This window comes from Vicugna pacos, chromosome 32 (genome assembly GCF_048564905.1).
Source record: "Vicugna pacos chromosome 32, VicPac4, whole genome shotgun sequence".
Taxonomy (NCBI): domain Eukaryota; kingdom Metazoa; phylum Chordata; class Mammalia; order Artiodactyla; family Camelidae; genus Vicugna; species Vicugna pacos.
Window position 1 is genome coordinate 11,244,874 of NC_133018.1, and position 285,695 is coordinate 11,530,568.

The 285,695-nt window shown below is 52.7% G+C and overlaps 1 protein-coding gene and 2 long non-coding RNA genes across 8 annotated transcripts; 2 read left to right on the forward strand and 1 right to left on the reverse strand.

Moving 5' to 3' along the window:
- Positions 1–89,555: 89,555 nt before the first annotated feature.
- Positions 89,556–221,068, reverse strand: RBM19 (RNA binding motif protein 19). 6 transcript variants are annotated; one of them, XM_072952878.1, is made up of 25 exons: positions 220,906–221,068; positions 217,272–217,454; positions 215,732–215,857; positions 215,509–215,547; positions 215,036–215,228; positions 213,724–213,977; positions 212,137–212,217; positions 211,437–211,515; positions 209,264–209,335; positions 208,085–208,288; positions 207,254–207,384; positions 206,365–206,486; positions 205,867–205,963; positions 204,237–204,347; positions 202,993–203,193; positions 201,589–201,718; positions 193,248–193,420; positions 190,599–190,659; positions 187,055–187,134; positions 184,513–184,568; positions 183,176–183,292; positions 144,070–144,175; positions 132,013–132,133; positions 116,131–116,243; positions 89,556–91,589 (listed from the first exon to the last, which is right to left on the reverse strand). In XM_072952878.1, the coding sequence occupies exons 1-24, from the start codon at positions 220,939–220,941 to the stop codon at positions 116,146–116,148; spliced, it is 2,871 nt and encodes a 956-aa protein (XP_072808979.1). In that variant the 5' UTR covers positions 220,942–221,068; the 3' UTR covers positions 89,556–91,589; positions 116,131–116,145. The 6 variants fall into 6 exon arrangements, with proteins under 6 accessions (XP_072808979.1, XP_072808980.1, XP_072808974.1 ...); XM_072952879.1 differs by lacking the exon at positions 89,556–91,589 and adding an exon at positions 97,555–98,241; XM_072952873.1 differs by lacking the exon at positions 89,556–91,589 and adding an exon at positions 113,123–115,412.
- LOC140691026 (uncharacterized) lies at positions 146,301–150,565 on the forward strand. The gene is made up of 3 exons (XR_012066479.1): positions 146,301–146,396; positions 147,616–147,686; positions 150,354–150,565. It is a non-coding gene; the product is annotated as an uncharacterized lncRNA (long non-coding RNA).
- A 93-nt stretch (positions 221,069–221,161) lies between the features above and the next one.
- On the forward strand, positions 221,162–221,944 carry LOC140690938 (uncharacterized). The gene is made up of 2 exons (XR_012066335.1): positions 221,162–221,516; positions 221,871–221,944. It is a non-coding gene; the product is annotated as an uncharacterized lncRNA (long non-coding RNA).
- The last annotated feature ends 63,751 nt before the right edge of the window (positions 221,945–285,695 follow it).

Sequence of the window (285,695 nt, forward strand, 5' to 3'; positions counted from 1 at the left end):
AATTTTATTCTAAGATTCTATTAGTTTCACATTCTAAAATTCAGCACTTCCCTGCTCTTATGCAATTCTAAAACTTCACGGATCCAAGGCACCCTAAAGCTAGTTTATAAAATTCATTAGCTTAATAGTCTAGAATTTCAAAATTCTGAGATTTGACTCATTACATGTTCTGAAATTTCATGATTCTTAGGTTCTATTAATCAAGAACTGTCAGACGTTTGGGATTCAATTTTAAAAGATTTCCTTAAGTCTGAAATTCTATGGTTTCAAGTTCCTATAAAGCTAGAATTTTTAGATTCTCTTGGTCTAATATTTAGAATTCTGTAATTCTAAGATGTTATTGTTTTGTCTCTTAAAAATCTAAAATAACATGGTTGTAAGGTTCTCTTAAGCTAATAGTCTGAAATTCTCTCACTCCAAGATTCTACAATGTGAGCTAGTTAGGCCTCTTGCAAAATCTGCAGCTGGAAAGACATCTCTGAAGCCAAATAGTCACCTTCCTAGCACCTGGCCCCAGTATAACCAGCTCCATCCCAGATTCTCCTGGGACTGATCAGCCCAGTTCTGGATTTAGGCGAGGATCAAGCACCTGGTGCTAGACTAGAACTTGAAGATCATCCGACCTAGACAGCCAGCTTCTCCACATCCTTGTGTCAAGACATGAGAGGCTCCTTAAACGCCCTGAAGGCTGGCTCCCGTGGACCCACGACCTCTCATAGGCACGGAGGCACTGCCTAGCTAAATGAGCGGCCAACACCTGGTAGACGAAAATATCGCGACAGAATAAAATACAGGACCATCAAATTACGCTGGAGGTTTCTTAGCTGGAAGGCTCTTGTAGCTGGTGTAAGTGGAGAGCTGTTTCTTTCAGAGCCTTCTCCTCCTTTCCTATTTTGAAATTTTGCCAGGAATCAGTCCTTGCTAGAGGCCAATTTTCTTCCCCATCTACTTACGATTTATGGTCCTTCCAGATTGCTATCTTTGCTAGGTAATAGAGATGAGAGAACAAGGTGGGTGATCATCTTGAGCAAGAGGGGATGTCAAAGCTGCTTCTACAAATCCTTCCAGTTTCTTTGCACTTTCCTTTTAGCTCCCGGAGAAGGCGAATCAAGCAGGACTTTTTCAGTTTCAAATACAGAACCCCCACTCTGCCGGTTAGGGTTGTGTTTGGCTTCATGCAACAGAAATGCAAATACAATAGCTTAAACAAGCAAGGGGATTATTTTTCACAGGTAACAATAAATCCAGAGATAAACATCTCATTTGTCATCCAGAGAGGACAAAGGGTGAAAGGGCAGAGAGCAAAGGGCAAAGAGCCTTCTCCCAGGGTCTTGTCCTTTTCTTTAGGAATGAAAGTTTCCCAAGGACTGCCGCTCATCTCATTGCCTGGAACTGGGTCACATGGCCACTTAGAGCTGCAAGAAGGTCTGGGCGAACATTTCAGTTAGCTGCATTGCTGCCTCCAACAAAATTAGGCTTCTGCGGATAAGGAAGAGAGGGAAAATGGATCCTGATAGGGGACCAGCAGTATTTGCCATGCCAACGAACACTTATGAACCTGAAAAAAAAAAAAAAGAAAAAAGAAAAAAAGAAAATCAGGTGTAAACAGGTTTCAGGCACAGCTGGATCCAGGGTCTCAAAGAATGTTGTTAGATATTGTGGTCACTCTGTGTGGCTCCACTTTTAGCAGCAAACTGGCTTCTAGCAACTGCAAGCTGATGTTCTATCAGGTTAGCAATCCCAAGAAAGGAGAACGCTTCTTTCCTGATAGTTCTGGCAGCCCTGGGGTCTTATGTCCATTTCTGGCTGTTCCAATATGGCTGGGAACAGGTCTTGTGGTAGAAAATATATGCTGATTGACCAGGCTTGGCGAGTGTCTGTCCCCTGAAACTGTAGGTGGGGTCAGCCCCAGGGAAACCACATGGATAAAACCACAGGGGTCAGGGCAAGCATAAGTGGGGAGAGAGATTGGGGAGGTAAATCTCTTATTCCCACTCTAGGATGGACATATGCCTTCTCTATTATTCCCAGTAAGTGTCAACAGAGGATCAGCCAAGCTATTGAATCCTGAATCAGAAGTCAGAAGATGTGGGTTTCATTCATTCATTCATTCATTCATCAAACACCCCTTATTCTTTCTGTGTGATTTCAAGGCCACCATATCCCCTTTCAAAGACCTCAGCATCTCTTCTGGGAAAGGCGCTGACTTTCATAAAATCTTACAGTTGTTCAGAGTAGGCTCTGGGGTTTGTTTCATCCCAGGCTCTGCCCCTTCCCAGCTCTGTGACCTTGGGCGATTCACTTCCCCTTTTAGAACCTCAGTCTCCATCATTTTACCTATTCATAGAACTGTTGTGAGGATGAATGAGATCGTGCGTGTAAAGCATGTAGCGAGATGCCTGGCTTATAGTTAACGTCCCATACCTGGTGGCAATCACGATTGTCACCACCATTATTAATATTACCTGTCTCGGGGCCCTGCCCCAGGAAGATTCCCGTTGGGTCTCAAAGCATCATCATGATTAAGAAAAAACCCTCAAACACCAAGTCTCAGTTCCCGCTACCTACTTCTCATCCCACCCCTATAACCGACTCCCTTTCCCAGCTTTTGCTTGGGCTAAGAGTCTCCCCCTAATAGTAGCTTGGGGGACAGTGGCTGACCCCTTCTTTGAATTCATCTCCCTCAGTGTTCCAGGGCCATCCCTGTTGGAAAAAATGACTCTCACAAAAGATCCCTCAGCAGCAATTATCTAAATGGGAGGCTGGGAGGGGGAGAACCATTTAGAATCCACTTCATTGCGGGATTAGCTAATTAATTAACGGTTTCACTGACAACTCGTCGGAGAAGTGTGTGTTAAACAGGAGCGCAGTGGGGCGTGATTTATAGACTCTGACACCCCCCCATCCCTGGCCTCTCCAGCCAAGCTCCCTCCCTCCCACCCACCCCACGGCGGCCCCTACCCTTCTGCTCACCCCCAGAGCAGGGAAGCCTGTCGGGACCCTCTAGGGAGCTCTCTCTGGAGTTCTGGGGCTGGGCTGCTGGCTGAGCGGGCGGGTGGGGGGTGGGGGGCACGTGGAGATGACAGAAGGGCGGTCGTGGAGAGGGGAGGGCTGGGGTGACAGGGAGACAATGAAGAGATAACAAGGCAGCTGAGGCTCCAGGGGTGGCTTCATCTGCCCCTTGCCCCCAGCCCAGAGCCACTCCATCTGTGCCCGTCCCGGCACGCAGGGTCCTGTAGGCACCTGCTGGTCACGGCTGCTCCCCACCTCCCCACAGCCCAGGGCTTTTCAGAGCCCCACTCTCTCTATTCGTGGAAAAGAGAGCACTGTTCAGGGAGCCCAGAGACTGGACTTCAACTTTCTCTTGGGAAGGGGGTCTTTCAGAGGACTTAAAATAGTTGCGGGATGATGAAGGGCAGGGCGCAAAAGCAGAGAGAAAGGGAGAAGCCGGAAGTGAGGATGGCGTACACCTGCGGGGACATCTTGGAGCAAGGTTTCTCCGAACGCATCCCACAGGCCACCTGCATCAACATCACGTGGCGGGGCGTGGGTCCACGCATATGCTTGACCCCGACAGTATACCAACCCGATTTCAAACTCGGATGGAGTCCCAGGGCTGTGCACTTTTAGCGCCCTGATTCGGAATGCCATGAAAGCTTAAGTGCCTGACTTACACATCTGCTGAAGGGGACTACCAATTTGGTCCACACCATGAGCTCTGTAAAGCCCAGCCCCATATTCCAGCCTTGGGTTCTCTTTGCTACCAGGGAAGTTCTCAGCCGGCTGCAGGGTGAATTCTGGGGACAGGATCTGGATCGTTCACGGATGCTGCATGTGACCCCAGAAGAGGTGAAGCACCTTCACATTAGCTTCTCTGAACTTCAGTTTCCTTGTCTGTGATTCCGGGAGAATCATCTCAGTCCTTCACACCATGGGCCACTGTGAGGGAGGACCCCAGCAGAGGGATAGATGCTCCCCAGTGCAACATATGAGACCCCCCAAAGACTCCTTGCATTGTTCCCCCAAATTCTTCCTCCTCCCACCAGCACCTCCACACTGAACCAGGAGCCCCACTTCTCCATCACTAGGGGTTTGTTCAGCAGGAGCTGAGAGAGGGGGAGAGGGGAGCCTGGGCTGGGTCATGTCACCCAGGGAGCTCTGTTCTCCAAGGAGACAGGAAATATCGCGGGGGCCTTGCTGGGAACCACCTTGCCAGGGACATGGCGGGATGCAAAGGGAAGAAAGGGGCCCGTGACTGTCAGGCTTCTGGAAGAGGACCTGGGAGTTCGTATTATCTGCGGAGTAGGAACCATTGTCCCCACGGTATAGATGAGCAAGCAGAGGTGTTTGATTAGGATTGACAACGTTACTGAATAACAGAGTTCAGTAAATGTTTTACAGATATAAACTTGTGTATGTTATATATGTATTACGTGTGTGTGTCAAATACCATAAAATACATACCATGAGTTAGAACACTTCCTGGCCCACAGTGAGGACCCAGTAAATGTTGATTATTATTATGCTTTAGGTGTATGTAAATCAGACCCCACTAAGAGCCTGAGGCTAGTCTCCTCCGTTAGTCCTCACAATGGCTCCCTGAGGAAGGTTGTGTAGTGCTTCCTATCACACAGGAGAGGAAATGGAGGCACAGAGAGGGTAAGCAACTCCCCCAAGGTCACACAGCTAGTGTTGGTGGAACTGGATTGTTCTCGCCGTGTGACGGGGTAAGTGGTCGGGTCAGAGCCTGACCTCATCCCTGCCGGACCCAGAGGCCCCATTCTGCCGTGAGCTCCAGGCCTGCTCGCGCTGCTTCCTCCGTGCGAACCCTTCCAGTTCCGAGTTTCAGCCTCCTAGACCGAGTCAGGCGGTGAAGTCAAATCCACCCTCTGAGTCCGCACGTGGGGAGATGAGACTCAGACAGGGACAGGGACAGGGACTCGCAGGGCACACAGCACGTCGGGGGCAGGGCGGGAGGAGAACCTTGACCTCCCGCCGCCCTCGGCCCTCCCCGGCTCGGAGTTCAAGGATGCGGAGAGAACCAGCCTGGGGGCACGAGCCACCCAAACGCGAAGCGCAGCCCCGCCGCCTCGGGCCCGGGTCCCCCCCACCATCCCCACCACCCCCCGGCCCCGCCGCGGCCGGCCCGCATCTGGGCGCGGGGAACAGATTTCCCGTTTCACACAGCGCACAATGGCCCGCCTCAAAGGCGCGCCGCGGGCATTGTTCGGCCCGGCGCCCGCGCGTCCTACCTCCGCGCGCGAATTAACCCCGTCACCCCCGCCTTTGTCGCCGCGCACTTCGGGGCCGGCCACAAAGGCGCCGGAGAGCCCTGCCGTGTTCGGGAGGATGAGGCGGGGGGGGGGGGGGGGGGGAGCGACCGGGACGGGAGGTGGGGACGGGGCGCTGGCAGCAGGGGGAGGGAAGCGACCCGGAGACCGGGTGCGGAGCCCAGGCTGGATGGGGGCGCTGGGGCGAGGGGCGGGGATGCAGGCAGGATTGGGGGGCTCGGAGGGGGATGGAGGAACAGGCAGGGTGGGGGGCTGGAGCAGTGCGGGGAGCACAGGCGAGAAGGAAGGGGCACTCGCCGCAGGAGAGTGGGAGGGCGAAGGGGGGGCAGAGCGGGTGGGGCAGGCACATGGAGGGTGCTTGGAGCAGAGGGGGCTGACTGGCCGAATGGGGACGGCCTCGGGTGACTGCTTTCCCAGCCCCCCACCCCTACCCCCACCCCCGTCTTGGGGTCTCCGGTGAGCTTGCTTTCTTTCCCTGTCTGTGACTCTACCTCTCAGTCTCTCTGATTGTCTGTCTGTCTGTCTCCCTCTTTCTGTCTCTATTTGTGTCTCTATTTCTCTCTGCCTCTCTGATTATCTCTGTCTCCCTCTGTCTCCGTCTCTTCCTCTCTGTTTCTGATAATCCATCTTACTCTGTCTCTCTTTGCCGCTTTAATTCTGTCTCTGGGTATGGGTGTCTATCTGTCTGTCTCTCTCCAGGACAAAGAATGAGGCCCTTGGTGGGGACTCTCAGTCCCGGCACTTGGACTGTGCACTGCCCCCTTCCCCTCGTCTTCGTATAAGCAGTTCTGTTGACACGTCCAGAAAGAAGGGCATGGGGAGAGGCTTCGTGGAGCCCATTGTACAGATGGGGAAGCTGAGGCTCAGAGGGGTGGAATAGTGATTGGAAGCCCCGCCCTGCCTTATTTCCCAGAATCAGTCTTCTTGAGAATAACCAAGTTGTCTAAGAGTGACCTCTAGCATTCTTGGGCCCTTTTCCCTCCACAGCTGGGTCCATGCCTTGGGATTCCTGGGCAGGCAGGCCCCCAGGTGCCCAGCCCCAGCCTTGGAGACAGCTCTGCGAGACCCCAACTCACATCCCCTCCTTAACTCCTAATGCCTTCCAGAGTGGCCCCACCCTCCTGCTGGGCTGGGTCCTTCTCTGGGGCCTCTGGCTGCACTGTTGGGGGGGGGGGTATAGGGGACAGGGCTGAAGAGGGGGGCACGCTGGCCAGGGTGGCTGCACTGCTCCCCCCACCCCCGCTCCCCCCTCCAGAGACAGCCCCCAGCCAGGCCTGCTGCGGGTTAGATAAGGCGCGAAGCCACACAGCTCATCCTCCTTTTCTGTAATCTCCTCCTCCACCACCACCCCTCCCCGGCACCGACTCCCCCACTTTTTTATATCATCTTTATGGCTTTGGAATTATCTGGGCTGACACTGCATTCATTTAGCCAAGGGCAGGTAGGGTCACGGAAGACAACTTACCCATATGTGTATTTATTCTCTGTGTTTCCCCACCCCCACTCCTTAAGCGGAGATGTTGGAGAAGAAGGAATAAGGAAACTGGCTGGAGGAGAGGTTGAGGGCAACCAGTTCAGAGCAGAAAAGTGATTTGGAGGGCCAGAAACCATGTGGTGGCCGAGGCCACCCCACACCCACAGTTCAGCCCCTACCCCTTGGATCAGAAGAATCATCTAAGGTCTAAAAGAAGCACTGGATGACAAAGGAATTGAGTTTTACCTCTAAATATTTCTTTCCTTTCTTCCTTTCTCAAAATAGACCTCAAATTTCAGAATGTGGATTTAATTGTCACCTGGTTTGAGTCCTGGCTTTTGCAGGCTGTGTGATCTTGGGCAGTTGGCTTCCTCTCTCTGAGCCTCAGTTTCTCCCTCTGTAAAATGGGGACAACAATAAAGCTCACTTCATCCCATATTATGAGGATTAAATGAAAAATTAATGGAAGTGATGGGCACGTCGTTGAGTGTGTAGTAATGACAGAATCATTATTGCCCTCAAAAGTTATTACTTTTACTGGTCGCTGTGTGCTTGCCATGTGCGCATGGGCCACAGAGATGACTTACACAGCCTCTGACCTCAAAGGTGCTCACCGACACGAAAGAGTGGCTCCCCTAAGCAACCCCAAGTTAGGTTTTTAAAATAGTATTTTATTCCTGGACAGGAATACAGATGTGCTCATTGTGCTTAAAAGGAAAGTGATACTGAACTTCTGAAGCAGATAAAATTAGGGGTGATTATTCCCATCACAAAAGGATAGACTGCAGGGAATTTTGAAGAGGTGAGGAAGGCTGGAAGGGGGGAGATGTTAGCTGCAGCTCACTCAGCCTGGCTCCCCCATGGAGCAGTTGATGGTGGGGAAAAGGAACAGCCTGGCCTGAGACAGGAGCTCTGAGTTTGCACCTCCCCACTGACTGGCTGGGCAGCCTGGGTCAGGCGGTTCCCCTTCTGAGTCTACTTTGCCCACCTGCACGATTGGACTGGATCACAGACTTCAGTGCCCCATCTTCACCCTTGGCCATGGTGCTTTCTTTGCTTCCCTGGACAACAGTCTTCCCACTGGCCTCTCCACTTCCTCTCCTATCCTCCTCCCTATTCTTTCCTCTCTCCATATCACAACCAGAGATCTTTCCCAAACCTGAATTAATTTCTCCTGCTTAAAATCTTCAAAAGTTCCCTCTTGCCTTCAGAACTGAGTCTTTATTTTGGCCTTCAGGGCTCTGCATGACAAAGCCCAGCTCATCTCATCTCCTCCCACTCCCTGCCTTGCTCACTGAACTCCATCCATTGCAGTTCATTTCTACCCCAGGGCCTTTGCACTTGCTGGCCCTCACTGGAACACTTTACCCCTGGCCACCTAGGCTCTTTCTTAACTTCCCAGTTGTAATGTCACCATCTCATGGCCACCCAACCTAGTAGACCTCTAACACTCCTTGTATCCTCTGTCTTTATTACCTTAGTTGTACTTGGCACCATCTGATATTATCTCATGTCTCTGTTTGTTTAGTGTCTCTTCCTCCCACCAGATTGTCAGCCAAGGACAGGCACTGGATCTGTCTTGTTCAGTTGGCATCTCAGCACCTTAGGCAGGGCCTGGTGCATGGCAGGTGCTCAGTAACCACTTGTCAAATTCGTCATTGGACCTCGATGCTTTAACACACACTGCTTCTAGGTGAATTTGTAGTTATTTGTAAGTGAGTGAGTGGTTTCATAACTTTTAAAAAACAAACTGTGGCATGAATCCAGACATACAGGACCATCTCCTTGACCACCTGCTTGCAGGCTGGTGTGCTGTCTTGAGCAGAGTTGAAGGAGTGGGCTCCCAAGCAGCTCCAAGGTGACAGGTGACCCTCAGCCCAGCCCATTCTGCCACAGCCCAGGAAAAATTTACTGAGGTCCTGTGGCTGGCAATCTTGATGGCAGATTATTATTTTCCCTTGCAGGATCTGAGCTTCCCAACCGTGAGCCCCATGATGGAGCCCAGCAACTGGCCTGAATGGTCCCCAGAGCCATCTTGGCCCCATGGTTCTATCATGGCTTTATCCCACCAAGAAACTGGAGATGCTGTATGAAATAAAGGCCCTCAGAGAGGCTCATGGGAAACGCTGAGGGGTTGTGGAGGAAAGGGAGAGCTGCTCTGATGGGAAGGGTCTGGAAGGGTGAGGCTGGAATGAGATGGAGAAACGGCATGGTTGGGGCTTTATTTGGGGAGATGAGACTGGGTCTTTGTTTTCTGATTCTCTTGCTTTGATTTGATTCTGAGACTCTCAGGAGATGTTCATCTGACCACCTTGAAATGATCACATTGAAGTAAGGGCTCAGTATTTATTGAGGGCCTACTATGTCCTGGACCCACATAAAATAAATATGTCATTTTGTCTAATCCTCACAGCAGCCAATGCCAACCAAATAATGGTATCCTCATTTCAGGGACTAGCAAACGGAGGCTCAGAGAGGCCAAGTGACTTTTCTAAGGACACACAGCTAAGAAGTGCTGGGATTTGAACCCAAGTCTGTCTGTTCCAGAGCCCGTGCTTGCTTTTCTCATTATACCAAGATGTGTCCTAAACTCAGGGGTGAGGATAATGAAGGTATGGGGAGGGAAGAGGGACAGAGGAGGGTTATGCTGGGCAGCGTGATAGTGGCGGTAAGATTTGGGAGCGCTGGATGGAGGAGGACTTTGGCCTCTGAGAAGACATCTTGCATCTGCGTTCCCTGCCCAAGTCCATCCAGTCTTCTCTGCCCTCAGCCTGGAGCCTCTGCCGGGGGAGGTGGGGAGGGAAACTAAACATCATGTAATTGCCCTGGCTCCTCTGTGAAATTTGTTTCAGGACACATTAGTTCCAGTGAATTTAGCTGAACAGCAGGGAGCCCTGAGAAATGATTTGCAATTAGCCGCAGCCCCCGGGCCCCCCGTGGGGACATGAGACTTGGGGAGAGCCGGGAATGGCCAGTGGGGGTGGGGGCCACCACCCAGTGCCCATGGAGATGATGCAGGGGAGGCTGAACTTGAACATCTCAGACTTGACGTCTCTCTGAGCCTGGCAGGGCCCAGATGGGGCTGGAGTAGGGACAGTTTGCCCCTAAACTGTCAAGGCCAAGACCTAGCCAGGCCAGAGGGGTGTTGGGGATGATCAGATCTGATCTTTCCTTTCGCAGAACGACGCTGGATGGGCCCCTAGCCCAGAGCTCCGACCGTTGCATGCCTATCTCTGTGGGAACGGTACCCAGAGCCTCTCTTTGCAATCACTGTGCCCCTCTGTGTCCTCGGCACTGTGCTGGGTGCTCCCCCTCTGATCATAAATCCTCCCTAATGGCGAGGTGGGGAGGTGACTCCCACTGGCAGGTAAAATGGATGTTCAGAGAGGTTAAGGGATTCTTGCAAGGTCACCAGGAAGCGGCAGAAGGAGGACTTGAACTCTGGCCAGCTGGACTCTCCAGGTCATTACGGCTACTGCTTATGGCGACCTCTAAGGGGGAGCAGAACGAGGTGGCGATTAAAACGCACCTGCTACAAGTCCCACTCTGCCATTTGCTGGTTGTGGGACCTCTGCCGGGTCACTTCTGCCCTCTGAGACTCCCAGTTTCCTCTTCTGAAAAATGAGACTACCGCTACCCATATCATAGTGTTGTTTCTAGGATTAAATGAGAATATAAAGCTTTATCGCAGTAGAAAAGGCTCAGTGAATGATAGATGATTTATTATTATTATTATTATTATTATTATTATTATTATTATTATTATTATTATTCGTCCTGATTAAGCTTAACTAGCGGAGAGGAGACAGTGGGAGAGTATCCTGTGGGTCCCAGTATGTGGCCTGTCCGCCTGCAAACGTGCCCTTGCCAGCACAGTCAGTCCCCTCTGCCCCAGACTTTGAGTGGCTGTGATAATGGCCTCCCATGAAAGCTCCATAACACTTCTGGCGTGAGCCAGGCAGGAGGGACTGTGAACCTTCACTGCACACAGAGGTCTCTGTGAGCTAAGGTAGTCAGGGAGGGCTTCTGGGAAGAGGTGGCCTTCATCCAGCATCGTCCCTGTTACAGTTGAGGGGATCCACATTGCACAACCCCAGGGGGCGCCCTTCACATTGTGGTTCCACGTCTAACAACACAGCGACTCTGATTTTGATAAAAATGGCAAACACGTGCCCCATGCCAGGCACTGCTTAAAGAGCCTTACAAATATTATTATTTCATTTGTTCCTTGTGATAATCTTATGGGGTGGGGGTCCTATTGTAAACCCACTTTTCAAGGAGAAGGCAAATAAAGCAGGGAAAGCTTAAGTATTTCCTTCTTTCCAGGTCACATGACAGACGGTGTTGCCGAGAATCACTACCTTCCCTGGGAATGAAGCAGAATGTCAGCCGGGCTCCCCACAAGCCATGAGAACCCTGGGCAGTGACTCAGGAGTGGCAGTGACTCCATCCTGGAGTCTGACCTCAGAGCCAGCTTGCTTCCTTTTTGGGGGTGGGTGTGGCCAGATATTTAGCTAAGCGGGGGAGCCCAAGCCCCTGAGGCTGTTTAGGGATTCTCAGGTGAAGAGGAAGGAACAGCTGTTGACTGTCAGCTGTCATACCTCCTGCAGCTCCTGGCACAGAACGTGGCACATAGTAGGACTTCAGGAAAGTGAACTTGGCCAACTCAAAGAAAACATTTCCCACTTAGCCGGGCATCTCAGAGACTTGCCCCACCCCAGCTGGTGGCATGGGTGGGAAGTCCATGACTTCCACGCAAAGGTGAAGGAAGGAAGCCAGCATTTCTTACACTCCCTCTTCTATGTTACTTGGTTCTAGAAGAAAGAGCCAGGCAGTTGGAGCTGGGGGCCTCCTTCATGTAGAGGTCCCTGTGAGCTTGGGTGGTCAGGGAGGGCTTCTGGGAGGAGGTGGCTGTGATCTAGAATTGTCCCTACTAGGATCGGGAGCTCCACATTGCACAACCCCAGGGGCTTTCAGCTCATGCCCAGTCATCCTTTCTTGCCTGAGACTGTCCATTTTTAGCACTGAAATTCTAGCATCCCAGAAAAATCCTCAGTCTGGGCAAACAGGGATGGTTAGTGACTCTCATTTTTGGCGACGGGACTGGGATTTGAACCCAAGACCGGCCAGCCCCCTCAGCCCCTTCTCCGCCAGCGCCATCCTGCATCTTTCATCCTGCTCCTCCTTCCTCTTCTGAATTCATCAGCTCCAGGCCCCCTGGTCCCCGGAGTACTGCCCTGTCCCACGCCTTCCGCGGATTTCCCCAGTGCTCCGGGCTGCGCTTTCTCTCCCTCTGGCTCCTTATCTTCCCTTGTCTTCTTGTGGAAGAAGAGATAAAAGTAATTCTTATGGCCGCTTCTCCACCGGCGGCGGCCAGCCCTGTCCCCCTCCTGCTGTATTTCCCTGGCCCGGCCAGATAAAGGGTTAGGCCTAAGCACATGTCATTTTCTTTGTGTGAAATCAATATTCAGCGAAGTTTATCTGCCCGACATAGCAGGAAGTGCTAATTTCATCCGCGTCAATTATTTTGATGAATGTTCATAATGCCCAGGGTGTGAGAAGTAGATAAAAGAATTACTGGAATAACGCACACGTATTCCACACACACACACACGCTCACCCAGGAGTTCACACTGGGCCACCAGCAGACAGATAGCTGTCCCATCTGCCCGGGGCCACTGATCATTCAAAACATCTTGGGAAGAGGGAACAGAAGTTGGGTCTACACCATGGTGTTATCAGTCTCTGATTTTTAGGATAAAACAGTGGTTCTCAACCTTGGGTGGTTTTGACCCCTAGGAGACATTTGGCAATGTCCGGAGACATCTGTGGTTGGGGAGGGAAGATGCTACTGGCATCTCATGGGTAGAAGCCAGGGATGCTGCTAAACATGCTGCAGTTCCCGGGACAGACCCCAGCCAGCTTGAGCCTGAGAAATCCTGGAATCAAGTTATTTTTCATTTTATTTTAAACAAGTGTTTCTCTGTAAATATATGTCTCTAATTTCTAGCAGTCCTGGCAAGGAAATATGTGTAGCTTTGTATATACATTAAAAAAAAAAGAGGATTAGGAAACAGATCAGAGGCTAAATACAAGAATAAAAACGTGTCTTTACTTAGGTAATTCCACCTCCTTGGTGATTCCCTATGAATTTTAAAAAAATAATAAATCAAGACAGATCTGTTTTTAAAATACCAACATGACAGAAATTCTTACGGCCAGTAAGCCCCTGGCTGAGCCACTGTCAGCCAAGTGGAGGTGCGCTGTACTTGCTGGGAACTGATGCTGGAGGTTCCAAGGGTCTCCCCGGGAGATGTGTGTGAGGCTGTGCTGGGAGAGGGCCCGGGCTGCACCTGGGCACCCCTGCCACGTGAGGGTGGAGTCATGCATCATTCTTGCTGGTTTGCCATTTTAAGCCAGAAGTGCATACAGGCCTGGGGAACCCTCTCCCTTCTACTTAGAAGCAGTCAAATCTGAGCACCCCATAGGATAGCACTCCTTGAACTGCCATGCACTCATGGATCCCCTGGGGATCTTATCAAAATGCAGTCTGATTCTGAAAGTCTGGGGCGGGGCCTGAGATGGTATGTTTCTAACCAGCTCCCAGGTGAGTCAGGCTTCTGGGAGGACCCCAGTGAGGCCAGAGGATGCACTCTTGTCAAGTTTGTTTAACATCTTGAGTCAACTTTTGGTCTACCTCTTGGCGTAGTTAAAATACACGAGGGTAAATATTTCTAAATCCTGGGTGTCCAGGAGGCCATGCGGAGGAAATGTCCTTGACTGCCAGCAGGCAAGGGGCCAGACCCTTGTGACTTGAGTTAGACTTCTTGGGCTCAAGTTTCCACATCTTGACTGACTTTGGGCATTGCTAATATTTTTTATTTTTATTTTTATATTATCCGTTTCTCCCTGTAAGAATGTAATCTCCACAGAGACAGGGATCTTTGTCTGTTTTGTTCAAATTGCTGTATCTCCAGCACCTAAGATAGTGTCTGCCAAAGGTAGGCCCTTAATACTGGTGTATTGACTGAATGCATGCGCCTTAGTTTTCTTACCTGTAAAATGGGCACAATCACAATCACATCCGTATCATAGGGCAGTTTAAGCACTTGATAAATGTTGGTGATTATTATTATTGTCATTACTCTCACTATCCTCATTTACATCTCTACTTGGCCTCAAGCATATTTTCCAGTTACGACTGGTGTCTAACTAAAACCCCAGATACAGTGGCTTACGACAACCCCAGCTTCTGTGGGGTGCAGATTCAGACAGGGCACAGTGGGGGTGGACTGTCTCTGCTCCATGCTGTCCGGGACCTTGTCTGTGGACACTTGAAGGCTGGAGGGAACAAGGCGGACGGGGGCTAGAATCATCTGGAAGCACATTCACTCACATGTCTGGAACCTGGACTGGGGTGACACAGAGGAGAGGTTTGTCAACTGGCACACCTACACGTGGCCTCCTGGTGAGGCTTGGGTTTCCGCTCACTCACACGGTGGCCTCAGGGTAGTCAGACTCCTTATATGGTGGCCAGCTGGTTGGTCTTTTATGACCCAGTCTGGGAAGCCACACAGCGCTTCCGCCATATTTGATTGGTCGAAACAGTCAAATGCCCACCGAGACTGAAGACGACAGCACGTAGGTGCCCTCCGCCCATCATCAGAGGTGTCGAAGAATTTGGGGACCTTGTGTAAAGATGTCCCCATGAGGAAGGTGATAGATACACGCTGCAGAATCAGCTTGATTTTCACAGCATTTGAGCGCACGAAGGTAAGTGACTTTTCCATCTGTCCAGCCTCCACTGTGCACACGGATGAGGGGTCCCTGTATCCGAGGCAGCCTCCAGATCTTGTAGAAAACTCCCCACCTGCTAACAAAAGTCAGCAGCAATTTTTTTTTAAACAAATATATCTGAGGCCGCTCCTTCTAGGCGGAAATGCTGAGTGTCGATCACATAATATATGATGTTGTGAGCAGATGTCAGGATATTATATGATAAAATATTATGAGCAGATGATATGCTATTTATTATGAGCGGGTGATCTATGATGCCATATTACGATTATGGATGATGATGTATTGTGTTATCCTGGCATATGCGGGAGATTATGTATTCACACGCTCGGGCGTGAAGAGTCTGATTTAAGAACTCCCTTTGACTCACCTGCCTCTGGCTCTGCCAATCAAAGTCTCTCGCTGAGTGGGACAAAGGATCAAAACTCTTCAATCCCGGGGACTAAGCTATGTGTGGGTTTGGGATTTCTGGGGAATTTAGGCCCCTGGGTCACAAGTTCTGAACATCCTGCAACCTGCCCAGGGCTTTGGGTCTCGGAAATGTTTGTAGCATGAGTAATATTGAGGATGAAATTGCTGTGGGCCAATGGCTGGTCCAAGGTATATATATAAAAAAAACTGGATTTACTCATGATCTTGAAACTAAATTATGAGGAACAAAAATGTGAGAGTAAGAGCAGGAACCTTCAGAATTCATTTCATCAAAGCCACCATCAGGTGAATACCAATGCAAATACTCTGTAGATAAACAATCTTTCCTCTCCAGTTTGGGGGGATGGACGGAGCAAAGAGGGGTTTGAATGAGCAGGTCTGAAAACTAAATATCCCCCAATCAATAAAAATCCATCTCCTTCATATAAAAGTCTAAATGAACACCTTACATTTCTAAATACAGAGATAGCATTCACCAGTAAATACCAGTTGCTTGGGTAAAGTGTACAGTGGCTTGGGATGTGGGCTCTGAAGGCAGGCGACCCAAGCTCAAATCCAGGTTCAACCGCTTCCTGGCTGGGTGACCTCAAGCAGGTTGCAGAACCCTTCTGTGCCTCCATTTACGTATCTGTAAAATGGGCACAACAATTTCCACCTCACAAAGTGGCTGTAAGTTTTAAGAGAGGTAAAGCGCTTAGGGCAGTGCCAGGTCCTGGCATGTACAAAGCACTGGACAAATGGCCCTTTTCTGTATTATTACTAAAGAGCCTATTTAAACAGCAACTAAAATGCTGCACTCCTTAGACAACTCCTCCTCTGAAGTCGCTGAACCATGCACTCAGAAACCTTCCTTCATTCATGTATAACTGAAAAATTGTGCTCTACACTGGAATTTGACACAACACTGTAAAATGACTATAACTCAATAAAAAAAAAGTTAAAAAAAAAAAAGAAAGAAATCTTGCTTCAACACCAAAACTGTGCCCAGAGCATTGCTCTCATTGCTGGAGCAGAGGTGGACTTCCTCCTGGTCGGGGTGGCATTATCACAAATTGATATCAAATTGATGGCATGGAGACTTTAGCAACTTTGGTGTAAATGAAACATTTAAAACTTATGAACATTATGCCCCCCATTCATGACACCTCCATTTTTAATCACCTAAGAGCTAGGCTCTTAAGCTCAGAAGAAAGGGCTTTCATACTGATTCTCACTAAAGTGGGTGTGACTGCCTTTGGTGATCCAGAGTAAGGACCCAAAAGACTGGTTCCTTTTCATCCCCAGGTTCTCTTTGCTCCCTGTCCTCTGGCGCATTATCCCATAGGGGCTTGTCCTTTATCTAAAACAGGGTTGCTCAGCCTTGGGCAGGATAATTCTTTGTTGTGGGGGCTGTCCTGTGCATTTCGGAATGTTTAGCATAGTCTCTGGTTTCTACCTACTAGATGTCAGTATCGCCGATTCCCTTAGCTGTGACAACCAAAAACGTCTTCAAACACTGTCAAATGCCTCCGAGGGAGGTAAAAATCTCCCCCAGTTAAGAACCATTGATCTAAAGACACCCAATGTCCTTAGAGTCCCCCACTGCCACTTTTATGGGGACCAATGTGTACCTTTCTTTGTGAGCAGAAGCAGCTTTTAAAGGGGTGCTATTCAGACAAGGGTTAGGCAAATCCACAGGCTAGGTTACCACCCAAGCCATTGGAGTGGGAGGTTCTTAACACAGCAGTCTTGGTCTCTGATGGATCAATTAGATAGCAAAGAGAACCCAGAGCATCTGAGCAAGGCAATTAATAAAGGTAAATGAAGAGAGGCAGAAAGTGTGGTGGAGAGAGGGTGATTTTGGAGACAGCGTGGGCTTGATCCTGGCTGTATAAACCTTGTTATTTAACCTCCCGGGTCCAGTTCCCCTATCCATTAAGTGGGGATACTGGTGTCAGTGTCTTCCCTGGATCTTGAGATGCCGCATGTGAAGTTTATACTGTAGCACCTGGCCCTCCCTGGGGGTTCTGTACTAAGACGCTGTTATTATAGCTTTATCTATAAATATGCAAACCTCTGTGTCCTACAGACATTTCTAACTATATAGTCACTTACATTGTTTTAATTTTTATGTCTGTCTCCCAACTGGAACCATGTTGGACTTAATCACAGTAGAATCTTTACTCCTGGCCCATAGTTGCTGCTCTGTGTTTGCTGAATGAGGACTAAAAATTGGGTAAATTTTCAGATGCATTCTACACCCTAAGGGAGCTTCGATCTTGTGAGCAGTTAGCTTTCCATGCCTGTGTCAGGGCAACGTGGAGATGTCTTGGTGGTATTACCCTCAGCCATGCTTTGCCAGCACTCACTTTGTACCAGGGTTAAGATTTGTATCAGCTATCTGTTGCTGTGTAACAAATTAATTTAGTAGCTGTAATCAACACGCAGGTATTATCTCACAGTTCTGGAGGTCAGGGCTCTGAGCACGGCCTCGCCGGGTTAGTCTCCCCTAAGACTGCAATCAATACCAGCCAGTTAGTGCTGAGGTCTTGTCTGGAGACTCGACTGGGGAGAGATCTGCTTCTAAGCTCATGCACACGGCTGTTGGCAGGATCCCATTTCTCATGGATTATTGGCTGAGAGCCTCAGCGGTGCTGCCCACAGTCCCTCACCATGTGGGCCTCTCCATAGGGCAGCTCACAGCATGGCAGCCGGCTTCATTAAAACCAGCAAGGGAGAAGGTGGGCTGGCAAGACGGAAGGGACAATCTTCTGGAGTCATGAAAGTGACACCCACCACCTTTGCCTCCTATTGGTTAGAAGCAAGCCAAGGCCACGCCCACACTCTAGGGGAGGGGATTACCCAGCGTGTGAATCCCAGGAGGCTGGGATCACTGGGGACCATCTTGGAATCTCTGCCACAGCACCCTTATGCGTTAACAATGCTCATGCATTAGCTTGTTAAACTCTCACCACGACCCCTTGGGATGGTCTTACTACAGTCCCCATTTTACAGATAAGGATGGGAGGTAAGTTGCAGGTATCACAGTGACACCATGGCTCAGTCAGCCATGACCCAAGAGGACAGTGTTGCATCTGTAGTATCTGCTCAGTTAACGTACCTGAATGAATGTTTTACTCTGCATTCTAAATTTTAAACAGATCTTTACCAAACTGTTAACAATGACAATGACTGGTTAGAGGAATAATGAATTTTTTTTTTATCTTACCATATTTTTTTTTTTAAGGAAAGCGTACAAAAATATTTTTTTTCTGAAACAACACACAGAGATCAGAAGCATAGCGGGAGGGCAAGGCTGGCCTTGAGGAGGTTCAGAGCTGATAAACCCTTCGGCAATAGTGGCAGGGGCAGGGGTCAAGGCTTACCTTTCTGGAGTCTTCTCAGCGCTCTGTCCATCTCATTCAAAAGCCAGATTCTCACCCTCATCTCTCAAATTCGCTGCTCTAGGGAGCCAGAAACCAACATGGAATTTCCCCTTAGGCCCAATAGCACTGAGAGGAACCCCAAATCCAAGGGAGTTTCTTATGAGTTTTGCTGTTACTGTTGTTCTGTTGTTTCAAATAAGGGAATGACAAATGTCATACAAATCACACAATTAGTACAGAATGTAGCTTTGGACCCCAAACAACACTTGAAACCGCAAAAAAAAAAAAAAAAAAAAGAAAGAAAGAAAGAAAAAAAAAAGAAGCTAACAGTCTACTGAAGAACAATTTCATTTAGCAGATAATTTAGAATCTTGTAATTATTTTCTTAGTTTTCTTAAGACCAGAAGAAATGCAAACAGTATTGCCAAGATCTCATTGCTGCCGCTGGCTGGGAGAGTGCTTGCATCATTAGCAATGTGGCTCTCTGGAAGAGCAATATGTCCCTCCTATTTGGAAAGAGGGGAATGAATTCTCTGTGGTGTCTTGTTTGTTGATGGGAGTTGGTTTTTATTTTTTGTTTCAAAGTGTCATGACTAATATGTTTCTGGCCTTGAGCCAGATCCCATGTTTGGCAAGCGTTTGGTGCAGGCAAGGAGGAGGAAGTTTGGTGGAAGTCTAGAGTTCTCTCTGTAACTCTTGGCTGGTGAGGCCTGAGCCTTAGTTTCCCAACTGGGGCGCATGTCTGGACACTGCGTGAGATCACTGTCTGGCTCTGGGTTGAAGTTCTGGGGGTGCACAAGAGTTAATGGTCTTTGTGGGTCCGGAGCTGATCACTCCTTCAGCAATGGTGTGAGATGCGACACCAATTTAAATTCTGCTTCTAATACGCAGCCTTTGGGAAAGGACTGACTGCACTGTATCAGTAAGGACAGGCTAGGTCTTGCTGTCGTAACAAACAGTCTGATGATCTCGTGGTTTTAAACAATGAAGGTTCACTTCTGACTATTCCACTTGCCCAGTGCCGGTCAGCTGCTGCACCTCTGCCCACTCGAGTCACTCAGGGACCCAGCTGGAGGAACAGTCGCCATTCTGGGACACTGACATCTCAACATACATTTCCACGATCCATGCCGCAGAGGAAGAGAACAGTGGAGACTAAGCACCAGGAATGAAATGCTTTGGCCAGGAAGCAGTGCAGTTACTTTTGCTCATTTTTAATTGGCCAGAGCCAGTCATGTGACCACACCTAATGTCAAGGGAAAGAGAACTTGTCATCCCTGAACTTGGAAGTAGAGACCTGAATATTGATGGACATGAGTGACGTCTACTGCATGGTTCTTAGAATGTTGCTGGTTGGGGATCAGAGATTTGAGGGGTCTGGGAAATTGGGTGGCCAAGAGTGACTTCCCCCAGAATGTTAAATTTCTCAGCCCCACCACCACCCTTATTATTTTTGTACCTCCGTGTTTTCTATACAAGTATCCTGCTTGATCTTTTCAGTACTCACAGTAAGAAGTGACATTTTCTCTTTACCACTGACCACATACCAGGTACTTTACATATGAAATTTCACCTAATCCTATGAGCATTATATTACTCTGAATCCCCACTGTACAGGCAGAACAACTGAGGCTCAGAGAGGTTAAGTGACTTGCCCAAGGTTGTACAGCTACCAAGTGGCTGACTTAGGGTCTGAATCAAGATTCATAAGTGGCCAGTCATGCTTCCAACACTGGCCCTGGCTTTCTCTTAAGAAGGGAAAAAAAGAAGTTTGAAAAGAGACTGATATGGCTGATTATGGGAAATTGGACACTTACGTTAGCTGGTCAACCTCCGATTTGGATGATCAGGTAGACTCAGTGACCACTTTGGGCAAAACTTTACTTTCTAAGGCATCTGCCTCTTCCTGTCCCCACAGCAGGTCTGTCCCTAAGACAGGCATTCATAGATGGAAGAGGGTTTGGGTTGGTTTTCTGGCTGCTGTGTGGCGGGGAGGGGGGAGAGGTCTTGAAGAGATGGAGAGCAGCCCCGCCCTCAGGGGGACAGCAGCAAGTGGGTCTCCTCTGCAAGGATCCAGAGGTGGGAGGGGGCTTCTTGGTGAGATCCAGAAGGCCAGAGGTGATGCCCCATCTGCCTCGTTGCAGCCACAGCCCCATCTGTTTCCCTGCCGTCTCCAGAGGCTCCTGACCTGACCCCTTTCATCAGCACTTAGAGAAAGGAGTTTTGAAGCATGCTTGTGTCAGTAAGCCCCCAACCCCCGAATCAGGAGGAAGCCTTGTTCTATAGAACTTTCTGCAGGGATGGAACTGTTCTGCACCGTCCAGGATGCTAGCCATTAGTTACACGTGACTGTGGAGTGCTTGGACTATGGCAGTGAGACGTGAGAACTGAATTTTTCACGTTATTAAATTTAAATCAAGCTAAATGTAAACAGCCACATGTGGCTATGGCTATTGCATTGGCTAATGCCGCTGAGGACAAAAACAGCGCTTCCTAAACACTGAACACACCCTTAAGTAGTTCACAGAAATAGCTTTAAATAATCTTAGCTTGCATGGTGAGAAATTGTTTCCTCTTCCACTTGTCTTGCCCCAACCCTGGGATTCCAGCGAGAGGAAAGTGTCTACTGGTGTTGACAGTCTGTAGCATCTTTCTGACAACTGCCCACCTCCCTTTTTAAGGAAAGGAGAGCAGAAACACCCTGGAACCTTCAGCAGATAAAAATATCTGGCTGAAATTAATAGCGTAATGTTGTTGCCTCTTGTATTTATTTGTACGGTTACCACCAATTTGTGGCAGGAGAAACTGGTTTTCCGTTTATGATCACGACATAGACAAATGAAATTTTCAAAGTTAAAAAGGAAAAAATGAGCTCCAGGGGGAGGGTAGAGCTCAGTGGTAGAGCGTGTACTTAGCACTGCACGAGGTCCTGGGTTCAATCCCCAGCACCTCCATTAAATACATAAACAAATAAACCTAATTCCCCCCGCCTTAAAAATGAGTTCAGTAGCATGACGACTGGAGTTAACAATTCTGTCTTGTATACTTGACAGTTGCTATGAGTGTGGGTCTTAAATGTTCTCACCATGACACCAACAACAAAACAGTAATTATCTATGAGGCAAAGGCTGTTCTAACAAACTTCACAGTGGCAAACATTTTGCAATATATATGCTACCGTATCAAACCATCACCCCGAGTACCTTAAGCTTACGTAATGTTATATGTCAATAAGTCTGGGAGGAAAAAAAAAAAAAGAAAAACACACCATAAAGTGGAAAACAAATTGTGTGCATGGATTTACATTCTGTACTGTATTGAAAAGTAATGTATTCTGGCACCCACCTGAAGGCATCTCAAAAATGTAATTCTGGACAAGAGAAATGGCAAGTCACGTAATACGCCATCAGAAGGAGTTTCTCTATATAAGGGCCAAAAATAGGCAAAATTGTATGTATTGTATGGTTATATGCACTGTGGTATATAAGGAGTAGTAAGGGGGGAATTTTTTTAACGTTGTGATATTTCTGTAGAACAGGCAGCAGCAATTATGGGTATAAGAGGGATAAAGAAGCTCTTCAAAACTGTTAACATTCAATGTTTTAAAGTCTGGAAGGTACATTATACTTAGACTTTCAAAACCTGTACATATATGCCATATATCCCCATTTGTTGCATCCTCCTTGTTAAATATAAACAATGTCCAATTAAAAACATGAATTCATTTAAAAAGATTGTCAGTTGAGAAGCAAGCACATATTATATAGATAAGAAAAAGATTATGATGGTGGGGCTTAAATGGCCAAATTTCTCCCTAAGCCAATTAAAAAAAAAATAGACTATTAAAATTTAAATTTACAGGAAAGTTGCAAAGATAGTAGAGTTCCCATAGACCCGTCCCCTCCCAGCAACACTCCTAATTTAACATCTTACATAACCAAGGCATATTTGCTGAAAGGAAGAATGAACATTGGTGAAACACCATGAACTCAGCTCTAAACTTGTTTCGGATTTCACCAGTTTTTCCACTAATGTCTTTTTTCTGGGTCCAGTCCAGGGCACGGCATTGTATTCAGTCAAGCCAGTCTCTTGGATTCTGGGCCTGTCTGGGGAGGAGATGCTGACCTCAGTCCAGAAACTTCCTAGTAAATTGCCACAGACGCAACCTGAATGCTGTCATTGAGGATTTGATAGCACAACGCAGATTCACATCCCTCAAGCCTGAAAATTAGAACCTTCCCCTTTGTTTATCCCCCAGGAGCTGCACCCTGATGCCATATCTGTGCCATCTGACCTGAAATTGGTTTGGTTTGGTTTTCCTTATTTCCATTTTGGGAGCCAGTGGTTTCACTGGCCCCAAGAACTTTGCATTTATCCCTCTTACGTTACACGTCGGTAGGTGCAGCTTAAAGACTTTAAGGAGAACACTCTTGTGTTGGAAGACTAGGGAGTGTGAGCTGTGCCTTGAATGTTGGTAGAGTCTGGATTAGAAGACAAAAGCTGAGAGGGTTTTCCCTGGGGGTGAGGGAGGTCCTGGGATGGAAATCTCCATTTCATGCAACATTTCATCCCTATCATCAACCTCTGCTTGCATGCCACCAGTGACTTGGAGATCACTCCCTAACAAGGCAACGCCTCTCATCTTTGGACAGCTCTGAACAGGGTTCTCCCTGTTTCTCTATGTCATTTGCTCATTGACTCTTTTTCAAGTGACAAGGAGAGAAGTTGGGTCTTCAAATCCAGGTTGTCTGGCTCCAGAGTCTGCACCCTTGGCACCGCACTAACCTGGTGGTTTCTTCTGGTCTCCGCTGTGGCCTTTTCACAAACTGTTCTCCAACTGCCACCGAAGTAACCTTGTAAAAATGCAAATGGATCCCGTTTATGTCACTTCCCTGAATAAGACCCTCCAGTGGCTACTTCTGGACTTCCAATTTAATAAATCTCTTCTTGTAGTTCCCACCTGCTCTCCAGCCTGACCTCCTGGAACCTCCCTTTGTACCTCTGCCCCTTCACATTGGTCTCCTCGCTGCTCCTCAAACACACCAGCTCTTTCCTTCCCTGGGGTCTTTGCACTTGCTGGGTCTTGGAGAGCCTTGCCCTTGCTCTGCTCTTCACAAGCCGGCTCCTTCTCAGCCTTTGGGTTACACGTCAGGGACACCTCCTCAGGGATGCGTGCCCTGATTTCTCCATCACTGCAGGCCTCTCTCTCTGGTCTTTATCCTTGTGAGCCTCAGTCACCACATCCTGTTGATGTCCCTTATCTCAGTCTCACAATCTGCTACCGTTTTCTTTATTGGCTCATGTCCCCCACTTGTGGCTTGTCTCCCCCAATAGTCTGTGAGCTCCCGAGGGGAGGGGGCTGGCTCACCGCTATGTCCAACCCCCAGAACCCAGCACAGCCCATAGCAAGTAATTAAAAAAAAATTAGGTTGGCATAGCTATTTTGATTCCCATTTTACAGATTAAAAAATTGAGGTTCAGCCAGATGAACTCTCCTAATCACATATATGTAGTATATGTGTGTGTGTGTGTGTGTGTGTGTGTGTTGCAGAGGACGGGGCGTGAGCCCCCAAACTTCACCCCTTACGCAGGACCGCCTCACCTAGAACATTCTGCCTTTATGTTTAATCCCTAACACACCAGACAAGCTGTGGCTAGGAAGAGATTGGGGTCTGGGGGAGAAGCGGAAAGATATAAAGGAACAAGAGAGAGCTGGGTAGGGATCTAAGAAAGGGAGGCCGAATTTGGAGCGTGGAGAGGAGATTGTGGGAGGGGATACACACGGGGAGAGATTTTTCCCATCAATTAACACAAGCTTCATAGAAACGGAAAGTATTCCTGGCAGCCTTGCCCTCTTAATACATCATATCTCTAATCCTCCGTGCCCTCTGACCTTACCCATAATCCCTCCTCTTTTGTGCTGCTGCCTAAAACCTTCCTACCCTGGACCAGGCGTTCCATCCCTGGTGAGGTCTGAGCCGAAGAAAGACGGTGGCAGGGAGCGGGGGTGGGGGCGGGGGGGGAGGTGAAAGAATACATTCTCCCGAGTGTTTGACCAACAAAATCTAGCTAAATTCCCAGCCCGCGCAGTAAACTGTTCTTCTGAAAGGCCCAGGAGCCTCACCCCGTCTCTTCGGAGCCTCCCCCAACCCCTCCCCTTCCCTCCTTGGTCCCCTGCCGTCGCTGAGACACAAAGCTGGGCCCTGGATTATCTTAATTTCCATATGGAGAGCTGTGTAAGCCAGTTCAATGCATGGCCAGTCATTTTGTTCACAACTTTGCAGCAAGCAGGAGCAAAAGCCGCTGGGAAATTAGCCATTCATCCTATCTCACCTTGTGTGCGCATGCATAGATCAGTAAATACGAGGCACGGGGAAATCGAGGCTTCTTTGTTAATTACCGGCGTCGGGCCCTGGCGCGGGCCGCTTCCTCGACCTGCTGCAACTCCTGATTTTAAAGGGGAAAAAAGTGTGTGTGTATCTATTTTTTTGCATTTGCTTTTAAGCGGCATTAGGGGCCATAAGGTTTATGCATGTGTATTTTTTTGGGATTTGGGCAGGCAGGAGGAGTCTTGTAGTGTTCTCTTTATCTGCTTCCTGACAGACACACACAGACACACACAGACACACACACAGTCTGCCCTGTCCCACCTACACCCCATCCTCCTTTACATACACAGGGAATCCACCCCATCCTACCCTCTTACACACACATACACACCCCATCTCCGTCCTATGTGTACACACACACACACACACACACTCGCACAGTCTACCCTTCCCCTCAATCGCTCCCCAGTCAATTAAACCTCCGGTTTGGGTCATGCCATCTGACAATGCCTTGGGTCCCTCTTTCATGACCCCTCCAGGGTCTCCCACCTTCCCTGCTACCCCCTGACCTCTCCCCACCCTGTCATCCTCCCAATGGGCACTGGTCCTGGAGGGCTTCTCCGGTCAGCCAGCCCCCCCTGCTGTCTCCTAGGTTTCCTGCACCTCTGTGGGCCCCTCCTGCCTCCTCAAAGCTGGAGGCCTCCCCAGGATTCCCTAGGGGGATCCTTTACGCCTAGTAAAGCTCCCATCCCCAGGAGACCTCAGAGGTGGGTACCTCCCATCCCCGTCCCTGCCTTCCTGGGGTCTCTGTGCAGGGCCACGTTGTCCCCACCTCATCATCAGACTCAGGACCAGGAGGGTTCTTGTGTTCGGGGAAAAGGGAGAAGAGAGAGCAACGGGAGTCTTTGGGGAGAATTGGAGAGAAAGGGAAAATGGCCAAAGAAATGAAAATGCCACTGGAAAAAGCTTCCAGGAGATTCAGAGTCTAAGAGGGAACAAAGGAAGGACATGAGGGCTGGGGCAGCCTCCTGGAGATTTGGGATTGGTCTTTCCCAGGGGATGAAAGTGATGTCGTTCGCTCAGGCAGGTAGTACTCGGGCTCGGTCCAGACGGTAGAGTGTGGCTGGTCCCTGGCTCCACAAGCCCCTACATCCATCTGGGCATCACTTACCTCGCCTGAGAAATGGACCAAGGATGGGACCTAGTAGCGGGGTTGCTGTGAGGATCAAGTGCGTGATTCCCCAGGGCCAGTGGCTGGCAGAGTTGGCACGCTCGGTGAACGGGGGAAGCAGAGGCAGCAGAATCTGGAATAGAGTAAGTGCTCAATTAACGGCAACTAGTGAAATCGTTCTTATTACACTGCCTGGAATCAAGCAGGTGCTTAAAAATTGAGGGAGATTACTGCCATGGCTGTTGGCGTTATAATTACTACTGTAATGCTTCTATGACTGTTACTACTTCTGCTCTGCTCTAATGCCTGGAATGTACTACACATTAAATAAATGGTAGCTGATATCAGACTATTAATCAAGAAACTCAGGAAAATAGCTTCAACACAGGGAGAAATGACTCCGAGGGGAACAGTTTGGCCAAGAAAGCTTCCTAGAGGTGGGCACATCTTAGTTGGGTCCTGCAGGATAAATAGGAGCTGGCTGGCAGAGGGAGGCAGGGAGCCTCACTGATGTGTGTGACTAGGAGGACAGGACAGGACGGATGAGGCTGCCAGGAGGGTGGGAGGAGCTACCACTACAGCTGGAGAGGGAAAACTTTGCCCCAGCCCCCCTAGGCAAGGGGGGCCTCTGCTTTGGGCAGCAGCTGAAAGTTTGGGCTCTGAACTCAGACTTTACCTCTCTGAGCCTCAGTTTCCTCATCTGTAAAATGGGGATGTTAATGGACCTTCTCTTATAAGGATGATGGAAAGAGATTGACAGAGATGGTGCATGTAAAGCATGAAGCATAGTGTCTGGAACCACCATGGGTGTAGAGAATGGTAGGTATCATGACTTTGATATTGACCAACTCCCCCCACCCCTACTAGCCCAACAATATCCCATCGGAGCATTTCTGTGCTGACTTATTCACGAAGAGCTGGAACCTCCCTCTCGTGGGCACAGGGCTGTTGTCAAGATGACAGGCAAACTCCAACCACTGCAGAGACCCCGTCTCCATCCTTGCCCCCTCCCAGCTTTTGCACATGCTGGTGCCTCTGCCTGGAACACCATCCCCCCTCCTCTCTCTGGTTTGTTCCTTCCCATCCTCTGGGTCCCAGCTTAGATGCTGGCTCCCCCCAGAAGCCTTCTGGGCTCCATAAGCTAAGAGGGTCCCAGGCCCTCTCGGGAGCCCCTGCGGTTCTCCCTGCTTTCCATCAAGCATGTGTCATTCTGTGTCATAACCATCCCTGCTTGACTGTGAGCAGCAACGGTCAGGGAGCACATCGCGGGGGCCTGTCACACAGTAGGTGCTCAATTAAAAAATGTCTAGAAGAGCAACTGGTCCCTGGGGAACATCTTAAGATTTCTGAGCCCCCACCTGCAGAACCCCCACGGCAAGCACAGATTAATGGCCGAAATGTCTTGAATGTCTCTTCCCCCAAGCCCTGCCCAGCTCAACAAGGTGCTCCAGCATCACCTGCCTGACTTCGGCATCAGCTCCAGGGGTCCCCATTCGGCCCCTCCTCCTCCCCCGGGAAGCTTTCCCTGACCCCCTCAGGGGCACGTATTTGAGTTCTCTGCTGATCTGTTAGAACCTGTTGGGGTGGCCTTTCCATTTGGTGCCGCTAATTCTTCACTTCCTAATTAGGGGTCTCCACAGCTGACCTTCCTCTGCGAAAGTGTGCTCTCGGGCCAGGTGACTTGTGTCCCTCCATTGCTGGAGTCAGATTACCGGGGCACAGTCCTGGGTGTCCTAGTTATGGACACTGAGATCTTCCACCAGTTACTTAACCTCTTGGTACCTCGGTGTTGTCATCTGTAAAATGGGGAGAATGAGGATTCTCTGAGGCTTGCTGGGGGATTAACTGAGCAGAGAGAAAGACCCCTGATAAGCTCAGTTGCTGCATCGTGGCTCTTACAGCACTGAGGACAAGGCCTAGCATGCAGTAGGTGCTCAATTAATGCCCAAAGAATGCGCAATGACCTCCCCTCTCTAAGCCTCAGTTTCACATTTGTGACCTGGGGTAGAATAAGGCACCTTGCCCTGACTGAGCTGGATTGTGGATTACATGTTCTAGAGCCACGAGGCCCCTTAGTACGTCAGAACGGCCAGCAGCAGCCCATGGGCTTCTGGCCGGAGGGGGAGCCCAGGGCCACCTCGTCCCGGGTCCTGGTCCCGTGCATGGACGGGCAGGGTGGAGATTCCGAGAGTGGCCCCGGCGGGCTTGCCGGCTGCCGCCCGCGCGGTGTCAGGCGGCGGGTGATGGATCGACTCGGACACACTCCACAATAGCTCGCAGACACTCTATTACCCGGTGATTGTCTGCCCGGCGGCCCCGCTCGGGCCGCGCTGCCACTGATAATGGCCCAGAACAAAGATGGCAGCTGCTTTGTAGGGGAACAGATTTGTGGCAAGTTGAGATAAAATAAAGAGGAAGGAGAAAGGGGAGAGGAGACAGCAGTGGGGGGCAGAAAACACAAAAGGAAGAAGGAGGGAGTGAGGGGAGAGAACGGAGGGACGGAAGCCAAGATGTGGCGGGGAGAGAAGGGTGGTGGGGCTCCGCTGGTGAAAGAAAGCCGGGGGGCTGGCTTTGTCCAATAATAATGACGATAGTGAGGGTGATAATAGTAATGAGGTGATACGCTGCGAGCTCTGGGTGCTGTCTGTGGAGAGCGCCCCCCCAAAGCATAGGCGAGGCTGGTCAGTTTCCTCCCTGGCCTCACGCACCAATAGCCTTGCTCTGGCCGCTTGCCTGGGGCCTTGGGAGCGGGGTGGGGGCCAGGTCGTGAGGTTCCACCCCCATTGGGAGGTCCATCTTCCAGCACCCCATCCTTATTCTAGGCTCAAAGACAGCAGAAGGACGGAGGAGGTTGAGGATGTGCAGGGAAAGCCGGGAAGTGCCTTCTTGCTGCTGGCCCCATGCTGCCCAGAATAAAATCCAGACTCTTTAGCCAGGACGGCAGTGAAATGATGGTGAGCAGACACTTAGCTATCTCCACCGCTGGTGCTTCCTAAGGAGCATTTACTGAGCACGTATTGTGTATGTCGGGTCAGAGTAGCTGACATGAGGCCTCACTTAGAAAGGAGGCAATGCGATCACTCAGTTGGCAGACGGGGCAACTGAGGCTCAGAGAGCTGGAGTGACTGTCCAAGGCCACACAGCAGAGGCAGCCCTCAGAGCCAGGGCTATCCCAGGCTGAAGACCATTCTCATCAACACGGTGTGGTCCAGAGTCTACAAAGAGCCTTTCTCTTTCTTCACTCATAGAGGCTCAGAATGAAGCCATCTTCGTAACATTCACCGGTTTTGTGTTTTAAGGAGGGAGAAGGGTAAGTGAAAGCTTGGAGGAGGCATGGACTGAGGGCAAGAATGGGGTGACGATGGGGGCAGTGACAATAACGTCTGCTGATGGCTTCCACTTTTCAAACCGCTCGCTGGCTAGTATCTCGGTGGAAGTTGGCAGCTGCCTGTGAGTGAGTGGGTGCCTGTGAGCAGCGATGAGCAGCTGTGTTGAACAGGTGGGGAACGGGACACCCCAAAACTGGAGGAACGAGTCATGCTAAGTCCTGCATCTGTCCAAGCTGTTTTCTCTGTTTAGAAGGCCCTACCGTGTAGCATTCCCCTCCTCCTTCTTCAAGGCCTGGCTAGATGTCCCTTCCTCCAGGAAGCACCCCCCCAGATCCCTCTGCTTCCTCTTGGGCTTGTCCGTGTCTAGGAGACCACTGGCCCTGGAGAAGAACCCTGAGTGTCTGGATGGAGAGGATTATGTCTCCTTTTCCCGTGTGCCCCCCATGCCTGCCCAGCCTGCCCATCTCTGGGTTTGCAATGGGTGGAATAGGACACCTGCTCTACCATGACTTAGGGACAGGAATCCCATGAACAAGGTGACCTCTGGTGAATCCCTTCACCTCTCCAAGACTCAGTTTCCCCATCCGTCCATTGGGGGCGATGATCCTGCTGTCTCCCTTGGCTGTGAGGATGAGATGGGGGAGTGAGTGTTGAACCAGCACAGAGCTGGCACATAAGATGTACTCAGTAAGTGTCACCTCTGCAGCAACGTGGGGACAAAACTGACCCTACCTTCAGGGCAGCTGTGTGGCTGAAGGAACAGGCCACCTGAATAATGTGCTCAGAGGGGAGCCTGGAAGTGGAAAGTATTCCTGGCAGCCTTGCCCTCTTAATACATCATATCTTGAATCCCAAGAGCCCTCTGACCTTACCCACGATCCCTCCTCTTTTGTGCTGCTGCCTAAAACCCTCCTATCCTGAACCAAGCACTCCATCCCTGGTGAGGTCTGAGCCGAAGAAAGATGGTGGCAGGGAGCGGGGTTCAGGGCGGTAGGCGGAGAATGAAAGAACACATTCTCCCGAGTGTTTGACCGGCAAAACCCAGCTAAATTCCCAGCCCGCGCAGTGAACTTTCTTCTGAAAGGCCCAGGAACCTCACCCCGTCTTTCGGGAGCTCTGAAGCCTGTCCTGCCCAAGGGAGTGGTCTGCACTGAAGAGCCACCGCGTGGAGTGTTACTTGAGATCCAGTTGGCCTTTCAGTAACTTTGCACCAGGCCGACTCTTAAACGCTGGAACAGATGCCACGAATTTGCTGCACTTTTAACCAAACAAATGCATTCAGCGATGCTCTGAGTGCCTACTGTGGGCAGGACCCAGAGTCTGCAGCGGCATCATTGACAGAAACAGAACCAGAGTCACATGCATCCTTCCAGACATCCCAGCATCCCCATTTCTAAAAGTAAAAGTAAAAAAAAAAAAAGGGAAACGAACCTCACTAATATGCTTGATTTAACTCAGTAGATTCCAAATAGTTCCATTCTGATCTGCAGTCAATACAGAACTATCTCGAATGTGACATTTTACATTTTTTTCTCTTTTTTCCAGCTAAGTCTTCAAAACCCACTGTGTGCTGGGCACAGACAGCGTGTCTCAATTCCGGCTCCCCTCGTGTGTCAGCCACGGGCTCTCAGCCTCTGGCCAGTGCCTCCCACACCAGGCAGTGCTGTTCTGGATGGAAATGGTGTTCCCACTGGACCGTAAATCAAGTGGTTTGGGGCTTTTTAAAATTTTTACCTTTTTTTTTTTTTTAGAAAGGAAGAACTGTACTCCATTCTGTAGCCAATATCACTCCCTGAATACAGCTCTCCCTCTCTCTCCTTCTCTTGACAGATAGATGATAGAAAGACAGACAGACGGACAGATAGATGTGTAGATAATGGATCTCTCTATATACATACATATGTATATATAATTCTCTCTCTATGTATATAAAGCAACATTTGCTTTCTTTAAAAATAAAATCTCTCTCTCTCTCTCTCTACTTTTTTTTAAGCTGTTGAACTGGAGCATTCTTTGAACTGTCCCTGAATTGTTAGGCCATTTCCTTGTCCAGAAAAATGGGCCACCGGGCCAGATTCAAGGGAAATTGGGGCGTCTTTCTCGCCCCAGAGCTGGAGTGCAGTGCCTGCCTCCTCGCTGGAGAAAAAGCTGTATAACGCCGAACGCTGTGAAATTTGCCGCTGTGAGAACAGCTAATTTTTCACACCCAGACGAACTGGCTGGGTTTGTTAAAGCCCACGATAATCAAATAATCATTATAACTCATCTTCGCCCCTCCTGTCTTTCGCTCTTTGTACCATTAATGTCCCAGTGGGGAGCAGCTCTGGTGAGTTCAGACCCAGCCTATTTAGATAACCTTCCGGTCGGTCTTCTGAGAGCAGAATACCCCTCCTGGAGCATCTTACGACAAATGAACCAATCCTCTCTAATCTGCTTATCATGGTAGCCTCTGCTCCAGGCCTGGTTATCGCGCGAGCTTGCAAGAGAGAGAAAGCGAGAGATTTATACATATATATTTATGTTTGATAGAAATTTCTAGAAATATGTGTATATGCATGCAATAATAAAAAGGGAGGCGCCAAGCACCAGGCTAAGCTCTTTTCTCTCTCTCCCCAGGGAGGCAGCCTGGCCCCTCTGCCTGGCCCCGGGGGGGCGTGGGGAAGGCTCTAGGGACAGCGTTGGCTGGGGAGGGGCCGGCCTGGCCAGTGGAGTTGGGGACCCGCACCCAGGTGACCGGCTCCCCAGGGACCCGCCCCCCTCTAGCATGGAGGTTCCCACATTCATGTCTCTTCCTCTCCCTTATTTCCCCATCTTCACTGCCATCTGTATCTTTTTGTCATCCTCTCTCTTTTCTGTGATTTTTCAAGCTCTCTGGCATCCTTCCCTCCAACTTTTCTCTCATTCTCTCCTTTTTTTCCCCTCTCCCTTCTCTCTGTGTCCTCCTCTCTGTCTTGAGTTTCCTTCCCCGTGTCTGTACCAGCCTCTTTCTGCTGCTATCCCAGCCCATTCCTCTCTCTTTCTCAACCCCACGCTCTCTGACAGCCTTTCCCTGTATTTCTCTCTCTCCAGACCCTCCCCTGGAGTCCTCTATTTCCTCCCTCTCCCCTCCCCCGCTTTCAGCCCCGGAGCATCCCGGTCCCTCCAGCCTCCCTCCGCCACCTGCCACCTGCGCCAGCATCTCCTCACATTCGTGTTCTCTCCCTCACCTCCCTCCTGCATCCCCTCTCACCATCCCCCACCACTCTCACCTCCGTTTCTTCCTCAGCCTTAATTTCTGATTAATATGTCCGTAGCCAAGGAACGAGAGAGACAGAAAGAGAGAGAGAGAGAGAGGGAGAAATCTTCTAAATAAATCATTTCGTCATGTGAAGAGCTAATCTTCAAATGACGGTCGCTATTTATTGAGTTTTTAGCAGTGCATGTTAAGTAGTGATATGGAGGCTACATTTACAAAACCCCTTCGGAGCGCTGGGAAGGGATTTTTAACTTCATTGCCCAGAAAGAAAAATGGTGAAGACCAAGATAAGACTGCTTCGAAGCTTTGGCCCTGAACCATTCGCGGGAGCAATTAAGCCGGCAGGGGTGTGAGGGTGAGGGGCTCCCACTGCTCCCCAGCCACCCCCACCCCCCGTCCTCCATCCTCCATCTCCCAGCCAAGTGCGGTCCCCTCCATCACCCCCACCTGACTCACCCCTTCCCACCAGCGGCTTCCATTTCATCCCCCAGCAGCGAAATCCCACGTCTGGAGTCGGACCTGGTGGGGTTTGGACATGCCAGTACCATTTATGAATCTCACTGGCCAAGAAACTTTGCCTTCCCGTGCCTCAGTTTCCCCATCCAATTCCTCAAACTAGAGTGCTTGACACCTGGAGGAGGAGAAAAAAAAATACGACCTCTGTTATCTGAAGAGGAACTTTCAGAGTCAAAATTGATGGTAATACCCAAAATGAAATGACAAAATTCCTTCCAAATGATTTTTCACAGAAAATTGTCTTTAATGTGGGATGTGGGTGCATTTTCATGTATCAGATCTGCTGTGGGGGTGGGCATCCCATTGTGATCGTGCTTATGGCCCCCCAGAGTTCTTAAAGTAGCTCTGATGTTGCTGCTGGTAATAATAATAATCCTACAAATAAGAACTTTAATAATATCTGCTTCCCTTTTTTTTCCTGAGCGGGTGCCAGGTGCTAAGGACTCCGGCCTGGCTTTCTGCATGCTATTTTCTGTGATTTCAGCTTATTTCCTTGTCTCTCCACCTTTCCCCTGAGAGATTAGTTTGGGTTTTTTGTGCCTCAAAGGACAGACGAGGACTAAGATGTGGAAGGGGAGAGATTACAGCTCAAAATGATCCCATCTGTGAAGGTGGGGTCCGGGGCTGGGCTCTGAGGACCCTTAGCCGAACGAAACCTAGACTCAAGGCTCCGAACCGTCGTATGGGACCAGCGAGAACACAGCCGGACCTGGCCAGCAGTGGATCAGCATGCTCTGCAAGGTGGGGAGCCCCACATCAACTGGAGACAACCAAGCTGAGACATCCTAAATGGAACTCCTACATTGAGCATGAAGGTGGGTTAGATCCTGGGGTCGGACTGACCAGGATTTGAATCCTGGCTTTGCCCCTTGCTTTCGGAAGAAACTGAAACCTGCGTATGTCAGTCTTCTTGGCTTTGAATGGGTGCACCAGCACCTCACGGGGAGGACGATTCCAGGGCTAGAGCTAGTTTATGCAAAAGGCTCTGGCAAATAGTAGCTGCTCCAGAAATGGCAGTGCTCCTCATTTCTGGGTCTTCTGCTTGCTGGTCTCCAAAGGGCTAATGGAGCCGACAGTGATGGAGGCTGACTCACAGCGAGGTGGCTGACTTGGCTTTCTGATCCCAGCTTCTGGCTCCCACTTGCTCTGTGGTCATGTGCTTGCTGGTCCTCAATTTTCTCACCTGTAAAATGGGTTGATTAGGGGAAATGTAGAGACCCTACTCACATGATGGGAGGGTCACTGGCAGGAATAACATTAGCAGCTACCACCAATGGTGCACTGCCAGGGATTTATAGATGGGGGGGTAAGTGTATGGCCCTGGGTTCAAGTCCCAGCACTGCCACTTTCTAGCTGTGTGACCTTGGAGACGTGACTTCATTTCTCTGCACCACTGCACCTCGTGTGGGAAATATATTCGCCTCTTTGAGCAGTTCTGGGTGTTTAAATTTGGGCTCCTTAGCTAAAGTTGCTGCTCCAGGAGGGCAAGACCAAGGTCTTGGGTGTCTCTGTTGTCCTCAAGGCTCAGGGCTGAATGCACAGTCAGGATTAATGAGTAGAGTGTTTGTTGACTGACTATTATATAAATATGCGAGTAGTAACTACAGCAAGAAGCTGCAGCACATACGATCAGTTGCCATGCATGTCACTTGGCCTCACCCTGGAAGTTCAGAGGACAGTTCTCAAATGGGCTGATGGCATCCTGCTTCCAACTCTGCCTCTCTCTGCCTGGGGGCTTCCTACAGCCACAGGTGTGGCCTCCATCCCCATACAAGGTAGGTCAGCAGTTCCAGGAAGTTAATGCTCCCAGGAGCAACCCTCCATCAGTGACGGATGAGGGTGGGTGGACAATGTGCTGGCCTCCTTGCCTCTCAGAGGCATGCTCTGTACAGCATCGCAGGTGTCCCCAGCGGGACTGAGCCCAAGCTGCCCATGGCAGTCACTTGTTCATGAATGCCCCCGTACTGGTTTTCTTTTCTTCCCTGTCTTTCTGTCCCCCTTCCTCCTTTAGCTTTTTAGGATCATCTCTAAAAAGAAAAAAAAAGGAAAAAGAAAAAGAAAAAGAAAAAGAAAAGAGAAAAGAAAAGAAAAGAAAAAAGAAAAGAGAAGAGAAGAGAAGAGAAAAGAAAAGAAAAGAAAAGAAAAGAAAAGAAAAGAAAAGAAAAAAGAAAAGAAAAGAAAAGAAAAGAAAAACTACTGGCTTCCAATCTGTTTCAGGATTTGTTTTGCAGGAACCCAACCTAGGAGAGTGGTTTACATTTGCATTCCACAGAGGCTCCTGAGTTCACCTGTCAATAAAAATATTTTCTCACATTTTTACATTTACAACTCTGATCAGCACTGTGAAAAGATACAAGGGATGCTGAGAACTTCTAAAAAGTAGGTCTGCCCTAGTCTCAGGGTGGGCGGTGGCATGGAACTGAGATCTTGAAGGAAGACAGGGGTTTACAAGGGGATGGGATGAAGGGCACCTCAGACGGCCGGAACAGCCTATGCAAAGGCCCTGTGGTGGGAGGCACACGGTACATTTTTGTCAGAGAGGGGGACATGTGCCCCCTGACTTACTGTGTGATCTCTGGGAACTCATATGACACCCCTGAGCTTCAATTTCTCTGTTTATTGAATAGTCCACAGCTACCTGCTCCCTCCCATCACTTCTGCAGAATGAGATGAAACAACTAGACGTTCAAAGTGGTAAAAGTGGCCTAGAAATGTGACCCCAAGATAACAATCCATGTATTCTCTTAATGGCCACTGGTTGAGTTTTTACCACTGAGGCACCAGGAAGGCCTCATCTTTGTTCACTGCTTTTTCTCCAAGCTTTTGCCCTACACAAATAGCAGCAAAATATTTACATATGCAGTGATGAATTTTATGAAGATAAACAAAGCAGAAGGTGTAGCTAGCGTGGGAGAGGGGACTTATTTTAGATAAGGCCTCTGGAAGCAGATGGAGGGGTCCACCATGCAGATATCAGGGGAAGAACAAGCCGGGCAGAGTAAACAGCAGGTGCAAAGGTCCTGAGGCAGAGCGGCTCATTGGAGACTGGTATAGCTGGGACACAGTAAGGAAGGTGGGGTGGGAGGAGTGATAGGAATGGAAATTAAAGAGGTTGTGGGCCCCATAGGGCATGTGGGCCTAAAGTGAGGAGTTTGGCTTTTAACCTGAGGGAGCCAAGATCTGGGAGTCAAAGCTGGGGAGCGGGGGTGACATCTTGTGATTTATACTGAAGGGTCATCCTGGCTGCTGTACGGAGAATGGCTCATCAGAGGGCAAAGGTGGAGGCAGGGAGGTGATTGATGTGCCCCCTCCCTGGCCTACTCCCCAGTCCGTTGCACTAGATCCTGCTTCCCACACACACACCCGTCCCGGGCCCAATCCCCAGGCCACGCGCTGGCCAGGGAGTGATGGGCTACAAATGAGTGGGCAGGCAAGCGCCTCTAATTTCCACAAGCGCCGTGGGTAAAGGCTGAGGCGATGTGCAATTAAGCTCTGAGCTTTAAAAACACGGTAATAAGGGGATACGGGCCGAGGAGGCAGCCTGGTAATTTAAATGACATCCAGCTCGAATATGGAGTGTCTAAATGTTCTCTTCCAGAGATTTATATCAGCATAGACCTGCCTCATTCATTTATTTAGTTAACTAGCTACTTATTGGCACAACCTCCCAGCCGCTCTCGGATGAAAGAGACAGAGGTCTGGGTGGCCACCAGGGGCATCTCTGTGCAGAGCTGGCCAGTGGGGAGTAATGACCACCATGATCACTGGTCTGTGCTGAAGACCTACTGTGTGCCTTGCACTCAGAGAATCTACTGTGAGAATTAGAAGCGGGGCTGTGTGAATCTGTATGATGCATCTCCCTGTGCACTTGAGGAAGCGGAGGCACAGGGAGGAGAAATGACATGTTCAAAGTCACATAGCAAGTGAATGGGATAAAACCCCAGTCTTTGGCTTCCAAAGCTGGAGCTTTGTCCACTTTGCATTAACATTAAATATGAGTTCCTTGCTCTGGGTCCCAGCATGCATGGCTGTTTCCTATTTAATGGTTGTGCAGCTTCCAGAATTTTTCTGAGGGTCCTGTATACAAACTCATTACCTCTTTTAGACTCTCCAACCTGGGTGGGATTTTATAAATCATATAGGCCACGGGTCTCAAACTAGATGCTTCTGGAGGTTAATCAAGTGATGAAAGAAATCTAAGAGGGCCGTGTTTCAGAAGACTCAGCTGGCCTCTTAGTCTGGCTTCCTTTGGGTTTTCCCTTTTGTTAGAGGCATGGATAGGAGAACTATGTCACTGCCATCTTTACCTAAGAACCACAAAGTGAAAGTGCAATGCTAAGAGGGATTAACACTCTTTCTCAGCAGGGGAGAGGCAATAGGGAGTGGTGGGGTCTGCGGTATCAGGGATGGCATATGGGAGCAGGTGCAACTCAGCTCTGGCCAACTGTTGGCCCCTGAAATGTGTACCCACATCTGCCACCAGAACTTCAAGCTGTTGGAAGATGCTGGGATCATAAAAAAGATCCCTCTCCTTAATAGTGAGATCAACTTGTTAGAAGACATGCTGAACAAAAATGTACCTGCAGTCTGGCTTCTGTTCAGGGAGTCCGTTTGCAGCATCGAGTCCAGCCCAATATCTGCATCTTACAGATGGGGTAGCTGAGGGCCAGAGAGGGGGTGTGATGTTCTCAGGCCACACAGGACTTTCAAGGAGGAGCCTGAAACTAGAAACCAGGGACCCTTGCCTGGCATCATCCACTCATCCTGTACCACTCCCTCCAAGGTGCCTTTCCTCCCTGTCCTCTCGTATCCCTGGTCCTCACCCCGCCTTCCAGGTCCAGTTCCTACCCCTCCTCTGTCAGGAGGCCTGCCTGACCACCACAGCTGTGCCCCCTCCAAGTTCCAACATCAGTGTTCCCAAATTTCACTTATTTAGGTGTCTCCTTCTTGACTTTTGCTCTGTCTAAACATGACCTGTATTATCATTTGATGAAAACTTTCTTTAAATAAACTTTCTAAAAACTCAAATACATTATCTTAAAAGAAAACTTAGGAACAGTCCTATACATGGAATCTAACTTTGCCATAAAGAAAAGGTAACAGACAAATCAAATACAGTGAAAACAAACCAATATTAATTACTTTCCAACCAGACAGAGTTTGGCAAAGGCTCCGGACCTGAGGTATGCTCTCTCCTCATTAAAAAAAAAAAAGGAGCTAAGCAAACATATGCTCCTCAGTAGCCAGCTACTTCATGCTTGGATATACCCAGGCAAAGAAGGTCACTAAAAGAGATGCACAAGAACATTCATGGAAGCTCTATTCATAACAATGATGAATTGGAAACTACCAACTGTTCAGCAACAGGACAGGGGTAATACACAGTGGTGTGTTCATTCAATGGAATATTACACAGCAGTAAAAAAGAATGAATTGTGAACCCACTGCAGCATGGATGAATTTCATGAACATAACACTGAGTGAACGAAGCAGACCCAGGAGGGTACTTCCTTGTTCAACCACTGAAGACTGGGTGAATAAAACGTGGTCTCTCCATACAACAGAATATTCTTCGGCCACAAAAAGGATTGAAGCACTGGCCTAGGCAGCAACATGGGCAAACTTTGGAAATGTGACGCAGTGTGAAAGAAGCCAGTTACAAAAGGTTACATATTGTATGACTCCATTTATATGAAACAGCCAGAATAGGTAAATCCCATAGGGACTGACAGCAGATTAGTTGCCAGGAGCTGGAGGGCAGTGGGGGAGATTGAGGGGTGATAACTGAAGGATATGGAATTTCTCTCTCTTTTTTTTTTTACTTCAGTGCTCTGTTTTTTAATGGAGGTGCTGAGGATTGAACCCCAGACCTCATGCTTAGCATGCACTCATGCACTCTACCACTGAGTGGTACCCAGCCCCCTGGGGATTCTTGTTGAGGTGATAAAATATTCCAGAACTGAGTGTGGTGATGGTTTTACAACATTGTGAGTATAGCAAAAACCATTGAATTGTACACTCTAAATGGGCGAATTGTGTGATGTGTCAAGAATTATATGTCAAGAATGCTCTTTTTTTTTTTTAAAGGCGACACCCCCTATGATTCCATTTGACTGGAGTTCAAGTGCAGGCAAAATTAATCTTGGAGGCACAGATGCCAGAATAGTGGATCCCCTTCACGAGGGTGTTGACCAGGGGACCACGTGGTGTGGGGTCCCAATGGGGGCTGCTGATAACTCATTAACTTGATCTCGTTTGATATGCAAGAAGTTACTGATCATGTGTGCACTTTACTGAAGTGAAATTGTACCACAGTTTAAAAAAAAAGAGGAAAGCAAAAAGACATGAAAGATGGGGCAGCGCAAAACTGAGCCTTTCTCTTCAGTGGCATCAGAAGGGTCAAGAGAATTAAAAAGGAACACCTTTCTCACTCTGTTGCTTGATAGTAGTTAACACTCCTTCTCTGGACCACTTAAAATTGCTGTGAATAGCTGGTTCCTGACTCAAACTTTAGAAAAATCCTACAGGAATAACCATGGACCCTGGGCTGAGTGTTTTCCACATCTTGTCTCATTTACTTGGGAATCCACACCTTCTAGGCAATTATTATCATCATTCCCATTTTACAGATGAGGAAATTGAGGCACAGAGAGATGGAAGAATTTGCCCAAAGTCTCCCAGTTCCTGAGTGGTAGAGCTGGGAACTGAAATGCCTGGAGCCCTGAAGGCTTTTGTTACTCCTTCTCCCCCAGAGCTTGGACACCCCTACAAAAGCCCTGCCAACATGTCCTCCAGGCTCTCTGCATACCTCCAGGGACAGAGCTTACTGCCATTCCGAGTGATTTGTTCCATGGTTGGACACTGAGGGAGCCCTGGCCCTGGTGCCCTCAGTGGCCACTCTTGACAAAGTGTCCAGCCTGGTGATCTCTGGAAGTCACCAATAATTGCAGCTGGATGGAGGGAGATTCCCCTCTCCCCAGACAGACCCCAGTGGCCACATCCCAGCTGCTGTATCCATTGTCCCATCCCGGGCATCTGGGTCTGCAGCCTGAGCTGATCCTATGCTGTATTGAAACCAACATCCCTGTGACCTCTGCTCAAGGTCTTCAATCTCGGGGACACCCAGAGCAAGCAGAGCCTTGTCAGCCACACTGAAACATTTTGTGTGTTCAGATGAGCCCTTTGGTTTACAGGCATCACTGAGCCTCAGTTTCCTTACCTGGAGAAGGAGGATTCTGGTGGCAGCTTTCTCAGCTGACTGTGAGGCTCTGGTGAGATCTGTGGGTGGCGAGGCATTGCAAACTGTGACGGGCCGTCCAGTTGTGAGATCTGACGGCGATGCCGTTTCAGTTGTACTGGCAGAAAGCGGGTGTGATGTTAAGACCTGGAGAATTGGAATAAGACAGACATGCACTCAGCACAGTATCTGGTGTGTAGCTGGTGCTCAGAGAGAATCTGCTGGAGGAAGGCATGAGTCAGGGCTCTGCCCCTCGTTAAGCTGTGTGACCTTGGACTCCCTCGGCTGAGCCTGAACCCCTCCTCTGTAAAATGGGGATAATATTGGTACCTCCCCCGTCACCTTGTGGGAGGTTTAAATGTGAAAACGCCTTAAAGCTGGACTTTTTCAACTTCAACCTGTGCATGGATCACCTGGGACTTTAAAAAAAATGCAGCTTCGGACTCGATAGACCTGGGGTGCACTTGAGATTGTGCACTTCTGGCCAGCTCCCAGGTGATGCTCAAGCTGCAGCTCCGTGGACCACACTGGGAGTAGTGGGACATTAAAGCACTTGGTATGTTGCAAATGCTCAAAAATGCAAGTGATTTTCAGCAAAGACGGGGCATCTCCACAACCTTTAGTTTTTGTCTTTCCAGAGCATTCTTCTCTCACCCAGGCCCCTCTCTGCCCCACCACCCCCTAATTCCCTTCCTCCCTGAAGGCCAGCAGCTTCCCATCCCTCCCAGGGTCCCGCAGCCTCGTCCTGCCCCCACATGCTTGCAGGGCCTGTTTAACCCCTCTGGCCACGGGGGCAGGTTTCCTCTGCCCGGAGACGCCTTGGGTAGGTTTTTAGGAACAGCTGCCAGCAGCTGAGATATAATGACTGCCTGGAGAGTCGTTAAGATATAATTAATATTTGCAGCACAGAGCTGTGACTGCTAAGCTGCTCCCGCCCACAGAGCTGGGGCCTCCAGCTCTTCTGGGGACAAGAACCCCAGATTCTCAGGGTGGCAGCATCCTTGGGGCTGGAGGAGGGCCCTGGATGCGGGGTCTGGGGCCTGGCCCGTGGGGTCTATTTCTGGGGTCTCTCCGTCCACCCAGCTGTTAGGGCTGGTGACATCCGGAGGCTGCCATGCTGGACACATCATCACGAGTGGCCAGAGGGCACCAGGGCCAGGGCTCTCACACCTGAGGCCAGCTGGCCTTTGGCGGTTGCCATGGTGATGGCCGTCCCCAGCAGTTGGGCAAGGACGTTGCAGCAGCAGCAGCAGCAGCTGGGAGTGAATGTGCGAGAGGAAGGCAGTCTGCATCCGCTCCCCTCCGGCTTTCCATCTGTGAGGGGCAGACGTCTCCGCCACCCAGTCACCACCCTCGACGCTCGCCATGGAGACCGCCCCGGCTGGAGGCTTGGATCTGGTCTGCCACAGGGCATTTGGTTGGCACTGTCACGCCGCTGAAGCCTGACTGCCTTCCCAGCTCAAATGCTTGGCAGCTTTGAGCACCCCCAGCTGATGATCGAACTTTTGGAAGCCTCAGTTTTCAGGTCTATAAAATGGGGTTCATCGTGCTCAAAAGGTGGTGGTTAGGATTAAATGAGATAATGTGAGCAAGCGCTCGGTTCTCTGTGGGGATAGGGTTTTGTTGCTCCAGGCGGTGGGTCCCAAAGGTTTAAAAGTGAAGGGACTGCTCCTGCTATGATGTGGGCTCACACCATTTATTAGGTGCCTATTGTATCCTGCACTCTGCCCTATTTGTGACATACGTTCCCTCATCCACTGATTCCTTCCTGAACGTGTGTCTTTTCTCATTCAATTCTCCCATTCTTCACGCACAATTGATCTCATTGTCCCCACTGTACAGATGAGGAAACCGAGGCTCAGAAGGTCAAGGCTTTCAGATTCCCAAGGACACACAATGAAGACACCACAGAACTGGGATTCAGACTTTCTCCTCAGCATCACAGTTCCAACTGGCCCCCGGTCTTCTAGGCAGACCTGCATTCAAATCCTGTCCCTACCACATCCTGGCTGTGCGACCTTGGCCAAATACCTTTCTGAGACTCAGCTGCTTCTCTGTGGAGTGGGGGATAATAGCACAACCTGCCTTGCAGGGCTACTGTATGGATTAAAGCAGAAGGGGGTGGAAGTGTGTGGTGTGGTGTGTAGGAAATGTGCTCCAGTGGCACCTGCTATTTTCATTGTTGCTATCAGTATTATTTCTCCACCTGCCGGGGAAGGGACCCCATGATCTCCAAGACCCCAGCGCAGGCCCCCCATCACCGCCCGGGGATGACTAGCCCCCGGTCTTTAACATCTTGGATTGGCTCACGCATCCAGGAGATGGGCCCCTTTGGGGAAGGCAACTGCAGGAGGGGCTGCCATTTCCGGATGCTCTCAGCCCGCTTTCTAATCATCTGTCTGTTCCTGCCACGCAGCATTAGGCTGGGTGTGTGAGCCTGGAGGGGGGTCAGGGAGGCAGGGGGCGGCTTTCCCTGGGAGGCTGCCTTCTGTCACTAGATAAACAAACACACAGCACCCACGCTCTCTTGGAAATGGAGCGAGGCGTTAAATACAAGCAAACAGCGGAGGCCGAGGAGGAAGGCCGGCTTCCTCGGACCTCGCTGGCCACAGCCGCCGGCCCAGCTGCTCAGGAAGCAGCTCACGTTCCCCGCTGCCCGCAGCCTGGGCTGACCCAGCACCGCTCCAGACAGCAAGCGGAGCTTCGTGCGGGCAGCAGTGTTTGCCTGGCATCTGCCACTGCCCCACTGGAGGGCAGCGAGGGACCCCCAGAGGTCACTGCGGTTCCCCCACCAAGCTCTGAGCAGCGTCTCCAGGTAGAGGGTATCCACTGCGTGCCTCAGGCCGCAGACCTCCTCAAGGTGGCCGTGGCCCCTCCGCTCCTCGGAGTACATCATGGTACTGCCTTGGGAGGAAACCCCAGCTGGGGAGACAGGCCTGGGACCATATCCCAACTCTGCTACTTTGATGCTGTGTGACCCTGGACAAGTCACCTCACCTCTCTGAGCCTCCCAAACCTCCCTATTTGGAAAATGGCAGCTGTAGTAACATCTACACAGTGGTTAGTTATGGGATTAAAAATCAAATTCATCGAGTTGCTGACATACAGGTGGGCTTGATCGATGACGTATGTTAGCGTGACCATTACTATCCACTATGTCCCGCACCTCATTTTCCAAATCTGCTCGAGGAGGATAAATACATGCCTACCCCAGAGGAAACGATGAGCCCATGTTGCTGAAGATATTTACATTTTGTTCCTTCCTTCCCCCTGGACAAGTAACAGGGTAATATAATAACAACAACGATCTTGGGCAACAAAGCCTGAGACTTTGGAACACTTACATTGATTTAAACCTGCGCTATCCAAGAGATAGCCATTGTTTAAATTAAAATGAAATAAAATGAAGAAGCGGTTCTCTGTTGCACAGTCACATTTCAATTACTCAATCCCCATATGAGGCTTGTGGCCACTGTGCTGGACAGTACAGAGATAAAACAGCTCCATCACTGCAGGAAGCTCTTTTGGACAGCACTGGAGTTAGACTTGGCACGTCTCACATTTAACGCTGCATAGGAATCACCTGGGATGAACAGGGTTAAACCCGCACTGAGTTTCAGGAGGTCTGCGGTGGCCCGAAACTCTGCGTTTCTAACTCCCAAGGGCCGTGGACCACACTTTGAGCAGTGAGGGTCCTAGACCTGGACTGCCCACGATGGGGGCCACCCACCACCCGTGGCCACGGAGCACCTGACACGCGGTGTGTGTGTCCAAACTGAGCTGTGCGGTAAGCATAAAACACACACTGGGTTCCCAAGATTTAGTGCAAAAAACGTAAAATATCCCATTAACACTTTTTTTTTATTGATTATATGTTGAAATAATATCCTAGACAGACTGGGTTGAATAAAATATATTTTAAAAAATTACTTTCAGCTCTTTCTTCTGACTTTTTCTTTTTAATCAGGCCAGTAGAAAATTCAGGATAACATATGTGGCTCACATCTTTCTATTGGACTGCAGGGATCACAGCCCTGAGTGCTATTCATGAACCATTCATTTCAGATGTGTAGTTTTAACCCATCTCTCTCTCTTTTTTTAATTAGAATTTATTTTGGTGGGGGGGGCGATTTATTGGTTGATTGATTGACTTAATGGTGGTGGTGGGGATTGAACCCAGGACCTCGTGCATGCTGGACATTCACTCCATCACTGAGCTATACCCTCTCCCCTCAACCCATATCTCTACCTCTTCCCATCCTGTTTCCCCCCCTCCCCCGTCCCTGAATTGTTTCCTGAACATTTTCCACTCCAACCCAAAGGTTAAATCTTTGAAAAGAGAGGCTGTGTCAGTCCGCCCCTTCTACGCATCCCAGCACAAAATTGTTTGAACTCCACTTGTTTGAATCTATCCAGCAACACTGGCTTCCCCTCAAGAAACCTTCTTTTTCAGAATTCTGTTACCCACTCCCTCCTCCTCCTCTCCCCCTGCTCAGGCCACATGGCTTGAATGGGACTCACCCTCCTGGGCTCTGTGATTTGTTATGGGTCTGACCAATCAGGGCATTCCACCCCCAGATCATTGATTGGTTCAAAGACAATCACATGACCTGAGTCAGGCCACTGAGAGGTAGTCCCTGAACTTTGCTGGAGCTGCCAGGAAATTTTGAGGCCACTTGAAGGTTAGAAGGATAGAAACCAGGATGTCCTGGGTCAGCCTGGTGGAGTGAGCCTGAGAATGAAGTCTACTGAGGGAAAGAGATGAGTCCCCAACGATATTTGAGCCCTGGCTTCAGTCCTCTGGGTCACCTGGCTTTGACTGTCTTTTCAGTTGGATGGGTTACTAAATCCTCCCCCTTTTTTATTATTTATGAGAGTTTAAGTTGTGTTTTTGCCATTCGTAACCAGAAATCCCAGAACCAGATACCTAGTAGATGTCCAAGAGAGACTCGGGTATTTAGATGTTGGCAAGAAGGGCGTGGAAGACAGATCAAGTCTAAACTCTTAGATGGAACTGCTAAAGGGATGACCCTGCTATTGACTGAATATTTGTGTCCTCCAAAAATTCATGTTGGAATCCAACCCCCATGGTGATGATATTTGGAGGTGGGGCCTTTGGGATGTGATTGGATTATGAGCATGAAGCCCTCGTGAATGGGATTTGTGCCCTAATAAGAAAGACCCTAGAGAGCTCCCTTGTCCTTTCCACAAGGTGAGGTTACATTGAGAAGACAGCCATTTATGGAAGTGGGTGCTCATCAGCTTTTGGACTTTGTTGCCTCTAGAAATGTGAAAAATAAATTACTATCACTTACGAGCTACCTCATCTATGGTATTCTGTTATAGCAGCCTGGAGAGCCCAGCCTTTGATGATTCCAGCCCCAGCCTTTGAGTCTTTGAGCTGATGTCAAGTGCAACAGAGACAAGCTGTCCTGGAGTTGCGTTTTCATGAGCGAAATAAATGTTATCCTTGTTTCAGGCAACTGCATTTAACCAATAGATGTTTCATATGCAACCAGAGATGACCAAAACCAGCTCTCCCCATGCTGATGGCAACTAGGTATTTCCCAATCTTATTGTGTCTTTTCTGAATAAAGAAGGGTGGAGGCTCCTTTGCATGGCTTTTGTCTTCATCACCTGTTAAGTGCAGTATTTCTTGTGTTTTAGCTCATTCCATCATGTTCCTTCATATCTGAGCCACCGGATGAGTGTGAGCTGGCAAAGGGTGAGATTGGTTGTCTCCATTTGGCAGATGAGAAAACAGAGGCTGGACAGAGAAGGACAGCGTCTAGCTTAGGGTGATTCAGCTGGCGAGGGTGATGGAGGGTCAAGAAGTCAGTTCTCTTCATCTCCCGTCAGAGCTCTGCCCCCTGAGCCTCATGAATGAGTCTGGAGGGTGTAGTGTAGGGCAGGAAATTTTTTTTTAATGGAAGTGAAATTTACATAACATAAAAGTAACAATTTTAAAGTGAACAATTCAGTGGCATTTAGTGCATTCACAGTGTTGGGCCACCACCCCCTCTCTCTAGTTCTAAAATATCTTCATCCTCCCAAAAGGAAACCTGTACCTATTTGCAATCACTCTCCAGTCCTCTTTCCTCTCAGCCCCTGGCAACCACTGATCTACTTTCTCTCTGCATAGATTTGCCTATTCTGGACATTTCCTATAAAAGGAATTGTACGATATGTGACCGTTTGTGTCTGGCCTTTTTCAGTTAACATCAGGTTTTCGAGGTGTTAACACTTCCTGGCGCAAGTGAAGCCTTAATACGTGTCAGCAGCTGCTGTAATAGGCACTGATTTGTGTCCCCAAGTAGCATCTGTCCCTCTCCCCCACAAGAGTGCCAGCTCCATGTGGGCAGGGATCTTTGTCTATGTCACTCATCCCTGTCTCCCTGGTGCCTAGCGTGGTGCTGGGCACACTGGAGATGCTCAATCAGAACTTACAGAATGAGAGATTGTATGCTCATGGTTGAGTCCTGACTGATCACAGGGGTGAGATCCGTTGGCCTGTCCCTTTAAGAACCTTTTCTTCCCTTCCTCCCTTTTGTCCCCAGAGTTAATGAAGTGCCCTGGCTCTGCAGGGTTAATCCTGTTATCAGCTGCCCCACACACACTAGCTGTGTGTTTACTATTTATGGTCTGTATCCCTCCACCCCTAATTAAACTTGGGGACCTGTCCTGCCTTATACATTGCTGTATCCCACAGAGCCTGGCACACAGTAGGTGCTCAATTTGTTTGGGTCGAGTGAATGGTTTGACATCTCCCCTGTTACACACCCAGGCCAGGAGGAGGAGAACTGATCACCTGATGTCTCCAGACACTGGGAGATGGTGTGATGAGATGGACCAGTCTGCAGAGCAAGCCGGGATTGGAGTCTTTTTCTGGGAGGGGTGGTGGGTGAATGGCAGAAATGCCTGTTCCCGAAGGCAGGGTTTGGGGCCACAGGCCCTACTGAGAGTCAGCGTTGACAGAACGGTGTTCCTTCTTCAAGCCCAGAACACCTGTGTTTGGGAGATGAGGCCAGGCAGGAGAGCCTTTCTTCCTGGATGTGACCTTTAAAGCCAGGAGCCCCTGACGGTGTCTGGAGCATTCTTTGCCGTTGGCAGACGTCCTTGGCTCAGCCGGGCCATCTCAGTGGCAGCTGCCCCGAGCCAGGACAAGGACAGGTCTCAGTGTCCCCTGTTCCGCTAGAACGCCCCTGAAGTGGAGGGCGAAGCTGGCCCTGTCTGACTCAGGGCAGGGTAAGCTCAGCCACCTGAGACCCTGGCCCATCGGGAGCGTGGGTGTTCCTCGTCCCTCTGCCTGATGGATTCAGCAGCCTTCTCCAGTTCACCCCTCTCTCCTCTGCACCTGCCCCCCCCATCTCTTGTTTCCCTGCTTGTTCAGTGGCCTCATCACCAAGGGCAGGTCCTGTGTCCTCACAAGAGAAGGGCTCTGTGACCCAGCTCCTCCCAAGCTCAGAAGGAGCTCCCACGGCCTGCCCTCCCCCTCTCCCCCTCTCCCCTGCAGGTGTTCAGTGGCTGTGGGCTTCTGTGCAGACCAGCCAAGCCCGGGCATGTTCTTAAGACACACTGGGACCAAATCCTGCTCCGTCACCTGTACTATGCCTCTCCCTGGGCCCCTGACCTCTCACCTGTCAAAGGGAGTGTCACGGTACCCACATTGTAGGGTTGTTCTGGAGATTGTCCTGGGTTGGGGCCCCTAGAAGCTGAGGGATGTGATGCAAAAGCCTGAACAGGGAAGGACAGGGGAAGGAACCAAGGCAGGGTGTCCTCCCACGGCCCTTTCCCCAGGCTTGGCTCCATCCCCTGGGGCCTCTGGAGCGTAAAATGCACCACAAAGGTGTCCCTCCTTGAGGCAGGTGGCCAGACTTCACACACCTGTGTCAGCTGCCCATCGGCTGGCCCCAGGTAGGGTCAGGGCATAACCACCCAGGATTCAGCTCCCGGGATTGGGTCAAGAGATGTCAGAAATTGACGCAACATTGTAAACTGACTATACTTCAATGAAAAGAAAAAAGTAAAAAAAAAAAAAAAGGTTAAAAAAAAAAAAAGAGGAGATGTCGGGGGCAGGGAGGGGCCCTGCCCGTTTCTGTGGGGCTTCTTTCGCCATCAGTGTGCCCACCCCTCAGCTGCTGCAGGTGCACACACAGGAGTGCATTCACCCCTGCAACTCTCCCAGGAGGACAGCCCTGGACAATTGCAGCTGCCCTCCCGGAAGTGCCTTGGAATTATATCTGCCTCCCCCCTCAAACTCCTGGAGTGGCCCGTAGCCAATGACTGACCGTGTCGGGGTACAGAGGCCCCATTCCCTTGCCTCAAGGTGGGACAGACTGTGGTGCAATTCATGACTCAGAGCTCCCCGGGTGTCAGGTTGAGACTAGATGTCACATCCTCACTTGGCTTCTCTCCCTGCCCTGTCCTTCCTCCCTCAGTCCCCTCTAGCTTTCACCTGAGAGCTTTCTCAATCCATCACTGGCTCCTCATAAAGCCCCATCGCAGGTCTACTTCTAGAAAACTTGCCTAGGTTTCTCTAAGACGGGGACTTCAGACAAACTCTTGGAAATGAATGAATCTAATTACCATGGTTTTGGCTTAAGCATTTCAGCTTCCTTCTCAGGAAGCCCTGACGATGTCTTGGAGATTCAGAAACTGCAGTCAGATGTTCCTGACAATTGCTTTGAGGTCTAGGACAGGGCCCGGCAGAGAGCGGAGGATTCAATAAATATTTGTTGACTGAAAGACCAAGATGAGTCACCATTTCTAGTGCTGGGGAGGTGAGGGGTTCTGGAAGGACAGAGAGTGGGCCACGGCCCTCCTGGGGCAGACCTTCAGGAAGCACGCGCCGTGCGCGCGGGCTCAGGGACAAGCCGGCATATTGAAATGCGAGTCAGGTGCTCAGAGATTCATAGCTTCAGCAGAGGCTTCGCCTAAGAGGCTGTAAGCTCCCAGAGGAGAGCCTGGATCGGGAAGGGAGTCATGATCACAGCAAAGGTTACAAGAGCATGTTAAGCAGAAAGCCTTTCTGGCAGATGGTCAGCTGGCTCCCAGGGCCCAGATGCCGGAAGGGAAGCCCTTACCCTTCGGGAATCCCAGAAACCCTGAAACCAGTGGAGCAAATTGTGCCTTCATGGGTTAACAACAACGAAAACAGCACGAACAGCAATAATCATGACAGAGCATGTAGCAGTTACCACACCCAACACTTGGTATGCACGTGGTCTATGCCTCACCGTAACCCCTGCAAGGGACAGGCTATCGTATCATTCCCATTTCACAGATGAGGAAAGTCAGGCTCAGAAAGTGGAAAAGATATGCCCAAGGTCACACTGGCAGCGGGTGTTAGAGGAGAAATTAAAATCGAAGTGGCAGCACTTAACAGCCTCGACTTTATGGGCAGGTGCTGGATTTAGAAGGACAGTGAGGACTGGGACAACTGAGGCATAAAAATTATTAAAATGTCTGAAAATCAAAGGATATCTCTGGACAGACAGAGAAGAGATCAAAAATAGTGGCTGCTCTGAATCAGAAGTCGAAGGGAGATTTTCACTAAACACATTTTAGACTTGTTGACCATTGATCCACGGTGTGGGGGAGCACAAAACTGGCCCCCAGTGTTCATCCATCCCCCCCAATTCCCATCTTTTGCAATGTGATTTTGTAGTCCTCAACCCCTCTGATTCTGGGTTCATTCACATAACTTGCTTTGGCAAACGGGATGTTAGTAAACAGACAGGAGCAGAGGTCTGAGAATCCTTTGCACAATTGGGCTTACTCTGATTTTCCCCTTCGCAGAGCCATGAGGACACACCCAGGCTAGCCTGCTATAGGATGAGAGCCACCCGGAGCAGAGATGAGTCACCATTCATCCTGGTCGAGGTCACCCCCAGATCGGCTGGCAGCCAGCCAAGCCCCAGACATGTGGACGAGCCCAGCAGAGATCAGCAGAGTTGCCTGGATACTGACCACCACCTTGAAGTTTTGTGACGGCTTGTTACACAGCATGACTGTAGTCATTGATAGCTGATACACATTGGAGGTGCACTACCTCTTTCAAGATGAAAAAAAAATACAACTTAAAGTTGAATTGAAGTTTGCCTTTATAAGCCAGTTCTTGCCCTATAGGAAACCATGAAATATAAGGGTTCTCCTGCTCCCCTCAAATGGAGGCTTTTGTTTAAGCTCACTTGATTGCTCCTCTAACCTCCACCTTCTCCAGGTATCCCTCCTTACCTCCCCAGTCCCTGGCATGGCTGCCAGGCTGATTTTCCTAAAACATAGTATTATTATAAAGAGCAGTGAATATGCAGTTCATGCCGACCATGGCCAGGCACTGCACTGAATAAGCTACAGACCTCTTCTCATTTAATCATCATTCTACCCTGTAAGGTAGGTGCTCCAATCTTTACCTTCAAATTCTGGATTGGAAACTGGGAACCAGAGAGAGGGAGTCAGTTGCTCAAGGTCACACAGCACACAAATCCCAGAGCTAAGATTCAACCACACAGCTGCTCGGCTGTGCTCTTCACACCCACCCTACTGGCCCATCCATCTCCAAACCTATCTCTAAGCTGGAGGAAACTGTCCTTCTTTAATGATATCTGCTTTGGTGGGGTAGGGTCAGGGTTGGGGTGAGCCTAATGCTCTCATTGGACCAGCCTGGCCATGCATAGCACACGGTCCTATCTCAGTCCCAGAGCAGCCTCAGGAGGCAGAGACATGGGGAAAGTTGAAGAGTACTTTTAAAGGATAAACTGACCTGCCTGGGGGTCACATGGCTAGTGGGGGAACAGAATGGGGACTAGAGCTTGGAGTCTCTGCTCTTTGGGTCAAGAACTCAGCATTCACAACCCCCCCCCCCCGTGTGGAGGGCAGCTCCCCTCCTCCTGGGGTCCTCTTTCCTCCAGAGTGGACAAGTAGAAATTTGAGGACAAGCATTCTGGGGTGGGAAGGGGCTGGGGTATGTACTGTTTCTTCCTTCCTTCCTCCTTCCCTCCCTTTCTTCCTTCCAAAATGTATTCAACAAATACGCATTGTGCACCCATTCAATGCCAGGCGCTCAGCTTGACCGCGGAGGTTCAGTGGGAGCGAAACAGACGTGCACCTTGGCCTTGATCCTGTGAAGCAGCAGGAGGACAGGGACTTGACTAAGTGTCCCTTACATTTGGCGGACAGGCTAGTGAGAAGCACGAACTGTATCCGCCCTGAGTCCGAATCTGAGCTTCGCCCTTTAACCGGCTGGGTGGCCCCGAGCTGGTTAGCTGATCGCTCTGTACCTCGGTTTCCTCATTTGGGGATCGTGGGAGTTAAAACGAGATGACCGAGAGCATTTCGCACAGAACTGGCCCCCGGTGGGCGCTCACGATTATTGTTATTGTGGCCGCTGCTGGTGTCCCTGGACCCCGGCTGCCCCTTGACCGGAAGCTGCCACCTGCAAGGCCATCTTATCTGGGAGGAGCGCTGGCTTCACTGGCCCTTCTCTAAACCTGTGAATTCTAATCCATCTTCAATGCCGCTGGGGGAAGGAGCTTTGAACAGAAACCAGTTCCGGCCGCTCCCGCTGTCCAGCGGCCAATCCTCGTCTTTCAAGGGCGTGACGAGGCCGCCAAATCCGCCCCAGGGACCTAATGCGATTGTCTCGCTTCTGCAGCTTTGCTGGGAAGCCTGAGCTGGTCCAGATGCCCCCAGAGCCGGGGAGGCACCGGGGGGTGGGGGGGTGGGGGGGGTGCTCATGGGAGACCAGCCGGCCAAGGAACCGAGTCCGGAACGGGCAGAGCAAGTCTGGAGGAGGCCACAAGGACCACCTACTATGTGCTTGGCAAGATTCCGCCCTTAAAGAGACCCTTCCTCCCTGTTAATGGGGTCATGTAGATGCAGTCGCCTGTGATGCCCAGAACTGGGGGCATGGAGTCCCGGCACCTGAGTTCAGTCCTATGCTGAGTTAGTGGCCTTAGCACTAACACACGCTAGGTCTCAGTTTCCCCCATCTATAAACTGCGTGTCTCGTTTGTAAGGCATATAGTTCTGTGCTGAAGAGCTGACATTCTGCATCTAGACTGCCTGGCCTTCAGTCATTTAATGTCTGTGTGCCCTTGGTCCGGTTGCTTAACCTCTCTGTGCCCTTTCTGGGCATATCAAATTTTGGTAGGAATAACACCTGGCTCCGTTGCCTCCCCGCTGGATGACCTCAAGCAAGTCGCTTGACCTCTCTGAGCCTCAGCGTCCTCCTTTGTGAATCAGGATCAAAGAGAACGCCTGCTTCCGAGGGTTATGGCAAGCATTAAACGGGATGGTCCACGCAGAGCACTTGAAATGACACTTGGCATGGGGTAATCATGTTAATGCTGATGAACACCTGCTATTATCTCTTCCTCCATTCCGTCCGGGTTTCTCTTCCTCCTGCCTCCTCCCCTCCCTTCACATCGTATACTGGGCACCAGCCACGACTCAGAATGATCCTCTAGCATTATTTTAAGAATCAAATGCGCCAAATGGGTAACAGCTTTGGCAACATCAAGGCTGCTCTGTCATGGAAAAGAAGGGGTCATAAATTCACACCTTGGCTTGTGGTGATTTCTTTTCCGGTTCACTTGCATCTAGGGTCATTAATCTAGAGCCCTGCCTGGGATTTCTATCATATGCTGCTGTCGTGACATTAATTTGATATTCACCAACCTCAGTTACCTGTGTATCACCAGCATAATTATGATGACTTGCCACAGTCAACATACCTCATAAAACAATGCTTTATTTAATATTTTGTTCTGGATCACGCATTTGTAAAACATTTAAATTTAACCTTAACATAAGCGGTCCTCTCCATAAAACCAAAAGTTTGATCGGTTGCACACATTCAACTAAACACTCAGCTATGAAGTGAAATAATACTTTCTCTCTCCGCCTTCCCCAAAAGCATCCAAACAGTATCTAATACCAGGCATCACCTTCTCACCAGTCAGCTAACTGGAAAGCCCTCTGATTCACTGCTTTGTATTTATCAAGTGCTACCTCCTTTTTCCAAGCCGAGGGCTTGCTGTCATATGTGGCTGTAATGACATTAATTTGATGGTGCTAACTTCAGCTACTTGTGTATCACCATCGTAATCATCATTTTTCTTCTTTCTTTCTTTTTTTTTTTTTTTTTTTTTTTTTTTTTGCTGTAGACACATGCCAAATACAACTATTACTCAACATTTTGTTTTGGATCATTCTTTGTGTTTTTTCCCTTAACGTAAATGTAGCCTCTACCAAAGCAGTATTAGCCATGAATTCAGTGGGCTGGTTATGTATGTCTTTCCACCATACATGGAAGTGAACACTTAGCTATAAAATAAAATAGAGCATTTGCCCACGGGCCACCCCAAAGCATCTCTACGTGTGCCCTATTCTAAGGTGAGCTGCTGTCCCGAGAATTACCCTAATACCATTTAGATGATTAGGGAACTCTTTGATGGATGGCTTTATGCTTACAGAGTGTTATTCCCCTTTTCCAAGTCTTGAGGTCTAAGGCAGAGGGAGGTCAAAGCTCTGGTCTGTAGTGATGTGGCAAACCCCAGAACCCAGAAGTCCTGGTCCTTGGGGTCCTCCCTCCCTGTGGCCAGGGGATGCCCCGTCTTATTCTGACCTGTTTGGGCTCATTAAAAGCACTGGTACAGCCCCTCTGCTTTTCCATCCTCATCTCTCTCCTCCGTGACACTCAAAGACACACAAAGGGTTAACATCCATCTCCCACTCTTCTTGACACGTCCCACCCTGGGTTCTCCTGGATAATCACCAGCTTCCCTTGAGCAATGACCTTGCCCCCCACCGTGGGGGCTATCAAGAGACAGATACAAACACCTCAAAGTTCCCAGCTAGTTCCCCTAATTGGCACCTTTCTGTTCTGCTTTAAATTAATCAAAGCCAGTCCGATATTAATACTGTAGGGGGAATTAAAATCATGCAACGCATTAAAGATGTAATTTAAAATTAATAACTCATAATTATTTATCATGGCGTATCAGTGGAGCTATGAATTTTCCCTTCTAACCCAGCACACATCCTCCTGCCTTTGCTTTTAATAGCATCTGGACCATTACTGCGCCCAACCTTGGTTCACACAGACACCCAACCTAAGAGACATAATTCATTTAATTTAATTTTGGGGGGCTTAATTGTGGTAAATCACTACTTAAGAAAAGACATCTATTTGAAAGGACAAATTGGGATAATTTAATAAAAGCCGGAGTGAAGAAACCCAAGGACTTAATCATGCGCCATGGGTTTTGATCAGAGAAGCCCCCTGTTTTGCGACCCATTTATTGAGAGATGCAATATTCAGTTTCCAAGTCTTTAAAACAATGGTGCCATTCAAAAGGTTTAACGAACAATGGAAACAACCCACATGCCCATCAATACGGGATCAAAGAAATAAACTACAGTCTATCCACCCAATGGAATACTATGCAGTCATATAAAAGAATGAGGGTGGATTACATGTATTGATATGGAAAAACTGCCAGGATATATTAAGTAAAAAAAAAATGTTAGAACAGTGTATAGTATGCTATTATGACAAAATGGAAACTGTATATATGTAATGGTGCATATATAAAGAGAATCCCTGGGGAGAATGACAAGAAACTGGTATCATTAATTGCCTCTGGGGACAAGACTGGGTCACAGGGGCACAAGGGAACGAGGGAGAGTTTTTATTCTTTATGCACTTTTTCCACTTTTGAATTTTGTACCACATGCAGGTCCTACCAATTCAAACAGATAACAAATTAAAATTGCAATAGTAGGAAAGATTTACCAGCTTGGGTCTTGCAAACCTCACACACCTTCATTCTCCTTTCCAAACACTTCCCAGTGCTATGCGCATCTCTCCTTATAATAATTGCCATCATGCATCAAGGGTCCTCTCTGGACTGGTCACTATGCAGACTTCCTTCTGCTTGGTCCTTACACCAGCCTTGTGAGGCAGGTCTTAATAACCCTGTTGTCTCCAACATTTCGTTATGAAACGTTTCAAACATAAAGGTGAGAGAATTTTTCAATGGATAGCCATATATTCGCCACCTAAATTCTACCATTAACATTTCACTCTACTGGCTTTATCACCGACTGCTTCCTTCATCCATCCCTCTCTCCCTCTTTCCATCTCACTTTTAAATGCAATTCAAGCAAAAATTGCAGACATCTATGTATTTCCCCATCAACAATTCAGCATGCCTGTAATTAACTGAAACACAATATTTGGTTAAGGTAACTTTTTTTTTTTTGGAAATAAAATGTACAAATAGTGAAGAACACAAATCTGAAGTGTATCATTCACTGAGTTTTGACACATACCTACACTTGAGTAACCCCAGCCCCTATAATGACAGAATATTTCCATCTCCCCATAAAACATCTTCTTCCCAATTCATCCCCAGCTTCTAGATGCAATGATCGTTCCATTTCTCCCCAACATAGATTAGCATGGCTATGGTAAAACATCACATAAATGGAATCACACAGTATCTTGTGTAGAGCTTCTTTCACTCAGCATAAATTTTGGAGATTCATCCATGTCGCTGTGTATATCAATATTTTGTTCCTTTTTATTGCTGTGTAGTATTCCATTGTGTGGACCTACCACCATTTATTTGTCTGTTCACTTGTTGGTGGACATTTGGGCTGTTTCTAGCTTTTGACTGTTATGAATAAAGCTGCTAGGAACATTTTATACAAATCTTAGTGGACACGTGTTTTTATTTATCTTGGATGAATACCCAGAAGTGAAATTATTTGGGTCAGATAGCAAGTGTAGGTTTTGTTTTATAAGAAACTGCTACACATAACTCCATATTTCCAAAGTTGTTGTACCAGGTCCCATTCCCACCAGCTTTGATGGGTAACTGAAGAAGAGTTATGAATTAGTGTGCATCAAACAGTCTGTTTACTAAATGGAGAGTTGTTCAGTTGCTCCACATTCTTGCCAACACTTGATGCTGTCAGTCTTTAATTTTAGTCATTCTAGTGGGCATGTGATGGGATCTCATTGCCATTTTAATGTGCACTCTCCCTGATACCTACTTATGTTTTCTAACTCCGTTGTAAAGATAAGAAAACAGAGGCTCAGAGAGGTTAAGTAATTTGCTCAAGGTTGCACAGACTGAAGAGTCAGGGTTCAAGTCCACACCTCTTTAAAACTGCAGCTGCCAGCTATGAAGTTGAGCTGGATTAGTCTTTCAGTGAATTCTCCATGGAACCTCTAATCACAGGGCAACTTTCCAGTGCTCTTCTGTCTTATTTGTGCTTACAGATGTAATTCACATCCCCACCTCTTTCCAAAAAGAGTCGAAGGACAGTACCTAGAACACTGCTGTCACGTAGTAGGTGTTCATTCAGTACTAGTTGAATAATCGCCCAGGAATGGGACCTGGCATACACGAGGTGCCTAGACAATGCCTGGGGCATGAATGACTGACCCAGCCTACCCACGAGTGGGTGCTTGTTCGTGTCTCTCCGGAGCCCCAGGGTGTCTGTGTCAGGCAGCCAAGGTCCCTGCAGCTGGATGCTGCAGCTGGAGGCAGTGCTGGGTCTTAAGCAAAACCGACACGCTTGGCCTCTCTCAGTGCCTGTTGACTGTGGCTGGAGGTGGAGAAATCAATATAAAGATTGGCTTTGGAGGAAAGGAAAAGAAGAAAAGGCCTTCTCTACTTCATCAAGAAGGCAGCCACAGAAAGGACAGCTGGCTGGGCTGAGCAGTGGCGTTGCATGCAGCTCACACTGCTCGCTGCATCCCTGCATCTCTGCATCCCTGCATCCCTGCGTGGTGTTTGGCTCCCTGAGCCATGTGTATAGATTCTCTTTCCTAAGCTTCATTCATAGAGATGCTCAGTTCCGGACTCCCTGGAAGTTCCCCCCAGACCACGTTTTTCTCTGCTCAGAGTATTTATCATAGGCAGGAAGATGCCATGTTACTCAGCTGGTCCCCCAGAGCCCAACACCTGTGTCCAGATGTGGGGGAGATAGTGGTGAAGACCGGTAACAATCCCTGCCTTCATGGAACCGATGCTCTAGGGAGGGAGACGGATCATGAACAAGATAAATAAGTACAACATGTAGTGTATTATGGCTGCAAATGTCAAGGAGAAAAACAAATCAGGGACAGAATGAGAGATGTTGGGGGTGGGGTTACAATATTATATATTGACATTTGGTGAAGGAGTAAGCCATTTGCTTATCTGGAGAAGGAATGTGCCTGGAAGAAGGAACAGCCAGTGCAAAGGCCCTGAGGTAGGAACATACTTGGAGAGTTTGAAGAACAGTGAGGGGGCAGCACTGTTGGGGTGAGTGAGCAAGGGGGAAATTAATTAGTGGGAGGCGAAGTCAGAGAGGTAATATGGGTGTGTGTGTGTGAAACCATTATAATTGTTGATATTTTCTGATTGAGATGGGAAGCCATTGGAAGACCTTGAGCAGAGGATTTACATGGTGGCTTTGACGCTGTTGGGTGAAGAGAGTGGCAAAGGCAGAATTAGGGAGGCAAGCTAGTTAGCAGGTGGCTGTGTTGCTGGCTTGGGCCACGGGTGTAGCAGTAGAGAGGCTGGACTCACAATCATTAACTCAGCCTCAAAGTCTTTCGTTTAGAAATCATGCTGTTTGCTTAAAACATCTTATCAAAAGAAGAGGAATAAGCTTGTGGCTGGAAAATTCCAAGAGGGTAGGACCTCCTACCCCACTTCCTTCTGCAGCCTTCACCTCATCTTTTCTTAGAATTTGGCACGAGCTCCCTGTCCAGGCCACCAAGTCGTTCCACCTGAGCTACTGTTTTCTCCTGCTTGTTCCTTGCCTCTCAGACTTGCATCCGCCTGGTAACACCCAGGTGATTCCACTGAGTGCCCTGGGGCCACCAGCCATTTAGAGGCCAGATGGGATGGGAGATTCTCTTTTCCACAGGAAGCCTGTATGATGTGTTAGCCGAGGGCACCCACTCTGGGTTCAAGTCCCCACCTTGCCTCTTCCAGGCTGTGTGCCCTTGGGCAAATGAAGGACCCTCTCTGGGCCTCAAAGCCTTCCTCTGCAGAATGGGTATAATTAGAACACCTGCTTCTTGGGGGAGGGCATAGCTCAGTGGTATAGCATGTGCTTAGCATGCACAAGGTCCTGGGTTCAATCCCCAGCACCTCCATTAAGAAAAAAAAAATTAAGGCGAGATAAATAAATAAAAACCTAATTACCTTCCCCTACAAAAAAAAAGGGGGGGGGGAAAGGAAAGAATGCCCCCTTTCAGGGTGGATCCAGGTTTGGAGGGGCCTGAAGCTTATACGATTTTGAAAGATCTCATTAAGGAAAAAAGGTTAATTATGAATGAAAAATTAGATGCAGAATAGACTGTTTATCTAAAAGGGCCCGGTGCAAGTGAGAAGCCCTGGGGATCAGTCTTCAGAAGTGTCTCGGTGCATCCCCTCGCCCGCCTCTGCCCACCTCATTGTGCAGTTGTGAGGATCAGAGGAGGCGGCGCTTGGAAATTCGTTAGCGCAGGGCTGGGCACCCGGTTCTCAACAAGTAGCAAAAACTGGTGAGGACGAGAAAACAATAATTCTAATAGCAACCACCACCACCACGACCATCAGCGTGGAGTTGGCCCAACTGAGCGGTAGACGTCCCTGTGGGTTCAGATCCTGACCCTGCCACCAGCGTAGGCTGGGGAACACGGAGAAGTCACACGCCCTCTAGGTTTGGCTTCTTCTCTTGTTCTGTCTGCAGGACAGGAGAGACCACAGGGTGCCCCCCTCCAGGCTTCCCAGCCCCCTGCTCCAGCACCCGGAGGAGGGGGAGGAGGGGAGAGGAGCCCCAGGTCTAGCCCGCAGGCCCCCCTGACCCAGGGGTTGCTGCTGCTTCTGGCTTCTCCGGGTTAGTGGGAGGAAGGGGATTAAGGGCTTGCTGAGAAAAGTTTTGCCGGGATAACAAGGGCCCCTGAGAGGGCGGGGGTCCTCACGTACACACTGCTGTGAGAGGCCTGGGCGGGGGCGAGGAGCTGGGGGACGGGGAGGAGAGAGAGGAGGAGGCGAGGGGAGGGCGCGTGGTGTGAAGAGGCGGTGTGATGAGGGAAGGGGCCATTTCTCTGCTTGCTGGAGAAAGCCTGTCGGTGGCAAATGCTGGCTTTCCTGAAGGACCGACAATGTGCACACGCGGCTAGCATCATACTAACATCAAGCGACAAACTCCTCCAAGACCCCATCCCACCTTGTGGCCCAGCAACACTGCGATAGAAACTGCAGGTGTGACCCTCAGCTGCCTTTTACGATGCGCAGACTGAGGACAGAGTCAGGCAGAGGCAATGTCATATTCTTTTTTTTTTTTTATTGGAGGTACTGGGGATTGAACCCAGGACCTTGCGCATGCTAAGCACGCAGCCTCCCCCTGAGCTGTACCCCCACCCTTGTTTGTGTTCTTATGATATATACTATATAATCATTCTTGCTATGGTTAATTGAGTCCTTACTATATGCTTGGCATTTGGTTTTCAAAAAGTAATGCCTTCTATTGGCTTAGGTGTTGGAGGCAAGGGGCTGGGGACAGCAAGAGAGACCGTCACGGCCGCATGCCCCAGCCTGGGGACCCTCTCGTTCAAGGTCCACATCCCACCCACGGAGAAACTGAGGCACAGGGAGGGGACGTGACTGGTTCAAGGTCACACAGCATGTCCCAGCAGAGCTAGGACTCGGCCCGTGTCTCCTCCTCCCTGGGTTTCCCAGAAGGTGGCTGTCGGCCCCCCATCACCGCCTCCTCAAGCCCGGGCCTCCCCGGCTGCAGCCACCCGTGGTTTATGACCCCCAGAAGCCCCTCCAAAGTGTCTCGTCGGCGCGGCCCCGGGCCAGGGGAGACGGCTCGGCCCCGCTCGGGCCCAGGCGGCGGCAGATCGATTGTGCGTGCGCCGCCCTGATACTCCATCTCATTAGGCCTCCGTTTTCATCTCCCGGCTTCCTGGCAGCCTTCAAATTATCCCATAAAATTTATTTACTATTTCATGAATACATAAGCAGCAGGCAGGCACAAGCTTTTTATATATTTACACTGTATATATTTCACGGGAGACTTATAGCTGTCTCTAAGGCAGAGAGGGGGCGAGGGAGAGGGAGTGAGCAGACGGAGCCGGCAGCTGGTGGCAGAGGGAGGGAGGCGGAAGGGAGGTGCGCGGGGGGCGGGCAGGGAGGAGGGTCCCCCAGTGCCCACGGCCACGTCAGGCCATGCTGGGCTGGCCCACGGCTGCCTGGCAAGGGAGGGAGGAGGGACACTCCCCTCTGGGACACTCATCCCGGGGAAGAGGAGGAAGGGCCTGGGGCCCGGGGCCTGAGGGTTGGGGCTGAGACTGATGCTCTGGTCAGTGGCTCTGGGGTGTGAGGCACCAGCTCTGGCACATCAGTGGGTACCAATGGACCTCATCAAGTCCAAGGCTGGACCCTTGTCCTGGCCCCAGATCAAGCCTTGACTCTTGCTCCAGACAGAGTCCTGACCCTGGCTGTAGACTGAGCCCTGATCCCAGTTACAGACTGAGACATAATCCCGGCTATGAACTGAGCCCTGATCCCACAGACTGAGCCCTGATCCCAGTTACAGATTCTTCCTGACTCCAGTCACAGACTGAGCCCTGATCATTCCTAATTACTAAGATTTCACCCTGTGAAACTGTCAGGGGACAGTTGAATAGACCATTGATCAACATATCAGAAAACCCCTCACACAGGGCCAGGCACACAGTAGGCACTCGATAAATGCTTGCTGAGCTGAAAGATATGAGTTTTTCCCTGTACTTCTGTCTCAGTCCTCTAGAAAATTCTCATTGTCCTCATATGGTCAGATGCCCTAAAGGACAGAGGCTGTGCCCAGGGGGTTGCTGTGGGGTTGACTCCTATCTCCAGTATCGGCAGGGTGACCCTGGGAGAGTCTTTCCACTCTTAGTGGCTCAAATAACACTGTCAGTGGGATGGGGAGAGAAGTCCAAGCCTCTGTGTGTCTCACTTGCTGGCTTCTGGAGCGCTCTGGCAGGTCAGAGCCTCCAAATGCCGACCCACTCGTCCTATTCACTATCACCCGTGGACGCAGACTTCCAGCTCATCCCTTACTAACTGAATGATGCTGGGCAAGTTTAGTAACGCATCTGTTAAATGGAAACAGTAATAGCCCTTCCCTCTAAGGATTGGTGCAGAGACTAGTTAACTGATGCAAATAGATGCTCAGAATAGTGCTTGGCAAGAATGAGCCAGTGACTTAACCCACACGCACCAACCTGCTTCTCTGTCCCGGACACCAGGCTTTCAGTGATGAACAAGACGCAGGAAAGTAAATAATGACAATGACCCTTGGAGTGGTCACTGTGTGCAAGGCACTTTGTACTCATTATTTACATCCTCTCAAAAGTCCCATAAGATGGGCACTATTGTTATCACCATTGTACAAAGGAGCAAAACCAAAACCCAGAGAGGTTAAGTGAGTTGCCTAAGGACACACAGCACATAGATGGAAAAGCTTGGATTGGAATCTAAGAGGTCTGGCTATTGAGCTTGTGTGCCTAACCATTGGGGGACACAGCCACCTTGCTATCACATGCATACAAGGTGAGCACCACTTTCCAAGAGGGTGTGCAGAGGACGATGGATGGCAGAATGAGACGTGAACCCTGCCTGGGCCAGGGTGGGAGTGAGGTCCACTGAACTGGACCATCCAACAGAATCTTCTGGACTCACCTTATAAACAGCCAACCCCGAGGGATCTCTCCTGACCTCCCTGCTTTCCTTGTGGGTCCCTGACTCTTTCCCACCCTCCCGGGGAAGCTGTGAATACCACGGAAGCAGAGATTGTAGGAACTGCCTCATCCCAGAGTCCCCTGTGCAGAGCGGCGCTCTGTCACTGCACCGGGCTGAAAGCCGCAGCAACATTGGGCCAGCTTGTCAACACACGCAAAGCTGGGGCTCTCAGCCCGCTACTTCATCGGAACTTCTTTGTCTGGATCATGTAGCATTTATTATTAATGGTAATAATAATTATAATTGCCTATTGATCTCCCCCAACACACTCGGCACCCTGCCCAGCACTGAATTCGGGTCACCGCCCAGCAGACTTACAGATCTACGCCCAGTGCAATGCATCGCGCTGCGCTGGGGTTCAATAGATGTCCGATAACGTGACCACGTCCGCGCGCAAGGTCCCTGCCCGCCACGTCCAGGCACACACGAGATAAGTATCCGGTTCATGGCTAAGCAGACTGCGGCTGCTTCAGTCACACGGAATCAGTCTCCAACCAAGAGGCATTTTTTACTTGTGTTATATTTTTAGCTTTTGCAGTGGACCAAGAAAACGCTCTTCCTGGAATATAAGAAAAATAAAGGGACAACATGCTGGTCCTCAGGGATTACCTAGGACCGCCTTCCTCCACCTTTAGGACCTACACGTGGGGATCTCGTTAAAATGCAGCAGAGTCTGATTCAGTAGGTCTGGGTTTCCCAAGACTCTGCATTTCTAATGAGCTCTAGACACTGCTGACCCGCGTGCGGGCCATGCTCTGAGCAGTGAGGCTCTAGCTGAGGATTGACAATACACACCTGCAAAACCAGTGCCGGTCAAGGGGAGGCAAGGGGATGTGTTTTGGAGTCCAGCTGTTGGCCGCATACTAGCTGTGTGACCTTGGGCAAGTGACTTCATCTCTCTGGGCCTCGGTTTCCTTATCTTTTGAAAACAGAGATGATGTTACCTACTGCAGAGATTCTTCGAGATGGTTTTAATGAGATAATGGATGTCAGAGCAGCATGCACACAGGAGGTATTTAATACTATTATGCCTCCCTCCCTCCCTCCCTTCCTTCCTTTCTCCCTCCCTCATTCCCTCCAGTTTTGTTCAATATGTGTACTCTAAAGCCATCAAACGGATTGACGTCATAGCTGTTCTTTAAAGGGAAGTTGGTGAAGGTGAGGGTGGATGGAGAGGACTTCAAGGCTGGAGGGCTGGGGGTGGTTTTGAAGGACAGGTCTGGCTGGCATTGGCATAAGGCGTTACCCCAGGAGAGCATCATTAGTGAGACTGGCAGGGGCAGAGGATGCCCACATCGCCTCCCTGCCCTTGGAGCTCACCTGAGCCACCGCGAACATTCTGTGAACCGCCAGCTGCCACCACCCCACCAAGCACCCACGACTCCCTGCTTTTCTGCCCCGAGGGCTCTCTCCAAGGCACACAGGGCAGCTGGGAATTGCAGGGGGCCTAACACCTCCAGGGGCAACTGTCAATCAATGACAAGTTGGAGCTGATGGAGAAATTCCCCAGCTTTCTTGTCCGTCGGTGGGACAGTCCTGAGGCAGGTCCTGCATGGCTTCTCAGCTGCTCGCAGCAGTGACCTGCTCTTAAGAACCATCACTGTGTTTTTTTTTTCCTCCTTTCTCTGTCCCCACTTCCTCATTTCCTCCTCCTCTCCCCAAATAAACTGCCTGCACCCAAGTCTTTGTCTCAGGTCTGCTTTGGGGGGACCAAACTAAGGCAGATAGCATCCTTCCTGAGCTCAGGCAGGAAGCCATCCTCACAGAGGTCAGGGTGCACAGAGCATCGCCGGGCAGCTTGGCTTCCTTGGTAGCTTGTTAAAGCTACCCCCGCCCCAAACACACACACATTCACGCTCCTCTGTACCTCCCATTTCTGATGTCATTTTGTGTTTAGAGTTCTTACACCTGCCTCACTTCAGAAGAACTGCTGCTTGTTGAAATGCCTCAGAGGACGGTGGGCAAGTCAGGGATGATTATCCCTCCCATTTTACAGATGAGGACACTGAGGCCTGTACAGGTTGTGCTCATTTGGGCATCCATTCAACAAGCGTACGCTGGGAGCCTGCTGTGCGCCAGACACTGTTAGGAACACCATGGACGGGGCTCGGGGGCTCACTCAGTATTTCTGAGCCATCCCGGAGCATCAGGATCCCTCGGGGGGCTTGTTAACACGCTGATTCCTGGGCCCTGCCTGCAGAGTTGGTGGCTCCGTGGATGTGGTTCAGGGAAGGGCCAGAGATCTGAATATCAACCCCCTCAAACCCCCAAAACCTGAAGGTGACACCAATCCAGAGGGAGAGGAAGATTCGGGCCAGGACGGAAAGATGCAGAGGACCCAGGATCCAGGCTGAGCTGCACCAGAGCATGAGGGCTGGAGCTTCCAGCCAGTGGTTCCTGGGCTGGGGCTGTCCCCTGCCCTCCCAGCCATCTGGTCTCCTATCACCAAGCTCCCCACTGGCTGTGCACCCTGGCCTCAGAGTTATCCACATCACCCCAGTGGGAGATTTTTCTGGTGACTTGGGGCAGGCAGGGGCCAGAGATAATGGGTTTTAATTTTACAATGTACATTTTGAATTGGAAAGCACTCTACAGTTTATAAAGTACTTGCCCACATTTCCAAGCACTTCCCAGGCTGTAAAGGACTTTGCAGAGCGCTCTCACCCTCGTCACCTTTCATCCTCATGGCCACTCTTTCAGGAGCCTCAGCATCATCACCCTCGGGCAGGTGAGGAGACTAAGTCTGAAGTAAGTGGCCCAAGGGCCCCGGTGAGCTTGCTGAGACTAGAACACACACGTCTTCATCTGAAACCCCAGCTCTTTCCCATCAGGGGACCACAGAAGACAAGATATTGCTCAAAGGCACCTCCAACCTCAGAGGACCAAGCCTGCCGCCCAGTGATGGGAAAAATTCCCCAGCCGCTAGGGAACCTACTTCCCCATCTCCCCACTCCTATGCCTCCCTCTGTCCCAGTGTTCTCGGGCTCCTGGCTCTGGTGACGACTGTCCTGGTTACTGGATGAGGCCATCTCCCTGCACCCCTCCCCCCGCTTTTCAAAAAACTCCCATCAGAATAGCAGCCCCAGCCCTTTCCATCTAATCTTCACAGCCCTGCAGCGTGGGCATCTTTATATCCATTTCACAGAAGAAGAAACAGAGGTTCCAGGAGGGCAAGCCCTTGCCTGAACTCACATCTACCAAGCAGGTGTGGCAGATCTGAATCCTGTTCTTTCTAATTCCTACGTTCGTGCCCCTCACTGTTAAGTCACAGTCTCCACCCTGTCCAGGGAGGGCCAGATTCTGGCCACAGGCCTCAGAGCCATCCTCAGTGAGGAGGAACGCCGGCCAGCCCCTCCATCCACCGCTGTCCCCAGAGCACAGGGAAGGGGGCTGCAGCTCATCACTCAGACTGCCACCTGGTGGAGCCCACATCACTGGGAGCTGGGGATGTTATTACTGAAGAACACAGCAGTTAATTGCAGATGAAAACAGGGGAGACAGGAGGGAGAGAGGGAGAGAGAACTTTCTGGGCTGAGAGCCCTTTGCAAGCTTCCTCTGTTGGCAACAACAGACTCTCCCAACCGGCTGGGCTTACGCTTAGGAAATGACCAAAGAATCACGTAAGGAGAGCAGGCTGGGGCTCAGGAGACCAGCAAGATCACTGCCAGCTTGGAGCCTCTGGGCCTGGAACAAACCAGTCCTGGGGCCAGCAAGGTCATCACGCAGAGGTGGGCAGACTGGTCCCAGCACAAATGTCTGGAGCCGAGGAGATGCCGGCAGGTCTGCTCACCAGAGCATTTCCCCTGGCATGGGGCCGTGTACACCTGGTGGAAGGGGAGACTTTTTCTCGTTTTCACAAAGGCGCCAAGTGGACTAGCGATGGTCCTGGGTCAGAGGCAGTGAGAACCCGGTGAGGCGCTCCCCGCAGCTATCAAGACTCTAGAAGGAGAAGGCTCAAATTCAGCCCCGCTGAATTATAGGGGAGAGAAACAAAAAGCAAGAAAATGGGGAAAGGGGAAGATGATCATTTTGACTTTCTAAACATCCTCATCTGCTTAAAGATGAGCGCCTTTGTACCAGGTGAATGCTTTTTTTTTTAAATTTTCTTCTTTGATAATGAAACTTATCTTCTTCCAGTTCTGATGGGAATGTTTTAAAGCGGTTTTCAGTGGAGAACTTTCCTTTGATGGTTCAAAGTCTAGAATGGGAAAGTGAACACTTCCCAAATCCTCTGGGTGTCTACAACTCCATCTATCCATCCACCCACCTATCCATCCATCCACTCTCCACCCATCCACCCACCCATCCAAACAATAATCCATCCATCTAAGAAATGCATTCATTCCTCGACTTAACAGATAGTCACTGAGCACCTACCACGTGCCCGATCCTCTCTAGACAAGTGGGGACCCAGTGGTGATCCATGCAGATGGGGTCTCCGCCCTTATGGGGCTGATATTCCAGCGCAGAAAAGACAGATCAAACAAGTCAATGAGCACATAGGCAAGACCATCTCACCAATGACAAGGGCCACATCTAGAATTAAGACATATCCATGTGCTAGAAATGAATGCAGGTCTAACTAAGATCACGTGGTCAAGGCTGGCCTCCCTGAGGGGGAGACACAGACATGAGACCTAGCTGGCAAGCAGAAAGCTGTTCCACGCAGATAGTCACCTGCTATTTGATCATTAAAACATGGTGCGTTAGCATCACCAACATTAAACTTTGCCGAACTTTTTTTGAAACCTGGACATAGTCACAGCCAGGTTCTCAGAAGTTGACAAGGTCAGTCTCTCCGAGTGACAGGAAAAACACACCTGGTCTTTGGTAACTATCTTGAGCTGACATCAAAAACCACGTATTGATTATCACTGATGACAATGACATTCATTTGGGGGGGGTGGAGTAGAGTGCAGTGGGGTGGGATGATCACACCACAGAGCTGGGTCCCCCCCCGTCTCTTTTCTGCTGCTGCCACTTCTGATCCCCTCATTTCAAGCTGCTGACAGCACGACTCTTGAGATCCAGCCTATAAATTCTGACTCTGTCATCTGTAAGCTGTGTGACCTTGGACAAGTAACTTTGCCTCTCTGAGCCTCAGCGGCCTCACCGGAAATGGAAACTTCACTATGTCCTTGCTTCTAAAACATTTCTCCCACCCCATATTAATGATTCTGAAATCAAGACAGGTTTTGCAATGCATACAGATTCCCCAGGGAATCTTGTTAAATTGCAGATTCTGATTCAGCATGTCTGGGCTGGGGCCCAGATGCTGCATTTCTACCAAGTTCTCAGGTGACAGCTGATGCTGCCAGCCCGGGGACCACCTTCTGAGTAGCCAGGAAGCGGTCGCCTTATACATTTAATGTGGTTGTTATTACATCGAGGGGGCAAAGCGATAGTCGATAAATGTTCGATTTCAGGAAAAGCATTAACCCCATGTTTCATTTTATTCCCCCAGTAACCCCATAAAAATGTTTGTAAAGCACCCAGCACACCGCCTGGCACGTCAAAAACATTAATAGATGTTGGCTCAGTCCTTTGAAAACCTCCAGCTCTGGTGCAGGATGTGAAGGCAGATGCTGGACTTGGAGGTCCATCTATAATTGGATGTGATCCCCATGGGGCCTCAGTGTAGGAGGGGGCGGAACGCTGGCAGGCTCTTGCAGAGAGAAAAATGTTAATTCTTCCCGCCAGTCCCCACATCCCCCAGTTCGGGGATGTGTTTGATCAGGCCCGTATCAAACGGCGCATTTGCAACAAAACAAAACCGGAGCGCAGGGGACTACAGCCTGTTTGAATTGGTCCCACTCACACCCCAGACACCCCACGGCCCTGATCTCCTTTCAGAGAGACCCGTGCAAATGCTTGTTTCAAGCCACCAAAACTGACAAGCACCTGGATGATGCTGTCTGCTATGAGGGACTGGGAAAGGAGGGGCAGGGACAAGCAGGAGGGGGAAGGCTTTTATTTAGGGACCGGGGATGTGGAGCAGAGAAACAGAGACGGAGAGGATGAGCGAGGAAGGGAAAGGGGAAGGAGGGTGCTATTTTATAACCTTCCAGCCACTCGTAATTAGACACCTTGTAAGAAGCCTATTCAAGTTTGCACCTTCTGATCACAGGCAACAGCGTTCGAAGGAGGCAGTAAAGGACTTTACTATCTTTTCTGTTTCAGCTGAGGAAACTGTGGCCTGGAGACTTGGAGGAGATTATCCACTAGCGAGTGGTACACTGGATTCAGTGGATGCAGGAGGGCCAGATCGGGGCCTGAGACTACAGGTCTAACAAGCCCCCAGGTGATGCCAATGAGGCGGGACCATGGACCACACCTGGGGTAGCAAAGATGTATTGACTGACAAGGTGAAGGGACACAAACCAGGAAGTCAATCTGCTGTTACCCCAGGACGCAGTCATTTTCTTAGCCTGCCCATTGGTATTGGGTGTTCCCCATCTCCCAGGTGTGGCATCGTTATCACCACAGAGGTTAAGACAGACCTGCTCCCTGGAATCTGGACCACAAGCAAATAAATTAAGCTCTTGCAAATAGTGATAAGACTGATTATACTTTACAGCTCACAGCAGTATATGGTATTTGGGGAAGAATGTCACATGCAGAGCCTCTAACCAGTATCCAAGCCAGGACCTTTGCAGCCAGGCTCAGGTACCAGACCCCCACACGTCCTGGGTACCTCTGAGCCCATCATGCCTTGATACCCCCCATAAAAGCAGTGAAAAACCAACCCAAACTACAGTGTGGACGTTGGAGCGCCAGCCCTTGGAACCGTGAGACTTAGATCTTTGGATTTTTCACGTTGACCAGGACATCATCTACCCCAGTGCTTTCCTCTCTCCCTGAGCATCAGAATCTCTGTGTGCATGGTTGCTGGATTAAGCAAAGAAAAACTCAAGATGACCAGCAAAATCAGAATCTCAGACTGACAGCAAACAATTTTTTGGTATAAGTATGTCCCAGGCAAAATTTGGGACATACTTATACTAAAAAAAAAAATTATTTGTTTTCTATCTGAAATTCAAACTTAACTGGGCATCTGCTATTTCACTTGGCAACTCTACCTGGGCCGCTGTGAAAAATGCCAGTGCTTGGGCCCCACCCCAAGAACCAGGCTTTCAAGTGGCATTAGCAGTGGTCCAAAGTTCCCGGGTGATCTGGACTAGCTAAGCGTTGCGACCCACTGACTTGAAAAGTCAGAAGACTCTAAGCTGGTGGGAAATGCCAGCTCCACATTACAACCATCACCTGGCCTCACTGCCGAGACCTTGGAAGGATCTGGGAATTTCCTATGTGCAACTTTTAAACTGGGTTTGGGGTTCCATCAGCTCAGTTTCAGCCTTTTGCCAGTGCTTAGTAAGAACTATTTTTTCCAACGAGCAGCTGTGAATGAGGGCAGATTCCGTGAGTGAAAAAACAACCAACTTCCTAATATTGAATAATATTCTAATATTTGGTCTAATAGTCTAATATTTAGTCTAATAGCCTCATATATAATATTTAGTCTAAGTCTAATAAGAGTCTAATATTTAATAATAATATTATTATTATTTACTGAGCCTTTACTCTGTGTCAGGTGTCATTCTAAGATTTTCAAAACATGCTGTTAGTTGGTTAACTAACCCTCATAGCAACCCGGTAAGATGAGCACTATTATAATTCCCATTTCAAAAATGAAGCAGTTGAGGCCCAGAGAGGTTAAGCGTCTCGCCCAAGGTCACACAGTCCTTTGATAAACCCTGCCTCACTGGACAGCCTTATGGGACTGACGTGGCAGAAATCTGAGGGTTGGGAGCTTGGCAGAGGGTGGGAAAGGTACTGGCTCCCTTCGGTTGGCTTTCCACTGAGCCAGCTTTCCACCTTCAGAAGGTGGCAGCCCTTTTAAAGTTCTAGGCTCTGCTGGGAGGGATGTATAGAAGATGTCACCCTTTAACACACAGCTCCAGCCTTAGCAGATCCAGAAAACCTGCAGCAAAATGCCCTTTCCTAAAAATTCTAGAGGAAGGAAATGCTGGGAGAGGAGGCGGCCAACTCAGATGCTGAGAAGGACGGCATATACACTGGTCCCAAGGACAGGAGGCAGAGCTGGCTCTTGAGTGTCTAGCGACAGGGAAGGGAAGGGACAGGGGGCAGGAGCCCCCTCCCCTACCTTCCCTGCCTTCCCCCCATCTACCTCTCTCCCAAGACTTCTCCACGCTGCTATTCACTGCTTAGACCTACACGTGGCCCAAGGTGCTGCCCCACCGCATTAAATTTCTGTAACTGAGGACGTGTAAGCCCAGAAGTCCATGTTAGTGACATGCAATTTTACAGGGTGGTAAGAGCAGGGACAAGGCTCCGGAAGGTGCAAGCATCTCTCTGGTCCTTTTCTCCCGATAGCTGCCCCGAGCTGTTCCCACGGCCACCCTTGTTCTCACCTTCCCCAGGTGATCTCTAAAAATGCACACCCTCTAGCTGCCCTCACCTGGCTGCCGCTCCCCTGACCCACACGCCTGGGCCCTGCATGCTGGGGGCTGGCTCTCTCTGCAGTCCTCTGTCTTGGGCTCAGCTGGATCCTATTGGCTGTATGTACCACCAACCTCATTGACCTTTCTCCTGCCCCCGCCTGCCTCCACCCCAGCTCTCTGTCGGCCCATCAGAACTGGACGTGCCCTGCTGTTATCTTTTATCTGTCCACCACCCTCCAGCTTTGGTCCAGGACAGCTGGGGCCACAAGAGTGCTTATCCTTAAGCAATAGTCACCCCCCCACCATCTGCCAAGGCCCCATGGTGGCCTCATCCTGGGGCAGCAGCAGCCTGCCACCCTCACACCATCTGCCTCACCCCCCTGGATACATCTCAGGGTGGATCCATTTATACTGGGTGACACATATGCTCATCAAGGCTGATCCACTGGAGTGGATCCTGCCTGCACCTCCTCCTCCTCACTGGCCCCTCGGGAGGGATGAAGGGCGAGCATCAATTCAGCCAAATAGCTTCACTGGCCCTCTGCCCTTCTCTGGACCGTGGCAGATGCAGGAGGGCATGTGCGCAGTGGGCAGCTCAAGAAACATGCACACCTACTATGTGCCAGGCACTGTGCTATGTATCCTGGATCCAAGGATCAATTAATTAGACACGTTCCATGCCCTCTGGGAGTCCAGTGGGGAAGACAGGGGATGTGTAGATAAACAGTTAAGGACCAAAGGCAGCACAATGTCTCTGTCCCTTGGCACGCTGCTGTCACTTGCTTACTATTCAAATATTCTGAATGAAATGGTCCTCACTCTTCCTGCACTCACCCAGGGGTGGATGTTCTGTAGAAGGTCCAGCATGCTGCCTGGCACGTGGCAGGCCTCCAGCCAATGAGCAGTGGTGAGCGCTGCCTGGCTGCAGATCCCAGCTCCACCTTGAGCAAGCGCGGAACATCTTCTTGCTTCCGTCTCTGAATCTGTAAAATGGGGCGAATCACACTAAGCCCTTTATCAGATTACCATCAGGGTATAATAAGTTGACACAGATGCAAAAAACTCTTGGCCCACTAGCGGCACCTCTGAGCGCTGTGGAGGCACGATTGTTTTCACCACGTGGGAGCTCTCGGTTTTTTCTTCCTCGATGCAGTGATTTCTTGGGAGCCTGAGTTTTTCCACAGGGATAATAACCTACCTACCTCAGGGGTAAGGATCCAAAGAGATAATGTATATCAAACGCTTGGCCCAGGCTTGGTGCTTAGCGAGCATGCAATATACTATTAGTAATTAACACAGATTTCACTTGTGTTCGCTAACCCAAAGCTCACGTTGGACTCTTTAAAGTATACAACTCCGTCCTGCATAGGTTCACAGTCTAGTATTGTGACATATTAGGAACTAAACACATGTCTTAGGTGATATAATTAAGTAAGACATAGGTGCGTGCGTCCGGGCAGCTCTGATGGAAATGTCCTGCCTTGCCCAAGGTGGGCTGGGCATCCTGGCACCACCATGCTGGTCTTGGCTGTCCCCTGCCCTGCATGACTTTTCTCTCTGTACCAATTTCCTGGGGCTGCCCCAACAAACCGGGTGGCTTAGAACAACAGAAATGTATCTTTGCACAGATCTGGAGGCCAGAAGTCTGAAATCAAGGTGCTGGCCGGGGCGGTGCCTCCTAGAGACTCTAAAGGAATGTCTGTCCTAGGCCCCTCACCAGCTTCCGGAGGCGGCTGACGATACTGGTGTTCCTTGATTCAAGATGCATTCCTCCGATCGCAGCCTCCATCTTCACGTTGTGCTCCCTTCCATGTATCTGTTTCAACTCCCCCTCCCTTTTCTTTTAGAAAGACACCAGGCGTTGGATTGAGGGCCCACCCTCCATCCAGGATGATCTCTGCTTAGGATCTTAAACTAGATACACCTATAAAGATCCTTTTCCGAACAGGTCACCTTCTGAGGTTCCAGGTGGGCATGAATTTGAGGGGCTCCGATTCAACCCAACACACTCCCTCTTTCTTCTCGGCTTCCGCTTCTTTGCCCCTCCTCTCCCAGCACGTGCCCCGCATCCTCCCCAAAGATATTCCTGCCCCTTTAAACTAGCCTGCGAGGAACTGCTTCCTGCTCCCGGCACAGCGTGGGTCTGGCTCGGAAGACGGCAGCTGGCCGCTAACATCAGCAGGCCTGGAGGCAAAGGGACAAAGCGAAGTCCACGTACCACATGTCTGAGGATCTAAAAGTTATCAATCGAGTAAACAAACTCTTAAGTAAAATATGTTCTATCCTCCTGCTCGGACAAAGATGCCAGTATAACCAACTGGAAGGCGGCTCAGAGATGCTAGAGAGTTCTGTGCCCACATGGGGTGGCCCAGAGAGCCAGCCCCTGGCCCCATGGCCTTATCCCAGACAGGTCAGGGTTAGGGCGAGGCAAAACGTGCTGTTGGAACACTGATGCCTACCAATGAAGAGGCCCTGTTGGATGACAAGGGCCCCATAACCCCGTCACCCTACAGCTCTGTTGAGAGCCAGCCAATTGCCAGACATGTGACTGAGGTTCTGGGTCGTCACCCAGCCCACCAGCCGCCTGCAGACACGTGAGCAAGCTCAGCCCAAACCAGCCGGGCCAGCCCAGATCACAGGGCTCGCCCAGCCAGCTCACAGAGTCATGAACAAAACCAGTGCTGGTTTTAAGCCGTGTGTTTGGGGGGTGGCTTGCTGTGCAGGAAATCTCACCGACCCCAACCCTCCCTAGGGTACACATCTTCCTTCTGTCCAGCTTAGCGTAGGTGACAGCCCCCCCTCAAACGCCCACATCCTCATCCCTGGAGCCTGCAAATACGCTACCTTACACGCTCAAAGGGATTTGTAGGTGTGACCCAGCTAAGGGTCCTGAGATGGGAAAGCTGGATTTCTAGGTAGGTAGACCCAGAGTCATCACAGGGGTCCTTATAAGAGGGAGGCAGGAGGGTCGGAGTTAGAGAGGAGGAGATGTGACCATGGCAGCCGAGAGAGTGATGACACAGCTGGCCTTGAGGATGCAGGAAGGGGCCAGGAGCCAAGGAATTCAGGCAGCTGGAAGATAGCCTGGAAATAAATTCTCCCCTAGAGCCTCCAGAAGGAACATATTCCTGCCAATACCTGGGCTTCAGGAATTCTGACCTCCGGAACGATGAGAACAAATGTATGCTGTCTTAAACCACCAAGTGTGTGGTAACTTGTTACAGCAGCAAGAGGAAATGAATACACATGGCTCAGCCTCTGTGCCTGCTGCCGTCCCCACCCGCTGGTTAAAAGCAAGCTAGGAGACCATTCTCCTTGTGACAATGACGATGACAGTTGACAAGTAATAATAGCACTTCTAATAATAATAGCTAATATTTCTTAGACCTTTATCAGGTGTCAAGCCTGTCGGGCTAATGGCTTCATAGATAGTATTTCATTTAATCTTCACAAAAGGCATAGGGAGGAGGTACTATTATCATCCCCATTTCACTGATGGGAAAACTGAGGCTCAGAGAGGTTTTAAAATGTGCCCAAGGCCATACCACTAGGCAGTTAGGGCTGGGTTTCACAGCCAGGTCTGTCTGATCCCCAGCATTCAGTGCACTCAAACCTTCCCTGGACTCGGCTTGTGCAGAAAGAACCCTTTTCTTCCTCCCCAGCCCTTCCCGGGAGGTGGGGTGGGGCTCCCACACATTTCTCTTGCCACCACTGGCCCCTACCCCCCTTCCTTTCTCTGCAACCCTCCACAAAAGGCGCTTTCTCTCTTCATATGCCATTTCATACAGCACAAATAGGCTGGCATTTCTGAAAGGAACTTTATTTCCTTTCGTTTTGGCTTTCCCCTCAGCTTTGTAGCAAAGGAAATAGACATTGCAAAAAATACAGACAAGTTCTCCGACGGCAGATTTCTGATCCTGAGAATTCCCTCCAGCCAGGACGGACTGGCACTGCTGACTGGCACCGCGCCTGGCTTCCCGTCCTCCCAGCTCCAGGCCCCCACCTGCCGGGCGGCATCTTTTCTCCCATCCTCCGCAGAGGTTTACCTAAAATTAACAGTACGTGATGATCTTCCTGGTAGAGAATGTCTGTGCTTTCCTCCTTGTCCCTTCTTCTGTTCAAAGCACCCTGATCTTCTTAGGGGAGCTTACTCCCTCTCAGGCCAGGTGGCTTAATACGGCTGACCCTCCTCCCAGCTGAGATAGGCAGGTGACCCCAGGTAGGCTAGTGAGAGTACCACATCCTCCCTCCCCAGCTGATTGGTTCAGGCACAGGCACATGACTCAAGATGAACCAATCAGAGCTAAGAAACAAGGATACTTGCTGTTTGCTGGCACTATGGGGTAAAAGTTGCTCTCATTCTTGCTGCATTTGATGCTTAGAGCAGCTGGGGGCCGTCTCAGCCAGGGTATGTGGAGCGGCTGCCTGAGGATGAAGCCAACACAGAGGAAAGCACAACTTTCAAGTTGAAAAAGAGACAAATTCTTGATGGCATTACTTGAGGACCTTGATCCAGCTGTACCTGAAGTCCTAGATCTAACTCTAAACTTTTCAGTCATTGAGAAAATAAATTGTTTTTGCTTAAGCCACTTTGAACTGAGTATTTATCACCCCCAAGCTCAACCAATGTAATAGCAAATATTTATTGAGCACTGTCTTAGCTGCGGTTCCCCTGAAAGCAGCATGGGAATTTGATACAGCAGTCATGGGAAACCAATACAAGCCATAACCTAGATGTCCAGGCTGCACTGTGTACAGCTGAGTGGGTTCCCACAGCATCAGACAAGACCTGGGACCGGAAGAAAGACACAGAGATATGCTTGAGATAGGAGGCTGTCAACACACACGTGAACCTCGGCTTGCCTGTCCAGAACTTGCACTTAATTAGAGGTGGGCCAAGGGGATGTGACATGAGAAACCAGAGGTAGATGCCTCATGCAGTCCCCATGGGCTGGGCACGGTGCTAAATGTGCCACGTGGGGTATCTTGATTATGTCTCCATTCAAGTCAAAAGGATATGCAAATCCCCTGAGCCACCCTTCCAGGGCCCATGTCTAGTCACAGTCGAACATTCTAGTAGTAAAACTATCCAGTAATAATAACATCCCACCTAAGATAGCCAGTGAGTGAATGCAGCCCTGCCCATGGCAGACATCACTAATCAATCAGCACATTCTTGCTCACTAAATCTAGCCTTGCTCTTAACATCTTGCTCAACACCGGGCTCCAGAAGGCACCACCAGTGTAACTGGAGTTGACTGGAGTCTGGAGTTCCGTGGCCGCTATTGGTTACTTCTCATATATGAATCCGCCATCCCCTTCAATAACAAAGCTTCAAACTCCTCCTAAAGCTGAGAAGGGAAGATGCTCTTAGGCAAATGACTTTTTCTAAGGGAAATGTTGCCAAAAGGGGTTCCAAATTCTTCCCACTCTCCCCCATCACCCCAAGATTTTCCTCTTCCCTTGAATCTTCTTATAACTAGTTGTATCAGCAACAGTAAAGATTGCCTCCACTTATTGACCCACTATGTGTCAGGCAGTGGTGCAGAACATCTCTGAACATTCCCGTGATGAAGGTCGCAGCCCTGCTTTGTAGGTGAGGACGTTGAATCTCAGTGACATTAAATGCCTCTTATTTGCCTAGAGTCACACATTGTTGCCACCTTTTATGAGGGAAGTGCCCCCTTAAAGAAATAGAGCAAGATCAAACTGCTTAAATTGAATAACACAGTGTGAGGACTGGGCTCATATAATTGCAAAAATAGGACAGGTAAGGAGCATGTAAGGAAAGGGGACTCATTCCTTCGTTTATTCATCAAGAATTTTCTGAGTGCCCACTATGTGCCAGATGTAATCCCTGATCTCATGGAATTCACAGTCTTCTGGGGGAGGAGAAACCAAAAACAGACAAATAAACAAACAACAAACAGACAGACTGATAAGTGCCCTGAAGGGTATGAGGCTGAGATAGGAAATTACAGTGTTGCCGCCTCCCAAGCATATGGTTCTGTCCTTAACAAATGTCCTCCCCTCCAATGCCTGGGTTTCTCCCAAGCCGATCATTTTTATACTCAGCATCCTCTTTCTCAAACAGCTAGCCTGTTTCCACCGCCCCGTTATCATTCCCAATTCAGTCTCCCTAATTATTAGCTGCATCTTAGCTCTTCCTTCCTGCTGAAACATTTATTGAGCACCTACTGTGTTGTGAGAATGGCTGTGTACATTGCTCTGATCCTGTGGCTGCCCATGAGCTCTGCTGTCCTGGGTGCCCAAAACCGTGGTGCTTGAGAGTTGGGTTACAAACCGTATGTTAGTGGATCCTTAGAGTTGTAACAATCCTGGAGGTTATTTGCATGGTTTGAAAGTTCAAATGCCCACAGTGGCCATGCAGGAAGCATGAATGAGTGACATGTGAGTATAAGACAAAAGGGAGTGGTGAGGACTGTGGCAAACTGAAGGCTTATGCTCTGCCTAAAAGTGGTAACTGTGACTTCTCTCCAGCAGGTGGCTGCTATGCGGAAGTACAAGCCCAGCGTGGACAGACTTTCCTATTCTTTTAAGAGCCCCAGGAATCCAAATATTTACGTGCGGTCTCCCAGTTTTCAAATGTTGGCAACAAACGCAACTGAAAAGCAAAACTGGATGGGGCAGACAGATCTCATTGTCCACATACTGATCTGACTCAGATTTCTCATTTTTATAGATGAGGAAACTGAGGGTCAGAGTAAGGAAGTGATTTGCCTAAGATTTCATGGGGAGGGTCAGCTTAAGCCATTTTCTTTAGACCAGAAGCATGCAGTGCTTCTCTGGATCACTAACCCCTGCCCAGGAGTGCCAGGCCCAGGGAGCTTCCCTGCGGGGGGAACCAGGGTGGGAGGTGGAGACAGAGCTTTTTCTAAGCGCAGGGCTCATCCCAGGCTCCTACATTCCGGATGCATTTTATAGAGGCTGGAGAGTGAGTCCCAGCGTGTGGATCCAGGAATCGCCCTTTTCACTTCGGTCTCTGCCTCTTCCTCTGTGTCTCAGTGTTTCTTTCTGTCTCTGTCTCTGTCTGTCTTTTAGGAGCAAATGCTCCAGCTTTGACTCCTTCTGTCTCTCTCTGTGTCTCTTTTCCTCTGTTTCTTGGCCTCTCTGCCTCTCTCTGTTTCTCCCCAGTCTCTTTCCCCTCCCTCTGTATCTTATCCTGTGTCTCTCAGTCTTATATCGTGGTCTGTATTCTTTCTGTCTCTCATAAGCTCTGCCCCTCTGCGTGTCTGTGTGTCTGTCTCTCTCTCTGTCTCTCTCCCCGTCTGTCTCTCTCTGCTCTTTCATTATCTCTGTCTCTCCCCATCTCGGCCACTCTCACTCCCACGCCCCCCTCCCCCTGTCCCCCCAGGCCTCTCCTCTCCTGCCCTCCAAGTCCCTCCGGCCACCATGGAAAGGTTACTGTAAAGGCAAATGAAGCCGAGGGCAAAAGTAATCAACCCCCTGGCTGACCTCCGATCCCGCTCCCCACACCCAGGCTGGTGGAGCCCGAGCCCGTGGTCTCTGGCTGCGCCCCCTCCCCCGCCACCACCCCCGGCCCCCCTCCCTCCCCACCCCCAGGTCCCCTTGCTGACAAAAGGCCTATCTTCTCTCTGCCTAAATGATTTAAATTCTAATCAAACATCATTTATAGTACATCTCGGAGCCGTCTCCTGGGAGCTGCTCCCACATGAGACGTTGCCATGGCAACCGGGGGGTCTTGTTTCAGAAATGTCAGATTGTATTATTGTCTTCACACTTCTCTGATAACCTAGTGTCTCTCTCTCGCCGGCTGCCTCACTCACACCAGCATCCCCAGGATCTTATTCCTCCTCTCTCTCTCCCTTTCTCACTGCTTCCCTCCCCCACCAACTCAACGCCCCCAATCCTAGCCTCTTCCCAGGGCCCCCAGCCTTCCTCCGACCCCAGGAGAAAGTGGCCTGATCGATGTCATCCCCAGCCTCTCACCGGGCCTGATGCCTCCCCCCGCGTTCCTGGCCCCGGGGCCTCTCCCCTTTGGGAAAGGTGTCTCCCCCAACCCCTCATCTTCAGCAGACACGCTCCCCCCTCGAGGGGTTTGCTGGAGTGTTCTGGTGTCATTTTATTTTGCTAGATATGAAAATGAGACATAGATTTTTCCCGGCGATGCGTGTGTGAAGTTCTAATCTGGCTTTTCAGAATTTTTTTTTCTTTTGGGGGAGGGGGTAGTGGTGGAAGAAACCAAGCTCCTAACAGGATCCAGACGAGGGGCAGAGCATGGGGCCAAAGGTGTCGGGGGGGGGTGTGCATGTTGTGTGTTCACGGTGCCCGTGTGCGTGCCTGTGTGTGTTTGTGACATAGAAGGTGCCTTTCCCAGCCTGGCTTTTGGCACCTAACACCTCTGAGGTCTGGTCACTGCCTCCATTTTCACATGGTCCTTCCTGAACATAAATGAGCACATTTTACCAAGATTCTCGCATTCAGGTCAAGGTTGTCACCCTGTCTGTTGCCAAGATGAATAAGCCCTGCAAATGGTCCAGAGAGATTTTCCACACTCAACAATCCCCATTCCACAGATGGGCAAACTGAGGCCCCGGAAGGGGCAGTGGCAAGCTCAGAAACTGAGGTCATAGTGGGACACAAGTCTCACCCTGCCAGGACACTGGGACACTGACGATGTGTAGGTGGGAACTGGAGACCCACCGTCCTTCGGAGGGATGGCTCTCTGGAGGGATCTGGGCTGGCAGCTCATGTGGCAGGCCCTGCAGGGCCGGCAGCACTGCTCCCTGGGTGTGAGGCACTGCGAAACCCTCTCCAAGAAATCACGTCCTTTGATCCTTGTAACAACTATAAAGAGGGTCTACCATTAGTCCCCATTTTGCAGATGGGGAAGCTGAGGCTCAGAGCAGGGATGTGAGGCAACCCAAGTTGGCAGAGGTGGGATTTGAACCCAGGACTCTGTGGCCCCAAAGTGTACCTTTTCCATTCACACGGCAGCTTCCGGTGGTTGGGGGCAGAGAAAGCCCCGCCCCTTTGAGCACTGAATAGATGGTGATGGAGCAGCTTGGCTTTGACCCTGACATCCGGAAGGTCATGTCATGGGGGCAGAACCAGAGCTGGTGGGACAGGCTCTGAAGAGGTGGGGGGGAGATTCCTGGACACAGCTGAGTGTGTCCACCAACTGCCAGTGCCCGGAAGCTGCAGACAAAAACCAGGTTCAAAATGGCCCCAAGAATCTTCCTACCCCATTTCTGAGATGGGGAAACAGGTTTAAGGAGGGCCAGGGACCTGCATGAGGTCACAGGGCTTATAAATGGCCACAGTGGCCCTCAGCTTGGTCTTAGAGGGCCTAACAATGTGGTTAGGAGCCAGAGGACCCGGCTCAAGTCCCAGCTCCGCCTCTCCCTGGCTTTGTGACCCTCGGCTCGTCACCTAACCTCCCAAAGACTCAGTTTCCTCATCTGTAAAGTGGGAATCACTTACAGGAAGGAAGTGAGGATTACATGAGTCCATTCTTGGACAGCACTGGGGTGGGGCCAAGCCCGTGGGAAGGCTGGGTGAGGCTGGCTGTGTGCAGATGATTCTGCAGTCATCAGCCCCCTGCAGGGATCCAGACACCCTCCTTACCCGATGGTTCCTTTCTTTTTAACGGCTGTGTTTGGCCAGGGACCATCCCCACCAAGGACTTGCAGTAACCGAGACCTCCTCACTCTGAGCTTTTGCGATCAAATCCCTAAGAGACGCCAGTTTTCCCTCTTTCCTCTTTTTTTGGCCAATCTCCCAGGGAAGTGGGGACCAGGAAGAATAGTGAGTGGGGTCAGTGTGGGCCTGTCCTACCCCCGATGCCTGGCAACTCTGCCACCCTGGGCCCAGCCCACACTTCGATCTTGGCAGAGACCAGGGGGCGCCCCCGGTGCAGAGGTGCAGGGCCATCTTGAAAGTCTTGATTTTTGACGTTTTCATCTTTCATTGGGCCCCACAGAGTACGTGCCTACCTGGTCCTGAGTCACAGGTAGACCCAGAGAAAAACAACACATTGTCTCTCTGGGTCCCTCCCCATCTCAGTGCCTGTCTCACTCTCTGTCTCTCAGGTCTCTTTCCGTCTCTTGGGGGGGGGGTGCCTCTCCCTGTCTCTCTGGGTCCCTCACTGTCTCGCTGTCTCTCTCACTGCCCCTGGTCTCTGTCTCGGGGCAGAGACAGCACGCAGGAGCGAGGGAGGCCGCGCAGGAGCGGGCGGAGCGGGCCGGACCCGGTGTTTGCGCAAGGCGCGCAGCATCGATCCTGGGGCCGCGCTGCCGTCGGAGGAATCCCGGCCGCGGTAATGAACCTCCCCGCACGCCGCTCTCAAAGCACACACCAGCCCTGGCCCCAGCGGTTAATATTTAACTGAATAAGGGCCATAAATATGGAAAATGGGACTTTTAATTAAATAAGCAGCTTTTAAAAGGGCCCTTGGGCGGGAGAGGCTTTTGTTTAAATATGATTGATTTGACATGTCCTTTCGCTCTCACACTCTCCCGGCTCCCTTCCGACGTTAACTCTTGGCCCGGCCCCGGGAGCCAGACCCCGTCCTGCTGGAGGAACGGGTACAGCGGGCAGGAGGCGCCCACAGCGGGGGCTGGGGTGAAAAGTCTGGCCGCGTGGCCGCCGGCATTTGGGTTAAACCTCATCAGAGGCTGCCAGCGCCCAGGGGGACCGTGCGTTTCACCTTCTGGAAGGAATGAGCTAGTGGGGCTGAGACGCCGCCAGGTCCCAAAGACCTGGGTTTAGACCACCACCCAGCTGTGCACCCTCTGGAAGTCCACCTGGTGGTCCGCCCCTGTGGGCCTCAGTTTCCTCACCTGTCACATGGGATAATAATACTACCTGCTTTGCAAGGCTGCGTTCAGGTTAAGTGTGATCCAGTCTACGGTGGGGCCCCAGGTCACACAGCTGGTGAGTGATAGGGCCAGAGTCAAGCCCACATGGTCTGGCTCTGGAGGCCACACCCTTAATCTTAATTCTTTTGACCCTTCTTTCATCCTCTTCCGCCACGACCTGCGAGCACCACGCCTGTCACAGGAAGGAGCTTCAGCTGGATGTCAATCCAGGGTTTGGGGTGGGGGGATCTCATCTCGCATCAGCATGGGAGGGGAGAGTTCCTCGGAGAAAGCGGAAACAGACTGTCTCCCAGGAGGGACCACAGTCAAAGACATCACAGAAAGATCTGGAAGGAGCCAGGGAGCTCCATTGGCACGTTGGCTTGGCACTCTGTGTCTCTTCTGTAGCCACGTCTGTGGGCAAACCTCTCCTTTGATGGGAGGTCCAGAGCCAAGTTCCACGGTGCCAGCTCCAAGGACGGTTGATGGTCCATGCCTCCCGTCTACAGGGCGGCCAGCGGGCTGGGTCTGGGTCAGCAAAACTCCCCGTCTTCCATGCCGGCATGCCTGTTGCCATGGCAACCTCCTCCCGGGTGTCACCAGGTTCTGGGTCTGTTTCCTGGCTCTGTGTTGGGGGTAGGCGGGGCTGAGGCTAGAGCTGGTTTTGAGTGGAGACAGCGGGGCAGAGGCACGAGGTCACTTTTAATGCTTGGTAATTTCAACTTCCGGGCACCCATGGCAGGGACGGGGCAGTGGGTGACGGGCTTGGGCCCTCCCTTGTGAGGACAAAACCCTGTATGTGTACATCTGGGAAGGGACCGCCCTTGCAGTACCCCTCAGTGAGCCCTAAGCTCTCTCCTACCCCTGCTGTATTTCCCACTCGCACCCAAATTCAGCCGTCAGCATCCTCCTCCTGGACGTCTGCACACGCCTCTGACTGGGCTCCTTCACGGGAAACTGCCCCTGTGGATCCACGTTCCACCCCGAAGCTAGGTAAGCTTTCATAAATCAAAGGTTCTCCCTTCTTCAAGCAGCAAACACTGGCTCCTGCAGCCTTCCCTCTGCTTGGTCGGGACCATGTTCGTGGCACGGGCAGTGTGCCTCCCTTCAGGCCCTGGGAACGCCAGGAGTGAGGGAGCCGGGGAGCAAAGGTCGGGGTGAGGCCAGCCCCCTTTGACGTCAAAGGAGATTACGGGTGTTGCTCTCAGAGCTGAGGGCCGGGGCCGGAATCAGCCCGCGATCCCCAGTGGGACGAGAGCAGAGGTCACCAGCTGGCTCCTTTGTGTGTCAATATTAACATGAGAGTCACCTAATTGGGGTGGGTCAGCCCGTGGACACAGCCAGGATGCACACCCAGAGATGCAAGGGGAAGGAACCGACGGTCCCCCGGGCACTGTGTTGGGTGCTTGACATATTAATACTCCTGCTAATAGTACTACTATAGAAGCCGAAGGACAGCTGTAGCCACATACATTAAATCCAGGTTAAATCCAGGTTTGGTTCCTGGCACCTAATTAATTAAACTGTTTCATCTTTCCAGCCGCCCCGTGGGTTAGGTTTTGCTGCCACTTCATCCTCCAGCCAAGGAAACTGAGGCACAAAATGGGTCCAGAGTCACACAGGTTGAATGGAGGACAGGGACTTGGGCCCAGCCAGTTTGCCTCCTCCCAGCACTGGGAGGCAGCAATGATCATCTCCATTTTACTGATGGGGAAAGTGAGGAACAGAGAGGGCTTGAGTTTGCCCAAAGCCACACAGCTGGCTGGTCAGTGGCAGAGCTGAGTTACAAACCCTCCAGAGGTATGACAGCTCCAGAGCCTGCAACAGCGTGGCGTCTCTTTATTTTTAAGTTCATCCCTTTCATGGATTTTTTTTTTTTTGAAGTCCCCTTCTGTTGGCCGCTGTTCCTGCCTTCCTGGCCTGAGAGGATAGTAAACTTTATCTAATAGATGCAGATCTGCCATCTACAGGGCTCACATGGACCACATACAGAGACCAACACTTATCTCCCTTGGTTTCAGGTGAAACGAACCCATGCGGACAGTCGCCAGAATCATGGCATCCTCGTACCCATCAGACACTCACTTTGTGTAGGCTGCGGGCACAGGAACACCCCTTGCCTCAAATGTTGGGAAACTGGGTTCAGCAGCATTTAACACAACCAACATTTCTCAAGGGTCTGCTCTGTGCCAGCACTGGGCAAAAAGTGGTGAACAGAATTGAATACTTCCCTGCCCATCTGCAACTTATGTTCTAGTGGAGGAGGTGGACGTTAGTCAAATAACCATGCCTGCAGTGACACATTGAAACTGTGACAAGAGCTACCAAGAGAAGGACAATTTATGGAGCAGCTGGACTTGGCCAGTGAGATTAGGGGAGGTAACCCAGACAAAAGGACCCTTGAGCTGAGAATCTGAAAGATGAGTAGAGGTTAAGTCAGCAAGGAGGGGAAGAAAGGGCATTCTGGGTGGAAGGAACAGCTCATGTAAAGGGTTAACATATATTTTCCCTTCAAATCTGCACTGTGAGGGGAGTATTAATGTCCCATTTTATAGATGAAGCAACTGAGGCTTGGACCAAGGGGAGACTTGCCTACATGCAGGGCCCCGGTCTTAATCCAGGCATGTCTGATGCCAAATTTGATGCTCTCTCTGCTCTTCCACATTGTTGCTCAGAATTGATTTTATGGGATGATGGGAGGGAAGTTTTCTTGAGACAAAATAATGCAAGCAGAGCTTTTTAGGTTGCTTTGGTAGAAACCCAACTTGAACTGACTTTAGACAAAAACTTTCGTCTCATGTAACAAAAATCCAAGACTAGATGGCTTCAGGCTCAGCTGGATCCAGCTGCTCAAACAGTGTCACCAGGGCTTGATGTGTGTGTCTCTCTTGCTCCCTGACCCTGCTTCTTGGATGTTGGCTTCACTTTCAGGCTCCACAGGATAGCTCCTGAAAGTCCCCTGCTCAGCCTTTCCTCACTGTTAGCCATCGTAGAATAATCAAAGACTCCTCTTTCTCAACCATGCTAGAAAAACATCCCTGGATTAGCTCCAATTGGACTAACTTGGTCATGTGCCCATCTCTGAATCAATCAGTGTGGCCAGGGGACTGAAATGTTCTGATTGGTCAGATCTAGGTCACATGCCCATCCCAGACCAATCAGTGAGGCCAGGGGGAATGGAATTCCCACGCCCACCTCTGACACCTTCACAAAACTGCTGTAAGTGCTCTCAAAGGCAACCATTGATCACACTCTCATGGTGATCACTGGCTTCTCTTTCTTGAGCACCTGCTAAGTGCAAAGCACATTAACATAACCTCATCAAGTCCTCCAACAGCCCTGCAAAGGAGGTATTATCATGCACATTTTAGGGATGAGGAAACGGAGGCTCAGAGAGGCCAGGTGACCTGCCTGAGGTCACAGTTACAATGTAGCAGAACCAGGATTTGAACTCAGGTCTATCTACATCTGACTCAAGAATCAAATTCACAACCATGCCCTTCTGTCCCCTTTCAGGATGTCTTGTGATTTACATGGCTGGTTCTTGATTGATCAATGTATGATTGGTTTCCAATTTCTTAGCAGCACCGGGCATTTGCACGACTCTGAGAGTGAGTGCTCCCTTACGTTTTACACCCTAGGTACCTCGCTTGCCTCGCCCTAGTCCCAGTTCTGTGTTTTTAGAATAACAGACAATACTTTGATTCAACAAGTCTTTATTGAACACCTAGGATCTTAAGTGACCCTCTTTCTAGGCAGAGCCTGGGAAGGGGAGTCACAGGAAGCGTTTTATTGAAGGAGTATTTGCAGGAGAAATCTATGAGTGGTGGGGTGGGGGAGCAGGACGGACCAGGGGAAGGAGCTGGGTGAAGACGTGGTTTGAGCTAGAGTCCAGCCTCAGCCTGATCCCCTGGGGAGCCTGGGGGAGTGAATGGTACCATGAGGTTGCCCCCACTCCTAAAGCAAGTGACTGATGTTTTGTTCTCTGTATCAACTAAGCTTTGGCTGTGGGCTGCCCAGGGGGTGGGGGGACAAACCCCACTACTTCACGGCAGCTCCCATTGGTAAGGGGCCATGTCTCCGGAGATGGAAGGAAGCGAAAGCCTTCAGCAGCCAGCCTGGTAGTGGGGGACGGGTGCTGGGAAAAGGCGATCTGGGCGGGGTACCAGTAGCATCTTCTCCACCTACGGTGAGTGGGGCACTAGTGGGTACTTACCCACTTCCCGGAGAGTGGCTGTCATGCGACTAACATTCCTGACCCATGACGAATCTAATTCTCCCTACCACCCTATGAGGCCAAAACCACCCATTTAACAGATGAAGAAGATGAGGCTCTGTTGGTACCAGAGCTGAGCAGAACTCATAGCCCACCTGCTAACCCGCAGGCCAGTCCCCAGGTCTGGCTGGCTCCCGGCCGTGCAGTCCGTGGCCTTGGAGAAGGTCGGCAGGCAGGTGGCCGGCTTTAATGGCTCCGGCATTGTCTGACATTTGGGTCTTACTCTCTGTGCGAAGTGCGCTAATTACTCCAGTCCGCTCAGGAGTCCGACTTAACTACCACTTGGATTTTATGGAGTTCTTTGGGGTTGCCATTTCTGCGTGACTTCTAGAGACCACGGGTGCAGAAGGCCGATGTGCCTCTTTGCCCATCTCCGGCCAGCGGCTGCCGGGGACTCAGGCCCAACTGCAGCCACGCACTGCGGGCGCCTCCCTTACCCGCACTCCCTCTCTGTGCTGGGCACACACCACACAGCTCGGCCGTTCCCCAAACACCCCAGGAGCTAGGCACAACAATGCACCCCCATTTTGCAGATGATAAAACAGAAGTTCCAAGAGGATTGGTTGCCTAGCTCCCAGGCACCAGCTGTGTGACTTTGGGTACCTCTCTGAGCCTCAGTTTCCTCATCTGTAAGATGGGTGTAAAAACAGTACCTGCCTGCTAGGCGGGGCAGGGGGATAAAATTTAAACACTTAGCACAGGGTATGATGAATGGTGAGCTCTGGGGACAAGCTGGTGACTTTCATAAAGGTGACACCAGGGTCAGCTTGGGGGCACTAGTGTACATCCTCACTGCCCACCCCACGCCCAGCTTTCTGTCCTCCCCACATTCACATCCCTGGGGTTTTGCTCCTGTCTCCCCTAAACAGCAATTGCTCTTAAACTCTCCCACCTCAGCAGGTGTCCTGAGTCCTCCTGGCTGGGGTCTGGCAAGATTTCTGCCTTTGCGGGGAATGTTAGGCACTGGATTAGGGAATCACTTTCAGGGAAAAGGAGGGGTTCTCAGTCTCCCCAAACCATTGCATGTTAGAGCAAGAAGGAACTGTCTTGTCCTCTCCCTCCCCTTTTCCCATGCCCCATTTTCGAGACAGAGAAACGGCATCAAAGAAAATTTGTTGATGAAGGAAGGAAGGAAGGAAGGAAGGAAGGAAGGAGTCACATGTGAAAAGCTGAGACAACACTATCCAAGCCTCGGCCGCAGGGTTGGGTTTCGGCCAAGAGCGGAGCTGCTGCTAAGGCCACGTGGCCTGGGCTCTGCATACCTTTGGGGGCAGTGGTCACAAGCCACGAGGTGATAGGTGGCCTTGAAGGAGCAGGGTAGTGGCCCTATGTGTAAGACACAGTCTTTGTGCCCACGGAGCCTGGGGGTGGGTAGGGAAGACACACACAACCATTCTTTGTGATAAGTGTAACCATCACAGTGGGAGGAACTTTTGTGGAGCATTTTTTGAGCTTCCACTCCATGCAAGGCACTGTTCAAGGTGTTTCATTGAATCTTCTTGCTCACCCTGTCCACCCTCGTTGGACAGATGAGGCAATGGAGGCTCAGAGAGGTTAAGCAATTTGCCCAAAGCCACACAGGAAACGGTGGACATCAAAGCTTGTCTGGTCCAGAACTGCGTGGCCCAGACCACGGAGCATCCATTTCTTCAGAAGAGGAGGGACTGTGAGGCCGGAGGGGTCCCCTCTGGAATGTGGCACCTGGAATGGCAGCGGCCACAGCAATGTCCACCCAAGCCATTAGCTTCTTAGTCTACTCCCTCCTCCTCCGCGCCTCCTCCCTGGATGGGATTGAAACCAAGCTTAGCCCCTTTGTGTTGCGTCTGGAAAGCAGACATCCTGTCCCCGTGGGGGTTCTGGGTTCTGCTCTACCCCCTGCCTGTCCCCAGATTCCAGTGGCTTTCAGTGCCTCACCAGGCCCTCCAGACAGCTGACATTTTACACCGCCCCTGTGGTCAGGCTCCGGGCAGCGAAAACAGGATTAGCCCCTTGGAGGCAGATCACGTAATTAAACTTCCGGAGGAAGGAAGAAGGCTGTCTCCTCTCCTCTTAAAAGGGGAGCGGGGGCTCCTGATGGTCCAGGCTGAGAGATTTTACCCCCTGTCATCAATTCTGACTCAGTGGAAGGCCAAGAACATCCATCCATCCATCATCCTCCACCTGTCCACCCACCCCACAAATATTGGCTGAGATCCTCACCTGTGCCCGGCACAGTGTGCTCTCCGGGGTAGATAAATGGGGGACCACCCTGGCTCGCACACTTGGTTTGGCCAAGAGAATGTTGCAGAAGTGAGGCTGCACCAGCTTGGAGACTAGACCTCAAGACACCTCGAAGCTTCCATTCTTTCTCCTGTAGCCCCGCCCCCACCTGGAGGATGAGCCTGAGCCAACCTGCTGGGGGAGGAGTGACCACATGGGGGAGAGCCAGGTCCTCCCCGCAGAGGCCGTTCTAGACCAACCACCAAGCAGCTGACCCTCAGACACGCCAGGGAGGCCAGCCTCCGTCAGCAGAGCCACCTACCTGACGCACAGTGGACCACAGAGGCACGACAGAGCCCGGACAGCCGGCATCGTGACCCGTAGACTCACCCAGTGCTTATTGCTCTAAGCCACCAAGTGCTGGGGTGGTTTGTGTCGCGGCGCTCTGACTGCAGATTGTTTTTCTACAACCTGCCTCTTTAAAAGCTTAGGAAGCACTTTTTTTTGTTTTTTTAAACGCAGGAGAAATTGAGACTCTGAGGCATCACCCATGGTTAATGTGGGTGACAGTCAGTGGTTCTCCTGTAATTTTCTCTGGTTTCTGTTATTACGAGTGAGAGATGACAATGTGCCAGAATCCTTGTATGTAGCTTTCCCTTGGTCCTCTCAATAACCCTGTGACATGGTGGGTGTTATTACGCCCACTTTACAGATGGGGAAACTGAGGCCCAGACAGGGGTGCGATTTGCCCAAGGCCTCCTTGGGACAGCCCTGGGATTTGAACCCCCTCTCTCTCACCCCCCAGCCCTCGGGCTTCCTCTGCCTTTGGTGAACGTCAATGTTACCTCCCATACCTCGTGCTTTCATGGTCCAGTTTCTCCAGAATGTTCCCATCTGTTATCGCTGGTGTGTGGGAGGGGTGCAGGTGGTGAGCAGAGGACGGCATTCTTATTTTTGTTTTCTCAATGGGGAAACTGAGGCCCGGGGAGGGGGAACGTGGGGACCTGTCCGGCTGGGGCCGTGGGGCTGCCCTCCCTCCCACCTTCTGCAGCTCCGCTCTCGTCCCTGGGGCCTTTGATCGGAGCCCAAAGCCCCCGGTCCCCCGCCGGCCCTCCCCCAGGCTCGTCCCCCCCAGGGAGCACTGAGGAGGACAGTGATGGATTTGGGCCAGCCTTCATTTTCTTCCTCCAGCCTCGCATCCCGGCTGCCTCTCCCCCCGCCTCCTCTTCTCCTCCTGCAGACGGATGACAAGTGAGAATGCCTGTGACCCAGAGAAATTATCTTCCCTTCTCTTTCACTGCATAATTTTCTGCCCTCTCGTCTGGACAAGCCTGGGTGATTTTTAGCTACAAAAAAAAGGGGGGAAAATTATCATTCAGGAAAAAAAAAAAAAGGAGGAGGCTCCTTGCTATCCGACAGACAGGCTGTCTCCTGGGTGAAAATGAGAATCTCCTGCCTTGCGAACCCTGGGGACCTTTGAAGGGGCGGGGTGTTCACACTTGCAGGGTGACCGCGGGCGCCCCGGAAGGCAAGGCCCACGGCTCCAGCAAGTTCCAGAGGTTTGAGGCAGCTGCAGGTTTTTCTGGGGGGACCTCAGTGCCCACCCCCATGTGGGTGCACACCTTGAGGACATCAGGGGAAGACGGCACACCTATGAGAGCCCCAGAACCACCTAGCAATCCAGCCTCATGGTGTGCAGGACCCCAGCAACCTTCCCCCCAGTTTGTGGCTTTCTGGAAGGTTCTCTCCCTGTCCCAAAACACATGCACAGGCACACACAGGGTCTGCTCCACAGGTCAGCAAGAAAAGCATTATTGGCTTTCTTTTTAAAAATCTCTATTTTATTTTTCTGATTTAAAACGTCAAACATTACAAGTAAAGGGCCACCTGTTTACTCAGTCCTATAAGTAGCCACTGCCTCTGGTTTGGTGCCCATTTTTGCAGACTCTTCCATTCAAACATCATGATTATAAGAATGTATACACACACACACACAAGAGATACAGAACTCCCTGAGTTCCTCACTCAGCACTGCCACTTACTGTGCGGCCTTAAATGAGTTACTTAACCTTTCGGAATGTGTTTTCTCATCTGTAAAATGGGTACAAGTCATGGATTGTACATTGTAGGGAAAATTAAATGAATGAACAAAGGTAATGTGCTTAGAACAGGAGATTCAATAAGCATTAGCCATGATTTCAGTTTTCAAATTATGTATGGAGAGCCCTGGACTCTGTTGGGTACATCGGGTGGAGGAGGGAGAGGCTTGGAGTACACCCTCCCCTCATTCCAGCACTTGAATCACATTAGTCTCCCTTTTGTTTTATATGTTGTGAGCTGTTTGGCAAAATAGATTCTTCTGCTTAAAACGAAACAAACAACACACACACACATCCCGGCTGTAAAGCCACTAGCATTGGGGTTTGGGTGAGGGTGTTATCGCCAGACTGAGCTGGTCTAATCCCAGCTCTGCTGTGTGACCTTGGAGGAGTGACTTTGCCTCTCTGAGTCCCTGTATCACCACCTACAAAATGGAGCTAAGAACAGCACCGAGGGATCTTGTGAAGCATCACTGAGATAACGTGTCTGCGTGACACCAAGCCGTCCCGCCAAAGAGGAGCTGCTGCTACTGGTGGGCGTGACTTTGGAATGGATGGCGGGGGGAGTGGTTCTTGTTCAGGGTCTAGAAGCAACCACGGGATGTTGTGGGCAAAGCAACTGTTCTAAAACCTATTCCTTTCTCAGACCTCCCTCTCCCCCAACCTGTGGCTGTTCCTTTGGGGTCAGAGATGAGCCTCTTGGGGCGGTGAAGTCCCTGAAATGGTGCCCACGCACACCTCTTTTGCATCCACTGAAAAATAGTTCTCTTCCTGGCTAAGATCTTAGCTTTCATCAGATACTCAAAGTGGTTGTTAACCCAAGAGGTAAGAACTTCAGAGGCTTCACGTGTGCTCCCCACTGCCTGCAAAGTCCTGCTTCTCTACCGCCGGGCAGCAAGGGCTAGTATTCTCTAAGGCAGTGTTCTGAGGACCCTTGGGGTCCCGGAGACCCTTTCGGGGGTCCGGGGGCCCTCTCTTCTCCACTCTGCATCTTTGTTCCACCTGGCTTTCCTTACACACCTCAACCGGCACAACAGATCACAGCGGACTGAAATGCAGAAGCAGGTTCAACAACTGAGGTGTTTTCTCTTAAGCCAGGCATTACAGAGATGTGCAAAAACGTAAAACCATGCCACTTTGCTCACTAAATTGCAAACCCTGACTCTCCCATAAGACATTTGCTAAGAAACATCTCCAGGGACCACAAGGAAGCTGAAAACCTCAAGGTGGCCCTTGAAGGAAGCTGGTGATAGAAAAGGGTGTTTCTTGGCCAACCAGCACAGACCACTGAATACGTGAAACCTTTTTCTTAAAGGAATAGGTTCAAAGGATTCAAAGTTGACTCTGGACAGACTCCTGTCTTTGCAGGTTGGAGGTTAATAATCAGGGCATCCATCGGCCTTGTTAAAGAGGCTAAAATTCCTCCTCTTCCCCTCAGTTCCCACTGTCCCCTGAGAACGGGGAGCACAGTCTCTCACCTGAGGAAATGCTGGCTGCTCTTGGAAGGCATGTAGGTTCCAAAACACAGCTGCGAGGCCCGAGGCATCTCTTTCCCCTATAAGCCCCAGGGTTCCAGGGAAGTTAGACGCAAGAAGGAAGAGCCCTGCCAGGTTCTAAGCAGGAAGGGCAGAGGTTTTGGGGTGAGGGGGAATTTGTGGGTGACTCTCTACTCTCAGACCTTGTTTCCAGAATATTCCAGAACATTCTTGCGGTGTGGTCTGGGCTCTGTCGCTGAATCTCCATCCATCAGGGTGCTGGAAGGAAAGACATGGTAATCGGGGAGGGTTTGGTAAAGGAACCAAGGTGTGAGTGAGGGGAAGAGACCTCAGGAAGGGGTGAGAAGTCCCTTGGGGCGAGCAACTCTGCTTGGAAGAGTCAAGGTGTCCAGAGGGTTCCTGTCTTCTCAGTGGGGGCAATATCACCCCAAAGGGGCAAAGACTGGTTCTCGCGAGAGGAAACCAGTCTTACTCTATTTATGAACTGCAAATACACACACTGTATATCTGTGTATTCCAATTTCCTGAAGTGGCAGGGAGAGGGTGATTAGGGGAAAAAAACTGTCTAGAAAGGCTCCCTAAAGGATGATGATGAAAAGAGGCTGAGAAACACTGCTGTGGGTGATGGAGAGCCGTGAGGGTCAGGGGCTGTGGCCTCTCTGGGCGGAGACAGTCATGGTGACCCCACAGCAGGGGGCCTGAGGTATCAGTACTCCAACCTCTTTCTCCTCCCGCCTCTCACCTTCCTGCAGGGCCACACACACATCTGGGAGCCCCAGAGGGGTTCCGCTGACACGGCGCCTCTGGGCCGGCCTCCCGGGCACAGAGCAGGTGACAACAGTAGATTGGAGGGGGTGGGTGGACAGGATGGTGTCAACATTTGATCCTGAGTTAATTTCCACCCCTTACAAGCTGAGCGATTTTGGATCAGATCTACCTGACACCGTTTTCGGCCTGACTTCCCAGCTCTCTGTTGGAAACTTTATCCCTCTCTCCCTCTCTATCCAAGAATCCACGGGGTCAGACGGTGTGTGGATACGTCAATCACGATATTTGGGGGGAGATGATGGATTAACAGGGAGATAGGGATGTGAAATGGACAGTCACCCTGCAGGGAGATAAGCTGAGGGATGTACAAAGGTCATGTGAAGTGAGGGGAGGCGGGGAGAGGATTCCAGCTGGGCGAGGCCCTGAGAGATGGGGAGCGCTCTTCACGCCGAGGCTGGTCTGCCTCTGTGCCCCTGTTCGTGCCATTCCACCTTAGAATGCTTGTCCTTCCTGTCTCCATCTGCTTCAGTTTGACCCATCTAACCTGAGATTCATCTTTTCCACAAAGCCTTTTCTTCCCTGTGGTCTGTACCAACTTCTTGCTTGAGATTTCTTGGAGGTGGAGACAATCCCAACTTTCAATCATTTCTGGTATCCTGTCTCTCAGGACATGTGGAAAACATCTGAGACAGAAGCCCCAGGGCCAGGCTGGAAGCTCCGTGTGTGGCAGTGGATTGGCTCATCAGAGTTATCAGTTCTCAACCCTGGATGCCCATCACAAGGACCTGGGGGGCTTTGAAACATCACCAAGTTCCCAGATGAGTTATTCCAGAATCCTTGGGAGTGGGGTCAAGACATATGTTTATAAGAAACTCCCCAGGGAATCTTAATAAGCAAGCAGGTACAGGATGAATCACGCAACAGACTGTATAATTGGATGACACACACATGACTGTCTATAGTCTTCCTTTTTAAAAAAAATTGAGATAAAACTTAAAATGCACATTTCCATGAATTTTTACCTATGTAAACACCCATGTACCCACCACCCAGATCAAGACATAGAACATCCCCAGCCCATGCCAGGCTCCCTCAAGCCCCTCTGTCACTGTCGCTCTCCCCCGGAGGAACCACTGTTCTGATTTCTATCAACAACCATTCATTAATTTCACCTCGTCTTCAACTCTGGCCCAGTGGAATCGCACAGGGGTTTTGTGTCTGGCCCCTTTTACTCAGTGAACACTGTCTGTGAGTTTCACCCGTGCTGTTGTGTTAGATCCATTGTTGCTTTTTCTTCGCTGACAAGTATTCAGTTGTGTGAACGTGCCACAGTTCATTTACCCATTGTTCTGTTGGTCGGCATTTGGGCTGTTCTGGGTCTTCAGCTATTGCCATCAAAGCTGCTCTGAACATCCTTACAGAGATTTTTGTGTGTGTCTATGTCCCGGCTGTAATTGTACTTTATTCCTTTCTCTCTTCCCTTTGCACCCCAAATCGAATTTTTGATCGTCAATGTTCGTAAACCAACAATTCGTTTGCGTTAAGAAAAGGAAGTCAGAATAGTATGTGTCTCCTAGCTTCTTCCTTGAAGTCTTTGTCTTTTCAATAACACCAAGGCCCTGGGCCACTTCCTCCAAACTGCTGTGTCTTCAAAAGTTCCAGATGATGCTAACAGTGACATCAGCTCGATCTTCAGCATTGACGCCACATCTGGAGTTTTCCAGGCGTGTGAACGATCACATCTTGGTTGAGAGGCAGCTGAAAGCACACTTCCTAGTAGAGAGCGTGGCCGTCACGATGTTCTTGATTCTCAGTTCTGGCAGCTGTGTTGACAGCCATCTTTTATGTCAATAATCCTTTGCACTCAGATGATTTCAGCACCCAAGATGGTACGTACATAGTAGGTCTTCAACAAACATTTGTTGATTGAATGTCAACCTGCTGCAAGCTCAGGCAGAGAGCAGTGGGATCAGCATCTACGCTGCGGAGTTGGCACCTTCCCCTGGGGCACGGTGGCTTCTCTTGGCCCAGCTGGACCTTGACCTCAGCTGGGACTGGATTACAGGGGCAGGACCGGGATGGCCCCGCTGTCAGATTCTAGGAACCAGGGCTCACACGTTCATCCCACCTGGATGTCACTTGTGCTTTCAACCATCCACATTTCTGAAGCCTCAACTCTAGGAAATCTGGAGTTTGTGGCCATTGTATGATTTCTATTTCAATGATTACCTTTGCTTACCAAGGATTTATGTGGTTCTCTCAAGAGACCACAAAACACTGAATACATATCTTCTTCTCCTCTTCCTCCTCCTCCTCCTTCTTCTAACATTATGTAAAGAATTTGCACATTCTCATAACTTTTCTTTCTTGTTCCACAAAGCATCTCTTGTCACAAAGCGCTTCAAAACCTGGAAACCCAGGGGACAGCAGAAAGGTCTCTGCAGGGCGCGTGCAGAAAAATTTTCTTTCTCTTACTCTTGTTCACGATTTATCACCTTGGGCCCTTTCTCCATCCAGGTTCAATAAACACATGAGTTAAACCCAGAAAGCAATCTTTCTCAAATAGTGATGTCTGTCCACAAAACTAGCTTTTGGATGAAATAAGGATCACATGTGAAAAAAGAATCCTTGTTGATTTTGATTCATTTCCCCTTAGCCCTTCCCGTTAAATATGGAACTCGAAGTTGAGATATTCAAGCAAACAGTAGGTTCATTTAACCATCAATGACAGCTCTTCCATATCCAGTGTTCCATGGTAGAATCTCAAGGCTGCTGCTTTTGAGCTCAGACTCACCCATATTGTTACTCACTTCTCTTGGGCCCTAATTCTTTACTCCATGTACCAGCCCAAGGGGTGCTTTTTGACAACAAATAGCAGAAAACCCAACTGTGTCTTAAATGGGGGCCATTCTTCTCCTTTTATCATGAAAAAAATCTGGAGGGAAGTGTGGCTTGTCTGTTTTTGTGATTCTCATGGCCTTTCCCTCAAGGTTGCAAAATAGCTGCTGCAGCTCCAGGCATCACATCTGAGTTAAAGGCAAAAAGAAAGGAGGAAGGGAGAGGGCCTGCAGTTTCACTCTCTCTTGATCAGGAAAACAAAAAAAATTTCCTGGGAAGCTTCTAGCAAATTTCTGCATAGGTCAGATTGGCTAGAATTTTGTCTCAGACTCCTCTAGCTGCCAGGGGGGCTGGGGAAGCAAGTGGAAGGCAGCACAGGCCAAGGAGATTAGAAATGACTGGTTAGCCCCGGGCACCTGCCGCATCCTGTTTCCATCCTACCTCCCACACTTCACTCTTACAACATTGATGTCTTTCCTGTTTGAATGCATCGTGAGCCCTCGACAGTTGCCTCTGAATCTCTCGAGCCCATTCTGCACATCATCCGCTGTGTTCCAAGAAACCTGGCCAACTCTGCGTCCTTAAGGAGAGGGGCCCCTGCTTCTATGAACTTGCTTGTCTCTCTGCCCGAGATGTTGCTCATCCCCCCTCACTTCCATCATGTACAGTTGGTCTCTTTCGAGTCTTTAAGTCTGGGCTTAAATGTCACTTCCTTGGAATGGCCTTCCCAGACCAAAGTCAGCCCTTTCACTAGCCTTCATCCCTACCTGAAATTACACATTTATTCCTATAACTTGCCTTGCCTTCTGCTTTCCTGCCAGACCTCAGGAGGTAAGAACTTTCTGTCCGGGCTGTACGCACTTGCCCCCGGCACTGCAAAACACAGTGCCAGGCTCTCCAGAAACATTTGTGGAATGAATAAGTGAAAGGGAAGAGGGAAAAAAAAAGCCAATAGTCTCAGAATTGTTGGCAGATATTGTCAAATGGGGACAATGGTTCAAATAAAACCAGACCTTTACATAACGGCACTCTTGATAGGAGTGAGATGTGTGTACACACACGTGCACACACACACACACACGCACACACACACATAACAAAAGAAAACAAGAATTAAAAAGCCGAGGAATTCTGAAGCATAATAAAAATAAAAGACACCCTCAAAAAAAAAATAGAGAAAGAAATTAAGACCCCCTCATAGTTCCCACCAGCCCCTTTGCTTCATTCATGTTTGGGGACCATGAGGGGGAAGCCAGGCAGCCTCAGTGGACAGAGAACAGTTAATCATTTGCAGCCCTCTCTGATTTTTAGGCTCCAAGGCATTTCTTCTCATGTGGCCCCAGAGCTGCTAGCTTGTGCCAGTCGGACCGCGGCACGGAGGGACCAGGCCGTATTTCACCTAAAACGCACGTGTGCACCTTTGTTTGGAAAAATGCTGGCCTGAAAACTGTCCCACCTCCGTGAGAGGGGTCTCGCCCACGAAGGTCCCTGGAGGTGCCCCGTCTCCACCCGGGCAACCTCCCACCTTGATGCTCCCCTCCTAAGAGGTCACCTGCAGGCCAAGTTCATTTCCACTAAACGTTCACCTTCCGAGGCCAGGGCCGTGTCTCTCATCTTTGCCACTCCGGCGCCTGGCACATAGTGGATGCTTATTAAATGCTGGGTGTGGTCCTGTTGAAACCCCACCTTCTTCTGATCACTGGGAAGACTCTGCCCCTCCCACGTGAAGCTTATGCAGTTCATTCTTGTCCCAGCAACTCCACACACTTTTTGGCACAGGGTCTGTGCTCTGCCCGTCGGCGCCCAGCCTGCAGGAGCTCCATAGAAACAGACCCACAGGGGCAGCGCTCTGAACGCCAGGTGCAAAGTTCTTGCTCCCAGGAACGCTGAGCGAAGGGAGCTGATGCTTCTTGTAAAAGCAGATTAGGAAGCAGCTTTTGCCTCCGCAGTGTTCTGGATTTGAGAACATCAGCTACACGTGAAGGGAGACGTGAGGGAGGCAAGTGGGTGGAGAGAGGTGCAGGGACCAGGGTCCTCAGTTCCGCGTCGAATCATTTCCAGAGCCCTCTGGGTGGACCTCCCAGGCCACTCTTTATCTCCTTCCTGCCTGGACCACCTCCGCTGGCCGTGACATTCCCTGCCTGTGCACAGTGCCCAGTGCCTTCTCTGGTTGCTGGGTTCCCTCTGTCCGGCCAAGTTTGCATCTTTGGGGCCTCCTGCCACCCAGGTTCTGCTCTGGTCCCGATTTTCGAGGGCGTCCTGGGAGGGTGAGCTGAGGCACTGAGCATCCGCAGCCGGATGTGGTGTGAGCCACCCTCTCTGCGTGTCTGGGTGGCCCCAGGTGACGTTCAGGGGAGGTGGCTGCAGCCAGGCAGCAAGCAGGCGGGACTTTGGTAACATTTCCCCTTTCAAGGACGGGAGGGCCACCGTCCGGCCTTGACCGGAGCCCACGGAGGAGGCCCAGGCCTCTTCTCCCCAGCGACACCGTTCTCACAACCAGAAGAGTGAATCTGAATAAAGAGAAGCCATGGGAAGAGAGCCGCCACCACCCCACCCCCTGCCACCGCCACGGTTTCCAGGCGACACGCGGGCTGTCGCGGTCGCTGTCATACAAACCCTCTTCCCGTAAGACGGCGGGTCCCATGGGGAGAAGGGGTGAAGAGGAATATTTTATCAGTCGTGTACATATGTAACCAGAAATGGGGCTGAAAAGCAAAACCTCGTTTCCCTGAATAGAGCGAAGGAGGGCGGAGGGAGAGGGCTGGCGGGGCGGCTGGAAGGGGCTTATCTGCGCCAGGTCAACAGCCAGAACATGGACGGGACCGCGGTTCTCACCCTCCTGTTGTCAGTGTAACACAGACGGCTGTTCTGGGGACGAAGTTTAAAAGCCATCTTGTTTTCGTGTAAGAATCTGATATATATATATATATATAAAAGGTGAAGGGAAAAAAACAAAGAAGAAGAAATGTTTAAAAACTGCACAGGAATAGGAAGGTGATTCTCCAGCAGAGAAGGGAGCCGAAGTTCCCATTCGCAGGCCATTTGTCACTCGTGTTTTGAGGATGGCTTTGCTCCTGCGGGGAGCAAGCCCTAAGGGCTGGCCTCCTGTGAGTTGAAGTGCCAAGTTCATTCTGCAGCTGGGGCGAGCCAGTGTGGTGCTTGGACGGAGAAAGTCAGGCTTCCCCTCAGGGTCTGAAGAGGCAGGAGGCTGTCCAGGCACGTGGGATGGAAGGTGCAATCTCTCCTCTGCTCTGAAAAAGGCAGCATCTCTCCCCTGCCCCCGTGAGCACCATCCTCTTTGGATCTAAAGCACGAGGGGAAAAACACAACAAAAATAATGGGCTGAAATGCTTGCTTTGCCCAAGGATTGAGTGTGAAAGGGACCAACCTGGCAGCCACCGGCCGGTCTGCCCAGGGAAAGGGACCGCTCAAATGGCGTGTCGTGAATGAGGCTGGTTTATCTGTGCTGCGCTAGTTGGGGACGTAGGAGGAGAAGGTAGAGACCCACCGGCGGGCTGGGAGGCAGAAATGAGGCGTTCTCCTGGCCACTGGTCTTGACGGCCATTCCCCAAGAAAAGAGCACGGACACGATCAGATGGGAAGACAGCACAACCTTCGCCTGCCCTGCCCAGACTCAGGCTGGGGGCCCCTGCTACCAGCTCACGCAGAAGTTTGTGAGATTATTAAAGTTAAGCAAAGAGGGATGGAGAGCGAGCAGGAGAGAGAGAGAGAAGAGGAAAGACACAGAGAGAGAGAGAGGAGAGGGAGAGAGAGGTGAGAAACGCAAGAACCCATCTGGGCAATGCATCACATTGAAATTGCCCCGCATTAAAAATTCACCAGCCAGTGAATTTTCAAGGGATTTGTAGTAATTAGATGACAAAATGCTGGCAAATCTCAGGCTTGCCAAAGATGTTACTCAGGGGTCAAAGACTCGACACTTTCGGCTGGGTAATTTGTAAGTGTCAATCACTCGCTGCCATCAGAGAGAAGGGAACGATCTAACGGCTGCATTCTAACTAAGTCGAGGCGCGAGCCTTCAGCCGGCCGTCTGCCAGCAAACCCCCAGACCCCGCGGCCGCTCCACGCTCCGGCTCAGGCGCAGACAGCGGCTGCGGCCCCGCCTGGGGCTCGGAGCCACGCCGGCCAACCCAACTTTCCAACTTCTTGACTGATTTTACTCCCCGTTGTCACTCTCGGAAAGCAGGGGCTTGCCAAGAGTTGGACATCCCTTCTTCACGGCAGGGCAAGTTTCCTGTGGCCGGCAGCCGGTGAAGGGCGAAATGGGGCTCTCGGTGCCTGTGCGGGGCCCCGGGGCCTCAGTCTTCTGATCTGCAAAGTGGGGGTAAGACTCGCCTGGCAGGGCCGTTCAGACTGAAGGAGGAAGCACTCACTCTCTACCTATTGAACAGACCCAGTGTCTACACGGCCTTGTCCCAGGAGCTGTGCTGGGCTGAGAGAACACACCTGGCGGCCTCAGGGAACATTCTAGTTGGTGGTGGTGGGGTGAACAGACAATAAACAAACAAATCAACAGAAAGCCTGTCGGAGGGTGGTAAGTGCTGGGAAGAAAATGAAACAGAGTTGGGAGGAAGGGGAGGAAATGAGAGGTGGGAACGCCCACCAGAGGGCCCTGCAAGGCCAAGCCCCAAGGCCCCGAGGCCTGGACGACTCTGTTCTGAGATTTCTCCTAAGGCTGGAGACTGGGACAAAGGCAGGCAGGGATGGGGTGGGACTTGGCCCCCCAAAGCCTTTGATTCTTTGATGTCCCAAGAAGCTGGACTCGGTACAGCCCAGACTGGACGGCCCCTGCTCATATCTGATCCTGGTCCCAAAGAGGAGAGAAAGCACCTGGAGATGCGCACACGTGGTGTCTGGCCTGCATGTGGGCCTTGGCCGATTGCTGTAGGGCGAGCAGATCTCATTTCAGCTCCTCACGCTGAAAGCCTGAAAGCGAGCTGCAAAGGGGATTGTGAGCCCGAAGGTAAAATGATGCCGTCAGGACAGCGGCTGGCCCGGGACTGCCTGCAGCCCAGAATGGAGACAGATGAGGAGCGATCACTCTCTCCCTCACTGCTCCTGCCCATCAGGGTAATTTTTTGGAAAGAGCACTGGCTTTGGAGCCAGATGGACCCCAGGCCCTGAAGGCTGACTCTGCTGTTTCTGAGCTGTGTGGCCCTGGGGAAGGCACTCCATCTCTCTGAGCCTCAGTTTCCGCATCTGGGCCACGGGCACATGGGCCCCGCTCACACAGTACAGACAGGCGTTATTAATAAAAATCTGGCTCGGAGGGGGTTCTCAACAGAAGTACTTCGCATTCGAACACAGCCCCGAGAAAGGAAAGATGGTCGGACTCCGGCTTAACGAGCACCCCAATCGGCAGAAGTCTGTAGCCAAACCACACTTCGGGGGGATAAACCAGGGGGCAAAGCTCTGCTTTAAAAGAGCTGGAACAGAGAGTCTCTGTATCGTTCGCTGCCTGGTTTGCAAAATAAATGTCCAAAGTGGAATCCCTATGCCGAGAATATTTATGTATTTGGCGAATACTCACACTGGGTCCGGGCAGGGGCTGGGGCTAGTATCTGTAAATCACTCTCTCCCCGGAGCTCTTCCTGTTCATTTCACATTTGTGTTGGTGGGGGCAGGGCGCCGTGCTGGGCGCATTTATTTCTCTCACCCGCCTCCTTCCCGGGGCCGGGTCTCCATCCCCGCGAGCCTCGGCTGCAGGTTTAACTGGGCTGTGGAACTGCTCAAGGGGAAAATGAGAAACTACCCCGTGTTTCAGGGCAGGCAGTGGGCTGGGCTTCCCGACTCCGATGGCCAACCGTCACCACCCCCACGGAGCTCGAATAACTGGAAGCTCCCCTCTCGGGACTGGGAGGCACCCACGGAACCCACACCGAGCTTCCCTGCCGCTCAGAGGCCCCGAGGCCCACTTGAGATGCAAATGACAATTAGCAGCAGCAGCAGCAAGTCGGGGCCGCTATTCTCCAAGGCCCCTCGTGAATATCGCCCGTCTCTGCAGTTTCGACTGGGGAATCGGAGCTGACCCGGCATTTGCTTAAGGATCAATGGGACTGAGAATCCTCACACAGGTAACACGAATCACCACCCGCCCCTACAACGCTGCTGTTCACTGAGCACTTACTGCCGGCCAGGCGCTGAGCTGAGGCCTCGTGAGCTTCCCCTCAGCTCGCCCTCACAAGGACCCGGTGGCATTGGTAGATGACCGTCCCTGAGCCCATGTGCGGGTGGCCCCCTCCCACTTCCGGTGCCCTCTCCTTGCTCTGATCTCCAGCCCTTCTCTCTGCCCGACATTGCTTTGCAGGTATGTTGTGGACGGCCCCAGGCTTGTTTGTGATGAAGGCAGGCGACCTCTTCACCTCCCTGGGTCAGAGCCTGCAGATTTTAAACTACCTGTTTACTGTGAATCAGGGCAAGAGCTGATGTGGTGGGCGGGCCCTGGAGGACGCGGACTACGTCTGAGCCAGCAGAGGCCACGGCTTGGGCTGGGCACACGGCCTTCAGAAGCCGAGGCTAAGCTCTGGATGACCAACCGCAGAGCTGAGTGTGAATGGCTTCCTTGTCCTTTGCACACGGGACACACAGACACACACACACACCCCATCAGAGCTGGGAGCCTCCTGTGTTCCCTGGCCGTACCCCCCATGACAGTCATCTCAGGCTGAACCATATGCTCCCGCCCAGCCTGCCAGCTCCGCGGGGCCGGGCTCTGTCTGCCCTCTTCCCCGTGGACGCCAGGACCCGGCTCGTGGAAGGCGCGAGTCGGTGTTCTGCTGAATGAATAAATGCACACTCTCTCTCACAGGCCTCGGCCAGCGGTCTGGGGCTCTAGGATGCATGTCAGAGAGACCTGACAGGAGCACCCCGAGCCTCAGTTTCCCCAACTGCAAAACAGGCAGTGCCCATGGGTTGCAGGGCTGTGGGAAGGATTCAGTAACTGATCATTGGACTTAATTTTGTCATGGAATCCCCAGGGCCAGAACTTAGCTCTCAGAGAAAGACAGCTGAGTCATGAGGACTCAGACCCAGCCCTGAGACTGTCACAGGTGTGCCTGGCGGGCTCCGGGTCTTCTAATATGATCCCCACATCACTCAAGTCCTTACTCTGGGTTGACCACCATCCCCGACGGAACTGACTGCCTTTAGAGACAGAACACTGGTCCTCACGGGGAACCCGAGGACCGATGTCGCTCCTGGCCCCACTGTGAGGACAGGGTGGGAGGGTGGACGCTGCTTCCCAGAATGGGTTTCGTCCTAACAATTAGGGACTGTGGCATCAAGGTGGCGCCACACCAGGAAAGTCAAGGATGCAGTAAGATGAATCCTTTGCAGAACTCCCGTTAGCTTTGGCTAAACATCCAGAGATCCAGAGGGGAGGGTAATAGCTCAGTGGTAGACTGTGTGCTTAGCATGCACGAGGTCCTGGGTTCAATCCCCAGTACCTCCACTAAAAAGAAAAAAAAATCCAAACACGCCTCTGGGTCCAAGAGAAAGAGGGTCAGACTCTGGCTACCAGCAGACTGCAGCCTGGCTGGAGGGAAGCTTCCAGCTCACAGGAATGGGTACGAAGGATGGCTCAGAGCCTTGCCATGGCTTTCTCAAATGAGCAAGGCTGTGTTCCGGCATCTGAGAGACAACACGCTGAGGCAGACATGGAGGGCTCGGGGTGGGGGGCAATCCTGAGTCAGCTGCCTGTTTCTAATCCTGGCTGACCCGGAGCTGTGTGATCTCGGGCAAGGCACCTAACCTCTCTGAGTTTCTGCTTCCTCACTGGAGACAAGGATGGCGATGAGGGTGCCCATCTCGTGGGATGGTGAAAGATTAAACGAGTTTACCTGTGGCTAGAGCAGTGATACCGATGGTAACTTATTGGGATGGTGGATGAACCAAGACTAGAATTGGGGAGGCCGAGGAAAGGAAGGAAGGACCCTCCCCCAATGCCCCTGGAGTGCAAGGGGCTTTATGTCTCTGTCAGCCTCCTGAGCCACCCTATGGATGGGGCCATGGCTCAGAGAGGGGCAGTGTCTGGCCTGAGTCACACAGCGGGGAGATCACTCCCCCAGGCCCGCTCACTGAGTCCTTGGAGGTGGGCGTTCCTGTCGTCCCCATTTTACAGAAGAGGAGACTGAGGCACAGAAAGGCCAGGCCACTGGGTCCTGAGGTCGTGGAGTTTGCCAGCAGTCGAGCTGGGATTTCAACCCAGCAGCTGGCTTTTCCCACTCAGCTGTACATAAATTATCCAGACTCCCTGACCTCAGGCTGTGGGGAGGGTGAGCGAGCCTGTCACCTATGGGAAATGCTCAGAACTCCCAGGACCAAGTCTTCCTCACCTGGGGTTGAGGGTCAGGCAACCCGCCTCTCCTGGGGTCTCTGGCTGGACCCCACAACTGTGGTCAGGAGACCCCCGAGAGAGCGGTTAGCCTGGCTCTCAGCTGGGGTCCCACACCCTCACTGCCAGCCAGACGCCAGGGTGGGCGCCGGCATCCCTGAAAGGCCGCATCCCCTCCCCCCGGCCCCTTCTACCTCCTCACATCGGGGCCTGCCCTCCAGCCACACGGCCCCCGTGTCCCCCAGCCAGAGCCTGCCTGCAGCTCCCTCGAGGGCGCTGGCTGCTGCTGTGAGGAACCCCTGCTCCCCAAGCTGTCTGGTGACCCTTCAAGGGAGGGAGCGGCCTCAGGCCACCTGGCCGGCTGCAGCCTTGCCGTCAGGATCCCCGATTCCGGTCACGTGGTGCGCACACCTGCCCGCCGCCGCACGCCACTGCCACTCTCCTTCCCCGGCCCCAGTTAGGGCGAAAGCCTCACTTATTAGTCAATCTGGAGCCCACTTACTGGGAATTACCAGGCCTGATTGATATTCATGAGTGGATACATCTGAAACCTTAGCTGGCTGCCACGTGACTTGGGCTGGGGGAGGTGGCCGCTCTGAGGACCCGGGGACCTGAGCGGCCCCGACAGGCAGTGGCGGCCCCCGGCTGACAGCCGTCCATACCCAGCAGTGGCCGGGACCAGGAGGCGCCAGCAGGGCTCTCACGTCTGCCTGGTGACAGAGAGTAGGGGCCGCCAGCCGGCATGGAGGGAGGCCAGCAGCCAGACGCCCCGGCTCCCACGGCTCCACCTTTGCCGCCTCTTCCCCTCTGCTTAGCTACCTCCCTCTCCCCTGCAGGTGGAGGTGCCCCCAGAGCCCCCAGCAGGGGTCAGCCCCCCCATCGTCATTCTCCTGGTGCACTGCACCATCCCGCACACACGCCACTGGGGCAGCCCGGCCTGCAGTCTCGTGTCCGGTGTCTGGGGCTGAGTTCCGTGGACACCAAGGCTTGTGTCCTCGGCTCACCATCCAGGGCCCGGTACAGGGCAGCATTCAGTAAGACTCAGTGGGATGAATGGTGCTTCCCATAGCCCGGGGCCTGGGCTGTGGCTCAGCGTCCACCTCCGGGGCTTGTATCACCCTGGGAGGGACTGTCCATCCTCCCCGTTTGCAGAGGAAGAAGATGCAGAGATTTGGGAACTTAGGAGGCAGAATCTAGGCTGGTGTGATTCTCAAGCCTGAGCTTCGGGGCTAGAGGGAGGAACTTAACCTCTCGCCTCCGAGGGGTTGGGCTTCTGGCAAGTACCCTGTCTTGAGGGTCCGAGGAGGGCTTTTGCTCCAGGCAAGATGCCGTGAAAGTAAATATCGATGGTCAGCTTGGAACGTACAAATGCTGACGGCACCCGCTCCCCACTCCCCCGCCCCTCTCCATGCTGAAAAACTGCTTTGCTGAGCAGGGGCTGAAAGCACAGAGATCGGTCTATATTCTACGAGGATCGGCTACTCAGCTGAACAGAAAAAAGGTGCGGGAACTGGGACTGCTTTCTAGGACAGTGGGAAGATGGAGTCTGGCCTCTCCAAGCAGGAACAAGGAGCATCTACTTGCAACTACCCACCCCACTAACCCCACAAAACGGGCACTTGCCAGCTGGGTGGCAGGGCCAGGCGAGGTGGTGCCACCTGTCCCTGGTTCAGGGCTTCCAAAGTCAGAGCAGGGAGGCTGAGGGATCGGAGAGGAGCCGGGATGCAGAGAAATGAGGCTGAATCCCAAACTCCGATTTCTAAATTCAGACGTTTCCCAGAAAAAACGGACTGAGTCTCGGTAACCAGGATGAAGGCGCTGGCTGCTGGAGAGCCCTGGGGCTTCTCTAGAGCTGGGGGGATGGGAACCACGTCCAAGGCACGGGCTGCTCAGGGCACTGGGGGTGGGGGTGGCTCCCCTTCCATGAGGAGGACTGGGGTTGATGCTGCCCTGCTGGAGGGAATCTGCCAGTGACCCCCAGGGAAGTTCTGGGGCCCGCCTGGCTGTGATGATTGCAGGACAAAGAGCACAGGCCCTTCCAGCAGGAGATCACCTGGGGGCGTGACGAGTGCCATCTGGGTCCCTTGGCAGCATGACCGCTCCTGAAGTGAGAAGACTCCTCGAGGGGGCTGGACTCACCTGACTGGCTAGGATGTTCCTGGTTTTGGCAGTAAGAGTCTCTGGATGGCCTGCTTCTCCAGAGGCTGGACCAGGGGCGACCTGGATTCCAGCAAACACCCAGGGGACCGCCCCCCCACCCCCCGCTCCCCTGCCTTGTGCATGCTATTGTGGACAAGCCCTGGTCCCTGCCCTCAAAGGCTCCCACCTGGGGACAGAGCACACACACTCTTTGCAGGAGGAAGTCCCGCGGCAGTGACGACCTTTGGAGGACCAGAGGGGGGCCCCTGAGTCTTGGGTGGCCGGGGGGAGGCACTGCTTAGAGGAAATGGTGTCAAGATGGGAAGGACGAGCGGGTAGGAACCAGCGGGAGGGGGCGGGGGAAGTGGGGGAGGCGGTGTCCGGATCATCGAGGCCAGGTGGGGGCTGGTGCTGAGATGGTGCCCAGGGAAGGGATGGGCGTGAGGTACGTTAAGACGTGCGGAACCCTGACGGCACTGCCTGATTTGCACCCCCTCCTTCCCCCACATCCATGCCCTTGGCTGGTCCCCTCCCTCACTGACTCTGGGCTCTATCAGGAGACTTCTTTGGCCAACGGGGCATTAAGCAAACCTGTCCTCGCGTGTAAGCAACAGAGCCACATGCTTCTCCGGAGACTTTCAGACATTGAGTGCCTGGGTCTTAAACCCCTTCAACAAATTCTTGGATTAAGAATTCATGGAAGCATATTTTTGGACCTTTGAACGCTGCTCATGTGGGGTTAAGTTCTAAAGTCGGCTCAAAAGGTAAAAATCAGGGACAGTCAAACTGATGTTGACAATGACCCCTGGCGGCAGCCTGACTGCAAGGTCTTCTGCTTCCTGCAGCAAGAGGACCTCCCTGTCTTCATGGGGCAGATGGCCTCCCAGGAGAAAGGCTCCTTCCTTGCATTCCCTGAAGGCAGGCTTGATCATGTGACTCTGTTCTGGCCAAAGGGATGCTGGCAGAAGTGACACCGGACAGTCCAGGCTGTGTCCCCGGAGGGCAGGGCAGGTCCTCTCCTGGTCCGTGCCCCTCCTGCTGGCCGGGTCCTGCACAGTGGGAGCCGTCCTGGGCTGTGTGATGACATAAGCCTGGAGGGCTGGCAAAGCTACAATTCAGAGGCTGCCGGTTCCCTGCCACCGTGCAGCGCCCCATAGCCCCGCTTACCTTCCCAATGTCACATGAGAGAAGTCAGCATCCATCTGATTTAAACCACTGAGCTTTGGGTCTGTCACTGTCCATCTGCAAGGCCACCACGGCTGGCTGTGTCCCTGGCTTTCGAGGGGGCTGCTGGTCTTTGGTTGAGCACCAGGTAAAGAAGCTGACTAGCATTTCAGGGTCACGAAAGATCTCCAGCAGGGACTGTTGCAGTGAGACACATACTGTGAGCGCTGGGCAACCGAACCCAAGAATGGAAATACTGGAGGGGGATTAAGGGCTCTGGAACAGCCCACTCAGCCCACATCCCAGCTCCTCTGGGGAGTACAGTCTGAGAAGCATTAAAGGAACCAGTGTTTCTGTCTTAGGTGGAGCCCAATGCTTCTCAAGCTCTGTTCCTTCTCCTAAGAAGTCAAAACTTGTGACTTGGGGCCGTGGCCAGTGTCTGTGCCTGGAGGGACGGGGGCCTGACTTGTCCCAGCACCTTCCTGGCGTGTCAGCCATGGGTGGCTTGCTTCAGACCTCAAGCCTCAGTTTCCTCACCTGGGCAATGAGAGTGACAGCCCCTGCCTTGTCTCAGCAGAGACTCCCCTCATAAATTGCAGGGCGACACAAGAGACATGGGAGGTGGCGGCAATATTATCGCCTGGAATCTTTTGGGGGGACCGGGAGAAGAGAGGGCTCCTGACAGTTCCCGGGGAAGGCAGGAGCAGCTGCCATCAGAAAATCTGCACAACTACAGAGAAATGTCTGCTGTTGGCCTGAGCCCAAGGATGGGGCGCTGCGGCCCCAGTGGATCATTTTCATGAAAGCTGCAATTAAGGGGAAGTGGGGTCTATTAAAGAAGGTGGAGGGGACGCAGCCCTGGCTTCTGGCGAAGCTCTAGTTGGATAGCAGGGCTCGTTTCATTTTGCTGCTGAGCCAGGAAGCCCTGGGCTCGGGGTGTGTGCTGGGGTGGTGGGTGATGGCCAGAGCCTGTTGGGGCATGGGGGGCACCCCTAAAGCTGGGGGGGGGGACGGGGTAACACAGTGAATGCAAGCGTACAGGGCTCGCTGGGTGGCAGGGACAGGAAGAGCACAGAACGGGGAGCAATGCCACAGTGTGACCCTGGGGAAGCCATGCCCCCTCTCTGACTCTGGCTTCCTGAGAGGTAAAATTAGAGGGGCTTGCTTTAGATTAGGGCTTGGCAAACTCGATGTAAAGGGCCAGACGGGAAATGTTTCAGGCTTTGCCGGCCACACATCATCCTCTATCCGAACTACTCAGCTTTGCTGCTGCAGCAGGAAGGTGGCCGTAGGCAATGTGTGAACCAATGGGCGTGGCTGTGTGCCAATAAAACTTTATTGACACAGACAGGCAGCAGCTGGATCTGGGCCACGGGCCGCAGTCTGCCAAGCCCTGGCTTAGATCATTCACATCCCTTCTTGACCACCTCTTTGTATTACATTCATGTTCTTAATCATTTTCTTTATACAAATCCACTATTTTTCACCTCCTCCTTGGAACTTGCAGAACCACAGGCTTGATAAACTAGCTGTATATTTGTAACACACACATGAACATAAACTCACATTAAAAAAAAGTCTGTAGGCTGCTATGTACGACTGAAATATGCAGTACACCAGAATTGGGCACAGCATTGTAAACTAACTATACTTTAAAAAAAAAGTCCGTGGGTTGTCTAAAACATCTTTTGTACCACGGAAGCCTGTGCACCGTGGTTCATGAGACATGTTTCGATCAGTGTTTCAAACCACTCACGTGCTGGGTTGGGGATGAACACGTGGGTGCCCGGCCTCGCACCCCGACTCTGAACAGAGCAGCCCTGCTTTGTTTTCTACACTTGGGTTTTGCATAATACTTTTGTTTAGAAAAAGGGGTCTTGTGGCCAAAAGAGTTTGGAAGCATCTAAAACTGGCTTCAAAATGAACTGGGCACTCGTGAGCTTTGGGCTAGGACATCCCAGCTCTGCCTGCCTGGGGCTGTGAGTCCCCACGCTGCTTCTTTGATTTTGTAAAGAAAAACAGACAATTTCCCACTATGCCTCTGGTCCAGCCCTCCCTTCCGAACTGGAGACACACGTCCGTCCGCCAGGAAGTGCTTCATCTCCACCAGACGGCTGACAGTCACCTCCAACTCAACGCCTTAAAAACTCAACTCCTGCTTTCCCTCTGAGCCAGCTCCTGCACTTGGCCTGTCTGAGCACATGCTGACTTCTTTCTTCCCGGGTAAGGTCCCAGACCACGGCACCGCATGGCCCACAGGCCCCCGAGGCTCCACCTTGGATACAGCCAGGACCTGACTGGCTGTCACCTCCTCCCCTCCACTGGTCGAAGCCATCACATCTCCCCTGGACTACAGCAAGAGCCCTGCCCCTGTGCAGTCAGGTCTCAACACGGTGCCAGCAAGAGCCTGCCCTGCTCTGTCCCAGGCCCCACCCAGCCCTCCTGGGGGCCTTGCTCCCCCGCCTCCCTCTCCCTGGCCCCGCCAAGCGGCATGCTCACTCGTCCCTTCCAGATGCCCCGTACAGAAAGCAGCCTCAGAGGACAAAACATCAGAGGAGACATCTGCTGGCTGTCTCCCCAAATTCCACTCAGACCGGGCGTGGCGTCCCCAGCCCCTAGGGCCAGGCCTGGGCCACACCAGTCTCAGCAAACATCTGTGGGGTGCATGCACCCGGGGGTTTTAGGTTCAGACCTTTCCTTGGGCTCTGCAGCAACACGGGCCCCCAGGGATGAAGCCACGGGCTCTGTCTTCGGGAGCCGACAGTCCTCTGGGAGTCTCAGGGACGCCCCATCGCCCCCACTCTCTACCCTGGAGCCCAGGATGCAAGGCAGTGCCTTCCACAGCCACATGGAGCCCCAGCATGTACCCGTGCACAGGGGATTTATGGCATTTGATGGTATTAAAAACAAAATCAAAAAGCACATGAGGGGTTCATGGCAAGCAGGTACGGAAGCAGGAAAAGCCTCAGCAGGGGAAAAATGATTGGGTGCCTTTCGTTCAAGCCACTCTGAGGTTAGGTTTTGAGTTCCGGCACACGCCGGTCTCCCTTCCTGAGCCTCAAGCGCCTCTTCTGTAGAATGGGGGCAGCAGCACCGCCCGCGGCGCAGGGGCGAGCAGAGGAGGGCGTGTTTTAACGCCGGCACAGGGCCGGGCTCCCCCGCCTGCACGTGCTGTCCCCGCTGTCCCGGCGAGATGGAGGCTGGGAACTCGGACTTCCCGTTCCCCAGAGCTGGGCACCAGTCCTGGTGGCAGCCCCTTGTGCTGTGTCACCTGGAGAATGTCGTCTGCCCCACTAAGGCTCCACTTCTGTGCATCCCATGAACTTATCTCCCACAGCTGCTGGGAGGATAAAGTGGGGAGCGTTCGTTCCTTCATCAAATATTTACCAAGCATCTCCCACCTGCCAGGCACAGGGGATGCGGTGCTGCACAGAACAGGCATGGACCCTGCCCTCCTGGGGCTTACAATCCAGGGAGGAAGGACAGACAGGAAACCACAACACAGACAACCATTCACAGCTGTGACAGGTGCCGGGAGGCGCTCAGGTGTTAGGGTTCGGGTATCTAAGGGGGGCCTGGCTTGTCCGGCAAAGGGCTCGGAAGAGCCAGCTAGGGGAAGGTAGCTATTTCAACGGCCAGGGCAATATGGGAGGACAAATTACTATTAAGCAAGGATTCTATTAATCTGTTACTATTAATACTGCTGAAATAAAATGATCACCTATTATTAGAGATGCTCAGCAAAGCAAGAGGGCCAGTGAGGCTTTTTCCGGGGGATGGGAGCGTGTGTTCCGTTTCTGCAAGGTGTGCCAAAGGGTTAAAGTCATTTTCATTAAAATTTAAATTTCAGCAGGCGCTCACTCTCCCTTTGCCGTCCTTTGAACGTTTGACTGGCAACCATTTCATATTTCAATCTCGGCAGAACAAATTGAATTAGATGTTGAAACCAAACTCAGCTCTGTTCACCAAAGCCTGCATGCTCAGCTTGCACTAATCCTTTCCTAGATGCTGCGGAGCACAGACGGGCGCTGGGAGGGACGGGCCCTGCCACAAAAGACAAAAGAGCCCAAGCAGGCGGTAGAAGGAAAGGAGGAAAAACACGGGGGCAAAGGCCGCTGGAAATTGTCTTCTGTCTGAAGCACGGGTCTCCAAGCCCGGGAGACAGACCCCGGTGTGGATCCAGGGTCCCTGTCCTTGCATCCCGGGTACCCAGTGCGCTGCCGAGCACACAGGGACGCCTAGTATTTGATGAATGAGTGAGTGAGTGAATGAATGAAGGGAGGTGAGGATTGGTGGCTGCTGGCTTTGAGGATTTACTCCGCCAGCCTCTCTCTGCCTCTGGCCTGGGCCCTTTCCCCCTCTTCTTTCCGAGAAGCCACAAGATGCCTGGGGCCCTCCCAGGGTCAAGGCGCTTCCACTGAGATCTGAGCTCACTCTGGTCTCACCATCCTCCATGCCAGCCCCCGCACAGTGTGCAAACCGAACGGAGGGGCCAGCTCGTGTTCTTCCGGAGGAAGGAGGCAGACCTCACGCCCAGGGATCCACCCACGGCCGAGGGCCTTGGCCGGCAGGGCGCTTATGAGGACCGTCTCTAAAAGGCTCGGGTCTGTGCAAGGAGCAATGGGGTAAACCACGTGCCTGCTTGGCCCGCTCTGGGGCTGCTGGGCAGAGGGCACCCCCTCCAGGCTGCCTTCCTGGATACAGGGACTCCTTTCCACCATGACCCACCTCCTGGTGACTCCCAGTTCTGCCTGTGCCTCCGGGGGAGGAGGGGGTGCCCAGCAGGCCTGTCGTGTACACGCCAGGGTCTGACTTCCTTGGGCATTTCCCGGGGGTAGCCTCATAAGCTTTCCTATTTGTTGAATAGTAATAATAATGAGGCCGCCAATGACCGCCACCACCATTGATTCAGCGTTCACTAGATACAGAAGTCTGCTAAGCGCCTTCCCTCCATGAGCTCCCACTTAGCCTTTACAAAAACCCCCTGAGGCTGCAATTCTTCTTCCACCCATTTTAAAGACAGGAGAATCAAGGCAGGAGATGCCAAGACTTTTGCCACAGGTCACGAAGGCAGTGGGTGGTGTTGCTGAGATCACAACCCAGGCCTTCCTGGAATCAGGGCCTGTGCCCTTCTCCTCACTGTATGTCACTGCCGCTCACCTCTGCCCTCCCGCCTGACCACCTGTCCCCCTCCCACACTGACGGGGACCCTCTCCCATCCAGAGGTGTCGGCGAAGCACCCTCCCCACCAGGCCGGGGCCTCGGCTGCCTCTCCTCCTTTGCCAAGCCCCGCCCCGCCCAGCCGCGCACACTCGCTCCGCTCCCTCCTCAGGGGTCTCATGCCCTTAGCTCGCCACCCCCTACAAGCCTCTGCAATTCCCGGGGCTCCATTTGCTCAGCTTTCTGGGGCCCCAGTTGCACAATCCAACCAAACCCCCATCCTCCCAACTCTGCTGCCCTCTCTTCCTCCCCGAGGTCACCGCCGAGCCCCCCTTCCCACCAGCTCCCTCCGCTTCCTGGCTGTGCCTGACAGGCCATTAGTTCCATGCGGGGATTTCAGGTGGGGAGCTCATTACACAGGAGCTGGAGGGGCGGACAGGCAGAGGCCAGTGGGTGACAACACCCCCCAATGGGGGCCCTCGGGGAGGCAGTGGTGTTACCAGAGTCCAGGGCTCCCGGGACAGGGGGAGGGGGAGGAATGCCCTGGCTTCTCGGCTCCGCCAGCCCCCAGACGCCCGCTGCTGCTCACCTCTGCCCAAACCAGAAGCTGTGGGCAGGAGAGCCCAGGAAAACACCTGCAGGAGTCAGGCCCTGAGGGTCAGAGCAGGCAGGGGCTGGCCGTCCGGTGCACAAGTCGGGTTCCAGCTCCCGACTCTGGGAACTGCCCGCTCCAGGTCTCCCCTTGCCACCCAAGCCCCACTCCTGAACACCTCGAGCCCAGAGGCCTCGTCCAGGTGCAGGGCCCCCCGGCTCTCGGCATCCCCTGTCCTCTCCTGGGCGCCTGCTCTGGTCCAGCCCCCATCACGTGCTCTTCCTAGCTCTCTCCGGACCGTTTGGGGGTCACAGATGCCTTTGAGAAGGGGTGAGCCTGTCTCCTGGCCCGGCTCCCGTCTACACGAGGATCAGAAGGCCACCCTTCCTCAGCCATGACCTCTGTGTCTTATTTCTGGAACTCCTCTCCTAGGTCTTCTGGCGGTTTGAGGCCATGGACAGCCTATCATCACTCAAACTCAACTGAAGCCCCCTCCCTGAAAGCTCCTCCGTGCCCCATTGCCCTGGTGACAGTGTCCATCAGTCTCCCCACTGCCTTGACACAAAGGCCCGGAGTCTCCCCAGTTCATCCAGCACAAACTGGACGGATGCTTCTCTCCTAAAATGCTTTCACGCAGTACTTCTTCCTCAAAGGGCCGTCTTTCCCAGATGGGCCCTGCTCTGGGCCAGGCTAAGTACCTGGCTTTATTTTATTGTTACCGAGCTACACTTCACTTCATTTCAGAGTAACAGCAATAATGAAGGGGATAATGACAAATAAGAATGCTGCTAGCTTTAATAGCTCCTGTTAAAAGAGTTGCTTTCAAAGGCGTGAGGACAGGGCTCGGGACAACTGTTCCAACTCCAGGCCATCCCCTGCGCCAGGTGCAGTGGCTGAAAGGGACAGGATCATCCGAGGAGGGTTGTGGGGCCGGGGGCCGGGTCTGAGAGAGGAGCTGAGTGTGTTTCCTCCGGGTAAGGTGGCCGGAGGCTGTCTCTCTGAGCGAGGGAGGAGACCTTAAACCAAGATCTCAAAATGGCAGGGCTGCGGGAGGAAACTGTCAGGGAAAAAGTGGGGGGAAGGTGTCCCAGGCAGAGGAAAGCGCAAGTGCAAAGGCCCTGGGGTGGGACTGTGTTGTAAAGGTCAGGGAACAGTACATGAAGGGCAAGGGCAGGGTCAGATGAGGGAGAGCCTTCCTGTCTCAGTGAAGAGTGTGACTTCATTCTAAGTGTGCATGTGAGGCCAGGCAGGGGGCGGGCTGAAGGGTTTTAAGCTACAATTGCTACGATCCAGTCCATGGGTCCCGCTGGAGCCCTCTGGCTGCATGGAGAACGCAGTGCTCCTGGGTGTGGGTGGAGTCCGCTTCCTGCTCTGTGACAGCCAGGTGTGGCATGAAGGTGGGATGACTGGGAGCCCCAAGATCTCTAGGGGAGTTGAAGTGGTTGCTCCTGTTTGGTTATGGGTGTGATCCCTCCACCCAGTGAGCCCCCGGGGGTAGGGGTGCAGAGGCCAGGCTGGGGAAGGCAGGAGGGAGGGAACGGGACATGGTCCCCCTGCGAGCGGCTGGGGGCTCTCCCTCCTGTCACAGCCTCAGGCCCTTAGCTTCCCACCCCCCTGGATCCCCTGCTGGTCCTGAGCTTCCCCTGGGCTCGGCCTGCTGCCTGCCTGCTTTTTCTTTTGGACACCGGGAATGCAGTAAAGCACGAATGAAGGTCAAAGACAGACCAAGGCCCTGGGGTCAGACAGAGTCACATCCTGCAGGGTCGGGAGTTCTCTGGGCCTCATAACACCCCAGCGATGGAGGTGCTGTTCCTCCCACTTTAAAGATGAGAAGACTGAGGGTAAGTCACTGGCCCGCCCTCGCGAGGCTAGTGAGTGGTGGATGGTTACCAGGAACCCAGGGCCCGAGCTGGCGCACCGACCCCAGGAGGTGGCGAATCCTGCTCTGGGGACGTTCTAGTGCTGTCACCTGGGTCAGTGAAGCAGGTGCCAGTGTTGCCTCCTTCCTGCCAGGCCCACGGTCTGGATCTTACTTAACCAGATGAACCCGCATGGCCCTTAACAGGCCAAGCAGTGGAGAGGGAGGGGCGGACCCCAGCCCTGTCGTCTCTGAGACTCACGGCAACTTGGGAGGCTGGTCACCTGAGGGCCTCCGTCCAGAGCTGTGGTCTGACGTCGGTGGGATGCCCTACTGATGCAAACTGGGGGTGAGCCGCGCTGGGTCCATGCCTGTCACTTCCATCAAGTCCCAGGGATGCGCCCGGACTGACCAGGGAGCACCTGCCCCACAGGGACGATGCTGCTGCTCGCAGGGCTGTCAGCGCTGTGCAGCCTTGCTTGGATTCCAGGCCACTCCGAAAGCTGCTTGACGTGGACTGGAACCTCCTCCCAGAAAAACATACAGACCAAATTTGACGCACATCCCTGGGCTCCGACTCAGAGCCCCCTCCAGCTGTCCCAAATGAAGAAGTAAACAAAAATGCTGGTGAGCATGTGCTCTGGGCTTTACTTGGAGTGACTGATGCAGTCCAAGCACGGTCTCTGAGGTAGGCACAAGATCGCCCCCATCTTAGAGAAAGAGAAGCTGAGGGTCAGAGGGGACCTTGCTGGTCCAAGGCCAGACAGATGGGGACGGCCGGGCTGGGATTCAGACCCAGGGCAGATGGGCTGTAGCTCTTTCCTCCTCATCGTCCTGTCTCCTGGCGTGCGCTGGGCACAGATCTCCAGGCGGGAGTAGATGTGGGCATATGGGTGCCCCAAGTCTGGGATAAGCCTTGGGACACTGCTTGCCAGGGCCGGGGACTGCCTTGCACCTCACGGGGCCCCCAGCCCGTGAGCAGAGGGTGTCCGCCGTTAGTGACACAGCTGAGCTCAACCAACGAGCCTGGCATCTGGGCTCAGAGACTGGTGCTTCGTGATGGCTCTGGTCAGTGCAGACGGAGGATGCTCTGGTGACTAACCCAGGGCTCACGGTCCCACGTGGCGGGGATGGGACAGGACTGAGGCCACGTCTGAGGCTGTGGGCAGTCCCTTGGGCAGACGAGGTGGGGACTCCAGCTCAGCAGCCCTGTGGTGAGGGGGGAGCAAGAACGGAAGCTTCTGGAGCCGGCCTTACACGCTCGGCGCGGTGCCTGGCGTTCCTCAGCGGTTACTGCTTCTCCTTCTCTCTAAAGCCCTGTGCAGCGGCAACCAGTCAGTGAGGAGGAGGCTGCGGCCCGGCAGGTTAGGTGACTCGGCTGGGGTCCCCAGAGCGCCCAGCTCCATACAGCTGCCTTCACCGGGGTCACTGTTCCCGGGTTGGCGGCACTGGGGCACAAGCCCCGACGTCCCTCCGTACCCCGGCCTTCCCACCTGCAGGATGGGGCCCCGTCTGCGTCTCAGGGCTGCTGGGAGCAGGAGGAAGTGGGAGGACTCATGTGAGAACAGCCAACAGCTGGGCTGGATGCGGCGGAGGGTGGGGAAGCGGGAAGCGGTCTGTGGCTGCTTCCAGGTCCCCGTGCTGGGCGAGGGACTCCCCGGGCGGCTGCGCCCTGCCTGCTCTCCGGCCCTCCAGTCCCGGGCACACAGCAGGTGTGGTCAGCGTTTGCTGGCGCTTGCCAGGCGTCCAGGGCCTGGGATGCCCAGGCAGTGGGCTAAGGCGACTGTCCCCCCGACCTTGGACCGGCGGAGGGTGGGGCTGCCTGCTGCTCCCGCCCCGCCAGGCGGCGCTGCCCCCGGCCCCCAAGATGGGGAGCACAGAAGCCGGAGCGGCTGTCCCCCGTCCCCGGGGCCCTGGAGCCACGTACCCGCTCGGTGCCAGCTCACAGCTGAAGGGTTTGCTCCTCGCCGTCATTCTCACTGTCTTCCAGCTGCTCCAGGATCTCGTCCAACACCACAGACCGCTTTTTCTTCGGGGGCTCTGTGGGAGCCCAGATGGCAAGAGAGGAGAAAAGAACAGCAGAGAGGGTTGGGAGGCAGGAAGAGAGAGATGACAGAGCGGGAGGGAGCGGGGAGGGAGGGAAGAGCAAAATGGGGAGGGGGCCGGGGGGAGAAATTGGAGAATGGAAGAGAGGGGAGTGGTGATGAGAGACCGGAGTGGAGACACAGACATGGAGGAGAGGGACACAGAAATGAGACAAGAAATGGGGGGAGGGAGAATCAGAGGATGAGGGACAGGAGGGATGAAGGACAGGGGATGAGAAAACAGGGAGAGAGATAAATACTGAGGCTCAGTCTCCAGCTTCACCACTCCCAGCCCCCCGAACGCTCCTATTCTGTCGGCCACCCCGTCCCCACCTTCCACCCACCCAGGAAAGGGCTCCATGTAGAAAGGGAGGGGGGAAGACCCCTCCCAGCAGGCTGGAGGTTAATGAAGCTCTGCCTGGTGTCGGGGGAGCCACAGCCTCCAGAGAGGCTGAGTCAAGTGAGAGCTGGGGAAGCGAGCGGAAGCTGCCCTGTCTTCTGGGCACGACAGACTCTTTAACAGTATCGTGGGCGGCTGGCCTCCAGCAGGTGTCCAGGAAAGGCAGGGTGACTAGGTGCTCAAGGATTCCAGAGGAGGCATGGAGGGAATAGCAATTAGAGGTGGCCTTCGAGAAGACGGGCTATTTGACTTGGGCTTTGAAGGGTTCAGAGGAGTTCTCTGTGAGGCGATGGGGATGCAGAGGCACAGTGTGGAAGAGAGTTGTGGGTTCAGCAAAATAGATTTCCTCTGGGCCCCAAACGCTATCGACTGTCTACTCTGTGCTTCGGATCGCCATCTTCTCAACAATCCCACAAGGAGGCATTATTATTACTTCTCACTGGTGAGGGAACTGGGCACAGACAGGTTTAGTCTAAGGGCACTCGGCTAGGAAGTGGTGAAGGCAGGATCTGAGTCCAAGCCACACCAAAGCCCACAGTCTCTCCACTTCTCATACACGTCCCCAGCGCTGCCCAGAGAGCTCAAGGGAGACAAAGGGAGGCTGGAGAGGGTGCTGGTCCCCTCGGACCTCCAGGAAGGGAAGGGGGTGGGGGCAGGTTAGGCTCTGGGGTGAGACTGATTCTGTCAGTCCCTCTGCTAGTCTAACCACTCATTAATGGTCAGCCTCACCCCCAGACAACACTGGGCCTGTATGGAGGCCGCTGGAGATGTCCTAATCTCCTCTCCTTCCCTGGCTTGAACAACACCTCTGCTGTGAAGTCCTTCAGGTGGAACAAATCACCCTGTGACCCTTGGCCATCATCTCCCCATTGGGCTGGGGGCTCCCTGCAGGCAGGGGGGTCTCCCCAGAGCCCAGCCCACCATTTGCCCTCAAGACGGAGAATCTCAGGTCTCTTTCAGGTGGTCCTGGGCAAGTGGCTTGGCCTCTTTGAGGCTATTTCTTCATCTCATTCCTACGAAGCTGCCCCGACACTGGCCCATCTCTTCTCTGCGCTACCTGCCTGACCCAAGCACTCCCGCCTTCTCACCGGACTCCCTGTTCTGCCTTCATCCTTACGACCATCTATTTCCCACACAGCTGCCAGAGAGATCCTTCCAGAACAGGTACTGCTGCTCCGGGAGCTCCGCATGGCACAGGGAGGCAATCCCGGGGCATCGCCTGGCTGGCCCCTCCCCAGGCCTGTGAAGTGCACGGCCACCTCGAGACCTCCACCCTGGTGGCACCAGACCCCCCTTAGCTTATGCCTGCTTCTAAGTTCCCTCCTCAGAGAGAGTCCCCAGCCACTGTCTCCAGGACCCCCATCTCCAGCCCCCTCCCGGCTTCGTAGCACTTCACACCTCCGACACACAGCAGTTTCTTTGCTAGGGGACAGAGCTGTCCCACTCATGGCCATGCCCCTGCCTCAGCACACTGCCTGCTACCTAGTGGGAGCCCAGGGGCCTCTGTCTAACAAGGGGATGATGAGCGGGGTGCGAAGAGGGCACACGGTGGGGCTGGCCCCCCAGCGAGGGTGAGGAGGTGTGGGAGGCGCTCGGAGCCTCGGGCTGGGCATCCTATGGGCATCCTAGTCATCGTTGCCGTCAGTCATGAGCAGGGAGAGGGGACGCGATGGGCTGGGACAGGGGCGGCCGCCCGCGGCGCAGACACTCACTTCCCTCCCTCCATCCCTCCCTCCTCGGTGTTCTGTTCCCTCATAATCGCTGGGCTCTGGAGGTGCACAATGGCCTCTGGAAATTGAATTTGTAGGCAGGTAATAGGAGCTGGGAAATAGAAGAGCAGCAAAATCGGGCCTGTGGGCCTGCCACTGTCGCCCCTCCCGGCCGCTAACAATGGGGTGGGGGCTTAGCTCCTGGGACAGTGGGTCCCTCCTCCCCTGGGCCAGGGCTGGCCTGGGGTCTGAGGGGAGGCCAGTGGCATGAGACGTGCCAGGGTGGGAACGTGCAGCACCCACGCTGCCCCACGGGCGTTTGGCTCTTTAAACGCCCGTGAAATGACTGACAGGAAGGAGAGAGCCTGGTGCTGGGCCGATTCAGAGGAAGGTGGGCCCTGAGCAGGCACAGGGGGTAGGGCAGGCAAAGGCGGGGAAGAAGAACAGGTTTGGCAGCCTTTAAAGCAGTGAGGCCCAGCTCCCAGAGGAGACTGAGCCCATGGGGCTAGGTCCCACGACAGTGGTGGGGCGAGGAAGTCCTTAGCGACCTAGGGCAACTCCAGGGCCCTGAAAGCCAGACAGTCTGAGGTCCCAGCTCTGCCACTTAACACGCAGTGAACTTGCGTGGGTCACTTCAGCTCTCTGGGTCTCGGCTTCCTCATCTGTACGGTGAAGGTGGAGACAGGACCCATCCATCTCCCGGGGAGGTGGTGAGGATTCGTGAGTTCATGCACCAGCCTTGCACCCTCAGTACAAGTGGGGCTGGCGTACTGGCTCAGGCTGGGCCCCCAGCGGGCCCCCCCGGAGCACACGTCGGGCCTGGTGTCCCCACCAAACAACACCTAGCACCCCTCGCCGGCTCTGCCCGCACGTGGCGCGCCCTGCCTGCCAGGAACAGCTGCTGAAATCCCATTTCCCTGACATCAAAAGCCTCAGTGGGTTTTCACCAAACAAACATAATGCAGCACTGGAGAAAGGTGTAAAATAAATAAACGAAACAAGCTGTGCGTTTTCTTTCAGTATTACAGCTGTACCCGAAGATAAACAACAAGTGAATGTCACCAAACATCAATACCCGAGAAATTAACTTGACAAAAAGCTCAGCCGTCCCCCAACAACCCCCCAGTCCTGCCCCCCTCCCCACCACCCTCCAACCACCATTTTGCATTTCTGGAGTTCCTATCTAATGATTTTATTTTTCAATTAATTCCTTGACAGAATGCCAGCCCGCGTCTCTCTCCTGTCCCTGGCTGGCACTGTCGCCCTGCGTGCACAGGCGGGCGGAGAGAGGCGCGAGCGGGCGGGTGGGGGGCTGTCGGGAGGACAAGAGAAAGCACTTCACGGGGTTTTGTTCTGGAGGCAGAAGTTGAGGAAAGGCAGAGGAGGAGGGGCGGTGGAGAAGAGTGTGGCTGGTCCGGGGAGGAGGGAACTCTGAAAGGAACCCTGACAAGAGGCAGGTGTGACCACCCGGGATGCTGGGTTTGGAGCTGATGGCGTTGCTGGCTGGAGCCGGGCTGCTGGGATCAGATGGAAGCCGGCTGCTCCCCGCTGGGCCACCTGAGGCCAGGGGCCTCCCCTCTCTGTGCTCAGTCTTGGCAGTTACTGGAGGCCCTGACAACAGTGCCCTGCACGCAGTAGGCACTCAGTTAAGGTGAGCCATCCTTGCTGTCATTAATGGACGCTGTTACTGAGAGCACGTGGGCAGGTCACTTCCCTCCTCTATAAACTGGGGACAGCAGTACCAGCCCTGGACAACCGCAGTGGTCGCCGTGGGTGCCCCATCCCGGCAGCCATCTTCAGAGTAAGTGGGCAGCTCTGGGACACGTTAAGGGCTCCCCACCCGCAGGCCTAGGGGTGTCTCTGGCCACAAGGGCACACATGGCCAGGGCACGGAGCAGGCCGGCAGTGTCAGGGATTTAAGCCCCCTGGAGAAATGTCCCAGCCCCCTCGACTCCCAGGGGACTGTTCTGAGGGGTGTGCTGCACAGTGGCGCCTGCTCATCGCACCCCCCGGCCTGGCCGAAGCAGGGCCTCACGTGGCGGGTTCACTGAAGAGCATCTAGATTTGCTGACATCATTTAACGTTAAAAAAAAAAATTAGTTCTAACATGTAAAAACAGGAAAGGCTACACAAGAATCTCCATTTCTAGTTTCTCCTGAATCTGGCTGATCTGGCCACACTGGGCCAATGTCCCCACCTAAGGGTAACCAATGCACTGTGTGCTAGTTGCCCATGGAGACGGAAGACTGCATTTATTTTGGTGTTTTCTGCCTGTTCCAGGAGGGCCCTGAGCTTGCTACTCCCCGAAACAAAGGGCAGGTGAGGCCTGCGCAAGCAGAGGGGCCAGGTGCAGCTCTCTCCCCAGCTTGTCCCTCGAGGGGAGAGGAAGGAGGTTGGAGTGGAGAGTGGAGGGCGAGATTCCAGGTTGGAACAAGGCCCCACAACCTTCAGACTCAGTGGCCTGCTGTCCCAGGCCACGGGGGACACAAGCAACCTGTGACCCCCACCCCTGGGGACATTAGGGTGCTGGAGACACTAGGCGTACACAATGTGAGGGGCCAGCACCCCCTTCCTCCTGACTCACAGCCCCTGCGGGCAAGATCCCCAGGCCCTCAGATGGGTCTGCACCCAGGGGCTGTTTACAGCAGGCACACACTTGATGCTCACAGGATAAAAGGCACTCAGCCAGGCACCTAAGGTCAAATGAGTGGCGCTAATGGGTACAAGAAGGCTGTTTCAGGGATATGCCTTTTCAAAACACAGCTGGTCCAGCTAGAAACTAGGTGTGACCTGAAAGCCCTTTGCTCAGAGCCAGCAGGTGGGAGACTGGGCTCTGGACCCTCTGCCACCTGAGGGATTTAAGGGAGCTGCTTAACTCCATTCCTCAGTGTTCCTATCTGTTAAATGGGGCCTCGGGACTCAGGTCCAGCTCTTCGGGCCCCAGGCAGCACGCTGGGTGTGGACTTAGACATCCCACGAGCTGGGTGATGTTACTCCCCATTTTTTAGGTGCAGAAGCAGCCATTCTAGGACTTTAGGGAAGACTCCCCCAATGGGGACTTGAGCTCAGATCAGGCTGGTCCTGGGGCCTTCCTGTCACACACGCATGTGGTCCTGTGTCTCAGCTGCCCGCCCTGCAGGGGGAGACACCAGCCCAGATGCCTCGGAAGGAACTCCTCAACAGGAAAGGTATGAAATAGACTGAGGCCACGTGGTTGGCAGCACCCACCTGACTGCATCAGCCATTTTCCCAAGAGGCTATTGATTCCCACCCCATGGCCCGGTAGAATCATCTAGGAAACTGGATACCTGGACCCCACCCCCAGAGGGTCTGATGTCAGTGGCCTAGGGTGGGCACTGGCTACAGAGCCTGTTGTGACGACTGCTGTCATTAATCACGGTGCTAAGGACTCTGGCCCCCTTGAAGCAGGGGACCCTGGTACAGCCAGCAGGTCAGCCTTTCTCTGCTCTGGGTGTCCTGGGCAGGACGACAGAGGAGTTTCAGGCGGCTGAACTGGCAGCTCGCCATCCAGCGGGGTTGGTGAAGGCTCCTGGCCTGGATTATCGTGGATTTAGCCCATGGTAGGGCCGTGGGGCTGGGCTAAGCCTGGGGGCTTTGGGGCTTGGTCCTGCATGTGTTTGCATTAGTTACAGATGTGGAGCAGCCTGTGTGGACTGGGGAGGCAGGGGAAGGTGACTCATTGCAGAGGAAAAAAGAAAAAGAAACCAGGAAAGGCTGGAAGGTGTCCCCGACTCTCCTGTCTCAGGCCTGGGGGGGGGGCCTTCCCTCTTCTAGGGGCTTGGTTGACAATAGCTGTCTCTTCCTCTTCTCTTGGGATAGGCCTTGGGTTGGGAGTAGAGGCTAAGAGGAAAGAATCGGTAGCACTGTCTCAAGGGCCAAGCTAGGATGCTGTCTGCACCAGGATCTGTAAGTGGGAAGGCCTGAAGGGGCCAGGTAAAGATGTGAAGGAGATAAACAGTCTGGGTGGGTGACTATAGGGAGGACTGTGGACTGCGGCAAATGAAAAAAAAAAAGGCCTATGTACAGGACGAGGGGTAGGCAGACCTGATTTCTAAAGAGAGGCCAGAATCTCGATTTTTAGATCAAATCCTCTGATACAAAAATAGTGGTGACTAATTTAAAAAACATCTTTTTTCTTCTTCTAGGCAAAGATAAAGATCTGGGGCTGTCCTCAGCCGATGGCTCACCAGCGTGGCCTCTGCTTTATTCTCTCTCTCCTCTGTCTACAAAACCCCACTAGTTTCACTCGTGGTCATGAAGCAGTAATAACAACCTCGCCGTCTGTGTGTTTTCCTTGGGTTTCTCAGGCCTGGACCAGCCTACAGTTCAGAAACAAACCCGGCCCACCCCCTGCTGCCAGCCACAACCCTGGAAGCAAGTCCACCCTCCTCCTGCCCCTATTTCCAGCACTCTGGTCCCCAGGTCCCGGATTCCTCGTCCAATCCGGGCCCAGTCCCTTCCCCTCCCAAGTTGCTCTGAAATTCTCCTCCTGTCAGTTTAATTCCGTGATCGATGAGGAAGAGCAGGAGAAATGGCCCGGCACAGCTGGTTTCCCCGTTAGCCCTAGCAGGGATTCCTGGCCTCGCTGGCGACGGCTGAGTGAAATGTTTGCAGAACGCAGAGAACACAAGTCAATAACAATTTAGCTGGATTGGGAGCAAGTACCTTCCCCGCACGGACAGCATCTCCCAGGGGAAGGGGAACAGAGTATGTAGGATATTGCTGGAGCGCTTGGAAATATTTCCAAAACACCACTCAAAGAGGCTTGGGACACGGGGGTGGGAGGAGGGAGGAGGGGGGTGACTCGGAGGACACCTGCTCCAGCTTGCTTCACGCCCCTCCGGCCTCCCCAGCACCTCTGCAGGGAGGAACTTTCAGCTCTCTGAACGTGGCTCCCTCCCCACAGCCCAGCCATTTCCACTCTTGCTAGCAGCTGCCACCTAGGAGCCACCTTGACCAAGACAATTTCTGCTTCTTGATTTTTCTTCTCTCCAGTTCTGCTTCCACCAGCTGGGGTGTGTGTGAGAAAGAGTAGGTCTCCGTTCCAATTTCAGTCTCTCTCCTGGTGCCGCCCACCAACACGGCGGGGAACCGGAGAAAGAACAAAATTCAGCACCCTGGACAGGGGCGGCAGCCCGCTTCCAAGGAGGTGGCGGGCACACCTTTGCTACAATCTGGGACAGTCCCCCCTCACCTGCTGGAGACTTTGACACCTCTGGAGGAAGGTCTGCTACAGCGAAGCCTTAAGGAGGGAACTACAGGCACCCAAACGGAGGAATAAAAACCTGGGCGAGGAGGGCTTATAGGCATGTCCTGTCACCGGGTAGCTGGAAAGACCCAAGGCAGAGGGATATTTTGAATAATAAATTCTGTGACTTCACATACTTGCTTGAACTTTCCTGACTGTGATTTTTTAAAGCCCGATGATTATGTTTTCACGGCCAAGATCAAGGAGGCATATTTGCAAGGGCTGGCGTAGGGATAACAGGCTCTCCTGGTCCCCGATCTTTTGAAAATGTTCTGTCCTATGAATGATTAAGTTATGGAAGGGGGGAGGGTTTGGGGAACCGTTGTAGGCTTTAAATATCATCTGTATGCTGATGACTTCCAAATTTATATCTCAGCCCAGGCTTCGCCCCTGAGCTCCGAACTCATAGATCTATCTGCTTGACATCCCACGGGGAGCCCTAATAGATGTCTCAAACCCGACGTGTCCAGATCACCCCCACTCCCTACCTGCTCTTCCCAGCCGCCTAGGCCTCATCATCACGCGGCACCGCCACCCTCTGAGTGGCTGTTGGCTCCGAGCAAAAATCTCCATATTGGCCTTAATTCCCCTCCTGCCTTCCAGAAGCAAGTCTGGCTAGCTCTACTTTTACCCCATATGCTCAATCCACCGGCCTAATTCCACCACCGCCCTGGCTTGGGGGGACAACTGTAGTGGGTCCTGCTTCCATTGCTGCCCATTTACAATGCACGTCCCACGTAGCAGCGAGGATGAGTATGAATCAGGCCATGGCACTCTCCCCTTTAAAAATCTTCGAAAGACCTCCCACTGTACCTTGAATAAAAGCCAGGCTCCCTGCCCTGGCCCACAAGGCCCCACCAGGGAGCCCTGCTGGCCTCTCCAGCTTTGTCTCCAACCAGTCGCCACCCTGGATTTATTCTCTGGCTGCAATGGCCTGCTATGAGCATGCTTCTGCCCCGGGGCCTTTGCCCCTGTGGCTCCCACTGCCTGGAATGTTGGGCTGGCTTGCTCCTTCCCATCACACAGAAGTCCTGACTCCGCGGGAAGACTTTTCCCAACCACCCTACTGGGACTCTCTCCTCCCCCTCGCCTTTCTCAAGGAGGAGATGGTGTTCTTTCTCATTTCTTCCGCAGGGCTCGCGATCATCAGCACTTTCTTGTTATTTACTTCTTCTTTTTTTTTTTTTTATCATTTATCTCTTCCACTCAAATGCCAGCTCCATGAGGGCAGGGACCTTCTCTTTTGTGCACTGCTCTGTCCTCAGGGCTGAGTAAGGCTTGGTAAGCGGGAGATCAATGAAGGACTGAGTGAATCAATGAATAAATGAAGTGGGAAGCAAAGCAATGGGGTCTCCGTTCCAGGAAAAGGTGGAATGCTTATGCAGAGGGCTCTAGCTGGGGGGATGACGGTATGGTTATGATGCCTCTAAAACCGTACAGTCTGAGAAAGGGGGGGTTATACCGGAAGAATTAGCCACCCGTGGCTTTAGATAAAAGAGGGCCAGCCATTTCACAAGCCCTAGGGGCTGTAAACTTTTCCTGTAAAAGGGGAGACAGTAAATATCTTAGGGCTTTGCAGGTCTTAAGGTCTCTGTCACAACTACTGGACTCTGCCCTTGCAGTGGGAAAACACAGCTTGAGACACTATGTGAAAAACATGCATGGCTGTGTTCCCCCCAAAAACCTGTCTTTACAGAAACAGACTGCAGGCTGGATTTGGCTGTAATTTGCAATGATGGCCCTACCTGTACCAGGAGCCCAGATCTGATCAAGGGGGGCACAATTTGGAATTAAGGAACTGCTGGGGATCTATGGAGTGGTGAAATAGGGTAATCTGCCCTGTATGTGCAAAGCTGTGTCCCTTCAGGCAAGTCCCTAGACCTCGCTGGGTTTCAGTTTGCACCTCAGAAAACTGGGAACAGCACCTTTCTCCAGGGGGTTGCGAGGCTAAAGTGAGACTGAGTATACGAAGCCACCTGGCATTGCCCTCTGCACACAGTAGGTGGACAAAGCTCTCTCCCCCTCTTTCTTTTTTTCCTGATTCGATCTTTAATAAGAAGTCACACGATTGCCTCTTTTCAGACCAGTGGTCTTTCGGGGGTTCAAGGTTAGGGCTACCTGGCTGCACACCAAGCAGGGCTCCAGGTGTGGCTGTATGCCTAACTAGCCATCGGGCTTGGAGCATATTGTCTGGCTTTTCTGAGCCCTGGTTTCCCTACCCGTGGGGTGAGGACCAAGAGGAACTCAGGTAGCACGTGCAGTGCCCACTTCGTATTAGATGCTCAATTGGAACGCGCCCTTCTGACGATCCGCTGCTTATTTATGTTCATGCATCCACCCCAAATCGTTAGTGAGTCCCTACTCTGTGCCAGATACGGGGTCACGACAGGGGACGCGGAGAGGGCCTTGCTCCCCGGAGGATAAAGCCTTGCAGGCAGTAGAGAGGTTAAACCACCACATCCGTGAACACAAAGTGCCAGGGAGACAATGGAGGGGATGTGTGACGAGGCAACTCTGAGGACAGTAGGTGTCTGGGGGAAAAGTCGAATCTCTGACACTCTGGCTGAGACCTGAAGTCAACGACGGGGGAGGGGAGCTGGGGGCCAGGCTGATGGGACAAGGGCCCCAGGAGTCAGGCTCCTTTCTGCTCGGCTAGGGTGAGGGGGCGCTGCTGTGCTGGAGGCAAGTGGCCAACGGGACGGTGCCCATCTGGGCCTGAAGGTACCAGATCTCGCATCCCAGGTTGGCCAGGCTCAGCCGGGCGGGCGGGCGGGGGACGGCGCCACTGCCAGGCACTTGCCATGCCGGTCATGTCTGCGCTCCCAGCTCCGGAGGTGAAAGGTGCAACCGCTAACCACAGCCCATCAGTCCTCCCAGCTGGAGTAAGACAACGCCGGGAGGCAGAGCCGCGCTCCCGGCCAAATAAAAGCCTGTTTGCCCAGGCCTCCCTGGATGTGCGTGCTCGAAAACAGAGGGTTCTGCGGGTGGACAGCTTCCGTACCATTATATTCTGTCGGCAGCGCTCTTAGGTACTGCGGCTGCCGGAGCCCTGAAAGCTTCTCGATGCCGCGACCCTGCTGGTTTGTAACAACACGCTCGGGAAGAAAAGGACGCAGCCAGTGGCTGACTTTCCTCTTTCTTCCCTCCATGCTGTCTCTGTTCACCCTCCCACATGCAAGGCGTCGAAGAATAGCACTTCACCTGCCAGGGGTGGGGGGGAGCTGCCGAGTTGCTGCTGAGAAGGCTGATTCTGGGCCGGGAGGGGAGGCAGGAAGAGGACAGGGGAAAGGGAACGGCGGTTCTGAGGAAGAGGACCATCTTGCGCTTCCCTCGTCACATCACCACTGTCGGAGGTCAAGGTCTTTGCCTCCATGGGACAACTTTTCGAATGACTTTCAAAGACCTGCTCTTGGCTATTCAACTGGATGGGTATTTCATAAACATCAGCTTGCAAGGGAATGTCTGATGCCCTGCCATGACACAGGGACAGTGGATGAATTCAGAAGGCTTCCCCTTTAGGGGAGGGTGAGGGGAGTTTGAAAGAAGCTTTTGTGGCTGCTAATTGGGGAGCCTGGATAAGCAGTGAGGTCCAGATCAGGTGCTGAGTTTGTTTAGTTCCCACAACTGTGTCGGAAGGGAAGACATCACGAACGCTGTCTTAACAGCCCTCGCCTGCCGCCGCCTCCTCCTCATCGCTACCGTGTACTAACAAGCACCGACCATTCGCCAGGCGTGGGGACCAGGTGGCATCTAGAGTCGGACGCAAACACACCGTCCTGAGCTCTGCCTAGGAGACGGGCATGTTCATTCTCATACAATCCCGCCTCTCCCCCACAACATGTGACTTCTGTCCGGGCTTATAAAAACCAGGATTCTCATTTACATCTCATTCCTCTGCCCAGAGAGCAACCTTCCTTGGCCTGGCTCGACTGCAATGCAAGGAAAACGGGGAGTGTTCTTGGCAAGCCCGAGAAGGAAGATGCATTAGTGCCTTGCAGGGGAGGGGAGGATAAGTAATGTTTGCTGCTTCCTCACTAAACACCCAGAGCTTTAGAGGCACCATCTCCTGTAAGCCCCCCGATTCCCTATGAGGTAGGCACCCTAATCCCACTGTATACATGACAAAGCTGAGGCCGAGTGACTCACCTGAGGTCACAGAACGGACATGGGGACACATACTGGGGTGAAACACAAGGGGCAGTGGTCCACACCTGTGGATACGAAGCCAGCAAGATGGCTAATAGCCCAGGTCTGACTCGTGACTCGGCCACTAGGAGCTGGGCGCCCCGGGCATGTGGTCTGCCCTCTGTATTCCTCAGTTTCCTTGTCTGTGAAACTGAGGGTAATAAGAGGATTTACCTCTCAGGATTCCACAGGATTAATCCCCGTGAAAGCTCACAGATAGGACCTGGCAGGGAGTAAGGCTTAACAGATGAAGGTTGTCAGAGTAATAATAATAGTCATTAGTATTATCTAGCCTGAACTGCGCATCAAGCTGTCCGCCTTGACCTAGGCTTGTCAGGGACCGAGGGAGGAGAGAGGACGCCTGGTCACAGGGCGGCGGTGGGGGGGGGGGCTCTCGACCCACCAGCACTCCGTCACCACGGCCTCCCAGGTCAGCAGCTGGTCTGTGGGAGGAGCTGAGCCCCAGACGCAGGGTCACGCGGGGTAACTCATGCTGATTGCACCGGCCACAACGGGGCCAAAACACCTCTTTATCACTCTGGCCACCTCCCACTGTCGCCGAGGGCAGCTCAAAGGCCACGGTGTCACCAGCAAGTTTCCTGCCAGGCCTGGCTGAATGGTTAAGACGCCTGCCTTTCATTCCAAGGCCCACCTTCCACAGGGAGCCTCTGTCGTGGCCTCAGTGCTCAGGTTGGGCAAATGGGGCTCGGGGCCTCCACCTGAGATCTGAGTGCCTTGCTGGCACAGATCAGGGCCGGAGGGGTTGGGAGAAACTGGGCATGGATCCCACTTGCCCTCAGTCTGCCAGGGCCCTGGCAGCTCTGAACAATGCGGATTTCAACACAAACGAGCTGGATATTTTTCGCCACAGGGAAGGAGCAGGGTGGGGTTGGGGGGGGAGGGCAGGAGGCCAGCAGCCCTATTCTGAATATTCAGGGCTGCTGTGGGTACCCTGTTTCCAGAGAGATCAAGCAGACAATGGGGTGGGTGGGTGAGAAGGCTGACTTTTCCAGAGCACCTGTTCTAGACAACTGGTCTACCTCCCGCTCTCCCGCAGCATCCTGCGGACATGGGAAGGAGGCACTGGCCACATCCCTCCACACTCGGGGACCAGGTGGCGGTCTCCGAGGCTCCTGCTCTCACGGTACCGCAGGGATGTCACTTCCTCCCCATGCCCCTCCACCTCCTCACTGCTGCTCACCTCTGCATGGCAGGCTCTGCCTGTGAACCCTTGGGGTGAAGTCTGTTCCCTGCTGGGACCCTGACATCCACCCAGGGTCTTTTAAGGCTCACCTTCCAGAACCTGGGAGGGCAACAGCCCTTCAGAGGAACTCAAAAGGAGAGGAAGCACACGACCTGGCTCTGACACTCAATGCTGTCCTTGGGGGGAGGGGCTTTTCTCACCTCTGTGCCTTGGTTCCCTCATCTGTAAATGGGGACAAAGTCACACGCACACATAGGGCCTTCAAAGAGGACTGGCTGTGCATGGGGGTGCGGTGACGTGCTCTGGAGTTGGCCTAGAGTTCCAAGCTCAGCTCTGTACTCTCCGGCTGAACCTCCCAGTGTCTCAGTTTCTCTGTCTGTGAAATGGGGACAGCAGTGCCTACAGTGGCTAGGGCTGCTGTGCGGGTGAGAGAGGCAATGCGTGTCACACACAGAGGATGGCCCGGCACAGGGCATGTCCTTGATAAACAGCACCTGTCCCGAGTCCCCTTCAAAGCTCAGCTGGTCTCAGTTCTCTCATCCATAAAACGGGGCTAAGCACGCCTACCTCAGGTGGAGATTCAGGGGACAAGGTGGACATGTAAACTGCCGCCTCTCCTGCTGCTACGACTCAACCTGCCCCAGCCTGGGCCTCGGCCTGCAGCGGATACGTGGAGACAGCTAGTCGCACAGAAACGCTTCTGGCCATGTCTTCCCACTGGGGTGAGGCAATAATGCTGTCTTTGGTGCTCAATTTATTGAAGGGGGCTTCTCTCCAAGGCAGGGCAGAACTGCTGAGCTGGCGCTCCCTCCCCTGCCCCCGGCCCCGGGGCTGGGTGGCAGGGACACGGGAGAGTCCCTTACACAAACATTTGCCGATGGGTGCATTTGGGCCTGTCGATGGCTGTCGATAAGGAGAGGCTCCCCTCCCGCACGCCAGGCTTGCGGGACTTATTGAGCTGTGCGCTGTACTCAGCCCTGATTTCTCTGGTCCCTCCTTTGCCTTCGCTCATACATACCCCAGCCTGAGGGCTGGGCTTGTGATGGACACCACGGGGCCCAGAGAGGAACTGGTCAGTGACAGAGGTGAGCATGAGGGCATGGTCTCTGCCCCGGGAGGAGGCGGCAGTCCAGCGAGGAGAACAACCGTAAAGAAACACGTGACAACACGGCAAGGAGGTACAGGAACGGAGGCGGGAGAACAGAGGATGGAGCCATTACTGATCCTGGGGTGGGGGGTGCAGAAAGGGAGGGCTTCGTGGAGGAGGTGTCCTTTGAGCTGGGCCTTAAAGGCCGGATAGGCCCTTGCCAGGTTGTAGAAAAAGCTGAGTGGCAAGGCATTCTGAGCAGAGAGAACAGTGTCCTGCCTGGCGTTTGGAGACAGTGAACTCTGCGGGCGGTGTGGTGGGGAAGGACAGGCCAGAAAGACCACTGGGGTGGGCAGGGGGTGTATTCTGAAGGTTCAGCAGGCTGAACTACAGTCCTAGGGCTTCCATCCTGTCTCTGCAGTTCTGAGCACACTTGTGGGGATGCAGACTGGCGTGGCTGACACACTGCTGAGAAGCCCTGCTTGCTGGCCCCGAGCAAGACCAGTAAGGCCCGCCTGGAAAACTCACGGCTCCCTAAGGAGGTGCCCTAAGTCGCTGCCTGATTTAGGAAGCCGAGTGTCCCTGGCGGGGACCGTAAAAAGTCCTGGTTCTCCACACAGATGAGTGGAGCAAGGGCAGGCTCCGCAGACAACCCCCAGACGGCCCGGCGGATGGGGACTCCCTGGGGTGGGGAAGGCAGAGGCCACCTGTGACTTCAGCACCGTGGGCGACGCTGCAGGTGGGACAGTCAAGCCGCTTCACAAAGCCCAGCTTTCCAGGCAGGTGGGAGGGAGGGATGCACTCCCAGCCGGGCGGGGCTGCTTGCGGGGCTCCCAGCACTAGGCCAATGGGCGTCAAAGTGGGGAGGGGACCAGCAGCTGCCCCTCTTACTGCCTGGCCTGGACCACAGTGGGAGCACCTCTGAGATGGGTGGGAGAGGGACAGAGTTGGGGCTGGACTTCAAACATCCCCGAAGGTGGAGGGGAGCACCAGGGCAGTGAGGGGCACTGGCCATGCCTCCCCCATGTCCAGAGTGGCCCCTTCTCGGGCTTTCTCTCATCCCCTCCTCCCTGACCCTCTGCTGGAGAAGGCAAGGCCCGTGTGAGTGCCCCCTGCCGCCCTCTCCAACTTCACCTGCTCCAGCCACGCTGGCTTCCCTGTTTCCTGCTCACGCCAACCTTGCGCAGCCCTTTTGTGGACACAAATGTCACCTCTGCAGGGAGGCCCTTCTGGACTGCATACTCAAGCCACCTGCCCAGCCTCTTCCACCTGGACCCGGAGCCCCACGAGGTCACTGCTGCAGCTCTTGTGCTGGGGCACAGCAGGTGCTCACTCAGTGTTTTCTAGGGATGGACTGAATAGTCAGTAAGGCCGTGTGACACCACCAGGGTGTGTGAGAGGTGGAGTAAGTCCTGTGGCCATCAGGGCAAGTGGATGGCACTCAAGCTGGGTAAATGAGGAGGGTCTAGTAAAGGGGTAGCAGGTGCAGGGAAACTGGGGTGAATGGCCCCTGGGTCGGCCACTGGACCCCGGACAGAGAGCCCTGGGCGGAGAAGGCCACTGGATGTGAGCTGTGGCCTCTGGTGGTAGCATCAGCCAGCTGGCAGCAACATGGCAGGAAGGGAGGCAGCAGTGGGGATGACCACCCTGACCCCAGGCTCCTCCTCTCTCTGACTTCCTGCTAGGCCTGCGAATGACCTGATTCGACCGGGAAGCCAAAAAGGGCGTGGACACCACTGGTGCCATGGCAGGTGAGCCCCTCCCCGGCACAGAGGAGATGTGGAGAGATGGAGGGAAGACTGGGCACCTGCCCTCCGCGGCCCATCAGTGGGAGGGCAGCTCTCCTGGGAGCCCCGCCCCGCGGCTCTTACCGTGGAAGTGCTCGGCTGTCTTCCGCCGCAGGGCCTGCAGAGTCACCTCGGAGTCAGCCCACTCCAGGACCAGCCTCCGGCCATACAAGTGGGTGCTGTGACACAGGGCGTTGAAGGCTCTCTGTAACGAAACATAGCACATCAGCGAAGACCCATCCGCTGACACCCCACTTGTGCTCTGGCCGGCACCACACACCTGAAGGCCAGCTCCGGGCCTGTGACACAGGCTCTCTGGTGAGGGTGTGCGGAGCTGTTGGGCACTTCTAGTCAATTAGTGGGTTACGTGCCCAGGGACAGAGCTGCAAGTGGCTGTGCGGTCAATACATCCACCGTCTGGGCCTGTAATTGGTGCCTGGGCCAGGCGGCCAGCTTCCCTCCCACGTCACATCCCACCTGGGGACGGCGACCCCGTTAGCAGGCTGGCCTCCTGCCTGGCTGTCAGAGGCAGTGCCTCTGAGAAAGCCGAGCCTGTCCAGCCCCTGATGACAACCACGCGGGCCCCACACTTGCACTGGATGGCACTGTCCGCCACCTGCCCTCGGGATTCTGTCCCTCATCTCTCTCTCTGCTGCCCTCCGCCGTGCCGCCTGCAGCCGCACCCCTCTCCCACCCCAGCTCAGCAGCCTGCGGCCCACAAGCACTTTTCCCTCTCGACTTTTGCTGTTCCCGACCTCCTTCTGCACTCTGCCTCCTTCTCTTTCTGATTTTTGTTTTGTAACAGCTTTACTGAGATATAATTCACATATCACACAAATCACCCATCTGCAGCGTACAATCCAATGGCTTTCAGTCTATTCACGGAGTTGTGCGACCATCACCATATCAATTTTAGAACATTTTCAGCATCATCACTCGAAAAGAAATTCCGTACTCATCAGCAGACACTCCCTGTCCCCTTCTCCCCCAGCCCCCAGCAAGCACTGGTCTACTTTCTGTCCCTAAGGATTTGCCTATCCTGGATATTTCATTGAAATGGAATCACATGGCACTGGCGAGTTCCGCCTTAAACATCACAGGTCTCGAGCTAAATGGCCCTGTGCTGGGGTTCTTCCCAAAACACCCCTGAGGCACACAGAGGCCACCATGCTTGGTGGCCAGAAGCTTGGCCTCTGAGGCCACCCTGCCTGGGCAGGGTGGGTCCTGTACTTCCTAGCTTCAAGACCTTGGGCAAGTAAATGAACCTCCTCAGCCTCAGTTTCCTTGTCTGTAAAATGGGAGCGCTAATGGTACTCTACGGTTCTAGAGAAGATGACAGTGCCAAGTGCCCAGAACAGTATGGGGTACACGGTCAGCACTCAAGAGATGCTAGTTTTCCTGGTGGTGGCGTTGCTACCACAGACTTATCTGCGATTCCTCTCAGCAGAGAGGCCTCAGGTTGGCTTGGTTTGAGGAGGGTGGGCTCCAAGCACTGTCAGCACTGGGGAGCCTCAGAGGCTGCTGGTGGTGCCTTGTTCTCTGCTTTTAGGTTGCAGGCAGCGCCATCTGGTACAAGATGAGGCGCTGTGGGGTTTGCCCTTCCTGTTTCTTTGATGCTGCAAGGAGGCAGCGCATAACCAGGAAGGTTGTGGACTGGAACTGACCCCTCTCTGGCCTCATCTGCATTGTGACTATTAGGGGTGGGACTGGATCCCCCCAAAGAAGATATGTTAAAATCTTAACCCCCGGCACCTCAGGCTGTGACCTCATTTGCAAACAGGGCCTTTGCAGATGCAGTTAAGATGAGGACGTGCGGGAGCAGGGCAGGCCTCTGCCCCAGTGTGACTGGTGTCCTTACAAGACATGGCCATGTGAGGACACAGAGACACAGGGTGAACACACATGAGCACGGAGGCAGAGCCTGGAGTGATACCTACATGGCAAGGAGTGCTGGCTGTCACCAGAAGCCAGGAGACAGGCATGGAATGAATTTCCCCTGAGAAGGAACCAACACTGCGGATACCTTGATCTTGGACTTCTGGCCTCTAGAACTGTAAGAGGGTATGTTTCTGTTGTTTTAAGCCACCCAGTCTCTCACAGCAGCCTAGGGAGATAACAGTGACCTTGGGTAAGCCAACTTCCCTGCTCTGAGCCTCAGTTTCCTCACCTGTAAAATGGGACGAATCACAGGACTTCCACACAATGACCCCCGAGGGTGGCACACAGTAGATATTTGACAGACAATTGAATCTGAAAAGCACCAGTGTGCAGTGGGTGGGACAGGCATGTTTTAAAAATTAGACATGTGGCCAAAATTAAAGAAATGCTTTTGTTCTTCTCTGTGCTTTTCCGAGAAGGGCCAGGTGCAGGAAACTTTTTCTTTCTCCTTTTTTTTAAACGTTAATTTAAAAAACTCTTTCTGACTGCCAGCAGAGCCTCTGCATTTTTTTTCCATGCGGATATAAAAATGCATCTGGACTCCGAGCCTAAATGGCCCATTCAGAGCTTTAAAACACACGCGTTCTCAGCTGGCAAGGCAGAGAAACAGCCTGATTGGGGGAGCTGGGGTTTTAAGACAGGGGAGAGAAATTGGTCGGGAGTCTGGCGTGGCGGGTACTCCATCCTGGTGCCAGGGTCCCTGAGGAGCGGCGGGCCCGGGGACACGGTCGGGTGGGGGCGGCCAAGAGGATGCATCTGGTAGAGCTAAGTCAAAGTCAGGAGAAGGGAGTAACGGTCTGGGAGGTGCGCCCAGGCGAGATGTCTCTACCCCCAGCCTCTCTCTCTGACTCCAGCCGTCAGATCTGTGTATGTTTCTTACCCTTGGAAACCCACTCTCTACTCCTGTGCCGCACAAAGCCTGGAGAGGCCTCTGGTCATTGGAGGAGTTGATAAAAATCCCCTCTCCGGCCTCCCTCTGACATCATCCCTTGCAAATTCTCATCTCTTTCTCTTTGGGAGGGCTTTTCACGCTAAGAGCCGAGGTGGCACAGTCATTAAGACTGGGTGCTCTGGACCCCGGCTACTATGGTTCAAATCCCCGCTTCATCATTTATAAGCTGTGTGACCTTGGGTAAGCTGCTTAACCTCTCTGAGCCTCAGAGGCTTCATGTGTAAAATGAGAGGGGGCAGTGAAGAATGGATGGGTGGATTCAATGAACTATTAAGTCTAACACTTGCCATGCTGCCTGGCACATGGTAATTCTCACTGAAGGGTGGCTGCTGTTGTTACGATGATGACAATGATGTACGCCCTGGACTTCCCATCATCACACTGAAGAGCAGGAACAGCGGTAAGCAGGGTACAAAAAAAGCTCTTTTGTATTTGAAGCACAGAATGTGAATCTCCAAAAATAGCAGAATTACCCTTCCTGGTTCTAGTGCCCTCAGGTTAATACGGAACCAGGCTGCGTTCCGAGCCCCGCTGCCTCGGTGGCTGGAATGTGGTGGCCTCAAAGTGTCGCCGGCAGTGAGCACGGTGATTTGGGGCTAAAACTGGCCTTGGGTAATTCTGAGTAATTGTGTTTCATTAAAAGAGCCTGGGGGAGCCTGTTAGATCTGAGACACCTGAAAAGGGCAGGGGGTGGAGGAGGAGGAGACACAGCCCCGGGCCTCGGGGGGCTCTCGGGCCAGCGCAGGGGAAGCTGCTGAGGGCGCAGAAGGTTCCTGACACAGCCGAGGGGCGCCTCTCTGGCCTGAGGTCCGCCAGCAGCTTCCTCCCTGGTCTCCGTGCCTACACCTGACTCCACTGAAACCCACGCCGCCTGCTCCCCAGAGAGGAATTTCCCAAACCTCAGCCCCAGGCACGGCGTGCCCTCGGGCCTTGGTCATCTCTGGACACCCGGGGTTCAGCGCAGCGCTGGGAGACCCGACAGAGGAAGTGGAAAGTCACATGTTCCCCGCCCTCTGTTTCTCGCCAAATCCTGCTTGTTGCCTGTTTCCCTCCCGTGCTTCTCATCACGGATTATAGATCTTCAGGGTTCCACTCTAAACATACGACCGCAAACTACTCACGAGAGGAGATGTTATTCTTCCATTTTAAGGAAAGGAAAACTGAGGCTATGGTTTGCATGGAGGTCAACTTCCTTCCTACTTTTCCCATCAGCCTCTACATTTTCCATCTCGAGGCCTTCATAACATCCCCCCACCCCGCCCAGTCTCAGAACGGCCCCCTCATCACAGCCTACTTGCCAGCGGCCCCTGCTCTCCTTGCACAGACTGCAGCCCGGCGCCCTCCCTGTGCCCTGCACCCCCAGCCTCCTTAGATCGCCTGTCCCGTTAACACCCGCTTGTATGCTGGGCTCCCTGGCTCGACCTTGAATCTTGTAGAGAGGCCTCCATCCTGTCTACCATCGGCACAGAGTGTGCTCAGTAAATCTCCACAGAGCAGACCACGGAGTCTCCCTCACTAGGGTCTTGAAAATACCACTCCAGGCTGGAGATGTCCTGCCCTGGCCCCTTCAACCCCTGCGATGCAGACCCTGAAGGTAGCAGAGCCTGTCCTGTCCTGTCCGTACAAGTGGGATGCTTTGCCTTTGATCAGGACAAGACCAGACACGAACAGTAACCACGCCACGAGGACTCAGCAGAACACCCAGTCGCCTAGCTGGGTCACTGCTGAAGCCTGAAGGTCCAGGATGGAACTCTAAGGGGGCACTGGTTTGGCGAGGAGGAGGATGCCATAGGAGACGAGACACCCCCTGCCCCCGTCCCGCTCTTTGGAGCCACTTCCTGTCATCATCTGACAGGCCCGGGCTGGTTATTCTCACTCCCCCAACCCCCGAACCCCCCTCAACCCACTCTGTGCTTTCAGAGCAGACTTCCCTGGACGGCATAACCGAGGCTCTCTGGCCCTGGGTCCTATTTAGGATAAGCAAATGGGAGGCTGGAGGGAGGGGGCAGAGAGGTCGAGGTGTCTGTTCCCTTGCTCCCTCCCTCCAGGACCACAGCTCCTGCCGGTGGCCCCTCCTTGACCGCGAGGGCTCTCACCTGTCCCTGGTGAGTCCCTGAGCCCTTCTTACCCCTCCATAAATCTCCTCACTTGAACCATCTGGGGGTGAGATCTGTTTGCTGACCCAGATGGCCGCCTGAAGTCCCTCTGCCTTGACCCGGGGCAGATGGCCTGCCCACTTCAGACAGCAGGTCTCAGGCCTCGGCCCTGCTCAGACAATCTGAGGCCCGACGAAGACTGCTCTGAGCAGGTCTAGCCGGAGTCCAGAGCTGCCCCATCACCCGGTTCTCTGCCTCGGCTGTCCTGGAATCACGCCTCTCATCTCCTCTGACCTAAGCCACCAACTGCGGGCACCGGGAGCCCTGGCCTCCAGCTCCGGCGAGACTGTGACCAGGCCTGGCAGCCATCTTTCCAGGACAGGGAAGGCACTGGAAGGCCGCCAGCTCAGCACCGGGCCTGACCTTTCCGCGGCTCTCCCTGGAGACAGGCTTCTGCCTCTTGGCAACAAAAGCCCGTTTGATGCCCTTGGCAGGACTCCTCTCCTGAGGGCCATGGCTGGGGCTGGGGCTCCTGTCTTGAGAAGCCCAGGGCACCCTCTCGGCCCCTTTGCTCTGTCTCCTGCTGAGTGGGAGGGCAGCATCCTCAGCAGATGCCAAATCCACCTGAACACAGACGATGCCAACCTGTCCCAAACCATCTGTGCCCCCAATGCCTGGACGAGGCATGGCCTACGCTGGCCAAGAATGACCACGTGAGCTCAGAAGCATGGTGGCCGAGCCAAGGGAACAGGAGCACCGGCCCTGCTGGGACTGCTGGGGGCTTGGCTCCTCTCTGCCGAGGGCCTGTGACTTCTGGGAGGGAGGGTCTGCTGCCCTGGGATGTTTCACATCGTCTCCAGATGGACAATGTCCTGTGCTCTGAGGGACAGATCATTTCTGTCCCTGTGCCAACGCTCCCGGGGTCCTGTAAGAGAGCTCCTGGCAAATCTTGCAGCTACTTTTGGCCTCCACAGGGAAGGAGCTGGTTCCCGGGCTAAGTGGGGCTCTTTGCATTGGTGACTCTGACTGTGGGCACCCTGGTCCACGCCAAGCTATGACACCCTGGAGCTGAGGGCAAGTTTCTAAGAGAAACACTCAGGGACTCATCTTCCAGGCTGTCCTGTCTAAAATTTCTCACGTGAATAGATGTCTCTTCCCTCCCTCCCTCCACTCAGCTCAGCTCAATTCAACTCAATATCCCCTGAGGACCCACTGTGAGCCAAAATTAGGGGACTCAATTAGGGCACGGGAAAGTGACACACCACCTCTGACCTTGGAGAGACAAAAGAGCCATTCGGCAAAGAGGGCCAATCCCAAGTAGCCAAGGGTCTGAAGTGAGGAGGCCACGAGGCAGCAGCGGCACCTGGTAATGGCCTTGGCCTTGAAGTTAACATTCCAGGAGACAAAAGGCACAGATACCGAAGCTTCAAACAGCAGGGCCTCCGAGCCGCGGGGGCCCAGGACACTCAGCCGCCTGTGCTTCTTTGGCGCTCTGGGCCTTGGGCTGCGTGAAGCGCTCAGCAAGCATCACTCCACTTAATCTTCAGTTACCTCAAGCGGCAGCGCTATTATTTCCGGCTTTGGGGATGTGACGCCCCTTGTCCACGTTCGCACAGGTGGAGAGAGGCCACTCTGACTCCGCAGGCCATGCTGCTAACCACGTGCGGCCCTGTCTGTCTGGAGATGGCTGCCAGGATGACACACCCCACGGGTGCCCTTCAGACTCTGGCTGCACCCCCGTGGGCCCCCTGCGGGGGCGGCACTCCACGCCCTCCTCGCACTCGGTTTAGCGACTGTGTGTGCTGAGCGCACCCTGCTGCTAATCTGCTGGCGATCGCTGCCTGCGGCCCGGCGCCCAGCCAGGAGATGGCTGGCCCTTGCCTCAAGGAGCTCTGCCTGCCTCGCTCATCATTACCTCTTCCCACCACCGGTCTTGTCTCGACCACGGATGCAGAGAGGCCTGATGGGACCCCTCACGAAACCCTCAGCATCATCCCAACCGGGGTGGGCCGGGGCCCTGTGTCCTCATCCTGCGCTCCGCCCCCTCCCCCGGCAGCGTGCACCCGTGAGAAGTGAGAGAGGAGACATTAACTGGTGCGACCCTACAATTAAAGCCGTGGTTGTTTACCACAGTGAGAACAGCTCTGCCTGCCAACGCCAGCCGCCATCACGTCTCCCTACTGCCGGCTCCCCCCAAGTGTTTATTTAAGCCAACACATTGCTCTGCTAATTGGATAACATTCCATGTGAAAATAGACCTTTTAAAACAACAGCAGCGGCGGCAAACAAAAACAGCTGCAACTGCAAAAGTACAAAGGCTTGGTGGGCTCGGAGAAGGGAGGAATTAAAGGCGCACGCGTGAGAAAAAACGAGTGTTCTGGTTTCCGGGCCGGGAGGCTGCTCTCTGCCTCCTTCCTCACCTTCCTCTGTGACCAGCAGGTCTAGGAAAAGGGAGAGGAAGTGGCAGCTTCTAAATGGAATCCCAATGGCTATTGGCGGCCTCTTGGCCAACGAGCACGGGCACACCTGGATGGGAATCCCAGGCCACCTGCCCAGGTGGAGAGCTGCTGCCGCCTCCAAGGCTTGGGAGAGCTGGAAGGAGGCGGCGTGTGGCTGCGGAGGCCACTAAAGGAATGCCTGGTCCCTCTCTGGGGCCGGGAGGAGCTGATTTCATGCTGGGCTTGTTCCCAAGAGATGTTTTAAGGGCCAATCTCTTGGCCTTCCTCCAAAATGTCTAATTGGTGAGTCCTTTTCTTTGGTGAGGGGTTGGGGCTGGGTGAGAGGTGATGGGTGTGGTGGAGACAGGAGGGGGGAGGGGCTGGCGTTCAACTTAAGTAAATACATGAATGAAGGGAGGAAAGGCTGAATACGTGGGCCTTGGAATCAGGTAGACACGTGGAGCTTCCCAGTGCTGGCACGTGGCACCATCCCTCTGGACCTCGGTCTCCTCATCTGCCAAGTGGCTTCCTACCACCTATCTCCCAGGGTCCCGGGGGGATTTAAAATTACGCATGCAAATGCCCAGCACCGTGCCTGCCAAAGACAGGCTTCTAGAAGTGGACAGTTTTCTATCAATGCCAAGAGGCTGCCCTTCCAGAAACATCAGGGCCCAGAGAACCGCGTGGAGCCCGAAGCACTACAGACAACATCCATACGCGCAAGCGCAGACCCAGGCCACCGGGGAAGGCCACGGGGCATTCAGGATGCGTTTGTGTCCTTGACTTCCTGTCTGCCATCAACTTTTGTCCCTGCTTCCCTCCAGCATGTGGCGGAGGGTTCTTTGAGAAACGCAGCCTCATCACACCTAGAGGTTTAGATAATACCGGCCCTTTCTGAGGAACTGACATTCGTGCCAGGGACACCGGGAGCTGATGAAGGTTCTAGGGTGGGAGAGCACGCCAGCTCGTGGAGCCTGTGATGGGGGCAGGCAGCCAAGTCCACCCCCAGTTTGGCATCCCAGCAACAGAGCCACGTCCGGCGTCCCGGCGGTTCCCAGGACTCTGTCGCAGCTGCACACACGGAGCTTAGCAAATGCTTGGAGGAGCCTGGGAGGGAGTTACGCAAATCTCCCACAATCCCGGGGCTGCTGCTAGTTGGGACGACACAACATGTGTGTGGTATACGTGTCACATACAAAGGCGGCGTGGCCGGCTGCGGGAGCTCCTGGCCATTGCCGTCAGTTGCCTGGTTACTCTGAGCTCTGCCACAACAGGCTTCGTGGAGCCTCACGCTAGGGTTCTCCTTCCCGTTTGAGGGTGTGTGTGCTTGACCCAGAAGGGCCTGACGGATGATGGAGTTTCCAAGGATGTGCGGGGTGGAACATGGGAGTCATGGAGAAAGGCCAGAAGACTCAGAGTCCCGGGGTGTGGGGAGGACACAGACGGCCCGTGCTTGGGGCCGAAGGGAGACAGCGGTGCCGGGGAGATGCTTCTAGGGACTGGCCGGGGTGCCTAACTCGTCTCTCCTCTGCCAGCTGGCGAACTGGACTGGTTGATGTGGGAGAAAGAGCACTGTGCTGGGAGTCACGTACCTGGGTTCAAAGCCAGCCTGGAATCTGTTAGTTTTTTCACTGCTTTCCAGACTCAGGGTTCTACAATCAGCCTCTGCTGCCTCCCTGCCCTCCCCTAATATGTGCCCACCCCGCTTCATCTTTTCCTCGCATCTGAGGACTGCTTGGGGCCCCAAATGGAGGTTTACATCTCCAGGCTCAAGTGCTGCTGATGTCAAGAGAGTGATGACCACTTATCTTCACGGAGGGTGCCCCGTGGCAGGAACAGGGGGCAAAGCCCTTGATGAAGGGCTCGAGTGGTCTGCGTTCAGTCAAGCCCTGGGAAGTATTTCTAAAGCAGGTCTTGTTCCTTGAAGATTCACAAAAGGAGAGCTGCTGGGGGTGGGAGGTGGGGTGGGGGCTTGTCTTGAGAAACTGGGGGTGCTGGAGGTTCCTCTACCAGCCCTGAGCATCAGTTCCTTCTGTTGAGATGAAATAAGATCCCTGGGGTTTTCTTACTCAGTGTCTCCTGGCAGCACCACTCTCCCTCTTCAAACTCACGCTCACCCTCGAGCTAACCAGATATTTACAATATTCAGAATTCTATTCACCAATATGCAGCGTGCACGGCTCTATGGGTCAGTGGAGAGCGCTAAATGTTCCACTCGGGAGACAATAAAGTTCTTCAGACAGACGGGGAGAAAAAGAGGGGTAAGCCACGGCAGCTTCTCCGGGAAGCAAAAAGAGCAAAGGGATCTTTGCAGGAGAGGTGCGCTCCTGGCGGACGCGTACTTTGTGGAAGACCAGCTCACTCGGCGGCGGCACAAAGGGCCCGCATCCCGGTGCGGCGAGGGGGCCAGCGGGGCCAGGACAGCTCGGGGGCCAGGCTGCCACCTGTCGGAGGCGAGGGTCAGCAGGGGCCAATCCCGAGGGGCTGTGGACTGAGTCCTCGCTGTCCTCGGCTGCCCTTTCTCCTCCTGGAGCCCAGAAAGGCAGGCAGGGAAGGGATGGAGGGGGAGGAGCCACCGCCATAAATCACCCGCAGGTAGTATGGCGCTTTGGAAAGAGCATTTGCAGCCTGGCCTCTGGTGCCAGGTGCTGGCCAGGCGGGCTTTGGCACTGCCCTGCTGACCTGAGAATCCCCGCTCTGTTCTAAGGATCCCAGGGAACAAAGCCATACTGACCACAACCTGGCGATGAGCGCGTGGAATTTCAAGGCTGAAAGTCCACACCTGGTCCGACCCTCTGGGCCACGAGAGCCACGTTAATTCTGACACCAAGCTCGGCTCTGGCGCGAGGCTGCCGTGTGGAAGGAGGTTGGCGTCTCGCTGAAGGGACTCTGACACCTTTCCTCGCTGCTCCTTCCTTGTCCCTTCTTTTTAGATCATCACCATTGTCACCATCAACACAGTCATCCTCTTTGCCACAGCTAACAGAGTTCACGGGGGCCAGATCCTGTGCTAAGACTATCATCCCATCCAAATCTCACAACGACTTGATGGGGAAAATCCTATCACCGTTTTATAAGGGGGAAACCGAGGCACAGAGAAAGTGAGTCACTTGCCCAAGGTCACACAGCAGGTAAGTGGCAGTGCTCGGATTCAAACACAGGCGGTCTGGCTTAGAGTCTGTGCTCTAATAGCCACCGCTTACACTAGCCCTTAACAGGAGACCTTTCTCAGGGGCAGGGAGTGAACCCCCCCCCACCTCTCCCCTAGTCACAGTCTCATGCAGGAACCCTGATAAAAAATGGATGGCAATTTCTACACCCTCACTGCCCAATCCCCGGAAGCCCAGGGCTCCACGGACACAGTGGAGAAGCACTGTCCTGCCTCCCCGCGCTTCTCTGTCCATGGATGGAGGGATGGCAGCCCTGAAGGTAACGAGGAGGAAACAGCTCACTTGTCTTGAGCACCACGTGCCAGGACCGGTATCAGGGCTTCATGGGCACCATATGCCTTCACCCTGTGAGCGAGGGACTGGTCACCATTCCTGTTCTACGTATGAGGAGACTGGGGCACAGGGCAGGGCTAGGGGAGCTGAATGGCCAGCGCTAAGAGCTGGTGCTCTGGACGGCTGTTTCCTGGCTTCCCTCCGAGCCAGTGGGGGCCCCCGGAGGTGTCCGCCCTGCTGAAGAGCGTCAAGGCCGTGGGCCGGCTGCTTGTGGGGGGTGCTGCCCCTGCCGTCACGATCGGAGGCGAGGGAAAGCCTGCCAGCCGAGAAGAAAGAGGAGCAGATGTCTGGACAAACGTGGCCACGTGTCAACAAAGCAGGCACTTGAGTTTAGGCGCTGAGACAAAGGTGGCTGGCAGGCTCCCTGAGGTCCCGGGGCATCCTCTTGCCTGTGCGTGTTCCCAGGGCCCACAAAGGCCGCAGCTGTGTCCCTGAGATGTCACCTTCAGCTCGTCCACATCAACTTGCTGAGAGCCAATGCGTGTGATTCCAACAAACACTCTGCTTTTCTGAAGATGCCCCGCCAGAGGCGGAGGGGATCCCAGGATTAGTGAGACCTGCGCACTGCCCTACTGTACCCTCGAGGGAGGACAGGCCGAGGTGGGAGGCTGCCCACGGCGACAGTGCCACGGACACAGCCGGAACCCCAGCCACACAGCCTCTGCCCCTCGTCTGCTGCTGGGGAGGGCGAGGACCCAGGACCCACTGCACTGAGCCCAGACCCAGGGAGGCTGCCCTGCTTCAAAAAGAAAAGGTGTTCTCTGTCTCCTAGGAGCCTGGAGGAGTTCTGCGCATGTGCTTACACACAGCAGTACCTGCCTGGGCTGACCTCACCTGAAACCAGCTCAAAACAGAAGTCCCAGAAGCCAGCGCGAAGAAGGGGGGAAGAGGTGTCCCCACGGGTTCACGCTGGGTGCCTTGTGGCTCCTTTCCGAGCGCTGCCCCTGGGTTCCCCTCCACACTCTGCACAGCACTACCCACATCTTCTGTCTGACCTGGAACAGCCTGGGACACAGAACTGCCCCTTCCTCCAAACACAAAACCCAGGGTCTTTTCCTCCAAGGATGTTGTACTAATTAGCAGGGCCGAGCGGGGGCAAAAAAGAGAAAACCTGCATGGTGTGGGGACGCGCCCACATCTGTCAGGAGGCCTTGCTGCTTCACCTACAAAGGGCCCAGGAAGGAGAGGCCGGGCGGGAGGGGCCCTGGACTCACCTTTGCGTCCTGCTTGGTGAGAAAGTCGACGAAGCCGAACCCTCTGTGTGTGCCTGTCCCGGTCATCTTCTTTGGCAAGCGGACGGTCTTCAGCTCCCCGAAGGTGCTAGGAATAGAAACACGGGGTTTTAGAACCAAGGCCTGCAGAGGGGGTGGGGGCGGGGCAGGACTGAGTCTCACACGCTAATTCCTTCCCATTAGAAGAGAGGCGTGCCCGCAGGTGCACGGGTGTACATGTACCCGCACACACTTGTCAGCATCAGCTCCTCACTGCCCAGCATGAGGGGCCTTCTCCCTCCAGGCCCCGACCATCACCCTGGGCAGGAAAGCAACCATCAGAGTGGTCCTCCCCTTGCCCCGAGTGTGTGTGTGTATGTGTAAACATGTGGTGGTGGGGGGTAATCCAGCCTTGTGCACCCGTGGCCAGGCTGGGGAGGCACCGGCCGGGGCTCCAGACTCGGGGTCAGCATGGTCCCCTGACCCGAATCCACCTCCGCGGCGGCGCTGAGTGAGCAGGATGAGTCCCTTCGCCCAGATCCTGGACATGAGACGCTTCTGCAGTGGTTGGTGCTTGAGTGACACACAGCTACTCCGTCTAAACCCCACTCCTCCCGCCCCTGGGTTTTGATATCTGCTAAGCCAAAGCCGGGCAAAGCTCTGGAGGAGAAAATGGCTTGGCCACCCCCCTGACAGGGATCAAACAGGTAAACACAGCCTTGGACCATCCTCCGAGTCCCCCCTCCGTTCTCCTCCCAGATAAACCTTTGAGAAATTCCCGGACAAAAGGATCGGTCCTCCCTTGCTTTCCCGTCTCACTCCCCCGCCCCAACCTCATCCTCAGGTCCATTTATCAAATATATACGCACAAATTGCTGCCGATAAATATTTAATGTGCACGGCATCTGAAGAGAGGTATTATTTTATTTGAAAATCGACACACACTCGCGGGCACCTGGGCACACGCACCGACACGCGACGGTCCAGGATGCCTCAGGGCCAGAGACCGATTGGGCAAAAAACACAGGAAAGGCCGTAGGCTCTCGTGAAATGATCTAAGCTAAATCCGAGGAGTTAACCTGCAGCCCTGCCGGCATGACCAGGCATCCGCCAGCCCAATTTCTGAAGGCAGGACGGTGTGTAAATGCGGCATTATGAAGCCTCAAAATGAATCTGCACGTCTTCGTGGCGCTTGGCCCGGCAGCTCCGCTCCCCCTCCTGGCGCCTCTCTGAGCAGGCGACAGAAACTGGGCTGCTGGCGACAAGGCCAGCCTACCAGGGAGGGGCGGGGCTGGAGAGGCCGGGCAGGGGAGCCCCGTGGGTCTTCCCAGCCCCTGGCTGAGGCTCGTGGCCGCCTTGGAGGGGCCGGGAGGCTGGGCAGGTGCAGACAAGCAGGAAGGTGAGGGGGAGAGCCCAGCGGAGTTAGGCCCACAAACGCTGCTTTATTCTGCCACCTAAAGGCAGACGCGTCCCACGACAGACACACTGCCTATTTCTCCATCAAAGCCCCAGTACCTCTGCCAGGGATGGCCTTGGACACGGGTGGCAGGGGATGGACACATTTTCTTGTCGGTTCCTTCAGATAATTATAAATGCTCCTGGGGGAGGAGGGTACAGCTCAGTGGTAGAGCACGTGCTTGGCATGCACGAGGTCCTGGGTTCAATCCCAGTAGGTCCATTCAAACAGACAAATAAATAAACTTCAATAAAATAACCCCTCCAAAAAGATCATTAAAAAATGTATATACAAATGGTCCTTTGGCTCCAAGTTCTTCAGAGAGTCACAGGGACCACAGAGACGGTGCATTTGATGGATTAAGAACCAGTCTGAAAAGGCTGAAAGGCACAGGGAGGCCTCAGAGAGCACCCGCTGTGCGTTTGGGTCACGCTGGTGCTGGACAGACACGGCCACAAGCAACCTATGATGTGCTGGTCCCTCTACCCGGTTATCCACCCCACCCCAGCCTCTGGGCTCTTTTGGGCCTCGGCTTCAGCGTTGCTTGCCCTGAGCAGCTTTGGCCGACCTGCCCTAGGCTGGCCTGGATGCCCCCTCCACGGGCAGGCGGCACCCTCTGTGTGCTTCTCAGCCAGGAGCGCTGCGGTGTAGACGCCTAGGTGACTCACTGCCTTCCCCTGGGGCTGGAACTCAGCTCTGCGAGAGCGGAAACCATATCCACAATGCTCATCACGGGATCTGCAGCAAGATGCCCTGGCCTGAAGGTACTTGGGGATGAACGGAGGACAGAGCCCTGGAAGGGGAGCATGACTTCTGGGACATCACACCTACACTCACAGGGTTGTGATGGGGATTCCATGAAACAGGCCATGAGGTACGTATGAATAGCACAAATGTTAAATATTATTAGTCCCACTGCCCCCATTTTACAGATGAAGAAACTGAGGCTCCAGGAGGCAGTGGCTCTTGCGAGTAAGTGGCAGGGCTAGAACGTGAATCTGGGAGCATCTGATGTTAAGCTGGAGCTCTCTCCACTGCACAGTGTTTCACCCCCTTCAGTTATGGCCAGGAGTGGGGCCTCTTTCTGAGGCTTGGTCTCGTTTGACGTGAAGCAGGAAGGCCACGTATGGGAGTGAACAGGATTGCCCTGTGCAGACTCCAAGGGGTCCAATGACTTGCCCAAGATCCCAGGGCAATGGGGGCAGACTGGGTCCTAGTTCCTTCTACCTGCTGCACCGTGTGCACCCTCCCTGCTTCTGCACATAGGGGCTGCAACCTTCTGTCCCTTGATGGTCTCAATGACCCCTGCCCAGATTTCTTCTTAGCTCTGCCTCATTTCTGGTGAGCTTGCCTGTGTGTGTGTGTGTGTGTGTGTGTGCGTGAGAGAGAGGGAGAGGGAGAGAGGCTGGTGAGGTTAATTCCTCCCTCTCCGCAGCACACTGTGAGCTGTGGATGCTCTATGCATGGTAAGCAGCTCAGGGTCCGGAGAAAGGCGAGGAAAATAATTAAAAGGTGGAGAAAAAAGCTGATGAGGAGAAGCTGAAGGAGCCATGCTCATGTGGCCTGGCAAAGTGGCATTTGAGAGCTCGGTGGGGAAAACAGTGATGGGGAGGCTCCCTGCATCCCACGAGGGAGTGAGGGTGGGGACCAGGGAGCTGGGGTCCTGTCCCAGGTCATGTCGGGGGCGGGGATGAGGGGGAGGCCACAGCCCCGGTCTGGGGTTTCCAGACAGACATCTGCATGGCAAAGGGAATGCTGTGTCCAAAGACCCTGGGAGCTTAAAAAAAATCCCACAATTCTTCAAGGATCAAGGAAATGGTTCTGGGGAGCACGTTTGTCCCTTCCTTCTGAGAACAGGATGAGAGAGAGTGAAGGCTACAGAGCAGCTGGAAGATTAGGGTTAGATCTTAGGAGGAACTTCCCGATGCCCATGAAGCCCTGGAATGAATGGCTGGAGCTTGAAGACACAGTCATTGCTGCTGTCACCCCAGCGACCAATGACGGAGTGCCTGTAACGTGCCAGGCCTTTAAATATACTCCTTCCAGGTATGACAGTCGTGGAGTAAGAGTCCCACCGCCACCTATTTTTACAGATGAGAAAAACCAAGGGCCGGAGAGGCCAAGTGACCCGCCCAAGCCCCGCAGCCCGGGACTGGAAACCCAGGTGAGTGTTCCCTCCCGGCTCCAGAATGATGCTGGGGAAGTGGAGGGCTCCAGTCGCCTGTGTGTAACTGTGTGGGATAAAATAAAGCCAACACTAATGATCTCAGAGAGATATCGAGAGAGAATTAAAATGGGGGAAAAAAAAGGGTAGAGGGAGAAAATCGATGAAGTACCTTTAGCTCCTTGGAGATAAGAGATATATAAATACGAGCCATTACTAAGGTTCTTATCTGACAGCCAAGTCCACGGAGCCATTTTTAAGGGTGGCTTTTGCGGGACGTTCTGTGTGAACTGTGTCTCCCGGGAGTGGCGGCCTGGGTGAGGCTGGGCAGGGCCACCAGGGGCCAGGGAAGGAGGATGACGACAGGGGGCACCCAGGAGCTGTCCCCCCCACGGGCCCAGACTCCGGCGCTCGGGGAAGGAGACGCGGATGCTCCCCACTGTGTAGATAATAGAAACCACAAAATAGCAATTACTGTATCAGAAGCTGTGAATAAAGAGGACATACCGGGCTTTTAAACATGGCCCTCCTTCCCTCCCCCACCACGCTCACACTTCAGTAACAAACTCACACCTCACTTTTCCAATTATTTCATTCACCTCGGGTTCACCAATTACTTCCCGACGCCGCAGCCCCGCCCGCTCCGCCACGCTGGGAGCGCGTGACTGGTGGGGATTTGCGGGTTTTCAACAACCGGAGTTCGTTGTCACGTTTCTAATTTCTTTCGAGGTGTAGTGGGAGTGGGAGGGGCGCCGAGGTGTGGAGCGAGGCAAGCCAATTACGCCCGGGCCCCATAAACAAGTCCAGGCATGCAAATCGTGTTTGCACACAGGCCCGAACGCAGACACAGTGTGTGTCTGTGTGTGTCCTGGGCGCGTGCATGCGGGATTTCCTCCCCCTGACCGGACCTGAGCAGCCTTGGACGGCAGCTGCTGGGGAGAAAGCGGGGGGTTTGGCTCTGCTACTGAGATGGGATGAATCAGCCTCCCTCCTCCTGGATTGAAATGATGGGATGGAGGGAAGGAGGTGAGGGGAGATGGAGAGAGCCCTCCAGGGATGCTGAACCTGATGATTTTGCGGCTGCTCTGATGCCTGTGTTTGGGGGCTTAAAAGGCAGGCTGTGAGGCCGGCCTAACCTGCCAGCCTGCACGCTGACACCAAGTGGGGGCTGGGCACACCCCAAGGAACCTAGCCCCTTCTGCTCCCCGGACACAAGTCCTTATCATGCTCCCATCTGCTCTGAGAGTCCCAGCAGAAGTGCTGAGTCACGTGGGGAAGTCTGTCGGCGTGACTTCTTCCCACCTGCGCTCAAGGCATTGCTGTGAGGGGAAAAAAAAATCATCTGCCACCCAAGGGACCCGGAATTGGAACAACAGTGTGGTCTGAACAAGAACAAGATGAAGGGGTGGTTTTGTGATAAGAATAAACCGCAGGTTTCTTTCTGTTCCTTCCAGAGCAAGAAAAAAGGGCTAAATCTCTTGGCATTAAAAAGCCTTTCCAATGTACCACCAGCACCACCACCAGCTTTCTAGCTCACACACACCCCATCTCTGTCCATTCCCGGGACCTCTCCAGGGTCAGGTGCCCCGCAGAGCGTAAGCACCCACTGTACCTGATTTCTCAGGTCTTACGAATGAGGCACCGCTAGTCCCATTTTACAGAAGGAGAAAACTGAGGCTCAAAGAAGTTGTGTGACTTCTCCAAGGTCACCCGCTGAGTCGTCGCCTATGACGGGGGGAAGTGACTTGTCCACAGCCCCACAGGTGGCATTGAGCCAAGTGGGGCTCCTGGCGGGCAGCCTGTCCTTGAACTTGCGCTTCTGCCCACTGGGAGCTGTGTGGCCTGTCTTGTCTATGAATGGCTGGCCAAAGGGCTCTGTGCGCGAGGTGCCAGATGACAGGCCACGGTGGCTCGGACATGAGCTTTGTCCCTGGGGACCCTTGCCTGGTGGGGAAGAGCTGGTGGCAGGCAGTGAGCCCCTCGCTGGCCCACAAACAAAAGAGGACTCTGGGACAAAACCCCTCCCCGACTGCTCAGGGCCTACAGCTCAGGGCTTCTGATCCCTGCTCTCTGCTCCCGATTCCGTGCCCACCATCCTAGGGAAGAGGCCACCCGTGAACTCACGCAGTAGCTCCCACCGGGTGAATGAACGTGGCAGGTTGGCAGCTGCTTATGTCCCATCTTATGTCCCCCATCCTTCCTGAGTCACTGAGGGCCCCAGAGAAGCAAGGTGGAGGGACAGACAGGCCGAGTGGACACCTCGAGACAAACCCACCCCTCCATCTAGTTTCTGCAGCAACAAGACCCATCATCCAAACCTCCCACTTCTGGAACCTTGGTCAGGGCTGCTGCGTCCAGTCCTCCGGCCGCACCAGTGGGGAAACGGAGGCTAACCCAACCTCACTGGCTTTCCTCTGGCTCCTGAAGCCACCAATCGTACACCTGCCTCCAGACCTCTGACCATAACCCCGAACTCTCCTTGCCGAGCTGTTCCCGAGATCGACCCTCTTGTCATTCAACCTCAGCTCAAACGCCACCTTCTCAAAGAGGCCTTCCACGGCCACCCTGTTGAACGCTGCTCCTCCAGGCCACCAGCTGCTCTCTGTCACATCTGAGAGCTGTCTGGAATGGCTTGTTCACTTATTTCTCTTACCTTCCCTGTTGTAGGAACAGAAGGATGGCCGGGTTTCCTCCTGTGGTGTCTGCAGTACCCAGGCCTGTGCCCGGCCTGCAGGGAACGCTGTGGACACTCAGGGAAATGCTCACGCACTCGACACTGATCTTCCCTGAGCTGGGGCCCCAGCCTTCACTCGAATCACTTCACACGATGCGCGCGCTACTGGGGCAACGCCATCACGTCTGGAGGCAGAACACCCAGGGCTCCCACCCTCCGGCCGCTCTTCCACGTCCTGCAACCACAGGTGATTATGAGGAGTGTCTGGCTTAGGGATCAGTGCTCCTTCCAAAGTACCCACGGGGTTCCTGCAACCGCAGGGAAAGGGAGCCGACTGGACGACTAACCAGGGGACTCGTGCTGAGATGGGGGGGGGGCTCAGGATCCTGCCCTGATGGGTGGGACAGAGAAGAGGTCCTTCCCCGTAGACAACCCCGGCCAAGGCGCAGACAGGAGCTGGGCGGCTCAGAGGGGCTCCACCTGCAGCGACCACTCCCCCAGGAGGTTATGCACGTGAGTGTGTGTCCACCCTGGGTGGCACCCTTGCTCCGCCCGGGGTGGGGCTGGGGTGGGGGCAATGGCTTTGGGAGCCCTTCCTTGGGGGCGTAATTTAAGCTCAGAGTTTCTTCCTCTTTTGTTCTCCCTCGGTCTCCTTAAAGAGTACCTTTTAGATTGAACTTTTCCAATTACTCACCGCTCATCACGGTGAGAGCCGGATGTGGAAAGGTCACCTTACCCCCATCAGCTCTACTCTTTCTGTTTCTGCCTCTTGGAGGCTGAAGAATGGCCTGGTTTCCAGGAAAGGGAGAAAGGAGGTGCGGGGGACAGCGCTTAGCTTTTCTCAACAGCTGCTCATGGGGCCCTTTCCAGGCAAGCGTGACCCTCGCGTTTTCTAGATGAGGGATGAGAAGTTAAATGGTATCCTTGAGTCAGAGTCGGGGCCCGCGTTCCAGGCAGAGCCCGGACTCTCCTGAGAGGTTCTGGCAGAGGGGACCTGGCCCTGGAAGATGCAGTGAGCTCGGCTGAGTTGTTTCCAGGCTGGACTGATAATCAAGAGAGGGAGGGAGGGAGAGAGAGAGAGAAGGAGGAAGGTGTGTGAAACAGCCTGAGATGTGCCACAGCCAGGACAATGGAAGGGACAGGATGCTGGCCCCCAAGTCAAAGACCCCAGATGCAATGGTGACAAGAGAGCTGGGGACAAATGGGCAGAAGTGCCCCAGTGCAGAGTAACCTCTGGACCAGCAGGATCAGTGTCACCCGGGAGATTGTCAGAAACGCGAGGTCTCGGCCCACCCCCCTCTTTCTGAATCAGAAGTGTTGGGAGTCTAGTTTTGACAGTGAGGGGCCAGGTCACAGAATCGCTGAAAGAAATGAGTTTGGGATCAGATGTGGGTTCAGATCCAGCCCTGCACCTGACGTTGCCTTCCTGAGGCTCGGTTTTGGCACCTGTAAAATGGGAATAATCACCCACACTGTGCAAGGCTGCTGCCCCCATGGTTCCTGACGTGTACTGAGAGTGACGAAAGGGAAGCTGTTGTCAGTCATGGCCTGGTCCACTCCACGGATCTGTCCTAGCGCCAAGCAAGTAGCACCTCCCAAGCCCTTACGAAATGTTTCAGGTTGAAGCTGAGAAGGAGCAGGCTGGGCTGGTCAGGCCCCTCCTGGGGCACCCCAGGGGTTTCCAGCAAAGAGATGCGGTAAGAGGGCCAGGTGTGACCTTGCGATTCTCGGAGCCCTGGAAAAAGACGCGCTTCTCCACTGTAAGCACATGTCCTACTAGTGTCACAAGATCACCAGAAGAAACTGTCCCCAAGGAGGCATCCCTCAGCCAGACCCAGGCCCCTCTGTCCTCCCTTGAGCGAGCAAGCCCACTGGAACGGCCCGTGTTCCCTCCTCCCTTTAGAAAGAGAGGATCTAGACGCAACCTCTGGCCTGGGGCGCACACTCCGGTCAGTTCCACGCCTCTGCTGGGGTGAGTTAATGGCATACACGGTGGACGCGCTCCCCTACTTTCTCCCCCTCTGGTCTTCCGCTGCCTCAAGTACAGCTAATCCCATTACAAGAAAATAAAGTGGATAATTCAGACTAATGAAACCGTTACAAGAATGTGGCCAGCCAGAGGTGGACATTCAGAGCCAATTGAACACCCTTCGGTGCCGTTATGCTCGGCACAGGAAACGTGTGAGAGGGAGGCAAAAAATTAAAAAGAAAAAACTGCCTCGAACCCAGCCTCCTTCTTGTGGGCTTAAGTCTGATTAAACAATTAATCTGCCACATAGCTTGCTTATTACAATTATTTCCGTTGGGCCCCATATCGCCACGGTCACTCCAGAAACTTAAAAGGAGGTGGAAAGAATCTAGGAAGTTAAACTTGTCTCCAGCTTGATGCCTCGTGCTCTGCCCATCCCTGCTGCTGCCCCGAGAAGGACCACTGCTGGGCTCCCACGTCACTACCAAACTCAGAATCCTCTGATACTGGATTAAATGGTATGTCCCTGGGGTCTCTATGAGGCAGGAGAAGGTGGGGGGAGCTCCCATGCAAAACGGGGCAGGCAGCTGGACCCCTGTCTCAAGGTGGGTGCAGGGGGCTGAGCAGGGAGATGCTCCTGGCTACTGGCCTACATCCCTTACGCTGCCCGCAGCCTAAGTCACGGCCAGGCCTCCAGAGGCTGAATTAAGGGTGGTCACTCCACTTCTCAGCACCTGCCACCCTCAGTGCCCACCCCCTCCGCCACAGCAACACACACGCAAAGGGCCCTCTCAATGTCTTTTCTTTTGAATCCACTTCAGAGCTCGGAACCTTAACAAGGACTGCAGGTCATGAATCCAGATTATTTCTGGTCGATTCCCACCAGCCCTGCACCACTCTCCCAAACGAACCATGGCCTGTTCTAGCGTCTCCAGCTAAGGGCACAAGCCTTCCAATGATCTCAGCGGTCCTCACTAGGGAACGTGGCGGGCAGGTGGACGAGAAGGAGGAGGACGTGAAGGGAAAGGAGAAGCAAGATCTGTAAGGTTCTGAAGGGATCTTAAGGGGCACGTGGGGAGAGGTAGAAAGTTGTAGTCGCCGGGGGGATTAGAAACTCTCCATCGATGGTCCCCCCAGTAAGAGTGCCAAGCAGCAGCCCACAGCCACCAACACCGCCTTCCACTTCCTGATTCATGAAGAGGAGGGCATCCTGGGGAGACAGGAGAGTGACCAGACAGCAGCTCGGGGCTGCGGGGTGCACTGTCGCGCATGCCTGGATCACGTGGGCTGGGCCCCGCCTCCTCTGATCTCTCTGGGGCAGCACAACATGGCACCTCAACATTCCCCTCTGCTGTCCTGACAGCATCTCTAGGAAAAGGGTAGGACGGTGGCGGGAGTTCCCCGCACAGATACAGTTAGCCAGAGCATGAATGGGATGTGAGCTCATGCCACCACGTAGGGGCTGAGGACGGGGACCTGGGGAGCAGGGGGCTCACTGCACAGCAAGGTGCACGCCGCCAACACCATGGGGCTCCCGCGGCCTGCACAAGGAGATGCTGCCGCGCATTCACGGAGGATCCAGAGAATCCAGAAGGAAGACAAGAGTCCCCCTGGCAAAAGGAATGACGCCAGGAAGCCCACTCGCTAAGCTTCTGCCTGTCACCTATGGGCAAGCCCTTGACCCCGCCCTCCTCCCACTGAAAGCCAGTTTACTTTTACTTTTACAAACCTGTTTATCTAATTTCACGTCCCAGAGCAGCTGAGAAGGGCAAAGGGGTTAACCGGCGCAACCTCCTAAAAGGCCTGGAGAAGTGACGAGGGATGGCCGGGGACTAGACCAGGGGCACACGTGCTTCCCCTCTGACGGTCACATAGCAAGTATGTTTGACTTTGCAGTGGCTCAGCTATCCTTCTGCAGCGTCAAAGCAGCCGCAGACAACATGGGAAAAAACAGACATGGCCGTGTGCCAGTGAAACTTTATCTACAAAAACAGGGGGCTGGCGGGTGAGCCGTAGTTTGCTGACCCCTGCATGAGTCCAAACACCCAAAACTTGATATTAAAATAGCTGGTCAAGCACAGCGGCCCGGGGCTGTGAGGCGCAGAGGCAAACAGCAGACGCACCTACGGGGACTCCCTCCACTCGGCTCCCTGGAACGCGGCCTGGGCTCAACATCCTTTCTGGTAGGAAAAAGCACTGTGCATTGTGGAAAGACTTCCACCGCATTGTCAGCGTTTTCAAGGAACTGGTGCTTAAAGTCCTAAGGTGACAAAGTCACCTCATGGGGAAACCCCTGAGTCCTCGGTGGTAGGGGAAGCAAGGCCTTGCATGGGTGACAGCTGAGACACCGCACGTCTGCAGTGGTGAGTGCCGGGCCTCACGGAGCATCGCGGAAAAGAATGCCAGGGTAGAGGATGCCGCCTGGAAGGCCTCCCGCCCGGCCCCCCTACCTGCACCCGCCTTGCATTCATCATCTGTTTCATTCCTCTTCCTGGATGTCATTGACTTTACATCTTATTCTCTGTTTTTTTCTCTATTTGCTAAGTCCCTGCTGGACTACTGAGTGGCCAGCACCCAGGACAGGGCCAGCAGTGCCCGGCCGGCAGCAGGTGCTCAGCACAAACCGTGTGTGGTCCCTCTTACGACCCGGTCCTCAATACCAGAAACAGGAGACAGAGTGAGGAGAGGGCCGGTCTCTGCTGAGCCCCAACGCCTTGCCGGAGGCTCTCAGTGCTGAGAGCAAGGCCCGGGATGGCCGCGCTCCCAGGGTGTGGGTGACACCGAGGGGAGTTCTGTCCCAGATCCCAGGGCTTACGTCCAGGGCTGACTGTGGAGTTTCCTGACTTCCTCCTTTGCCATGCCATGTCCCCACTCTGTGCAGAATAACCCACTTCTGCCCCAAACCCACTCCTTGGGTTCTTGTGAGAGCCCGCCAGCTGCTGGGAAGCCGTTAGGCTAATAATGGAGGAAGCGGAAAAAGGGGCCAAGGAGAGATCTGGAAGGCAGCTTCTAAAGAGCACGGCATTCTAGAGGCTTCCGACACCTGCTGTTAGGAGGAACACTCCAGACCCCCCCGCCTGCCCCCTACAGCATTAAAGCTCTCCATCCCCTTGGCAAGAGTCCCAAGCATCCATCTAGCCCTACTCAGGCTGGGAAGAGGCAGAGAGCGTGGTCACTGTGTCTCTCGGGGAGGCCCCAGACCGACAAGTCACAGCTGGGAGGGGACCACGCTTCTGGTCCAGTGGGGTTCAGACCAGGGTGTGCCTCCGATAACCGAGCAGTCTCAAGATCTGAGCCTCCACAGAAAGCCAGCCTGTCGTCACCAAGAGACGACAGCCGACACACCGCTGCAGAAGCCGTGAGAGGCGAATCCACAGTGCGGGCTGGCCAGGGGCCTGCCGGGGGACTGGGAGCGGAGGACGGTGATTCATGCTGGCGAGCCTGCCGGTGCCGAGAGGGAGGGAGACACTCACCCCGGCTGGGACAAATATGATTTTTTAAAGCCTGGGAAAGAAAACACAATAAAACAACCCGAGCTCAGGCTGGCTGGTGGGTTTCAAGATTCAAGGAGAGGAGGAAATGGATTTGTGAGGGTGAACCATCTGTTTGGGGCCAGAGACCAACGTGGAGCTTGATTCCGTTACAGAAGGGAAGAGGGAGTTTAGAATCTGCTGGTCCGTCAGAAGCCGAGAGCCAAAGGGCTCTGACTTGGGCTGCGTGTGGTCTGGAATCTGCAACAGAGAGAAGTGGGTTCTGGGGGGCTGGTTCTGGTGGCCACAGGAGGAGGAGAGGGGGTGAGTCTGAACTGCGTGGCTGTGAGAGCCAGGATGGGTGCCCCCATGGGGTTTATCTTGGTGTGTGTAGGTGGGGAGGGGTCTTTCCATGATAAGAAACCCAACTGGGGTCAGGCAGGACTTGGGGTGTAAGAACATCCAATAGCCCCAGGCAGAGGTGCGGAGAAAGAGGAAAAAAATCAGCAGTCAGGAGGGAAAGGTCCCTTCCGCAACAAGCACTGTTTATCTCACAAGCGAGTTAAAGAGCAGCATTTGCAAAGTTCGAGAGGAAGGAAGAGACAATTATCCTGTCTCTGGCGACGCACAAAGCCCTAGGCGTGCTTTATCTCCAGGCTCCCTCTCAGTGCACAGGAGAGGGGCTGTGTGTGTGAGCCTCAGCTGCGCCTCCTCGTCCTCGCCTCCCGCCTCCTCCTCCTCCGTTCCATTTGGAAGCCGAGGAAGTGTGGCCACAGCTTCTACTGAGGCAGCAGGCCTGTGGTGACGCGCGCCTTGGGGTGGGCGTGCGGAATCACTGGCAGAGAAAAACAAGCGAAGGTTTTCACGCCCTCGTGGGGCAGGATGGGAGAGAATTAAAACCAGACTTGGTTTCTCTGGCTGGATTCAAGCCCCCTCAGTGAGACAGAAATTCTGAAAGGATTGGATGTGGTGTTTCCCACTCTGTGGTGGGGGGCCGTTTCTCCAAAGGCAAGGATGAGTCTGCAACCCCCTTGTTTGGGGGCGGCCCCCACTCAAACTGCGAGAGATTGGAAGTCTGGAGGCATCGGTCGTGTAGGATTTTGAGCACAAGCTTTGGGGTCATGCTGCCTTGCCCACTCTACCTCAGCTTGCTCATCTGTAAAGTGGGGATAATGGTCCCCCCACTCAACAGAGCTGCTGTAAGGATTAAAGGAGATATTATGTCTAAAGCATTTCGCAGAGCCGGGCCCTGCCGTGAGCACTCACGAAGAAGGAGAAGGAACAAAGGAAGGGGCCAAAGACAGAATGAATGAGGGGCATCAAGGGGATGGAGCAAACCATGGCCTGTGGGCCACATCTGGCCTACGACCCGTTTGGGTCAATAAGGTTGCACAGGAACACAGCCCCGCCCACGTGCTTATTATGCCTTGTCTATGGCTGCTTCCCCGTGACACACAGCTGAGTATCTGCCCACAAAGCCGGCAGTGTTTACTCTCTGCCTCTGTATGAGGGCTCTCAGGAGAAACAGAACCCACAGGGTACATACAGACACACAGAAAGAGATTTACTGTGCGGGACTGGCCCACCCGATTACGGAGGCTGAGGAGCCCTGCGATCTGCTGTCTGCAAGCTGGGGGCCCGGGAGAGCTAGTACCAGTCCAAATTCAAGGGCCTGAGAACTAGGGGAGCCGATGGTGTAAATTCCAGGCCAAGGGGCTGAGAACCAAGGGGCCTCTGGTATAAGTCCTGGTCTGAGTTCCAAGGCCTGAGAACCATCAGGACGAATGTTTGCGAGCAGATGTCCATCAGCACCCCAGCTCCAGCAGAGAGCAAGCTCACCCTTCCCCCACCTTTCCGTTCTCCGAGGGACCCCCCTGGATTGGACGGTGACCCGCCCACACTGGGGAGGGTCCTCTGCTTTACTCAGTTCACCAGTTCAAATGCTAATCTCCTCCAGAAACTGCCCTCAAAGACACACCCAGAAAAGATGTTTTACCAGCTCTCTGGGCACCTGGTGGCCCTGGCAGGTTGATATAAAATGAACCATCATGGGCTCTTTACAGAAGCCTGACAACCCCAGTTCCAGACCCATCTCCAGTCCACTCAGTCATCAGGCCACCACCCCCAGCGAGGCCCTCCTCCCTAGTCCTAGCACCCTGAAAACCAGGTGTCTCTACCTCCTGGCTCCTGAGTTAGTGTTTCCCTCGCTCAGGTATTTATAGGCAGACAGTGGTTTGCGATGCTTCACTTTACTGTGCTCTGCAGATACTGCATGTTTTTTAAAAGATACAAATTAAAGGTCTGCCGCAGCCCTGAGTCCATCAAGTCTATTGATGCCACCTCCCCAGCATCATTTGCTCACTTTGTGTCTCTGAGTCATATCTTAGTAATTCTCAAAATATTTCTAACTTTGTCATCATTATTATATTTGTCACCGTGACCTGTGACCGGTGATCTCTGCTGTGATGATTGTAATTGTTTTGGCATTTTTAAGCAATAAAGTGCCTTTTTTTTTTTTCACTGTAGGTATTGGGGACTGAACCCACGACCTCACGCATGCTGAGCACACCCTCTGCCACTGACCTATTACTCCCCCTGCAACAAAACACTTTTTAACTAAGGCAAGTACATTGTTTTTTTCAGACATGAAGCTGTCGCACACTTAATAGACTACAGTATAGCGAAAACCCAACTTTTACGTGCACTGGGAAACCGAAAAAACTCGTGTGACTGGCTTTACTGTGATGGTGTTTACAGAGGTGGTCTGGACCTGAAGCTGCCGCATCTCTGAGGTCTGCCAGTGTTAGATCAGGGGGCGCTTATTAGAGGCCGCGAGAAAAATGCAAGTCAACTGGTTAATTAGAGAGCTTTGCAGGAAGCGTGATTAGGCTTCTCCACCGCGCCCTCCCAAGGTGTCATTTACCTGAAGGGGCCCTAATGAGAGACTGCTTCCTGGGAGCCTGCCTCGGCAGACGGCTGGACCTGGGATCACCACAGCAGTCCCCGGACCAGCTTTTCTCTGTAGGACTCAGAGAAGGGAGGACCTTCCTTATCGGTCTGTCACAGGAGTGACAGGACGCGGTGCTCAGAGGGACAGAGAGCGCCCCTTCCCCTGCTCCCCACCGTGCACACACCCTCGCCTGACTAGCACCATGGACAGAGGCCTCCCAGGCAGGAGGCAGGCGGTCCAGGGTCACCCACAGCGGGAGGCAATATTAGGAAACTGCTCCCCTGCTCTGCCCCAGGGGCAGTGCTCAGCTAGAGGACACGGGAGCTCAGGCGGACTATTCTGGAAGGCGTTCTGTACAGTTCTCAGGAGTCTCCGTGGGACCAGGCCCTGGGGCTCGGAACAGTGGCCTCAGTAACAGCCCTGTATATGACTGCTCTGTCCCTGACCTCCTCTCATTGCTCCCCAGGGTCACCTGCCAATTCACTCTCTGTACCTACATCCTTCTCCAAGCTTCTGGCTTGGGGAGAACCAAATTAAGATACATGCTTGCCACTTATTATATACTTTTTAAATAGCTTTTATACTATGTGCATGTTCCATAAAAAATAATCATGTATATGTATAAATATAATATACAAGTATGTTTATACATAATATATACTATAAGCATATATATAATTTATTTATGTGTATTTCTTAAAGGGGAGAAAGGAGACCCACTGATACCTCAAATATCAGCCCCTTCAACCATACCTGGATTGCTACTTCATTCCTGCCTCTTAAGAGTTTAGTGCTAAGAAAATAATGTTCTCTTTTGATCCATGTATCCAAGAAGCCTAGGGGAACCACTTGCTTCCTTTATTCCCTAGGCTGCCAGGGAGCTCAGTCTAGGATTCCACAGCAAGAAGCCTCCAGAGGCCAAGGTTTTCTGGCCCCAGTACTGCCCTCACTTGCAGGACAGACGACTCCTCCATCTGTCCCCTCAGATGTGGTACGGAGGGTATCACCCTGACTCCCTCATGGGAAGGCTGGAGGGGAGCAGAGAGAGGGTTGGAGGATTTCTTCCCAGTGTCCTCTGGCTTTGGGGCCTCTTCTCTGGCAGCAGGTCTGCCCGCTACAGCAACGGCTCCCAAGGCAGCCCCTCCTCTGTGTTGGATCACACGCAGCCTGGCTCCCCACCCTGTCACTCTGGCCCCAGGAGGAGTGATGAGACAGATGAAACACAGGATGCTCAGTTAAATATGAATTTCAGATAAATAACAAATAATTGTTTGGGATAAGTATATCCCCAGTACTGCATGCTTTAAAAATACTTATACTTTACAAAGCCCATCTTTTTGAAAAAGAATTTTAAATCTGAAATTCACACGAAACTGAGAATCCTGTGTTTTCACTGGCTATGTCTGACGCCTGTGTGACAGATTTCTGCTGCTCATCTCTGCGTGCCTCCTCCCCCGTCCCCCACCGTTCTTTGTGGGCTCCAGAGTCCTGTCCACACCTGTAAGGATCCGTTCACTAGAGTATAAAGCGGCAGCATGAATTCCATTTCCAGCTGGCTCCCTGACAAATACGAAGGCTCTTGTTCTGTGAGCCTCATCCAGGGAGGGTCCTCTTTCAAGTGGCTTCTAATTCTTTGGGTGAGCACGAAGCTGGAGCTGCCATGCCTGGTTAGACTCTGGGTCAGAGCCGCACTGACTTGGGGTGGGGGCACTCGGTGCTCTCCCACCTTGGTCTTTGCAACGTTAGGCTTTTTCGACATCTGAGTCTCAGGGCATAGTCACTCCTTTGGGGAAGCCTTCTCCGATCACCTGAGCTATGCTCACAACCCCGTTACCCATGACGAGTCAGCCCTGTGTGTGTCACTGCCTGGTATCCCCTGTTTGCTGTCCATCTCCCCATGTGCACATCAGCTCTGCCAGGGTGAGGATCTCACTTGTTGTGGCCACCACCGTACCCTCCATGCACTCAGTAATTTGAGAAACGAATGAATGAGGGTAAAAATCAGAACTGCATAAAGAAAGGGACCCTCTCTTGCCTTCCCCATTTTCCTGAAAACACTGCTGTCATCAAATTTCACTTGGTCTGCAAACGCCCTTCAGTTTTTGGCCTGCTGACATGTCAGATGCCTACCTCACATCCCAGATGCCCCATCCCACCCCATCCCAGCCTGGCTCTAGCCAGGGCACTGCTCTAATGGGTTTGTGGAGACAGGGGGGAGCTTTGGAACACTTACTGTCTTGGATTCCCCGCCCGGCCCTGATAATGACTTTTCTCAACCAAGTTTCTCGGTGGCTGCGGCTGCAGAAGAAAGTGAGAGAACAGAGGCAGGTAACAGTTGCCATGATACGGCCGTCGCAGTAATTTAGCCTCAGAGCTCTGGCTCCTTTGGAATAATTTAACGATCTGTCATGGGAAGGGACGAAGAAGGAAGGATGTTGTGTGGCGTGATGTCTCCACCTCCAAAAAATAATCGAAGTTCCTGTAGCCAGACAAGGTCCCCAGTTGGAGAGATGGAAGGGTGAGAACATTTTCTATCAGGACCCAGGTGGGCACGCCTTACCCATCTACCTTTGTGGGAGAGAGACAAGTGAATTAGGAAAACCAGAGGGACGTCTACTCCAAACGGTGCCTTCCTCTGGCCATCAGTTCAGTTTCTGTTATAACCAGAGCCTGGAGGGTCTTTTTTTTTTTTTTTTTTTTTTTTAAAGAGACTGCTTGTCAAAGCCTTTGAGTGGTTTCCCCGCTCTTTCAGGGGCCGGAGGCACAGGGAACGAGGGAGCGGGGAACAGCACAGGACGGCAATGTGCTGCCTTCTTGGTTAAGTCGCTGCTGGGACATGGGTGCGGACAAGAAATGGAGCCACTGCTGTGTCTCCTGTGACTTGAGAGAAGGTTGCTTCTAAAAGCTGGAGAAAACCCTTCGTTCCACCAACCACTGTTGCTTCCTCACACCACTGACTCTTGAAATAACTGGGGACAGGAAATGTCTCTTTAGGGGGCCAATTACCCTGTTGGAGGGAGGTGACCCCTGCCCACACAGGGGATGCACACACCCTCCACCTGCTGCAGCGTGCTCAGGACTGCACGTTACTGACCGACCGTGCGCACGGCCAGCACCCTGGGCTCCTGAAGCCCGGTCCTCTCGTTTCAATACTTCTGCCATGAAACCTCCAGGTCCCAGCAGCAGGCAGGGTCCCAGTGGCCTCTGTTCTCCGGGAAGTACAGCTTGGATCTCTCTGCGGACATGTTTTCCCTCCCAGGGAAGAAGGCTCTGGAAGCTGGGGTGATGAGACACTGAATGGCAGTAATACAGGAGGAGACTCAGTGCTGGCACCTCCTGGCTTGGGGTGAAAAGAAAGAAAACCTTGCTCCTTTTGGGACAGACAGATTAACAGGCTGCCTAATTCTCTGTGTTTTAACTGGTTGCTTAGAGACATCGTGAACCTGGCCCGTGGGGCTCTGGAACTTTGAACAAGTCACTGACTGCACGTGTGAACTGGCCTGAAAGGTTGGGTCACCTCCTCAGGGGTTCATAGAAGGGCTTGGCAAACCATAAAACCTTATCCCAATTTGCCATAATTCTGTGTTCCAGCAATATCCGTCCTCCTCCGAGGTAAAGAGCCAGCATATTTTATTTGGGAAGTGCTCTAAGGTCATACTAAAAAGAGGTACAAGACAAAGCCTGCTTAGTACCAGGAGGCATGAGAGAAGGCACTGGAGTTGGGATGGATTTTAAATGAAGAGTTCAAAGCAGAGGGAGAAGAGAGGACTCAGAGATTTACGAAAAGGGGAGCTGGACCAAGACCAGGGATGGCTCCAACGAGTGGCTTGGGGGAACCTCAGCCCCCAGGACTTCCACCAGTCCCCACGCTACCTGCACTCTAAGTAAAGACATGTGCTTCGTTACTGTGCGAGTGCAGCTCCCAGACAAGTCCCTGCAGGTACCTTGCTCCCCCGCTGGAGAAATTCTGGAGCCGCCACTGCTTCCAGACACTAGATTCTGACACCCGGCAGGTAAAGGTCAAGGACGCTGCTAAACATCCCACAATGCACAGGACAGCCCCTTCACAAAATATTACCCAGCTCCAAACGTGCTAAAACCCTGGCCCAGCAGCCGTGAGACCCCTGAGCACACCCGGCACCCAGATCTTGGTATCTAAATACCACCACCCACTGAAGTCCCTGCAGGTACCTTGCTCCCCCGCTGGAGAAATTCTGGAGCCGCCACTGCTTCCAGACACTGGATTCTGACACCCGGCAGATAAAGGTCAAGGACGCTGCTAAACATCCCACAATGCACAGGACAGCCCCTTCACAAAATATTACCCAGCTCCAAACGTGCTAAAACCCTGGCCCAGCAGCCATGAGACCCCTGAGCACACCCGGCACCCAGATCTTGGTATCTAAATACCACCACCCACTGAAAAGAAAGAACTAGGGCTCCTTGGAGAAATGGCTGGTTCTGGGGCTGGAGTTGAGAAAATACAACATGTGTCTGGAATATCTTATAAGGACAGAAAATAAGGAAGTGCTAAAAAAAAAAAAAAGAAGATAGGGGCATGTCAAAAGGTTACAATCCAGCTTGAAGGGGTTCCTGTAAAGGACATTATTAGGACAATTAACAAACTCTGAATAAAGTCTGTAGATTAGATAAGAAGACTGTATCTAAGTTAATTTCCTGATTTTGAGAACTGCACTGCAGTGATAAAAAGAATCTTGTTTTTGAAGACATACACCCTTAAATATTTAGGTGTTTAAAAATAATGCCAGGACCCAGAGGTTCAGTTTTAACTGGTCTGGGGTGGGGCCAGGCTTCCCTACTTTTCAAAAGCCCCCAAGGTCATCTGCATGTGCAGCCAGACTGTGGTCGGTCCCCCCAACCTGCTCTCCACCCCGTCACCCGTCCAAGCTCATGGTGCTTTTTGTAAAAACTCAGTGCTTTCAAAACAGTCCCTCTGAAGTGCCATTATGTAACCATTCCATTTAATAATCCTGCAGAAGCCAACATCATATCACCCAGAGGGTATCTGATACCACTTTGGGACTGCTTTGAATATTTCAGCCCAAACCTAGTCTGCCTTTAAACCTGACCTTCTAAGTCCACGTCCTAGTGGCCGCTGACTCAGCTGACGGCCCCGCTTCCTGAAGAATGCTTTTCACGATTCACGTGGTTTTAGGTTCTTGGCAGGTACAACGATCTCCCTACATTGGTACGCTGTACTTTTTCAAAAGCCATTTATGTGCATTCTCTCTTAAGATTCTCAAAAAAAAAAAAAAAAAAAAACAACCCACACACGAGGTGAGAGGATGGGTATCATTTCCTCCCACTTAACAGATGAGGAAACTGAGGCTCCGAGAGGACCAGTGATGAGCAGAGTGGTTAAGACTTTGGCCTCCGACAGGCCTGGGTTTGAATGCTGTCTCCCTTCCTGGCTGCAGGTGAGGGATGGCCCCCTCTCTAAGCTGTGTTTCTCTTCCTTATCTCCTGGGACTGCTCCAAAGACTAAGTATAAAAAGGGATGTGTGAGAACACACGGTGCCACTGGGCACAGGGTCATCACTATAAACAAAATTAAAGGCAGAGCTTCTTAAGGGAAGGACACCTCCGCCCCCCAACCCTTAGCAAGATCTGTGGGAGCTGCTTTTGGGTGTCACAATGACGGGGGACATCACTGGCATTTACTAGGTGGCAGCTATACAGCTGAAATATCCCTCCAGCACGGGACAGCCATCCTCCCCATGCCAACAGCAGCCCTATTTAGAAAGACTGGGACCCTCTCAGCGCCTTTGCTGTTTCCTCTGCAAACAAGGCCCCTTCCCCTACAGTCCAGGGTTTCTCCACCCCTGCACCACTGACATCTTGGGCAGGATAACTGGTTGCTGTGGGGGCATCCTGTGCACTGTAGGATGTTGAACAGCATCCCTGGCTCCTACCCCTAGATGCCACTAGCACCCTCCACGTGGTGACAACCAGAAATGACTCCAGATATTGCCAAGTGTCCCCTAACGGGCACAAGTGGCCCTGGCTGAACACTACTGTTACAGATAAACAGGTGCATCCTAAGAATGTAGCTCTTTCCAGCTCTCTGGGTACCAACAGGCAACGGAAATCGCTAGGAACGAGCGAGGTGGGTGCACATCTGTGGTGCCCAAATCATCTTGGCCCCAGGTCTGACTGCAGTAGCAGAAACCCAAAGTGAGAGACCCCTGTTGTGGAAGTCTGAGTTGATCTGGGAATTTTTTTTTTTGGGTAGGAAACAAAAATGACACATGGTCTCCCTTGTCTGGTACAGAAAGATTACATTCTCCTGCAGTCACTATGCACTGGAGACTACCCACACGGGCCCTCAATTTAAGGCAGAAGTGTGCTTGCTTCCCGATCACCAAAACATCTGCTTTCTGGTGTCGCTGACATTTTTTTTTTCATACTTAAAAAAAAAAGAGACGAGAGAAGAATGAATTTTAAACTGCTTAGGTAAAAGGCAGTGAATACAAAGCATTATTTATTCCCCTGCCTGGATGCACAGAGCTTAGAAAGAAACACGTGGAGCGACTGATATTATGGAGAGAGAAGATCCTTCGAGGAAGGGAGAACACACGCATCCCTCTGCACTTCAGTCGAGCAGAGGAGGGAAGAGAAAAGCAACAGTAATTGATCAGAGAGCCGGGCTCCCTGGCTCCCGGCTCTGGGGCTGCATCCACCCTGGCTTTGTGTGGGCTGGCAGCTGGGAGCTGGGGAGTGGTAACCTCGTTAATTCAATAAATGAACTCTGACAAACCTAAATGGTTGTTTTTGGATGGATCTGCTCTCATCCCCCTCCCTCGCCGCCCAAACCCTCAAATAAAATAAACAAAACATGAGACACAGTCTGAGCCTTTTACGGCCGCCTTCTCTAGTGGGAGTGGGGAAGATGTGAATGACCCCGGAGGCTGCGGGGCTGCGCTGGGCTGCCCTGGGGCCACGTAGTGGCCGGGGTGGTCTCTTTCTCCCTGGGCGCCCCCGGTCCCCACAGCTCCCAGTGGGGGTGGGGGCGGGGGTGGGGGCGGGGTGGGCTGGAATGTTACTCAGCACACTGCCATCCGCATCTTCAGCCAATCGGAGGTGATGGCAGCTGCCTGCACCTTGCTGACAGCTGCTGTCAAAACACTCTCACGACCGGCGGCTCGATAATAACTCGAAAATGAGATACAAATGAGTGACTTCGTGAGTGGGGACGTGCCGCCATCCTCCTCCGCCCTACCGGCTTCCGAGCATGGCAGAGAATGCTTGTGGATGCTAGGGATGAGCTTTGGCCACGGTGGAGGAGTGATGAGTTCAGAAAAAACCCCAGACCAGCTAGACAGGGAAGACTGTCCCCGTCCCCTCAAAGAGGGTCCTGCAGACTTCAGAACGGGTCCGACATCCCTCACCGAAGAGATGCTGCAACACTCCAAGATGTGGTCAGATGTGCTGATGGAATCTTTGAGTGGAAACAACCCATGGTGGGTATTTCCTGTCTACCCACCCAGGGAGGCTGCATCAGGAGTCCTGGGAAGAGGACCTTGGGCTCCTTTGCAGGACCTGTCCCCTGCCCCCGCTCATCCACAGCTGGGCTGCTGGGCTGTGTTTTTATTTATCGAGACAACTCTTTACTTCAAACTTGGCTGTGACTCCCCTGGGGAAGCCAACATTAGCGCGACTTGTTTAGAAAAGCACAAATAAGCCCCAGGGAATACAAAGTGTATGGTCAGCATTTCTCACATTTCCTAGGATGGAGGGGGCTCAGAGCAGCAGAGGGGCAGGCAGATCTGAAACTTCCTTCTCGTGTGTCAGGTATAGCCCGTGCCTCAGATCTCTCTCTGCCAGGGATGTAAAGCAGGCTCTGAGAGTACCAGGTGAGGCTGGGATTGTCCGGATGGGAGAGGAGGCAGGGGCTCCAGTAAACATTCATTTACTGGAGGACACAGGATGCTTCTGAAAATTCCAGAGCACACACCACACTCACACTTGCCCAGGAGGACCGTAGAAATCCACTGGGCTGTTTTCCTTTTTCCTTTCTTTCTTTCTTTTCTTTCTTTTTTTTTTTTTAAATCATTCTGGGTTGAGCTCAGCAGTATTAAGAGAAGCCGAGGTGGCAGCTCGGGTTGGGGTGAAAAAAAGCGCTTTCGCGTACAAGGCATTAAAGGGACTTTATTTAAATTCAAGGTAGGCAGAGTATAATTGTCCCAGGGAAGTGCAATCATGCTGCCTGGATTAAAACCTCTTCCACATGACTCTCTCTTTCTTCCCACTCATTTCCCTGCAGAAAGCCTTTATTCCTCCGTCCATGTGTCGGGTAAACATTTAGCTTACTCCGTTTTGTGTGCAACAATGCGCATCTTGAATAACCCCGTCTGTGTGACCCGTGCCTACTTTGAACAGTAAACTCCCATAAAGAAAGGATCAGCCCGGTGTAACTTACTCTGTGAGCTGAGCCATTATCGGAGGCTTTTAAGTGCCGCACTCGGAAGGACAAGAGGCTCTCGGCATCCCATGAATAGGTGAGAAGCCTATTTGGGGCTGACGGCAAACCTCACCTCCAGAGCCGGGGAAAGAACACAGACTAGAACTCAGGCTCGGGCCTCGGTTCGGCCACTTAACCAGCCACAAGACCTCAGGCGAGGCACTTAACCCCTCTGACCTGCTGTCTCCTCTTGTGTGAAATGGTGATATTCATACCTGCCCTGCCGCCACAGGCATATGAAAAGAGGATGCGGGAAGGCGCCCGGGGAAGGGGATGCTGTGTCTCGTGGTGGGGAGATGGGCGGTGTTCTCAATTTCCCAAAGTCTCTGGAATGCGGTTACCCTTCTAATCAGAAGAATTCTGAAAAGACTAAAACTCTGCCTTGCTAATAACAGAGAAAGATTCCAGAGAGTTTTGTATGTGAAAGAGTTTTGAAATTCTACAACGTGCTGAGCGAAAACAAAACAAAACAAAAAAACCCCATTAAAATAGTATATTGTCCTGGCTCCATTTAATGAGATTAGATTTTTTTTTAAAGGGGGGCTGGTTTTGGAGTTCAAGGGCAACACAGAACAGAGATGGGGAAGAGAAAGAGGAGAGCCACTCAGGAGGTTTGTTACAAGTGAACTAGGTCTTGAGTTTATACCAGAATATGTCCTGAAACACTCTCCACTGCCCCCGCCAGAGCAATGGACAACTATCTTATTTTGAAATATTTTTGAATCGAAACCAATCTCCCAGCTCACGCAGGTGATCTACCAAATGCACAGGAATACAGAGATGGAAATTGAGAAGTGCCGATGCAACTCACCAACAGCGACTGTCATTTTGGTACAGATCCTTCCAGTCTTTTTTCTGTGCGTGTTTACTCGGAGATCACAGTCTAAACTATTTTGCTTCCTTCACTTAATTGTTGGATCCAAAGCCTTTCCCCACACAGTGACGTTCTTTATAAACACTGCTGATGTCTCTCCGGCATTTCATCCATAATTTATTCCACCCACCTTCTCTCACTGTTCAATATTAATAGTGTTCCCAATTTTTTGCTGCCATAGACAACCCTTCACGGAAGATCCCTGTGAATCAAATTTGTCAATATGTCCAACCATGTCTTTAGGATAAAACTCTAGAAACAGAATTACTAGATCAAAAGGTATAAACATTTCCATACTGTGCTGTCTAATCTGGTAGCCACTGCCATGGGTGACTGTGTAAATTTAAAAGGAGAAACATTTATTTTCCTATTTAAGGGTCAATTAAATAACACTGAAATTCAGTTCCTCCATTGCACAAACCATTATTTCCACTGCTCAATGGCCACATGGGGTTACTGGCTGGCTACCCCACTGGATGCATTTGCATTGTTGCAGAAAGTTCTATAGGACTGCACTGCTCTTGGCACATATTACAAACTCTTGGCGCGGGCTGGCACGCTAACAGAAGCTTGGCACTGGGCCTGCCACCTTCTCCTGACCTCACGCCATCTTCCTCCTTTCATCTCCGCTCTTTCTATTCCCTTCTCTCTGCTGATGACTTCAGACTTCTCAGAACTTCTCGGCAATCAATGCATCTTATCCCAGATGGCAGATGAGAATCAACAGCCACTTCTAAAGATTCAGTGAGTGGAATTGAAAGTTGTCTGAACTCAAAGCTGTCTGCTCATTTTAACGTTTTGCGTAAACTTTGCACTCTGTTCCACAACAGGGCTGTCATTTGTGCAAAAACATTAAAAAATAAATTTGGGGGGGGGTCTATGTTACCGACTAAACATGCTGGAGGAAGGTGATCCCTGTTAATCTTGTGGTTTTAGGTCCTAGAATGCAGAGTATGCTCTCTCTAGCTTGAGAACTGCAGGCTTTAATCCATCCTGCTCCCCCCCGCCACGCCCTGGCCAGGAACTCTGTGAGGCATGGACACTCAAATGAATTAATTTTCTTCTAAGACTTCTATGTTTTGGATGCTTCCCGACACCCCTCTGAGAGGACTGCAGGCAGCGTGGGGTTCTTCCAAAATCTGAGCTGGGAAATGGATGTTCTGAAATGCACTTTACAGGCAAACCGAGGTAAAGAGAGGGGAGGCAGGAGGAACAGCCTAATAATCTTGGACACCAGCCCCACGACAGAGATGTCTGAAGAGCCGAAACAAAATGGAATCTGGAGGCCAGCGTAGCCTTTCTGGTGATACTATATAATAAGACAACCTCTACTATTTACCGAGCTGTGACTTGTGTCACACACTAGACCACGGGTCCCCAGACCTTCCTGGCTCCTGCATGGTGCCCTTGAGGCCTCTGTGATTTTTTTTCAAGGCCTTCCTAAGCCCAAAGAGACCCCTAAGAGTTTGGTTGTAACAGCTTAAGAGTCTAAACCACTAATAGGTCTAAGCAACTTAATAGTAGCAGTTGGCACCACGGCTGAGAGATGTTTTTCTTGAAAATCTCAACCATCCCGCAGTGCGCCTGTGGGTTCACTGGGGCACCCCCACCCCTGAGGTGCCTTGGCGCACAGTCTGGGAACCATGGCCCTGGGCTGTTTTACTTTCATCCCCTCATTGAATCCTCCCAATAACCCTGACAAGTATGTACGTTAGTCCTCATTTTACAGACGCAGATACTGAGATGCAGGGTTATTTAAATAAATTCGTCCAAGCCTCATAACTGGTAAGGGAGGAGTCAACATTGAAACACCAATCTGATGAACTCCTGGGGCTGCCACACTCAGTTGTACAGGTTGGACACTGCACAATTCTGGAGGGTGTCACTCCCACAGACCATAGTGCTGGTGCTCTGAAATCATGAAGCTAATGGCTTGTGTTGGATTTAGCACAGAGCCGCCAGCTGTAACAGCCCCTTAACTGAGAACTCTTGCTTTGACTTTGAAGATCACCTTAGTGGAGCTTTGGTCTACATCCTTTCCCCAGTAAATTCAGACTGGCAGGGCATGCTAAAGACCTCCAAAAGCTTCATTTAACTTTGGTTGACCAAGTGGCAAAACGATTGACTCCTGGAGCATCAATTGCATAAAAACCAGTGGCATTTCAACCGTTAAGTGGGCCTGGTAGGGAAAAAGATCTACAGGTCTAAGTGGACCCCACAAGTGTCTTGGATCTGAAATTTGTTTCATGGTAAGAGCCTACTTAACAGAACAGAGTTTTTCAAAGTAAGGTCTGCTGCCTCTCAGATACGGGTACGTGTATGTGTGCATGTGTATGAGGGAGGGTTAGCTATTTTTGTTGGATAATTTAAATTTTCTGATTGCAGTTAGATAATCAAATTTTTACTATGTGCGTATATATGTATACTATAATCGAATTTTTAATATATGCGCATATATATGTGTATTGTGAAGAGAGCTGGCACCCAGTGGTATAGGCACGTTGCCCTCAAGAGACCTGGATAGGAGTAGACAGTATTTAGGGTAAGAGTGGACGCTATGGTGTGTGAAACTTATCCTTATACGTACCAACAACTCGCAACAAGGGATCGATTAGCCGGAATGAACAATGAAACACTTTTCTGTCCTCAATTCTGAAAGAAATTGCTTATCCATTCATTGATATTTTCAATAACACTACAAAGGCTAACTTTTATTCTTAAGTGATCAAGATGGCTTTACAGAGAGCTGCTCAGCGACACTGTCTCAAAAGGGGCATCTGACGACTGGCTGAGATTTAAACAAGCAAGAGGTCTGATGATGCTGAACTGGCAAATAAAGGCTTCAAATTGGTATTCTCACCCTGCGCGTACTTACTTATGCAAACAAGCATCTTTTGCATTAGTATGACTGACGCAGAAGTACCGAAACCGATTATAGATCTGGACCTGGGGCGACGTCGCTCTAATATTAAAACCCACATTCTGCATTTCGTTTCCACAAAGCAGCATCATCCATCACACTAAAATAATGCTGTTAATTTGAATTTTATTGATTTTAAATTTTGTTTGTATTTAATTTTAAAATGTGTTCTGCCTTTATGGTCCTAGGAGAACCGTATGCACGAGTTGCTGGTTTATTCGGGGGTTTTACATTTGTACATCGTTAAGTAACGTAATAATAAAGATATTTACATCATCGCCGTTCCGGGAAGGGCTGTGAGATTTCTCTTTTCCTTTCAAAGGAGGGTTCTTGATACATTTCTCAAGTTTGAGAAACATGGTCATGGCCCAGGATTTTATGAAATGCTCCTCTAGAATATAAAACCTTTTCACAGACCTTCAGGTCATTAAATTCCCTCACTTCAGAGTGTCCTTGGGGAGGACCAGAAAGATAAGGTAAGTTTCTCATGAGACTGTGGCTGGTTAGCAGCGGGGCGGGAGTGAGAGCCGTTACCTGGCTCTCAGTGCCGTCCTAGTGTATTCTCATGGCTGTGGGCACCAGATACTACATCCTCTGGACTAGAGAAAGGCCAAGTGCTTTACCAGTATCACTGACTTCGTCCTTATGAGTAACTGGATACAGCTGTCAATCCTGCCGTCCTACAGAGACGGACATTGAGTCCTGGAGATGTTGTCACTAGACCGACGACATGTAAGAGCGGACTTCTACTGTGAGGATTTTAATGGTGTGAACCTTGTATCCACTGCTCCCCAAACCAAGACAGTCCCTTCCCTTCCCTTCTGCAGCTTCGCGCTTGTTTCTGTAATGTAGCACCTGGCACAGCCCCTGCCCCATTAGGGATGCTTGGTAAATATCTGCTAAACTGATGAGTTATTTCTTAACTAAAAAGCAGCGTGTTGAGACCTCCCTTCTCCATGGAAAGCTCCGAGACAGGAGAGGAGACAGAAGCTGTTCTTACTCAGAAGCCTCCCAGGATTTCCTGGGGCTCCCTCCCCGCTGCCTTTCAGCACCGGGGTGCTGGAGACACGGAGCACAATTATCTGCAGCAACAATGAGCCGACTGCCGCCCTTCCAACAAGCCCAGACAAAGCGTGGAGACCTTGTAACTGCAAAGGCACTGAATGGGGAGAGAGGAGGTGTGACAGCGAGGCTGGGGGAGGCTGCGGGAATGGCTCCGACTGCAGGGCAGGACTCGTGCACAATGCACCCTACCTCTCCCACCCCCGCCCCAGGATCCGCACACCCCCCCAGGGTGCCCCATGCCACTGTCTGGGCTTCGCCACTGACCCTGGAATCAGTCTAGATGTGAAGCGAGAGGACATATCGGCTGCGGTGGAAGACTAAGTCTATGAAATCGCAAAGGAAGGAAGAAAACAGGAAAAGAGAAAGATCCTCTCGACTCCGTTTATTTTTATTTTTTTAAAGAGGAAAGCTAAGTAGGCTTCCGTGTGGGCCGTGGTTTGGGGCTGCTCTACTAGTCGGTCTGGCAGATGGAAACGTAAGAGCTCCAGTGGTATGTGGTAAGTACCATACTCTTTGGTGAAAACCTGCAGGTGCTCGCCTATCACAGCCGCAGCTCCCGCGTCCGTGGCAGACATTGCTAATCAATTACAACGCCATTTCCCGCGGAGCCCAGACAGCCTCACGTCCCTCCGACACAGAACCGCAGCAGCCATGACCAACGGGTTTGTGCTGGCTTGCGAGGAGGAAGCTAACTGCTCTGGTTGGCCTCGCTCAACACCACCACTGATTCACTCAACAGAGGCTCTGAGATGTCACGCGACTGCCCATGGTCACGTAGCCCGTGCGAGGCAGAGCTGGGCCAGAATTCAGGTCTCCTGACTCCCTGGCCGGTGTTCTTCCCACTTGGAAAAATCACACTGGCTCCCTTCCAAGCTGACAGCCAGCTTCTGATGACTGGACAGCACTGAAAGGACTCGGGTAACCGGAGTATCTCATCTGGGCAAGCGCCGCTTTGTCCCAGTTTGGGCGGCAGTAAATTTTACAGCCTCTGACCATCCCCGGGTGGACGTATCGGTAGGCAGGGAGCAGGATCATTAAAAAAGAGAAGCAAAAGGCTTGGAATGGATTTTCCGCAAAGCAGGCCTTTTAAATAAAGTATCAGCTAGTACACATCCCTGCTAGCTCCCTCAGGGCTGTGGTCCCAGGATCTCAAGCGTGGGAAGACCCGCCCTCAGAGATGGGGCTTTGTGCCCGGCCTGCAGGACCGAGGATCTGGAGGTCCAAAGATCCTTAGGACAGGAGCCTGAGGAGTGACCCGCGGGTGCCCGAGCTCTCTGGAAAGGGTGCGGAAACATGTAACTCGCCTTTCCTCACACCGCGAAAAACTGAGGCTTAATAAATTCTCTATAGCACCGGGTTTGTGCATAAACCTATACAATAAGAAATAGATCTTAGGAGAGGAAATATACTTACTGGGCCAGTCTTTTCATTTCCTGGGGTTCAATTAGCCCAGGTTTAAGTAATAAAGAGAGCATGCTCCTTATACAGTTGGGATAATTTCTCTTCCCCCATTTGCCCTCCAGCCTGGGTATTAACTGTGAGGCTGCTGAATGTTAATATCCTTCTAATCATTGAATCAGACCCACTTCGGCTGACCCCAAAGCCCAGAGGATTCTCCTTTCTTTGACCCCCTGGACTCTACTGCTGACATACTTCAGAAGAGGGAGTGTCTTGAAGGGAGTGAGCCTGGCCTCACATTCCATCAGAAATCCTTTTATAGAATCTGTAACAAACAGCCACCTTAGCCTTTGCTTGCTTACCTCTTGGAGCGGGCAACTCACTACTGCAGGGTGTGGCCTTCTCCAATCCATTATGGACTGCGATATTCATTTTTAAAACACTTTCTGAGATAATCACAGTCGCCCATGCAGTTGTAAGAAATAATCAGTGAGATCCTATATACCCTTCACCCGGTTTCCCCCAGTGGGAACGTCTTGCAAAAGGACAGTACAGATCACAACCAGAAAAACGGACAGTCCCACAATCCCTGACCCTATTCAGATGCCACCAGTTTTATATTTATTTGTGTGTGTATGTGTGTGTATTTAGCCCCATGCAGTTTTATCACATGTCAACCCGTGTGACCGCCACAGTCAAGACAGAATGGTTTCATCACAGGATACTCTTCACAGCCACACCTCCCTCCCTTCTCGCCTTCCTACTCCGGGGCAACCACTAACCTCCTCTCCATCTCTCTAATTTTGTCATGTGAAGAGTGTTCTATAAGCGGAAACGCAGACTGTAACCTCTGGGGAGTAGCTTTTCCCACTCAGATAATCCTCTAGAGATTCATCCAGGCTGTTGCATCCATCAATGCTTTGTTCCTTCTTATCGCTGAGTCGTGGTAGTGTGGACATACCACATCCTGCGTGTCTATGTGCCCATGCAAGGACCCTATGAACAAAGCAGCCTGCTTGCCTGTGGGCTACCTCCTTCCTTTCTTCCTACCAGCAGCTTTATTGAGGCCACTCACACACCATACAAGCCACCCATTCAAAGCGTACAGTTCAATAGTTTTTAGGGTATTCCTGGAGTTGGGCGACCACCACAGCCGTTTCAGAAAATTTCATCAGCTTTCACATCCTTTAGCGATCATCCCCAACCCTTTCCCCATCCCTAAACAACCAGCAATTTACTTTCTGTCTACGTTTGACTAGTCTAGATATTTCACACAAATGAAATCGTAAGATATGTGGTCTTTTGTGTCTGGCTTCTTTCACTTAACACAACGTTTTCGAGGCTCATCTGTAGCGTAGCTGCTTTCAGTCCATCCTTTCTATTTACAGCAGAATAACATTTCAGGGGATGAATAGACCACATTTGGTTTATCCACTCACCAGCGGAGGGACGTGGGTAGGTTTTTGTAGGAACACAGCTCCGCTTCTCTGCTACAGATGCCCGGGGTTGCAACTGCTGGGTCACGTGCTAAGTGCCTGCTGAGTTTTGTCCGAAACCGCCCACATCCTTTTCCAGAGTAGCCGGACCATTTTACATTCCCACCAGCAATGCGTCAGGGATCCAGTTTCTCCGCGTCCTCGTCAGCTTTTTGTGTTACTCTTATTTTTTCTTTTAGCCATTCTGACAGGTGTGTGTATCCGCTTGTTTGTCCTCTGAGCAGAAATCTGATTCCCAGGGACATCTGCTGCGAGTCACAGCCCCGCGGGCTCCTCCAACCTGACGGAGTCTGGTTAGTTCACGCCCCTCCCTTCTAAGCCAAGGGGCCCCGGCACTGAGAGCCAGATCCGAGAGGTGTTCATGCCAGGGGGGCGGCGGGAGCGATTCCCGTGAACTGCGCTCTCCAGCTGGTGAATGTGAAGCCTGATCTCTTTCCCATTCAGAACTGCAGATCTTTCCCCCAAATCAGAAGAGGCTGGGCAAAAACCCCTGCATTCTATCTTTGGGACCATCCCTTAGTGGAAGAATTGATTCCTTGGTATTTTTTTCTTACCACCTTGTAACTGTAATTGTCTTCCCACGTGGGCCCCTCACTTCCTTAGGATGGAGCGATCCTGGGGGCAGAAGCGGGCTCTTTGAAACCTGCACAGTTCTCAGCTCACAGTAAGCACGTGTGAAGTGCTTGTGGATTGGTCGTGATAAGCATCGCAGACACGTAAAGTCTCAGGTGATGACTGCGGAAGGCGGGCGTGTTATAAGGGCTTAATAGACATGTGCTACATGGGTACATGAGAGGTTTAGAAAGGCATGTCTCCATCCCTTGAATTTGTAACGGGAAAGGGAGCAGAGAAAGAGAGTGACTGGGAGCCTGCATCTGACTCTGCCACTGGCTCGGGGTGTGACGGCTGGGCAGCCACCTGCCTCGTAAGCGGCAGTTCCCCGGGCTTGTGGGCGAGGAATAAGTGAAGTCACCAGCACAAAGGCACTGCGGCCCCGGCAGGACCTGGCGGTAAGGGCTGTGCAAACCTAGGAGTATGGTCAGCAGCGCCCCCTCCCACGACGCAGAACATGTCCCTGAGGAATCCTGAGATGGCAACGCGGATGCTACAGCTGAACCAGAGGTGCTCCCGAGAGGAACGCTCACCGGAACCCCAAACACACACACACCAGGGGATGGACTGACTGAGAAGCACTACTCTGGCACTGCCCCTGTGGCCCCTGTTAAGGGTGATGCGTTGTGGGCGAGGGAAGGGTTGGCGCGTGCAGGGAGCCGGCTGATGCCTCCCTCGGACTGCCCTGCCCCCACGTCACCCCGCTTGTTTCTTAGGACCTGAATATACGTCTCCTTGGTTTCTGTCTGCGTCACACAGTTGTGCTGATGTAGCTACATCAGCACAGCTCTGCAAAAGCACCTGCAAACCGACGGAGTGCCCCACTTCCACGCTGACACCTGGTCTGAGCCACCATCACCTACGGTCCAGGTGACTGCAAACACCTCCTCCCGGGTCTCCTCATGAGATCTTTTCCAAATAAGTCAGCTCTCACCGCTCCCTCTGCTCAGAACCTCCCACTGCTGTGGAATAAAACCCAAAGGCCTGAAAAGTACAGGGCCAGGAACAGCCAAGGCGGTCTCAAAGAACAAAGACACCACATTACAAAGCCACAGTAATTAAGACAGTGAGTATTGGCACAAGGGTAGACAAATAGCCCCGTGGAACGGATTAGAGAGCCCAGAAACAGACCCTCGCATACAAGTCACCTGATTTATGACAAAATCAATACTGCACAGCAGAGGGGAAAGAATGGCCTTCGCAATAAATGATGTCAGGCCAACAGTACATCCATGTGGGGGAAAAAATGTTCCTTGATCTCTACCTCACGCCATACACAAAAATCAATTCCAGATGGATTGCATACCTAAATGTGAAAGGTCAAAGATTTGAGAGGAAGACCTAGGAGACTGTCTTCATGAACTTGGAGGAGGCAACAATTTCTTAAATAGGACACAGAAAGTTCTAACCAAGAAGGGAAAAAAAAAATCACAAATTGGCAACATTAAAACTAAGAGCTTCAGTTCATCCAAGGACACCACTAAGAGGGCACCATTAAGCCACCCACAGAATGGGAGGGGGGATGAAATCATACATCCACCGAAGCACTTGAATCCAGAATATATAAAATTACACAATAAGTAATTAAGAGAATTAGAAAAAAATTCAGACAACCCAACTTAAAAAAAAATTGCGCAGAAGACTGAAATGGGCTCTCCACAAGAGTTAACCCAAATCCTCACACACATATGAAAAAACCATCTGATTTCCTTAGCCATCAGGGAAGTGCATGTTAGAATCACAAGATGGTACCATTATATGATCACCAGACAACACCAAAACCAATGACTGATGCTCAGAGCTCAGTGTATAATGAATGAATGAATGAATACACTCATTCCATCCTTTAAAACCTCAGCCAGCGGGAGGGGAGGATGAACAGGTTCTCAGGACAATGAAACCACTACGGTGATGAACATACGTCATTGTATGTTTGTCCAGACCCACAGAAAGTCCAACACCAAGAGTTAAGTTAATGTAAACTCTAGACTCCGGGTGATAATCAGGCGTCAACATAGGTTCATTGATTTCAACACACGTCCCACTGACGGTGGGGGAGGCTGTGTCCGGACGGGGGAGGGGTGTGTGTGAGAAGTCTCTGTACCTTCCTCTCAATTTTGTTGTAAACCTAAAACTGCTCTTAAAAAACAGTCCTACAACAAGACAAACAAATAGAAAACCTCAGCAAAGCCGGAGGAGCAGGGACACCCCGGTGAGAAAACGGGTCAGAGTGGGGATGTGGGCTGCAGAAATGAACACAGCAGTTCTCTGAGCTGAGACCTCCCATCTTGCCTTCAATGGGATAAACAGGGCTATAGCTTTACTTGTAACGCTTGTATGTTTTATAAAAAGGCGAAGGAAAAAAAAAACCCTTATGTGTGTAATTAAAACTAGAAGGCAGAACTCAAACCCCTTGGGGTGTGCCCATCTCCCCAGCAGGATTTGGGTTTACTTTAGTCCAGGGGTCAGCAAATTTTCCCCATAAAGGGCCAGATAGTCAGTATTATAAGCTTGTGGATCCTGTGGTCTCTGTCACAACTACCCAACTCTGCGGCTGTCGCCACAGACAACTGCCGGGTTTGACTGATGGATGTGGTGTCCTGTTTCTAAGGTTGCCCCGCAGGGGTGGGGAGGGAGTCGGGGTGCACTTGGCAGGACACACCCTGTGGGGGGGAGGGGCCCCTGAGGACAGCCACACCCTCCTCATCTCACCCCACTTTCCAGAGCTTGGCTGACATTTCTCTCCCCCTCACCCCCTCCCACCCCCGGCATGGTCCAAGCTGGCTCCCTTGAGCTGCCCAAGCCTGGTTTTTGGCAGACTTTCTCCCTGGTGAGCAGGGACGTGGCTCCCTGCATCCCGGGCCTCTGTGGAGAGCTGATTATAGGGCTCAGTTTTTGGAAAAGCAGTGCTGACAGCCAGGAGTTAAAGGGACAGTGGTCCCAGGCCTGGGCAAGGGGGACGAGGGGGGAGCGTGTGGGAGGAACTCGGCAGGCAAGCTGTCCTCAGCCCTCCCTCCACAGTCATGGTCACGGTCACCGAGAGGAAATGAGGAGGAAAGGAGGCTGGGATGGATGGACGCTGCCCACAAAGCGGATACAACAGGTGTGCTGGGGACAGGAGATGCCAGCCGCGTAATTAGGGCCTCCAGACACCTGTCGTGAGCTCGCCCATTCACGCCCCTGGCAGGTGGTTCACACCTCTGAGGAAGGGAAAAAACGGGCTCAGATGAAAAGCTCTCCATCTGTAGCCCGCTGCCTAAGGCCCTGGCCTGCCCGAGGCAGTAGCCTATCTGCCAGCAGCTCCCACCTGACACCTCTGACCTTGGGGGACAGTTCAGGGCGGGGGGGTTTCCAGAGTCACAGAGACCTGCGGTGCTGCGACAGAGCTGTGTGACCTCGAGCAAACTCCTTAACCTCACTGTCTCACTTGCCCTGTCTTCATCAGATTCCATGGAGGGAGACTGGGCACAGTTAAATCTATGTGCTCGGCAAACATTTACTGAGAACCAGCTATGCGCCAGGGGCCTGTGGCCAAAGCGGTGAACCACTGTGTCCGAGCTTACAGTCTAGGGGTGGCGAGGAGGGAAAGCACCACATGGACAGCACCGTAAGCAGAGCTGTGAGGCTGGCTGGCTGGAACGGTACTGGGGGCTGCTGGACAAGAGGACAGGCCAAGCTACCCTGGCTCAGGGTCGGGAGTGGGCCAGCGGAGCTCTGCTCACGCTGGGCCAGGCTCTGCTCAGGAAACTAACCCTTACAGTTGCCTCCTGAGAGTGTATGTTGTTTGGAGGTCTATGCTTGTTTTCTAGATGAGGAAACTGAGGCCCAGAGAGGGTAAGTGACTTGCCCAAGGTCACACAGCTAGGAAGCAATGGAACTAGGGTATGAACCCAGGCTGCACGCCCTTACTCTCCCTGCACTGTAGACGTCAGCTACACCATCACCGTCACCTAAAGATGATGCCTCTGTGCTGTGGATCTTTTGCAAATCGAGGCCAGCCTTGAGAGGCAGGAGGACTGAATGCTGATACATTACTCGGGGGCACTTGTAAGTGAAGTCAGAGGAGGGGGACAGAGCCAGGGAGGGGCTGTCTAGTCCCCACATCCGCTGTGAGTCTCAGGCAGGAATCATAAACTCTGTGTCTACCGGGCTGCTGGGTAAGGAAGAGAGAAGTGGGCCGGGTGGGAAGTCCAAGGGCAAGTGCCCTGTCCAAAGTGAGTGGCTGCTTCAAGGCCACACAGGAACCCAGGCCTGATGGAATCAGATCTTTTGATTTTATTTTTTTGAGGGTCACAAGTGAACCCCCGTGCTTGGTAAATATGGGATACCAATGCACCCCATGTCCGGGGCCACAACCACCTGCTGCTTTGCAACCTTTGGTCTAAGATAGGGGAGGTGGTGAGCAGGGAGGCACTAAATCAGTGGCAGCGCCTGCTTCTCAGGTGACCCGAGGCCCTTTAGGGTAGCACGGGGGGGGGGGGGGGGGGCGGAGGGGTGGGCAGGCCTAACAGTGATGCTGATCCCTGGCCTCAGGGGACTGCCCTCTCCCCTCCAGGAAGCCCCGCCCACCCCGCTGTCTCCTGGGCTCCTCCCTGATCTCACGTAATCCTTTTAACAGCCCTGGAGGCAGCCGCACGGTGGGGGAGCCGGGTGCCAGCGGGGCTGTCTGATGACCCAGTGGGTAGGAATTTGGGCTGGTTCCTTCCCTGGGAATTGGAGATGGTGACAACTCTCCGGGGGCTGTGAGAACGCAGAGCACTTCAGGCCACAGAGCCTGGCACGGAGGCTGGGCTTGAAAAATCTATTTAATGATAAACACTGGCATTTAATACTACAGCATCATCGTCAAAGTTCTCAGCACCCGGATCGTTAGTGGTATGACTATTATTTTATGCAAGTGGAAGCTGAGGCCCAGAAAGAGGGTGGCAGGGAAGGACTGCCACCTCCCAAGCCACTACTGAGTCCACTCTGATTTTTCTAAAGGGTGAGCCTCAGTTTGTCCCAGAGGACCATCCTGCAGAGACAAAGATCTGCAGGGCCTCTTGGCACACGTCGGAGCTGGGTTTAAGGGGCTGGAGTCTTGGCTCCTTCTAGACCCAAGAAAAGGCCAACAGGCAACAGAGAGGAGTGGTTCTAAGCCAGGGCACTGGGTCAGACCACTGACACCCCAATTCTGGTTCTGCTGTGTGGTCCTGGACCAGAAACTTCATCCCCCCAGGTCTCCAGGATCCTGCGGGGTACAGAAGGGACAACAAAATCCCTCCTCCGTGGCACTGCTGTGTGCTTTCACAGAGACACAGCACAGGAAGGCACACAGCGGAGCCCAACACACAGTGAGCATCCCGTAAGGGAAGCTGTGATCTTGATTACAGCTGATAGGATAGGTCCTCAAAACCTGCCTGGCACCATGGACCGAACTGGTTCCCCTAAACCCTGGCATCTTCCCCCAGCTCTGACCTTTGCCGGCCACTGGCTTTGTCTGAAACCAGGACTGTGGTTTCCAGAACCAGCCCGGCTTCCCTGAGTGGGCTCACAGTGGCCCCTGCTGCCCGTGCCAGGAACTGCCTCAAATCCCAGGTCGCGACACAACAAAGCGAGGTTCCAAGAAGGCTCTTGTTTCCAGGGGTTGATGAAAACCACCACCAGACCAACAGCAGGGAGAGAAGACCGTGCGTAATGATGTTCGGGGGACACTGATTCCCTGTCTTCTCAAAATAAACACAAAACGCAAGATCAGACGAAGCCCCTTTCCGCTTTGGTCGCGGTCTTTTGTTTCCCTGGGTAAGTGTCGCCCGCAACACACTGCGGAACCAAGTGAAATTGTCGTTTCGGCGGGATGCTGTTCCCTGACCGGCACGTGCTGTTCAGAACAATCCCATTCTGATCTGGCACTTCTTAAACTGGACTCTTTACATCGCAGAAGCACGTGGAAATGAGCAGTCGCTTGAGGCTGGGATACAGGGATATGCACCATCTCGTGATGGCGACCTCGCTCCTTGCGACTGATCTCCCCAGACGCTAGGATATGGGAAGCAGCCCCCCAGGTTGTGACCCCATCTTATCAGGCTGTTGCTACCAAGCAGGGGACCCGGGGACCACAGCTTAAGAAACAGGCAGGGTCAGTGCCTTAGCATCAGCACCGGGCTAATTGTGTCTATTAATGAACCGTACGCCAGCGTATGATTTAGAACAGAGGCCAGGAGGACAGGGATTTTTAAAGCAAATCACCCAAGAGGCTCCCCATTCTTTAAACCATGGAGTAAGAGCAAAGAAGGTAGATTTCACACAAAAATAAGACGCACTTTCTAGAGTCCAAAATATAAGGCTTACAGTTTGCACCTACAACCCGGCGAGATGCTGGCTGGTAATTCTAACCAGGACTTAACTCTCCCGGCCTTCACGCCAGAACTGGACAAACGCAGGTTAAATGAATGAGGTCTAGAACGTGGAGTCCTAAATGCTTGCTCCTGTGCAGGCCAAGCAGCTATAGGTTCCCAAGTGTCACAGACTGCAGCCAAGCTTCCCCTATCCGCTTGGCTGGGGCCGATGTGACCTGCCCTCAGGTTCCGAGGGCGAGATGGCCTTTCCTCTGGGCAACTCAGCACATGCCTGGAGAGCGCCTCGGTTTTAAACACTTCCCCCTTATGCCCTCTGCCTAAAGGTGTTTCATCCAAGGCTTGGGACTAGGTGATACCTAACTTACCTGAAAAACCAAACAGTGTAACGTACCAGCAAGGGGGGTTCCAAACTCATGGCCCTTGCCTGTGTCTCGCCCACAGACAGACTCTGTCCCACACAAAGTGTTTTTAGAAAGCGAAATAGTTGCCAACTTACTCCCACTAAGAGTTCAGATTGCCCGTTTCCCTTTCAAAGCGCAGGAGACCGTTCTGCATCCCTGCCAAGCATCGCCGCCGGCCCTCCAGCTCGTCTGCCCCTCGCAGCCAGGTCTCCCAGGCCCCGTTTCCTGCCTGGCCCCTGAGAGATCTCTGAGTTCTTGACTCCCATGCCAGCGGCTGCTGACAGACTGCGTTATTTCGGCAGGTGATTCCCCCGTATTTCAAAAGGGGCTTTCCACACACAGCAATGTAGACCAGAGGTCCCCAGCCCTGGCTGGCTATTAGATTCCCCTGCGGAGCTTTGATCCAGAAATCAGCGTCTGGGCTCCACCCCCGACCAATGAAATCCAACTCTCTGGGGCTGAGCTTGAGCAAAGGTGTGTTTCTAAGTCACTGGGTGACTGGAATGTGCAGAGCAGGTGAACCATGGGCTTAAACCAAAAGATGACTTGGGTGGTAGGATTTCAGGCAGATCACAGGCTGAGCTGGGTTTCAGCCGCCTGGGTTCCTGCCCCTCCCGGAGGTCGCCACTGAGGATGGAGAAGACTGACCGCCCTGTTTGGACATTTTCTGCCCAGTGCTCTGGAGAGCAGGGTCTGGGATGAAGGGAGATCAATCAAAGGGAGCCAGAGATGACCTTTGGAGACCACCGCACTGGCCTTCAGCAGAACCATGGAGGACCAGAGGGCCCAGCAGGCTCCTGCCCACACACAGGTCCCGCGGACTGAACCAGCGCCTCTCACCTGAAAAGCTCTCGGATCTCGCGGCTGTCAGCCTGGAAGGGGATGTTCCGCACCAGGATCTTGGAGGTTGTCTGCTTTCTGGGAACCTGTTTCTTCCGAGCGGATGTCGGGGCTGGCCTGTAGGGGAGGGGAGGGAAAGGGCTCAGGTTATTTGGGGTGTCGGCAGCTGCTGCCCTACACTGACTCCACCGCCCCCCTCTCCCAGCCACCCACCCCTCTACTGCCCCAAACCAATGTCCTCTGTCCAGGTGAGGGGCTCAAGGAGTCTGTGGGGACGAGGCTGAGATGAAAGGAGAGGAAGGCGGCCTACCCCGGGCGCTGCACAGCCTCATTATCTCCTCCCCCGAACAGCTGTGGACGTCCAGTCGCCACATCTCAGCCTGGGGTGTCTGCTGCTTCATCTGAGAGACTCAGGGACTAGAGAACTCAGATGAGGGTGGGGCCAGGGTCTCACCAAACCCCGTCTCCTCTGCCTCTTTCTTTCCAGGTGCCCAGGAAGACTCTGGCTGGTCCTAAGGTCTCACTGGAGACATTTCATCACTAACCCAAAGTGCATCACCCAGGGGCCTAGAGCAGTTTCTAACCACGGAGACGGGCGGTGGGTGGGGGAGGAAACTCTCTCCGCCTGAGCTGCAAGGCCATCCCGAACCTGTCCCCCTGCTCTTCCAGGCAAACCGTCTGCTCCATCAAAGCCCGCTAGGGTCACGAGCATGGCTGTGAGTTGACAATCTGGTAACAGCTGACACTGGGCACTGTTCAGATCACCCCCAGTGCATTCGTTCAATCCCATGTACAAGTGGGTGAAGACGTTAGGAGTTGGACTAAAACTCAAAAAACCCCCGCATGACTTTAAGAAACTGGTCACTGGGCACAACGGTCTGTCTCCATCTCGAACACCTACTGAACCTCTTTTAAATTAAGTGGAGGCCGTCTCTGGGCACTGTTGTCCGCCTCCAAGAAACAAAGCCCATACAGCGAGACGGCCGGGTTTCACTGCCTCTTGTGGTTCGTCCCAAGCTCCAGCAACTCGCAACTCTCCTTAGGTTTTTCTACACCACCGAGATAAGCGGATTTTGCTTGTTTGTCCTGCCTGTGTTCCTTTTATTATAACGAATGTGTGTCAAACATTTACTCCAGGGACTGGTGCAGTCCCAGTTCATCAGGGAAATGGGTGTCAAAGCTGGCATGCGGGCCGTCACCTTAAATAGGAAGAGGCTCCAGTGGTGAGGCGGGGGTCGGGTGGGGGAGGACATCAAAGGGCCATGAGACACCCTCCAGGGCATCAGAGCAGAAGGGACCCACTCAGATCAAGGGGAAGAGGGGCGGTGAAGACTCACTTGGTGGCTCGTTCCGAGATCCTCACTTCCAGCTTATGGCCGTCCACGTCGTGACCCTAAGAGATAAAACAACATGGCCTGTCCCTCCATCCTCTTAGAAATACTCGGAGCGGGCTTCAGCTGAGCGAGGGGAAAGGAAATTTCAGCGGGGGGACTGAGCGTTCCCAGGCGGAGAAGCGCGCGGGAGTCAAGGACAGGGAAGAGCGTTTCCCGGAAAGGGCTCACGACAAGCCCGGGCAGCAGCTGGTGGTTAAGGAGACCCAGCCCTCCAACGTCCTCTCGAACCATGAGTGGGCCTTGACCTTTCAGCCATTCAAGGGGCACAGAATTTTCCATTGTTTATAATCATTTTCAGGCCAAGTATGCCCCTTCGGTCTGGTTTGCAGAGACAGTTCAGTTTAGATTGTATGCTCTTGAAGAAAAAATTCTAAACCACAGTGGCGCTGCATCCAAAGCTAAGCTCCAACATGGTCCCTTAAGGCAAAATGGGCGTATTAGCAAAATTACCCTTGAAAATCCCTTAAATCTTCCATAAAATACAGTGCGGCACACGTAGCTCTGTATGAACAATTCTTTGAGGCAACATGCACAAGGTAGCACGCAGCGAGGCACAGAACTCTACGTGTGCAAGGTGGAATCTGACCGAACCCTGAGTTACACGGAAGAGAAAGCTCACTGCAGGGATAGAGCTGAAACCCAGTTAAATGGGTACCTGGCGTCTAATAACAAAATTGGATTTCTAGTGTCTCTTCAAAAAACAACAAATGAACAAATAAACGGAGACCTGGCATCGCTGGGGCGCACCTTCCTGTGAGGCAGTACGTGGCTGCGGCTGAGAAAGTGGCTGCTCTCTCAGGCAGAGCACGGTACCCAGGTTCCGTTCTGGGGGAGGATGGCCCCGTCCCTGGTTTACACAGCCTGCCCGGCCCCTGAGGGGATCTGAGTTTGCGAGCCCTGGTGGAGAGCAGAGGCCCCAAGAGGCTGTCACCTCCCCACCATCCCACCCAAACCCAATTCAGCCCTTCCTAGAGTTGCCTCAGGCCAAGGGGAGGGTCGTCAAAACTCTACAAAAACCATCACACTGGCTAAGTGTCCAGTTACAGGTCCTGTAACTCCCAAGGCCTCTCCTTTGACCAGGAAGCTCTACCCAGACAGACTCAGTCGCCTGGAGGGTCCCCATGGACAAGCCAGGCTCCGCAGGGAGGAGGAGCTGGGAGGGCGTGCAGCCTGATACATCCTGGCTTGTTAGCGTGGCCCTGTTTAACTCTTTCCACTGCCTGGCCTTGGGCCAGGCAGCCCGAGTCCCTCTCTGGATGGCGCACACAGACACGTGCCATTCTGAACATGGTTTAAACGGGTTCCTGGATCCCCTGATGCCCTTCCATGGGCTCTGGGTTTAGAAGCCAGTTCTAGAGCACCCTGCCTGCAGAACGAGGGACAGGCAAGTGACCACAGGGAGCAAGTAGGTCTCTTGAAAGAAAGAGGCCTGTGAGAAGGCACTGTTTCCTGTCCCCTGCCACCGAAGGGCCCAGGAATGCAGGCATCAGGGAAGGTGCTGAGGACACGGTCTGAAGCTGAGGCCGGGCTGACTTTGCGGCGGTGCGATCCCCAGGGCGTTCTGCTCCCTGCCACCTCCGCTCCCTCCTGCTACCCAGGGCCCCGATCTGCCCCTAAGCTTCAGGCCTAACAGGAGGGCACTGCTCCTGTCTGTCTGAGCAGCATGTGAGTCTGTGTCCAAACATATTAGCATTCTGCCCCCTTCTCCCCACCTTCACTGCCTCCACCCTGACCCCACACCACTGCCTTCTCCCGTCTCCATGACTCAGTGGTCTCCCCTCTGCCCTCCTACGAGCCGCCCTCCACGGAGCAGCTGGGGAGACGGTTCTGTAGCAGAAATCAGGTCTTTCCCCAAAGTGCTCCAAGCCCCCCGAGGCTGTCTCTATGCTGAATCCCACGGTCTTGCTTATGAGATCTGGCCCTAGACACCGCCCACCCGACACCTGGACCCTCCACACTGGCCTCTTTCGGCTTCTCAAACCGAGTAAGTGCATTCCTGCCTCAGACCCTTTGCACGTGCTGCTCCTAGACTTGCAGCTCCCCCAGATCTTTGTGTAGCTGACTCCTCCCTGTCAACCAGGAGCCAGCTCAACCATCACATCCTCAGACAGGCCCCCTGACCACGCGATCTACAGGATTCCTCCCCCATCACAGCGCCTGCTTTATCTCCATCTGAGCGCTTCTCATGACCTGGTCTTGTGTATTTATTTGGAGGTCTGCTTTGCCAGTCTCCCCAAAGCCTGGCACAAACCAGGCCCTCAACAAAGAGCTGCCAACTGAATGAACCCATGGTACTGACGATGGGGTGCAGAGGAAGGTTCTCAATTTGCCTTGGGCCACAGTCCCCTGGAGTACTAGAGAAAGGGACGGGCCTGGGAAAACGCAGACTTACCTCCATTCCTGCTCGACTTTAGAGGGTGGACAGCAGCCCACACCACCACCTGCCTAGTGCCTCCGTGGACCTCGGCTGGGAACCCCCACTCACCTGCAGCTGCCTGAGGGCTTTCTGGGCCTGCTCCGGCTTCCTGTATTCCACGAATCCAAACCCCATGGACAGCAGCGCTCCTGAAAGAGAGGGAGGTGGAGATGGCGCCAGGGTGCTGGGCGGGGAGGAAAACGGAAGAGGAGCCCCAGACCAAGTTCAAGGGCTGCAGGCTGGGCGTCCCCTCTGCAGTCTCATTTCTTCACGCCCTTCCTCACTCCTCAAAAGATCCTAGCTCCCCGCTTGCCATTTATTACTGGTCGTCCTGAAGAATCAGCCAACGACGGGGTGACAGAGCCGCCACCTGAGGCCCAGCTGACTATTAATTAACAGATGATTGACATGATAATTAACTTCATAATAGAATTCTGCCTTTGGGAGGGAGGAGGAACTCACAGGGATGACCAGCCCCATGGTAAGTGGCCTAGACCTCTACCCGAGCAGTCCCCTGCTTCCACACATAATGCATTATATGAACATACCCATCAAAATCAAGTGTGCCACAGGCTTACTCTTAACAGAGTATTGCTGACCATCCAATTACATCTGATTCCTGGGATTCAGATGATCAAGGTGGGACAGGGAGAGCGACTGCATTATTAGACCCTCTCTGGCTCCCTTCTTCCAGGTAGTGAGTGGCAAGAGTTCAGACAGCCGGGAGTATCTCAAAAATGTATACGGAATTTCTGCTTCCTGACCGAGATCTGCATCTGCATGTATATATACATGTATAATTGGGGGCGGAGTTTTCACAGGGCACAAAAATAGAATCTCTAATTACATCTTGCCCTTTTGACAAAACATGTGACGCAGGCCTCTGCCCCAGGCATTTCATACTGATTTATTAATTTTATCCTCTTTTTTTGCAGTTGAACTTAAAGGAGTGGCTCAAGGCTGATGGGCTCAAATGGGGCTCAGGGTTCACTCGGCGGTCCTCGCCTCTGTGTCTGTACTGTTTGAGACAGTGCCCCTGCTTGCTTGAATTTCCATTCCCAAACGTGGATTGTAACACGAGGGCCCCAAGCAGGAAGAAATCCTGCACACTGCCCCCAAACCGGCTCTGTGGGGACAGAAGGGAGGCTCAGACAGAACTGCCGGCTGATAGGCAGCGCCACCCTGTGGTGACTTTAAGTGTTTGTTTTTCAGCAGCTATTTGAAAGCTCTGTTCTGAGAGTCAAGGTTGTGCACGGTGGGTAAGTGGTGTTTGTGCACAGAGGATATTTTAAAAGCACACTGAGTGTGCAAAAGGCAACTACAGAAAGTCAAGTTCATTGCCCAGTCACTGACGCTGTGCTGACCCATTCTGCCCTTCTGCCCAGGGGTGATTTCTATGACCCAGCAGGACCTGGGCTCCCTGGCTTTCCGGCTTCCTGGTGGGTTTAGCCAATGGGAAGCTGGGATTTGAGATGGACGGGTGGAGGAGAGAGAGTTGGGGCCCTGGTTTCTTCCATACACCCCACCCAACTCTGGTGTGGTTCCGGTGGCACCAGTGTCCAACCCACACCCTCGGCTCTGCTGGTGGCCCTCCTTCTACGGCTCTGGTCACACCACTCCTCCCCTATGGCCTCTGGGCTCAGCAGGGAGGGGCTCTCCCGCCTCGACATCCCCTGTGGGTCCCTGCAGCCCAGCCCGCACCGTGGCACTTGGCACCTCATTACAGACGTCTCTTCCACAACCCCAGCAAAGTGTGCCTTCTGGTTCCTGCTGAGACCCTCGCTGATAACAGACACTGTCTAGGTTCTCCCCCGTAACTGTGATGGATGAGCCCAGAGAGCAGGGCTCTCAAATACAGGTTCTTGAAAAAAGAGAGTGTAGGTTTCGAGAGCTGTTCATGACACCAACAGATCAGGTAACGGTTCTAAAGCACACTGAAGAGTGCTCCGAGGGCGGAGAGGCAGGCCCCACAGAGCAGCCCGTCGCAGAGGGGGCACGGCGACCCGACAACCCCCAGGGGCAGCCCTAGGTGGAGATCGCGGCACCTCTGCCAGCCTGGCTCACTCCCCAGGTGTCAAGGGTCACCTTCTCTCCTGAACCCCCCACAACCGAGCCTTGGTGTCACTCACTTGGTCCTCAGCTGCCTTTCCTTGTTTCTCAAACTAGATCTGCAGCTCCTGGGGAACAGGGACGTCATGGTTTGAACTGTGTCCCCCTCACATCTGTATGAAGTCCCAAGCCCCGGTATCTCAGAACGTGACCTTATTTAGAGACAGGCTCTTCACAGAGATACCTAATGACCTCATTTAAACTTGGTTAAGCCCTAAGCCAGCAAGACTGATATCCGTTATAAAAAAGAAAAGGGGGGATGGTGCGGTGCAGGTGGAATCTGAACACTGGACAGGTGCATACAGGGAGAACGCCCGGGGCACATGAGGATGGTCATCTACAAGCTGAGGAGAGAGGCTGGAACAGATCCTTCCCTCACAGCACTGAGGATGAACCAACCCTGCCCACAGCCTGACCTTGGACCTCTGGCTTCCAGAACCGTGGGATAATACATTTGTTGTGGAAGCCTAGTTTGTGGTGCTTATGGCAGCCCCAGCAAATGAATACAGGGAATGCCCCGAATTCTATGCTACATGTCTGCTTTAAAACCCTCCGAGGCTCCTCTGGGAAAGAGCCCAGACTCCTGCGGCTGGCAGGAAGGCACTCTGTGCGCTGGAACGGGCCTATCTTCCTAGATGCATCTTCTGCCTCTTCAATCCACTCCCGACCTGCTACTACAGCCCTCTCAGCCTCCTTCATCCACACACCCTGCTCCCGCTGGCTGACTGCTCCATCTCCCTAACCCTACAAGTCCCGATCTGACATGAAGACCCCCATGCTGGGCTCCTGTCCTGCACCAGGGACACCCCTTCCAGGCCCCTTGTTGCTCTGTGCTGTAGCCACCAGCTCATTTGTCTCTTAGGATGCAGCCACGGGCTGACCCACGTGGCATCCTTCCAAATCCCGCCTCATGGAAGGGATGGGGACTGCGCAGCTGCGAACAAGCAGGGAGGGATGGCCTGCCCGTCACCCGCAGGAAGCCAGGGCTGGAGAAGAAACAGAGCAGAGGCCAAGGGATTTGTGACAACACCCGAGGCTGAATGGAGAGGCGACAGCGGCGTCTGCATGGCCCAGGCACCCAGGGAGGCGCAGAGCTGCTGACTCGGTGGGGTGTTCTGGGTTCTCTCTCTTAGAAGGGGAGTGAGAAAGCCCAAGATCCAGATATCCAGAGCACAGAGATGCTGGGAGGATGCAGAAGTTTCTGCTACTGAACAGCATCAACCCCGCCAGCCCACTACATCGCCTGCTCTGAAGCCACCTCGGATGTCCAGGGTGGCAAAGGGTCTGGATTCGGAAGGACCAGATGTGCGTGGTCACTTCTCCTGGAAATCAGGAGCCTCCAGGGACACAGAAAGAAGGACCACTTTAGACGAGCCAAGTGTGAGGCTGTGGCTGACAATGCTTCAGGATAAAAGAGAAGCTTCGAAAGAAGCAAGCCCCCCCCCACCCGGGGCTGCACTGCTTCTTTCTGAGTCGGCCCTGCCTGAGGTCCCCTGTGGAATACCTGCTTTGTTCTTCTTCTTGGAAATAGAGCAGCTCTTGACCAGGCCCACTTTGGAAAACACCTGGAAGAGAATGTCCACACGTTGTCATCAGCATCTCGGGGCTAATCCTGCAACTGGTGCACGCAGGCACCGAGAGGGTACGGGTGAGAGTGGAGCCCACCCCTGGCTGTGCCTCCGTGGCCAGGCCCCGTCCCCAGCCCTCTGCCTGCACGAGCTCATGCAGCCCCTGCAGTGACTCCACGAAGTAGGTGTTGCTCCCCCCGATTTTCAGATGACAAAACTGAGGCTACGAGGGGTTAGAGATGGCGCCCGGGGTCACAGAGCTGGGAAGCCCTGGAGCTGACATCTGGACCCCGGCTCCGGAGCCCAGGTTCTAAACCATGCAGGTGTGGGCCCTCGTCAGACACCAGGCTTCCCGAATTTGCCCCAGTGTCATCTCGGGGTCCCCAAAATATTTCAAGGCACTGGATCGTGGCCTACTTTAGGTAGCTTGGATGGTCCCTGAGGGTTCCCCGTAAGGGCAGCTGGGCTGGGACCTGGCTCCAGGTACTCAGGAAGGACCTGATACCAAAGAGCCCAGAGATTCACTGAGAGTCACGCAGTACATTTGGAGGCTTGGAGTCCACTGATCTGGGTCCTGACCCTTCTCATTGCCTCTGCACCTAATACCAACTAATTTTTCAAACTTAAAAAAAATTACATTCCACTCCATCTTCCCCTTTATTTTTTCTGTCTCTCTTGCCAGAACTTGAGACCTGACCAGTGTAAACTCATGTCTTTCTGCCTGGTTCACTGCTGTGTCTTCCACACACCTGGGGCCCAGGAAGAGGCGGGCGCCAGTCACTGTTCATGGAGGGAGCAAAGGCTGGGGCCAGGGCCCACAGCCGACATTCACTGACTACCTTATTCCAAATGTCAGACACTTCACTTGGATTATCTCACGCGTTCTAATCAGAGCTTCTGAATAACTCCACAAGAAGGTTCTGTTAACACCCCCATTTTACAGATGGGGAAATTGAGGCACAGAAAGGATAAAGGACCCACCCTGGGTCGCATCGTTAGAGAGGAACAAGGCCGGGATTCAAATCCAGGCAGTCTGACCCCTGAGCACAGCTCTACACTCAGATGAGACACTGAGATGGGAGCCCTGTGAGCCGGATGCTGCTCCCCACAGCGCCTCCAATGGGCTGTGTGACACCAGGTCAGTGAACTGGCCTCTCTGAACCTCAGTCTCCACTTCTGTAATGTGAAGAACATGGACTAGATCATTCTGGCTGCACTTTGCAGTTCCAGAATTCTTGAATTCCGAGGATGCTCTTAGACTGAAGTTTGGGCACATCTTCCAGGAAAAAGGGATTCCTGTTGACGACATCCCCAGATGTAGGAGAGCTGGCATGCCAGAATTAAAAAACTGACAGCAAGCTGGCTTGGCCGCTTCAAAGCTCTCCAGCCTTTGGCCACTACTAGCGTGTGCCTGTTTGTAAAAGCAAATCCAAACCAGACTGAAATGGATCCAAGACGTGGCCAAGGGAAAGCCCAAGGGTGGGCTTCCCACTGCTCAACAGGGTGGCCCTTTGCCCTTAAAATGCTGCTGTTTTCGCCAGGCACTTCTGCTGCCAACGTGGCTCTGCTAACTGGCAAGTGATGGTCACGTGGGAGGCTCAGCCAGAGGGTGGCAGAGTGGAGGCTGTGACTTCCTGCCTGTCCCCAACACCCCTGGCTTTCCCCTCCAGATGCAGGCTGGCCTCCTTTCCACCCACCCACCCTCTGCCTGCCTCCGGGACTCAGTGGACACTGCCTCCCCTTTTGAATCCATCTATAGGATTTCAGAACTCAAAAGAATTTATAGAAACCAATCAGTTCAGTCCTTATGGCCCTCTCCCTTTCCAGAAGCAGTTCATGCTATCAGCCTGCTAATGCATTAAATTAAAAAACAAAAAGGCATCGAGCATTTATTCTGTGCCAAAACCAGCTTGCAGAAATGGAGAGTCTCCCCACGGGCAGTTCTCAGGCCAGTGGGGGGGCTCACAGACCCCAATCCTTCAGAACTGGAGTCCCCATTTCCGGATCTCCAGTCCACTTCCTTCAAGAAGCCCACCCACTGCACCCCTAACCTGGCATTTCCCAAACACCTACTTGGAGTTCCTCATCCTTTTACCTTCCACCCTCTTCCTACGACTGCAAATCTCTCACCACCTTAGGGGACTCCAGGCCAGCTGCCCCACCTCCAGACTCTCACAGCGACAGTCTGCAAGTTCCCACCAGGCCAGGAGGGTGTGCTGGCATTTACTTTTGGATAGTTAACCTCATAGACACGATCTGGGGAGGGGCTCTGTTTTCTCAATACACCCTGCTGACACTGACTACAGTTTTCACACTGCATCCGCCTCCCTAGGCACCCTGACAGGTCCCCTTGCTCGCATGTAGGCGCCCCTCCCGGCCCCCAGGCTGGTCTGGCTGCAGCTCAAAGCTCCACGTGAGATGTCTACTGGACGGCCTGCCAGGCAGCAGCGTCAAACGGGTGGCTGTTGGCTGTGCATCTATGCAGTGTTTTGAGTCAGGCCTACCAGCAGGTAACTGCAATGATCCCATCGGAGACGGGGTTTCCCAGCCCCACCGGGTCCCTCCCGGCTCAAGCAGTCACTCACCGCCTTCAGCGTCTCCTCGGTTGTGCTGAAGTTGAGATTTTTGATGAACAGGGTGCACCCGGGAAGGCTCTCCTCCTCCTCGTCTTCCTCCTCCTCCTCCTCTTCTTCCATCTTTGCTGAAACGTTGTCTGCTTCCCCCTCTTTTGGCTTTTCACCTTCCAGGGTCTTGCAGTCTGGCATGGGGTCCCCCAAAAACAGATCCATTAAATGATGTCTTACCTGCCTAACCCCCAGGAGCTAAAGCCCAGAGCCCGCTAGATGAAGGGGGTCTGCCCCTGAGTGGCAGCGTCAGGAAGGGACACTGTTGAATCCTGGCATGTGTTGGGTTTTGGTAACTCTTGTAAGGCAGGGAGGGGGGAGTGGAGATCATCTTGCCTCCTGCCTCTGTTTTAAGCAGAGAGAAAGGAGTATGAAACAGACCAAAAACCGCGAGCCTTAACTTGGACTAACCCACATTATATAACCCACAGAACTTGAACTTCAAAATAAATTACTGTGTGAGCTGTTTTACTGAACCCCAAACGTACACAACATACTATTTTCCCTCAAAAAAAAGCACTTAGCGAGCTTTCAAACTAAAATGCAACTTAAAACTCTGCAAAAATTACAGAGTGGGAGCAGAACTTAGAACATTCTGAACATCACTTGAACCGAAGGGAAGCGAAATTCATTTACAATTCCCAATTTACATAACTTCAGGCAGCATGCACACAAAAGAGTGTGTTTTTATCTACACCAGATGTATTCAGTTCAGAGCTATGCATAATAGTGAAAAGCTGAAGGGAAAGGGAAAAAAAAAAACAACACTGTATAGTCAGGAACAGGAGATCGGGATTGTGAGACAGCCACCGAAGGCCAGACCAATACACAGTCATTAAAAATGATGTTTTCTAAGAATGTTTAAAGACATGGAACGATACTCATGATAGAAAAATTAAGAGAAAAATGAAGATACAAAACGTGACCCCTGATCACGTTCGATACGCAGAGTTTCTGAGAAACACACACAAGAAGAGAAAACTCGAGGAAATGCACCACGTGCTCCTGGTTACTTCTGGACATTGTGATTATCAAGGGTTTTGCGGGTCACCCCTACCTCGCCCCCGTACCACGCCTCCTCTGAAGGAACAGCATTTCAGGAGGAGGGAAGGGCAGCTGCGAGGCTGTGAGTTAGCAGGGCAGGTGTGCGGTGGCAGCTCAGGCAGCCGGTCAGCCCAGGCAGCCGGTCAGCCCTGGTGATGAGAATGTGGATGTCCCCTGGGGGTGACAGAAGCCTCGAAAGATTGGGAACGGCGTTGAGACCGCTTGAGAAGTTCTGCTGCTGGAAACTGTGTTCTATTTGGTCCAATCTCCCCAGTTTTTCACATGATCAGGGTCTGGCGACAACTGCCCCCTCTACACACCTACCAGCTTCGGAAGCTCCTCTCATACCCCCCAGGGAAGTCAAACCCCACCTCAGCAATTCTCCAAGGCAGCCATCAGACGGTGCCCCCGCACCCTTCCCCTTCATGGTTCCAAGCAGGCGGCCCCATCCTTCCCAGCAGGTCTGAACCCTGCCCACACTGACACAGGCCCCAGTGAGGAGCTGATGGGGATGCTCTGTCCTCTTCCACGCACGTGCATTCAAGCAGTTCAAGTCCAAGGAAACTTCTGGGGCTTCAAACCCACCCCCCACGCTCTCATGCCAGGCACCAGGGCCATCTCCGTCTCCCGGGCCCTTTCTGACGCACGTCTACCTACCGCTGGCCAGTCCTAATTAAACTTCAACCACTTTGTCATAAAACAACCCTTTCAAGCTCTAATGGAAACGGCGGCAGTGATAATGTTGCCTGGTTCACAGCAGCTGAACGGGCAGCCTTCGCTCCTCACGCTCCCTCGGAGGTGAACGCAGAAACGAGACTCCAGCCCCAGGACAAAAAAGAAGAAATCTACATAAAGGCTCCTTTGCCACCCAAGAAACTAACGCCATTTACCCAACAAGGGACTCCGTGGTGTGGCCGTTTGTCCTCAAAACCTAACTTTCAAAGCAAAGTGGGGCGGAGAAAGTGACTAATGACGGGGAAGCAAAGCTATGCAGCGAGGCTAAGACTTCAGGCTCTGAATGAGGACTTCAATCAAAAGGAAAATCATGACCTTCAGCTGAGAAGGACACGCCCGCCCTACCGGCTCTCCTTGTGCTCGACCTCTCGGAGGGGAAAGGAAAATGGCCGGAATGCTGGTGAGACGCCCGCTCCGTGCGGGCCCTGGGCTGGATGCTGTGAGGACACCACCCCGCTGCTGACCAACTGCGGCCACATGACCATAAATGGGTGGCCCACGGAAAAGTCTGCAGGCTGCAGCCTCTGAACCCTAAGTCTCTGGCATCTGCAGGTTGGGAGAATGGTTCGTGAGAAACTGAAAAAAACGTTTTATTGAGAAAAGAATGGTGAGGGTGAAGGTGTCCGGGAGGGCTCATGGCCAGTTTAAGGGGTGGTCCCTCTGTGGCACTGGCTGATTGCTACCATGTGGGAAGGTCAACCTAAGTGTGGTTCAGAGCTTTCAAGCAAAGCTGAAAATTCAGCATCTTCTGGGAAAACCCATGGTTTTTAAATCTTGGCAACTAACTCAATGGCACATGGCTTCTGTACTAGGCAGTGGTCACCACATAAAGCGGCTCATGGGGCCTCGGTGCTCTGCTCTCCACCCTTCCCTCTGCCTCTCCCGAGGGCCTGAAATCCAGCCGGTTCCCAGTATGGCACTGCAGGGATTCAGAGCCTCACCAGGACAACAGCCCCAGGGGGCCCAGGGCCCATGAGAGTAGACAGGGTCCCCTCCTTCCTGCCTCCATGCCCCATGAGCGGGGGCTGGTCTGCTTCAAAGCACTTATTTCAAGGGTTGCAGGCACCTGCCCAGGGAGTGTGGCATTTGGGTTAATGACAGGGTTGAGCTGAGCCTGTGGACAGGGTTGGCACCCCAGGGACAGATGGGTCCTTCCCCGGGTGGCTGAGCTGCGGCCCCCAGCCCCGGCCCAGGAAGAAGGTGAGGGCCATGTGAGGACAATGGGACCTATCACCTGCCAGGCGTGCGGCTGGCCTGGCTCCTCCCACTGCTAATAACTCAACCACAACCCTGACCCCAACATTCGGGGGGACATCCCGCTTAAAATAAAAACGTGATTAAACGCAGCCTGGCTCTGCTCTAATAGCACAGGGATGTCATCATTTCTCTAAACCTTGTGTACCCCAGCCACTACCTCCCTGTAACTCCTCCAGGATGCTGGAAGAACTAACAAGACAAGGGCAGCCCGGTCTTGAGATCTGCTGGAAAAAGGGGGCCTAAGGAAAAGGAGAAGGGGGGCCCACAGACTGCAGTCAGGAGGTAGGACACAGGACTGGGAAAGCACACAGCCTGAGGAACAACGGCCATGTGCGTCAGGGTCCTGGCGATGCCAGTCCCCAGCTGTGTGGTCCTGGGTGACTGGCTTGCCCACTCGGCATCCTCATCTGGAAAATGGAGTTAAACACACACACACTCCCCCGCTCTCTACTGGCTTGTTTGCAAATGCAAGTGTCCACTGCTCCATCCGCACGCTGGGTCCCTGGTCCGAAAGCATCTCTGCTCTCATCTGGATGACCAACTAGCCTCCTCACTGGCCTCCCTGCAGCACCTCTCCCTGGTCTGCCAGCTTCTCCCGCCTTGTCCCCTCTCCTTCTCCCTCCCAGTTGCACCCATGCTGCAGGGCCTTTGCACTGGCTGTCTGCCCCCTCTGCCTGTTCTGCTCATCTCCCGTCTTCCCGGGCTGGGTTTCTTGTCAGGTCTCAGCCCAGATGTCCTCTCGCAGAGCTCCTCCTGGGCGGTGGTCCCCACCACAGATCTGGCCACTGGCCATCAGATTCCCCTGGGTACCTCCTTCAGAGCCCTTACCTTGTTCTGAAAATCACCTGAGTGGTTCACTTCTCTGTGCCCCCCAACTACCAGGTGAGCTCCCTGAGGCCAGGACCACATCTGCCTCAGTCACCACTGCATCCCCCGCACCGGGCCTGGAGCAGATGCTCCAAAAATGTCAGTATTAGATGGCTCTGTCCAGCTCCTGGCACGTGCCTGGAACGCCATCGGTACTCGGCAAACGGCACTTAATGTGACTGCCAGGAGCTGAGGGGGTCACAGCTAGGAACACACACCTCGGAGCTGATGGCTTAGGGGCACATCCCAGCTGTTTCCAGATATGTGACTTTGCACAAGTCACTCAACCTCTCTGTGCTTCTTTCTATTCAAAAAAGGGGACAATCCCAGGGCCCACCTGGAGGACTATGAGAACTAATGCACAGAAGCCCAGTTAGAACAGTGCCTGGGCCTGCAGGGATCAGTAAGTTTCATCAGTCTTAACAACCCGACTGCCCACCCTGCCCAGACGGGCTGTGGTGAGAAACCCAGGGGAAAATGACAGAAGTCTCTAACTCTGCAGGCCTGTTGCTGTGAGAGGTACGCCGGCCGGCTACAGGCTTAAGAACAGCCAGTGCCACACCTCTGAGTCTAGGGGACCCGCCACCACAGCTCTGGGAAGGGCTTCTGCTCCCCCGAGCAGCCAGGCCCTGCTGGGGCCCAAGCCCACATCCAGAGAGGTGTGCAGACGGCCAAGGACGAAGCCAAAGGTCGTTGTTAAAAGCACTTCGGCTCCTGGCCTCAAGTGGGGAGACAATAGAAAGGCTAGGAAGGAAAAAGGAGGTATCGTGAAACAAACAGATGTTTGCCAACGAAATCACCAGGAAGCAGGAAGAGCGGGGCGAAGAGCAGGCGCAGGATGGGGCCGGGGGTGGGGGTGGGGGCTGGGGACCAGTGGGAAGGCTTGGAAAGCAAGGTGGGCCGGAGGGGGCTTGTGGAGGCAGGGGGAATGTGCTTCCATCTGTAGTTGGCACAATAAAACCCAGTCACGCATGGCCACATGGGGCTTTATTATAATCAGGCCGCAGAATTTACTGCGATTCCCTCCCCTTTACAGCTCTCGGTGCGGAAGGCTGACAGCACAGACTGTTATCAGTTGCAAGCAGCTTTTCAGGACCTCCTCCCACTCGGAGCCCTTTATCTGGAGGTGAGGGTCTTGGTTGTGGGGAGATAAAACACACTGTCCCCCTCCCCTGAGACCAGTACAGAGAATGGAGGGCTTTGCAGAAAAGAAGGGGAGGGGTGAACAAGAAAGCCCTCCGTCCACTCCCCTCCTGCCCGCTTTCTTGCAGAGCCCGAGAAAATCCAGGGCCCGGGGGCTGGCTGAGTCCCCGGCAAGGGGACAGGGAGCTGGGGAAGCTTCGGGAACAGCGTGGAGAGGGCGGCGTGGGGGCGGAGCAGGTGAAAAGGAATAGCACGGGGACCGGGGAGTGACTGTGCATGCGATGCCTGTAGAAGAGAAACAAAAAGGGCAAGAGGAGGCCCGGGAGGTGAGCTCCGTGGGGACCCACCTGACGATGCTGGACTCAGCAGGGCTGGAAATCGGCACAACTTCTCTGCCCCAAATCCAACTGGTTCTCTACAACTATTTGTTCTCTCCTCCCAGCTCTGAAGCCTCCTTTGTGTGAGTGACAGCAGGACCCTGGACAGCAGCCCCCTGAGAAGCAGGGCCTGGAGGGGACAGTCTGGGACACTCTCAACACTGGAGCCTAGGCCGGGGACTCAGGGGACACTGGGGGCTGGAGGGACAGCACCACCTTCAGACCAGGGTGCCCTATCTCTGCGAAGCCTCCCCTCGCTGGGCTCCAGAACGTTTCTGTACCCCGAGCCCGCTTCTATTACTGCAACCTCTCAGCTGTCCCCAAGCAGCCCCCTCTGTTCCCCTACCACCCGGGGGCTTCTGGGAAAGTGTGCTGGGCCCACACTGGTCACCCCAGCTCCGTGGTGGGCATACAGCTGGTGCTCATGGTTGAGTTAAGACTCTCTACTCCGGCCTGTGTTGCTGAATTAAGACAGGGTCAGAGTAACGGTGACTGACACATAGCTTTTCAGAACACTCTTGAAAAAGCCTTCTGCCCATTTTACAGATGCAGAAACAGCCCCAGAGAAGGACAGCAGCCTGCCCAGTCACAGGGCTAGGAGAGGACAAGGAAAATGGCGACTTTCCTGGAAGCTGTTAAGTCTCACGTTCCGAGGACCCAAGGTGCTCGGCCCAGGGCCTGGCGTGGGGTAAATGCTGCTTTTGCCCGTGGATTTGCTCAGCACCCACTTACTGCTCTCCCACCAGGGGCTGGGCGCTTTCCCAGGTGCTGGGGTGCAGCAGTGAGCAAGCAGATGCGGTACCTCGCCACCCCCCCACAGTGGAACGGCCAGTCCAGCAAGGGAGTCAGACAGACACCAAGGAAATGAACCCACAATGAAGCACTTTTGGGAAGTGATAAGCATTTAAAACAAAGTTGGGGATGGGTACACGCTGGTACCCACAAAGGGAGCCGTGGAGATTACTGCCATGGATGATGTCATGATCTGATACTGAACCAACAACAGAGAACAGATTGTCCAATGTCACCAAGCTCTACTTTGCAACAGGGCTTAGGACACAAAAACAAGGGTGACCCCGCCGCTGCCTTTCACAGGCAGAGGGAGAGAGGCACAGAGACCCTTCTTCCTGTGTTTATTTACTCCCTCAACTCACTCATCAAGCGACCCCACGTCTAGGGCCTCGTGGGATGCTCGGAACCCAGCAGGGAGCGAGTCAGATGCTCTCCGCCCTCCTGGTTCTCCGTCTGGCAGAGACGGATATTAAACAAGGGAAACGAACGAACAGAATAAATACAAACTGTGACAAGTGTTAACAGCAGAAAAGAACGGCGCTCAGGCAGGGAAGCACCAGGACGCGTCAAAGGAGCACGGCGACCCGGGGGCGGAGGGGGAGCACCTCACTCAGTGGTCCCGCCACCACCAACGCAGGGAGGGGCCTCTGCTCGATCTGCCTCCAGGGCCCTCACTCCTGGCAAATCTGTGCTTTAAAAGAGGACTTGCTTTTGGACAAAAAATCATCAGTCACATTGAAGTTTAGTAAGGGAAGTGAAAACCAAGGTCGCTGATCATTTTGGGGTGATGGCTAGTTAAGAACAAACTGTGACTACACAGAACTCTTTTTGATGGAAGCATGGGCAGGTTTGGAGGGAACACCAGTCATGGATAAAAATAACTCATGAAGAGAAGCTGATGAGGGGCTTTTAAAAGAGTTACATCAATAATCGGTAACCCCAGGGGCTAGGGATGTTTTCGGGGGCCTCAGAAAGCAGAGACTGAAGGATTTTCCTCTTCGACTGAAACAAGGCTTCTGGACCAGTGGTTCCCAAATGCCTTGTAGCAACTGGGCCATTCCTGAAGGAGGTTTCACCGAGCTAGGATGACATGGGAAGTGCAGACAGCCTAGGGAGGTTTACGGACAGCGAGGTCTATTCAGTTAAAGGACTGGTCTTTAATCTGAGAAGTTCGCTTCCCCGCCCCCACTTTTTCTCCCCTCGTAAACACCCATTCTCCTGTGAGGACAATGAGAGGGTATACGGGTGGAGGGTGTTTATTTTAATCCTTATTTCAATAAACTGGCAACCCTATGGTCAGATGGGGGGGGGTAGTATTGCTGATGGCCAGGATCTCAATGTCTGGGTAAGGGACTGCCAGCGCCAAGTCCTTTTCGAAGCTTTTCTAAAGGTCTTTGATTCCAAGACGGGGTCATGGTCCCCCAAGTGGTTCTCAGCTGGGGGCTGCATCACCCCCCTAGAGGGCATCGCAGAATGCGGGGAGTGTTTGAGACTGTCCCAATCCCGGGGGCCTCTGCTGCCATTCTGTGGGCAGGATCCAGGGATGCAAAATGTCTTAAACAACGTGCCAAACAGCCCCGACAAGGAAGAACTGTGCTGCCTGGAGCACCAGTAGCGCCCCCTCCCCACCCAAGGGTGAAGCATCAGCTGTGGGCGGGGCCCTGCATCCCTTCTCTTTCCTGCCTTTGCAGTTGCTGGACACTAGAGGGCGCCAGGCCACCCCAAGGACCCTTCTCCAGGAGGGTCAATCTCACCCCCCAGGCATCCTGGCGGATGGATGAAGCAAGAAGGCTGTTTTCTCTTGCTCTGTTCAGAATCCCTGCTAGTAGATTCTAGCCATTTTGTCTTTTTTTTAAACCACCTTTACTTGACAAGCCAAAAAAGTCAGTTTCCTTATGCTATACCCATAATTTTTATGTTCTGTTTTTTAAATGGCATTTTCTGTGCCTATAAAATTAAACCAGTCTCAGAATGAATAAAGAACTTTAAACTAAATACCTGAGAAACAATTCAGTGCTGCCCCCTCACCCTCGGTCCTTCCCTGGCCTGCTGCCCCAGGACACCCCAATCTCAGATCTGGCTCTTACCTGTTTCCGGCTCTGTCGTGTCCTGTTTGTCAGGTTCTGCCGGTGTATCTTGGGGTTCTTTCTTCTGTGGGGCTGGGCTGGAAAAGACGCCCACTGGAGCCCACTCCAGATACAAGGGGATGTGGTGGAACTGCAGAGAAGGGGTGGGGGAGGGACTCGGTCAGCGACACAGACGGAGAGCCGGAGGCTCAGAGGATGGGTGACTTGCCCCAGGGAATGGAGCACAGCCTAGAACCCTCCAGGCTGCCTGAGCCCTGAGGACACAAGGCACTGCTACAGCCTGGGGCCTGGGGAGAGGCTAGGGCATCTGCTGTCACTGGACACATCTGCATCCCCTTGTGTTTTCTCTAATGTGAATCGGGAGTGGGATGCGGAGGGAGCAGAATCACTGATACAGGCAGCCTGCCCCAGAGGAGGTGCAGCAGGGCGGTGAGACAACATGCTTTCTCTGTCTCTCCACGTACGTACGCTCACAGGCAGTGCGAGGGCACATGTGTACATGCAGAGAGATTTTTTTTTGGATAAACAAGACACTGACAAACAGTCTGCAAAGCATTGAAGTGCCTGATAGAAGAGAAGCCACTTGTCGTGGGCCACATAGTGGCCCTCCAAACGCTATGTCCACGTCCCAACTCCCAGAACCTCCAATATGACCTTATTTGGAAAAAAAGGTCTCTGCAAATGACATTAAATCCAATGATAAGCATCATTATAAGAGAACAGTGAGGGCAGACTTGAGACGGAGAAGAAGAGGGGCCACGTGGACAGAGACAGAGACTGGAGTGATGGAGCCACAAGCCAAGGGACACCTGGAGCCACAAGATGCCAGAAGAGACACAGAAGGATCCCCCCCCTCCCAGGAGCCTTCAGAGAGAGCAGGGCCTCGGGACTCCTCGACTTCAGACTTCTGACCTCCAGCACTGTGAGAAGAGATTCCTGTTGTTTTAAGCCACTAAGTTTGTGTTACATTGTCACGACAGATAGAAAAATTAGATATACTAACAAATACATGTATATGCATATACATACACACACGTATCTATACATATGTATATAATGTAGAAATACATATTTTTTCTTTTTACCGAGAAACAGGATAACCTACCTATGGAATTGACTTTCAACTAACTGTAGGTACAAGACAATCAAAGCACCAAGGATGATGGTTCAAATCTAAGTGTTAACAGAAAGCCAAGGAAAGCCAGGGTCAGGCAGGGCACCGAGGCAGGCTTTCTGGAGGGTGGGGTGAGCCTCCCCTCACATTCCCCCATCCCGAGGCTATCCTGGGGTCGGGCGACCGCGAGTCCCCCTGTGGGCTAGGTCCACCCAGAGACTGTCGCTCCATCAGCTCCCTGAGTCCCCTGCCTCCGTCCCCTCCCCGGAGCAGGTCTCGGGCAGCCCTACCTTGGAGTAGGCCAGGTGTCGGAAGGCCCTGCGGGCCTCCAGTGGCTCCAGGAACTCCACAATGGCAGTGACGCCGCCCTCGGGCAGCAGCACGCGGCCCAGGCTGCCGAAGCGGCCGAAGGTCTCCTGCAGCTCGGCCGCCAGGGTGCCCGCCGGGAGGTTCTTCACCAGAATCACAGTCTTGCTTCGCTCCGCTGCGGCCTGCAGAGAAGGCACACACTCAGGTAGGACAACAGAGGAGAGGTCACTGGTCCCCAACACTGGCACTGGCCTGGGGGTGACTCCAGACCAGGCATCCACATGGGACCTCGGTTATGAGGCTCTTAGGAAGTGGGTCCTGGAGACCCCACCCTCCAGGGCACCCTGCTCCGTGGATGACAGGCAGCGCCGAGGAGTGGATAAGGGGGATGACTCCAGAGCTGGACCGCCTGGGTCAAATCCCGGCCCTCCACATCTGAGCCGAGGCAGAGTCTGATGGTGCCCGGACACAGCCCTCGCTGGACCTTCCAGAATGTTCCAGCCCAGGCCAGGATCTGCATCTGCAGGCTCAGGGCCTTTTCCCGGAATGGCAGACTGCCTGCTGCCACACGTGTGACAGACGGGGTGTGTGTGCCGGGACGTTAACACCGCCTGGGAGCTGCCCCTGACTCTCAGTCATTGCTGCATCCCTTGTCCTTTGGGTGGGACAACTCTGAGGTGTGAGGGGCATGGGGGTCCCCCAGGGAAAGCTCCAGTCAGCTGCTGTACCATTGCTGCTGTGACAGCATGCCCTGCACTGGTCTCCTCCCTACACTCGTCCTGTCTCACCAGTGTCTTCTGTCCTGTCCAGTGAACTACCTGCATTTGAATCTGGCTCAGAGGTGGCTTTTGGAAGAACCCAAACCAAGACACTAGGTCTATGGCCTTGAGGAATGTGCCTAACTGTGTCCCTCACCTAAGGACACAGCATGTACTTCATGCATCATTCTAGATTCTGTGTGACTGAAAACAAGTGACGTCACCGCTCTGACTGCGGTCCCTTCTGTATAACTGGAGTGCAGGAGTGCTGCCTTCCTGGGCCGCATGTCTGAGCCCAGTGATCTTACTTTCTTCACAGACAGTTGAGAAGTTAGTAACAGCCATCCTTGACAGGCCTGACCCTCCAACCCACCCGCACGCCCGCTGGTGTGAAACCTCACCCCCAGCTCTCCGGCGGCGGGTGGCCCGAGCCCCATGTGGCCGGCTGGGGGGCGGCAGGCACCCACCTGGCTGAAGGAATCCAGGCTGACTCCGTTGTCGATGAGGAAGCGTCGCACCTCTTGGACGAGCTGGGTCTCCCCCAGGGCCACGCGCACGGCCACGCTGCCCTTGGTCTCCTGCGGGAGAGAAACGGAAGACGCCCTGTCGGCTGCCGGGTGGGTGACGGGTCCGCCCTACCATCTTCTAAGGGCTGGAGGAGGAGGAGTGAATGGAGATGGTCCCTGCCGATGCCCCTAGCCCGCCTGCACTGACTTGACAGCTTGGCTTCCGTGTCTGTCATGATGAATCCAGGACACCACGCCCACCTCTCCTGCCTCACTTCCTCTCTCTCCCCCTCGCTTCCCGGACCCCGGCTGGACGTGCAGGTCTCTGTGTGGTTCCTCCCATGTGCCACATTCCCAAATGGGGCTTCTGCACCTGCCCACCTTGCCCTCCATCCAATTTCTGCTAGAAGGTCACTTCCCTGACCAGCGCACCTCGAGCTCGCACCGTCCCCCTGCTCAGCTTAACCGACACGCAGCACCTCTGTTATCAGTCAGGGTCTTCCTCTGCGAGAGAGCCCTGCTGCGCTCCCAGCACTCAGGGCGCAGGTGGGATCCAAACCCGCCACAGTCCCTCCCGACCGGGAGCCACGGGGCCCAAGCTGGCGCCCGTGAGTTCAGCCACTAGGCACCTGAAATGTGGCTCGTCCAAACCGAGAAGTGCTGTGAGCTGGATTTTGAATACTTAGAAACCAGAAATCCACAACTGCTTGTCATTTTTTAATATTATATATAATGAAATAATATTTCAGCTATATCCAATTAAATAAAGGAGATTCTGAAAGTTAAGTTTACGCCTGTTTCTTTGTGTTTTAAAAAACCATGGTCACTAGGACGTTTACAGTTAGGAATGGGGCTCGGCTCCTACATCTAATGGACGGTGCTGAGCTTCGGGGTGGGGCAGGGGGAACAAATGACAACGGGTCAACAAGTTTATGGACCAGATCCATGGATACCCTGCGCCCACTGGCTGAAAACACACTCCCAGGTTTTGCCTAAGATGAACCTGACCGTGGTGTAACTGGAGACATGAGCATTAAGGAAAGTATGTGGTCTGGGGGGGGAGGTCAGATGGAAACAAGGCCAGACTTGGGAGAGCAGGAGAGACAGAGACCTGTGACTCCCCTGTGCTCGTCTCAGAGACCTGGGGGGCCAGGCAGAGGAAGCAGCGGGTACAACCCTCAGAGACGGGTGTGACTAGCTCAGAGTGAGGGCAGTGGTGTCAGGCAGACCTGCTGTCATCCCACCTGCACCTCCTTCCAGCTGTCTGACCCTGGGCAAGTGCCTTTGTGGCCGTGGGCCTCGCTTTCTCTCTCTGGAAAGAGGGGCTGGTAGGAGTGCCTGTCCCTCCATCAGGGCTGTGCGGGGAGGGGGAGGACCACACTCTAAGTGCTCAGCATCACCAGTGATGCTCCCCAGCGTGGCTCCACGCACGCTCCTGGGAAGCCAGGGCTGCAGGGCGGATGGGGATGTTCCCACGGGGAGGGAGGCCCTAGAGGGTACCCACAACTGCAGCCCCAGAGGCCCCCAGCTGGCAGATGACCCCAGCTTGACGATGCTCCGCCCCTGCCCAGAGCCGGGGGCGCCCACTCACGTGGTCAAACACTTGACTCTTGGTGGCGCTGTACTTCTGAGCGATGGCGTCGGCCACCGCATTGGGGCCCATGAACAGCGTGTTCCAGTTGTGGGAGCTGAGAGGCAGAGACAAGAGCAGAGGGGTCAGACCAAGGCTGAACGGGGGCAGTTTTTTTCAGATGCAAAGCCTGGAGGAAATGAGCTTGGGGGCCTGCCTTTCTAAGCCCTGAAAGCCTCCTCTTCCCCAGTCTCACCTGGTGGGGACCAAGCAGCCAGGGCCCGAAGACCACAGAGCCACAATGATATTCGCGACCCCTAACATTTGTCAAGCGCCAACTCCGTGCCCGGGGCCAAGCACTTTCGCTAACATTAACTTACTCCTTACGACACCACAAAAGTGAGGCACCACTGATTCTCCCCATTTTGCAGATGAGGAAACTGAGGCTCAGCAAGGTCAGGAGCCAGAGCACCCGAGTGGCAGGGGCAGCAGGAGCCTGGGTCAGAGGCGGGCACCCACCTGGAGCTGTTGGCTTTGTCTTTTGACTCTTTCTTCTTCTTGTAAGACGATGATCCCGGGGTGTCGGTGTCCTCGCTGGATTCCTTCTTAATGGTGGATGGTAACACGTGGAGCATCCTGCCCTGGAGAAGGATGAGGGGAAGTGGGTAAAGACAGGAAGGAGGCAGGTACTGCTACACCCTGCCCCCGGGACGCCGGCACCTCCACGAGGGGGCTGGACCCGGTGCTTAGACCCTCATGCAAGATGGGGCCTCTGGCAGGACGATCACGGGGCCACCCTAAACCCAGAACGGGGGCCTGACACAGCCTCCTGGAGAACACTGGTCACCCCAGGCCCATCCTGTCCCTGCAAACGGAAGTGAGAGCCTGAGCTCCAGGCGGGCGGGGACCAGGTCTGGCCCGGCAACCACAGGGGGTCAATAAATCATGAACAAATGAAGGAAAGAAAAGGCAGAGAGAAGGGAGGCAGCCTGGGGCTCAGGCAGGCACGCTAACAACACCTCCTGGCGACACTGGGAGAAGTTCCTTACATTCTGTTGTGACCATTTCAGTGACTGGGTCAACACTCTTCCCTTCCTTTTCTTCCAGTGACTATTTCTTGAGAGAAAGAGCATACTCACTCAGTCCATAAATCCCTTTTGAGGGCCTACTATGTGCCAGGCGCTGCTCTGGGTGCTAACGATAGATCACTGGACAGAGCAGAGCGGACCCTGCCGGGTGCAGCTACCTTCTAGTAGCTCCTGCCAGAGGGCGGCTTTGTAGACCACTGGGTGTGCTCCTTAGAAACACAGGCGTGTTTCCGTGCACGCAGGAGTGAGTGTACACATGCACGGCCTCTCCCCATCCCCGGGGCCCAGCGGCCTGCCACCCGCCAGCCCGCGGGCCTCACCTGGAACACCTGCCCATCCACCTCCGCGTAGGCCTTCACCGCGTGCTCTGGGAACATGAAGGTGACAAAGGCAAAGCCTTTGGGCTTCTTGGTCAGGCTGTCGATAGGGTAATGCAGCTCAGACAGGGGACCTGCGGGCAGGAACGGCGTCAGTGCCCTGGGTCCTACTCAGGGCCTCCTTGTCCCTACAAGAGCACCATCCACCAGCTCCGAGCCTCTGCAACTCACAGCGGGGAGACACCGCAGGGGGTCATAAAAGCATCGAGACCTTTACCCCCTATTCTGAACCCTGCCTTCCCTTCAACAACCATGACTTTACAAACAAGCACAGCCCGGTGGGCGGAGCTGAACTACGGTCCTTCAAGTTCATGTCTGGCAAAAAAAGACGGACAAGAATGACAATAAACATAGTCCTCGCCACCAAATCTATTCAGATACTCAGTTTGAAGAGTGAGACTATTCAGACAGCAGAGTTCAGACCGGGGAGCACGGCCTGTTCACATGTACACGGCCAGCGGACGTCAATACCGAAGCATCGGATGGTGGGGGTAGCTCACAAAACTGCACCCAAATCCCATCAGTTCTGAGTATGGACAAGAGTGAATGGGGTCTGGGTCCGGACGGCAGAAGGTGTCTGTGATGCTGTCTGTGACTGGAGAGCTCTGCCGTGTACATCATGTATGAATCCTCACAGTAGCTCCAACCCCATTTCATGGATGAGAAAACTGAGGAGCAAGTCACCAGCCCCGGGCCAGGAGCTGCTGGGAGGCAGATGGGGACCTGGACCACGTGTCAGGGGTACGTGCGGCGAGCCGGGGGCCATGCCCCTACCATATTTGGAGAAGAGCTTCTCCAGGTCCTCCTCGGTGCTGGTGTAGGGCAGGTTTCGCACAAAGACCCTCCCGGAGTCGGCCAGGTCCTCCTCCTCTTCATGCTCCCCGAGCGTCCGGCCTTGCCAGGGTTTGGCGGTGTTCTTCAGGGGCGCCTTGGCCGGGGGGATGTTTTTCTCCCGGAACACCTCGATGTAGCGCCCACCTGCACGAGGAAAGAGAGTCAGGTCCCTGGGGGATGGAACCTGCAGTTTCCAAACTCTTCTGCTGCCTTCCAGATGCCACAGTGGAGGCGGTCTATCATGGTGCCGGACGCCAGGCTCTGGTAACCAGGGTGGCGGCCTGAGCCGATGCCGGCCTGAGCTGGGAGGCCCTTTCCCCGAATCTCACTCGTCCTGCAAGTTCAGCTTCAGCTGTGGGTGGGCCTGCCTGGGCCAGCCCAGTCCCCGGTGCCACAACCTCCCAATTCCAGGGCCTGGTACTGGGCGCTGCCCTGGGGACCATCTTGTGTGACGACCCAACCCTGAGGAGCCGCCTTGTGCTGCTGAGCTGTTTTCCTGCATCGCCCTGCGTGCCCTTTTAGAACGCGACCATCACCTCCACATGCACGCAGTAGGTGCTCGATAAATTCCTACCACCCGACTTGCTAGCAAGATGGCTTGGGCTCCTCCTCTTCCCTAACAGAACACGTACCTTCATGAGGAGGGGACGGCTGGATCTGAATCACCTGTCACGCCAGGGTCGGGCCAAAAATCAAGTCCCTGAGTATCCCTCAGGTGACCTCCCGACTCCGGACCCTGGACTTGCTGTTCCCTGGACTTGCTGTTCCCTGCAGTGGAACGGCCCACCCCACAAAGCCAGAGCCTGCTCCCTCTCGTCCTCCAGGTTCTGCTCCAATGTCACCAGCTCAGTGAGGCCCCAGAGGACAAGATACTGTTTCAAACACGCCTCCTCTAACCCCAGTCCTCTCCTGCATTCATCCACAGCCCAGCCCCTCTGGTTACTGCCCGTCTCTCCCTCTCTATGTAAGTTTCCTCTACAGGAAGGGCAGGGGGTTTGGACTGTTTTGCTCACAGCTGTATCCTCAGTGCCTGGCCCTCGAGAAAACTTTACAGAGAGACGGAATGAATGTCCGAGCCCCTGCCACCACGCAGGGCTGGCCCCGCCCGGGTGCCCTTACCCAGGTACTCTCTGTTGCATTTCAGAGCTTTCTTCACCTCCTCTTCGCTGCTGAAATCCACAAAGACGTACCCTGTAAAAGGACCACGATGAAGGGAAGATCTGTAAGCCCTGCAGACACCCGTGGGAGCCACAGAGGAGCACCCACCCTTTGCTAGGAATTTCGGGGAATCTGAGCAGGAAGTAGGGGGAAAAAACCCTATTTCTGGCAAATCTCCAAAATACAGAGAGACTCCCTTCCACCCTCCTAACCCTGCCTCCAGGCAAATTTCCCTTTGCAGGGAGTATTCGGACCCTCTGGCCAGTTTTACGAATGAGGATGCGGGACTGTAGGAGTCACAAATACGGCAGGCCTCTGCTCCCTCCCAGCCTCACCTCACCCTGACATTCTCTGGGCAAGTGCCCGTGGGGACAGTGCTGTCACCCAGCTCAGTACCAGAGGGGCCGACTCCACAGTGACTCTGGCCACAAGTGCCTGCGGCCCTGACCAGCAGAGACAAGCATGTGGGGTCCTCCCTGGAACATGAGAGGCCGCGCACCCTCGACCCCACCGGGCCTTAACCCTGAGAAGCAGCAGAGGAGGCCCCCTGCCCACTTTCCTAGAGGAGGCAGCTGACACGCCCACGGACACACAGCTAACACACCCACGGACACAGGGCTAACAGGTGGCAGTGCTGTAATTGGAGCCAAAGCCGGCAGGTTTTGGCCTAGGGCACAAGACCCTCCCCTAAAGGACTGCAAAAGTCCCCACCCAGCCCACCTGCCTCCTCCTGGGCCCTGCCCTCACCAGCTGGGGATCTTTTTGAACCCAATCTTGGCCTCCCCTTGCTTTAGGCCCCAATAGGCCCCTGCACCCAGGCTGAAGCCCACAGTCACTACCGAGCCCCCAGCCTGGGGGCCGGGCCCCGCCTCCACACCGTCCATGCTGTGGGGAGCTTTCTGCGGCTCCTCAAAAGCGTCCTGCTCATCTGCCAGCTTCCTCCAGCACCACAGCCTCCGGCATGGTCTTCCCTCGACCCTGGCGGCTCAAACGTGCTCCTTCCTGCTCCCTCTGGCCAACCCCCGCTCACCCTCCTGGCCTCCGAACTGCGGTGGAAGAGGGGTACCACCAGCCCTGCCAATGTGGACAGCAGCCCGCAGGGATTGTGTAATAGGTGTTCGGCATCGTTCTAAATGCTGTACACGTATATTAACTCACTGAATCTGCACAGCACAATGAGCCAGGACCCCCTAATGCACAGATAAGGAAACTGAGGTTAAGTTCTGGTCCCAGGTCACAGAGCTCACAGTGGCTGAGCCGGGATTTGAACCTGGGCAGAGGGTCGCCCTCCCTCACAACGCAGGTGTGCACAGAGGGATGGCTGGACATGGGGATCTGCGAGGTAGGCAGGCCTTTAGTGCTCAGAGGAGAGCTGGGAGGAAATGTGGAGCCTCAAAGGGGCTGGGACTGCCTCTAAAGCAGGAACCTTTCTCCCCAGACTCCAGCCCCCGAACACCCCAACCGCTCTGCCTTACCAGTGTCTCCTGGCCAAACACAGCCTCCCCTGCCCGGCCTCCCCGGGGCCAGAGGGACTTTGTGTGGTTCTCCAAGGAGCGCCAACCCCACTGCTGCGCGTCCTGCAGCCTCCTGGCCTGGCCAGCACGTGGGCATGGGTAGGCTCCCACCTGTCCAAGCTCAGACCCTTCCTCCCAGTGTGTTCCCAGCCCGGGGCAGCCAGAACTCCAGAACCCAGGGCGTGGGCTGGCTGCCCAGAGAGAGAGAGGGCAGCTCAGGGCAACACCATGTGTTCTCAGCAGCTCCGGGTGCCGGCCATCCGCAGAGCTGCCCACGGACCTCGTCCAGCAAACCCTAGACCCCATGGGCTTCACAAAGCAAACCACAGGACCAGGGACACTCATTTAAATGAAAGAGGTGAGCCCATTGGCATGAGCGCAGGCTGAGGGTAAGGAGGAGAGAGAAGAAAAACGGGTGGAAACCTCATACAGGGCAGCCAGCTGCAGGGGACAAGGGGCAGACCCCTGTCTGAGCACCTTAACCACATCCACAGAACCGGGGACCACAGAAGGGAAAAAATACCACTGCCCTCAAAACACTGCTGCAGTCCAACAACTGCCCCGACCTTCCTTCTTTACCCCACGCCTTTCCAACGCCCCCGAAACACCCCAGACCTTACCTGTTTTGTTTCCATGAGCATTTTTCACTATCCGAATGGCCACTGGTTTCAGGGGTGCCAGGAATTCTATAACATTTTTCTGTGGGGAGAAAAAAAAGTTTTCCTCCCTTTCTCAATCCAGTAACAAAAGTGTAAACCCCATAAAGAAACACAGGCCAAATTTCTGAATTCAGAAAGGAATACCAAAGGGTTTCACCCTTTATAGTTCCTCTCTTTCCTCTAAGTTATACACACGTTCTCTCCATCACAAAATAAAACTGCCTTGGAAAAACTTTTTTATTTTTTAAGGTGGAGAGAAATGATGACTTAATATAAAACAGTAAGGACACCGTTGGCATTTTAAGGTATTGTTTCTGATTATTTTTTCTTAAGTACCTTTCGACTTGATGGGGGTATTGATCACAAAGCCTTAAGTATTTACTAGCTGGCCTTATAAAAAAAAGCTTTTAATCAGAAAAAGTTTGCCCATCCCTAGCGTAGCTGTTCAGTGAGACCAGCCTTTCTCGGTCTCTGTACAGCCGTCCCTGTTTCCTGACCCTGATGATGCCCCAGATCCTATTTCTCAGCCTTCTTGGCCCCCGATTCCTTCCAGCTCGTCCTCACCCGATGCCAAAGCCCCCACGCAGCAGAGCTCCTGGCAACCTCACCCTCGTGTCCTGCTCCCCGGGGCTCCTGGCCCCGTCCTGTAATTGACACATACCTCTGTGACGTTGAAGGGGGCTCCCCGCAGCTTCACGGTGTGGGGGGTGGTGGGTTCCTTCTGGTTCGCTGGTTTCTCTGTCTGAGGGATGGCAAAGAGCACAAATGGCCACGGTGAGCTCCCTGGTGCGGCCCAGATGCCGCAGGGGGTGCTCCGCGGATGTGCAGTCTGGCCAGAGCCCGGGGTGGGAGGTGCCAAGCCGCCACGTGCCCCCGAGATGAGGGCTAGGAGCCAAGCCCACCACACTGGGGGTCAGCTCACAGGGGCCCCAGGCCACACGGAGGGGCAGAGCCTGGGGAAGCAGCCCTAAGGTCCAGCGGCATTTGCTCCTGCTGAGTTAGGGCTCACACGGTACCAGGCGCTGTGCAAAGCTCACTTTGCAGGCACGACTGTCCCCTTGAATCTTTAAAACAATCTTACAGGGATTAGAGATTCGGGATGTTTTTTGTAATTTTGGAATTTAAACAGCTACGGGAAGCCTAATTTTCTGGCTAATGCCTTTGGTCACAAAACCTGCCCTGAGCTGCCGGGATGCAGTTTAGGCTTTGCATCCACTCCAAGGAGCACTAGTGGCCATTTCACAGCAGCAACAGCCACGTGCTTGATTTTGGGGTGCTGCCCTGCACATGGTCTGGGGTCTCTTCCTGAAAGCTGGAACTTCTGAGCCCCAGCGTACACTCACGCACACAGGTTTTGAAAACTGGACACAGGGACCAGTACTCTGCTGAGCGTGGATTTTAGATGAGGATCAGTGGCCCGCAGAGAAGCACCAGGTCCCACAGCGGCTCCGTGACAGAGCTGGGATTTGAACCCAGAGCTCCCTGACTTACCACACTTGACTGCCTCTCTGGGAGATACATTTTGAGAAGAAAAGGACAAGGGGTGGCAATTAAGGGGGCAGAAAAGGAAAAGAGGAAGAAGGGGAAGGAGAAAAAGATGGGAGAAGAGGGACTGGAGACCCAAAGGCTGTGTGAGGCCGCCCTGAACAGAGAGGACTCCCAGGTAGGACACAGGGTGGCCGTCCCCAAAGGTAGCATCCATGTTTGTATATGACCCCAGAGCCTGGCACGCCTGGGTCTGGGCCTGGGTCCTGACCCCACCACTTCCCAGCTGTGACCTCAGGCAAGTCACTTTCCTTCTCTGGGCCTCAATTTCCTCATCTGTAAAATGGGACCAGAATCCCCAGTCCCCCGGACTGTCCTGAGATGCAGTGACAAATGGCAGCCATGGTACCTTGTCTGCAATAAGTGCCCAAGGAACTCCACCTATTCTGGCCGACCTGGGGCTGACATCTATACCTCTTGCTACTAAATACAAACAAGCTCCGGTCCGTCGTGAGCTCATTTTCGGCCTCCAACTCCAGAGGGACAGGCAGCAACAGGGAATGAACTCAGAGAGGGGAAGCGCTTGCCTGGGGTCACACAGCAAGCAAGCAGCAGGGCCGAGGGCTGAAGGCCAGTCTCTGGGCAGCTGAGCTGTCTTTTCTCTAGACTACAACCCCCGACAAAGGGGCTGCAGGGAACCTGGGCGAGGGCCAGGACGGACCTCCTGCCCCCGGCTCCCAAGTGCACCCCGATCCACACGCACCTTGGCTCGGTCTACCTCTGGCTTTGTATTCCCGGGCACAGCCCCCGTCCTCTCTTGGTCCCGCTGGGCGGGGGCGGCGCAGGAACCCTCCTCCTCGGCCTCGCTCCCTTCCTCACAGTTCACGGCTTCATCTTCACTCTCCTCCTCCTCCGAGGATGACGATGACCCGGCCTGCACCACCTTGGACTTCAGGTAATCCATGTCCGACAGCTCCTTCTGCGCCGCTGCCTTGGGTTCAGGGCCGTCACCCTCCTCTGGAAAGACAGGGAGGCTGCGAGTCAGCGATGGCTGTGAGCAAACCAGAAGGCTGGGAAGGCAGACAGCGTGGCCATGTCACTGGTGGGGGTGGAAGGTGCCAAGCCCACAGTGACCGGGGCGCTGCACCAGGCAGCCCCAGTCCCAGTCAGTCCTTGGGGAAATAACGTCAAATGGGGAGAAGCTGATGGAGTTTTGATAGTTTCTGGTTGTACTACCCTCGCCAATCCATTCTTCCATCTGCAGCCAGCACGATCTTTTGGAGAAGATGGACAGGACTGTGACTCCTTGGTTAAAACCCTCTGGGGGTTCCCAGACACTCTCAGGATGAAACCTAAACTCCCCATCAGGCCCCATGAGCTCACCAGCTTCTCCTCCAGCTCCCACGGCTCCAGCTGCCCCGAGCACGTGGAGCTCCTGCACCTCCCTCTCCGCTGCACCTGTGCCAGGCTGTTCCCTCTGCTCCCAACTCCCTCTCCCCTCCCCCTCCGTGTGCCACCAACTCTGAGGGAGTCCGGATCCCAGCTCTGCTGAGGAACTACCCACCATAAAATTCATATTATATTCATTCTCTCGCCTTTGAATCAAAGTTGGCTCCTGCCCCTCGACCGCCGTTACCATCCTGGACCAGGCTTGCTCACGTGCCGTAGGGGCCCCTCTACGACACCATGAGCCCTGTCTGAGGACAAACACTCACTCCCTCACCTCCTTCAGGCCTTGGCTCAAGGGCCACCTCCTCAGAGTCCTTCCCCAGTGACTCCCCTGGGCCCCCTTTCCTGCTTTCTCTCTGTGGCATCATGTTCACGTCATACACTAAAGAGCACACCGATTTCTTTATTGTTTCTCTGCTCACTGCTGTATCCCCAAAGCCTGAAGTAGCGCCTGGCATACAGTAGGTGCCCAATAAATATAAGTGACTGACTGAATGAATAAGGGGCCAGGCCAGGTCAAGGCCGATAACCACCGCTCTGCAGGGCAGTGTCCAACGCACCATCTCCCGCGTCTGGCACCGAGGGGCCCCAGGTCACACGCACCTGGGCAGGGGGCACCCCCTTACCTCCCAGGTCCTCCATGGCCCCTTCCTCCTCACTCTCCTGCCCCGAGTCGGAGTCGAAGTTCAGATAGTCATTGGCTGGCTTGCTCTTCCCTTTCAAGGGCTCAGCATCCAGGGCATCGTTCGCCCAGATGGCCACCTGCGTCCGCTTTTGGTGAACCGACAGGAACTCCCGGAACTCGTCATCCTCCTTCAGCTGGGGAGGCGGGAAGAAGGGAGGACAGGCAGATGAGGCTCAGGGAGGGCCCACCCTTCCCAGCCTCGGGAGGGTAAGAGCATCCTGCAAGGTCATTACTTCCGGTCTCAGGGACCCCTGGGGTCAGCTGGGTCAGTCCTGGGGAGGGCAGCATCAGACAGGAAGACAAAGGAGCCGCCGAGACACGGCGAGGGGAGATGAGAGGCAGGGCTCCGGCTTCCGGGCCCGCCTGCCACAGCCCCCCCGGCCCGGCCTCCCCCGGTCACCAGGACAGACTCACCTTCTCCAGGTCACCTGCTACCTTTTCCTTTCCGTCATCCTGGAAACAGAAGGCACAGGCGGGGAGGGTCACAGAGGAAAGGAGACAGAACCCACTGCCCCGAGAAAGCCACCTTAGGGAACCATCCTAGAGGGATTGCCAGCTCCCTCCCACTCCCACTGCCCCGCCCTCCCAGCGGTGACCGCTGGCCGCCCTGCTGACATGGGAGTGGCCCACCACGCACTTTCTTAGTTTCCGGGAGAACGGAGGCTTTGTCTTTCGGAGGAGGCTTGGACTGGCTTGGTTTCTGGGCATGTTTGCTCCAAGCCCGGGGCTTTGTGGGGTCCCCAAACGATTTGCAGAACTCCACCTGCGAGGGACAGAGAGGGTGATGATGACACCCACCCCCATGCCCGGCAGGGATGCTGTGCTCCAACGCCTGGGAGCCTGGCCTCTTTAAAAAGGCAACTGCTGGTGACTGGCCGAGACGGTTAACGAAAGTGACATCCTCCCCTCGCTGCGCCTTTCTCCTCCTTCACGTGGCCGTTACAGTTGTCAGCATTTATAGAGAAACCCTGCTGCCTTAGTGCTTCCCAAGTGTGAATACACCGAGCGTCCCCACTTCTCAGATCAGGCAACTGAGGCACAGAGAGGTTGAGTAACTTGCCCTGGGCCACCAAGGTAGCAGGTGAACAAGCAAGCAGAGGCCAGGAGTCAGGGAGTCTGGATCCCGGGCTCTTCGCCATCTGCTCCAGAGGTAGCTGCGAGGATGACACAGAGCCCAGCACAAGGCTCTGCTAACACCTGTCAGTATTACGGTCATGAGTGTGGAGAGAGCAACTCCAGGATGACGGGAAAAGCGGGGTGACCACCCTGGAGCCTGGCAGGGTGCTGAGTGGTAAGCCTGAGCTGACACGCCTCTTGGGGTCTAAACACCCTCAGCAGTCTCGTGATGACCTTCACGAGAGCTGGTCCTGCTGGGAGCTGCAGTGGGCACTTTTCCCCGCAGTCGAGGAGGATGCTGGCCGGCCAACCTCCACACTTTATTACAAAAGAGTTAACTGTGCATGGACTTTCAAAATAGTTTTGTTGTTTCCATAATAACGACCTGTGCCCGCTGTACAAAATTCAAATGACAGGGGAAAGTATGACGAACGTAAAAAAAAAGAAATTTTTTTTAACCGCAATTCATCTCACCCAGAAAGAGAAATTAATATTTTGGCAGAAATCCTTCCACATGGTCCTCTGCACACACATCACACACGTGCAGAATGAGTGATGATTCTGTACCAGAGGGATCATATCACAATACTTGTTCAACATGTGTTTTTTTTCCTCAACAAAGTGTTACAGGTGTTTTACTAAGTCATTAAATGCACATGGGTGACATGGGTGGGACCTTCTCCTCCAGGAAGCTTTCCTGACTCCCCCTGGCCTGGGTGAGGACCTCCCCTGTTCTCCAACAGTCCCCATCAGTACTGATGACAAAGAATGAAAGCAACCCGTTTGACTGTCAGGCCCCTGTCTACCTGCAGGCTGCTGGCTCTGTGAGGACAGGGGCCGGGGTGCCACTTTTCTTTAAATTCCCAACACCTAAATTCCCAGAGGGCGTTCACTGAGCACCTGCCGTTGGGTGAGTGAAAACCCCCAGGAAGTTTAAGAGGACAGGGAGGAAGACCAAAGGCATCACAGGCTGGCAGGGGACGGGCTCTGGACTTGGGTGTGGGGTGAAGGAGCATGTGGCATCCCTTCCGACAGGCAGGGCCGAGGTCCAGCTGACTCACCGTGATCCGGGACGTGTCAATAAAGCTCCTGTTGAAATGGTTCAGCGCCGTCTGGGCCTCTTCCTCCGACTTGAAGCCGATGAAGCCAAACTTGCGGAACTTGCCGTCTTTGGTGAACTTGAGGCTGCAGTCCGTCAGCGTGCCGAAGGCGGTGAACAGCTGCCTGAACCGCTCCTCCTTCATCTAGGACGGGAGAGGGGGCGATGAGACAAGGGGATGGCTGGGCTGGGAACCCGAGGCCGCGGGATTCCCCAGAGGTGACCACAGACAGGGCGGGAGCCGCGGGTGCTCTGCGGTTGGACCTGGTTCCAGCTCAAACCCTTTACCCACTCCATCGATGAGTGGCTGCAATGAAATCGCCCCCAGCCCCCACGGGCTGCTCGGAAGACAAGGAGACCTGTTATACCAGGAGCCCAGCATCTGCCATGTAGCATCCCTAATAAACACGTCAGAATAAACGTGTGAATGAAGGAACATGGTAAACTACACAAGTGTTTGCTAACTGTACAGACTAATGGAAACTCCGCCCCCCCCGCCCCTCACCCCCAAAGATGTCCATGTCCTAATCCCTGGGACCTGCGAAGGTGTGACCTTACATAAACGTGGCCAAAGGGAGTCTGTAGGTGTTACCACATGAAGGGTTTTGAGATCATCCTGGATTATCCGCATGGACCCAATGTAATCACATGGGTCCCTGTAAGAGGGAGGCAGGAGGATCAGAGTTGGAAAAAGGATGTGATGATGGAAAAAGAGGACGGAAGACGCTATGGTTTTGAGGATTTAGCATGTAGCTACGAGCCAAGGAATGTAGGCAGCCTCCAGAAGCTGAAAAGGGCAAGGAAACTGATTCTCCCTTAGAGTCTCCAAAAGGAATGCAGCCCTGCTGACATCTTGATTTTAAGGTTTTTGACCCCCCGAAGTGTAAAATAATAAAAATTCATCTGGTTTAAGTCACTAAGTTTGTGGTAATTTATTGTAGGAGCGAGAGAAAAACTAACACAGTGATATTATTATTATTTAGTTAGAGAGCCCGGCGCCACCATCCTCACTGCAGCCAGGCCGCCCGCACCACTCAATAGAGTTTTCTAAGCAGATGTAGGGAGATTTGTGTGTAGTGAGGGGAGTGGGGTTGAAGGGACATGCAGAACCCCACGAACAGCCAAAAGAAGATCTAAAAGTGAAGACACTAGAGGCCTTGGTGCTCCCCCCCCAAAAAGAAAAAGATATTTTCAGAGGCAGGTGCTTTAATAACTCTGATCTCATTAAAATCTTACAATCACTCTATGAGTTCAGAATGATTATTCAAATTTTATTCAAGAGAAAATGAAGCTCACAGAGGATAAATGATCTGTCCAAGGTCTGGGGCTCAGCTCAGATGCATAAAAGGCAGTGAATTCATCTCCTCATCCCCCGGGAGAGACCACACTCAAGTCTGACCCATCATTCCTCTGTCAGAAACCTTTGGGAACTTAACACTAAAGGCTCAAATAACCAAGATTCTCCATGATCTGCTCCTGACCCACCTCTTGTATCTCTCGACAAATTCCTTGCACCTTTCTCTGTTTCTCGCCTCTGAGGTTTTACTACTGCCATCTCCTGTGGGTGAAATCTTTCCAGGCAGGCCCTGGCTAAGTCGTCCGCATTCTCAGTTCAACCCTGAGCTCCCCCAGGAAGCCCCTCCTAGAGTCCTCAGGTGGGTCAGGTGACCGGCCCCTCTGTCCTCACACACTTCAATCCCCACACCCTTTGCCAGAATGATCTGGTGTGTCTCCTTCACTAGACTCCAAGCACCAGGAAAGGGGACCAAGTCTTAGCCACCTCGATCTACAAAGTCAGCAACATAACAAGAACTCACCATTAGGTGTTTATCTGTTGGGAAGGAATGAAGACAAATGCATGCACTCGTGCTAAGAGCCAGTATGCTGTAGTGATCAAGAATGCAAATTCTAGAACCAGACTGCTCAGTTCAACCCCTGCTCTATGAATTACCCACCATGTGTGATCTCAGGCAAATCACTTTCCCTTGCTGTACCTTGGCCTCTTCATCTTTAAAATAGGCATAAAAATGGAACCTCCCTCGTAGGATTATAGTAAAGTTTAAATAAGTTACTTTACCTAAAGTACTTGGAAAAGTGCCTGGCACACGGTAAGCTCTGCATATGTTAGCTACTATCACTACTGTTTTTATTAACTCTTTCATTCATCAGACAAGACAAGCAACAATAAGAGGACAGTTGTGCTGAGAAGCACAATGAGATGCTAGCTGGGAGGGGAAGAGGCAGGAACCAGGCTAAAATCCTTATCCATCAGACTGAGGCATCAAGAGACACTGTCGAAAGCTGATAGATGGATCAACAGATATTTTAATGGTATACTATTTACAGTAAATGGATGAAAGAATTAAAAACAATAAATAACAAAGACCAGAAGGGAGGAATTGCTGATGCAGGTTTCCTATCTTTCACAGTGGGGCTCAGCAGATAGTCACTGGGGTAAATAAGCCAAGAAATGAAGGCGAGAGCTCACTATTCAGATGTAGAGCGATGTCTATGAGGAGTCCTAAAAACAAGCCATGAAGATGGTTACTCCTGGAGAGAAATGGAGACAAGATGGAACTGAAGACTCTGCTCTATTTACACACTACTGTACTGTTTGAATTTTTTAAATAGTGTGATAAGTGCCCCTCTCCATCTCCCTGCAATCAGTATGGGGAGTAGGGGGGCAAAGATAGTGGTGGTAAAGTTAAAAAAAAAAACTACAACAATGAAACAGAAATAGTTTTGTATCCTTACTCTTCCTTAGAAGAGAGGCTCCCCACCGATTAGAGTCAAGAGTACAGAAGATGTCTCGTGCCATCCAAACGGAACATTCTGTACTTTGGGGATGGAGCTTACTGGCCACACCAATGGTAGCGGGGCTCTCCATCTAAGAAAAGCCACAGTGAAACTGGGACGGATGAACCACTTGAGCACACAGCACCTAGTCATCTGACACCACACATTCATCTATTTCTTCACTCATTTATTCGTCATGTTTTTATTGGATGCCTACCACGTGTCAGGTTCTGTGCTAGACTCTAGGGAAACAGACAAGTATGACTGGGTTACCCCTTCTCACTTACAGGATAAACGGTTTAAAACCTTTGACACTCACTCGGTTTTCTTAAACTATTCCTACCAGCCCTAAAGGCATTGCGTGAGAAGCGGAACGGAGGTCCTCAGCCTATTACTCCCCATTTTCCTCCCCGACAGTGTCCCGAGTGGGAGAGGACTATAGGTGCAGTGTCTGACCCAGTCACCAGTCAACAACAACAAAGGTGATCCGACAGGAGGGTTGCGGGAGCAAGGCATTCACACGCGGGGGCTGGCATCTCCCTGGCAAAGAGGTGTCTGGCTGGGATCAGGTAGCAACGGGCCGGCTGTGAAACCTTATGCAGTCACTGTACCTCTCTCCAAACTCTCAAATGGGGATTTGCAGAGAATCCTGCCACCCCCACCCCTTCTTTTGTTCTGAACCCACCCGGAATCCTGCCCCAGAGGGAAAGCCCCTCGATTCTCCCCAGCCGCCTCTCTCCCAACCTCTAACTCCTAGCTGGTCGCAATTTCAGATTCTCAAGTCCAGGCTCTGCACTCACCCCATTCGGGAGGTTCTTCACGATCAGTCGCGACATGGCGCACGGTCCCACTGGCTTGATTCCAACACAAATGAACAGCGACTCCCACTAACCACTTTCACGCTAGACCTCTGGGCGCCGCCATCTTTGGCGAACCGGAACGAAGTCACGTGCTCCTGACGTAGCCCGCCCCTCCGGAAATAGGCGTGGCCAAAGAGCTACCCACGGAAGTCACACCCTCCAAGGGGCGGGTCTGCGCGTTTGCATTCTGCGCAGGCGCAGACTGTTCTGCCGTGGCCCGGGAGACCAACGCGGTGGCCAAGTTGCCAGGGGGCGCTGGTTCCTAACACTGATGGGAGGTTGCGTGTGGTGGGCCTAGTGTTTGAGCGCTGCTTAGGCGTGGAAATCATTTTAGCCCCCTTCTGCTATTTTATTCCGTTATTGAGTTCTGAAACAGCCCTGCGAATGGGGGCCGGATTGGGGAATCTTGTCTCTCTTTTAGAGACTAGGCAACTGAGGCTCAGAGAGGCTGCCGTGCTCCGTGAATCAATTACTGAATATCCCCTATAAATTTTAGAATGTGCCATTTGGAAACAAACATCCCATTTGCAGGCCGGTAAACTGGGAACCAGGTAAGTCAACTGGGAACCGCTTGCTCAAAATCGCATAGCTATTAAATATTAAGTAGCATTAAGTGATGGATATGGACAGACTACCACCTGCCAGTAGTGGCTCTAAAGCCATCAGCCACTGCAGCTGCCCTCTAAAGGTACACCTTCCGGGGAATTTAGGGTGGAGAAAACCAGGGTACTGGCCCTAGGTCGCTAAAATGCATATTAAAGGGATAATGTCAACGAGCCATACGGAGAAAAACACTAAAATCATTAACTTGAGATATCTGTTTTTGTGATTAGCAGTAATCTTGTGGTTATTTTTCCAGCAAAAACTATATATCCTGACTCCTCCCTTACCTCTTTGTCCCTCAGAGCAACCTGAGAAGCTGTATCCTCCTGGACTTACGTCCTCAGTAAGTCTGCTGAATAAAACAATTCTCATCTTTTAGGTTGTGCTTTTTTTCCCCATCAATATAGGGCGATGGGGTGTATTGGTTTCCTACCACCTAGCACAAATTACCAGAGACTTAATGCCTTAGAACAGTAGAAATGTGTTCTCTCACAGTTCTGGAGGCCATAAATCCGAAACCAAGATGTCAGTAGGGCTGAGCGGCCCCAGAAGTCTCAACGGGAGGATCCTTCCTGCTTCTTCTGGTGGTTCCGGAGGAACCTGGGCCTTGTGGCTGCATTGCTCCAATCTCTGCCCCCATCTCCACATGGACTTCTCCCCTCCGGTGTCTGAATGTCATCTATAGCCCTCTCCTGTCTTTTATTAGGGAGTCTGCTGTTGGGTCTAGGGCCCATCTTAAGTCCAGGATGTTCTCATCTCAAGACCCTTAACTTGGTGTCTATAAAGACCCTTTTCCAAAGAAGATCATCACGTTCACAGGGTCCGGGGAGTAGCTGTGGGCATCTCTTCAACCCACTGCTTGAGGATTTACTTGCCCAGTAGCAGGTTACTCTGAAGATCAGAGCTCACCCTCCCCACATCTTATGCAGGCTGTCTATTCGAAGAAGACCCACATACCCGTGTAAAAATGTGCCCTGGGGCCTAGAGTGGGCGCCAAGAGGTCACTGTGTTTCAAAACCATTCATTTATTCAGCAGATACATATTGATACATATGAAAGTGCTCTTTAATTAAATGACAATTAGGGGGTTGTTTTCTGCACACGGCGCCCCTGGTCAGGACAGGCTGGAGCAGGCTTTATGAGGCAGCTCAGAGATATTAGCCTTTTATGAGGGGGCAAGTGTGGGTCGCCGTTGCCAGTCCTGGTTTCATGCACTTTTGCTTTATTATTTTCATGAACTGCCTTTATTAAAACGCACAACGAAACGTAGCCTTCCCTAAAGAAATTCACAAATCAGAAGGCCTTTCAAAGGTATTAAAAGAAAAGGAATGCTCTTGGCCAATCGCACGTCCCAGCTTAACCCTGGGCCGGGAAAATATGGTCGCCACATGTCGTGGTGGAGAAAGGAGGAACCGTTCCTGAGCTCTGTATCCCCCTGCATTTAATAAACAGCCACCTTGTAACATTGTTATTAGTCTTCCTGGCTCTCCTGCCTTCCCGTTTTGTCTTCTGCTTCTATGGCTCTCCCAGCAAATATAATCCAGAGTCACCTGGACGCCACCAGGCTGGCCTCTCCGATGACACCCGGGGATTAAAAAAAAAAAAAGCAGGTAAATTTAAAAATGGCTCCAATCAATCACAGCGACCTTCACAAGTGTACGCAGGGCAGCGAGAAGTCTGCCTGGACCCTGTGGTAATTAATCTCCCACCAGGGAAAGGCTAGAGGTGGGGAGAGGCCTTGGAAGGGCTGGAGAACATAGGAGAGAAAATCGGATTTCTGAGTTCTTCCACGGAAAGAGGAGCTGATTATAAGAAAACATCAGACAAGTGCCCGTGGGGGGCATCCTCATGGTTGCCAAGGTCACCAAAACCAGAGCCACCTGGGAAACGGTCATAGCCAGGAGGAGCCTACAGAGACAGGACGAGATTCTGGAAAAGCAGAAGGACATCGGGGGAAAGCGAGGAAATCCAGACAAAGCCTGGACTTCCGTTAGTAACCATATATCCACATGGGAGCATTCGTGTGACAAAGATACCAGAGTCATGCTAAGAACAGGAGAACGTGGGTGCGGGGTACAAGGGAGCTCCGTCTTACCGCTGTTCTGCAAATCGAGCACGATTCTCAAATAGCGTTCATTAAATATCTCTTTAAAAGATATCTCGACCATGAAAAGAGAAGGATTCAGGAGATCAGTGTCTATAGATGGGGAAGAATCACCAAGACATGTTACAAAGGACAAAAAGTGCAGTGCAGGAAGAGGCTGCCTTCAGTGTAGAAAAAATGAAGGCGGGTGGGGGGTTTCTCCAGACACAGCTGCTTCTGCATGCAGGGCAGCAGACTGGGTCCTGGGCCCAAGCTGGCCTGTTACCAGTTTTGTCGTGGTCTCACAGCTATGAAGGGTCTCCACATGTTTAAGGGGTTGAAAAACAACACATCAAAAGAAAGGTGATGTTGTGTGACTCATGAGAGTGATGTGAAATTCAAATTTCCGTGTCCATCAAGAAAACTGTGTGGGGACCAAGCCACACAGAGTCATGTATGTCTTGCGTGTGTCTTGTTTGTGTCGCGACAGCAGAGGTGAGTGGGTGTGACAAAGGCCATGTGTCTGCAAAACTGAATCTTTTTACAGCCTGGTTCTTTATAGGAAATGTTTGCTGATCCCATGCTTGGCTATCTCTAGGGGAACAGATGAGAAAGTGGTAACTATGATTTCCTCCAGGAAGGAGGACAGGATGGCTGGGGGAAGTGAGGTAATTGTTGCTGGGTGCGTTTGATCCATTGAAAAAAAAATCTATTTCATTTACCAGCAGCAATATTGCGGAGGAAGCTGGGCTCTCTGGGGCCCATGTGTTGGGGGCTTGAGACATTTTAAGTAGAAAGGGTAGTGCCCAAAGGCATTTTAGGCATCAGTTATTTGTAGAAGGGCTTTCCAAAAGTGGCGCTCTGGTCATGGTGGGTCAGTGTGCTATCAGGGAAGGCTTCCTGGAGGCAGTGAGCCTTGAAAGCTGGCCATTGACCTGTTCAGTGGGTTATGCAGAGATGGGGGTTAAGGCAATTGTGTGATTAAGCTGGGGAGGAAGGGCTGGAACTGCACATGTTGTTGTGCATGGTCCCTGATCCATATGGCGACAATGTTGTAAACTAGCTGTTACCCATGTTTGTTAATAGAAGTGTAAATGTCACACAGCCACAATTCCAACCCAGCAGTGATGGAGCGAGTGCAAGGATGACCCCCCATTGTTTCCTCCCTTTATCCACATCCTTGAGATTTGCCGGTCTTCCCACCGGGACCGGCTAGGGGACTTGTTTTGAGCAGCAGAACGAGGCAGAAGCAGCAGCACCAGCTCTGAGCCCAGGCCCCCCTGGGCCCACGTGCTGCCAGGCTCTCTGTGGGCCCTGTGCACCCTGAGAACCTGGAGGTCAACCTGGAGGAGGAGAGACACACGGCCTGGCCACTCCTCTGCCCCCAGTGACAGCTCCCCGACCACCAGACGTGTGGTGAGGCCGTCCTAGACCAGCCAGCCCCCTGCTCCTCGGCTAGCTGAGCACTGACATCTCAAGCATCTGCTTGAGATCTGCTGCCCCAGGCCCAAGGGTGGAGCAGAGCCCCCCAGTGACTGACGGTGAATTTTACGTGTCAGCTGGACAGGGACATGGGGTGCCCCCATATTTGGTGAAACATTGTGCTGGGTGCATCTCTGAGGGCGTCTCTGGATGAAATGGACATTTGAATTGGTGGACAGAGGTAAGCAGATGCGAGGGGCTGGGGTTCTGAGCTAATCCATAGGAGGCCTGAATAGGACAACAGGTGGAGGACAGGGGAATTCTCTCTCTCTCTCTACTTGCCTTTGAGCTGGGACATCTGTCTTCTCCTGCCTTTAGACAAGAATTGGAACTTATCCATCATCTCTCCTGGGTCTCCAGTTTCTCAGCTGCAGATTTGGGGACTTCTCAGCCTCTCTAACTCTGTGAACCAATTCCTTATAATAAATCTCTCTCTCTCTCCCCTCCCCACTATCTGTCTCCTATTGGTTCTATTTCTCTGGAGAACCCAGACTAATTCACTGACCTACAGACTCATGAGTCATCATAGATGCTAATCATTTAAGCTACTGAGTTTAGGGTACTCTGTTACGCAGCAGCAGCTAACGGATACGCCATATCTGCCTGTCTAGAAAGCCTCTAACCTTGGAGGTGTCCCATCGCCTGCCATTGGTTCTCTGTTAACCTAATTCTCACAGGACAGGGGTTTCCTCTGTTTCTTCAAACAGCCTGGAGACCAGAAACAGCCTGGTCTGGCCTGGGGATGGGGGCCAGGCATGGCAGGCAGTAGGAGGAAGATCTGTGAAACCCCAAGGCTCAGCCAGAAGGTGGCCCTGGGCTCAAATCCTGGCTCGCCACCTACAGTCTCGATGATCCCTGGTGAACTGCTTATTTCTGAGCTAACAGGCTCTTTTCCAGAAAATTGAGTAGGGGAGGGCCCAGCTCTGAGGCGTATTGTGAAAATAAAATATGATACTATGTGTCAAACAGCAGCGTTCAGGAACACCTGCATGTCTAATTTGAAAAACATTTCATCGAAGTAAGTGCAATTAACACCCACGTCTCTTCACCCAGTGTTACCGAGTATAGCCTTCAGCTCCTTTTATTCACCTCTCTCTTTACATATTGTGGTTATTACAAAGGAATGTGCAGGTACAGCGCTGACTTCACAACCCTTCACTCGGTAAACACTTTGGTGGGTATTGGATATGTAACCACAGTGCAATCATCACTTTCAGGAAATTGAATATTGACACGATACTTTTTATCTAATAATGCAAATTCAAATGCCAACAAATATCCCAATCACCATTTTTATCCCTGATCCATGATTCTGTCAAAGAGGACCCACTGCGGTTCCTGTCACATCTCTTTAGGCGACTTCCATCTGCAATATTTTTTTCAGCCTTCATCTCTCGTGACCCTAAAGCTCTTGAAAGCTCCAGGCCAGGCATTCTCCTGAAGGTGGGTGGGGCTCGAGTTTCCTCATGATGAGATTCGGGTTATGCTGCTGGTTGGTCGAGTGGGAGATGGTACATTATCAGCAGGTTGAGGGCTGCCCTCCCAGTTCCTCTACTGTCGTTTTTCCCTATGTCATTAACAAGTCACTTATGGGTTTTCAGAAAATTTCCTGGGATTTAGAATGGCTTGGAGTCAGTCAGTTTTAGTTTTTGTAAAGGTGCACACGCCCTCGGCCACTGTCTTCCTATCCACGGACACCCAGGGAAACTGATGTCCTAGAGATCACACAGTGGAGACCGAGGTCAGGTACCAGCTGGCCTCCGGAGTCTCCTCTCTCCCTGTGGCCATTTCTCAGGGTCAGGAAGCAGGGGCAGCAAAGAAGGTGCCTGGAGACCATCGCCCTGGAGTGTCACCACCTGACACCTTCCACGGGGCCCCAGCAATTCACCACCCATCCCCCCAGAAATCCCTTGAAAGAGAAGCTCCTTTTCCCCGGGCACCTGCAGGGGAGCCCTGAGGGAGGCAGGTGGCCAGGGTAACTCGAGACAGGAGACCAGGTGCGCCCCAGCCGCAGCCACACCTGCAGGGACATCAGGCTGCTCACCTTTGACAGGCGAGGCTGAGCCTTGCCCCGTCTCCCCTCCCCCACAGCTCCTGCTGGGGTCCAAACTCTGGAGATATGTAGGAGCTCCTCCTGCTCTCAGCAGTAAACCGTAAATATTCATCCGGGAACAGCAGAAATCACAAATCATTCATCGGACAGACTGTGGCTGGCAAGAAAGCTAAACTCAGAAGGCAAGCCAATGGGGGGGTCTCAGCCCAGGCTCTGGAAGCTCCAAATTCCAGGGCTGTTTAATCCGGGCCCGCTGCCATGCTGGCCTGGGGGCCAAGGGAGGATGGTGTGGGGACGGCTTGGGGGTAAAGCCAGAATCATTCTCCCCCCTTTATTCTGCTGTGCTGTGGGCAGATACCTCCTTCACACATAATAAAAAAGAATTGCCAAGATCTGGTTTGAAAACACAGTTCATTTCCTGACTTAGGCCTCAAGGTCCAGCAAGGTCCATCCACTGACCACTGCTCTCCATCCACTCGGCTCCGGCCACACCGGCCACATTCTGCTTCTCCAGTGTGCAGACCTTACTCACGCCTGCTGTGGGCTGAATTGTGTCCCCCACCAAAATATTTGTGGAAGTCCTTGGAACCTGTGGATGGGATCTTATCTGGAAATTAAGTCTTTGCAGATGTAATAAAGTGAAGGATCCTTTTTTTTTTAAAATAATTTTTGCCTAGTTGTGATCACAGTCACACAATTTTGTTTTCAACTTTATTTTTTGTTAGTTTGCATGCTTACTTTTTAAAGCAGTTTTTCATACATTTATTTATTTAATTTATTTTTTGAAGGGGGGAGGTGATTAGGTTTATTTATTTCTCTAATGGAGGTACTGGGAATTGAACCCAGGACCTCATGCATGCTAAGCACGCGATCTACCACTGAGCTATATCCTCCCCTGAAGGATCTTGAGGTAAGATCGTTTTATTTATTTATTTTAGAATAATGGTTAAAGCTTATTATTGTATTATTTAATTATTCTATTTTGGGGAGAAGTAATAAGGTGTATTTATTTTTGGAGGGGGTCCTGGGGAACCCCAAGACCTCAAGCATGCTAAGCATGTGCTCTACTGCTTGAGCTATACCCGCCCCCCGCCCCATGAAACGAGATCATTCTTAGGTTTAAGGTGGTCCCTGATTCCAGCGCCTGGCGTTCTCCCCAGGAGGCCACGTGGAAACACAGACACACGGGGAGGCATCTCCAGGATGATGGAGGCAGAGACCGGCAGAAACAGCCTATCCACTCTGCCATACAGTGTAAGACGCCTCTCCCTGAATGGTCAGGGTCAGCTTGCTGCCTCTTATCTGGTGTTAGATTTTTGTCTCGATTTTTGTCTCTTGTGTTCTTGTTAATGCGCATCTGGGCCCACAACCCTCCATCCCTTTTCCCGTTTTCCCTACTGGGAACCTCTGCGCTGCCCGGTTAGAAAGCCTATCTGCAGTTCCAAAGATTGGCCGGCAGGGGGCGCCAGAGGATCACGTATAAACACATTCAGAGACGTGGAAACAAGGAGGAAATCCTTGAGAATCGGAATCCACGGAGTGTGACGTTTCAAGGACACTGCCCACTGGCCTGCAGGACTGCCAGACGCGTGAGCCTAACCTGGCCTGGTCACCACGTTCGGGGTTTACGCCTGATTTCGCCCCCTTAGGAAGACGAAACTCTTACCTGCAGAACCCTGCTCAGCAGAACGCCTGGCCGTAGTTTGTGGGTAAATATTTCTGGAGAAATAAATGAGTTGGGACCCAGAGGAAGTGAAGGAAAGCTTTCTAAATGCAGTAGGAGGGAGAGTCCTGCCGGGGAAGGCAGGCAAGGACACTGCCCGTCAGGGTAGTGGGCGGGGAAAGGCCATGGAGTTTCCGAAGACACTTGGATGTAGGGTCCATCTACAGAGCCACGGGCAGGGGTTCGGCGATGCCAAGGATCAAAGGCACTGGATCTGCGACAGTGCGAGCCCATGGCAGCCTGAGAAACGTCCCCTGCCCCACTGGATATCCACGCCCTAACCCCTGCAAACTGAGGTTGCTATCTTATGTGACAAAGGGAAGTGTCTTTGCAGACGTGATTAAGGATTTTGAGATTTCTGCGAGCAGAGGGAGATTTCAAGATGCAGCCTTGGAGACAGGAGTGATGCAGCCACAAGCCAAGGCATGCTGGCAGCCGCCCACGTCGGGAAGAGGGGAGGAACGGATTCTTCCCCGAGAACCTCCGGAGGCAGCGAGGCCGGACCGACACCTCAGCCTTTGCCCAGGGAACCTGATGTTTGGACTTCTGGCCTCAGCTGTGAAAACTGTGGGACAACAAATTTGAATAGTTTTAAATTGTTACAGCGGCCACAGGAGATTAATGTAGAGGCAATGCTACTCCAGGTCTAAAGAGGTAGATGGAGGGAGGGAGGTGATGGCGGCTACTCAGAGAGGAGCCAGGGGCAGAGCGAGTGAGACTCAGCCACCCGAATCCGGACACTGTCAAGGCTGCGCGTGGGCGGGATCTCACTGCCTTTTGCCCCACCTCTGATTGCCTGATGTTGCCTCCTATTGGCTGGGCCCAGCAGGCAAGTGAGGGACAGATGAGGGTGGGGCCTGGGGGGGGGGGTGTGGCTGTCCCTGTATCAGAACCAGCACACCTGCTCTGTGCCTAACGTGGGCTGTAGGCAGCGGAGACCTCTCATTTCCAGGACAGCCCCATATTTCAGTGGATTTTCCTTTCTTTCACAGGACAACACGTGTCTCACACTGGGGTGCTTCTGGAACACTTTCTTGAAGCTATTACTGATTAACTTTTCATTTCCAGCTAATAATCATTTTCCACCAATAATCAGTATTGGTGACGGTGTGGGGAAATGGGCATTCTGCAATACTCTGAAAAAAAAAAGTTGTGCAAAATGGTGCAATTGTTTGGAAAACATGATTTGAAAGCCACCTCAGGAGACCTTTTTCACAGCAGTGGCATTTCTTGAAGCTTGTTTTAGGAAATTATTTAACACACATATGAAAGCTCTGAGTATGTGTTGTTTGTAAGAGTGAAAAAAATCAAAGCTCTAGAAATGTCCAATGATCAATAATGCTTTAAAATGTTAAGAAAAAAATTTAAACCTATGGTTTAGCTACACAATGAAGCTCACTGAACTCATCAAAATAATGCCATGCAAAGATGTTCACTACATACTATTTGGGGGACAAAAGCGGTGTTCCAAATGTTATGTAGGGAGGGGGAGGGTGTAGCTCAGTAGTAGAATGTGTGCTTAGCATGCAGGAGGTCCTGGGTTCAGTCCCCAGTACCACCATTAAAAGATAAATAAATGAATGAATCTGATTACCTCCTTCCCTTCCAAAAACAAACAAAAACACAAATGTTATGTAGCATACAATTCCATTTTGGTTTAAAGTCCATACTGTACATTTTAATTTTGACTATAAACAGCATGACAACATTCATGTATTATTATTAGTATTAACATCCTTTTCTGATAGGAATCTGTTCAGAGAGGTGAGGGCAATGCCTGTGGTCACACAGCATCACGTGATGCTACTACTGCAGCTCGTGATGACATGGGTCACATTTACTGAGTGTTACAGTGGGCTGAGTACTATACTATGCACTTTGAAGTGCTGCCTTTGTTAATTTTCATATTTCATATTAACAACCCTATAAGGGGGGGTACTATTATGATTTCCAATTAATGGATGAGGAGACTGAGTCTCAGGTAGGGGAAGTGACATGCCCAAGGTCACCCAGCTAGACAGTAGTGGTGCCACCTGACACCTGACCCTGTGCTTTTAATTATGATATTGCACTTCCTTTCTCACAGCAGGACCAAAATACTTGCTCATTCCAACATTTGTTAAGTTCCCATCTTATCCCAAGTGCTTTATGTACATGGTCCTATTTATCCTGGGCAACAACTTGCTTCAAGAACTATTATTATGCCCATTGTACAGATGAAGAAAGTGATGCCCAGAGAGGTTGACTGACTTCCCCACAGTCACCCAGCTGGAAAGTGGCAGAGGCGAATTTGAACCCAAGACTCTCTGACTTTGGAGCTTGGGCTTTTGCTCCTGATTCTGCCCCCCAGGGCCGCATGCCAGGCGGGGCTCCGGGGATTAAGCGCCAAGCCCGAGGGCATGAGAGAGGCAAGGCCTGCCTGCCTCCTCTCCAGACTCTGTCTGCCCCTGGGGCCTTGCCTCACTCACACAGCTGCCAGGGATCAAAGTCCTCTCTGAGATGTATTTGCTGTGAGTTCTAAACAAACGGGTGTTCGCATGTAGCTAAGAGAAACATCGGGAGGACGCGGTGTATGAAAACCGACCAGCCTTTAAAGTCCTGATGATTGATCAGCGCGCTCTTTGGTCTCCTGCTGTCAGGGGCCAGGATGGGGGTGGGGTGGGGAGACGCCAGCTCCGGAGTATCGAAGCAGAGTGGTGGGCTACCCAACTGGTACCTCCGCACTGCCGGGTTTGTCTCTCTTCCATCCTGGAGAAATCTCCCCTTTCTACCAACAAGCCCATACAACCAACGCACACAATAATGAAAAACTATCAGGTATTGACTGATTATGCTAAACACAATAAGCACTTTACATGTATTGTCCCTTTTAAGCCAAATCACAAGGCAAGTATCTTTACTGACCCATTTTACAGACGAGGCTAAGAGCACAGAGCAAGTAACCAGCGAGGCTGGACTCAACCTGGCACTCAGCAAATGTCGATTAGGCGAGATTGTGGGACACAGGTTCTGTCCTGCAGTTGTTCACATTCTTAAAGGGAGAGCGACAAAGAGAGAGAGAAAGTCCCCTTGATCCAGCGTGATGGGGGCTAAAGCAGGGCTAAGCAGAGAGGATGCTCTGTATGGGTAGACCAGATGTTTATACTAGAAATATTCCCTTCTGATTAAGTCACAGTCTGTTGTTTTTTTTTTTAAATCCCAGCCTTGCTGGTTGCTAGATATTTTGAATATCACTCACTCTTGGTGGTTTCCAGGAGTGCACAGAGGAAGCCCTTGTATCTCCAGGCTGGTCGGTGAAGATACGACTCTAAGGAGGGTGCGCCACCTGAGTGGGCAGGGCAGAGGTGCGGGGGGACGTGGCCTTCGAGGGCCTGAGATGCTAGGTGTTCTGGGGTCAGAGGGGACCTGGAGAGATCATGCTGGAGATAGAGACGTGGGTCCACAGTGGACTTTGACCTTGCCGAGGCATCTGGACAGTCACCAAACGGCTCTGGGTTCCCACATGAGTTTTGGGCATGGGAGTGCTATGGTGGATCTAACTTCAACCCCCTTAACGGTGCACAGGACGTGACAAGTCATCTGCTGGCACCAGGACATGGCTCTCGAGTTCCAAACCAGATACCAGTGACTTCTCTGCCGCTGCTCTTGTGTCTTAGGAAATAACACATCCGGGGACAGAAGGCAGACACAGCCCAGGCCTCAGTTTGCCCTTCTGTTCTCAAGGCTCATGAGATACCCAGACCTTGACCGGAGGAAAGAGAAAAATCAAGTGGATGAGTTTTCCTAAACATATTTGAATGGACAACCATCAGTCATGGGGAATATACGAGGCAGTTCCCTTAAAGGACTCTGCACGCACCCTGGCCTACAGTCAGCTCTCAGTACAGGGGGCTGAAATTTGCATCAGCGTTGTGTAGTTCTCAGCTGTGTGCCCAGTGAAGCCACCACGCCTCCCCGCGCCAGCGCTGGGACCTTTGTTTAGGCTTGTAGCATCAGTAGAACACGATTCAGTTCATGTACTTTTCATTCCCGATAGAATGATTTCTCTCCGCTTACATGAAACTTGCATTTTCTTTCTTTACGGACCTGGAAGACACGGCACCCTGGTGGCTCTAAGGCCAGGCTTAGATGACAGCGTGGAGCTCTGTCTGGCCCTGGGGTGGCTACAAGCCAGCGCAGGCATGAAGAACATAGATTCTGTTCTTATGTATTTCAGATCTTAACTGTACCACTGAGCTGGTAAATACATCACAATGGCTCTCTGGAACAAACAAAATCCTGATACACAGCATACGCCAGTTTCCATGGTGTAAACAGTTCCACCATGGCTTTTTCCTACCCGTGTCACTGAGTGTGGAGAGAAACACAGTAGTGCCCCACTACACAAAATTTCCACCAGCCAGAAGTGACCTCAAAAGCAAAGATAGTAGCAAAGCCTAGTAAGACAACGAGGCAGTGATGCGCTTGGAGTGTTTCCTTTGTTTTCAATATAGTTTTAACTGTATGTAAGTTTATATCATTTAATTTTTAATAATGGTCGTGTTTAACCCCGGACTCAGAAAATTCCTGAAATTTTAATAATCAGCTCTCAGGAGTGGGTATGGCCAGCTCAGCCTACCTCTGCCACTGGCCCTTCTGCGTGTCCGTTTCTGCAGCTGATAAAACCAGGGGGACACCATTTAGTATCATGGTTGTTGTGAGGGTTACAGAAAATATATACACCATGCATGGCACAGAACACACACTTAGAAATGGGGTGCTGTTACCGTAGGTCCTGTTAGAGTATGTGGCTTTGGGGTTTCTGAGTAGGGGGGACACAAGCCTTTCCAGCACATCATACCTTGAATTTCTCCCAAGTAGAAAGTGGAACAAGGGAGGGAGATGGGATTTGCCACCTGCCAGTCAGGTTGCAGGTGCTGGGGGCTCCTTGTGTATTTCAGCTCATTTTTTTTTCAGCCTAATGTCTTGTCTATTTATCATTTAACTGTCATTTGTAGTTAAATCATGTCTTTTAGAAAATTGATACACAACTATCTGTATCATTTAATGTTTTGGTTACATTTAAAAATTCTTATTACAAAAACAGCCCGAATTAGTTCTGAACAATCAAGGTAAACCAGTTTCTGGAATCAAGCGAACATTTACTAAATCGTAGGTGCTATTATTTGAGAATGTGCCCACACATTTTATTGAATCGATGGAAGACAAAGAAAAGCAAAAGGGGATGTTTTCTCCCAGCTCAGATTTTTCTGGTATACGTTCCTCTATTCTGTTCCTATGACTGCAGTTTAAAAAAAATATTCAAAACTCAACAGGATTATTTTGTACACGCTGTTTCGTGCTTTTTATTTCATTAATTGTAATTAATTCAGTTCAGCTCTTGACGACCTGCAAGAGGAGATGGAGTCAATGGGTAAGGGGAGGGAATTACTATCATTCTAAAGGCTACTGGCAACCTCTACATTAATCTCCGAGATTTTGCCTCTGATCTCCTCTTGAGGTTCCAGCCCCTGAGGCTCGAGCTCCTGTATTTTCAAGGTTAAACCCATTGCATATCTGGCCCCCGAATCCGCTTCTCTGCCCAGCGCGGGTGGACCCTGGTCCTTCGGAGACCTGCAGAGACGGGGACCGGCGCCCAAGCAGGGGACCTGCCTTCGCCCCGCCCCGCCCCGCCCCGCCCCGCCCCGCCCCGCGGGCTGCGCCGGCTCCGTCCATCACGTGTGCGTCCCTCCCACCCTCCCGCCTCTCCCCTACGTGCGTCTATAATCTTGTGCTCTGGGGAGGGTCCGGGCAACAGCTGCCTTTGATCAGCCCAACATCTGGGAGACTCGGCACTTCAAGAACGCTGCCTGGTGATCAAAGATGGGAACGCTGTGACAGCTGAGACTTGGCAAGGGCCCAGCCCGGCTAAGTGCACGGGTGGGGGAGGGGAAGGTCGGGGTGGGGGGAGTTGGCGGGTGAGGGCGAGGAGCAACCCACCCAACCGCAGGGGCTTGGCGCTGAGGGCAGTTAGCAGCCTGGGCTTTGGTTCTGTGACCTTGACCCTTGGTGCCTCAGCTTCCCCTTCTGCAAAATGGGGATGATAGCGTGAGAGCAAACTGAGCTCAGGAATGAAAGGCGCTCAGAAGGGGGTCTGGCTGCCAGCGGCTGTGGCCTTGCTGTTAGGGCGGTTCTTAGTCCCAGGGCCAGGTCTGGGAGAGGGTGACAGGGGCTGCGTCTCCCCCAAGGCGGTAGTGCCTACTCATCCGTAATGACCCGTTTGAGCCTCAGCTTCCCCGTCAGTCAAATGGAGAACCACACGCAGGCGCTGGAACCAGGCAAGGACTATTTCTTTCCATTTGACCCTTGGAGGAACCGAGGTCTCCAGGAACGAAGTCACGCAACCAGAAACCAGCCCCGAGTTTCCCCACTGGGGACCTGGCCCAAACTGGAGGGTTGGACTACTGCTCAGTGGACCCGATGCAGAGTCACTGGGTTTTTCGCTCAAGAATTCTCCTGCTTCCTCCCACAGGCTGGATTCCATAGCATTACTACCTACGGCAGGGGGTAGTTTTATTTTAGGCTTTTGATTTCTTATCACAGGATAACATACACACCAGGGCACACACACACATCAGCATGCTGAACTGTCCTGAACCAAACGTACCCAGGGAACCAGCAAGCCAGATGGAGAAGCAGACATTCCCAGCTGCCCCTCCTCCCCTGAATCTCCCTCGTGTGCCCTTCCAGTCACTACCCTCTCCATGGAAACTGCTTACCTTTGTTTTTATTTATGGCACGCTCACCGGGAACTGGAAGAGACAGGAAACCTCTTGGCAAGCACTGGCCTTGCATAAACCTTGCAACAACGCTCTGAGGCCAGTCCTGTTAAGATCCCTATTTTACAGATGAGAAAACAGAGGCACAGTGGGTCTTGGGAACTTGCCCAATGGCACACACTGGTCCATGGGGCTTCACGCTGTAAGCTCTGGCTGCGGGACTGTGAGCTTTTGCTGTTACAGAGATGATGCTATGGGAAGTGGGTTGAGGGAGGGAGAGACTTTTTAATTTTCAGAGGAGAGGGATTAGGGAAGAAGCAAGCCTACACGTGATAGTTGTGGATTGCATCAGGGCTTTTAGGAAACAGAGCTGTTCGGTGGCCCCGTGGGCTTCTACTGATAGTTCTGAGCAACGCATAAGTGGTGGCCACAGGGACCGGATACAGCCCCAGACCTCTCTCCTCTCCCCCACCCAATTCTCTCCTCTAAGAGCTTCATTAGTTCATAAAGGCACATGCTGATGGCACCAGGGAGAAGCCCACTCTCCTTTCCCTGTAGTCTTTGCCTGCATATTCTGCACTGTCTTAGCCTGCATCTGAAAGCAGAGCTTGAGGCAAGGGTTTGTGTGCAGGCGTTCAACTCGCGGGGTGGTCCCAGGGAGCAGGAATGAGGGTCAGGGAAGGAAGGAGAGCCAATGTGGGCGTATGTTACTGATTTGGCCGTGGCTGCAGGCAACTGGTGTAGATTCTGCGGGACCTAAGAAGCCTGCTGAAATGCATCTTAGAAGCCTCTGCCCAGGGCATGAAGGAGGAAAGCATTTCTGCATCGGCTCCCATCCCACATTGGCCAAGGTGACATCATGACTGCTAACTGCCACCCGTTTCTAGGCCATGCATTGGTGAACTGGTCCCCACATCAGTGGCAGGGGTAGGAGGTGGGCTTGAGTAGATAGAAGAGGTGCACAGAGGGTCTGAGACCCTGGGTACCACTCTTTTCAGAGTCCATGTTCTTGGGCTGGCTCATGCTCTCCATAGCCAACTGGTCAACCTCCACCCTCATCAGTCCTTCCCCCTCTCACCCTCTACCCTGGTGAACATCCTCCTTCCATCCTTTGCCCTGACACCATCTCTGACAACACAAGGTGGTGCCTGCCTGACTTTAAGATCTCCTTAAATTCTCATGTTTATGTCCTAACCCCTGGTGCCACGGAATGTGACCTTATTTGGAACCAGGGTCATTACAGGTGTAATTAAAGATGAGGTCATGTTGGAGTCAGGTGAGCCCCACCCCCCACCAATATGACTGGCGTCCTTCTAAAAGGGAAATTAGGACACAGACATGCATGCAGGGCAAACAACACACGAGGATGAAGGCAGAGATCGGGGTGAAAACACATTTCAGGGAATGTTTTCAAGTCAGGGAATGCTAAAGATTGCCAGTAAGCCACCAGAAGCTGGGGAGAGGCAAGGAGCAAACCGATTCCCCCGTACACCTTTGCTGAGACCTTGACCTCGGACTTCCAGCCTCCAGAACTGTGAGTGTAAATTTGTTGTGTCAGCCACCCAGTTTGTGGTGCTTTGTCCCAGCAGCCTTAGCAAACTAATAAACATCCTAAAATAGAAAGTTTAATGCGGCCAAGGAGAGGGACTTCTACCTTCAGATGTGTTCTGGGTCACGGGCCACCGGAATAATCAAACAAAACGGCAGATCTTGGCTACAAAAAGCTCGTAACGTATGCGTGTAGAATTTTGGGAACAACTTTCAGAAGTTCTCAAATATCCCCAAACTCATCCATGCCTTAAGAGACATTCTGGAGACATTTAACTGCTCAGAGGGGAAGAGCAATTTCAGGCAGAAATGAAGAAGCATCTCTGAGCTGATGAAGTCAGGTGGATTTGATATACAGATGTTCTTTGTATGAACAACCTTTGCAGAGACATAAATCATGGGAAGGGAGAGGAGCCTGAAAACCTTTCATGACAGGAGGAGCGTGAGCGGCAGAAACCGTGGGCAAGGATTTGGTATGAATGACGTGCCTTGAGGCATGTCACAGCCTCCGGCTCCCAGGAGGGGCTCACCAATGCCTGTCCCTTTCTGCTGGCCCCTGGGAAAGAGGGACATAGAAACAGAATTTCGCACTTGTGGACCAGAAACAGTTGCATGGGGTTATTCGTTTTAACCAGATCACCCAGGTTTTTAGCAGATTTGCACCATCAGTGCTCCATCCAGATTCCACTGCTGCCTCCTTGCCCCCTTTTGCTGGGGGTGGGGGGTGGGTATCTGTGCTTCCGTGAACTTTTGCTCCTGGCAGTGGCACCTGTGGCTGTCTTTGGAGGTCTGCTTCCAGGCCACCAGCTGCTCTGCCTGCAAACCCAGAGAGCTGAGGTGCCAGGAGACAGACCACATCCTGGGCACCATCCTTAGCTGACCGTCGACTGGATCAGGAGTGTGAAAGCTTGGCTTCTTTGCCTCGATGAGTTGAGACAAGCTTTGAGGTCAGATTTACACTCCCGAGCTCCCCGCAGGATCAGGCTAAGCTGCGGCTCCGTTGAAACCTCACCCTGGCTTGTCTTCTTCCTTCTCTCCCTTCTGCTCCCTCGCATCCCCCAATCCCATCACCTATTGCTTGCTCCTAGACCACTTCCTTAATAAATCACTTGCATAAGGCTCTCTGTGTCTGTTCCTGCTTCTGCAAGCCCAGCATAAGCGGGGTGGCTTAGTCCGTCCCGAGCACCCCAAATATCTTCTCATATATCCTGGGATGTCTGCCGTAGGCCTGATCCAAATTGTGCTCAAGTGATACAAGGGTGAAAAAAAATAGCAGAGGACATTATTCCGAGACTAACCAGGGAAAACGTCCTTCGGTTAATAAGGTGGTCAAGGCAGGACAATAAGCCAGGGTTTCTCCACCTGGCACGATTGACATTTGGGACTAGATAATTCTTTGTGGTGGGGGCCTGCCCTGGGCATTGTCGGATATTGAGAAGCATCCTTGGCCTTTGCTCACAAGATGCTAGTGACAAGCTGTGACTGCCAAAAATGTCTCCAGACATTGGCAAATGCCCCCAGGTTGAGAACCGCTGAGTAAGACTCAGTTAAATGAAGGCAGCATTCTAGGAAGCGGAAACAGCATGTGCAAAGGCCCTGAGGTGGGAAGAACTTGGATCATAAGAGGAAGAGAAGGGAGGCTGATGTGGCTGAGTGTAGTGGGCAAGGGGGGAGATGGTCCAACATGAAGCTGGGAAGGTGGGCAGGGGCCAGATCACGCAGGGGCTTGTGCAGCAAAGACTTGAGATCTTAGCTGAAAAGCAATGGGAAGCCACAGAAGTGTTTCCCCTAATTCAACATATTTTTATTGACTGTCTACTCTGTATTGAGACACTGTAAGTGAAAGGCAGAGCAGGGCTTTCAGAGGAAGGACCACAGTGAGTGAGGAGGTCACCTCTGCAGACGAATTGTCATTCCCAGCCTCAGACCCAGGGACATCATACTGATGTTTGGAAATTGGCCACAGAAATCAGTACATGCTGCAAACCAGACTTCATCCTCCACGTGCCCCACGAGATCATGCTGTCTGCAAGCAGAGGGTTTTATTCCTTCCTTTCTCATTTGGTTGCCTTTTCTTTCCTTCCTTCCTTCTTTGTTGCCTAATTTCCTGACTGCAGCCGCCAATACAATGTTGAATAGATGTGGTGAGAGCGGCCGCCCTTGTCTTGCTCCTGTTCTTAGGGGGCGTGGGGAATGCTTTTAGTCTTTCATCATTAAGCCTGATGCTTGCCGAGGGTTTCTTGTGATCAGGCTGAAGAAGTATCCTTTTTCTCCCCTCAAAAAAGGTGTTCAATTCCCAGAAGGATTCACAGAGGGGTGCCTTGAACTGACTTTTACTTTTAAAAAGCCCCCTCTGGTTGTTTAGAGTAGAGGGGCCCGCAGGAGTCAGGAGTGGAGGCAGGGAGGCAGGAGAGCTGGCTGTGTGGTCCTCTGGGTGACAGATGCTGGTGGCTTCATCTCTGGCCGTGGCCACAGAAGAAAGAAGGCCACAGAGCTTCAGGAGATGCTGTGAAGGGAAACAGGACTCTGGAGGGAGTGCACCCAGCAATACGAATGGTCCTGGGTCAGGATCCCTAGAAGCAGAGTCTGAGGCAGGGATTCAGGAGCACTTGATTTATTGTGGGAGACCCCTGGGGTTGGGGAGACGGGGTGAGGGAAGCAGGCTGGGGCGGGGTCCCAGCGAGGGTGTGGTCTCAGGTGGAGTCTGGCCTCGGCCTGACCCTCGGGGAACCCTGGAGCATAACTGGCATTACAGAGTTGCCCTCCACCCCCACGTCAGTCAATTATCGGCTGCCCCCAGTGAGGGTGGTGTAGCCCCCCAGGGGTGTCCATCTCTGTGTGAAGGTCAGTTTCCCTGGGAAGGCTGCATGGTTGTAAGTCTCCTGATGTACCTGGAGCAGCTCGGGGTCAGGTGCATCAGGGATAAAGGGGATGGAGGTGGGGATTCAGCCGCATCTGTCACATTGATATGATGTGCATCGGGCTCCATGTGGTACCTAGCAGGTCCAAAGCCGGGGTGGGACTAATTTTTGCAAGTGAATCACCAGTATCCTTGAAAAGATCAGGGGTGGCCTAGGAGTGGGGTGTGTGTGTGTGTGTGTGCGTGAGATGACTAACCAGCCTCACTTTCCCCAGGACTGGAGGGTTTCCCAGGATGGGGGACTTCTTGTGCTAAACCCAGGAGAGTCCCAGGCAATAGTCACCCTATTAGTGGAAGGTGACTGAAGCCACCTAACATAGGATCCTAATAAAATAAGCCTTACCTACAGATTGCATGCAGGTGACGTGCCTTTAGAGTCTATTTCTAATATTTATGTGGTGATAAACTGACCAGCAGAAAGCATTTTCCAGAGTAATTTTCCTCCGAATGGTATCAGAAGACAGTCGTTTGGTGACAGTTAATTCAAGCCCCCGTTTTGAAGATGGGTAGATTTTTACCGAGTCCTAAGCTCTCCTGTGCCCAAGTCACATGGCCCACAAGTGGAAGGTCCCCTCCTCCTGGATCTGCTTTCTGACTGCTCTCTGGAAGTTAGGGGGATGCTGGCATCCGGATTTCCCATATCTCCCATCTTTTTACCCCAGAATCTCTCTCTTTCTAAAAAAGAGAGACTGGCCAACTTAGAGCCTGAAGGTTTCTGGTTTCTGCCCCACCAATGGCTCCAGCCACCTGGGGCTCGCCCTGAATTGGCTCCTTTCCCCACATGGATAGGAGGGGCCGATGCCCTTTTTGTGAAATGACTATCTCCAGGATCCTCTTTCCTGCATCGCCAAGATACACAGGTTCCACCTTTCCTCCCACACCCGGTGTCCAGCTGTCTCGGAGAGAATGCGCCACTTGTGGGTCCTCCCTGCAGGGCGGCCCTGCCCGGGGTGGTCCGCTGGCATCCCCAAGAGCATGACCTCCTCTGCCCTGGGCTTGGCCAGCCCCGGCCAGAGCTGACCTGACTCCCCCAGGCTCCCGGGCATCTCTTGCCCAGGAAAGGCCGCACCACCTCCCACTCCGGTCAGAGGGCTGAGTTTTCTGGGAAGCATCTGATGACGATTTTCAAAAACCTTATTTGACTTCTTTTCCCAAAGCAGCCCAGAAAGCAATCTTACAGCCAAAGGAAATGCATCTCGGTGGGGGACTGCCCAGGTGTGGGCAAGCTGATGAAGGGAGATTTTTTCCCCCTCTTTTCGGAAAATTGAGAGCAACTTCATTTTCTGTTCTCAACTTTTAGGGAAGTCTTTTTGTTTGTTTTTTCCTGAATGTGTCACTTGAGCAACCTCCAGGTATCCAGGTCCTGGGAGTATAGCAGTTTATCCTTTCTCCTCTGTAAGACTCTGCAGGCTGGTGGTCCTTCTCTTTTGGATGGAATGTGAGTAGAAATCCGTCATGCTGAACGTAGCGTGTTGAGGATGGAGGAGATGAGCAAGGTGAAGGCTGAGAGCTTGCTCTGAGCTGTTACCCTGTCCCTAGGGCTGTGATGCCCAGATGTGCCGGCGCTTTCCCTGTGTGAGCTGGGACAGGAGCTGGGGAGGCCGCCTCTGTTGCAGAGGGAAGTTGTGATACTGAACAGCTCAGAGGGCAACCCGGGAAACTGTGCTCTCCTAATGTTAGCTGCCATGGCCGAGACCACCCAGCAAGGTATCACACACATAAAGGTGACCTCAGCCCCTGGTCAGGAAGGATCAAAGACTTAGACTCCAGGATTGGGAGGTGTCTTGGGCTGGACCCCCCCAGAAGGGGACCAAGAGCCGAGGAATCACTTGAGTGTGTTTGGGAGGTAATGCCAGGAAGCCCTGGGCAGAGAGAGGGTAGGGCATTGAGACAGGGAAGATGCAGCTGGTCAGGTAGAATCAAGCCTGAGGCTCCAGAATTCTTGTCTTTCACCCTCTTTTCCCAGCGTAAAAGCCTTGATTTGGTGACTGGGCAGCCTTGTGTTAAAAAAAAAAAAAACGAAAACAAAACCAAAAAAGCAACAAAGTCGTCTGAAATGCAGCATTGTTTGAATATGCGAATGATAATTCGCTCAGGCTGCCGTTACCAAGTTCTTAAATAGAAATTTACTTTCTCCCAGTCGTGGACGCCTGAGATTAAGGTGTCAGCAGGTCGGTTTCTTCTCAGGTCTCCCTCCTCAGCTTGCAGACGGCCACCTTCCCTCCGGGTCTTCACTTCACCTTCCCTGTGTGTGTCTAACTTTCCTTTTCTTATAAGGACACCAGTCATAGCGGATGAGGGCCCACCCTAATGGCCTCATTTTACTGAATTATCTCTTTAAAGACCCTGTCTCTGAATACCAGCACATTCTGAGGTCCTGGGGGTTAGGAGGTCAGCCTATGAAATTTGAGGGGACACAGTTCCACCCAAAACAGATGTTGACACTGGAAATTGTATTGCAAACCATGGGAACCCTCTTACTGCACATTTAGATGGCTGAGTTTCCAATTTGTCCCTGGGGGCACATTTTCCCTCTACAATGCGGCCATTTACTTTATTTCATTAAGAGACTCCTGGACTATTAACATCTAGCATATGCCATGGTGAAGCCACCCTGCTAGGAATAGTGACTGAGTCCCTGTTGGAATGAGGGGTTTAGGCAGATGAGGAGGAACAGGTGTCAGGTGGCTTCCGTGAGCATCCTCCCCGGGGAACTGAGATGGTTACGAACCCGTAGTTCTCAGACTAGGTTGCACGTTAGGCTCACAGGGGCGGTGGGGGAGGGGGAGCGGTGCTCTGAATAATCCTGGTGCCTCGGCTTCACCCTGGACCATGTACATCAGATTCCCTGCAGGTGCGACCTGGGCATCAGAAGCTTTCAGAGCTTCCCAGGATTCCAGTGTGCAGCCAAAGCTTGAGAAACACTTTTTTTTTTTTTAAAGGCTGTGTCCTCCAATAATACTTGTGGTCCAAAGCAAAAAATTGAGAACGCTCCTGTGAAAAGGGACCTTGTAATAATTTATATATAATGCAAATGATCCTTCCTAAAGGGATTTTGGGGGTTTAATTATTTTTGAGGTGGGGGGAATTCTTTGCCCTCTACTCAGGCACAGGAAGTAATTTGTTCCCGTGTGAGTCTGTCCCATCGCCACCTCCCCCTGCATCTCTGTGTGATCGCTTCTGTTCACCTCACTCCCCTGCTCGTCAGACCTCCCCTCCATCCTTCTCCGTCTTGTTCTGTGTCCTGCGAGGCTGACCTGTGTGGACCATCAAGGGGCTCCCCTGCCCTTGACTTCTGGCAGATCCTGGCCACCGCGGAGCTTTGCCAGGAGAAAAGAAAAAGGTGAGTGAAGTCAGGGTGTTGACCCGTGTGGCTCCCTCCCTGGGAGGTTGTCTTGGGATGACTGAAGATTTCTGCTTCACAAAAGCAATGAAAAGCAATGAAAAGGCTATACATTTTTAACCATGTGCTCTTTGGCCAAAGCCTTGAAGCTTATTTGTATGTTTAAACGGAGATGAATGGATGATCCAAAAAAAAAAAAAATTGTGTCCACGACACACCAGCGCAAGCGGAGACCTTCTCCTCCAGGTGACCCAGAAGCTTGCGTGGGAATAAATGAGCGAGTTAGTGAGCGTGGAATTGACTTTCCCAACGTTTTGAATGCTGTGCCCGTGCCACATACCTGGTCCTGAATCACCAGTGTGAGGCTATGCGCCTCGTATTTAAAATGTACCTGGGTTTTGGTTCAGTTGGGTCTCAGACGTGCAGACACAGACATGACTGTCATGAAGGAGACGTCTGTTCTCAGAAATTCCTAGAAGCAGCAGGTACGGCGTGGTCTGCAGGGCCACCAGGACCTGCTGGGAGGCGGAGGCCGAGTCAGCGAGCAGAACACGTGGGCGAGAGCCTTTCTGGGGGTTTCTGCAGGGAAGGCGAGGCAGGGCGAGCAGGCTCAAGGCTGGCTAGTTTGAATACTTCCAGCAGGTTCTGGGGCCGAGGGGCTGTCCCTAGCTGCCTGGTGCCTGGCCCCCGGGGGGGTTAGGGCAGGGGTTGAGTGGCCCAGAGTGTGAGAGCCCCGAAAAGGAGGAGGTTTGGGTGTGGGCCCCGGTTTGGTTGGTTTGTGTAGATAAACTTTGGGCAAGTCCTTCACTCTCTCGAGGATTCAGCTAGCCCTGGGAGGGGCAGTCTCTCCAGGATAGCCAAGGCCCCCCCAATGTCAAGATATCAGAAAATATAGCAAACTTTAAAAACGTGATTAATACACCTGCCTTGCGGCGACCTTGCAGAGAGGACGGGGTAGGCAGGGTGACCTCCCCCCAGGCCAGGTGGAGGTCTGCTTAAATTCCACCGATTGTAAACGTGGTCATGAGGTTGCTAATGTCCCTGCAGGTCCCCCAGGTAGGTGGCATTTGTTCCCCAGAGATCAGAACCAGCCAAGGGCTGGGGGAAGGAAAAGGAAAGAAATCAGAGGGAGGAGACACAGATGATGGAAGAGGACCACGTCCAATCAGACAGACAGATGGACTAGGTGGCCAGGTGATGATCACCAAATGGGCAAACCCTCCCAGGACCCGATATTCCAGGACTCCCAGTGTATGAGGCCACCCAGGATCTGACAAGCATCCAGGGAAGGAGAGATGGACAGTGAGGAAGAAAAAGAGAACTGAGCCTGGAGTGTCTGGCTGGAGAACCCTGGGCTGTCCTGCAGTCAACAGTCTTGCTGTTGAGATGGGAATGCTGAAACAGAGAGGGGAGGGGGCTCACCTAAGGTCACACAGCAAGGGTGGGGCAGAACAGGGACTGGGAGTCTGGTCTTTTAGTGACAGGGGCATCCCTGTGGGGTCCCCACATCTCCTTTGTTATACACAGCTGGACCCTATTGTAGGTTCTGCTTGGGTTTCGGGTTTCTCCTAGGGATGTGTGGCAAGAGGGCACCATCAGCTCCAAGCTGGCTTCCCTGACACATGTCCCTGTCACCTCAGAGTCTGGGGCAGAGCCTCTTTCTGCTTTGGGCTCATTCTGTGTTCACACCTAAAACCCAAGCCTAGTACGTCTGCTCTCCGGAGCTCACCCTTAGTGTGATGACCACAGAGTGTTACTTATCACAGTGCCGAGACTTGGCGCTTGTTACATGCACAGTGCCCGTTTGAATGCGCACGTGCTTTGTCTGACTTCTCACTGTAACCCTAGCAGGTAAGTCTCGTTATTATTCCCATTTTACAGATGAGGAGACTGAGGTCCATTTTGCAGACATTTCCAAAAGGGAGAACAAGTGGAGATCCTTTTCCAGATACTGGGTTCAATACACGTGCTTAAGTGGCTTCCATATCATGAACTTCTTTTTATTAAACACATACTGCCTGGCACTTAACATACACGATTTCATCTCATCTTTGCAGCAGCCTTATGAAACTGGCACCATCAGCATCCCCATTTAACAGATGAGGAAGCTGAGGCAGAAAGAGGTGACCTGTCTCAGTCAAGATGACACGGCCATCCACAGGTGAAGCTGGTCTCTGAACCCAGGTCTCCCTGTGGGACAGTTAATCACTAACCTGCACTGTGCAGAAGGCAACCTGTTAGCCCTGTCTCTTTACCTTTCCATCTCTCTCTGCTCCAGCATCCCGTTGCCATGGAAACCAGCGGCAGGCAGCCATAGCCAGACAGAACCTCAGCTCACCTATGTCTCACGTCTTTTGCTTTCTTCTCATTCCTATTTCACCCATCCGGTCCCTCCTTGCACTATGCACTGCTCCAGCTTCCCCAAATGACCATCGTGGGCTCTGAATCAGGGCCACCTAGAGGAAGACAGTTACTACCCTTCGTCTCTTCCAGACAGTCTTCCTTAGCATCTAAACTTTGAGCCTCTCTGTTCTCAGGCTGTGTGGGGCTTGTCACATTGGCAGCCAGTGACCCAGATTCAGAAAACTGCCTGAAGCCTCTGGGAAGGTGCCCTTAGACGGTCTTGCCCTTCCATGTCCAGTGGGGGCTGTGAAGTCCTCACTTTGCAGGATTTTTAGCTGCAGCTCATGAAAGGACTTTGAGGAACCAGAAACGCACGTGGCCAGCGACTTATCTTCTGTCAGACTGTCAGACACAACTGAGTCATTGGAAGGTCATCTGGTGGAACCCCACTTTGTAGGTGGTAGACTGAGGCCCCCAGGGGAGGCTTTTTTCTATAATAGTATGACAAAAAAAATGTAAAATCTTTGTTATAGCGACACATTTTCTCCATGAAGGCTTATCAAATTTGGAAACTGCCAATAAGGAGAATATAAAAATTTGCCTATAATTAATCTTGCTATTCAGGTATAACCAGGCAGCCTTGATTTAATATATGACTAGAAGGATATAAAACATAGAATAGGCCTTCTAAAGATGGGCCAGCTGTGGGGGGGGGGTGGAGCTCAGTGAAAGATTGCATGCCGAGCATTCAGGAGGTCCTGGGTTCCATCCCCAGTACCTCCAGTAAAAATAAAATAAAACAGAGAAACCTGATCACCTCCCCTCCCCACCAAAAAACCAAGTTTCAGCTCAAGAGTACCAACCACATTTCCAATAATTAAAATTAAAAAGTAATGATGCGTCGGTCTACACAATGATTTCCAGCCTGCTTTTCCACGAACCTCTTGAACGTTGTTCTTCCAAATCCTTCAATGGTCTGTGATATCGGGTTCGATGGCCTCTGGGGTTGCGTGAAATAAATGAAGCGATTTAACCAACCTCCTGTTGTCGCACGTCTGTGTTTTAATTTTTCACCTTTTCACAAATGCTGAGATGAAACAGTCGCGTCGCGTTCATGGGAGTCTCTCTTTTCTCTCCCACGAGGGGGAAAAACCCCTCCTGCGAATCTCCCCTCCCCTTCCGCATGGACTACTCCCTTTTCTGTCGGAACTGTTCTCATGGGAGGTGAAATTTTGCCACCAGGGGTCCTTCGTACTCTTTAAGCGGGAGCAACCCTTTGTCAGAGGGGAAAAGGAGTTGGGGCTTGAGAAACTCTGCCAGTCGCTCTCCCTGAGGCTTTGGACAAGGGATTCGACCTCTAGACACCTCAGTTTTCCCCTCTGAGAACTGGGGAGAGCAGTCTCCTCTTAGTGACATTATCTAAGCATCATAGCTACCTTGCAAGGAAAGTGTTTGGCGTGGAGCCCAGCCAGCACGGCACTGAGTGACAGCTCTTGATATCATTCTGTTTTGCTGCTTGATTCCTGAAAAATAGGGACTAAAAGAGTCCCCAGCTCACGGGGGTGACGGGCTGGATGAGATGAGAGAGCACGCAGAATGTAGCCAGCCAGGAGTTTCAGTTGATTGAACTGTTAACTTTCTAACCATTAATAATTTCCTTGTTTTTATTATTGTTAGGTCCCGGTCTGCTAATGTCCCCATTTTACAGGAAACTGCAGGAGATAAATGAGGTTAAGCTTCTGACAGGAGGTCAGAATGGACAGTGAATGTTCCTGGGGCGGAGGAATAGATCCCCATCCCGGCCTCATCCTCAGCACAACTTCCCAGCATCAACCGCTGGGACCGTCCTGATGGGGCCGCCATGTAGGGCTGCTATTCACAGAGCCCACCCAGCTTGCAGGATAAGTGGCGCCCCTCCCAGCCATGCAATGAAATGACCCAGCTCCTCACCCATCCCCTCGGAAGGCCAGGTGCCAGCCCTGCGGCACAGACACCCTTCGCCAGTCCTGCCCCCGCGGTCTCCTCTCGTTGGAGAAATTCACCCAGGTGGCCCCTAACTTTGCAGGGGCCCTTCCCACCTGACACCAACACTCCAAGGGGTAGCCACAGGGGGACACTTCCCCGGCTTCCTCCCTGGCTGTCATCTTGGGAGACTTAATTATCTGCGGAGCTGGGATTTGAAACCAGGTCCAGTCTGAGTTCAATACCAAATTTCTTATCTAACTAAAGATAAGTTACTGGAAAGAGTAGGTACTTAATGTTCGCTCTGTTCTTACATCTATTTATCTATCAAATATTGGCTCTGTTCTTATCTTGTATATATATAATTTGTATATATGCACAGAAAGGATATGTATATAAATATTACACAAGGATATAGGTAAGAATAGGTAGAAGAAATATGAATACATACATGCACGCACACGTGTAATCTCATACACACACACACAATCTTTTGATCTTCTCGAGAACCCACTGGGGAAGGCACCAGCATCTTCATCCCCGTGTCACAGATGAGCAGACGAAGTCCCAGAGACACCAGGCGCCTGGCTTCCGAGTCCACTCTCTTAACCGTGCGCCCTGCTGTGGGGGCCGAGACGTGGCACAGCACCGAAGGGCTCAGGCCAGTGCCTGGCACGGGAGGGCTCAGGGCCTGGTGGCATTTCGCACGGGAGGGTCTGAAGGGAGCCCGGAGAGGCAGCCCAGGGGGTTCCTCCAGGCTGGGGCTTTCTCACTGACCTTCTGCGGGGAGGGGGCGCGGGGCTGGGTTATCTCACTGTGGCCTTTCAACCTCTGGGAGAGCTGGGGTCAGGGCCGGGGCAGCAGGCCTGCCGGGCACTGGAGGGCCAGGCAACATGGAGCCTGTCAACGTGAGACATCCCAGGAGGACCGCTGGGGAGGGCCCAGGGGGCGGCAGAGAGGTGGGGGGACGATGCTGTGCGATTCACATCCAGCCTGGGGACGGAGGGGCCGCCCCCTCCCCGCTCTCCTCCTTCCACCAGCAACTCTTAGCTTCAGGGCTTCCTTTTGCAGCTTTGAATGGCAGTAGTGATGTATCTGTAAGGAAAACTATGAAATGCAGAAGCGTGTAGCATCCTATCACCCAGAGCGAAGCGATGATAATTGCTGGATATATCACTACCCACCCCCTAGCTTCTTCCTACTCCAGATAAGGGATATATGTACACATCAGATTGTCCTCCTTTTGCAAAACTGGAATCACTATACCATTCTTCTGCAACATCCATTTTTTCACGGATACATCCTGGATATTTTTCAAGTGAAAATTCATGGGTCTACTGGGTTCTTTTTAAGCATTGCCTAATATTCCTCGCTGTGGCTGTGTCATCCGTGCTTAGCCACTTCCCTATGGACACGGACACAAAGGTCACGCCGGCTTTTTCCCCCACGTTGTAAAATGTGCTACAATCAAAACCCTTGTCCGTGTTCCTTGAGCACTTGCTGCGTCTTCTGTTTCGCTGGCATGGAGTTCCAGACGTCCATTTATACGCAGCCCGAGTGTTATCTGTGTCTGGGTGTGTGTGTGTGTGTGTGTGTCTGTGTGAGAAAGAGAGAAAAAGAGGGAGCGAACAGATACCAAGGATCAATGAATCTAAAGACAAAAATGGAAAAAAATATGATTAAGGCTTTTACGTAATATACCCTTGAGAGAAAAGATTTTTCTGCCATTTTTAAAGGGAGAAGATAAATATCATGATATTCTAGTCAAATGACTACCTCATTTCACAAAGGAGATTGAGGTCCAAAAGGGAGTTGGCTGGCCCCACCTCTAGGACAGTGGTGTCCGGCAGAAGCGAAGTGGCCCGGTGGGTGGGGCACCCAGGTGCGCACTGTGGTCAACTTGATGAGCCAGAGGGCAGGGTGGGGCGCCCAGGATGGAAGGAATGAGACTTGTCATATGGAGAAGACAGCCCTGGCTTGCCACCTGGGGCCCTGGGATCCCTTCTGCCCTGCCTGAGTCCCCATCTCCAGTGCCTGTGCCCTTGTGCTCCCGTTGGCCTGAATCTGCAACTCCCCCCGGGAGATGGCTCACCGGGTACTGGAGCTGAGCTGCCCTCCTTGGCAGAGAGAGAAGTATCTGAGACTTTGGGTTTCCCCTGGGCAGCCCGGAGGCTGTGACTGATCAGTGGAGGGAGGGAAGCCCAGCTCCCTTGCCTGAGTCAAGACAAATTCAGAGGCGTGACTCACGCTCCAGGGCGCACCATGGGATCAGGCTGAGACTCTGCCTAGAACCGCATCCTCGCTGTACTCCTTCTCCGGCATCCCCCTCTTCCTTCCAGGTTTCCTCTGGGGGACAACCCACTAATAAATGCCTTACACACAAGACTTGGCTCAAAGTCTGCAGACTTGAGGCACCAGGATGATGGCAGTGCCACGAAGCCTTATATTGGGAGCCATGTCTTCCTTCAGTGGTCGTCCAGCCTCCAGACGTCAAATTCCCACGCGCTGCCACAGAGCAAGTGGAGTCAGCCTCCCCGAAGCGAGTTTGATGGTGTGAATCAGGAAACTGGAAGGCTGGGCACTTCTTGCTCTGGTCATCCTACAACTGAAAACGCAGCCTGAAAAAAGAGCTGTCACTCACTCCTCCCTTTGCTAGCTACAACCCTCTGTTTTCTCATCTGTGAAATGGAACCATCCCAGTGCCTATACCATAAGCTGGCAATGCGTTTCACTGCTTAAATCCCAGGGCCTGAGTAATGAGCAAATGCTAACCAAGTGCTGCAGGGTACCCTGCTCACAGCATTTACATTTCCCAGACTCAGAGATTAACACATTGTCATGACAATTCCTTATTAACTGCCATCATATTGATAAATACACAGGCATATTATTAAGTAGAATTTTTCTTTTCCTGGAAGAATATAAAGGACTCTTAGCACTGTGTTGTGGTCAACTTGATGAGCCAGAGGGCAGGATGGGGTGCCCAGGATGGAAGGAAGGAGATTGGAGAAACAGGAGAGGCGGTGGGGGGGGGGTCCCAGAAAATACAGAGATGCAGGGTCAGGTGACCCAGGTGCCTGGCCCGTGGTAAGTATTTTAAGTTCTTTAGAAATATTCACTCCTTTTGTCTTTGCAACAACTCTATACGGTAGCGAATGTCATCACCCTCATTTCAGAGATGGGAGGAGGAGGCCCAGAGAGGTTCGGTCAGTTGCTCAAGGTCACCCAGCTGGTAAGTGGCTATCCATGAAACCTAACTCAGCCACGTGCTAGACTGAAGACAACGGGGATGAAAATTCCAGGGCTTGGGACCAAATCTTTGATTCTGAAGCTGCTGAAGCATGTGATGTGAGTCTCGGGGACGGGGTGACCTCGCCCAGAGCACTGGAAGCATCTTTGATTCCAGGTCTGAGGCTCCAACCCTGCTGCCTGGAGAAGTCCCTGGATTAAACTGACAAGGGCTTTGCGGCTCAGGGCCAGGAACACACCTGGCAGGTGGCAGTGCTTCACGGATGCTCGGCCAACACACAGGACAGCCGCGGTGGGGCCTGGGGGAGAGGTTGTTAGACTCAGCCCTCCTTCCCTAGACCTGGACCATTCTAGACAGAGCTGGACCTGGAATTTCCCCCGAGATCCTCTCACCTGGCTTAAAACCAAGCCCTCCTAGGCGGCCTCTTCAGGGACTGCTGTTTTCAGAGAGTGGGTCCTGAGACAGGTTATGCCTCCCTGAGAGCTTTGGCCAGGACCTCTGTTCAGCAACGCACCAGGATGTGACAGCCTCCTTGCCTGGCCCTGAGCTGCTCTGATGGGAAAGTCTGAGCGCTGATCTGGACCCTCACCTGGGTTCCAGGAGACGTTTTTACTGCATTTCTGCAAGATGCCTGAGTCACACCTGGTCAGACAGGGGTCTCTGTGGAAGCACCCGGGAGGGGCATATGACCGGAGAAAACCTGGAATGACCCTGGGGCTTTCTCAGGTCTGAACTCCCCTGTGGTCTGGGCGGGGGATTCGCACTTGCCTCCGCGGTGTTTGTTTCAGCAGAAAATCATATGGGGGTCAGCCGATCACCCCACCACTATCCATGTGACTTCCAAAAATTTTAACTTCTGAGTCTCAGTTTTCCTCTCTGCAAACTAAGGGGCAAATACTTCTCTTCCTCGGACTATCATGAGCGTTAAGTGGAAGGTCACGTTCATAGCCTTGCATGTCCTAACTCACACTTGCGGGATCACTTGGGACAGGAGGGTGACCTAGTGACTTATCCGATGTAGAGCAAAACAGACCATCTATGAAAAAACTCCACAAGAGTTTTCATTGAAGAGAAAAGAAAGCCAAACAAATATGGTAACTCAGAAGCCTCTGTTGACCGTTCCCAAGGGTTACCACTCTAACTAGTTTGGGTGACACTTGAGCCTTTTTTTTTTAATGCGTTTTTATATTTCAAATATCAGTGTACCTCTTGATGGTCTGGGAAGTGTGTTTTTTTGGAGGATCAGAGTCTACCTATTTTGCAAGTTAGTGATTTTTATGCGATACACCTCAGAACGGGGTGGAACGTTTCCAGCTTCAGTGTCTGTGGCTCCGTTAGCACTGGGTCCTATGAAGTACCACTCAGTAATTATCACTCATTTGACGGCTCCCCCTTTGGTGGATGCCTCGCTGTGGCTACCTGCTTTCTGCGTTAGGAGTCACTCTGCACAGGGACATCTGATGCTCGTTTATCTTTGGGCACCTGTGGTAGCATTTCTAGAGAATCATCTGTCGGCTCCCCAGAAGGACCCCCGGAGAGAGCCGTAGGTCAAGGATGCAAAGTTTATTAGACTTACTGCAGTAAGGGAGAGCCTCTCTGTGACAGAGCCTCCAAAGGGAACTAGAGCAGAGTATTTATAGGGTTTGAAGAATTGGGCTGGATGATTCCAAGGTGGGCCTTACAAGGTAGGGAAAGTGTTGGGATTTGGCAGAATTTATGACATAATGGCTTTGAGTGGGTGGACACAGCAAGGCTAGGATTCAGCAGGGGAGGGGGTGAATCTTAATGTGCAGAACATCTTGATAAGCAAGTGGTCTAGCCTTATCTTCCAGGGCCAAATGTGTCCTGAAACCAGCAGCTGGGTTAATTTCTGCGTGGCCTCTGCTTTGCTTAATGCAGGAACAGAAATGGATGCTGGTTTCAATTTTCAATGCCTACAAGGTGCATTTTTGAGTCAGAAGTATGCCGGCAATAATAAAAAGCAGGCTGACTGTTAGTCAATTTTATTGTTGTTTTTCTTTACAGACAAATGCGCCTTCTTCTTGCCCAGGGCAGCCTCTTTGCTGCGCCCCTCGCTTCAGCTCCCCACAGTGTTCCAGTGATTGGCGCTGAAGTATTTTGGAGATTTGGCAGGCGATAATAAAATTCGAAACAACGGCAAAGATAAAATCATTCCTTTCTGCGGTTGCGACACTCCCACCACTCCCCCCGCCCCATCCTGGCTCATAAAATACTGGTTCCAAGTTATATTTCTGCCTACAGTGTAAGAGGTTAATTACTTTCTTTAAAGTTTTTTTTTTTAACGTGGGAATAATTTTAGATTTACGTAACAGCTGCACAGACAACGCAGAGAATTTCCACGCACCCTCGCCCCTCCTGTTGGCATCCTCCATCATCATGGGACATTTATCAAACCTGAAAAACCGTATTTACAAAACAGAAACAGCCTCACAGACATAGAAAACAAACTTCCGGTTACCCAAGAGGAAAGCGGCGGGGGAGGGGTAAATTAGGAGTTCGGGACTAGCAGATACAAAGTATGCATAAAATAAATAAGCAACAATGACTCATCTTATAATAACCTATAATGAAAAAGAACATATCTATGTGTAACTGAATCACTACGCTGTGCACCAGAAACTCAACGTTGTAAATCAACTATACTTTAATTTTAAAAAGCGGAAAAATTAGGAAAAAAAAACCAAAACCCAAGAAACCAACTTGGGTACAAGACTGTTAACTGAACATTATTCCCACTTTTCAGTGGGAATATTCAGATCTCACCACCTCTTACATAGTCGTATTTCTTTTTTTGTTCCAATGTCTCATCCAGGATCCCACTTGTGCTTACCCATCTTGTCTCCTCCAGTCTGTCGGTTTCTCAGTCTTTCTGTGTTGCCCTTGACTGTGACTGAGTTGAAGGCTACTACTGGTCAGAATGTCCCTGAATCGGGGCTTACGTTTTAATCCTGACGAGATTGGGGTTACGGGTCCCTGGGCAGAAGACCACAGAGACACAGTGCCCCATCCGTCACCTGCCCTCGCAGGTGTGGCATTCACCTTGATCACTTGGTGGAAGTGGTGTCTGCCAGGTTCCTTCACTGTAAAAGCTACCATTTTCTGCCTTTCCACATCCTCTTGAAGAGGGAGATGGGAGGAAGCTCCACCTTCCGGACGGGGAGGTACTTAACTTACATTCTTTGGTTTCTCTTGCGATGAAGGTTTATTCCCACTTCCCTCATCCATCCTTTTTGTCAAAAGAGAATTTCGCAAATTCCACTAGAATACACATCTTTCTCCCAGATGGATAACGACATGCTTGATGAATTCAACATCACTGCCCCACCCTCCAGTTTCATCCGATTTGATTGATTGGCATGTCCCCGGCAAAGTTCTCAAGCAAGATTCCCCAAGCTCCTTCCCAGTCTTCTGAAACCCCCCTGGGGTCAGGCATCAGACGGCTACCATCTTAGGTGTGGCTTCTCAAACTGCGGCCCCTGGACCAAGGATCTGCTTCGCCTGGGAGCTGGTCAGACATGCAGAGTCCCAGGCCCCACCTGGATGGCCTGATTCATTCAGACTCTGCATTTTAACAAACCTCCCCCGTCCCCAGGTGACTGGTGTACAGGCTTAGCATTTGAGAAGGGCCGTCTTAGAATCCCAGAGTCCCCGGAAATGGGGCAGATCAGCTCCAAGCAGGGGAGTGGTCCCACCTCCGTTGCTGTAGCACCTGCTGTCATTCTGGCTCCCACATCTGGTTCAGTTGGAGGATGGTTAGGAAAGACAGAAGTGAGGATCATGGAGGTAAGTGGTGAGAGGCCGGTGGAGCAGAAAGATGGCTCAGAGACAACCCTGAGCTTGCAGGACGGCTGGTGGGCAGAGAGAGGCGGGCGAGAGGCGGATGGTATCAGCGGTGCTGATAGATGATCGCGGTGCCTGGGATGGCCTTGGGGAGACGGATGAGAGCAGGGACCCAGTGATGGATGAGCTGGGGTGGGGAGGCTGCTTGACAGCTGCAAGGAGCAAAGGGCTCAGGGTTCAAGAGTCCACCGTGGGTGGCAGCAAAGCCCGACAGCCACGGGAGAGAAGGCACTCCTTTCTGCAGCAACGTTCACAAAAGCTTACCTACTCCCTCTCTCTTGTAAAAAAAAAATTTTTTTTTAAGTCTATAGTTCAGTGGCATTCAATACACGCACACTATGGTGCAACCATCACCACCATCCACCTCCAGGACTGTGTCATCTTGCAACGCTGAAACTCTACCCATTGAACAGTGACTCCCCATTCCCCACTCTCCCCGGCCCCTCACAACCGCCCTTCTACCTTCTGTCTCTGCATTTAACTCCTCTAGGAACTTCGTATGAGTGGAATCATAAAGTACCTGCCTTTCCAGACCTCTTCCCAGCTTCACAACTGCCCTCTGAGACCAATGGAGCAGAAGGTGTTAGCCCCATGGCGGAGATGAGGAAACTGAGGGTCACAGTGAACTTTCTGGCCCTGGGTCTCACACCTCGTAGGTAAATGGCCCACTTTAGAGTCTTAATTAAGAAACCCTCTTGGCTCTGCTGAGGAATGTTCTGACCCACCTGCCGTGAAGGCGGGCTGGAAAAGAAACAAACAGGACTGGGGTGGGGGGGGTCATCTCTGAGATCAAGGTTTCTGCGAGGAATGAATGATTATAGTTTGCAAATGTCCCCAGCACCTGCCTTGGTACCTGCCACCGAAAAGACACTCAGACGTTTGTTGAGTAAATAAACTATAGACTCTTTTTCTTTCTCATTTTAACCATTGATGAAGATGAGTTTGCTAAGACGGGACGGGGGGATCTCTTCCAGGAAACTCGGGTAATAGGAACGTGGTGGCTTCAGTAAAATCAAGTTCACGGCGAATTCAGAAGGCATCCCTGGCTTGTGCTGGGGCTCCCATCCCTGCACTGATCACCCATGCACGCGCACCAGGTTGAGGCTAGGATTCAACGCGCCTTGACTGTGAAGCCATTTCACGCTGGCCTTTTCAATTAGAAAGCCCTGAAATGCACCTGCAGCCTTTACCCTAAAAGACAGTGTCACTGGCGAGCTTTCACGCTGTGTTCTGGTTAATTAAGACAATAGACATTATTGATCACCAACCACATGCTTACCTTTAAAAACAGGGATCATATTTAATGTCTTCCTACCCCCTTGTCCACTAAACAGCTTAAACTTACATTACTAACCATAATTTTTTTTTCCCTAAACTAGACCAGAGGTTGGCAAGTCAAGGGCCAGACAGTAAATATTTTGGACTTTGAGGGCTGTACATTCTCTATTGCAACAAAAATACCATAGACTTGGGGCTGAAAGAACGGGAATTTCTCACCGTTCTGGAAGCTGGAGCCCCAAGCCCTGGGAACTGGCGGTTTCAGTGTCCGGTGAGAGCCCGCTTCCTGGTTCACAGGCCATCCTCTGTGTCCTCACCAGGGAGGGGAAGGGACGAGGCATCTCTCTGGGGCCTCCTTCATCAGGGCACTAATTCTGTGCAGAGGGCTAAACCCTCATGACCTCATCATCTCCCAAACGCCCCACCTCCTGGCATCATCATATTGGGGGACAGTTTTCTCCATGTCAGTTTTGGGGGGGTGTAACTCAGTCTACAAGTCTCCAGGCATGGGGGCATTAAATGCCCTCCACACCCCCCATTTTTGTTTCTATATTTGTTTTCAATCCCTTCAGAGGCAGTTTAATAAAGGGGCTGCATTTGAATGTGCCACCCAAGTCCTGCTGGGACCTTGAATGTTGGGAGAATTAAACAGACAATCCAGGCCCCTCACTAAGGGCTTCACCTACATCAGCTCCTTCTTTCCCTCCTAGGAGTTAAGGTGAGCCTGGCAGACAGGCTCCAAGGAGGTGCCCAGCCATTCCCACCCCCTGGTGTGTATGCACTTGCCAACCTACCCCAGTCCCCACCCCCTTGGGTGTATGTAGGACCTGGGGCTTGTTTCTAACCAACAGCACATGGCAAAGCGGGCAGGATGCCACACCTGTGACATGTTACATGGATGGTAACTCCCATGCTGCTAAAAGACTCTCTCCCTTGCTGGCTCTGAGGAAGCCAGCAGCCGCACTGGGAAGGGCCTCGTGGCAGGGAGAGCCAAGGGCAGCCTCCCTCCAACAACCAGGGAGGGACCGAGGCCCTTGGTCCTACCACCTACAAGTGACTGGGTCCTGCCAGTGACACGGGAGCTTGGGAGCAGATCCTTCCCCAGCTGAGCCTTCAGATGAGATCCCAGACTTGGCTGACGCTGTGATTGTGGCCTTGCCACAGACCTCGTCCCAGAGGACTCAGCCAAGCAGTGCACTGATTCCCCACAGAAACAGAGAATAAACGTGTGCTATTTTGAGCTGCGTTTGTGCTAATCTGGTAAGCAGCCATAACTGCACAAGATAATTGGCTCCGTTTTACAGGTGGGAACAGTGAGGTTCAGAGACGTGAGCTAACTTGCCTAAAGGACACGGCGAGGAAACTGGCAGGCCGAGGACGGTCAGGCATTTGCACTAACTGCCCCTCCTCTGGGCACACATGTTTCCACCAAGTAGATGTCCTCTTAAGTGTCCCTGTCCTTGGTGAATGACTTGCCTCTGAGCCCCTTCCTGCTCTACCCGGCACCACCCGGGGAGCAGCGGGAGGCCAGGGTTTGTAAAACAGTGTCCGCCTGTCAGCGCTGGCATTTGTCAAAGGAAGTGACTGCTCTTGGGCCCCCACGCCGGTCCCAAAGTGGACACCGCTTTTGAAATGTGCTAACGTACAAGCTTGTCAGGCTCAGCCTGGGGGAGCTGGAACTGGAGCGGTGAGCTGATGTCAGGGCACCGAGAAGGGGAGGCAGCCGCTGCAGAGAGCTGGGCTCCTCTTTTCCTTGTCCACCTCTTGTCCACAGCCTCTTTCTCTGAAGCACTCATGGGCTGGGTGGTGAGGGGCCGGGCGAGCAGAGACCACCTCTCCTCAGATCTTCCTGTTCTCAGAGCTGATGAACCAGCGAGGAATCCAGACTCAGACGCCCTCTTACCAGTGCCAAGGGCCCCTTTCTGTTACAGGGTAGAGGGAGACTACCTGGGGATACAGTCCATCAACTGAAGGACTTGGGAGCAGAACCTGGGGAAGACTATTCCCTTTGGAAAGGGGGGCATGGGAGCAGCTGGCTGCCTGGGTTAAGAGGACATTCTCAGGTCGTCCTGCCTCATGGGTCTGCTTCACATCACCATTGTCTGTCTGCTCTTACTAAACAGGAAGAGGTAACTCCAGATAAAGAATGTACACAAGTCATCTCTAATCAGTAAGAGGGCAGGGACTTTGTTGCCCAGGAACTGGAGATACAGTGGTGAGCAAGACACTGAACCTGTTTGAAGGGCTTTAATCATCTACTAAAATACTTGAGTAATTACCAAGTACCAGGTGCCATGCTAGACCCAGGGATACAGTAGAAACAAGATCTAAATCAAATCCTAGTATTTGAGTTTACCTCTTGGTGAGGGAATCAGATGACTGCTGAGTAACAAACATCCCCAGACTTGGTAGCTTCAAACAACACTGATGTCACATTATACTGGGGAGCTGGTATATCTGGACTGGGCTCAGCTGGGTCACTCTTCTGCCCTATGTGATGGTCGCTGGAGTCATCTGTGTGTTTGCATTCCCTCGGTGGTTCCGATGGAACGCCAAGATGCCCTCTCATCCTCCAGGTCTCCCTGCATGCCGCCCCTCATCCCTGAGTGGTCCAGCTTGGACTTCCTGACAGCAGGGCGGCAGGGCTTCAAGAAGGGGAGGCCACAGCTCAAGTCCTCTTCAAATCCCAGAAGTCCCAGGACATCACTTTCCACCACCCTCTGTTGATTGAAGCAAGTCCCAAGGCCAGGCCCTACTCAAGAAGAGGAGACAAGAACTCCCCCTCTTCCCAGAGGAGCGGCAGGTGCGCACAGAGAGGGGAGGAGTTGTTGGCGGCCAATTCTGGAAACTCTCTTTATGGACACATAGTTTCAGATAGCGATACCCTCAGCAATGAATATTACACGAGGTCAAAAGAGAAAATAGCCTGGAGTGGAGGATAAGTGAGTGAGAAATGCTCACAGCCGAGGCAGGACGATGTTTTACACTTTGCCAGGAATGGATACTTTATGATGGTACGTATTTAAGTTCATACACTTGCCTAACCTCACGTATTAAATGATGGAAGCGTTATGACTGTCTCACACCTGAGGAAATTGAGACTGAGGGAGGTGAAATGACTTTGGGCGACCCGGCTCGTGGGTGGTGGGGCGAGGGTTTGGAACCAGGGCATGCCTTCAGAGCGCTTTTTGCAAGAATATCCCAGAGGTAGCTCTGTGACCCAATGGTTGAAGTCTTCCTTTTCCCACGAATTGACCCAACTAGCCAGAGGGGCGGACTGTTGCCATCACCTTCACGTGATCCTTTTGCCACCACTTTACAGGCATACGTTTGATTCTGAGCAGATGACAGAGAACTGGAGGCATGTAGGTTCAAAACATCCTTGGGGGGCTAGAGAGATGAGGCCCCCAAGAGATGGATGAATTAAACCTCACACCCCCACTAGGGGTAAATGATCCCAGGTTGGCTTTATCTGCAAGGGGAAGCTGATGGTGTTATATCTTTAAAATAGCTGCTACACTTTGAACATTTGTCGTCAAGAGATCAGGAGACCCCTGGGTCACAAAGGACTTTTTACTCACGGCACAGCAAGCAGCAAGGTCACGGCGGTCCTCATCCTCCCTCAAGGAGGGATCCGGGTGAACCCTGCACGCTCAGGGAGTTTGCATCCCAGCTGAGAAGCCCTGAGCTTAGGGAACCTGACTCTTTTATGATGGGCTGCAAGCAAGCCTACCTGAACCGGCCTCCAATGAAACCTGATCTCCATGACACCGGACACGGCCAACGAAACAGCACCGAGCTGGGGAGCAGAGAGCAGGCGCTACCTCCCGAGGCAGTCTGCTTCATAAGCATCCTCGGAAAGGTAGCCCCGAATGGAAGGGCGGTCAGTCCCTCATCGCAAGACAGGCGGAACCATGAGACACGAGTGGAGAACTGTCACCCAGCCCCTTGTTGGGAACCAGGCCCGGTGGTCCCAGCTAACTGAACCCTCACAGCAGTCCCGTGAGGCAGATGCTGTCATTCCACTTTCCAGCTGAGGACGCTGACCCTGGACAGGTCCCTTAGCTCTGTCCTCTACACTTGTCCTCCAAGTTGGTCCCCCTGCCCCACCCTGGCTCTCGGAGTCCACGTGTCACCACTGCGCCACATGGCAGACGACACGAAAGCTGTCAACGGTCCACCTGCTAAGCGGCTCATCTCAGTCACACACTAGGGAGTGACAGACTCCCAAGTCACCTGCTAATGGGGGAGCATGGAAGTACCTGTTACATAGCGCTGCTTTAAGGACTGGATGAGATAAGCCAGGTACAGTGCTTTGAGGTTCCAGCCACATACTTATGGGAAGTTTGTCACCAAGAGTTCGGCTTCCTCCTCTCCCGGTGTGACCCCGTCCTCTCTCCTCCCCTCCTGAGCACAGCAGGTCCACAGGGCGGACCCTCCATCCTGCACCAGGGGCAAGGCTGCCGCGAGACGTAGCCCAGCCCCGCTGCCCCGTTCAGCACCCTAGTGCTGGGAAGCGGTGGGCGTTGTCTTATGGAGATTCCTGTGAAAGCAACAGCCACTTGGAGGTCCACGGAAGCCCGTAGCACCCTCTGTGTTGCTGTTCAGAGGTCAGAAGCCCACCTCTGGACCCAGGACTCTTGTCTGCTGCGGGGCGATGGAAAAGTGCCGACTTCCCACTAGAAAGTGAGTTCTTCCAGGTCGAGCGAGAACTGTCATTCCTCCAGTCGGTGCCTGGCCTAGGTGCTCCAAACGTGCTGCCTGAGGCCCTGCTTTGTGGAAGATGCCTCCATCCCCTCTGAGCTGCTGTACCTGCTGGGACAGCCTGGGACCTCCCTTCCTCCCTGGCCCTCTGCCCCAGACCTGGGTTTCATCCCCTCCCGAGGCTCCCCTCGTCCGCCTGGCTGGCCCCGCAGTCTGTCACCGACAGGATGGCCAACCTCAGAGCCGGGTGACCTCTCAAAGACACCAGGTTTTGTTTAATTCTCAGAATTCACCTCTCTCCACCCTTATCAGAGGCAGCTAGTCCCCAGCTGGGGAGGCTGTTTGGCACCTTTCCCTGAATTTTGAAACAGATGGGCTGGGAGCTCCTGTGTCCTTTTTTTTTTTTTTTTCTGAACAGAAAGGAACAGGGAGAAAGGAAAGACCGTGACAGGACAGGATGGGGTGGAGGAAAGTTCCCGAGAGAAAAAGCCAGACGCATGTGTCATTATGATGCCCGCCCCATCATGAAAACCTTCATCACCGCTTTTTCAGAAGAAGGTCTTCCATGCATGTCCCTGTTTTCAGAGCTGTCATCATGTGCCAAATTCTCACCTAACGCACCGTCTCTGCTAACCCTTACAGCAGCACCTTGAGGTTTTATTATCTCCATTTTACAGATGAGAAAACTGAGGCAGAGTCACTGCCCGAAGCCACACACAGCGTGGAGGATCCAGGGTCCGAACACAGGGCCACCGTCTCCGTGGGTGCCTGAGGCAACAGCAGGTCCAAGTAGACCTCAGCTCATCCTCGCAGTAGCCTCCCTCCCCATTTTATACGGTTCTGAGGACATCGCTTCCATTTTCAAGTCGCGCAGCCAGCAATGGTTGAGCACAGGAGAAATAATAATACTAAACAGTGTCTGGCATGGGGTGGGCGGTGTTCAAAAGCCTCCACCACCTATGAATTTAGTTAATGCCAACGGCCACACGATATACTAGGTCACCATATTATTATTATTGCTATTTTATGGGTGGGAAAAATAAGGCTGAGGGATATAAAGCAGGTCCAAGACCGAACTGCTGGTGAGCGGTACAAACAGGTTCAATTCACAGCCGTCTGACCCTGTAGCTATGTTGTTCTTGACCGTCACACTATCCTTCTGATGCAGGCTGTGGTCAGGGGGACCCCGACATCAAGGTCTTTCTCTAGTGGGATCGCCTGGTGCTTAGAGGGGGACAGTCACAGCAGACCCTATGCGATCACATGCCAACCTTCCTTCCTTCCTTCCCGCCCTGATCAGTCCAGACGCCCCACACCCTAGAAGCCGCAGGGACGTTCTGAGTCTGGTGCAAACTGGTTTGAGTGGAAAACATCCCTTAAAGGGGGAATGACTGTAGCAGGCTATACCCTGAGTCAGGAGGGGCGGAGGAGAGATTTCCTAGAAGGGGAGCTGCAGGAAGGAAGCTGTTTGTGAACTATGGGCACATGCCTGTAATGGCAAATCTCCCTCCATCAAAAAAGTTAACCAAGAGAAGCCAAGCCTGAGTGCTTGACCCCTAGGCTCGCTCCAGGGCATGTGCTGAGAACGGTGTAGGGTCCTGCTCACCTGGATCCTATAGGAGAAAGCTCTTCCCGTGGTCTGAAGATGTCCAGGCATCTGAACCTAGAGGGTCACGTGTGAGCTCAAACCCACAAAGGAGTAAGATGTCCAGATTGACGCCACGTGTCCTTTGAGCCGTTTCCTTCAGTTCTCTGCCTCCTAACTTGACTTTGTGATGGTTTCACTATTTCTCCTGGTTTCCCACCATGATTACATCATTTCCCATCTTAGCTTGTGCCTTCCGTCAGTTTCTAAGCTGTATCTTCTTTCGTTGGAGATTTTTGGGTTTAGGGGGTCTCACTGCAGAAAATCACAAGCAGGAAAAAGGGAAACTCTGCCTAGTGAGCATCTCCTGTGTGCCAGAATACAACCCTGAGGGTGGCAGACGCTTTCTGCATTTTGCCTCTCCTGCGCACCCCGGGAGGGTTTGCAAATAAACGTCCATTACGACCGTGACCGTGACCGTGACCGTGAGGAGTTCTAGCAAGGGGAGTGCGGGCTGCTTTGAGAACCTACAGCCAGGGGTCTTAACCCACTCAAGGGAGTTGTTTTACACTAATTCTGTTATTCTAACCTCTCCTACTTTTATCCATCTCTTTAATTGGGTTTGTTTTATCCTTTGTTTGGAATGTTATCCATTTAGAATTTTCTTCTTTGATAGACTGGCGGGCAGGCAGGAAGTGGATATACGGTGACTGCTGGAAGAATAGTTCACACTCTCATCAAAATGGTCCTTTAGCTGCCCCTCCCAGCAATGCTCAGTAACTCTCCCAAACACACACACACACATAAACTCTCCCTCCCTTCAAAATTCTGTGGAATCTGAGTTACAGAGAAGATAAATTTCTCAACATTTGTACCTTAACTGCTGGATGCTTTCTCGAGCGCATTTTATTTCATTTTTTAAGACATGGTGGTATATTATATATCCCAAAAGTGCCTGACGTTTTCAGATGTACTCGGTGCCATGGTTGGAACTTATCTTCACTGTGGCAGTAGCAGCAAGGTGCTATGTCTGTTTTCAGACGGAGGAAACGGAGACTCAGCAAGGTTGAGAAACCTGCCCAAGGTCATGCGGCTCTCATTCGAGAAGGTGTGGTCTAATTCTCATAGGTGAGCACCCACAGTCCCGGAGTGACCACCCGACATCCCCAAGCAATGGGGCAAGCCTTGTGACGATCTGGATTTCCCGAAGCCACAAAACCACACCACCTCGACCTTTTAGAATTGAGTCCAACTCCTACCATGAAAATCGTTGCCTGCCTGGGGGAGATACCACTGTGCTCCACGCTCCAGGGGATACAGAGGATGCTCATAATACAGTTGAGGGACTGTGATTTCTCAAAGGCAACAACTATTACTGAGGGCAGGGTGGAAATGAGATCTGGATGTGCCCCTTCCCAACAGTGTGCCTTGGGGGTAAGCCTCAGTTTGCTTATCCATGAAATGGGGATCCTACCACCTCCTTGTCATTTCGGGCAAATTGTTTAACCTCACAAGGTGGTTACCCCCATCTCCCCTGTACAGATGAGGAAACACCTTTAGAGAGGTTGTCACGGAGACTGAAGTTAGGATATGTAATCTGTTTAGCACAATGCCTGGCGCAGACCTAACATATGAGTTTCTGCACTCGTGGTTCCCAAATTTTGCTGTATATTGGAATCACCTGGGAGCTTTAACAAAAACTCCCAATGGCTAGGTCACATCTCGTACAAACCAAACCCATGTCTGGGGGTGGGAGCCAGGTATCAGTGCTTTGCAAAGGATCCCAGTGTGCAGCAAAGCCTAGGGACCACTGATAACTCATTGTAAATTCCTGAAGGTTTCCGGTGCCTAGTTTCCCGCACTCAGGGGAGTGCAGCCTCCTGCTTGGTTAGACTCCGGTCCTCTCCATTCACTCTGGCCTCAGATCTTTCCCACTTGGTTGTGCAAGATGGATTCAGCTGCTCTGGTGGTCTTCTTGGCCACTTGGCAAATCAAACAGAGCACATGCCGTCAGCCGTCCCCCAGCGTCGTCAACGCCAATGCCAATGCCAGTTGCTGGGTTGCTTTGACCTCTCCAATGGCTACACTGAGTCAGGTCTGATCGAGTCCCCTCCATGATCCCTCATCATTGTCCGTCAAGGAGAGTGAGAGCCACAGTCAGCCTCGTTCAAGCCACCATCATCACCTTTACCTTCCATCTGGACAACCCTGATAACCTATTTGCCTTCCTGGCCTCCACTTGAGTCCCCATCCCCGGGCATCAGCCATTTGAGTCTGTTAAATATCCATCTCATCACTCCCCTTGCTGTGTGCCCTCAAGGGTTTCCCATTGTCATCTAAATGAGGACCAAACCCCCGATCCTGTCCTATAAGTCTCAACCCCCTCCTCCTGTAATCTCATCCCTCTTCCTCACCCTTAAAAGCCAGGGCCATCAGAGCCTCAAAATTCAATTCCTTGACTGCTTCAGCCTCAGGACCTTTGCACATGCACCTCCAGACCACTTTTATCCCCAGCTAGTTTGTGTCTCTGTTAGCTATTTCTAGGTCTCCTTCCTTTTCCTGCTGTCTCTCCTGCTAAGAGGGGATAGAAAGGTGCTTGGCACCCAATACTGAAAGCATTTAACAGCAAGTATTAACTCATTTAACCCTATGATGGGGACCCTATTACTTATCTGGCATGTGAGGAAACTGGAGCACTGACTGGCTGAGTAGTTTTCTTGAAGTCACACAGCAAGTCGGTTGCAGAGCTAGAACTTGAACCTGGGCAGTCTGGCCCAGAGCCCAAGATCTGCCCTGATTGAGACTTGCCCCCACGATTCTAGGGCTTTGCACTCAGTAAGCACTTAATGGTTTTTGAGCGGATAACCCTTATGTGAGGGAGGGAAGGCAAAAAGCATTCTCTTCCCATCTCCTAGGTTGGCTCAAATCCAAGAGACCAGGGGAAGCGAAGGCCGCCCCGGCTCTGGGTACCCGGATGTGCCAGTGGAACATGGGTCCACACATGTGCCCACGTGTGTCTAGACAGCCTCCCCCTGACTGGAGCCAGGTCTTTCCCGTTTCGAAAGGAACGGTCCAACTCTCCCCCTGCCCCCTTCCCAGCCGCCTGCTCGGGGTCTCGGAACAGAACAACCCCATCAATTCATCAGGGGACGTCAGCCTTGTGGAGCGGTGTGGGGCATAAATCAAGCCACGAGGAGGAAAGGTTTCCCTTTTTCTTTTTTTTTTTTTAAAAGAGGTAGTGGGGAGAGAAAAATCAAGGAAGGGGGTGGGGAGAAAGCGACGGAAGAAGGTGGGGGGGTGTGAGATCAAAGGAAAAAATTCATCAGAGATAACGAAATTATTTATTTTTCCTGCGCTCAGTCTCTGGGCCTTTGAGGCCTCCACACTGATGTATTTGGACATCTTGGGGCCGTCTGTTACCGGAGGCCACCCCAGCCCCTTCTGCTTGGGCCCAGCCCCCCAAAGGCACGTCGGTTCCATCAGCAGCGGCTGCCCACGGAGCCTTTTGAAGTGAGTCCTGGTGGTGTTTACTGGCCTTCGTGTAAGAAACGTGTGCACAGGGCTGGCTGGCAGCAGCTGCCCCGGGTGGGGGCGGGGGTGGGGGAAGGGGGTCCCCTCATCACTCATGAGCCTGTTTATTTGGGAACCAGAGCAGCCCTTTCTCCAGTTATTACTCAACATCCTCTACAGACCAAGCTGCCCTCATTCCAGAAGGTGGGGCAGGAGTAACAGACCGCACGTTGCCAGATGCGCCCATCTTGCCTGGGCCCTGTGGCGCCCTGGGCTTTCGGAGATGACTTGGGACCAGCCGAGCATCCTTTTGGCCCTTCATCTTCAAGAGGGCTAATTACAAGCACGGACCCAGGAGCCAGAACCCTGGGCTTCCTGTCCTAGTTCTCTTACTGCGGAACACTCGTGGACAAGTGAGCTCACCTGGTCCTCAAAGCAACGCCCCTGCCCCAGATCACAGATGGAGAAGCTGCAGGTTGGACAAGGTAGCATCCGCAGAGGACTTAGAAAGGCCTAGCAAATCCGCCCTGAAGTATCACCCCTCTCCACCCCCTATTTTTTAGTTAACGGGCAGACACTATTAAGACACCATTTCATAGTCTGTTTTAACAGGACAAGAGACTGAGAAGTTGTGGTCTGAATGGACAGGGTCAAGGCTGATGGACCGCGTGGCTGCAGGTTACCACGGCGAGGACTACAGTCAGACGGGCGAGGCTCAGCAGACCGGGGCTGCCGGGCTCTGGTGGTGTGGCCGCTGAAGCCCAGGCACCCCCCACCACCCCCCGCCTACTATTTCCTCGTTGGTTAAGAGCGAGACAGTAGGTCCTTCCGGCATGAGGTTTTTGTGACGACTCAGTGGGTTTTTACTGAGTCAACAACACATTTATAAAACACGATGTGCCAGGCACCGTTCTCAGTGTTTGATAAAATAGTTGCTTATTTAATGCTCAGGACAAGCCTCTGAGAGCTTGTCCTAGCAGGAGAGCGCAGCTACTCGTATACCCTTGACCGAGAAGAACGGTCCTCCTCTATCGGGGATGGTCGTCCTCTTCGACCAAGCACGCAGCTTTGGGAGGGACGCACATGGAGCGATGAGGGAGGAAGGGGACACCCGCCCAGCCAGCCAGATCAGCCGAATCAACCCTGGTGATCAATGGGGTGACAGATGTCACAGCCAGATCACCCTCACATCCAGGACAAGCCTCTGAGATGGGCACTAGTATCCTCATTTTACAAACAAGGAAACTGAGGCTCAGAGATGGGAAGAAGTTTACACAGAACAACAGGGCTCAGGGCATATGGAGGTCGGACACTCGAGATTTCTCATGATCACATCTTCGAGAATCGTTCGTAACTGCAATACAGCAGGCTACCTGATTCTAGAACCCCTTGGGCAGGGCACTCTGGCACACAAAAAACAAACAGGCAAGAGAGACGACTCTTCGGGAAGAGGCAGAGAGCTCAGAGGCCCTCGGCCGCGGACCGGAGATGGGGAGGCGAGGGCTGGAATCTCTCGAGTCTCAGGGAGGAGGTGACCCAGCCTGTCTACTCGCTTCTCCTGCAGCGGCAGGGACCACAGTCTTGCAAGAGGGGCTGCGGGCCAGCCCAAACCCCGCTGTTGGGCCTTGGACACCCACGGGAACCTGAGGAGAGTGGAGCTGTCCTGGGAACACACAGGCCAGTCCAGGCCGCTCCTTGGGGGAGAAGCGGGTCTAATGGTGGGGCCTCTGGCCTCAGAGGCAGCATAGAAAGCGGTTCAGCAGATCCCAGAAACTCTGCAGGGCCTCCCAGGGGTGGGACAAGGGGTTTCCCAGAGCTAGAGGGGTTGCTGGAATTTCTGGTTCAAGTGTAGAGCCGGAGCCTGCTTCATACCACCAATACCAGGACAACAGGACCACCTGGCAGGAAGCCAGCTGATCTTAGCATCATTTAGTCAATTCTTTTTTGTTTGTTAAACAGAAGTGGATGCCTTCCCTCTCCTCTGCCACTAAGGGTCTTCCAGAAAGCATGGGAACAAATGCACCTCAAACTTCCCTACTCACATCCTGTACCTCATTCCGGCTCTTGCAGAAGGAGCAGGGCCGGAGATGGCCAGCATCCCCCTTGTGGAATGGGGATGGACAGATGAGCCTCGGCAACCTGCCCTCCCACCCTGGCGGGCTTGTGCTAAAGGAGGAAATTAGAGGGAGAGCAGCTCCCTGAAGGACAAAGACCGCCTCCCCCGCCGGCCCGGCACAAAAGCTCCCAGGCAGAGGGCGGAAGGCTGGTGCCGATGAAGTGCTCACCGGGCCAGAGGCACGCTCTGCTTTCGATTAAACAGTCATTATTTACTCCAGTCAGGACCAGCGCTGGGGCCAGCAGATGTCACGTGACCCACGGGCTGGGGTGGGAGCCGGCAGCCCTGCTGACCCAGAAATCATGGTGCCCTTACGTTGCCTCCACACTGTGCGACGATCCAGACACGGCTGGAAGACCTCATTAAGTTCCCGTGATGCTCCTATTGAAACAGAAATTCATCACAGGATTGCCTTATTCCTCCCAGGAAAACACTCCTGTCTAGCCTTGCCGGCTGCCTAGCCTGCTCAGAATACTTACGAACATTTTCATCAGTGACAGAACTGGGGACCTGAAACAGATTCCAGACTTTTCCCAGGCCTGGGTTTGCTATTGCTACATAATTTCTGGCTCGAGTCTCAAAATAAAGTCATCACGAGTTACAGCCTTTCTTCCTCTCCTTTTCCTAGCTCCACCAAGGGACCTTTCCAGAAGAGCATGAGCTTCAAGTCTCTTCCACTTGGAAGAGTGGTCGGTGCCGGAAATTTTAGCTGTCATGACGTATCGGGTCTGAAAAATTGATGCTTTAATTTCAAGCATGGTAAATTCTCATCCCAGTGGCTGTGAGAGTCATCATACACGTTTTACAGATGAGAAAACAGAGGTGCCCAGAAGCTCATGAGGCAGGTTTTCCCCAAATCCTCACATCCTTGCAGATCATGCATCCTGGAGTCTAACCGACCCTGATTCTGTAACCCCACGAGGGCAGGGACCCTGCCTATCTTCTGTACCATAGAACAGCGCCGGACACAGAAGAATTCAAATGTGGAATCTTGAAGCTCAGAGAGGTGGCCAGAGTTTCCAATTTCTTCAAACAGAAACAGCGACACATCTTTAGGCCTACCACTAGGTGGCGCTGTCAAGGACACAGGTGATGAACGTGGGGTCGGTCCTAGGTCCAAGGCTTTGTCCTAATCTTTTGAGGTACATTCAGAATGAGCTGGAAGAGATCCCAAAGAAGCACCAGCATCAGTGGCACCTTTTCACGGTGGTGGGGCCATCCGGGCAGATGTGTCTTGGGTTGCCACCCTCATCTCTGGGTAGTCACTGGCTCTCTAGACCAGGCACCAGGCGGAGGCAGATTCCACCGCTTCCCATCCCGCCTCTGAGCAGCCCAACAGCCTCAGGGCTCCCAAACGTACTCAGCCCAGAACCAACAAAGGTGCGAACGTGTGTTCTTTTCCTTAATCAGAGAAGTTGCAAGTGTCTGACTTTTTAACATCTAGCGAAACTGAGCACCAACCTTAGGGGTGTTAATTTCTAAAACTAGCTTTATTTTGGAATAGTTTCAGGTTTACAGGAATGTTACAGAGGCAGGACAGAGAATCGCGCCCCGTGCACACTTCGCCTGGCTTCCCTGATGTTTTCCCAATGACCATGGTACACTTGGCAGAGCTAAAAACAAACAGGTCTGTTCATAGTCATTCACTCACTCCAGGCTTTATTCAAATTTCAGCACTGCTTCCACTGCTGTCCTTTTTTTTTTTTTTGGTCCCAGGATCCAATGCAGGGCATCACATTCCATGCAGCAGAGTGTTCGGTCATGAATTAAGGATTATAGTATGTTTCCTAAATCAGCCAAAAAAGAGGAAGAAATCCCCTGTGACTCCTATTCCCCTGCCCCAATGCCATTATCAAGCTTGCTCTATCTTCTAGACCTCTGAGGTCCAATACGGTACCCACTAGCCAAAGAGGTCTTTTCCGTTTCAACGTTAATTCTCCTTAATTTTAATTTCTCACCCACCTTGGCTATGTTTCAAGTGCTCAGCAGTGTGTGTTACTAGCCGCCCTGGCACTGGGCAGGAGAGGTTCTAGAAATTTCTATTATTACTTAAATTTCTATTAAACAGCACTGTGCTGGATCTTTTTCTGCATTGTGCTGCAAGTATGTGTTTAAACACACGCCTTTAATTTTTGTTGTAAAGGCTGTAGGCTACTGCGTACGTTTTTACCTGATGTCTTTTAGCCATCACTCCACAATGGTACCTATGCGTCTGCCCATTTTGGCCACTGCAGGGTGGTTCACAGAATCATCATTCTATAAGTCATCCCCTTTTGGTGGGCACTTAGGTTGTTCTCAAAGTCCTATTACAATAAAGGAACATTGCTTGTTCCAGCTAAAAGCACCCTAAATTGACTTCAGAGTAGAGTGACTTTGGCCAATAAGAGAAATACTCCCCCAGAAAAGTTCTTTCTGTACCTTCAGAACTATGCTTTCAGGCCCATGACCATGCTCAGTGAGACTAGATGCAGGAGGGAAACTCAGCCATGGGGCCAGGCGGGCGGGATGCCAGGGTCTGCCCAGAAGTGGGGTGTGTTTCCGGCCACTGCTGAGAGGCCTGAGCCAGAGACACCATCCGGCCACTCACAGATAAAGCAACGTGCTAACCAGCCTAGAAAACGGTATCCAACCAGGATCTGAGGGTCTGAGTCCTGTGGCTTGATTGGCAGATACCAAGTGCACCGTAGGAAACAGCAGGAGCTGGTTCTAGAAAAGCAGGCTGGTGGCAGCAGTGTGCCAGCACCTTCCGGAATGCCATTTAATGCAAAGTGACTCCACTGAGTAGATCTGTTACCACCATTTTACAGACGGAGAGATGGGAGGGTTAGGAAACCTCCCCATTCTGTTCCCAAAAAAGTTCCTGCTGGGAACTGCCGGAGCTGGGACACGAACTCCACATGGAGCCTGTGGTCCCTATGCAGGCCGGCGGCCCGTGCCCCCAGGGCGGGCAGGCACACGAAGAGAGCACTGGATCCCAGCTTCCCCTAGTGTTCCCATCTTATGTTGCCATGGCGTCGATCAGAGCTCGGAGGTGCACTGGTATATTACCAGTCACTGAAAACCAGGCTCTTTGGGTCTCGGCACTGTTTCCCCTTCTGTCCCCATCACTGCCCGCCACGGATCAGACTCCTGTCTGTAAGCATGGGCGCCACTTTACAAAGGATGAGACGGAGGCTCGGGGGACTGTCCACCAACTCAGACCCCTCCCAACCCGACCTTGCTGAGTAATCCTGGGCACAAGTTGTGCCTGGAGTTTCTCTCATTCAGTGAGAATCATGGGCTTATAATTAAGAGCTGTAGCACTCAGGCAAGGCTTCTTGGTAGGGCGAGATTAGAAGTGGGCCCTAAGGAAAGGCAGGTGGTAGGGGCATGGGAAGCATCGCTGGTTTTGAGCAGAGACCTCCTACATGCCTGTGTTCCACCCTCCCTCCTCCTCCAGGCAGCACAATTTTAGGCACAGAGAAACTTAGTCCCCAGTAACTGAGAAATCCTAGGCCCGGAAGCTTCAGACCTCCAGATCTTCGTGCTTCTGATCAGATTCAGCTGGCAATTCACCCCCAGGGCTCAGACACCAGGTCTACAGACCCCCCGGAAGCACGTTGGCTGTTGCTGGCTGCACTGCCTGCGTGGGACAGCCCAGATCCATCTTCCGAGATGGCCGAAGGCCACGGGGCCCACCTGTAAAACTCCCAACCTGGGCATCCTCAATGTGGCTTGTCCTAGCAGAAGAGTATTTTTTCGTGGTTTCAGCCCCACTCCTCATTTATCACAGCGGGCCTCTAACAATGAACTGGGGCAGAAGGGGGCCCGCGAGAAGTGGGGGAAGTTTACATGAGATTCCCCTGGGATGCTTTCAAAGCATGCAGAGGCCTGGGCGCCGCTCCAGACCCAGTGAAATCACCATCCCCAGGAACTGGGGCTCTGGTCTCTGGAGTTTTACAATCTCCCAAATGATGGCTCCAAGCCAGCATGAGCCACAATCCTGAATGTGTGGCCCGAGACGGTAGGAATCTTTTGAAGGAGTGGTGCGTGAAGAGAGGCATCTTTAAAGGTCCCGTGGGCGCACTGGGCAGACTGGGCCCCTGCTGGGTGTTATTCCTATACCATTTGAGTCAAGCCCCTCTCCTCCCAAGCAGGGGGTCCCTACTGGAGGCAAAGCAAACAGGTCACCGTATTGATGAAAAACTGCGCCCCATCCCAGTGTGGATGAGATGACACTTTGTAAAGAGTACATTAAAGATTCTTCTTTGCAGGAGCTCCCCACCTGGATTCAGCGTTCGTCAAGTGCCCGGCACGACTACTGAGCGAGAGACGGGTCATCATTTTTCTTTCTGTTCAGAACACTTCACCCCAGAACAAAAACTCCGAGGGCCCTCTGTGTAGGTTCCCAGGATGTAAATCATGCTTCCGAAGGAAAGTTTACATCCATATTTGCATCCCACCAGTGTCAGCAAGAACCTTTAAGTACAGGGGTTTCCTGAGTTTTAAATACCTGAGCTTTAGTTTGTAAGTTACACTTGTTTTATTAAACCGGGTATGTAAATGTGTATCATTAGAGCATCTCCCCACCTCTGCAAACCAAACCAATACAACTTTTAAAAAGTCCATTTGTTTACTATTTTATTTTAATATCTTACTTCTCAGTTCTGCCACCCGGAAGAATTCACTACTGATATGTTGGTGTGTATCTTTGTCCCCAGGGCAAAAATCACCCCCGTAGTTAAGAACCACTAATCTACATCCAGCAATGCTGGGGGATACACCTGAAGGTTGCTGCTGGTATCTGTGGGTAGGGGTCCAGGACACCGCTGAGCATCCTACAATACACGGGACAGCCCCCAAGCAAAGACTGACCCAGCCCCAAACACCTCCAGTGCTGAGACTGAGAAACCTTGCTCTCGATAAATTCTGTGCATTCACACACAGGCACACGTATTGAAACAGCTCTGGATGCTGCTCGTTGCCTGGTAACACTGAGGCCACGTGCGTTGCTCTGATGGATGCATCTTCCATCGAGCGTTTTTTTTTTTTTTAAAAAAACTGGAAGTCATCTAATGCCTGTTACCTACATCTTAGCACATTTATCCACCAAATTCAAGTCGCCTGAGCTGTTGCATATGTGTCTCTTGTAGCCAAGAGAGAGGACTCTGGAACAGCAGAACAGAAAACCAGCTCCGGCCGGCAGAGCTGGACACCGTGCGGCTGTGTGTCCACCCACCTGTGCACTCACAAAGGGTCCTCTGCATCGTTGCGTTACTGGGGGCCTGGGAGGAAACCTTCCCTCCAGGAAAGAAAGGGCCGCTGTGGACGCTGCTCTCCGGGTCCTACGCCTGGAAGCGCACATGAGTCACGGCTTTGAAATCTACCTCGGATGCCAGCTGAACGCAGAGGCTTTGCAACATCAAGTTGACAGATGTAGCCGGGCCTGCCCTGCTAGGGACAGGCTCATCCATTTCCTGGGTTAAAAGAAATATTGCGTTTTTAAAGAGGAAAGAAACATATTTAAGAGATAAAGGAGGGGGAAGAAAGAGAAGCGTTTTCTGGTCATTAATTATAATAAAACACAGGGGGGGAAATTCACTTTAAAGGCCTGCTAAAGCCCCCTAATCTTCAAAGAGATAGAGGAGGCTCAGCTGCCCAGGAAGAGAGAAACTTCACCGGGGCACCACCATTCCTAACCTGCTGCAAACAGCTCAAGCCAGGGCTGGAGTCGGTGGACCGCACTGGGCTGGGCACACTACACTCCTGCCCAGCTACTGCCCCGTGGGTGCCAGGCTCGGATCCAACCACGTGCGGTGGGATGGAGCTGGTTCCCCATCTGCCCCAGGGCCAGCATGCCCAAATGTTCACACTTCTTTTGGGGCCTCAAACTCTTGTTACCTGTTGGGACCCTGGCGTTCAGGGCGGAGTTCCAATTTAACGCCATCAGATTGTTGCCAGGTGAGAATGCACACCCGTGTGGTCTTTGGGCACAAGAGGCCCATCTCCTGGTTTTTCTGTCTCCGTCAGGTCACGGCCGTGCAAAAATGCAGACCTAGCATTGCCAGACTTGGCTCACAAGGAGCCAATCCAGGTTTTTGTGGCCACTGTCCCTGAAGGCACACGCCAAACGCCTGCAGCTGAATTGAGCCCTCTTGTAACCACTTGGACCATCTTGAGGGAGGTGACTTCAATTAATGCCGGAGTCTTAACGGCTGAACAGGACTTTATTTATCCAATGACCTCCTGGCTTGCTAGTCTGGGGTGTTGGAAGAACCCAAAGAGTTTTATAAGGCTGAGGGTGGGGGTACTGCGTCAGGGAGAGAACTGAGTATTTTTGGGGAATGGTATCGGCATTTAAGACTTCTTATAAATGTCCTGAGAAGTGTGTTTGCAAGCGCAGAGAATTCGGTTGTCCAACGGGAACCGGTTCTCCTGTGGGGCTTGTACCAAGAATAGAGGCTTTATAAGCTTTTCAATGTTTTGGGGGGGAAAAAAACTTCCAACTTTCTACTTAATTCCAGAGGTGGGGAGAGAAGTAAGAAATTTGGATCACCCTGGAGAGGCAGGAAAACTCTTGCCCCCAAACACTTCCTCCCTCCCAGTGCTGCTTGGCCAGGCAGGACCAGTCCTAACATGTGCACTGCAGACTGCAGGTCCTGACTCATTAGAGGCCTTAAAACTCAGCGCCTTGAGTTGGGCAAAAGTAGAAAGGAGGGTATAGCTCAGGGGTAGAGCACATGCTTAGCATGCGTAAAGTCCTGGGTTCAATCCCCAATACTTCCATTAAAAAAGAAAAAAATAGAAAAACTGGAATTCGCTGTGTACAGAAGGGCAGATATCGCTTCAAGAGGCTTCTGTTTCCATTTCATACACACACGTGGGTCCTGGAGCCGGCACCTGCAGACCTACAAGCCCGTTTGGCCCACCTTGTCCCAATTCCACGATCGATGACTCCTAAGCGATCATTTGAAATTGGTCCTGGTGTGAGTATTTACACCGAGGGAATTGGCCAACAAACCAGAATCCTTCCCCCAGGAGAGCTGGTTGTTTACACGGAACTAGGGGGGCACCGGCCAGTGAGGAGGGTGTGTGCCAAACTCCTCCTCTGCCCGTAGAGAGGAAGTCACATGTTGTAGGTGGTGTTTCCGGGGATTTGTGGGTTTACCGGGAGCACCCTCGGGAGTAGGACCTGTGGGGACCAGAGGAGACAGGTGGGGCTTCCCCTGGGAGAAACTGAACCATAATGCAGCTGAAGCAGGGGCCTCAGGTGACCCCCCTGGGGGGCCTTGGGACAAGGCCATTCCAGTTGCACGGTGGAGATGAGCTCTGTGCCCTTCTGAGACCAGCCGTGGAGTGCAGGTGGCCCCTGAGGAGGGAGCAGATGCCGGGTGAAGCCACCCTCTGCAGAAGGCAGTTCCCAGAGAATGATGGACCTGGGAGCCATTAGCAGCCCAGACTCACAGCCCTGGGGGAATGTTTCAGTCCAGAGAGAGACGAGCTGGGTGGAGTCTAGAGAGGAGATGCTACCCTCATGTGAATGAGCCTACACTGGAGAATGGCAGGCCATGCTTTGGGCCCAGCTGTCCCAAAGTCAACCGATAGCCAGTTGACCCCCAAATTCCACCCAGCGGCATGTCACAAACTCTTGCCTCAAATATATCCTGAACCCTCCCAGATTCTCCCTATTGGCTGCTGTAGAGAACAGAAGGAAGACGACCAGCTGGCTTCATCCATGGTGGTGGAAGGTTTTACTCTCCTATCTTTAACATTTGTACTAGTTAGTTTCCCACTGGCCTAAAACTAAAAGCTGAACTCCCTTCTCTAGCTGACAAAGTCCTGCATCGTCCAGCCCCCTCTGTCCTTTTCAGAGGCATCTCCTACCCACTCTCCGCCATATTCGGCCTTCCTGCAGGTTGAGAGCAAACCCAGTCGCATCTTACCCTCCTCTCCTCTTTGTTCCCTCCACCCGGAAGCCTCTTCACTCCTGCCCTTGGCTTCGCTGGCTTCCTGGTCTTTAGATCTCAGCCTGATCCGCTGCAGGCGGCCACCTTTGAGATCTTCTTATTTGTCTGAGTGTCTATGGTGGCCGCGCTGGGCCACGTGGTGAAGAGTGATTACATCCTACTACTGGGACAGGAGAAGTATGGCTCTTTCTTGAAGGCAAGAGATCACACCTATATTCTTTTTTTTTTAATATATTTTTTATTGTTTTTGGAGGGGAGATAATTAAGTCTACTTATTTAATTTTAGAGGGGGTACCGGGGATTGAACCCAGGACCTTGTGTATGCTAAGCATGTGCTCTACCACTGAGCACATGCTATACCCTCCCCACCGTTCCTATATTCTTTAGGTCTGCAATCTGATACCTCCAACAATGCTGGAACACAGCCGTTGCTCCAGTGTGTATTGGCTGAAAAATTAAAGGCAACTGAACTGGTCTAAGCACCAGCTGGAGATCACGCAGCTGGGACCCTATCCAGGCAAGATTCCAAATGCAGAACACGTTCCTTACATCCTCTCAGCCCACTGAAGTTTACCTGCAATGTCAGTGGACAGCTCCTGGCCCTTGGCCTCCATGCTGATGCCCCCCCCCACACACACACACTTCTAAAGAATGTGCGCCTTTCTGCCTGAGAGCTTTCTCTGGCCACAGCAGCATGCTATTAACAATTCAGACGTGTTGAGAAGTTGACACTTGGAGTGATCCTCTCATCCATCGGAAGCCCGGGGCGAGTGGTTAAATACCCCGAGCTTCCTCCTTAGAGAACAATCCTGAGGTTTGGTCTAAGCAGTTTCTCAAGAGATTCCCAATAGGAGAAACCTGAGTTGCTCAGGGTGGTCACCGTATGAACAGCCCCTTTAATGGGAGGCCGTCCTGGAAAGCATAATGGAGTACGGAAAGGGGACAGAAGGGGGGAAAACTGGCCAACTTAGCTGTACCCCAAGTTCTTGCCTGACTTTTGGAGACTTCTGACAGACCCTGAGCCGGCAGGTTGGCTAAGGTGGTCCCCTTGGGAGCTGATGGGTGGAACCCAATATGAAGCCTCGTCAATTCGGGTCTCCGATGACACCGCGCCCCAGCACTGGCCATCTCCGAGCAGAGCGGCAGTTGGCTGCAGGGACCGACCATTTCCCATGGAGCAGAAGCAGGTGCACTCAGGAGCCCTGGGAGGTGGAGGACCACCTTGAGCCACTTAGCCCAGCATTCTGGGCCGGAGATTGCAGGAGCCACCCCACCTCACACGTGGAAGCCTTCAGAGGCAGGTCCGGGGGCCCCACAGATTTATAGGTTGCAATCTCCTGCCTTGATCCTGGGCCACTCGCTTCCCGCACCCTCCCCACTCTGCATTCTCTACCTGCTCTGAAGTTATTGGGGCCTGGTGTGAATTTAGGAACCATAAAACCATCAAAGGGCTTGGCCCTGAGAACAATCAGTTGGGGAGTTTGCAATAAAGGAACATCCTGCCCAGGAAGGTGTGAGACTTCAAGGCAAGCTGATGAGAGAGACTTCTGGAAGGGCCTTCTCCGGGGAGTTGGACACAGCTCACACATGGGATGGCTTAAAGCGCCATCTGGCCTGGAGACGGGCGGATGGACCTCGTCAGCTGCCACGCAAGTCCCTGTCTCTCCAGGGCTCTGGGAGGAAGGCCACCCTGTCCTCCCCAGGACATCCACTCCAGTCGTCAGCGCACCTGGGCATGCATCAGACGGGACCACGTTTTCTAAACCAGCTCCTCCGTCCAGAGCCCCCTGCACATGACATCATCCTCCTTTCCCACCGGCTGGTTGCTTCTCTCCAACCTCTGCACTCCCTCGGGCGAAGTACTTGAATGCAGCCAAGTGTGTGTGCCAAGGATGCTGGAAACAGGACAGAGGTGCCCAGGGCAGTGCCTGTGGGCAGCTTCCTATCCTCAGGGGAGAATGAGGGCACTAGAAGACAGAACCACCCCCAAACCACAGAGGGACGAGAGCCGGGGAGCCATGCCGGGTAAGGGCGGGGGGAGTACAGCGGGGCTGTTTTAGACTTGTCCACTCAATGCCACCTCCTTAGGAAGGCTTCCCGAGGGCAGACAGGAAGTGAGCCGTGCTGGTCTCTAGGAGAAGCGTGTTCCTAGGGCAGAGGCTTGAAACAGGATCCATGCTTAGTGTGTCCAAGGACATCGGTGGGACTAGTGTCTGCTTTCTCCCCCCACGACTCCCTACTCATCACTTATGTCTTGGTCTCAACATCCCCCCTTCTCCAGTATCTCGCACCTGGCCAGATCCTACTCAGAGGACCTTTCATACACAGTGCAGGTGCCACCTCCTCCAGGAAGCCCTCCCTGCCCCACTCCGACAGAGAGCTGCCTAAGCCAAGGTCACGCTCTTCCCTGTGTATCCCACAGCCAGGGACACGCCCATGCAGGGGTGTGAAGGCCTGGCCAGACCATCGCAGGATACCTGGGAAGGGTCATTCTGGAGCCAGGGCTCCCGTGGGATTGGCCAGCACAGTCGGTGGGTTCCAACTGCAGCTCCCCCGTTCCACAGGGTGTCGATCCCAAGGTCACCCTCTAAACTTCGCTTCAGCCCATTTCCAGGGAGACTCAGCCCATGATGTTCTGGGGGTACTTATCTGTCATCGTGGTCGCAGCCATGACCAAGCAGACAGCTGCCGTCTCGCTAACAGTTCATCCAGCATCCAGCCCGTTAGCCCCTTGAATAAGCACTTGGTGTGGGTACGTAAATTCTAAAGTGCTCAGAGTTGAGTGATCTTAACTCCATTTTACAGAACATGGGGAAAGGGACTTGAAATAGGTCGCCCAAGGTTTCCTAGCAGATGAGAGGCAAGCTGGGGTCAGACACCAACCCACGTCCTCAGGCATTAATCAACACAGTCCCCGCTTTCTTGGCTGGTCATCCCCATCGCATTCCTGCTCCCAGGATGGTCATGACCTGGCCTCCCACCTGCGTGGCAGCCCCCAGAGTTGCCATCTGTTTCTCTCAAAGGTACCTGAGCCTGGGATGAAGATTATCAGCCCCTTGTCGGCTGTTACCCAGTTCTCTCAGCGTCATCTCATGTCCCACTCTTAACGCGTTTTCCTGGACCTCGGACATGGTTCCTTTCTGTGCTTCTCTGCATAAAGCCCGCTGACCACTGTCACCAAGCAAAGGTCCTGCCCCTTGATGGACCAGCACACGCTCATCTACAGACACCACACTGTCCAAGAGCAGGGGTGTGGCTTGTTCACCATCACACAGCAACGGCACTGGAGTGGGCTGAACTTCCGTCTCGCCCGTAGAAGGTGCCTGTGCCTGCAGGGACTTTGACGTTCAAGAGAAGGGGGACCAGCTCTGGAGCCTGAGGCAGCCACAAGGGTCCCCAGGCTTCCCTAACAAGCGCTAGAGCTGAGGTCGTTCGGGGCCCCAGGTAGAAGTCAGTTTCATAGTATTGGCACATCCCTACACTTGGCCTTGGGGGCAGCCCTGCTGTGGTAGGGAGAGGGATGGATAAAGGGAAGGGGGTCAGGATTGGGATCACTAGTCCTTCCAGGGTGTGTAGCCTTGGGCAAGTTCCTTATCCCCATTTTACAGCCGAGAAAACTGAGGCTCAGCTGGGGGCTGGGCAGGAATTGCTTATCTGTCTTAAAGAGTCTGTGCCTCTGATTTATAGCTTTTATGAAGCACACACAGTTGTCCCAGCAACCCTGTATCTGGAACGGAGTCTGAGCAACTGTAGACGGCGGTGCCTCCTCTCAGTAATGTGAAATCTGCACCGTGCGTCTCTCCTGTATCTCGTATGTTCCAAGAATCCTTGCACAGGAGGCCTGATAAGAACTTTGTGTGCTTTTTAGGGGATTGACTGGCCTGTGTTTGGAAAGCCCATGAGGCTGTCAGCCATCAGATTAGTCAGCAGCCCGGAGAAGCTCGGGGTTTAGGGCCAGGCAGATCTGGGCTTGAATACTGGTTCTCTTCCTAGTCCTTTGACTCCAGGCAGGTGACTCTACTTCTCAATCTTTCTCCGTCTATAAAATGGAAGGATTCTTTCCCCAGACCTCACGGTTGCGGTTTCAGAGCTTGGATGCTCTTTGCGTCTTTGGCCCAGACCGAGTGCCTTAAAACAGGCACCATTGATTTGGTCCATGGATCTCGTGAACATGAGATCGGGGTTTGGGGTCAAAAGCTCCATGTGGCACCCATTGGGGCAACTTGACTGAGCATTCTTGGAAGTGGATCCTTTCCCACTACTCAGATGGCTGGGGAGTTGGTGCTGGTTATCGGTTCCTTTCCAGAATGGGCCTCTCCCCAGGGACATGGCTTCCTAAGACCATGGTTGCAGTTTCCAAGAACCGCCATCCTAAACCAGAGTGCCTGGAAGAAGCTATGTCCCCTTCTGTAATCTCGTCTTGGAAGACACTGGGGCATTTCCGCTGCAATTTATCAGCCAAGGGAGGCCGTTGTAAAGGCAGGTTTGGGTTCCCGGGTAAGGATGTGAAAGGTGGGAAAGATTTATACAACTGAAGAGAAACCAGAGTATAGGGGTGAGGATGGAGTTCCCACCTCTTGATTGAGAGATAAGTGTTGTGACCCCTTTTGGAAAGTGTCCTGTGCCCCTCTTCTGATGTCCCAAGTTCAGCTCAGCTGCCCACATCAAGCATTGGCGTCGCTGCCTTGCTTGGCTTTGGGATGAGCCAGCACTCAGCACCAGCCTGGAAGCACGGGGGACTGCACACTCCCGAGTACCCTAACTGGCTCCTTCCCATCCCTGTTTGGTCTCACGCTGTTTGGATCTTCAACCAAGCAGACACTTGAAGTCCTCGCGCCTGGCCCTTCCTGCCCACAGTGGCACTTCCCTAATGCAGGCTTTTCTCTGGAGCATCCTGTGGGCTGAGATCTTATTGGATCTCCATCGCTACCTGAGGCTCTCCCTGACCACTTCTGCTTCCTTTTCACTTCACACAGGCATCACCCACCCTCCCCATAAGCTGCTGGTGATTCTCACTTCTGGCTCCTCCAGAGAGCAGCTGCTGACACACCCTCATCTACTTCCCGAGGAGAGACGCGATCTCACAGTGACTTCCAATAAGGACCAGTAACAGCCTTTGCCCAGTCTCGGCTCGGGTCCCCTGCTCAGCCGGGCCTCCCTCCCTCCCTCCCCGTCACGCCTCGTCCACCTCCCACGTCAGGGCAGCCCTCCTCAGGTGGCCACAATTTCCCAGGGAGGTTCTGCCCTGAGTCCTCCCCCAAGCCATCTTTAAAACATAAATTGCTGACCCGGGATGTGTTGGTGCTGAGTTTATCACGCAGCTCAATGCCGGCCTTCTTCCTTCAACTCAAGAGCCAAAACTAATATAAACACTCCACTCCCCATTCGTTACCCTAATGCCATCAGCGATCTGACCAGGCCTGACCCCATCCCAGGCCTCCTGATTTACGGCCTCACGAACAGATGCCCGGCTCCGTTCTCGGCCGCTGCCTCGGGTTCCCTGGGAGGAGGCGGGGTTTCATGAGAAAAGGCAGCCTCCCCTCCTTAGCTGGGGGGCCACGGCCTTCTTCAGGGAGGAGACTCTGAAGCTGTCTTTGCTGAGTGTGTAGGAGGACAAGCTGTCTACTCAGGGCAGAAGCCAGTTCTGTTCTGCATCCCCCCTGCTCCCCGTTGCTTCCCCGAGTCAGCTGACCCGGGGAGGCGGGGGAAGCCAGAGCGCAGCACGGGTCAGCGGCAATGAAGAGGGTACAGGAGGCCTTAACCTCTTCTCCACGATTTACGAGTCTTAGACCCCCATATATATTTTAGCAAGAGGAGGATTGTAGGCAGGACTCCCAGTTATTTTTATAGCCCTGTTTCCTTTCCTGTAAATTGTTATCACGTACATACAGAAAAAGTGCACAAATCATTGGTACGGAGCTTGCTGAGTGAGTGAATGCACTCAGGTCCAGCCGTCAATAAGCAAGCCAGCCGTGTCTGCTGAGATGATTTTACAGCAGATCTTTAAGGAAGAACGTAGTGATCTACCACGGGCTTTCTTCCTCCACGCAGAAAATCCTGCCTGCTTCACTCAATGGATCTGATAGATTTGTAACTACCTGGTGGGGTAGTTAAGGCACCCGAGTCGGGGACAGCCTGGGGCTGCCTGGAAAGAGGAACATTTGGCAGCATTTTTCTATGGGGCCGCCCTCCCCTCTTGCTGCCCTCACTCCCGTTTGCCTCTCAAACCCATCATACATGCCATGTGATGCCAGAGAGCTTGCTCTTCACTGTGCATCTGGCAAACTCCAAGTTTGAAGCCCACCTCCGCCTCGGTCACAGCTGCGCCAGGCCCACCATGAAATGCAGGCACCTGAGTGTGACAGTTGCATCCACCCCGACTTAGTTTCCAAAGTGCTTCCCTCCAGGCAGAAAGGCCACATGGGAAACCTCGGTACCCACTGTCCTAACGTTCGCTTGCCTCTCAGAGGGGACCTTGTTAGGAAGTGGCCTCAGGACCCACCAGCAGGGAAGCAAGGAAGTGGGACCAGGAAAACAAGAAAGCAGATGAGCCCCAGGTGCGCTCTGGAGACCGCCTCAGTCATCTCATGGTGGCCTCTGGGCGGTGAGGGGGCTGGAGGACTTACGCCCCTGCAGGCAGCAGTTAAGGCATTTCCACCTCTCCGCGTGGTACCCGACCGCATCCTGGGATCCCGCCTCCAACACTGAGATGCGGGCACTGGTGGTTAGAGGTGGACGTGCTCCAGGAGCCAGGGGGCATGGGGGCGGCAAGGAGACCCCCAGGAGAGAGACAGCACCTGAGGGTCGCCTCACCCCCGCCAGGACACGCAGCGGGGGTGGAAGGCGTTTCTAAGACGCTAGGTAATTCCTGTCCCAGTGCATGAGGAGGCCACTTCAGGGTTGGGAGCCCAGGTCCCTGTACCCTCACCAGCCTTTTGAGCCATAGATTCGCTCAGGACTGGGTCAGGCAGGACAGTGTTAAGAGGCTCCAATATGCAGAGGCCAGCCTGGGGCGGAGAACCCCAGTGGCAGAGGACCCTGGCCTGCTTGAGATGCTAGAAACTGTCAATCCTTCTTAGAGTTGAACACAGGCCAAGGAATAGGACACCCACTCATAGTCTGCCACCAGCCCGATTGTTGGTTTGCCCCCAAAGATCCATGCTTTCTACCATGCAGTACTCAGCTCTGTGCTCAGAGGGAAGGGCACCTGCTTATATTCATCTGGAAGACAGAGGGCAAAAAGAGACAGCCTTTGTAAGCAGTGAGAGGTACCAGCGGATGAACAAGAAGAGAGGTCGGGGTATTTAGTCCCTTTCCTCCAGCCCGTGGCTGCATCTCTGTAGGACTTCGGTTTCTGTGGCTCCAGCTCCCTGCCAGGCCCTGGGGGTGCTGGCTGCTCCCCCTACACTCAGTTCTGGGCAGAGGAGTGGTGTGATGTAGCCCTGAGACCACAGCAGAGGGATGCCAGCTCACCAGTCCCCTCAACCCTGCCCACGCCTGTGAGTAGCCATCCGATGTGGATGCCACCTCCAGCTGGGATGCTGATGGAGAAAGAGGGAGCTGAGTCTTCAGGATTCAAGGTCCACAGCGTGCAGGCGGGGAAGAGGACAAAGTGAGCTGGCACCTAGGACAACCAGGGCAGCTCACAGGCTAGCCGGCTTCCTGGTGGAGAAGGGGGCGCCGCTGCGCGGAGACTGGGACTCAGATGAGTCCGGGTGAAAGCTGTGGTACACAGGAACCTTGTCCAGACATCTGAGATTCCCCAAGGAGAGAAAGATCTCCATCCATTACAGTGCAGGGGTCCCTTTAAGAAGGGACTTTTCCTCTTTAGGGAGAGGTGGTCTTGGAAGAGCCAACTCTCTGGGGAGGAGTTTCCGGTGCATTCTCCTTGGCAGAGGCAAGTCGATCCCACTGACCCATCCTGGGAAGGCCTCCGGGCTGAGCGCCGAGTCCTTTACTTAGACCACAGTCTATTTCCAGACCCACTTAGGACCATCCTGGATCCCGCTGGACAGGAGATTCGCTAGATTTCAGAGAAGCCTGACCTCACTTCTGAGGTCCAGGGCACCCCAGCAAGACCCTCCGGCCAGCAACTTGGTCCTACGGCCTGGGGAATATTCTGTTAGAGTGTGCTCCACTGCGCATGGGATGGGCCAGAGTCTGAAGTCCTTGCACCTTCTGAGTTTGTCTTCTAAGTTTCCTGTCTCCTCCCATCAAGACAAGAAGTCAAAGCTTATTCTCCAACAAGCTGCTCTGGACAGTCCCGCCATCCCACCCAGAACCCCGGGGGCTGCAGAATTCCCCGTGGCGCCAACTGTTCAGTGCTTTACCTGAATCCAGTCGCCTTGGCAACGGCCGAGAAGTTGTCGACGAGAGACTCACTCAACTTGACCCTCATCATGAAAAGAGGCCAGACACGCAATGCCAGCTCTTCAACGGATCCTTAAACTGCCAAGGGCTTGCGGGTTGAACGTGACGTTTCTGCTCTTGTCCTTGTCACCGACTTGCAGGGACACGTGGCGTCTCAACCCTACAACTGCAAGCGAAGGGAGGACGACACGGATGTCCCCTGAGTTTCATCCTATTGCTTTGTCTGTGGCCTCCGGTGGTGGGTCACATTCATCCACTTCTGGGCCACACGCCAAGGAACTGAGGGACAGTCTTCGGGGGTGGCTGGCTCTTGGTCACGGACTGTTCGTTTGTTCTCTCAGGAGTTAACTCATTCTTCTTCCCCTGCCAGCGTGGTGGGACGGACTGCAGACTCCCTTCCATGTCCTAGGGGGCCCACGGTTTTACTCTGAAATACATTAGCACTATTTGCATTTATTGTGCCATCATCTGCAGTATTTCTACTGCGGTATAGAAGGAAGTCCCAACTCACAACTGACTCAGTCCATCGCACCGCCGTGTCTTGCAAACACACACCCGCTAAACAGCTCGTCGAACGTTAAGTACTGGGGAAATGGTGTTTGACGTGTTTATCTTGTTCCAAAGTCCTTGATAGATTGTTATGAGCTTTAAAAGAAGGTTTCAGTTACATGGGGAAGTTGGTTGGGAAAGCTCTGTTCTCCCCTACTTAAAATATTGGATGACATTTTTGGGTAGCACCTGGTGGACCTCACTTCATGTGTGTTGTCGCAATGCATTGCTGGGCAGAATGAAGCTCGTCCTATGTGACCGCTGGAAGAGGACTCCCGGGAAGCTGGCACCTAGTGTCCTCCAGACTTTGCCCCGTGTGCCTCCTCTTTGCTGACTATGGTTTGAATACTTCCGCTGTAATAGCTGACCACGAGGATGACTCTCTCCAGAGTCATGTGAGTATCAGGAATGTTTCAGTCTCCCAAGGACCACGAGAGCCTGGATAAGTGTATACAACCTGTGACCACACAGAACTGGAGACACCAGTGCCCATTTCCAAAATGAAGTGAGATGTGCTACCTCTAATTAAAGGGCAAGCCCACTTCCTCAAGCTCCCACATACGAGATGTTTTCCCCGCAGCCACCCCTTCCACATCCTTGCCTGCGCTGGGTTTTACCACTGTGACAAGTAATGCCCCTGAAGTCTCCCTTTTGTGAAAACATGCATTTCACTATTTCCTACTATTTGCTGTCCATTTGCATTTTTAAAAAAAATGCCTCGTTCGCATTCATACATTTCTTTC

Bases quoted from the DNA above. Each gene is read 5' to 3' on its own strand.
- RBM19 (XM_072952878.1), bottom strand. From the start codon at position 220,941: ATGTCGCGACTGATCGTGAAGAACCTCCCGAATGGG. The intron at 215,858-217,271 runs GTGAGTCAGCTG...TGTCCCTCGCAG, and splicing joins TTGACACGTCCCGGATCACG to GTGGAGTTCTGCAAATCGTT. The intron at 132,134-144,069 runs GTGAGTCCAGGG...GTTTCGTTACAG, and splicing joins TCACCAAGCAGGACGCAAAG to AGAGCCTTCAACGCCCTGTG.